This window comes from Pristiophorus japonicus, chromosome 21, assembly GCF_044704955.1.
Source record: "Pristiophorus japonicus isolate sPriJap1 chromosome 21, sPriJap1.hap1, whole genome shotgun sequence".
Taxonomy (NCBI): domain Eukaryota; kingdom Metazoa; phylum Chordata; class Chondrichthyes; family Pristiophoridae; genus Pristiophorus; species Pristiophorus japonicus.
In genome coordinates, this window is record NC_091997.1 from 66,063,907 (window position 1) to 66,312,800 (window position 248,894).

At 47.8% G+C, this 248,894-nt stretch overlaps 10 protein-coding genes and 2 long non-coding RNA genes across 27 annotated transcripts in view; 8 read left to right on the forward strand and 4 right to left on the reverse strand.

Moving 5' to 3' along the window:
* Nucleotides 1-3,250, forward strand: part of LOC139234052 (protein unc-45 homolog A-like) — a 26,002-nt gene extending 22,752 nt beyond the window's left edge. Inside the window, exon 20 of the mRNA XM_070864925.1 lies at nt 96-3,250. Within this exon, the coding sequence (XP_070721026.1) occupies nt 96-368 (273 nt within the window). The 3' untranslated portion in view covers nt 369-3,250. The remainder of the gene's footprint in view (nt 1-95) is intronic.
* Nucleotides 3,251-3,565: 315 nt separating this feature from the next.
* Nucleotides 3,566-22,354, forward strand: LOC139234054 (RCC1 domain-containing protein 1). Of its 3 annotated transcripts, none has more exons than XM_070864929.1 (8): nt 3,566-3,882; nt 6,038-6,274; nt 13,172-13,325; nt 15,485-15,606; nt 17,488-17,607; nt 18,752-18,894; nt 20,282-20,311; nt 20,913-22,354. In XM_070864929.1, exons 1-8 carry the CDS (start codon nt 3,609-3,611, stop codon nt 21,180-21,182), a joined length of 1,350 nt encoding a protein of 449 aa, XP_070721030.1. In that variant the 5' UTR covers nt 3,566-3,608; the 3' UTR covers nt 21,183-22,354. The 3 variants fall into 3 exon arrangements, with proteins under 3 accessions (XP_070721030.1, XP_070721031.1, XP_070721032.1); XM_070864930.1 differs by having other exon boundaries at nt 18,752-18,931; nt 20,913-21,146; XM_070864931.1 differs by having other exon boundaries at nt 3,793-3,882; nt 6,027-6,274; nt 20,913-21,741.
* Nucleotides 22,019-39,988, reverse strand: LOC139234055 (calcium and integrin-binding protein 1-like). Of its 2 annotated transcripts, none has more exons than XM_070864932.1 (8): nt 39,889-39,988; nt 29,405-29,580; nt 28,427-28,461; nt 26,408-26,507; nt 25,377-25,530; nt 24,064-24,182; nt 23,059-23,147; nt 22,019-22,354 (listed from the first exon to the last, which is right to left on the reverse strand). In XM_070864932.1, the coding sequence occupies exons 2-8, from the start codon at nt 29,453-29,455 to the stop codon at nt 22,333-22,335; spliced, it is 570 nt and encodes a 189-aa protein (XP_070721033.1). In that variant the 5' UTR covers nt 29,456-29,580; nt 39,889-39,988; the 3' UTR covers nt 22,019-22,332. The 2 variants fall into 2 exon arrangements, with proteins under 2 accessions (XP_070721033.1, XP_070721034.1); XM_070864933.1 differs by lacking the exon at nt 39,889-39,988 and adding an exon at nt 33,765-34,020.
* An 11,204-nt stretch (nt 39,989-51,192) lies between these two features.
* On the reverse strand, nt 51,193-53,253 carry gdpgp1 (GDP-D-glucose phosphorylase 1). Its single transcript, XM_070863952.1, has one exon. It carries the CDS (start codon nt 53,251-53,253, stop codon nt 52,147-52,149), a length of 1,107 nt encoding a protein of 368 aa, XP_070720053.1. The 3' UTR covers nt 51,193-52,146.
* Nucleotides 53,254-55,663: 2,410 nt separating this feature from the next.
* Nucleotides 55,664-101,005, forward strand: LOC139234056 (tubulin polyglutamylase TTLL13-like). Of its 4 annotated transcripts, XM_070864934.1 has the most exons (16): nt 55,664-55,713; nt 61,723-62,010; nt 64,415-64,455; nt 65,423-65,541; nt 66,413-66,543; nt 67,490-67,646; nt 68,996-69,139; nt 70,989-71,074; nt 72,022-72,247; nt 73,489-73,670; nt 74,804-74,992; nt 76,408-76,588; nt 88,740-89,066; nt 93,211-93,601; nt 97,356-97,605; nt 100,355-101,005. In XM_070864934.1, exons 1-16 carry the CDS (start codon nt 55,682-55,684, stop codon nt 100,365-100,367), a joined length of 2,757 nt encoding a protein of 918 aa, XP_070721035.1. In that variant the 5' UTR covers nt 55,664-55,681; the 3' UTR covers nt 100,368-101,005. The 4 variants fall into 4 exon arrangements, with proteins under 4 accessions (XP_070721035.1, XP_070721036.1, XP_070721038.1 ...); XM_070864935.1 differs by lacking the exons at nt 97,356-97,605; nt 100,355-101,005 and adding an exon at nt 97,059-97,164; XM_070864937.1 differs by lacking the exons at nt 93,211-93,601; nt 100,355-101,005 and having other exon boundaries at nt 88,740-88,934; nt 97,356-97,524.
* On the reverse strand, nt 66,542-86,160 carry LOC139234057 (uncharacterized). The gene is made up of 3 exons (XR_011588258.1): nt 85,186-86,160; nt 72,170-72,287; nt 66,542-66,596 (listed from the first exon to the last, which is right to left on the reverse strand). It is a non-coding gene; the product is annotated as an uncharacterized lncRNA (long non-coding RNA).
* Nucleotides 86,239-104,592, reverse strand: LOC139234058 (uncharacterized). Its single transcript, XR_011588259.1, has 3 exons — nt 104,477-104,592; nt 101,474-101,596; nt 86,239-86,489 (listed from the first exon to the last, which is right to left on the reverse strand). It is a non-coding gene; the product is annotated as an uncharacterized lncRNA (long non-coding RNA).
* Nucleotides 104,593-108,918: 4,326 nt separating this feature from the next.
* Nucleotides 108,919-113,342, forward strand: ngrn (neugrin, neurite outgrowth associated). Its single transcript, XM_070864104.1, has 3 exons — nt 108,919-109,086; nt 110,451-110,561; nt 111,630-113,342. Exons 1-3 carry the CDS (start codon nt 108,929-108,931, stop codon nt 112,300-112,302), a joined length of 942 nt encoding a protein of 313 aa, XP_070720205.1. The 5' UTR covers nt 108,919-108,928; the 3' UTR covers nt 112,303-113,342.
* Nucleotides 113,343-121,593: 8,251 nt separating this feature from the next.
* hddc3 (HD domain containing 3) lies at nt 121,594-127,051 on the forward strand. The gene is made up of 4 exons (XM_070864105.1): nt 121,594-121,902; nt 123,947-124,002; nt 124,763-125,003; nt 126,662-127,051. Exons 1-4 carry the CDS (start codon nt 121,791-121,793, stop codon nt 126,793-126,795), a joined length of 543 nt encoding a protein of 180 aa, XP_070720206.1. The 5' UTR covers nt 121,594-121,790; the 3' UTR covers nt 126,796-127,051.
* Nucleotides 127,052-128,123: 1,072 nt separating this feature from the next.
* Nucleotides 128,124-168,301, forward strand: vps33b (VPS33B late endosome and lysosome associated). Of its 3 annotated transcripts, XR_011588260.1 has the most exons (24): nt 128,942-129,047; nt 129,988-130,068; nt 131,242-131,303; nt 132,513-132,562; nt 133,873-133,940; nt 134,809-134,854; nt 136,580-136,674; nt 137,866-137,970; nt 141,743-141,839; nt 143,166-143,243; nt 144,391-144,464; nt 147,328-147,414; nt 148,493-148,583; nt 149,528-149,602; nt 150,620-150,684; nt 151,663-151,717; nt 154,566-154,612; nt 156,112-156,244; nt 158,037-158,110; nt 159,261-159,362; nt 163,005-163,080; nt 164,122-164,238; nt 165,295-165,655; nt 167,020-168,301. XR_011588260.1 is itself a non-coding variant. In XM_070864940.1 (23 exons), exons 2-23 carry the CDS (start codon nt 130,027-130,029, stop codon nt 165,372-165,374), a joined length of 1,719 nt encoding a protein of 572 aa, XP_070721041.1. In that variant the 5' UTR covers nt 128,124-128,194; nt 129,988-130,026; the 3' UTR covers nt 165,375-168,301. The 3 variants fall into 3 exon arrangements, 2 of the variants coding, with proteins under 2 accessions (XP_070721041.1, XP_070721039.1); XM_070864940.1 differs by lacking the exon at nt 128,942-129,047 and adding an exon at nt 128,124-128,194 and having other exon boundaries at nt 165,295-168,301; XM_070864938.1 differs by having other exon boundaries at nt 165,295-168,301.
* Nucleotides 168,302-174,438: 6,137 nt separating this feature from the next.
* On the forward strand, nt 174,439-201,503 carry prc1b (protein regulator of cytokinesis 1b). Of its 8 annotated transcripts, XM_070864947.1 has the most exons (16): nt 174,439-174,592; nt 174,785-174,817; nt 174,856-174,945; nt 178,303-178,435; nt 179,221-179,343; nt 179,464-179,697; nt 179,989-180,159; nt 183,082-183,231; nt 185,060-185,207; nt 187,053-187,189; nt 187,459-187,554; nt 189,018-189,164; nt 189,582-189,692; nt 190,493-190,603; nt 191,760-191,948; nt 198,824-201,503. In XM_070864947.1, the coding sequence occupies exons 3-16, from the start codon at nt 174,932-174,934 to the stop codon at nt 198,899-198,901; spliced, it is 1,842 nt and encodes a 613-aa protein (XP_070721048.1). In that variant the 5' UTR covers nt 174,439-174,592; nt 174,785-174,817; nt 174,856-174,931; the 3' UTR covers nt 198,902-201,503. The 8 variants fall into 8 exon arrangements, with proteins under 8 accessions (XP_070721048.1, XP_070721049.1, XP_070721043.1 ...); XM_070864948.1 differs by adding an exon at nt 195,062-195,119 and having other exon boundaries at nt 174,439-174,945; nt 191,760-191,871; XM_070864942.1 differs by having other exon boundaries at nt 174,439-174,817.
* Nucleotides 201,504-211,998: 10,495 nt separating this feature from the next.
* LOC139233550 (putative stereocilin-like protein) lies at nt 211,999-241,012 on the forward strand. The gene is made up of 11 exons (XM_070863953.1): nt 211,999-212,935; nt 214,074-214,098; nt 219,756-221,622; nt 224,019-224,081; nt 229,613-229,740; nt 230,316-230,480; nt 234,465-234,651; nt 235,524-235,639; nt 237,587-237,719; nt 239,833-240,015; nt 240,944-241,012. Exons 1-11 carry the CDS (start codon nt 211,999-212,001, stop codon nt 241,010-241,012), a joined length of 3,873 nt encoding a protein of 1,290 aa, XP_070720054.1.
* Nucleotides 241,013-248,894: the final 7,882 nt, after the last annotated feature.

The following is a 248,894-nucleotide window of genomic DNA, read 5'->3' on the forward strand; positions in this document are numbered from 1 at the left end:
CTCGCTCTCTCTCTCTCACGTCTGCTCCTTTTGAAACGAATTTAAACTGCAGCTGCAAGTTACATTCTGTGCTTTACTCTCCCTTGCCCCGACAGACCACCCACTGGCTGGAGATCCTGCAGGCGCTTGTACTGAGCTCGAATGTGGACCTGCAGCACCGAGGGCTGGTCATCACGCTCAATGTGATGGGCGCGGAGAGGGAGCTCGCGGCCCTGCTCATGGAGACGGAGATGTTGGAAATCCTGTCCGCTCTGACCAGGGACAGTGATGAGAAGAAATGCAAAGTGTCGGCTGCTGCCAAGGATTGCCTTGCACGGGCCGTGGAGTACGGACTGATCAAGCCCAACGTGGAGGGGACCGGTCCGTAGTGAAAGCAAACACGACATTCCAGGGACACGCTGGCGAGAAACACTCCCACTGCGCGGCACACTGCTAACTATTGATCTTCAGCTGGGCAATTTGTCCTGCACAATGTCTTTATTTACAGCAGCGTACTGAATATTTCCATCACACTCCTTCGCTGTGACAGGCACCAGTACCAATAGCGGCGGGCCTTGGCTCGTGTCATATCGGATGTATAATGAAGGTATTGCAGCATTTTCCTGCAGTGTCAAAACGCTCTCTCCCTGTGCGCAGGTCAGAATCCCTTTACCCCTTTTCTCATTCCCACCTCTCCAGCAGCTGCCAGCTTTTGGCTCTCTCCCGCAGCCACTCGCAGCCTCTGGCCCCTCGCCCGAATGATCGATCACTCCGAATCTGTGAGCTCGGTCAGCGAGAGCTCGCGGGCTCGTTGACCGTGGGGGCCATCGCAGCTGAGCGTGATCTTGTCCTCTCCTGCAGGTCACTAGACATGAGGGGGAGGACTTCTGTCTGATTCCTCCCCCCGCTCCCGCCCAACCCCAGGATACTGAAGCCAGTTTTACCTCCCCAGCTGAGGTCCGCTAACTCAGACTGAGGAATGCAGGTTCCTGCAAAAAAAGGCACTATTTTTTTAAAATATAAAGTTAAGAGGGAGCCTCAAACTAGACGGAACACTAACACAAGTGGAACAGAGATGTAGACCTGCTTCTGGTCTGATTTTTGAAATGTACAGAATATTTCGGTGATTATGGGTGTGGTACACAGCACCGTTATTGAATCCACTAATACTTTATACCTACCGTTTGGCTCAGTTTGAAGCACTTTCATCTGTGGGCCAGAAAATTTTGGGTTTGAACCCCCTTATCTTGCTTTGAACGTCGAATCTGTGCTGCCATTGCAGGGCTAAGGGTTCAGCTCTTCAACCACCACCCTGTCTGGTTGATGTTAAAGATCCCCTGGCACTGCTCAACAGAAGAGCCGGGATTTCCCCCTGTCTCCCGGCCCACGTTCCTTCCACAACTACCGTCACCAAAACAAGAGCAGCTGTGAGGGCTCTATCTCCCCATTGTGGGAAGATGCTGTGTTTGATCATAAACAGCAGTGACTGTACTTCCAGTAACTGAGTTACTGTAACCTCAAGTAACTCATTGGATGAACAGCTCGGCGATGTTGCAGTGACCCGGTGCTTGTTAAACGTTTAGATTCTAAAATGAAAGTACCCATAAATAGTTGGATTTAAAAGAAAATTCATAATTCCACTAAGTGTTTGACACTTTCCTAATCCCGATTTAGTCCATTTTCAATGAGTCAGAAGTTGCTCTTGATTTTTTTTAAAAAGCAAACAGTCCTTGGAACGCCACGGCTGGATATACTCCACAACCGCAGCGTGGCGTGAAGCAGGTGCACTTGGCACCCATGCCGTACTAATGTGAATCCGGTCTGAATCGAGCTTCGGGCTGGAGCGAGACCCTCAGTGGCAGGGACTCTGGCTCCGTTTCGCTTTGCAGTCAGTTTGGGAGTTGACGGCTGATTTTCGCAACAGAAACTGCTCCATGTCAATGCTAAACCTGCAGTGTGAATGCACACTTAGTAGAATTAGTGGCTCTCCATCAGCCAGCAGTCTACGTGAGATGAGAGATGATGAACCAGTTTAATTATCAAAATGAGCTTTGACTCTGCACCTCGCACAATAAATAATTTTGTTCACAAGTTAAATGAAGATTGAATATCATCAGTATAATGTTTAATTAACCATGATCATTCAAAGGTTGGAACGCAGGCCTTACTGCGAGGTGAGATCCCCTGGCACTGCTCAACAGAAGAGCCGGGATTTCCCCCCGTCTCCCGGCCCACGTTCCTTCCACAACTACCATCACCAAAACAAGAGCAGCTGTGAGGGCTCTATCTCCCCATTGTGGGAAGATGCTGTGTTTGATCATAAAACAGCAGTGACTGCACTTCCAATAACTGAGTTACTGTAACTTCAAGTAACTCATTGGATGAACAGCTCGGCGATGTTGCAGTGACCCGGTGCTTGTTAAACAGCACAGGTTAAACGTTTAGATTCTAAAATGAAAGTACCCATAAATAGTTGGATTTAAAAGAAAATTCATAATTCCACTAAGTGTTTGACACTTTCCTAATCCCGATTTAGTCCATCTTGCTGTTGCAGGTTAGTGCCTTTAAGATATATATCGACATATAAAATTGACGGGCATGAAAAGACCAGCTGGTTCATTAAGCACACACCACACCATGATGGCCAGACCATTTATGGTTAAACACTTCTCTCCGACCTCCCGCCCCGACTCCACCCTGCCCCCGCAGCCACGTAATGTGCAGGAAGAGGTTCAATGACCTCACATACTGGCCAAGGTAAATCATATGACTGACATTGCATCACACTGCCAATATGGCTCATTACCACACCAGCCGAGGAATTCACCCACTTATCCTCCAGAAAAATTCATGGTTGCTTTTAGCATGGTAGAGGGAGGCCGATCATGTCTGTCGGGGGAGTTTCACTCCGCATCTACAGAAAATAGAAAAATCACAATAATTGTATACATTCCTTAGTTAAATCCCGTAGGAGGCAGAAAGATTAACAAGGCAACGTTAAGAATTCATGTGCTAAACTGTCCTTGTGGCTAAGTGAGTGCGTCCTTGACCCTTGTCCAACTTGGTGGCCTGGCTTGTATCTGATTCTACATTATATCACAGTCTGTATCATTCCTGATTGTAGCCCTTTTTTAAGTTTTGTATATTATGCCTTCTATTACTTTATATGTGCAAAAAGTAATGGAATGTATCAATGTAATGTAATTATTCCAGTAACCAAAGTACTGCTGTAATGATATATAAATATCCAGCAATAAAGTCACTGAATGTTGTCCTGTTGCTGTATTGGGATGCTCAGCTTGTCTTTAACTAGGAGAAAGTGCAGTAGGCGCCGGGAGTGAGGTCGCGGGGCCGCGGAGGATGCCGGGAGTGAGGGCGCGGGGCCGCCCGCACAGGGTACTGGAAGTGAGGGCGCGGGAAGTAGAGTGTGCCGGGAGTGAGGGCGCGGGGCGCAGAGGGTGCTGGGAGTGAGGTCGCGGAGCCGTAGAGCGTGCTGGGAGTGAGGTCGCGGGCCCGTAGAGCGTGCTGGGAGTGCGGTCGCGGGGCCGTAGAGCGTGCTGGGAGTGAGGTCGCGGGGCCGTAGAGCGTGCTGGGAGTGAGGTCGCAGCCGGTTGTCCATCCTGCGGGGAATGGCGGCCCCCGGGCGCTGGTTTGGTTTCGGGTTTAACCGATTCGGGCAGATTATTAACCCCGGGGGAGGGACGGTCCTGCAGCCCCGCGAGCTGAGCATCTCCTGCCCGGGTGGAGCCGAGGAGGAGAGCCGCTCGCCGCCTGAGGCCGGACCCCGGGGGGAGGGGTCTGAGGCGGGCAGCGAGGGGAGGCCCGGTGCTGGGCCGGGTCCAGCCGGGAGGGACACTGTGTCTAAAATCCGCCCCTCCTGGAGCCACTCTGCGTGTCTGACAGGTGAGTGTGAACAGTGAGTGTGTCTCTGGGTGAGTGTAAACAGTGTGTGTGTCTCTGGGTGAGTGTGAACAGTGAGTGTTTGTGTCTCTGGGTGAGTGTGAACAGTGAGTGAGTGTGTCTCTGGGTGAGTGTGAACAGTGAGTGTTTGTGTCTCTGGGTGAGTGTGAACAGTGAGTGAGTGTGTCTCTGGGTGAGTGTGAACAGTGAGTGTGTGTGTCTCTGGGTGAGTGTGAACAGTGAGTGAGTGTGTCTCTGGGTGAGTGTGAACAGTGAGTGAGTGTGTCTCTGGGTGAGTGTGAACAGTGAGTGTGTGTGTCTCTGGGTGAGTGTGAACAGTGAGTGAGTGTGTCTCTGGGTGAGTGTGAACAGTGAGTGAGTGTGTCTCTGGGTGAGTGTGAACAGTGAGTGTGTGTGTCTCTGGGCGAGTGTGAACAGTGAGTGAGTGTGTCTCTGGGTGAGTGAACAGTGAGTGTGTGTGTCTCTGGGTGAATGTGAACAGTGAGTGTGTGTGTCTCTGGGTGAGTGTGAACAGTGAGTGTGTGTCTCTGGGTGAGTGAACAGTGAGTGAGTGTGTCTCTGTGTGAGTGTGAACAGGTCAGTATGTTTCCAGATCAGTGTGCATCTTGTATAAAGATAGACCCGATGGCCTGGATGAGTGCAGCTCCAACAACACTCAAGAACCTTGACACCATCCAGGACAAAGCAGCCTGCTTGATCGACACCTTATCCACCACCTTCAACATTCTCTCATTCTACTACAAGATGCACTGCAGCAACTCGCCAAGGTTTCTTCGGCAGCACCTCCTAAACCCGTGACCTCCACCACCTAGAAGGACAAGGGCAGCAAGTGCATGGGAACACCACCACCTCCAAGTCACACACCATCCTGACTTGGAAATATATCGCTGTTTCTTCATCATCCTGGAACCACCTCCCTAACCGCACTGTGGGAGCACCTTCACCACACGGACTGCAGTGGCTCAAGAAGGCGGCTCACCACCACCTTCTCAAGGGGCAATTAGGAATGGGCAATAAAGGCTGGGAAGTGGCCATTTACTCGATGGACGCTCACTCTTTTATGACTCCGATTCTTCCATGATAGCATTCACCTGTATTTTGAATTACCCGAATGTTCTTGCACCCAGAGTATTATTCCAAACACATCACTATTGTACTAAAAATTCTTAACTGTTTTAAGTTTATTTTTCAGTAAGCTAAACTAATATCCACCTGACCTACTTTAATGCTTTACTTTGAAGTAATTTTACCATTTAATATTTTATAAACCACATTGAGGTTCTCCCTAAACTTTCTCTAAACTGTACATCGTGAGCTTATTTTTCCTTGTAGATCAAAAATCCAGGCTGACACACCGGTACAGTACTGAGGGAGTGCTGCACTGTCGGAGGTGCCGTTTTTCGGATGAGACATTAAACCAAGGCCCCATCTGCTCTCTAAGGTGGACACTATCTCACGGCACTATTTTGAAGAGTTATCCCCGGTGTCCTGCCCAATATTTATCACACGACCAACGTAACTAAAAAAACGATTATTTGGTCATTATTACATTGCTATTTGTGGGAGCTTGCTGTGCGCAAATTGGCTGCCACATTTCCTACATTACAACAGTGACTTCGAAAGTACTTCATTAGCTGTAAAGCGCTTTGGGACGTCTGGTCGTGAAAGGTGCTATATAAATGCAAGTCTTTCATGTGGCAAAATGACTGGACTCTGACTTAATGTTCCCCTTGGGTGAATAGGAACAGGAGGAGGCCACTCCGCCTGTTCCGCCATGCAGTTAGATCGTAGCTGATCTGTGCCTCAACTGCATTTACCTGCCATTGTTCCATATCCCTTGATACCCAACCTAACACAAAATCTACCAATCTCAGTCTTGAAATTGCTTGTCAAAACTCGCTGTTTCATGCATCATAGAAATTGCAACACAGGAGACCATTTGGCCCATTGAATCTGCGCTGGAAAGAGCAATGCTTCTATCGAGATGAAATTTGGCCCTTGAGTGTAGTAAATGTCGGTGTACAGATCTGTAGCGTTGATTGTATAATATAATGGCCCATTCAGTCCTTTTGCAGATCACAATAAACCCCCACAGAACAAGTTCCATCTCATTAACTTTGTCTCAGTTTTGTTCCAGGCGATGGATCTGTTTATTTCTGCGGTTTTGTTGGAGGCCGCCCTTGGCAACAGATGTGGATTAGTAACCAAGGTCATCCAGGCTGCCTGGACATCCTGTCCTCTGAGAAATACTTGCTCATGCTGTGGCAGGACAGAGTGGAATGCCAGGATATCCACAACATTTGGCATACGGGAGGGGCCGCGGGTGACGTGACTTGGACGAGGCAGCTGAAGGAGGGAGAGAGGCCAAGTACAGGTACAGTAAATCAGGGGGCAATGCAGGGTCTTCACCCCTTCCCTAATTCTACTGCTCTGAGCCTTTGGTTTTTAATCTCTCATTTTTTGCTCTGCAGGCTATTGATTCTGTGCTGGGTGTGTTTGCATGTGTGCCAGTGGCTCTGCAGTTCTTACCCAGTAACTCTCCAGTTACATAAGAATATAAGAAATAGGAACAGGAGTAGGCCATACGGCCCCTCGAGCCTGCTCTGCCATTCAATAAGATCATGGCTGATCCGATCATGGACTCAGCTCCACTTTCCCGCCCGCTCCCCATAACCCCTTATCCCCTTATCGTTTAAGAAACTGTCTATTTCTGTCTTAAATTTATTCAATGTCCCAGCTTCCACAGCTCTCTGAGGCAGCGAATTCCACAGATTTACAACCCTCAGAGAAGAAATTTCTCCTCATCTCTGTTTTAAATGGGTGGCTCCTTATTCTAAGATCATGCCCTCTAGTTCTAGTCTCCCCCATCAGTGGAAACATCCTCTCTGCATCCACCTTGTCAAGCCCCTCATAATCTTATATGTTTCAATAAGATCACCTCTCATTCTTCTGAGGCCCAAACTACTCAACCTTTCCTCATAAGTCAACCCTCTCATCCCTGGAATCAACTGAGTGAACCTTCTCATAACTGCCACCAAAGCAAGTATATCCTTTTGTAAATACAGAAACCAAACCTGCACCCTGTATTCCAGGTGTGGCCTCACCAATACAGCTGTAACAAGACTTCCCTGCTTTTATACTCCATCCCCTTTGCAATGAAGGCCAAGATACCATTGGCCTTCCTGATCATTTGCTGTACCTGCATACTAATCTTTTGTGTTTCATGCACAAGTACCCCCAGGCCCCACTGTACTGCGACACTTTGCAATCTTTCTCCATTTAAATAATAACTTGCTCTTTGATATTTTTTCTGCCAAAGTGCGTGACCTCACACGTTCCAACAATATACTCCATCTGCCAAATTTTTGCTCACTCACTTAGCCTGTCTATGTCCTTTTGCAGATTTTTTGTGTCCTCACACATTGCTTTTCCTCCCATCTTTGTATCGTCAGCAAACTTGGCTAGGTTACACTCAGTCCCTTCTTCCAAGTTGTTAATATAGATTGTAAATAGTTGAGGTCCCAGCACTGATCCCTGCGGCATCCCACTAGTTACTGGTTGCCACCCAGAGAATGAATCATTTATCCCGACTCTCTGTTCTCTGTTAGTTAGACGATCCTCTATCCATGCTAATATATTATCCCCAACCCCGTGAACTTTTATCTTGTGCAGTAACCTTTTATGTGGCACCTTGTCAAATGCCTTCTGGAAGTCCAAATACACCACATCCACTGGTTCCCCTTTATCCACTCTGTTCGTTACATCCTCAAAGAATTCCAGCAGATTTGTCAAACATGACTTCCACTTCATAAATCCATGCTGACTCTGCCTGACCGAATTTTGCTTTTCCAAATGTCCTGCTACTGCTTCTTTAATAATGGACTCCAACATTTTCCCAACCACAGATGTTAGGCTAACTGGTTTATAGTTTCCTGCTTTTTGTCTGCCTCCTTTTTTAAATAGGGGCGTTACATTTTCAGTTTTCCAATCTGCTGGGACCTCCCCAGAATCCAGGGAATTTTGGTAAATTACAACCAGTGCATCCACTATCCCTGCCGCTACTTCTCTTAAGACCCTAGGATGCAAGCCCTCAGGTCCAGGGGATTTATCTGCCTTTAGTCCCATTATCTTACCGAGTACCACCTCCTTAGTGATTGTGATTGTGTTAAGTTCCTCACCTCCTATAGCCCCTTGACTATCCACTATTGTTAGTGTCCTGTACCGTAAAGACTGATACTGATTCTTACCCAGTAACTCTCCGGTTCTTACCCAGTGTCAGTCGGAGCTGGGGATTTTCTCTGAGCCTGATTGCTGGCCTTGTCCCACATCTTCATATGCCCTTCTAGTTCTAATTACTGGATTTGGAGCAGATACCCTGACTGATCTTATTTTAAAATGTGCTTTTCCCTTCCCTCTTGCTGCTGGCCCTGTAATTAAAAGTCGATTGTAGTACAGGGTACCCCTACCAGTCGAGTGCAACTCAGTCTGCACAGACGGCATCGAACCTGAGCTTTCGAGCCCGTGTAGCTGAGCTGCTTATTACCATAACCAACGCAGCTAGTCGAGCAAAGCGGCCACAGCTTCTTACCTATTACCTAAATTCTCTGAAGCGCCTTGGGACTTCATTTAGGTTTCTCGAAATAAAGGTATAAGCACTTTGCTGGTCTGGTGGGGAGATTGAGGTGGTTATTGGAACTGGATTCATTGATGGTGCTGGTTCTCACATTCATCTCGCCTTCAGTTTATTTCACTGAAGCAATGGATTTAAAGCTCACCCACTGGTGCTTGTAATGTGGCCCCTTCCTCTTTGGCCCTCAGAAAACTTGCTCCTTGTGACTGTTTGCCTCTATAATGTATGTACCTGTGAGTATGCTCACAGGTTTGTAAAACTGTTGAGTTGTGAGTGGCTTAGCCAGTCATGTGATGTTCACAAGACTCAATAAAACCCCAGCCAGTTGGGTTTAGGGGATCCACGATGAGGTAGGCGGTTGTGGGCCTGGTGGATGAACTGATAATGTGTAGTGTAATTGTTAAACCTTTGTTAATAAACCAACTAGTTCTTAACAGTGTCAGCGGTGGGTAGCACTCTTGTCTCCAGGGACTTGAGCACAAAAAAAATCTAGGCTGACACTCCAGTGCAGTACTGAGGGAGCGCTGCACTGTCGGAGGTGCCGTCTTTTGGATGAGACGTTAAACCGAGGCCCCGTTTGTTCTCTCAAGTGGACGTAAAAGATCCCACGGCACTATTTTGAAGAAGAGCAGGGGAGTTATCCCCGATATCCTGGCCAATCCCTCACTTAACATACCATAAAAAAATAGATGATCTGGTCATTATCACCTTGCTGTTTATGAGAGCTTGCTGTGCGTAAATTGGCTGCCGTGTTTCCCACTTTACAACAGTGACTACACTCCAAAAGTACTTCATTGGCTTAAAAGCACTTTGAGACGTCCGGTGGTCGAGAAAGGCGTTATATAAATCCAAGTCTTTTAATAGCATTATGTTGCTATGAATGCTTAAACAAAGAACCCATGAAGCAAATACCTTACCGCCTCCATTCATGACCTCTGAAGCTTTGTTGTGCTGACCAAGCTTAGGATTCAGCATTGTTGCCTCACCAGCAGAAAGTGACCGGCCTGACCCAGCGTCTGCCCTGTCCCAGCGTCTGCCCAGTGAATGACACCTCCTATTAAAAGGGGCAGTGTGTACTGGGAGTTGTTGATTTTGTTTTCTTTCTCTTCCTGCGGGGAGGTGACCTGTCTCCATCGTGACATAACTGACATCCGGATCTGAGCAAGCAGCAAATCATGGGTGCAGACCCACATCCCATCATTTGTAATAAAGCATTTGATGGAGCAGCTCTCGAGCCAAGATGTTGCTTAGGATTGTGATCCCTGGCACTAAGTTAGTGAATAACATTGCCCTACAATTGTTAGACCCACTGTACTAACTAACTAACTCCTGGCTGGCCTCCCACATTCTACCCTACGTAAACTAGAGGTGATCTAAAACTCGGCTGCCAGTGTCCTAACTCGCACCAAGTCCCACTCACCATCACCTCCTGTGCTCGCTGACCTACATTGGCTCCCAGTTAAGCAATACCTCTATCAAAATTCTCATCCTTGTTTACAATCCCTCCATGGCCCTTGCCCCTCCCTATCTCTAATCTCCTGCAGCCCCACAACCCCCCCCCCCCCGAGATGTCTGCGCTCCTCTAATTCTGCCCCCTTGAGCATCCCTGATTATAATCGCTCCACCATCGGTGGCCGTGCCTTCTGTTGCCTGGGCCCCAAGCTCAGGAACTCCCTCCCTACCTCTTTTTCCTCCTTAAAGACACTCCTTAAAACCTACCTCTCTGTCCAAGCTTTTGCTCATCTGCCGTAATTTCTTCTTATGTGGCACGGTGTCAAATGTATTTGTTTTGTCTTATAACGCTCCTGTGAAGCGCCTTGGGACGTTTCACTACGTTAAAGGCGCTATATAAATACAAGTTGTTGTTGTTTATCGAGTACTTGTCACTAAAACTCAATGGTAAGTGAATGCTTTCTATGTAGATTAGGCGTTGTGCGCATCAGGACACCGGGAGAATCAGTTCATTTGTTCCGTGCTAGTGCAGTATGACATGTATATGTTCCTGTCATAACTCCTGTAGCTGTAAGCTGGGCACACTGTACAATAGCCAGCAGAGAATTCTACATCTGAGAACAAAATGCAAGCTGTATTTGTGATCGAGGAGTTTGTATTCTCTTGCCTCTAGGCCTGTAGTGGAGCAGCTGCATCAAGCCCTGCGATCGACGCGATTCTCCTGGACAAATGTCCTAATACCCCATACAATTCAGACTGCACTGTTAGCCTTTATGTAGTGAATGAACACAGGGACTTAAATGTGGGCTTTTGTGTAGAGGGAGCAATGCGTGATGTGTACCTACTCCAATGTAAATCATATTCGGTTTGTTAATTCTCCCCTCTGATGACACAAGGTGTAGGACTGATTTATACAATAACACTGAGTGGGAGCTCACCGCTGTGGCTTGTTGGGTGAATGCATGGCTGAGGCTAGCGCCAAGTCCTATAGCCCGGGCGTTTTGTGCTCACTCCCTGATCAATGCCAAGGTGCTACATAAGAAATAGGAGCAGAAGTCAGCCATTTGCTCCCTCGAGCCTGCTCCGCCATTTACTAAGATCATGGCTGATTTTCGACTCTACCCTTCGCCTCACTGCCCCTAGGTTAGGAAGTTGGAGTAAAAACAGAAAATGCTGGGGAAAAAGTATGAAAAGAGAACAAAAGTTCACAGTTTGATGCCGTAATGTATTTGCTCCATGGGTTCTTGGCTGAAGAATTCATAGCAACACAATGCCGTTAAGAACTATTAGCAAAAGGTTTAATACTCACACACTACACATAGAAACATAGAAAATAGGTGCAGGAGTAGGCCATTCGGCCCTTCTAGCCTGCACCGCCATTCAATGAGTTCATGGCTGAACATGAAACTTCAGTACCCCCTTCCTGCTTTCACGCCATACCCCTTGATCCCCCTAGTAGTGAGGACTTCATCTAACTCCCTTTTGAATATATTTAGTGAATTGGCCTCAACAACTTTCTGTGGTAGAGAATTCCACAGGTTCACCACTCTCTGGGTGAAGAAGTTTCTCCTCATCTCGGTCCTAAATGGCTTACCCCTTATCCTTAGACTGTGACCCCTGGTTCTGGACTTCCCCAACATTGGGAACATTCTTCCTGCATCCAACCTGTCCAAACCCGTCAGAATTTTAAACGTTTCTATGAGGTCCCCTCTCACTCTTCTGAACTCCAGTGAATACAAGCCCAGTTGATCCAGTCTTTCTTGATAGGTCAGGCCCACCATCCCGGGAATCAGTCTGGTGAATTTTCACTGCACTCCCTCAATAGCAAGAATGTCCTTCCTCAAGTTAGGAGACCAAAACTGTACACAATACTCCAGGTGTGGCCTCACCAAGGCCCTGTACAACTGTAGCAACACCTCCCTGCCCCTGTACTCAAATCCCCTCGCTATGAAGGCCAACATGCCATTTGCTTTCTTAACCACCTGCTGTACCTGCATGCCAACCTTCAATGACTGATGTACCATGACACCCAGGTCTCGTTGCACCTTCCCTTTTCCTAATCTGTCACCATTCAGATAATAGTCTGTCTCTCTGTTTTTACCACCAAAGTGGATAACCTCACATTTATCCACATTATACTTCATCTGCCACGCATTTTCCCACTCACCTAACCTATAGAAGTCACTCTGCAGCCTCATAGCATCCTCCTCGCAGCTCACACTGCCACCCAACTTAGTGACATCCGCAAATTTGGAGATACACATTACCGGTTCATCCACCAGGCTCACAACTGCATCCCCTGAACGAACTGGCTGGGATTTTATTGAGTCTTGTGAACATTACATGACTGGCTAAGCCACTCCCAACTCAGCAGCTCAACCAACCTGTGAGCGTACTCACACATGCATATATTACAGGTGTGAAGGGTTCACATCCAATACCTTAACTTTGTCTTACGGATGCTGATAGATCTATGTATGAGCAGTTTTATTGTGTGTTGAGATCAGGAATGGCTGGACAGTGGGAAATTGGGCTGAGTTACTGCTCTCGCCCAGGGGCACTATGGCCATCGGGACCCCCCTGCTGTTTGTCCCGATACATTAGTTAATGCAACACCGACCCTGAATCAAACCTCGGGTCTTCTGCTCTATATGGCTGAATTGTGTAATTCCTTTAATTACTAGGGAATTCTCTCCTTCTGAGGCAGTCCTCCGGAGTCGAGGATGACTTGCTTCCGCACTAACATGAGTTCTAAGGTGACTGATGAGACCAATGTGGGATCTACAGTCCTGGTCACAGGTGGGGCAGGTGGTGGGTGAAGGGATGGTTGGGTGGGGGGTTTAGTTTATCGTGTGCTCCTTCCGCTGTTTGTACTTGGCTTCTGCGTACTCCCGGTGAAGAGACTCTTCAGTGTTTGGCGCCTTCTCAGATGCTTCACCTCCGCTTTGAGCGGCCTTGGGCCAGGGTTCCCAAGAGTTCGGTGGGGATTTTGCATTTTTTTTTCAAGGAGGCTTTGAGGGTGCCCTTGAAGCGTTTCCTCTGCCCTCGGGCTCGCCTGCCATAATGTAGCTCTGAGTAGAGCGCTTGTTGTGGGAGTCTTGTATTGGGCATGCGGACAATGTGGCCCGTTTACTAGGGAACAGCAGAGGGATATAAAGCATTCTTTCTCTCTCTTTTCCCCCCTCACAGCACTTCCACTGGTCCCTGGTGGCTACATCACAACAGCACCTCCATTTTACAAACCATTGTCACCACTGCTTTGTGCAAGAAAGCTGGCTCTGGGGACTGAACATGCTCTCCTGTTGAGTTTTGATTGGACGGTGTATTCCTGGGGCTCAGGACGGTAAGATCTATTTTTAATGTATAATTAGTCATGTTCTGGATTGTAAGCTCAGTGTATTACTGTCGTTAACAGAGCCATTGCATTAAAGATGTTGGTTTGAGTCTAGTCACTCGTGAATGTGTTTTTGAATCTAATCCTAAGGGACCGGTGTTATACCCATGTGAATTAAAACACTCTGCTTTCACCTCAATTTGAACGCAGCCAGACAGATGGGGTGATAAAAAAATATAAAAACAAAATACTGCGGATGCTGGAATCTGAAATAAAAACAGAATATGCTGGCAATCTCAGCGGGTCAGAGAGAGAAACAGCGTTAATATTTCAGGTACCGGTGACCCTTCGTCAGAGATGGAAAAAGTTAGATGCACAGGTTTTTAAGCAAGTGTAGGGGCTGGGGAGGGGCAGGAAAGGGAAGGTCTGTGATAGAATGGAAGGCAGGGGAGATTAAGAGACAACAGGGATGATGGTAAGGCCCTTGTCTGGTCCACAATCCCCTCAATTTTAAATTCTCATCTTTGTGTTCAAACCCCTCCATGAATTTGCCCCTCCCTATCTCTGTAATCTCCTACAGCCCTCTAAGATCTCTGCGTTCCTCCAACTCTGGCCTCTTGTGTATCCCTCAGTCCCTTCGCCCCACCATTGGCAGCCTTCAGCTGCCTGGGCCCTAAGCTCTGGAATTCCCTCCCTAAATATCTCCGCGCCTCTCTCTCTTCCTTTAAAATGTTCCTTAAAACCTACCTCTTTGACCAAGCTTTTAGCCATCTGTCCAAATACTGTAACTCCTTGTGTGGTTCGGTGTCAGATTTTGTCTGGTTATGCTCCTGCGAAGCAGCTTGGGCAGTATTACTACATTAAAGGTGCTATATAAATGCAAGCTCTTTTGCATATTAAAGTTTTGAATAATGTTTGAACTTGGGTAGTAGTAATTAGACTTAGTGAAAATAACCCTGATCATTGAATAAAACTTTCCATTCACTTAATTCCAACTTTATTATCTTCAAAATCTGTTCTGCTTTACCTTTCAAACCATTATTTCAATCCCTCGTTACTGCAGATTTTATCCTAGTTGTTATCTGATTGGTTAAGTATATTTTTCTGTGCGTTATGTACTCATTACTTTTCTGGTATTTGACCAGAATCATTTTAATTTCTCAGCATGGTCCTGCCCTGACCTCAGCAACAGTGACATACACATTACTCATTGGGTTAGGAGACTGTCAAACTTTGATTGGAGCCATCCCACAATCATTTCACATCTGAAATACGCTGGTAACTTTTCTACATAAACTAGCCATAATTAGCTCCCATGATAGCCTAGTGGATTTAAAAAAGGATGGTCCAGTTTGATTCCTGGCTTTTGCCGGTTAGTTGATCCCAATCGGAACAGCTGGATGTTACCATTGGGATTACGGCCCTTGGGCCAGGGAGGAAAGTACCAGCCGGGGTTCCAGCTCCTGTTTCATATTCGAGGGCGGGGGAGTGGGACTAGCTGAAGTGCTTTTGCAGAGAGCCGGCCTGGATTCGACAGGTCAAATGGCCTATACTGTAACCATTCTATGATTCTATTCTGTGATAGCCCCTGACCCTTTTGGAAAGTGCACGCATTTTTTACAGGAATAGACTTGGCTGTAATAAACGCCCAAGATGTCGACATTAACTGTACAGACTCGTCTGAGTGAAATGGTCATGGGTGAGGTGCTGGATGGAAATGGACAGCAGCACCTTCGGGAGGGAGGGGAGGAGGGGGGGGGAGAATAGAAAATTGGAAAAAGGATTTTAAAAATAGTCTTTTCCACTTGGTGAAATATTGACCTGGATTTGACATTCCTGTAGGTGGTGTGAGGTTTTTAAAACACCATTGATGGCATCCGATGGTAATTTTGGCCCAAAACACATCTCCATTCTCCCATTGGCGACAGTTATCTGCCACCTGAACCCTACTTGCTAAGCCTCCTACACATTTCCACTTCTCCCACCTTTTAAAAGCATCCTCAACACCTGCCATGCTGTCAGCAGCCTAACTCCCACCACCGCTGTCTGCTCCTCCTCTGTGAAGCACCTTGGGACATTGGCCTTGTTGCAGGTGTAAAGAACTTCAGGTTGTTGTTCAATATCCAGTCGGCGCTTATCTTTCAGCGACGCGCTGTTACTTTTCCCAGGCATGGTCAGCTGGGACACGGCAGCGTTGAGGATGTAGCGGAACCGAGTATCGTGGAGGCGTTACACGGGCTGGCGATGGCCGAGGTAGCCACTGGGGCCTGGCACTCCGTAAGTGCAAGTGGTAAGGTTCGTCACTGCAGCAACATCTTATCTGCGATCACCCACCCAACACGCTATTCTCCGCAACACTGACTCTCCTGGGGTACTGGAGGCAAAGGATAGTATGAAGTTCACCTCCTCCATTGAGAAGCTGCATCAATACCTCCACTACTGCGTGCTGATGGAGGTGTACCGATCCCCATGCCCTGATCCATATCTACAGCCTGCGCTGAAACAGTTTGTCCTCCAGTTTTCTCCTTGCCTCTCCTGCAGGCACTGACTCATACTAGGGTCAGCTTCCATAGGCACCACCTACCCCCTGGTAGCTCATCCAAGTGCCCAACCTTTGTCAGCATAGACATTGAGTGACAGCAGCTTATTCAGTGTGATTTACAGTGCTATTTTTCTGTAAGTATTCAGCAAGCCCCATTGTGACCAGCGACTAATCTATTCTGATGGCACCTCATGTTCATTGACTGAATAATATAAGAATCCGACCTCAGTGACCCTTTTAACCATGGCTGGTTTTGAACCTTTGCCAGCTGTCACATACCATGTGGTTCCATGAGTGACTGGAGGGGGCTGATCGGTTGTTGAACGGGGATAACGCAAGAAATGTCATTAAATCTCCACGTGATCCCAGCACATCTGCCATGCGCACTTGTGCTGCTCATTAGTAGCAACTCTCTCTGCCACTATTTTCTGTCCTCCTCACCTGAAGTTCCAGACCCATGCTGGCGTGTAGTTCCACAACAACACCTTGCATTTATATAGCCCCTTTAGCTGAGCCTGATCTTGTCTGAATGCCCACAGATGGACATGTTCTGGTAATAGTCCCAGGACGGTGATCAGCAGTAGAAACGCTGGCTTCCTTATCCTCAGTAAGCCATCAGGAATCTGCAAACTCGGAAAAGAGCAAGGATTGTGCCTGGGACTTCCTGCTCTGTACGCAACACTATGGGGTGGAAATTGGGTCGTGCTTCTGTTGCGGCGTTAACCCAGGCGGAGCGGTACTTTTAGCACCTTGAAAAAGTTTGTGTCTCCAGAAATTCGTCAGAATCGGTCGAAGAGCTGACCGGGGCGAGAAATCAGACTTTTCACACCAGAGCTGGGGGGGGGGGTCGATAACAAAAGTTTGGTCGGTAAATTTGGCTGACCCATTGCGCATGCGTGGAGCTCGGATCCCGGGAAAAGCCGAGTCTTAAAGGTGCGGCATATTAAGGCACCCATTAAAGTTTTCAAAATCACTTGTTTCCAACCTGCGCTGGTAGGTCTGTCTGCCCCTGCAAACTGAGAGGCTCACGCACCGCGCTGTGTGTAAACGTTGCACTGGCTGTGACCTCCAAGGGAAGCGTTTCCTCATCCCTTTAAGTAGCCACCAGTTAACGACTCTGCAAGCCTGGACCGACTGTTTTCCAGACGCTGTTCTTGGTGGTCGCACCGAATTTACTGACCGGGGTGCGAGCGTGGGCGTATTACCAGGACTGGGGTCCGGATCGGAGCGATCGTCAGCAGCAACCACTGGTTTGCGCCCTGATGAGCCTCTAATGAATTTGCGGTCGGGGTGCTAAAAGTTGCGCGCCCGATGGGTAACCTCTTATGCTCCCAGTAAAGTCCTCTCTGGCCGCTAACTGAGGCGTCAGGCAACCTATGCGTTTGCCCAGTAATAGCAGTTTCTAAAAGTAATTTGTTTTGGACCCATTAATGTATCACACAGTGAGGCAACATGATTGTAGAGGGCTCTCAGTAACAGAAACCACAGGCAACTACAGACACAACTCGCCTATAAAAGTTAGCTGTTTCCCAAACTCTGCCATCAGTTAAATGTACAAGTCTGGTTTGGAGATGTAATTCTAACTTGTCGTTGTTAGATCTTGTGTTTTCTTTTTTTTATAATAATTAGCGTCAGGAGACCTGTACGTCTGGGGATGGAATGAGTCTGGGCAGTTGGGACTGCCGACAAAGTCGCGTTCAGAGGGGAACCATCGGAAGCCCTCTCGGCACAAGAGGCTCTCCGGAGAGGGTGAGGAGATTCATGCTTTTAAACCGTTGTGTTCCTCTCAAAAGTTAAGAATGTTTTCAACAAGAACTCGGGGTTTGATTTTGCAGTGTTCCAGATCCCCTGTTTACATTGACACTCTGCACCCTACAGTTGTGTAGTGCGACCTAGTTAGTTCTGTGTGTAGGAACAGTGATATATTTCCAAGTTAGGATGGAGGGGAACGTGGAGGTGGTGGTGTTCCCATGCGCCTGCTGCCCTTGTCCTCCTAGGTGGTAGAGGTCGCGGATTGGGAAGGTGCTGCTGAAGAAGCCTTGGCATCTTGTAGATGGTACACACTGCAACCATGGTGTGCCGGTGGTGGAGGGAGTAAATGTTGAAGGTGTTGGATGGGATGACATACACGTGCATTTTCCAGCATGGGTCGCTTGCTAGAATTGTGGACTCTGCCTCTCCCAAACATAGGAACCCTGAGAGCGATTGCAATGCTGCTGGTACTGCCCCATTAGCCAACTCCATCAACACGTCAATCCTGAGACCTTCCTGCACTTCATGGCTCTGCTACTTGCTGTCTTAACTAACTGAGCCGCTCATTCTGTGTTTAATATTTGCTGACCCAGATTCTAGCATTCCCCTTTATATTACAGGGTTGCCTCCAGCAGTAAGTGCAGCATGGGAGGCAGTCAAGACACTCTTGCCATTGGAAGTAGTAAAACCGTCTCAGAATGATCTCCTCTCTCTCTGCTTTGACCAAAAGCTCACGACAGCATTCACTTTTGTGTCCATTTAGCATCTGGCTGTGGGCAGGTTGAGCTTGGAGGGTCAGTACAGGGCGGCAGTGTGGTTGCCCCAGAGACACTGCAAGGACGGGCAAAATATGGTTTTGCATTAACGCGTGGACAACAGTGTTAAAGTCATTCCTAACTACACATTCGTGTTCCTCACATGCGTACAGTTGGTGCAGAGTCCAACCCACAGTAGAAATGAGACAGGTTCAGTGGGAGCCGGCAAACTACTGAGTTACTTGCTTTCATCCGATGTGGTTCAGTAACATAAAGCAAGCATTACTTTTATTGTTAGCCGTTACTTAATTTTAAACACATTCCGTGCTTGCCAGGGTTCGCAGATCGCTGTTCAGCTTAAACTGTAACTGGAGTTTTACACACAGGCTCTCCGACCCTGAGCGATGCCAGTGACACGGCGACCAAATCCACCGACAAAGAAGCAGCCGGGGGCGATCTGAATGTGTTCATCTCAATCCAGCCGTTTCCGGCACTGCTGGACTTACCAGAGGAGTCGGAGGTCAGCAAGGTCAGCTGTGGGTCACGTCATACTGCGGCTATCACCAGTACGTACCAGCACGCGCTCTGCAAGGGTTGTTTTTCTCTAGCGAGTGGCAGGAGGGTCTGTGGTAATACTGATTTTGTTTCGATAGTTTGTAACAACAACAACTTGTATTTATATAGCGCCTTTAACATAATAAAACATCCCAAGGCGCTTCACAGGAGTGTTACAAGAAAAAAGTTAGATTTGACACCGAATCACTTAAGAAATTACAGCAGATAAGGCAGAAACCTTAGTCGAAGAGGTAGGTTTTAAGGAGTGTCTTAAAGGAGGAGCGGTAGAGAGGCGGAGAGGTTTAGGGAGTGAGTTCCAGAGCTAAGGGCCCAGGCAGCTGAAGGCACGGCCACCGATGGTGGAGCGATTATAATCAGGAATGCTCAAGAGGGCAGAATTAGAGGAACGCAGCAGTAACTACTAAGTTCCATTGTAAAATTAGTCGCTTTAACATTGTGGTAATGCAGCATTTTAACATTAGAAGTGAAAGGTCTTGGTTGAGATTTTAGATTGTGAATGTATTGAAGATCTTTGCTCGCTCTCTCTCTTCTGCCACCCCAAATCTCTCAATCGTTCCTCAGTAGACAAAATAAAATAATCTATCTGAATAAGGCGTCCACGGACTGTTACTACTCTCCAATGGTTGATTGGTCAGAACGCATGCTTTCCTTAAACCAGCTTTCCCTCTTCCCTTCCATCCTGTCAAGGTGAGGTGGTAAACTCGGGCTGTGGAGGTGCCTGATGTCATTCCCGAGTGAGAGTGCAGCAGCCCCAACATATTTCCCAGATTGTCGATTTGAAGGCGAATGATGATCTCAGTTTCACACACCATTCCTAGGGAGCAGAGAAAATATCCCAAAAATAAAGAAAAGTAAAAATTTGAAATAAAAGTGCTGGATCCACAACTGGTCTGTCAGCTACTGAAACCCGGCGTAATGTTCAAAACATTGACCTAACTTCAGACGCTGATGTGCTGTGTGTTTCAGGCACTTTTTCCCGTGTCTGTTGCGAACAGTATTAACAATTTCAGTAAAACTACTGGATCTGGTTATGAGTACACTGTCCGGACATTTCTACGGCGATAATCAGACACCATTTGTCACATCATGATTTCATTTCTTTCACGATGTGGAGACATTAGTTATTGGGATTATTAAGGTCTTTGATGTATTTTCATCAGTGGCAAACCTCATAATCTGAGCTGCCATTTGATCTTGTAGCCAGCTGTGGACTTGGCAAAATCTGGCCTAATCTTCCCATTTTTTAGATTTTGACAATAGAATTCAGTGAAGGCTCTGAAATAACTTTGACATCGCTTCAATGTTGACTATTAAACCCTGTCATTTTCCCTCTTTTCCAGGGGGAGGTAAGCTCTTCACATGGGGCTGGGGTAAGTATTAATCAAATTATCAATTTAAACAAGCTTTAGTGGTAGTTTTTGGTTGAGTTGCTACTGTTCTCTGGACTAGAAGGTTGTGGGTTTGAGCTTGTGGTCTAGACTGCCACTCGTGCCGTACTGAGCGAGTGTTGTGTTATAGGTGCCTTTCTAATGAGTTCCTGTTTGCTGTTCTGACGGATGTTGACGGTGCCACAGCACTATTTAAAGAATGGGCAGCTCTCCTTGTGTCCAGGCCAACACTGATCCTTCACCCAACCATCGCCAAATCAAATGGACCAATTCGTCATTCATCTCCGTCTGGTTTGTGGGATGTTGCTGGTGTAAAATGGCGGCTGCATTTCCCTACCTATTATTGAAGCGCCTTGAGACTTTCCAGTGTAATATGGCGCAAGTAAGTTATTGAGTATATTCAAGACAGATCGATAAATTTTGGGATATCAAGGGATATGGGGATAGATAGCACAGGAAGGTGGAGTTGAGGTAGAAGATCTACCATGATCTTATCGAAGGGCCAAATGGACTACTCCCGCTCCTATTCCTTATGTTCTTGTATATTATTTCTACAGTACGTTTGACATTGTTTATTTTCCAGGTAACTATGGACAACTTGGCCATGGACAGACTGATAGCTCTGATCTTGCCAGGCTTGTTGAGTACTTCATACAAAACCACCTTTCCGTCCTGGATGTTGTCTGTGGGCCGTGGAACACTTTTGTCTTTGCGCAACAAGAGGAACTTTAAACCTTGGATGGACTGTGCTGTGTCAGTGGGATCGGTGTGCTTAAGATCGTGTGGAAAATCAGCAGAGTGGCCTAGTAGTAATAGCATCATACTAACTGGAATTGTTGGTTTTGGTTGCTGAGTTTGCCAAGGCACTAGCTGCCGTGCTCATGGGTTAGGAAGGGGATAAACTGGGCTGTCGCCTGCTCCTGATTTGTGATCCAGTGTATTGGAAACTGCACGTGTAGACGTTTGGTGAGGGCAGTATTGTCTGCTGACACTTTTTAAATCGTGACCTTTGAGAAGAATGGTCACATGGGCAAAGTATTGACGGATTTGACGCTGCAGCAGTTAGCATTCTCAGGAAAAGAAAGAAAAAAGTGTTGCCAAACATAAGAATTTGCCTTGGTATCAGAAAATATTTATTTGTCGAAGACAGCAAGAAGTTGGAGGCTTTGATAAATGATTAGTTCCTATTGATACAGGAAGTATTGTGTATGGGTCAGATTTCCTGCCATATCGCTCTCTCTTCACATGTACATTGTTTGTAAGGTTCCGACTCTCATCTACTCTGATGTCCTTCAATCCTCAAAACCTGTCTGTTCACCCTTGCCTTTGGTTGCTTCCAGTAGCGCTTGGAGCTCATACTCACTGTCTGAACCCCATTGTGTAAATAAATATTAATGCAAAATTAAGTATTTTATATTGATAGAAATGCATTTTTTATCAGCACCTAATATTCATACGATGGAATTTAAAACTAAACTAAAAGTTAGAATTAATTTTCAGTTGACTTTTCTGCAGATTAGTTCATAAGCATATTTACTTATTACATATTTACTCATCACTTTCTAGCGAGAGACTGTTGATAGAGTTTACAGTAAACTCTGTTCCTTATCCTCAAGGGAAAATCAGGAGGTGGAAAGGAGACGTCAAACATTTTTTGGTGGCTAAAACTGATGAGAGCCATACAGTGAGTGCTTAGAATGAAAATATCTTTATTACACAGTAAAAATAAATGTTAGTTTCTGTCATTGTAAGCATTCTAGTCACAAAATATAGCATTGATTTTCCTCACATCTTGGAACATGATTACTTTGAATACTGTAGCTTTAGAAATTGATGCTGAGATAGAGATGAAAAGTTTCTAGTCAAAGATCCCATCCCCCCTGAAAAAACAATTAACGTCAGTCAGAGTTGCTGGAATCGGGAAAACACTGATCTTTTCCACAGGCCCAAAAATTCCAAGGAGATCATTTGACTTTTCCCATCACGGATGATCCACGATCAGGTTACAGGACAATCTTAAAGGAGCTAAAAGACAAAAGTTTGTCAAAATCTGCAGAGGAGAGCAGAAGAAACTCAACCCGTTTTTAATAATGGGGTGGGGGTTGAACTTTGTGGATACAGGAGAGGCATTCCTGCTCCTCTTGGCCCCACCAAAAATAAAGTTACATTTTCTCAGACGTTTTGAGCCCCTGGTTAGGCTGCGTAAACACCTGCTACAAATAGGTGGATGGTGTGCAGTACAGCTCCATTTGTACCTCAACATTGCAATTGGGGTCTTGTGTATATCATCCAGCCCTGGTTTGCTTTGTACCAGAGCTATCTCACCTGAAGCAGGCAGGCTCTCCAGCCATTTTGTGCCCCTCCGTGTTCTCGCTCGATTGATTGATGTGATTGAATCGGGTAAGTGCCCTGCCATTTTCAGGCTGCTATTGCCCCATTTATGCCGGGCAGAGCGAATTAAAATTAGTCTGGTGTCCACGTGTGTATTTTCACCAGAGAACAATTACAGTTCCCCAACTTTTGGCCCAGTTGTATTTAATTAATCACAATCCAGAAATCTGTTCCTTTGATGAATTTAGATGTAGTATTTACATCTCCAAAAACTGTGGATCTGATTTAATGCCCCTTCACATCGGTGCACCCTCTGTTTATAGACGTGATTGAGTCAGGTTTCTGCCAATGTGCGTGTTACTGAAAGTGAAAGAGCCATTAAATTCTGTGTACTCTACCTCACAAAGTCAGGTGATCGGGAGATGACATGCTGAAATTCTGAGAGGTTCACGGTCCCATCTTTATCAATATCGGATTCTTCCAAAATCTGGGTGACACAGTAAGTATTTGTTATAAATTTTTAAAAGTCTTGGGGGTCAGGCATATATTCATGATCCCAGATTGTTTTGCCACTTTAAATAACTAGGTTTCTTTCTCAAGTTAATTTGTTAATGCTGGATTCCCTTCCACCTTCCATAGAAAGATTACGACACAGAAGGCGGCCATTCGGCTCATCGTGTCCGTCAAAAGAGAGCTGCCCAGCCTAATCCCACTTTCCAGCTCTCGGTCCGTAGCCTACGGCACTTCAGGTGCACATCCAAATACCTTTTAAACGTGATGAGGGCTTCTGCCTCTACCACCCTTTCAGGCCGTGAGTTCCAGACCCCCACCACCCTCTGTGTGAAGAATGTTCCCTCAGCTCCCCTTCTACCAACGGGCTTTAAATCTGTGCCCCCTGGTTATTGACGCTGCTAAAGGAAATAGGTCCGTCCTGTCCACTCTGTCCAGGCTCCTCAATCAGGTCGCATAACTCCATATAGAATTTGATGGCAACAAAACTAACCGAACAATGTCCAAAATTATATTTTTTGTTCAATAAGAACCCAAATATTTCTCATGGGTCAGACACAGTCGCTTTGTGCTTCTCATTGTAAGTGAGAGGGTGCAGAGAAGCAGAACCTGAGTATAACCAGTTACCTAACCATTCAAATATATATTTTAATTTACTGGAGGAATGAGTTCATACAATATTAAAGAGTTTGCATAATAGTAAACCACAAGCTTCCTTGAAATGTATGTATGACTGTAACCTTCCTCCCCCTAAGGCTACAGGTTTGGAAGGGAAGAATGAAGGAGAGTATATGCCATTGGCATCACTATTTCCTGATTTATCTCAGCTCTTCAAATTAAAATATAGGGTGCTGTTTTGTTTTAACAAGTATTACAATAAGAATTTCACTTACATTTTGAATCAGCTGGTTCATTTCTGGCTCTGACAGTTGTGTATCGGATGTGCCTCCAGTCAAACAATTCACCAATTTCTTCAAATCATCTTTGTCTAAAGTACCATCATCATCAAAATCTAACCGGTGTAGAGAGAAAGAATGTGTTAAACCTGTACACACACTCCACGTTAAACCAGAGCCACACTCCCAATCTGCTGTGCTCAGTCCTGCAGCCAGTGAATCTCACGTAGCGTACTCTCTCCATTCTAATCATACCACTCGGAGAAACCGCAGTGCAGAGAGGTCAAACGGTTTCCCCGCAGGGACAGGATAGGGGAGCAAAATAACAGGAATGATCAATACTTTAAAACTACAGCCTTTTACTCCATGCTGAGGTCATTCTGCATATTTGAGTTTACAAAATGAGTGTCAGCAGATTATTTAGATGTTGGTGAGGAAAGTCATAGATGCTACCCTTATCCACATTTCATAGTTAAAATTTTCTTCTGTGCCTATGAGGAAAGATTGGATTGTTTTCTGGGGTTGTTTTCTTTGGAACAGAGGAGGCTGAGGGGAGATTTAATTGAGGCATTTAAAATTATGAGGGGCCTGGATAGAACAGACTTATTTCCCTTAGCAGAGATGTCAATAACCAGGAGGCATAGATTTAAAGTAATTGGTAGAAGGATTTGAGGGGAACTTTTTTCACCTAGAGGGTGGTGGGGGTCTAGAACTCACTGCCTGAAAGGGTGGTAGAGGCAGAAACCCTCATTGTATTTAAAAAGTACCTGGATGTGCACTTGAAGTGCCGTAACCTACAGGGCTACGGACCAAGAGCTGGAAAGTGGGATTAGGCTGGATAGCTCTTTTTCAGCCGTCATGGACACAATAGGCCGAATGGCCTTCTCTGCCGTAAATTTCTATGATTCTATTCTAACTAGGGTCATTGGATAGTAGTAAGGAGCAGGAACCCTGGCCAATATTTACCCCCTCCCCCAGACGTGTTGAGCCCAGTTATCATTCTCTACTGCCACTCCGGTTGAGATCAACTAACTCGGCTACTCGACGTAGCCACAATCTTTCCATAGAGGGCTCCAGCTGGTTTTTAAATACGAAAGAAGAATGCTCTTACTGGAAAACAAGGAGGAATAGCCCTGAATCTCAGCTTGGTCAGGAAGCCACAGGAAGATAGGTCTCTGCACGGAGGCTGGGAGACACAGGTCTGCCAAAGGCCACAAGGGAAGGGAGGCAGGCTGCAGGTATTACACGTACCACTGGATTAAAACAGGCTGCAGTATCTGTTGCACCAGCCCCAAGGAGATCAGACTTACCAAAAATTCGAAAAGCATAGTGAGACTTGATTTCAGGAGTTGCAGAATCACTAAACACACTGAGCATGTCCAGGAAATCTTCGAAGGACATACTGCCGTTCTTTTCAATGGCAGTGGAGAACACCAGGCAGATTCTCTCTCGGAAAGGGTTGGCCTATAATCACAAAGCACAAAAACCTTATTTAAAAATAAGGTAACTTGAAATAGTTCATCTTTGCAATTTTTACCATTATTCATGAGAGTCCTTGGAGCAGAGCAGGCCAAGAAGGGTTTAGATAGAGTAAATAAAGATAAACTGTTTCCAACGGCTGAAGGGTCGATAACCAGAGGTGACGAGGAAAAACATTTTTACGCAACAAATGGTTAGGATTTGGAAGGCACTGCCTGATAGGGTGGTGAGAATAGCTTCAATAATAGCCTTCAAAAGGGAATTGAATAAATATTTGAAGGTGAAAAAATTACAGGGCTATGGGAAAGTGCCGGGGAGTGGGACTAACGGGATTGCTCTTCGAAAGGGCCGGTGCAGACTCGATGGGCCGAATGGCCGCCTTCTGTGCTGTAGTATTCTATGATTCTTAACTTTGTGTGGCAGTCAATGATCCGACTAGAGGGAATCACAGCTAAGACCAATCTTGTCGTAAATCATCAGGGGAGCGAGTAGCCGTGCTTCATGTGAGAGCTTAGACCATGTGTGTCAAGGGGCTATTTCACCATGAGGGCCATCACAGCCGAAACCAATCCTATTCCCACCCGGTGTCCAACGGGGCACTTTTCAGCAGGACTCGTGGAGTAGTGGGCAGCGATATTCAACTCATCTCGAGCCCAGAAAGCTCAACAGTAACCCATTTGTTTATACCAAATCTATGTCGATGCCAGATTTAATTTTCCAGCATTATATAAACCTGTTGGCATCTCTGCTGAAGGTTCCTAACAGGAAAACCCATCAGGGCAACAAAAAACAAAAAGCTCTCCACAGACTGAGCTTTGCACATTACTGGAATCCTGGAGGCTGTACCAAGATCGTATCGTACCTTCAACTCCGGCATCTCACAGATAATGTCCTTTGAAACCCGCGTGTTCTGGAAGTCAGACAGATCTTTCGATATCAACTCCGTGAATAGTCGATAAGCACTTTGTGGATAAAAGAGTTAATGGACATTAATATTTTAAACCACTTCTTTGGAATATTATAAACTAGCAATGCATTTGTTTTAAACCAGAACTGCAGATTACAATGCGATTCACCATTTCCAGACCAGCCTGCAGGTTAATTCTTAATGCAAGGCAAGGTGCCAGTTATTCCTCATCACCTCTGTACACTGGAGTATGCAGTGATTCAGTTGAAATAGCTGCTGATAAAGAAACACTTGCATTTATATAGCGCCTTTCACAAACACCGGATGTCTCAAAGCGCTTTACAGCCAATGAAGTATGTTTGGAGTGCAGTCACTGTTGTAATGTGGGAAACACGGCAGCCAATTTGCACACAGCAAGCTCCCACACACAGCAATGTGATAATGACCAGATCATCTGGGTTTTTTTTTAAATGTTGATTGAGGGATAAATATTGGCCCCAGGACACCGGCGATAACTCCCCTGCTCTTCTTCAAAATAGTACTGTGGGATCTTTTACGTGAGAGAGCAGACGGGGCCTCGGTTTAACGTCTCATCCAAAATTCGGCCCCTCCGACAGTGCAGCACTCCCTCAGTACTGCCCCTCCGACAGTGCGGCACTCCCTCAGTACTGCCCCTCCGACAGTGCAGCACTCCCTCAGTACTGCCCCTCCGACAGTGCGGCACTCCCTCAGTACTGCCCCTCCGACAGTGCGGCACTCCCTCAGTACTGCCCCTCCGACAGTGCAGCACTCCCTCAGTACTGCCCCTCCGACAGTGCAGCACTCCCTCAGTACTGCCCCTCCGACAGTGCAGCACTCCCTCAGTACTGCCCCTCCGACAGTGCAGCACTCCCTCAGTACTGCCCCTCCGACAGTGCGGCACTCCCTCAGTACTGCCCCTCCGACAGTGCGGCACTCCCTCAGTACTGCCCCTCCGACAGTGCGGCACTCCCTCAGTACTGCCCCTCCGACAGTGCGGCACTCCCTCAGCACTGCCCCTCCGACAGTGCGGCGCTCCCTCAGTACTGATCCTCCGACAGTGCGGCACTCCCTCAGTACTGCCCCTCCGACAGTGCGGCACTCCCTCAGTACTGCCCCTCCGACAGTGCGGCACTCCCTCAGTACTGCCCCTCCGACAGTGCGGCACTCCCTCAGCACTGATCCTCCGACAGTGCAGCACTCCCTCAGCACTGATCCTCCGACAGTGCGGCACTCCCTCAGCACTGCACTGGGAGTGTCAGCCTAGATTTATGTGCTCAAGTCCCTGGAGTGGGGCTTGAACCCACAACCTTCTGACTCAGGCGAGTTTGCTACTGAGCCACAGCTGACACTAATGGTTTATACAGATAAGGTAATCATTCACACTCATCATTAAATGATAAACATTATTACAAGCAGTTGCTTTTATCATCCCTCGCTCTCCTGTACTACTAATTCCTTGCTGGGGTACAGTTGCACAGGTTGCAGATGTCACCCAAGCAGCCATTCCTCTTGTGCGACTCTAGACGGTGAGTGTTGATGGCTATCTGACTGTGGCGGCATCACTAAGCCTGATGCTGTTCTCATTCTACATCACCTGTGCAACAGTCACCGTATAAGTGCTTTGAGCCGTCCGGTGGTTGTGAAAGGCGCTATATAAATACATGTCTTATAGCAAAGAGGAGCAAGGACTCTGGCAGGTTTTAGCAGCCAACTGCAGTGTCCCAGCTCCCACTCTTGCTGAAATAAGCTGGCTCAGCCTAGTTCAAGGATTGATCTTTGACATTCCTGGGCTAGAAGGGTCATTGTTACATTGGGAAGTGTATTCAGCCACCGAGCCAGTATCGCAGCCCTCGGGCAGTTGCGGAAATGTCAAATCCCACCGCGGTGAATTGATGAACATTTTCAATATCCTCCAGCACCAATAAAAAATAAAATATTAAATCCGCTACTTACTGCAGGATGTCTTGCTTTGTTAAAAAGGTCAGTTCCTAAAACAAAAGGAGAAGGGGAAAAAAAAGTCACACTTCAGCATTTCTGCCACAGGGATGGACTGCAACAATGGTTAAATCAAAGTGCGCTCAGGCAAGGCGGGTGATTTATGATCCAACCACTGACTAAAGATGGACGTTCCTGGCCTTTACTGCAATGGGGAGAAAGGCTTGTACGCCTTTCCTGCTTCTTATGATCGCAGTTCAATTAATAGTCAGTTTGGCTCAGTTGATAGCATTCTCCTCTCTAAAATCAAGCCCCACTCCAAGGCTGACACTACTGTGCTGTAGGAAAGGAGTGCTGCATTGTCAAGAGTTGCCAACTTTCAGACGACATTAAACCGAGTCAGTTTGTTGAGGTGGATGTGAAAGGTCCCACAGAACTATAAACAAATTAGGGAGTTCTAGTGACCTGCTCAGCATTGCTCTGCTCAACTAGCCCAGTCAAAAATAGATTAACCAATCAATTATCTCATTTGCTAATTGTGAAATCTTCGCTTGAGCAATTGGCTGCTGTATTTACATCAGTGACTTCACTTCAAAAGATGTGATGTGCAGCACTTTGGGATGTCCTGACAGATGCAATAAAATACTATAGAAATGCAAGTTCAATTTATTCATCTTACATGGGGTTTTTTTGTTGCTCTTAAGAATAATCTTTTCTCTGCTGGTCTCACTGACAACGTGCTCGTTCTCTTGGGCAAGACGGTAGCAATGGAAACCAACAGGTTCTTGGATTGATGAGACTTTGGTCCCATACTGCAATCAGGACAAGGGTGGCTACTGACTGCCCACCCAGACCAACTTAGCGATTATTGAAAGAGTTGAGAGAAAATACTTTGGATTTAATTTATTTTTCTAAATACTTGGAATTATAGTTTAATCCAAACTTCTGACTGGGGACAAACTTTCCCAAGTCGTGTTTTTAATGTTATTCTCTCACCTGATATTCAGAAAGCTGCTCCTTGGAGAGCTGGCTAGCCGACCCTCCCATGGTCCCAAATCGACCAGGCTGGCTCCAAACGTTAATTTCTGGTTCCTCTGGGAACACACGCTCTCCGAGGTGCCAGCAGCTCTCTCAACCTTTGCGTAATTAATGTAACTTGATTCAACCAGGACCTGAAAGGAAAAAGGACAGGTTAACATGTTGTGTGAAGATCTTTCTTCAGAACTGAAAATCAGAAAGATAAATGAGTCCCTTTATGGGGGCAGATAGAGACGACCAAAAACAGGTTGAAGTAGAACTAGGACACTGCTGACTCTCGTCACAGGTAGGTTTCAAAACCTACACACAACATTTTTGAGAAGCTGAATATCATCTGGGGCAATGAAAAGGCATTAAACTAACTTAAATTTACTACACACCTTTCACAGAAATTCTCCCCAAATGCTTCACACACAGTTAAATTATGTAGTTACTGTTGCTAATTGGACAGATTCCACAAACAGCAAGATGAATAATCAATCAATCTGTTTCTAATAGATTTTAATTGAGAGGAATGTTGGCCGGGACCCTGGGAGACTCCCTGCTCTTTTTTTGAGTAGCGCCATCAGATATTTAATATTCACCTGCCTTGTTTGAATTTCCCAGCCAAGGGACGAAAGCATCGTCCTAGACTGTGTTTAAGGGTGTGAAAAGGCAAAAGAACCCCTCCAAAATAGGAGATTAAATAGTGGCAGAAACAGGCATGAAAATGGGGGAGATGGGCACGATCAGAGCACCCAGGACACAGATGAGATCATTCTCCTGAACCCTACATTAAGCCCGGTAGTGTAGCCAACAGAGAAATCAGCAGTAATTGGAAGGGAATTTGAAGTGGTGAGCAACAGGGCAGTTGTGATCAAACTTGGAGATAGAACAGAAGTATTCTCGTGTAACCAAGCCACCTGATTTGCACAATAATAACTTGTATTTATGTAGCTTCTTTAACGTAAAATGTCCCAAGGTGCTTCACAGGAGTATTATAAGACAAAATAGGCTGATACTGAGCCACATAAGCAGAAATTAGGGTAGGTGACCAAAGGCTTGGCCAAAGAGGTAGGTTTAAGGAGTGTCTTAAAGGAGGAAAGAGGCGGAGAGGTTTAGGCAGGAAATTTCAGAGCTTATAGAATACTACAGCACAGAAGGAGGCCATTCGGCCCTATGCAACACAAAGCACGGCCACCAATGGTGGAGCGATTATAATCAGGGATGCTCAAGTGACCAGAATTAGAGGAGCACAGATATTTCTGCAGGGAGGTTGTGGGGCTGGAGGAGATTACAGAGATAGGGAGGGGCGAAGCTATGGAGGGATTGGAAAACAAGGATAAGAATTTTAAAATCGAGGCGTTGCTTAACCGCGGGCCAACGTAGGTCAGCGAGCACATGGGGGTTATGGGTGAGCGGGACTTGGTGCGAGTTAGGACACGGACAGCTGAGTTTTGCACCACCTCTAGTTTACGTAGGGTAGAATGTGGGGGGCCAGCCAGAGCTGCGTTGCAATAGTCAAGTCTAGAGGTAACACTATTGTGCAGGCAGTGGATGGGCGGGACGGCAAATGTTAGAGGTGGGCAAAGAGAAATGTGGGACAATTCTGCCCCCTCTGGAAATCTTGATACTTCACATTAAAACATTAACTGGAAAAATGAGGGAGGGGGGGGTGGGGGAGGAGAACTGATGACACAAAGCTTCGACTTCTAACCACTTTACTTTATACACATCATGCATTATAAATCAGATCATGGATGGTTTGGCATCTTGTTACAAAGAATACAACATAATGGGAGGGTTTCCAATGCTAATTCTTCCCGATAGTGAAACTTAATGCTTGCACTGTGCTGAGGTGGCTGATCGTAGCTGGAGCAGAGGCTTTGGTGTCTCAATGCCTCCAAGCAAAGTAGAGGGTGGGGAGAACAGTCCAGATTTATGTTCCAAAAGTTGTGGGTTCAAGTCCCACACCAGTGACTTAAGCACAGAAATCTAAGCTGACACTCCAGTGCACTACTGAGGGAGCGCCGCACTGTCGGAGGTGCCGTCTTTTGGATGAGACATTAAACCGAGGCCCCGCCTGCCCTCTCAGGTGGACTTAAAAGATCCCACGGCACTATTTCGAAGAAGAACAGGGGAGTTATCCCCGGTGTCCTGGACGATATTTATCCCTCAATTAACAATCATTAAAACAGATGATCTGGTCATTATCACATTGGGAGCTTGCTGTGCGCAAACTGGCTGCCACGTTTCCTATATTACAACAGTGACCACTTCAAAAGTGCTTCATTGGCTGTGAAGCGCTTTGGGACTTCCTGAGAATTGGGTTTAGCTTGATCTAATGAACACCCCCCCCCCCCCCCTCCCCTCCCTCCTCCTCCCTCCAGGTCAAAACTTCTGTCATCTGAGATAACATAAGAAATAGGAGCAGAAGTCAGCCAGTTGGCCCTTCGAGCCTACTCCGCCATTCAATAAGATCATGGCTGATCTGATCTTGGCCTCAGCTCCACTTCCCTGCCCGCTCCCCATAACCCTTTGTTCCCTTATCGTTCAAAAGATCAGCCGTTTATTGAGTTTCAAACCTTCTTGTTTTCACGACATACTGAGAAGGAAGGCCATTAGGCTACGTGAGCTCATCACAGCATTCAAGATTCTCTTAAATAATTCATTGGCTTTTGCCTGGACCCCATCTCAAGTGTTGATTATCTCGTGTGTGAGGAACTTCCCCACCAGTCCTAGATTTGTCCTTTAAATCCCTCTGGTTCTATCGTCAACCCTCACACTTCGGTGAAAGTGGAGTTGTGGTACTTGGCTCTTGAGGAAATAGTTACGTTGACCTGTCTCTGTATTCTGTGGGTGCTGAACAATGTGCTCAACCTTGAATAACTTGCAGAAGCTTTGCAGATAATCAGGCACTCTGAAGAAATAGAAGGTTAACAGCTTTAAAGCAGTAGCAGACATTGAGAGATGGCGCTACAGGAAACAGCAACTTTCAGCAGCCCCAATCATTTGATTTTTATATTTAGAGAGTGAATGCCTTTAGCTAGAAATTGAGTTTAGGAAATTAAGCACAGTTTGACAAACACACAGCCAAACCTACATAGGATATACGACACAGAAACAGGCCATTCGGCCCATGCCGGTGTTTATGCTCCACTCGAGCCTCCACCCGTCTTTCCTCATCTAAATCTATCAGCGTAACCCTCTAATCCCTTCTCCCTCGTATGATTATCTAACCTCCCTTTAAATGCATTGATACCATTTGCTTCAACCCCTCCTTGTAGCAGCGAGTTCCACATTACTCTCTGGGTAAAGAAGTTTCTCTATTGGATTTCTTGGTGACTATCTCATATTGATGGCCTCTAGTTAGACTCTTCCCCATAAATGGAAACATTCTCTCTGTATCCACTCTATCAAAACCTTTCATCATTTTAAAGATCACCCCTCAGCCTTTTTTCGAAAGAAAAGAGACCCAGTCTGCTCATCTTGTCCTGATATGTATACCCTCACATTTCTGGTATCATCCTTGTAAATCTTCTCTGCACCCTCTCCAGTGCCCCATATCCTGTTTATAAAATGGTGACCAGAACTGAACGCAGTACTCCAAGTCTGGTCTAACCGAGGTTCGATACAGGTTTAGCATAACTTCCCTACTTTTCAATTCTATACCTCTAGAAATAAACCCTAGTGCTTGGTTTGCTTTTTTAATGGCCTTGCTAACCTGTGTCGCAACTTTTAGTGATTTGTGTATTTGTACTCCCAGATCTCTTTGTTCCTCTACCCCACCTAGACTTGCGCCCTTCAAGTAATAAGTGACCCCCCTATTCTCCCCACCAAAATGTAATAACTCATACTTATGACGCTCAGCCCATGGTTTTCTAAATGTCTATAGTTAATGGACAGGCTGAAACTGTTGGATCACTGGAAGATTAGATTGATCACTGGAAGACTGTGGCGAGGTACAAGAGAGATTTTGTGGATGTTAAACAGCAAGTAACTAACAAGCTGCTATGAGCAAGCGTGTGCCTGGATGTGGTCTGCTCTTGTACTCCCAAACTGAAACTTTAAGGAATTGTCCAAAGGCAGACAGATCCACGATATTGGGGCAGAACTTCAGCAACACGAGAAAAATAAATGAAAACAGCAACTAGCTCTGAAAGAGGTAACAACCCAGCGAAGGGACATGAAATGTGTAGCACAAAGCAGCGCACCTTGTGAAGAAAGCAACAATTTTCCCCAAAGGGAATAAAGTGCCCAGGTGTGTGGAAACCTCAAGGCAAACGCCAGCGAACTCATTGACCAGGGACCTGGAATTAAAACCAACAGGAAAACTCACCCCGCCAGAAAGCTGAAAATGCTCGGAGATCGTAAGAACTGCAGGAATTAAAAGACTTGCTGGAGTCAGAGTCAAGGCCAAGTCCCACACAGCGAAGTGAAATCGATCATACTCGTCTCCGTTCCCCAAATACCCGTGCAGGAAACATGATCCCAAATGGTGGATTACGGTCGGCAATCGAACCCAAAACTCTCAAGACCACAGAAAGTTAGTAACATCCGGTGAGCTTCCCGTCTGCAGAGAAAATTGTCGCTCCCCAGGTCAGGAACAGCGAGAGAAACTCGCCCCTCCCAGAGGGAGGAGTCACCTCGAACAGGAGCGCTTCCCACAATGTGTTGTCTTAAAGAGGATTGCACCCAATGCAGTCCAGGAGTAGAATATTTTGACTGACAACAGTCCAATTAGTCACAAATTAACGTGAATGTCCCACAACAATGGACAGGAGGGACAGCCTAGGTGAGAATGTGTGTACAGATAGACAGGATTTAACTGCAACCTCTGATACCAAATAAATCCCGACTAATTAATTTCCAGAAAGTTTTAGATTAACCTGCCAATCCTGCCAAGATAAAATATTTCAAGGAATAAACCTTTGGATGTGATCTCAGTGTGGTGTATTAGCATAACTAAGACCGCCTACTTCCACCTCCATAACATCGCCAATCTCCCCACCCTCTCCGCTCCTGAAGCCTTTGTTACCTCTAGACTTGACTATTCCAACGCACTCCTGGCTGACCTCCCACATTCTACCCTATGGAAACTAGAGGTGATCCAAAACTTGACTGCCCGTGTCCTAACTCACACATCACCCCCTGCGCTCGCTGACCTACATTGGCTCATGGTTAAGCAATGCCTCAATTTAAAAAGTCTCATCCTTGTTTTCAAATCCCTCCATGGCCTCGTCCCTCCCTATCTCTGTAATCTCCTCCAGCCTCACATCTCATCCCCCCCCCACACCCGAGATATCTGCGCTCCTCCATCGGTGGCCGTGCCTTCTGTTGCCTGGGCCCCAAGCTCCCTCCCTAAATCTCTCCGTCTCTCTTTCCTCCAAGATGTTCCTTAAAACCTACCTCTTTGACCAAGCTCTTTGGTCACCTGCGCTAATTTCTCCTTTGTACCTCAGTGTTTAATTTTATGTCTTATAATGCACCTGTGAAGCACCTTGGGAGATTAAAGGCGCTATATAAATAAAAGTTGTTGTAGTATTTGATTGTGACCTCAAAAATATTTCTCTGAAGAACTGAGGTCCAATGTTGGTGGCCTTTATTGTGAATTATTGTAGTCATGGTCAGTGCAGCTGAAAATAAAAGCCATTGAGTTGGAGAATGTAATACAGGCCAAGAGTAAACACTGACAGACTGGGGTCCTAGAGTAATCACCGACAGACTGGGGTCCTTGAGTAATCACCGACAGACTGGGGTCCTAGAGTAATCACTGACAGACTGGGGTCCTAGAGTAATCACTGACAGACTGGGGTGCTAGAGTAATCACCAACAGACTGGGGTCCTAGAGTAATCACCGACAGACCGGGGTCCTAAAGTAATCACTGACAGACTGGGGTGCTAGAGTAATCACCAACATACTGGGGTCCTAGAGTAATCACCGACAGACTGGGGTCCTAGAGTAATCACCGACAGACTGGGGTCCTAGAGTAATCACTGAGACTGGGGTCAAAGAGTAATCACTGACAGACTGGGGTCCTAGAGTAATCACCAACAGACTGGGGTCCTAGAGTAATCACCGACAGACCGGGGTCCTAGAGTAATCACCGACAGACTGGGGTCCTAGAGTAATCACCGACAGACTGGGGTCCTAGAGTAATCACCGACAGACTGGGGTCCTAGAGTAATCACTGACAGACTGGGGTCCTAGAGTAATCACTGAGACTGGGGTCAAAGAGTAATCACTGACAGACTGGGGTCCTAGAGTGATCACCGACAGACTGGGGTCCTAGAGTAATCACTGACAGACTGGGGTCCTAGAGTGATCACTGACAGACTGGGGTCCTAGAGTAATCACCGACAGACTGGGGTCCTAGAGTAATCACTGACAGACTGGGGTCAAAGAAACCACAAGGCACTGTATATAGCTAAAATATGAGTTCAAGAAATATTAGATTCACTCCAGGGCAAGTGTTAAGTTGATGACAAGACACAAAGTACTCCTAGTTAAATCAAAGGGCAAATCTATTTAAATGAAATTTTATTAAAGGATTCCGCTGGTAAGGAAAGGTGGATGGTGCCTTTGAATTTAAAGGTGTTTAATAATGAGCACTTATGACTGCCAGGAAACTGATGCATTCTATAACTTGTTCCCCACTTTGACCACATACATTGCCATTATTCCATTCTTTCTTGAGTCAGAAAATTGAGAGTTAAAGTCCCACTCTAGAGACTTGAGCACAATAATCTAGGTTGACACTCCCAAAGCAAGTACTGAGGGAGTGCTGCACTGTCGGAGGGGTAGTCCTGAGGAAGTGCTGCACTGTCAGAGGGGCAGTACTGAGGGAGCGCTGCACTGTCAGAGGTGTCATCTTTCAGATGAAACGTTAAACCGAGGCCCCGTCTGCTCTCTCAGGTGGACGTAAAAGATCCCACAGCACTATTTCAAAGAAGAGTAGGAGAGTTCTCCCCGGTGTCCTGGGGCTAATATTTATCCCTCAGTCACCATCACTAAAACAGATTATCTGGTCATTATCACATTGCTGTTTGTGGGAGCTTGCTGTACGCAAACTGGCTGCCACGTTTCCTACATTCTAACAGTGACTACACTCCAAAAATTACCTTATTGACTGTAAAAGCAGTTTGGGACACCCGGTGGTTGTGAATGGCACTATATAAATACAAGTCTTTCTTTCTTGGGATAAGCTGCTTACATTTCAACAACTTCATTAATCCTGATGTTCCTCTCCAGTCTCAATCCCCACCCCTTGTCACATTGGCTTCCCCATTGTTTTTTCTCTGCAAGAACATTGCTGCTGTTTTGCTTCATGTGAGGATTCTCCTTTCGGTATAGCCTTCGCTTGTTCCAGATCTCACACCAATGGTCCAACAATGTAGATCTCTCTCTCTTGTACTAGTCCTGCAGCCATGGCTTGCCCTTCATAATTTTGCTCTCCATCCTCCATCCTTTCTGTAGCACAGGATCAATCTAGAGATTACCATCCTAGTGGCCGTGTTTCTCAATCTACTGTCTAACTCCTTACATTTCTTTTGGAAGACCACAAATAGACTTCTAACTATATCATTGGTTCCAACATGGGCAGTAACCAGTAGCTGCTCTCTCTCCCATCTGAGGTTTTTCTGCCTGTTCTGTAATGTCCTTCACCCTGGTAGCACTGAGGAAACAGATTATTCAGAACTCTCAGTGACAACTGCATATTCTTCTGGCTATGAATTTCCCACTGCTACCACTCTCGTATTCCTATAATCCATCTCCCTCTCACCACAACCTCCCTTCCCAACCCATATATTGCACTCCGCATACATCAAGAGGGACCCCTGCACTTCCAACACTTATAACTGATTGAAATTGTAGATAGTCTTAGCCTGAGCTCTTAGCACCGAACTCTCACCAGAATCAAACTCTGCTTCGAAACTCACTTCAAACCACCATTAATTATAGAAAATAAATCTCACCATTTCTAAGCCAGTAGCTTCCGCCCAAATGTCCCTTCAGTGCTGATTTCTGAATTTGACAAAATACTTCCTCCTTTAAATGTCATACTTTGCCCTTTCACCATGAATAGCACATGAGTAACGTTTTATTATTGGTGGGTCGGAGAAGACAATCCAGTCATGAACTGTCGAGGGCATGTGAAGGAACAAAGAGAGTATGGATCTGCCCTTACCATCTGCTTTGTGGCTCATTATAAAGAAAGAAAGATTTGCATTTATATAGCGCCTTTCACAACAACCGGACGTCTCAAAACGCTTTACAGCCAATGAAGTACTTTTGGAGTGTAGTCACTGTTGCAATGTAGGAAACATTATTATGCAAATTATAGCTGAACGATTGAATGCTCGGGGAAGATCCCAGCAGTCATCCACTCTTAGCTCTTATCAAACTCCTCTCACCTACGAATGGGATGCAAGACTGCTGGGAATGAGGCCAATAAAACTTTACTAAACTATAATTAACCATACTCGAGTCTAAAGTCTACATCAGTATTTCATCAGGACCTTCCTGGATGAACGGTTAATCAGAACAAAAGAACAGAATGGGGAAAACAGACAATTTGGCTTTGTACCTGCGTGTTTTCGTCTCAATAATGTTCCTGAAGAAATGCTAATTCTCGGTCTGTTTAAATCACTGAGGCCTGAAACATTCAGGGTATGTTATATTAGAATGTGACACATCAGTGTGACCTTGGGACTGTCACTTATGGTAACGGATTTCCTGATTTGCATTGTCTACATACACTGTGGTTAAAATTCCCCCACTGCTCTTGCTCACGGTGGCATATTTTATGGGGCATACAAAACCAGGTTCAAAGTGTGAATAGTTTGCTGCTCTCAATTGGGGCCCCGATGCCCCAGGGAAAAGACTTGCATTTATATAGCGCCTTTCATGACCTCAGGGCGGCTGGGGGTAAGAGATCAGCCAGGTTTCATGGTCTTTGCCACAAATCAGTAACTTCACAGAGAGGAAAAATACATTTTAAAAAACTTGATGAACCATTAGGTTTAAAACTCACTGTCTGTTCACAGTTCAAACTGACAGCAAAGGCTTTGCATTTCCCCTGGTTTAGTAGGTGTGGGAGTGAGGCATAACTGCTAGCAAGGTTAGAAAGAAAGGCTTGCGTTTGTTTATAGAGCACCTTTCACAGCCTCAGGATGACCCAAAGTGCTTTACAGCCAATGAAGTATTTTTGGAAGTGTAGTCACTGTTGTAATGTGGGAAACGCGGCAGACAAATTGCGCACAGCAAGCTCCCACAAACAGCAATGTGATAATGACCAGATAATCTATTTCTGTGATGTTGATTGAGGGATAAATATTGGTCCCAGGACACTGGGGAGAACTCCGCAGGATCCTTTACGCCCACCTGAGGGGGCAGACGGGCCTCGGTTTAACATCTCATCCGAAAGATGGTACCTCCGACAGTGCAGCACTCCCCCAGTACTGCCCCTCCGACAGTGCAGCGCTCCCTCAGCACTGCCCCTCCGACAGTGCAGCACTCCCTCAGTACTGCCCCTCCGACAGTGCGGCGCTCCCTCAGCACTGCCCCTCCGACAGTGCCGCCCTCCCTCAGCACTGCCCCTCTGATAGTGCCGCCCTCCCTCAGCACTGGCCCTCCGACAGTGCAATGCCCACATCCCATGAACGAATTAAAAGATATATATGAATTAGGAGGAGTCGGCCATTCGGCCCCTCGAGCCTGCTCTGCCATTCAAGAAGATCATGGCTGATCTTCGACCTCAAATCCACTTTCCCGCCGGATCCCCATATCCCTCGATTCCAAAAATCTATCGATCTCAGTTTTGAATATATTCAACGATTCAGCATTCACAGCCCTCTGGGTGATGAAATTCTTCCTCATCTCGGTCTTAAATGGCCGACCTCATATCCTGAGACTGTGACCCCTGGTTCTAGACTCCCCAGCCCGGGGGAAACATCTCTCTGTATCTACCCTGTCAATCCCCCTCAGAATCTGGTATGTTTCTATAAGATCACCTCCAGAGAATATAGGCTCAGTCTACTCAATAAGTTTAATGAGGTGCTGATTTTAGTGGATTCTGAGCAGACGGATCTGTGGTTTAAAAGCTGCAGCAGCGGGAGATTGGGAGGCAGAGACCCGGGAGGTGGGGGTGGGGGAGAGGGAAGGGAGCTGGGAACAGGCATTGTAAAAGAGGCAGTATTGTGATATATTCCCCCCGGAGCTGCTGTTGCGGCTCTCTCCTCGCCTCCCCCCCGGGGCCAAGTTGTCTCTGTGTCCCCCAGGGTGACTCCGCTGGTTTGGGCCGCTCGGGCGGACAGGAGCCCGGGGTCGGTGCTGAGAGCCGCAGCTCGGGGCCGGGCGGGCCAGGGAGCGAGAACAGGAGTTAGACAGGAGGGGGAATTTTTTAAAAAAGTATTTGAAGTTCGACATTTAAAGTTTGAAAAGTTCCAAAAACTCCACTGACCTGCGTACAACGCACCCGGAAGCCGGGAAGAGATTCTGCGAAGTGGCTCCGGAGCCGCCTGCTGGCCGCAGAGACACTGTCGGAGGGGCAGTACTGAGGGAGCGCCGCACTGTCGGAGGGGCAGTACTGAAGGAGCGCCGCACTGTCGGAGGGGCAGTACTGAGGGAGCGCCGCACTGTCGGAGGGGCAGTGCTGAGGGAGCGCCGCACTGTCAGAGGGGCAGTACTGAGGGAGCGCCGCACTGTCGGAGGGGCAGTACTGAGGGAGCGCCGCACTGTCGGAGGGGCAGTACTGAGGGAGCGCCGCACTGTCGGAGGGGCAGTACTGAGGGAGCGCCGCACTGTCGGAGGGGCAGTACTGAGGGAGTGCCGCACTGTCGGAGGGGGCAGTACTGAGGGAGCGCCGCACTGTCGGAGGGGCAGTACTGAGGGAGTGCCGCACTGTCGGAGGGGCATTGCTGAGGGAGTGCCGCACTGTCGGAGGGGGCAGTACTGAGGGAGCGCCGCACTGTCGGAGGGGCAGTACTGGGGAGTGCCGCACTGTCGGAGGGGCATTGCTGAGGGAGTGCCACACTGTCAGAGGGGGCAGTACTGAGGGAGCACCGCACTGTCGGAGGGTCAGTGCTGAGGGACGCCGCACTGTCGGAGGGGCAGTACTGAGGGAGCACCGCACTGTCGGAGGGGCAGTGCTGAGGGAGCACCGCACTGTCGGAGGGGCAGTGCTGAGGGAGTGCCGCACTGTCGGAGATGCCGTTAAAGCGAGGCCCCGTCTGCTCTCTCAGGTGGACCAAAAAGATCCCATGGCTCTATTTCAAACAAGTGCAGGGGAGTTGTCTCCGGTGTCCTGGTCAATATTTATCCCTCAACCAACATCACTAAACCAGATTATTTGGTCACTATCACATTGCTGTTTGCGGGAGCTTGTTGACTGTAAACTGCCTGCCGCATTTCCCACATTCATCATCACAGGCAGTTCCTCGGAGTCGAGGAAGACTTGCTTCCACACCAGAGGTGGGTCCTCAGGTGACTGAAGAGTGCAATGCGGGACCTACAGTCTCTGTCACAGGTGGGTCAGACAGTGGTTGGAGGGACGGGTGGGTGAGGTGCCTGGGTTGCTGCGCGCTCCTTCCGCTCTCAGCGATGAGACTCAAGGTGTTCAGCGCCTTCCCGGATGCTTTTCCCCTACTTTGGGCGGTCTTGGGCCAGGGATTCCTCTTCCCACATTACAACAGTGACTACAACTCAAAATGTACTTCATTGGCTGTAAAGAGCTTTGGTGGTCATGAAAGGTGCTATATAAATGCAAGTCTTTTTTATCCTTTTCTAACTCCATCGTAGGATCAGCACCAGCACCTCAGAGCAACCTGGGGCTGGGCAATAAGTCGCAGTATCATCCACATCCCAAGAGCAGAAAGAACCCTGGTCGGTGTTGGGAGGGACAGCAGAAACTTGCTCCACATGATAACACTCCATGGTGACCTTGTGCACAGCAACATTGCTCTTTGCCACGTTGGAACCTGCAGTGGGATTTTACAGTTCAGGAGAGGAAGCAGGGGGGGGGGGGGGGGGAGGAGAAGGTCACTGGAGCCGGAGGGCTGAAGCCATGAGAGCACACTGGTGCACCGTGTAAAAAAAAGTTGCCTGTGGGAGCCACCCTCAACAAATCAGGCACCACCAGCAGTTCCTGCTTTTATTTCAGATTTCCAGCATCCGCAGTATTGTTTAATGGAAAAATGTGGCCAATCGTGGAGCGCCATGGGAGGAGGGGGGGGGGGTGCGAGGCAGGCGCGGAACAGGTTAAGGAAAGTTAAGTTAAATATTTTTAAAGTCTGAAAATAAAGTTACAAAGCTAAGTTCACTCGCGTGGAGAGAAACAAAAAGGCAACAGTGCTGGAGAAAGAGCTCAGGCGCCATCTAGCAGCCCAAGCCTGTAACTACATCAAGTTGGCACTGAAAATGAATAGGATTTTTAAAAATCATTCATGGGCTGTGGGCATCTCTGGCAAAGCCAACATTTATTGCCCATCCCTAATTGCCCCTTGAGAAGGTGGTGGTGAGCTGCCTTCTTGAATACAACTTGGTCCTTTCAGAGGGCAGTTAAGAGTCAACAATAGTGCTGTGGGTCTGGGGGTCACATATCAGCCAGACCAGGTAAGGATGGCAGATTTCCTTCCCTAAAGGACATCAGTGAACCAGATGGGTTTTTATGACAATCCGGTGGTCTCATCATCACCATTACCGATTCCAGATTTATTTAATTAACTGAATTTAAATTCCCCAGCTGCCGTGGTGGGATTTGAACTCTGGTCTCTGGATCATTAGTCCTGGATTACTGGCCCAGTAACATCACCACTGTGCTACCGCGTGCAACCAAAAATAATAGGAAATAATATTTGTGGATAGGAAATACACACCCGATGCAATATTTTGAAGAGAAAGACAGATCGATGAAAGCACCTTAAGCAGCACTGGAAAAGCAGAGAGCCTGAGTGCCAGCTGCACTACACAGTATTTGTCTTACATGGATCAGCTCTTCTCCCAATTCCTTGATGACAATCATATGGCACCGTGAAGCACACAGTGTCTGGGAACAGGGGCCTGGGCCACGGGCTGAATAACTCCACTCAGTCCACCGAAATACTAGGAAGAAAAGTCAGTGAACAACAGCTGGTGAAAAGCAATGTCATACTGTAGTGAGTCACTGCCAACTATATAACAACTTGTATTTATATAGCGTCTTTAACTTAGTAAAACGTCCCAAGGTGCTTCACAAGTGTGTTGTCAGACAAAACATTTTTAGACACCGAAAAACATAAGGAGAAATTAGGGCAGATGACCAAAAGCTTGGTCCAAGAGGTAGATTTTAAGGAGCGTCTTAAGGGAAAAAGAGGTAGAGAGGTGGCGAGGTTTAGGGAGGGAGTTCCAGAGCGCCTGGGCAACAGAAGGCACGGCCACCAATGGTTGAGCGATTATAATCAGGGATGCTCAGGAGGACAGAATTAGAGGAGTGTAGACATCTCAGGAGGTTGTGGGGCTGGAGGAGATTACAGAGATAGGAAGGGGCGCAGGCCATGGAGGGATTTGAAAACAAATGAGAATTTTGAAATTGAGGTGTTGCTTAACCAGGAGCCAATATAGTTCAGCGAGCACAGGGGGTGATGGGTGAGCGGGACTTGGTGTGAGTTAGGACACGGGGCAGCGAGCACAGGGGGTGATGGGTGAGCGGGATTTGTTGCGAATTACGGATATCTTCATTTAGACGTGTCATGTGTTACGAGGACCGAGTAAATACAATCCACTCGATTTTATAAATTCTATTTAATTAAACATTGTAACAAGAGCACAGACTTCAATCAGCAATCAGTGATTTAGACATCAGTAAAAAAGGAGGTCATACATCAAAGTGCAATTGGAGCCATCTAGTCCAACCCATCTCCCAGCTTTTTGCCCCCATTAATATTTTTTCAAGTGTGTATCCAATTTCCTCTTAAACGTTGTGGTAGATTCAGCATCGATAGCCCAGCAGTGGAATGTGTTCGAACACCACAGGGTGTTCCTCTAACCAGCCCCTCTGCTTTACAGTCCACTTTTCACAAATGTAATGCAATAAATACAAAATAAAAATCAATGATTTAATGAATTGCGCAATGGTTCAGTAATGTTTCTAAAACAAAGTTTAAAAGTAAGTAAGGTTCAACACTTGGGAAACACAGCATAAATAGTTTATAACAATCCCATTCATCAGTGTTTGCATAAAATCTCACTCAGTATCAGCGGTCATAGCTTGAGATTCTACAGAAATTTCTGTAGAGAAGGTGGCTGTTCATAATGCCACTGAGGCGCTTGCAGAGAGCCGGCATGGGCTCGACGGGCTGAATGGCCTCCTCCTGTGCTGTAACCATTCTATGATTTATTCCAACTCATTCACCTGTTTTCTGACTCCCACCCTTCCATATATTTATCCAAATCGATGTAAAGCACGATTTTACAAACCGTGACAATATCCAAACGTTGCACAACAGTGAATTATCATGAAGCTATTCTCCATATGGAGATGAAGCACAGTGCACATTTTCCCAAGCACAGAGTTCTCCCTTCCTCTCTGAAGATACTGACTGGCTGGGAATACGTTTCCACAACTACTGCCTCGCTTCACCCAACAGACCATTCATGCACGAGTTTTAAATAGTGTCAGGACAGCTATTCCATCATAGAGAGCATCACTGCTGAGGTGACCCCCTCCAGCCCTCACCTTATGGCCACTTGCATTGTCCAGCAGCGGGCAACAGATAGATCAAAAACTCAGAATCACAGAAATTTACAGCACGGAAGGAGGCCATTTCGGCCCATTGTGTCTGCACTGGCCGACAAAGAGCTATCCAGCCTAATCCCACTTTCCAGCTCTTGGTCCATAGCCCTGCAGGTTACAGCACTTCAAGTGTAAATCCAAGTACTCTTAAAAATGTGGTGAGGGTTCTGTCTTTACCACCCTTTTAGGCAGTGAGTCCCAGACCCCCACCACCCTCTGGGAGAAAATATTTCTCCTCAAATCCCCTCTAAACCTTATAACAATTACTTTAAATCTAAGTCCCCTGGTTGTAGACCCCTCTGCTAAAGGAAATAGTTCAGTCCTGTCCACTCTATACAGGCCCCTCATAATTTTATACACCTCAATAAGATCTCCCCTCAGCCTCCTCTGTTCCAAAGAAAACAACCCCGGCCTATCCAATCTATCCTCATCGCTAAAATTCTCCAGTCCAAGCAACATAAGAACATAAAAATTAGGAACAGGAGTAGGCCATTCGGCCCCTCGAGCCTGCTCCGCCATTCAATGAGATCATGGCTGATCTTCGACCTCAACTCCACTTTCCTGCACTATCCTCATATCCCTTAATATCCAAAATCTATCATAAGAAATAAAAGCAGGAGTAGGCCATTTGATCATGGCTGATCTAATCCTGGCCTAAACTCCACGTCCCTGCCTGCTCCCCATAACCCTTGACTCGCTTATTGTTCAAAAATCTGTCTATCTCCACTTTAAATATATTCAATGACCCAGCCTCCACAGCTCTCTGGGATAGAGAATCCCACAGATTTACAACCCTCTGAGAGAAGAAATTCCTCCTCATCTCCGTCTTAAATGGGTGGCCCCTTATTCTCAAACTATAGATACGTAGAAACATAGAAATTTACAACATGGAAGGAGACCATTTCGGCCCATTGTGTCCGTGCCAGCCGACAAAGAGCCGCACAGCTCTTGGTCAGCAGCCCTGAAAGTTACATATAAACCTATGAACAATGAACAATGGCAGAAAGGTAAAGAGCAGCCAGCCCAACCAATCCGCCCCACACAACTGTGACACCCCTTACACTAAAACATTCAACATTCCACCCCAACCGGAGCTATGTCCCCTAGTTCTAGATTACCTTATGAGGGGAAACATCCTCTCTGCATCTACCCAGTCAAGTCCCCTCATAATCTAATACGATTCAATAAGATCCTCATTAATCTCCTCTGTACCCTCTCCAGTGCAATCACATCTTAGAAACATAGAAATTAGATGCAGGAACAGGCCATTCGGCCCGTCGAGCCTGCATCACCATTCAATAAGATCATGGCTGATCATTTAACCTCAGTACCCCTTTCCTGCTTTCTCTCCATACCCCTTGATCCCTTTGGCCATAAGGCCCATATCTAACTCCCTTCTGAATATATCTAACGAACTGGCCTCAACTACTTTCTGTGGTAGAGAATTCCACAGGTTCACCACTCTCTGAGTGAAGAGGTTTCTCCTCATCTCGGTCCTAAATGGCTTACCCCTTATCCTTAGACTGTGACCCCGGGTTCTGGAACTCCCCAACAACATAGAAACATAGAAAATAGGTGCAGGAGTAGGCCATTCGGCCCTTCGAGCCTACACCGCCATTCAATGAGTTCATGGCTGAACATGCAACTTCAGTACCCCATTCCTGCTTTCTCGCCATACCCCTTGATCCCCCTAGTAGTAAGAACTACATCTAACTCCTTTTTGAATATATTTAGTGAATTGGCCTCAACAACTTTCTGTGGTAGAGAATTCCACAGGTTCACCACTCTCTGGATAAAGAAGTTTCTCCTCATCTCAGTCCTAAATGGCTTACCCCTTATCCTTAGACTGTGACCCCTGGTTCTGGACTTCCCCAACATTGGGAACATTCTTCCTGCATCTAACCGTCAGAATTTTAAACGTTTCTATGAGGTCCCCTCTCATTCTTCTGAACTCCGGTGAATACAAGCCAAGGTGATCCAGTCTTTCTTGATATGTCAGTCCCGCCATCCCGGGAATCAGTCTGGTGAGCCTTCGCTGCACTCCCTCAATAGCAAGAATGTCCTTCCTCAAGTTAGGAGACCAAAACTGTACACAATAATCCAGGTGTGGCCTCACCTAGGCCCTGTACAACTGTAGTAACACCTCCCTGCCCCTGTACTCAAATCCCCTCGCTATGAAGTCCAACATGCCATTTGCTTTCTTAACTGCCTGCTGTAACTGCATGCCAACCTTCAATGACTGATGTACCATGACACCCAGGTCTCGTTGCACCTCCCCTTTTCCTAATGTCACCATTCAGATAATATTCTGCCTTCGTGTTTTTGCCCCCAAAGTGGATAACCTCACATTTATCCACATTATACTGCATCTGCCATGCATATGCCCACTTACCTAACCTGTCCAAGTCACCCTGCAGTCTCTTAACGTCCTCCTCACAGCTCACAGCTTAGTGTCATCTGCAAACTTGGAGATATTACATTCAATTCCTTCATCTGAATCATTGATGTATATTGTAAATAGCTGGGGTCCCAGCACTGAACCCTGCGGCACCCCACTGGTCACTGCCTGCCATTCTGAAAAAGACCCGTTTATTCCGACCCTCTGCTTCCTGTCTGCCAACCAGTTCTCTATCCACGTCAGTACATTTCCCCCAATACCATGTGCTTTGATTTTGCATACTAATCTCTTGTGTGGGACCTTGTCAAAAGCCTTTTGAAAGTCCAAATCCACTGGTTCTCTCTTGTCCACTCTATTAGTTACATCCTCAAAAAATTCTAGAAGCTCTTTCATAATGCGCAACAAAAATATATTCCAGTGAAAAAGAAGGGCGGCAAGAAAAGAGATAACCAGCCGTGGATAACCAAGGAAATAAAGGAAAGTATCAAATCAAAGACCAATGCGTATAAGGTGGCCAAGGTTAGTGGGAAACTAGAGGATTGGGAACATTTTAAGCAACAGCAAAGAATGACTAAAAAAGCAATAAAGGGAAGATAGATTACGAAGGTAAACTTGCGCAAAACATAAAAACAGATAGTAAAAGCTTTTACAGATATATAAAACGGAAAAGAGTGACTAAAGTAAATGTTGGTCCCTTAGAAGATGAAAAGGGGGATTTAATAATGGGAAATGTGGAGATGGCTGAGACCTTAAACAATTATTTTGCTTCGGTCTTCACAGTGGAAGACACAAAAACCATGCCAAAAATTGCTGGTCATAGGAATGTGGGAAGAGAGGACCTTGAGATGATCACTATCACTAGGGAGGTAGTGCTGGACAGACTAATGGGACTGAAGGTAGACAAGTCCCCTGGTCCTAATGAAATGCATCCCAGGGTATTAAAAGAGATGGCGGAAGTTATAGCAGATGCATTTGTTATAATCTACCAAAATTCTCTGGACTCTGGGGAGGTACCAGCGGATTGGAGAGCAGCTAATGTAACGCCTCTGTTTAAAAAAGGGGGCACGCAAAAGGCAGGTAACTATAGGCCGGTTAGTTTAACATCTGTAGTGGGGTAAATGCTTGAAACTATCATTAAGGAAGAAATAGCGGGACATCTGGATAGGAATAGTGCAATCAAGCAGATGCAGCATGGATTCATGAAAGGGAAATCATGTTTAACTAACTTACTGGAATTCTTTGAGGATATAACGAGCATGGTGGATAGAGGTGTACCGATGGATGTGGTGTATTTAATTTCCAAAAGGCATTCGATAAGGTGCCACACAAAAGGTTACTGCAGAAGATAAAGGTACGCGGAGTCAGAGAAAATGTATTAGCATGGATAGAGAATTGGCTGGCGAACAGAAAGCAGAGAGTCGGGATAAATGGGTCCTTTTCCGGTTGGAAATCAGTGGTTAGTGGTGTGCCACAGGGATCAGTACTGGGACCACAACTGTTTACAATATACATAGATGACCTAGAAGAGGGGACAGAGTGTAGTGCAACAAAATTTGCAGATGACACTAAGATTAGTGGGAAAGCGGGTTGTGTAGAGGACTCAGAGATGCTGCAAGGAGATTTGGATAGGTTAAGCGAATGGGCTAAGATTTGGCAGATGGAATACAATGTCGGAAAGTGTGAGGTCATCCACCTTGGGAAAAAAAACAGTAAAAGGGAATATTATTTGAATGGGGAGAAATTACAACATGCTGAGGTGCAGAGGGACCTGAGGGTCCTTGTGCATGAAACTCTTTTAGGAGTAAACAAAAAACATTAAACCGTGCCCCCCCGATCTGGGGGAAACACCAACATTTACAAGGCCCTTTTTTTTATTTTTGGGGGTTTTTTTGGGGCACAGAATCAAATTTTTTTCCAAGTGCCCCCTATAAAAGGGGAGGGGGACACTAAAAGCACCGGCAATTAAAACAAATTAACTTAAAAAACATAAAATCAAATTAAAATTTGGTTGCCAGGCGTGATGATGCACTCCAGTCCCTCCGGTGCCCACCTCTCGCGGAAGGCCGCGAGCGTACCGGTGGACACCGCGTGCTCCATCTCCAAGGACACCCTGGACCGGATGTAAGAGCGGAAGAGAGGCAGGCAGTCAGGTTGAACGACCCCCTCGACCGCCCGCTGCCTGGACCGGCTGATGGCACCCTTGGCCGTGCCCAGGAGCAGTCCTACGAGGAGGCCCTCGGACCTACCCGCTCCCCTCCGCACAGGGTGCCCAAAGATCAGGAGTGTGGGACTGAAGTGCAGCCAAAATTTCAGGAGCAGCCCCTTTAAATAACAGAACAGGAGCTGTCCTTGTGCATGAAACTCTTTTTGGAGTTTATCTGCAAAACAAAAACATTAATCGGTGCCACCCGACCTGGATGACACACCAGACATTTACAAGGCCCTCTTTTTTTGTTTTTTTGGGTTTTTTTTTTGTGTTTTTCTTTTTTTTTGGGCACTAAAATCACCTTTTTTCCCCAGTGCCCCCTATAAAAGGGAAGGTCCTTGTGCATGAAACTCTTTTTGGAGTTCACCTGCAAAACATAAAACATTAAACGGTGCCACCCGACCTGGGTGACACTCCAGACATTTACAAGGCCCTTTTTTTCCCCCCCTTTTTTTTTTGTTTTTTTTTTGTTTTTCTTTTTTTGTTTTTTTTTGGGCACTAAAATCACAATTTTCCCCAGTGCCCCCTATAAAAGGGAAGGTCCTTGTGCATGAAACTCTTTTTGGAGTTCACCTGCAAAACATGAAACATTAAACGGTGCCACCCGACCTGGGTGACACTCCAGACATTTACAAGGCCCTTTTTTTTTTTCCCCCCCCTTTTTTTTTGTTTTTTTTTGTGTTTTTCTTTTTTTGTTTTTTTTTTTGGGCACTAAAATCACAATTTTCCCCAGTGCCCCCTATAAAAGGGAAGGGGGACACTAAAAGCACCGGCAATTAAAACAAATTAAACTTTAAAACGTAAAATCAAATTAAAATTTGGTTGCCGGGCGTGATGATGCACTCCAGTCCCTCCGGTGCCCACCTCTCGCGGAAGGCCGCGAGCGTACCGGTGGACACCGCGTGCTCCATCTCCAAGGACACCCTGGACCGGATGTAAGAGCGGAAGAGAGGCAGGCAGTCAGGTTGAACGACCGCCCGCTGCCTGGACCGGCTGATGGCACCCTTGGCCGTGCCCAGGAGCAGTCCTACGAGGAGGTCCTCGGACCTACCCGCTCCCCTCCGCACAGGGTGCCCAAAGATCAGGAGAGTGGGACTGAAGTGCAGCCAGAATTTCAGGAGCAGCCCCTTCAAATAATGGAACAGGGGCTGCAACCTTGTGCATGAAACTCTTTTTGGAGTTTATCTGCAAAACAAAAACATTAATCGGTGCCACCCGACCTGGATGACACACCAGACATTTACAAGGCCCTCTTTTTTTGTTTTTTTTGGGGGGTTTTTTGTGTTTTTCTTTTTTTTTGGGCACTGAAATCACCTTTTTTCCCCAGTGCCCCCTATAAAAGGGAAGGTCCTTGTGCATGAAACTCTTTTTGGAGTTCACCTGCAAAACATAAAACATTAAACGGTGCCACCCGACCTGGGTGACACTCCAGACATTTACAAGGCCCTTTTTTTCCCCCCCTTTTTTTTTTGTGTTTTTCTTTTTTTGGTTTTTTTTTGGGCACTAAAATCACAATTTTCCCCAGTGCCCCCTATAAAAGGGAAGGTCCTTGTGCATGAAACTCTTTTTGGAGTTCACCTGCAAAACATAAAACATTAAACGGTGCCACCCGACCTGGGTGACACTCCAGACATTTACAAGGCCCTTTTTTTCCCCCCCTTTTTTTTTTGTGTTTTTCTTTTTTTTTTGTTTTTTTTTGGGCACTAAAATCACAATTTTTCCCCAGTGCCCCCTATAAAAGGGAAGGTCCTTGTGCATGAAACCCAAAAGGTTAGTTTGCAGGTGCAGCAGGTAATCAGGAAGGCAAATGGAATGTTGGCCTTCATTGCGAAAGGGATGGAGTACAAAAGCAGGGAGGTGTTGCTGCAACTGTATAAGGTATTGGTAAGGCCGCACCTGGAGTACTGCGTGCAGTTTTGGTCACCTTACTTAAGGAAGGATATACTAGCTTTGGAAGGGGTACAGAGACGATTCACTAGGCTGATTCGAGAAATGAGGGGGTTACCTTATGATGATAGATTGGGTAGACTGGGTCTTTAATTCCCTGTTTTCTCTCTCTCTCTCTCTCCTTTTTTAAAAAGTGGTGTTACATTAGCTTCCCTCCAGACGGTAGGAACTGATCCAGAGTCAATAGAATGTTGGAAAATGATCACTAATGCATCCACTATTTCTAGGGCCACTTCCTTAAGTACTCTGGGATGCAGCCTATCAGGCCGTGGGGATTTATCGGCCTTCAATCCCATCAATTTCCCTAACACAATTTCCTGACTAATAAGGATTTCATTCAGTAATGTGGTGACCAGAACTGCAAGCAGTACTTTAGCTGCGACCTAACTAGTGTTTTATACAGTTCAAGCATAACCTCCCTGCTCTTATATTCTATGCCTCGGCTAATAAAGGCAAGTATTCCATTTGCCCTCTGAACCACCTTATCTACCTGGCCTGCTACCTTCAGGGATCTATGGACCTGTACTTTCCAACTTCAAGATGCCATGGCCAATTGTGACACCCTCACCACCATGACTGGCACCCGCTAATTCAGTTCAGAGTGGGACTTGGGCAATTAACCTAAGTGCAACATTTACCCACAAGATGTGTCTAAATAATTTAAGTAAATGGCACAGCTCAATTCTTGAGCTTAAGTTTCAAGTTCAAAACATTTAAACTAAAGATAACCGTAGACCATGTCCACACGAGTGTTCACCCTGTATATCGCTACTTTTACAACAGGGAGTTTTGCACATCTGTGGAGTGAGAAACAGAGTTAACGTTTCGGGTCTGTTTCTCTCTCCACAGATGCTGAGTGTTTCCAGCATTTTCTGTTTTCATTTCAGGATTTCCAGCATCCAGCAGTATTTTGTTTTAATGTTAAAGTCGACATTCTGGTTACCACCTGCATGTCCAGTGGTCGTCAGACCAGCATCTCTCCGAGATCAATGAAAACTCAGACAAAGGAGGAGGTGACATAACAGTCACACTGCGTCTAATTGCAACACCACGTTTATGATTGGTCCCCTTGGAGGATAAGACACACCCAACAGTTTGTCTGGAATGTGTAATATGATCCAGTCTACAGAATGTGGAAGTCTAGTTAGCTTTGTGAAGATCCTCTCTTAATAGTATTCTGCAAATGTAGTTATAGGTATCCTTGCCTGGTAAAATAAAAGAAGTGATACTCTAATGAATAATTCTTTGGCGTTTTATGGGTTTTTCTCCTTCAGCATTTTATTGCACTTCAAAGCCATTCATTGTTCGGTGATGGTTGAGAGAGGTCTGATCAATTTAAGTTTTTCCTAGAATATGTTAAGTGTTTTTCAGAGATTGGTGGGCAGCAGATGAACTGATTTCAATCCTCTAGAAACTCGGCAATTTCCAATCGAAGTTGGGAGAGTTCCTCTTCGGGGAGCAAGTATTTGCGGATTATTTCTAGGGCTTTCTCCTCCGTCAGGCTGCTGTAGTCCTCGGGGTTGTTGACGGGCAGGTGCCCCGCCAGCTCGCACAGGGCGACGTTGAACGCCGCCGGCTCCTTGACGCCGAAGACGGACCTGCGGGGCCAGAGGATGAGGCGGACCCCGTCCCGGGAGCCCGTGTCCTCCTGCCGGCCGCCCAGCGGGCAGCCCCGGGTCAGGAAGAGGTTGTGGGCCAGCGAGCGGTCCAGCAAGAAGTCGGCGAGGCGGTGGAGGGCGGCGGCGGTCTGCGGGATGTCGGTGCCGTCGGTGTAGAGGACCAGCCCGCGGGTGGGGTGGCCGGACATGAGGTGGACTGGGTGGCCGGCCCGGCCGCCCCCTCGGTCCGGTGTCAGGGGCTCAGTAGCGGCCCACTCCACCCTCAGCCGGTGCGGCAGGTAGTAGCCGTGGAGGTGCAGGTGGTTGACCGAGGCCAGGGCCCCCAGGCTGTTGAAGCCCACCCGGAAGCCGGGGTCCGAGCTCAGGAACATCAGCTCCAGCCCCCGCAGCACCGAGGCCCGGCTCAGCACCTGCGGCAGGCCCCGGGCCGGCTCGGGCAGCAGCAGGACATGGCCGAACTCCAGCGGGCTGACATTGATCACCAGCAGGGCCTCCTCCTCCTGCCCCGGCCTCAGCGCGAACAGTATCTCCCGGGCCCCGATCCGCCCGAAGTGGAAGCCCCGCGGGTCGAAGGGCTGCCGCAGTCCGAGGATGGGCTGCGGCCGGCGGCGCTCGGTGGCCCGCTGCGGGTTGAGCTGAGCCAGCAGACGGCTCGGGCCCGGCAGCACCCGGCTGGGAGGCCGGGCCTGCGGCAGCGAGTAGCGGAAGCAGTCCCGCCGCTCCTCCCAGGCCGAGCGCAGCGCCCGGTCCAGGCGGGAGCCGGGCCCCGGGCCGCCCCACCGCACCCCGCTCCGGTGGAAGTCCGCCTCCGAGTAGGCGAAGACCCCGGGCTGGGACCGGGACCGCTGCCTCTCCCGCTCCGCCTCCCCGCCACTGGGCGCCGCCATCTTGCTCTGACGTCTGAGGCCTCGCCCCAGCCGTTGCCATGGCTCCCGGGTTGCCCACGCACAGCGCATGTCTGAAAATCCAGCCAGACGTTACCATAGCAACAGGACTAGGCCTTTCAGCCTGATCTACCATTCAATTAGATCTTGGCTGATCTGCAACCTAACTCCATCCACCCGTCTCTGGCCCACATCCCTTAATACCTTTGGTTAACAAAAATCTACTCACCTCTGATTTAAAATTAACTGATCTAGCATCAATTGCCGTTTGCGGAAGAGTTCAAAACTTCTACTACCCTTCAGTTGCCTGGGCCCTAAGCTCTGGGATTCTCTCCCTAAACCTCTCCACCTCTTTCCTCCTTCAAGACGCTCCTTAAAACCTACCTCTTTGACTTTGGTGACGTGCCCTAATGTGACTTGGTGTCAATGTTTTTGACTTATAATACTGTGAAGCACCTTGGGACGTTTTACTACATTAAAGAGGCAATATAAATACAAAGTTGTTATTGTTGTGGAGAAATGTTTCCTAATTTCACTCCTGAAAGGTCTAATTTTTAGACTATGCCTCCTCGTCCTCAAATACTTAACCAGTGGAAATAGTTCCTCTCCATCTACCATAGAAACATAGAAAATAGATGCAGGAGTAGGCCATTCGGCCCTTCAAGCCTGCACCACCATTCAATATGATCATGGCTGATCATTCACATCAGTACCCCTTGATCCCTTTAGCCGTAAGGGCTATATCTAACTCCCTCTTGAATATATCCAATGAACTGGCATCAACAACTCTCTGCGGTAGGGAATTCCACAGGTTAACAACTCTCTGAGTGAAGAAGTTCCTCCTCATCTCAGTCCTAAATGGCCTAGCCCTTATTCTAAGACTGTGTCTCTTTTTTCTGGACTTCCCCAATATCGGGAACATTCTTCCCGCATCTAACCTGTCACGTCCCGTCTGAATCTTATACGTTTCTATGAGATCCCCTCTCATCCTTCTAAACTCCAGTGTATAAAGGCCCAGTTGATCCAGTCTCTCCTCATATATCAGTCCAGCCATCTCTGGAATCAGTCTGGTGAACCTTCGCTGCACTCCCTCAATAGCAAGAACATCCTTCCTCAGATTAGGAGACCAAAACTGAACACAATATTCCAGATGAGGCCTCACCAAGGCCCTGTACAATTGCAGTAAGACCTCCCTGCTCCTATACGCAAATCCCCTAGCTATGAAGGCTAACATGCCATTTGCCTTCTTCACCGCCTGCTGCACCTGCATGCCAACTTTCAATGACTGATGAACCATGACACCCAGGTCTCGTTGCACCTCCCCTTTTCCTAATCTGCCACCATTCAGATAATACTCTGCCCTCGTGTTTCTGCCACCAAAGTGGATAACCTCACATTTATCCACATTATATTGCATCTGTTCCCCTTAATATCTTGAAAACTTCGATCACATCACCCCTTAACCTGCTAAATTCATAGGATTACATTGGATATACGACACAGAAACAGGCCGTTCGGCCCAACCAGTTATGCTCCACTCGAGCCTCCTCCCATCTTTCCTCATTTAAATCTATCAGCATAATCATTTATTCCCTTCTCCCTTATATGCTTATCTAGCTTCCCCTTAAATGCATCGATACTATTCACCTCATGGGTAAAGAAGTTTCTTCTGAATTGCTTATTTGATTTCTTGATGGCCTTATATTGATGGCCTCTAGTTATGTTCTTCCTCACAAGTGGAAACATTCTCTCTCTATCCACTCTATCAAAACCTTTCATCATTTTAAAGACCTCAATTAGGTCACCCTTCAGCCTTCTCTTTTCAAGCGAAAAGAGGCCCAGCCTGTTCATCGTTTGGAGGGAATACAATCCTAATTTGTATAATCTCTGCCCATGGAGCCCAGGTATCATTCTGGTAAACCTACACTGCACTCCCTCCAAGGCCAGTATATCCCCAGAACTACTCACAATGCCCCAGGTGTGATCTAACCAGGGCTTTGTATAGCTGCAGCATAACTTCTAACCCCAAGTATTCTAGTCCTTCAGATATAAAGGCCAGCATCCCTTTTGGATTATTTTCTGTACCTGTTCGTGATTCAAGCACAGACTAGCATTTTAGTCCATTTACACACATACATGGCATAATAATGAATGCATCAACTAAACGCATGCACCAACACTTATTTTGCTGCGAATAAGAATAATGAGCTAATCAGAAATCAAGATTGCAGAAACCCAATCATAGCGTTGGTTATTTTATTTTAACCAATGGGCGTCGACCTGCTGCTTTAACAGCCAATAGTCGCCGTCCGAGTGTCACTATGCAACCAATCAGCATCACGCAGCGCAGGCCACCAATGAAAAAGCCGCAGCCTTGGGGCCAATCAGAAACGGCGTCCGGTTGCCATGGCGACGCAGCCGGCAGAACCTGATGTGCGGCCTAGCGGGGCGGGCGGGCGCCAGGTGAGTGAGTGAGTGGGAGGCGGGCTGATTTACATCGAAAGCCGGGATGGATCGGCCGCGCCGCCCGGCACTTTGCACCGGGAGGCGGTGGGCCCGGGAGCGGGCGGGAGGCGGCCCGGAGCCCCTCAGCTTCCGGCCCCTTCACTCCCCATAGCAACGCGCCGCCGGCCCTTAGCAACGGGCTGCTGACCAAATTTGGGCCAACTTTTACCCAGAGTGAATTATTCAATCTGATCCAAGATAAATCTTTAGTTAACTGGGGGGGTTACCAGGTTAAAGCAGTTAACCTAAGGCTTAGTATTTGTTCATTCGAGTTTAATTTTTGTAAATTCAAGTTTAATTTTTTGTAAATTCGAGATCGAAAATGCATTGCATTGGGTTTTCAATATTCAATATAATTATATGTGGGGGTGGTGCATTTTGGTTGGAGGAATAAGGAGGCCTCACACTCCCTGGAATATAAGAGTCTGAATGGGGTAGAAGAGCAAAGGGATCCAGGGATACAGCATCACAAAGCTGTACAAAAAAAATAGATTATCTGGGTCATTATCAGACTGCTGTGTGTGGGAGCTTGCTGTGCGCAAATTGGCTGCTGCATTTCCCACATTACAACAGTGACTACACTCCAAAAATACTTCATTGGCAGTAAAGCGCTTTGAGATGTCCAGTAGTCGTGAACGGCGCTATATAAATGCAAGTCTTGCTTATTAAAATAGCACTGCAGGTTAATAAAGCCATAAAAATGCAAACCAAGCACCGGGGTTCATTTCTAGAGGGATGAAAAGCAGAGAAGTTTTTAAAAACTTGTATAGAACCTTAGTTACACCACACTTGGAGCACTGTGCACAGTTGTGGTCGCCATATAGAGGCACTGGAGAAGATGAAAAAAAGATTCACCAGAATGATACCAGAACTGAGAGGTTATAACTATTGGAAAAGATTGAACTCTTCCCCCGGATGCTGACAGACCTAACCCACATCATTCCGCGGCAACCTTGTCCCACCCACCCTTTCCCTCAACAACTATCTGTCCCCTCTGTGACAGGGACTATTGTTCTCGTATTGGACTGTTCAGCCACCTAAGGACTCATTTTTAGAGTGGAAGCAAGTCTTCCTCGATTCCAAGGGACAGCCTATGATCGGTGCCTTCGCTGTAAAGAAATGGCTAAGATCTGAAGTCAGTGTTCAGGCCAGAGAGCTCCGCAGTGCGTAGGAGAGAGTTAAGGCATTGTGCCACCTGTAGAGGGGGGTCTGTGCTTACGCCCCGCAGTGGTAATCGCAGCCACAACAGCATCTATGTGCGCAGTTTTTTATCAAGTTGTTCTGGCTGTGTGCAAACTTCACAACATAAATTGCATTAAAAAAAACACTACACGTGTTGGAAATCTGAATGAAAATGCTCCAAATCTCAGTCAAACATCTGCAAAGGGAAAAGTCAGATTAACATTTCAGGAGCAAGGGGACAGGCCCTTCATCAGAAGTACACAATGTAGGGGAGACCCTTTATGGGATTGATAAGAGCAGAGGTTAAGTGGGATCCAGAGCTGGACTGCTCCATAGAAGCAGCTCTGCATTGTACATGCGTTACAAGCTGTTACCATAAAACTACAATGGCGAGATCAAAGATTTACAAGAATATTACCAGAACTGTGAGGGTATCCCTATCAGGAAAGGATTAAAAGGCTGGGTCTCTTTTCGCTTGAAAAAAGAAGGCTGAGGGGTGATCTAATAGAGGTCTTTAAAAGGGGAGGTGCAACGAGACCTGGGTGTCATGGTACATCAGCCATTGAAAGTTGCAGGTACATAGAAACGTAGAAAATAGGTGCAGGAGGAGGCCTTTCGGTCCTTCGAGCCTGCACCACCATTCAATAAGATCATGGCTGATCATTCACCTCAGTACCCCTTTCCTGCTTTCTCTCCATACCCCTTGATCCCTTTAGTCGTAAGGGCCATATCTAACTATCTCTTGAATATTTCCAACGAACTGGCATCAACAACTCTCTGCGGTAGAGAATTCCACAGGTTAACAACTCTCTGAGTGAAGAAGTTTACCCTCATCTTGGTCCTAAATGGCTTACCCCTTATCCTTAGACTGTGGCCCCTGGTTCTGGACTTCCCCAACATCGGGAACATTCTTCCTGCTTCTAACCTGTCCAGTCCCATCAGAATTTTATATGTTTCTATGAGATCCCCTCTCATTCTTCTAAACTCCAGTGAATACTGCAAGCGGTCAAGAAGGCAAATGACATGTTGGCCTTCATAGCAAGAGGATTTGAGTATAGGAGCAAGGAGGTCTTACTGCAGTTGTACACTGCCTTGGTGAGGCCACACCTTGAATATTGTGTACAGTTCTGGTCTCCTAATCTGAGGAAGGACATTCTTGCTATTGAGGGAGTGCAGCGAAGGCTCACCAGACTGATTCCCGGGATGGCAGGACTGATCTATAAAGAAAGACTGGATCGACTGGGCCTGTATTCACTGGAGTTTAGAAGAATGAGGGGGGATCTCTTAGAAACATATAAAATTCTGACTGGATTGGACAGGTTAGATGCAGGAAGAATGTTCCCGATGTTGGGGAAGTCCAGAACTAGGGGTCACAGTCTAAGGATAAGGGGTATGCCATTTAGGACCGAGATGAGGAGAAACTTCTTCACTCAGAGAATTGTGAACCTGTGGAATTCTCTACCACAGAAAGTTGTTGAGGCCAGTTCATTAGATATATTCAAAAGGGAGTTAGATGTGGCCCTTACGGCTAAAGGGATCAAGGGGTATGGAGAGAAAGCAGGAATGGGGTACTGAAGTTGAATGATCAACCATGATCATATTGAATGGTGGTGCAGGCTCAAAGGGCCGAATGGCCTACACCTGCACCTATTTTCTATGTTTCTATGTTTAAAGTTATAAAAGGTTTTGATCGGGTAGACACTTGTTTGCACTTGTGGGAGGGACCAGGACTAGAGGCCATCAATATAAGATAGTCACCAAGAAATCAAATAGGGAATTCGGAAGAAACTTCTTTACCCAGAGGGTGGTGAGAATATGGAACTCGCTGCCACAGGGAGTGGTTGAGGCGAATAGTATCGATGCATTTAAGGGGAAGCTAGATAAACATAAGAGGGAGAAGGGAATAGAGGAATATGCTGATAGAGTTTGATGAGGAAAGATGGGAGGAGGCTCAAGTGGAGAATAAACGCCAACATGGACAGGTTGAGCTGAATGGCCTGTTTCTTTGCCGTATATCCTAGGCAGTTCTGTGTAACAGTGAAAAGAGTATTGAACATTCATTGCTGTAATGTTATTTTTCCCATGTGGTACAGGACCCCCGGTAACTTGCCCAAGTGGTAATTCTTCATGTGTGAGCAGACAGTGAATGTTGGCAATCACATAGGCGACTATAAAACATAGAAACATCAAAATTAGGTGCAGGAGCAGGCCATTCGGCCCTTCGAGCCTGCATCCCCATTCAATAAGATCATGGCTGATCATTCAACCTCAGTACCCCTTTCCTGCTTTCTCTCCATACCGCTTGATCCCTTTGGCCGTAAGGGCTATATCTAACTCCCTTTTGAATATATCTAACAAACTGGCCTCAACAACTTTCTGCGGTAGAGAATTCCACAGGTTAACCACTCTCTGAGTGAAGAAGTTTCTCCTCATCTTGGTCCTAAATGGCTTACCCCTTATTCTTAGACTGTGACCCCTGGCTCTGCAACTCCCCAGCAATGGGAACATTCTTCCTGCCTCTAACCTGTCCAATCCCGTCAGAATTTTATATGTTTCTGAGATCCCCGCTCATTCTTCTAAACTCCAGTGGATACAAGCCCAGTTGATCCAGTCTCTCCTCATATGTCATTTCTACCATCCCAGGAATCAATCTGGTGAATCTTCGCTGTACTACCTCAATACCAAGAACGTCCTTCCTCAGATTAGGGGATCAAAACTGACCCAAATAGAATACGCTGCCTGTCGCCCAAACTGGAGCACGGGATATCAGTTAGGAGTAGGAACTCTGGCGGCTTTGATTTTTTTTCCCCAACACTCCCAAACCCAGCGAGTTCAAGTGTCACAACCCAACTATTGCCCTGCCTGAGACCAGTTATCTCAGCTCAGACATGGTCTGACTGGCTCAGTACCACACCAGTATGTGCATTTATCCGTGGAAGCACTGGGGACATCAAATGAGAATTTGTTTATCGCAACATATAGTGTGCGGTTGCAGTCACTTTACAGCCAGCTTTCCAATAGCCTGTGACAATACATCGCTGCACAATGGGCATGGAGCTCTTTACCAAAGCAGCTGCTGTGATACAGTAGTAAACAACCTGTATTCCCAGTGAGTGCCAGTGTAATAGAACACTCTGTCTGCCATGGGCTAGTCAAGGGGATAACGCTTAAAGTCAAAAATAATTTGGCTGCCTATTGAAAAATGGTGACATGTAAATGCTATCTGAGGACAGGGTGGAGGTCCGTTGGAATTCCCTGCCCCCCCCCCTCCCCTTTCACCATTGTCAGTACCAGTTGACATTCACTGTCAATGAGGCAGAGTCAGCATGGATTTATGAAGGGGAAATCATGTTTGACAAATTTGCTGGAATTCTTTGAGGATGTAACGAACAGGGTGGATAAAGGGCAACCAGTGGATGTGGTGTATTTGGACTTCCAGTAGGCATTTGACAAGGTGCCACATAAAAGGTTACTGCACAAGATATAAGTTCACTCGGTTGGGGGTAATATATTAGCATGAATAGAGGATTGTCTAACTAACAGAGAACAGAGAGTCGGGATAAATGATTCATTCTCTGGTTGGCAACCAGTAACTAGTGGGATGCTGCAGGAATCAGTGCTGGGACCCCAACTATTTACAATCTATATTAACGACTTGGAAGAAGGGACTGAGTGTAACGTAGCCAAGTTTGCTGATGATACAAAGATGGGAGGAAAAGCAATGCATGAGGAGGACACAAAAAATCTGCAAAAGGACATAGACAGGCTAAGTGAGTGGGCAAAAATTTGGCAGATGGAGTATAATGTTGGAAAGTGTGAGGTCATGCACTTTGGCAAAAAAAATCAAAGAGAAAGTTATTATTTAAATGGAGAAAGATTGCAAATTGCTGCAGTACAGCGGGACCTGGGTGTATTTGTGCATGAAACACAAAAGGTTAGTATGCAGGTACAGCAAGTGATCAGGAAGGCCAATGGAATCTTGGCCTTTATTGCAAAGGGAATTGAGTATAAAAGCAGGGAAGTCTTGCTGCAGTTGTATAGGGTATTGGTGAGGCCACACCTGGAATACCGCGTGCAGTTTTGGTTTCCATATTTACAAAAGGATATACTTGCTTTGGAGGCAGTTCAGAGAAGGTTTACTGGGTTGATTCCGGAGATGAGGGGGTTGACTTATGAGGAAAGGCTGAGTAGGTTGGGTCTCTACTCTTTGGAATTCAGAAGAATGAGAGGTGACCTTATCGAAACGTATAAGTTATGAGGGGGCTTGACAAGGTGGATGCAGAGATGATGTTTCCACTGATGGGGGAGACTAGAACTAGAGGGCATAATCTTAGAATAAGGGGCCGCCCATTTAAAACTGAGATGAGGAGAAATTTCTTCTCTCAGAGAGTTGTGGATCTGTGGAATTCGCTGCGTCAGAGAGCTGTGGAAGCCGGGACATTGAATAAATTTAAGACAGAAATAGACAGTTTATTAAACGATAAGGGGTTATGGGGAGCGGGCAGGGAAGTGAACCTGAGTCCATGATCGGATCAGTAATGATCATATTAAATGGCGGAGCAGGCTCAAGGGGCCGTATGGCCTACTCCTGCTCCTATTTCTTATGTTCTTATGTTCTTGTGTCTTCTCCTGTGGAGAACCACAAGGGTCAGGTACCTGGTAGCTGCTGAATCTCAGCTGAGTTTGAGCAGGTTCGAGGGGCCAAATGGCCGACTCGCTCCTATTTCTATGTAAGCCTGAGGATGTTTTTGCAAATCCCTTTCACCAAGTCTCTGCGTCTCACAGAATGAATGCTTCTGGGGCCAGGAGTGATTCCGAGGGAGAATCAGCTGAAGAGGAAGCCGAGAATGAGGAAGAGAATCTGATTGAGGAGTCGGAGGAGGAACGAGCCAGAGTGCCAAGGAGGAACATACCAGTGAGAGAGTTGTTGAGGCGCATCAAACAGCCCAAGCGGCTGGGAGAAGAAGAGAGACTTCACAAACAGGAGCTGATAATATCCAACCAGAACGCCGAAGGAAATGACAATGCCATTAAGGAAGAGGTGCTCAAGAAGAAAAAGAGGAAGAAACGCAGGTATAATCAGGACTGACCTTTTACTGACCTCTTCACAGGTCTTTCACAATTATTAACATCACTGTCACAATGTTTTCTACTTGCACCAACCCGTATCTCTTGGCCACTCCCTCACACTGACCAGTGTATCTCCCGATCACTCCCTCACTCTGACCGGTGTATCTCCTGGTCACTCCCTCACACTGACCGGTGTATCTCCCGATCACTCCCTCACACTGACCGGTGTATCTCCCGATCACTCCCTCACACTGACCGGTGTATCTCTCGGTCACTCCCTCACACTGACCGGTGTATCTCCCGGTCACTCCCTCACACTGAACGGTGTATCTCCCAATCACTCCCTCACACTGACCGGTGTATCTCTCGGTCACTCCCTCACACTGACCGGTGTATCTCCCGATCACTCCCTCACACTGACCGGTGTATCTCCCGATCACTCCCTCACACTGACCGGTGTATCTCTCGGTCACTCCCTCACACTGACCGGTGTATCTCTCGGTCACTCCCTCACACTGACCGGTGTATCTCCCGATCACTCCCTCACACTGACCGGTGTATCTCTCGGCCACTCCCTCACATTGACCGGTGTATCTCCCGATCACTCCCTCACACTGACCGGTGTATCTCCTGGTCACTCCCTCACTCTGACTGGTGTATCTCCTGGTCACTCCCTCACTCTAACCGGTGTATCTCTCGGTCACTCCCTCACACTGACCGGTGTATCTCCCGATCACTCCCTCACTCTGACCAGTGTATCTCTCGGTCACTCTCTCACACTGACCGGTGTATCTTTCGGTCACTCCCTCACACTGACCGGTGTATCTCTCGGCCACTCGCTCACACTGACCGGTGTATCTCTTGATCACTCCCTCACGTTAATCAATATTAACCTGCATCTTCTGAATACTGCTCCCATATCTGGGGAGATTCTTCTAAAACCTTTCTCACATTCAGAGACACAATATAAATAAAACGTGTTGCCGTGAAGTTGACCCTACGCTCGGCTCCAGCCTCCCATTTCACTCTGTCGCAACGTTCATTTTTTCTCTCTATTTTCTATTTTGCTTCTCTGAACTTTCCTCTCTTAGTCTTTCTTTGGCCCATGGGACCATTCAACACACTCTTCCTCCCCATACCCTCATAGTGTTGAGATCCTGCACACTGTGACAGGACCTCAAATCTGCGGATCTCCTTACCTCCCTCAGACTACCTTCCTCCAACATTTTTGGTGTTGGAAATCACAATGGGGCTGAATTTCTGCTGCCGTTTAGGCGGACTCCTGCCACAACTACTGCAGGAGCAGCCGTGACCTAACTGTGCCAAGTCCACAACTAAGCTGCCCAGCTCTCTAAGGTGGTGCAGCCTCTGCCCGTCCCCTGGGACCAGAGGTGGGGATGCTCTAGACTGGCAATTCTCGCTTGTTAGTCCAATATGGAGGCTGGTGCACCATGAGAGGAGGCATATGTACTCCTGGAAGGGTGCAAGAGGGCCCCAGAGTTGTGGAGGGGGGGGGGGGTAGCGGGTGAGGCCGGGGGAAATTTTGTGTGGACTGAAGGGGCCAGGTACCCCCGCCCCCCCAGGGAGGCAGTCGGGGCTGGCAGACATTTGAGATGCTCAGAAGACGCAGGAAGCCCTCTTGCAAATCAGGTGACCTCTTACTGACCCCACATACTCTGGCAGGGTCAGCAGCGAAGACCACTGGCAGCGTCAGCGCCAGAGGCCACTGACAGGATCAGCAGCGAAGGTCACTGGCAGGGTCAGTGCCAGAGGCCACTGGCAGGGTCAGTGCCAGAGGCCACTATCAGGGTCAGCAGTGAAGGTCACTGGCAGCGTCAGTGCCAGAGGCCACTGGCAGGGTCAGCAGTGAAGGTCACTGGCAGTGTCAGTGCCAGAGGCCACTGGCAGGGTCAGCAGCGAAGGAACTGGCAGGGTCAGCAGTGAAGGTCACTGGCAGGGTCAGTGCCAGAGGCCACTGGCAGGGTCAGCAGCGAAGGAACTGGCAGGGTCAGCAGTGAAGGTCACTGGCAGGGTCAGTGCCAGAGGCCACTGGCAGGGTCAGCAGCGAAGGAACTGGCAGGGTCAGTAGTGAAGGTCACTGGCAGGGTCAGTGCCAGAGGTCCAATATTCAGGCCCAATGTCAGCATCTAAAAAGAGGAATTATTAAATCTTTTAGGTGGCTATCTAACAGATCTGCTGCATATTCCCATAGTTCTTTTGTTTTTAATTTATGTTTCCAGATTTTTTTTTTACCTCAGAATGAGTTATCGTGACTGCTCTACACTGAATACTAGCTTAACTGTTGAGCCATCGAGTGGCAATGCTGAACCCAGGCCAGTCATTTCCCACAGGGAAAACTGTAACTTCTGCTTACTTTATTGAGATCTCAGCCTCTTCTTTCTTGCAGGTGTATTGGAATAAATCTGCTCAATTGCAAGTATGATAGTGGTGAGTATCAATGAAATTAGGGTTAATGGGATCAGGGAGTGGGGGGAGACTCGCACAGATCTGTGCAACACATAGGGGTTTTTGCACCTCCAAATTCCTCCACTCCTTTCCTAAAGGTGCTGATTCATTTTGGGGTGCAATTCTGTGGGTGTCTGCCACTCTCTGTGGCTTGCTCAGGTAGCTGTGTGTGAGCCTAAACAGTGAGTGTTGGCTAGGCTGTTCAATTTGGGCCTATCTGTGATGCCTGCACTAATCACTGCGTCCCTGGAGTCCGTACACATGGGCTTTCCAGCAAGCAGGAGCCCTGACTAATTCCACCTCCCACCCCACCCTTTGCTGCCCCACGGATACTGGTTGATCAATCAGAAATATAACAGTGTCTCCCGATTGCTGAGATAGGGTAGGTCAACACAGACTATCAAGTTAAACCTAGGACCTTCCTGGTATCTGTAGCTGAGTTCCACATCAGGCAGTGTATTCACCCACTGCTCTATTCTTGTATACAGAGACCAAAATATATTTCAGTAGTCTACACTCTAAAAGTCTCGTTTGATGGTTTTTTGTTTTAATACTGAATGTGATGATGACTATTCCATTTATATTGCACTTAAATGTTTAATTACTGAATTCATTAGTCAAAGTTTTGCAAATTATTTTCTATCTCTTTATCCCATGAAATTCTCTTCTTTATCTCTCCCACTCTTACTCTTATGAACTGTTCATTCATCCTGTCTCTTTTAGACATTGCTTTCTTTTTCTATTTCTCTCTGTTTCTTATCGCTTCTATCTTTCTCTTTCTTTTCTATCTCTCTACCTCTATCTCTTCCTCTCTCCCCTACATTTCTCTCTCTCTCTCTCTCTCTCTATCAATCTCTTGATATCTCTCTCTCTCTCTCTCTCACTGTGTATCTCCCTCTCTGCCATATGACAATGGTTTATGTCTCCACCCTCTGTTCTTGTGTTCCAGTCCGCCGTGCAGCTCGTCGATATGGTCTGAAGGAGGTTGGGGAGGATGAAGAGTGGATATTGTACTGGACTGACGTCTCGGTTTCTCATGAAAGAGTTATGGAGATGAAACGTTTTCAGGTCAGAATCACAGCACTGAGGAGGAAAAGAAGAAATAAACATTATAAAGGGATTGGTTTCAGACCACAGTACTGGACTGGCATTTTGTCTTAAAACCTTTTTATTTCTGAAGAAGAGTAAGTTATAAACTATTCTTGAGTTCCACTTACTGTTATGATGCCTTTTTAATTTTAATTTTGTTACCTAAATTAGATGCTTGTGGAAAATCAGGATATATTCTTATAATTTTAATTGTTATCTGATGCATGATCCTTCTCTCATCCCGAGTCTCCAGCCTCTCTGTTTCCATTGCAATCATGTCTCCACCCCCTCTCTTTCTCTCTTATCAATACTACTCTGTCATTACTTCCCTGAACCTTCGTCTCTTGCTCCTCCCAACCCACAGATACACCGCTCTAAATGCTCTGCTTCCTCCCTGTTGAAACAGAAGTTCACCATCGCATCTAATAAGAACATAAGCTCCGCTATTCAATAAGGTCATGGCTGATCTGATCTCGGCCTCAACTCCACTTTCCTGCCCGCTCTCCCACTCCACTTCATTCATTCCTCAAACTGTTGAACTCCGTCTTCACTTTGGCCAGCTGCCTGAGGCTTTTAAAACCCAAGCTCGGTGTCACCTCATCGACATTCCCGCCAAGTTGCATGGCCGTGCAGCGGTCTGGAGGTCCTGCGCAGACCACTCACCGGCTCTTACATTGAAGAAACCGCGCATGCACGGAGATCTGAATGGGACTGTGCACGAAAAAAATTCGAGGGAACATTGCACCTCATCACTATTTCATGATTTACCTGTCTGCTCTCCAGACCTTCCTGGTCCAAATTACCTGGTGCTTGCGATTGTTGATCTTTGTATTTCTTTTCATACCTGCAGAAAATCAATCACTTTCCAGGAATGAGCGAGATCTGCAGGAAGGACCTACTGGCCAGGAATTTGAATAGGATGCTGAAACTCTTCCCAAACGAATATAATATCTTCCCACGTACATGGTGTTTACCTGCCGAGTGAGTGGCCTTAGACTTGGCGATGAAATGTATGGTTGGATGGAGATAGGGCTCTGTGGTTGAGTAAAAAAGAACAGCGCCTCATCACAATTCTCAGGACACCCTAAAGCACTTCATAGACAATAAGCAATCGGAAGCGAGGTGACATATATTATATAGGGGAGTGCACAGCAAGGTCCCACAAACAGCAATGAGGTGAATAACCAGTTAAACTGCGGTTCATCGGCATTTGTTCATGGAGCAATGTTCGCCAGCTGATTGGGAGAAGTTCCTGCTCTTAGCTGGTCATTTATAGTGTTGCTGTTTTTTGGGACGTTGCATTATATGGTTAGGGCATCTTGTGCATGGGTTGGAAAAGTAGATGGTTTCTCGTGATTGGTTAAGGGGGCAATTGGTAGCTAGTTGGAAAGGTAGGTTTAATTTGAATTGATACTTGGGTCTCCCAGTTATAGGACTTGCTAAATATAATCTTTAATCGTAATCTTTTGGGATTTTGAAGATGAAAGCTATATTCATTAATGTTAGTTAGATGTTTATAATATATTGGGCTTGACAGGGTAGATGCAGCGAGGATGTTTCCCCTGGCTGGGGAATCTAGAACCAGAGGTCACAGTCTCAGAATAAGGGGTCGGCCATTTAGGGCTGAGATGAGGAGAAATTTCTTCACTCAGAGGGTGGTGAATCTTTGGAATTCTCTGACCCAGAGGGCTGTGGAGGCTCAGTCTTTGAGTATATTCAAGGCTGAGAGCGCTAGATTTTTGGATATTAAGGCAATCGAGGGATATGGGGACAGTGCAGGAAAGTGGAGTTGAGGTAGAAGATCAGTCACGATCTTATTGAACGGCGGAGCAGGCTCGAGGGGCCGAATGGCCGACTCCTGCTCCTAATTCTTATGTTCTTATGTTTATCATGTGATCTTTAAACGTTCTGTTTGTATGCTGTACAGTTTTGGGGATTTTCAGGCCTACTGCAGGATGAAGAAGACCAAGACGTATATCTGTAAACCAGACTGTGGGTGTCAGGGCCGGGGGATTTTCATTACCAGGAACCTAAAGGAGATTAAACAAGGAGACCGCCTGATCTGCCAGCAGTACATCTCCAAGGTATTGCATAGTGTTTACAGCACCGAGACAGACCAACAGCAAGCAACCATTTTGTTCACACTTGTCTCCCCTTCCTCACTTGAAGTGACAGAAGCAACTTCCAGCACCTTAACCCAGCCACCATTCTTTAAATGTGAGCTTGGACAGAGAAGGTTGGTGGGCTTGGCACCCAAGCCTAATCCTGTTCTGACCTCCAAACCACACCTACACTTTCCAGGAGGACTGAACGCGACTGTAGTATGTCTACGGCCACCTCAACTGCGATCCGCTAACTCCGCACAGACCAGGGAGCTGGCTCCTGCTCTGTATGGGCCAGCAACACACTGGGCAGTTCACTGAGCTGGGTCAATAACACACTGAGCAGTTCATTGAGCCGGGTCTGTAACACACTGGGCAGTTCATTGAGCCGGGTCTGTAACACACTGGGCAGTTCATTGAGCCGGGTCTGTAACACACTGGGCAGTTCATTGAGCCGGGTCTGTAACACACTGGGCAGTTCATTGAGCCGGGTCTGTAACACACTGGGCACTTCATTGAGCCGGGTCTGTAACACACTGGGCAGTTCATTGAGCCGGGTCTGTAACACACTGGGCAGTTCATTGAGCCGGGTCTGTAACACACTGGGCAGTTCATTGAACCACTGGGAGAAGCCTCACAATGTGGAATGTGTCAGGGTTGATTCCAGGATGTGTTTCCCACTATTCCCTATTTTTGACTTTAACTCCTGCACTCTTTATTTTCAGTTTGAGAGCCCTACACTCTGTCAGTGCACTAGAATATCTAAACAATATGACGAGAAATGGTCACTTGGCCAGGCAAAGCTCACCCTTCCAATATTCCCCCTTGCCCAGCACCGAACTGTTCTGCAACTGGGGCCAGGAAATGGGATGAGGCTGCGTAGGGTCAGATGAAGAGCTGGCAATGGCACAGTGGGCTCATTGCCGTGCTGTATTTTCAATGCTTCTGTGGTTCTAACTCTTCTGAATGCGCCTTAAAGTTTGTGTTTCTACTCCCCTGACAGATTATCCCAGACATTTCTCACCATTTGACCCTTTTTCTACCCTTTCCCTCTAGGTCGCCCTTGCCCCACACTTTGAATTATTCTTGTTGGTTCTCTCTGCTCCACCTCCCCTCCCCTCCAGTGCTTGCATACCCCTTTTGCAGCATGGCCAACATGCCTGTACACGATACTCTGTGCGAACAGACTGGTATTTTTTTTAAGAGTCTTGGCATAACCCCAATAGATTCGTATTCCACTGTTCTACCCATGATTTGGTGTGAAGATGATGTTTGATGTTTGACAAGTATCGTATAGCCTACCGAATGTAGACTTCATGTCTCTTTCACAGCCTTTCCTCATAGATGGTTTCAAATTTGACCTCCGTGTCTACATCTTGGTAACATCCTGTGATCCCTTTCGAATTTACATGTACAACGAGGGACTGGCAAGGTTTGCAACGAGCAAATACAGCGAGCCCTCTAGCAGCAACTTGGTAACTTTTCTTCCTGTGTTATGGCCGGGATTGTTGTTATTGTATCTGAGTACACTTCATCATTGCTATCTTCTGCATCTTATAGATGTGCAACAGGCCCTTTTTCACAGTAAACTAACATAGCTGGGAGAAAGAAAGACTTGCACTTATATCACCCCTTTCATGATTTCAGAACCTCCCAAAGCCCTTTACAGTCAATTCAGTACTTTTAAGTCACTGTTGTAATATAAGAAACGTGACAGACAATTTTCACACAGCAAGCTCCCACAAACAGCAATGTGATAATGACTAGATCATCTGTTTTTAGATGTTGGTTGAGGGACAAATATTGGCCAGGACACTCCTGTTCTTATTTGAAATAGCGCCACGGGATCTTTGACATCCACCTGAGAGGAGCAGACGGGGCCTCAGCTCAACATTTCATCCGACAGACGGCCCCTCCGACAGTGCAGCACTCCCTCAGTACTGCACTGGAGTGTCAGCCTGGATTTTTGTGCTCAAGTCTCTAGTGATTTACATTAAAGCCTGTTGAGATGGCCGCATTTGGGAATAACCGTCACTCTTTATGCAGCTCAGACCTGAATAATTAATGTATTAAAACCAATGTTCCCTCTAATTTTCTTTTGGTGCGCAGCCGCTTTAACTGGCTACGCAGCCCATTCAAATTTCCGTGCAAGCGTGGTTTCTTCTATTGAAAAGCTGGTGAGCAGCCTGCGCGGGACCTCCAGACCGCTGTGTGGCTGCACAGCTTAGCAGGAAACGTTGATTAAGATAGATGTTATCTCTATATAATGGTGGCCCTTAAGGCATGTATCCCTGTATCTATCGACAACAATATCCATTTATATAGCAGTAATATAGTAAAATATCCCAAGGTGCTTCACAGAAGCGTTATCAGACAGAATCTGGTAGATAAGGTGGTTGAGATGTCATCCGGATACTTTCCTTTATTAGCCAAGGCATAGAATATAAGAGCAGTGAGGTTATGCTAGAACTGTTTTAAAACATTAGTTAGGCCACAACTAGAGTACTGCGTGCAGTTCTGGTCACCACATTACAGGAAAGATGTGATTGCAATAGAAAGGGAGCAGAGGAGATTTACAAGGATGTTGCCAGGACTAGAGAATTTTAGCTATGAGGAAAGATTGGATAGGTTAGGGTTGTTTTCTTTGAAACAGAGGAGGTTGAGGGGAGATAAAATTATGAAGAGCCTAGATAGTAAATAGGAAGGACTTATTTCCCTTAGCAGAGGGGTCAATAACCAGGGGCATTGATTTAATTGGTAGAAGGATTAGAAGGGAGTTGAGGAGAATTTTTTTCACCCAGAGGGTAGTGGGGAGGGGGGGCGGTCTGGAACTCGCTGCCTGAAAGGGTGGTAGAGACAGAAACCCTCACCGCATTTAAAAAGTACTTGGATAGACACTTGAAGTGCCGTAACCTACAGGGCTACGGACCAAGAGCAGGAAAGTGGGATTAGGCACGATAGCTTTTTCAGCTGGCATGGACACGATGGGCCGAATGGCCTCCTTCTGTGCTGTAAAATTCTATGATTCTACTAATGTAACAACCAGCCACCTAAAGAGATATTAGGACAGATGACCAAAAGCTTGGTGAAAGAGGTAGGTTTTAAGGAGACAGGTTTAGGGAGGGGATTCCAGAGGTTGGGGCCAAGACCGCTGAAGGTACGGCCGCCAATGGTGGAGCAAGAGGCCAGAATTGGAGGAACACAGAGATCTCGGGCAGGTTGTAGGGCTGGAGGAGGTTATGAGATGGGGAGATGCAAGGCCATGGAGGGAGCTTGTGTCACCCATGACCCAAACCACTGAAATGTCTTGTTTGTTGATGACAGGATGACATCTGCATGCACCTGACAAACTATGCCATCAACAAGCACAGCAAGAACTTTATCAGAGATGGGGACGGTAGCAGCAAAAGGTACAATGAACAGGAAACTCTCGCCCACATTCTTTCAGCACTTTCAGTATGCAGCAAATATATCATAAAGATCCAATCAATGTTGCCCTGAAGGCTGGTTAAGGTGGTGTGGGGCTGGGTCTGTCTCTAGATTGAAGCATGTAGGACCAATCATCATTGAGAGGCTGACTGGTTAGGTGGGAGTCCTCAGTCCTTAAACCCAAAGCTTTTGCGATTGGAAAGGAACCTTACTTTTTGTATAAGTCTGGTGCCATGGTCATCAGTTTCAGTTGGAATTTCCCCAAGACCCAAAGGCAGTCGTGCTGGTGAAGCAGCATGCCTCACTATCCCTGTCTGATGCCAGTCACTGTAGCCTCACCATCTTCAACTGGCTCTCAGCCACAGACAGGAACATCTCCTTGCCCAATTGCAAGGCCTTGAAAATATTCCTCAACAGACCCAGATGCTGCAGTGCTGATTTAGCCCATTATATTGCGATAGTAACAAAAATCGTGCAACAACAATTTGTATTTGCACAGCGCCTTTAAAGTAGTATAACGTCCCAAGGCGCTTCACAGGAGTATTATTAAACAACATTTGACACCGAGCCACATAAGAAGATACTGGGGACAGTTGACCAAAAGCTTGGTCAAAGCGACAGAAGTAGTGTCTTAAAGGAGGAGAGGTGGAGAGTTTTACCCCTTGATATCTGATATATTAGTTACATAAGAACATAAGAAATAGGAGCAGGAGTCGGCCATATGGCCTCTCGAACTTGCTCCGCCATTCAATAAGATCAGGGCTGATCTGATCTTCGCCTCAACTCCACTTTCCCTCCCGCTCCCCATAACCCTTGACTCCCTTATCGTTCAAAAATCTGTCTATCGCCACGTTAAATGTAGTACAATGTCTATCTATTTATCCCTGTATTGTATTAGTCTATTCATATTGTGTTCTGTCATGTACAGAAAACTGTCCTCACTTAACAGTTGGTTGGAGCAGCATGGGCACAATACAGCAAAGGTTTGGGCAGACATTGAAGACGTCATCATTAAAACTCTAGTTTCTGCCTATCCGATCTTAAAGCACAATTACCGGACTTGTTTCTCCAATCACCTCTTTGGCAGTGCCTGCTTTGAGATACTGGGATTCGATATCCTGGTGGACCGCAATTTGAAACCATGGCTCCTGGAGGTGAGTTAAACAACAAGCAAGGTGTGATGGTATCAAAAGACTGTTGGAAAAATACAGAGTGCAAGTTGAACTGCTCATAAAAGAAAAAACTTTCATTTATATAGCACCTAATCACACTCGCAGGATGTCCCAAAGCACTTCATAACCAATGAATTACTTTTCGAGCGTACTCACTGCTATTACATAAGCAAACACGACAACCAGTTTACACAGATTCCACAGACAGCAAATGACACAAGTGACCAGTTCATCTGTTTTTGGTGATATTGGTAAACTCCCTGGACTTTTTCCAATGACGGCACAGGATCTTTACCGTCCATTAGAACCTCCTTGTGGAACCTCAGCTTAATGTTTCATCTGAGGGCCAACTCCTCCGACAGTGCAGCACTCCCTCAGCACTGCACTGCAGGGGCAGTTTGGATTATGCGCTTAACTCTCTGGCGTGAGGCTTGACCCCCCCCCCCCCCCCGAATCTTCTGACTCCGAGGTGAGAGTGCTACCCACTGAGCCGCAGCTGAAATTTAAGGGATAGCTGGGGATCTGAGGGCCAGCGAGAGAGACATAGCCCTGATATTGTGATACTGTTTCATTTTTGTGCAGCAGAGATGCTGTCAAAGTAACCTTAGTGAGTTGCTGCTATGCATCCTTTCGGCAGCCATAATGTGCCGGTGGTGGAGGGGTGGAGATTGAACCTAGTGACAGGGGTGCAGAGGACCAAACTGCTCTGTCCTAGATGGTGTCGAGCTACTTGAGTACTGCTGCGGCTTCACCCATCGAGGCCAGTGGCAAGTATTCTATCACACCCCTGATTTCAGCCTTGTAGATGGCGGAGGGGCTTTGAAGGGGTCAGGAGGTGAGCCACTCGCTGCAGAGTACCCTCCCTCTGTCCTGCTCTTGTAGTCCCATTCAGCTACTGACATCCATACACAGCAGAAGTCACGGGGTAGTGATCAGGAGCAAGAACCATGATTTATTTCCTTTGTAGCGTAGAAGCATTGAAGCCAATTGTAGTTATTCATTCACTGCCCTGGATGAGATCAGTTAATTTAGCACATGCCAAATATGAATCATGGTTTGTTTGTATAGCTTCATGTCACACCAGGCAGCCATTTCCCCACAGTGCAATACGGAGTCTCCTTGGCAAACAATTATTCGACTAGAACTGTAGTTTTGTACAAATGTATTCAGTAACCATCAGCCTGTGTGTTTTGTGCCAACACACCCCACATTTTGCTTCCCAGGTGAACCACTCTCCCAGCTTCACGACGGATTCCAAGCTGGATCGAGAGGTGAAAGACAGTCTACTATACGACACTATTTGCCTGATCAACCTGGGAGCAAGTGACAAGCAGAAGGTGACGGAGGAGGAGCGACGCAGGGTGCAGGAGCGTTTGTGGCACCGTCACACAACTCGCGAATTAAGGTAGAGGCTGTAAAGTCCTGTCCCCTCAGTACAGACTCACACGAGGCATGTCGTGAAGTCAAGGTCACTCTGGACCTGCACCTTTATTTCACAGCTCTGGAATGCTGCACTTGCCTGAGACCTGTCCTTACATACCTGTCTCTTGCAAGTGCACCCCTGGTGGTAAGGTATGCTGGTGGTTACAGGTCATATCTTATTACAGTCATGTATAGCATGTTAGGATACAGTTATATATAATAATGTAAGATACATGACAGAGGAGGTGGCATCCAACGGGTTCACTGTACAATTCTGGCCTCTCCTGCATCCCCGACTTCCTCGCTCCATCATTGGTGGCCGTGCCTTCAACTGCCTAGGCCCTAAGCTCGGGAATTCCCTCCCTAAAACTCTCCGCCTCGAGGCGTTCCTTAAAACCTATCTCTTTCACCAAGCTGGCAAGGCCGGCATTTATTGCCCATCCTTAGTTGTCCTTGGGAAGGTGGAGGTGGTCTGTCGTCTTGAACCGCTGGAGTTTGATACAATCGAATGGCTCGCTCGGCCTCTTAAGAGGTTAGTAAAGATTCAACCACGTTGGTGTGGGACTGCAGTCACGTATGGACCCAGACCGGGTAAAGATGACAGGTTTCCTTCCCGAAAGGGACATTGGTGAACCAGTTGGGTTTGTACGACAATCCGACAGCTTCATGGTCACTTTTATCGGTGCTAGCTTTTTTTTAACTTCCAGATTGCTTAAACTGAAATTCAAATTCTCAAACTGCCCCTGGTGGAATTTGAACTCGCCTTTTCTGGATTAATAGACCAGTAACATAACCAAAGTGTCTTCAGTCGAAAACAGACTATTTGACAGTGGAGGCGTCACAGCTGAGCCTGACCCTGGAGGAAAACTTTCCTCTGAACTTTCTTTTAGACCAGGGGAAATATTCCCACAATCTTTATGATGGCCTGAACCAAACATGACCAGAGAAAGTACGTGAATTCCTGTAATGAAGGCGCGTCAGCAAGTTGCATTTATAAACGCACTTAACTTGGGAAAAATATCCCAAAGCGCTTAATTACAGAGGTGTAATATTAGAGGTACCGATAAAGCAGTCCGATTACCCTTCTCCTGACTTCAAGCCTTGTTACTCCCACAGGCGTGAGCAGTACGAAAACTACCAGTTAGCCTGGCTCCAGCAGGTGGAAAAGTATGAGAAGGAGCACCTGGGAGGGTTCCATCGCATTTACCCGCAGCCCGACTCTGAGAAATACGACAATTACTTCAAACAAAGCGGATCGCTCTTTCAGGAGACAATCGCTTCCAGAGCGAGGGAAGAATGTGCCAGGTATGAACTGCGGGCTCCTGGGCAGGGAGCCATTCATGGCCGTGTGATAGCCATTGATATCGATCGGAGAGTGCACAGGTTATCTGGCCTTGTACAGAGACAGAGTTGTATTTCTTGTTCTGCGTTTAATTGTCCCGGCAATACATCCTAAATCTCTATACTTGCTTTTGCAATAGCCTCACAGCACTATCCATGGACCTTCAATATTGATTCATAGACAGTAACATCCAGGTCCGCCTAGCGCTCAACAGCCTTGCTCAGCATCGCTCCTACCAAGTGTATAACACTACATTTATCTATATTAAAACTAACTGCCAGAAATGGCCCCATTCCTTCATCACATTTAGACATCTATAACTGGGAAGTTCATGTGAAATTTGGAACTATTATTTATAGGAGAGAGTGTTTGGCATGACCGCTCTGGTTGTTAGCCCAACATTACAACAGTCATCACACTCCAAAAGTACTTCATTGGCTGTAAAGCACTTCGAGACGTCCAGTGGTCGTGAAAGGCGCTATATAAATGAAGTTTTTCTTTTTCTTTCCTTTATCTTTTTCTTTTTCTTTCTCTGTTTCCCCTCTTCTCCTGAAGGGTGTGACATCCTGAGGTCTGGCTCCATGGGCACCAGTTTTGCTCTGGGATTTTGTCAATAGGGTCCCTCTTTTATCTATAAGCTTAGATGAGTGAATATCGGCAGGCTGTTCCATCGTGGAAGCAGTACCACTGAGCCCAACCCTATCCTTGCACAATGATCCATGTAGGCACATGTTCCTGCAAGAGTGATCAGGAGCAGGAATCCTGGCTGTGTTTTTCTCACCTCCCCCATAATCCACGATTGCCAACATCAATTCTGAGTCGACTAGACTTATATTCACTGGAATTTAGAAGAATGAGAGGGGATCTCATAGAAACATATAACAGTCTGACGGGACGGGACAGGTTAGATGCAGGAAGAATGTTCCCGATGTTGGGGAAGTCCAGAACCAGGGGTCACAGTCTAAGGATAAGGGGTAAGCCATTTAGGACCGAGACGAGGAGAAACTTCTTCACTCAGAGAGTTGAGAACCTGTGGAATTCTCTACCGCAGAAAGTTGTTGAGGCCAGTTCGTTAGATATATTCAAAAGGGAGTTAGATGTGGCCCTTACGGCTAAAGGGATCAAGGGGTATGGAGAGAAAGCAGGAAAGGGGTACTGAGGGAATGATCAGTCATGATCTTATTGAATGGTGGTGCAGGCTAGAAGGGCCGAATGGCCTACTCCTGCACCTATTTTCTATGTTTCTATGTTTCATCAACCGGCGAGCTGTTTACATGTAGCTGGTCCTGCGAATGTGTGAGATGGGCAAGAGCCGCCGGGGCATTGATTTGCGTTGGGTGTGCGTTGATTGATCAGTTATTGGATACTTTGTGATCAGGCAGCAATTGGAGGAGATCCGACTGAAGAACGAACCAAAGGAGCTGTTGGGAAAGGGGAAGAAATTGAAGGAGCAGAAGGACAGCAACTTGCAGGGGGAGTCGGGGGGCGAGCCCCCAATGCTGGACCTGCTCTCCAACAAACACCCTGGCTGCTCATCCTTCAAGAATTTAAAGAAAGAGGTACAGTTTCCAATTACTACAGTTTAACTCACCCACTGTCCGCCTACCAGAAGAACTGAAGCAATAGTATTTTAAATCTCTCTGGTTAAGTTCGTGATGCTAACCAGTCCTGTACAGGAATGCTGAAAGGGATAAAAGTTGTTAAATTAGCCAACCATGGAATTTCATCCAAACACATTACTGTCTTGAAAACAGCATATTTTATGGAATTTGTAACCCAAAATGCGTCATCTGATAATATTTGCAATTTGAAATGATTGAGACAGTGGTATGGTAGAAATGGGTTCGGGGCAATATTGGGAAAATAAGTTCAGCCCAACCAAATTCCTCTTCACCTCTCCTGAATGTGCGGACTCATGTTTGACAATGGTTGGACCATGTGCCATCTGGAGGCCTGGTGAGCCGAGTCAATGAGTGTCAGCATACTGTTCGACTGTGATGGCCAAGCTTGATGTGGGGTGAGGGTCAGGCGGGCAGGGAATGGGGGCGAGCAGGAAGCCAGTCTGAGGCCTGGGCAATTTCAACTCCAGGGGCCTCATATGATTGACAGGCTGTCCACCGAAATCTGAGCAATGAGGGCATGCCCCCAGGTTTTCTGAATCCTTCCTACAGGTCTTGGTGGAGACGGTCAGGGCAAGGAGGGAAGCACTGCTTCCCAGCACCCACAGGAGCGTCCCCAGGGCCACTATCCATCAGGCCTGGACAGAGGTGGCTGACTGAGACAGCACCAGCAGCATTACTCCCAGGTCTTGGCTTCAGTGTAGGAAGAGGTTCAATGACCTCACCAGAATGTAAGGACATGTGTCATCTCGAATAGCATCAGCACTCTGCATTCTACATTGGAGAGTGTGGCCATTCCAGGGAGGGTCCAGCCAGGCCTTCACAAGAGAGTCGGCATCACCAACCTTTGTAACTTTGGAAGTTCAATGGTCACCATGCAGGCTCTGGGCACCTTGGAGAGTGAGAGACAGGTCCACTTTGGACAGAAAAGACAGGGACTTTCAAGGAGACACTCTCCCTCTGCAGTCTGCGCTCCTGCAGGTCAGTGCAAGTGATGATTCCCCCTCAATCGCGATGGACGCAGTATGTGTTGCCTTCTCTCAGGATTTCGGTACACGTGCTCCTTTGCTACCCCCTTCACCCAGCCATGGTGCCCGCTAGTCAGCTGGGCCAGACTGCTCCGGCAGCCGGGACCTCACGGCTGAACCAGCCAGAAGTCACCAGCCACAAGCATCTCAGGGTGCTGACATGAGCAACAGCAGCCTTCCAGCAGCTTCACTGAGGCCACGAGGGGATCACCTCATAGGAGCAGTAGAGCTAGGACACCTTTATAAGAAAGGCACATGGGTTGACATTTGGATGATTTATGAATGGAAGGCAATTAGGGTGTTAGGAGTTAATTTATCACATTTAGCAGTGTGGTTTCATGGCAGATTCTGAGTCTGCATCGTCACCATGTCATTGATATGAAAAAGTTGGCTGAATGGTTTCAATGTTCTTCAATGGAAGATTAAAGGACTGCTGAAGGAGGACTGTTAATACTTAGGAGCTTTGTCTAACTTTTCAGAGGAGGGGATGAGCAGGGCACTGGAGGCTCTGACCCCAGCATTTATGGCTGCAAAGCATCGTGTTGGCTCTACTTCTGCTTCTACCACACCTTCTCCTAAGTCAGGGTAGGTGCCGGCCATGGCTCAGTGGGCAGCACTCTCACCTCTGAGTCAGAAGGTTGTGGGTTCAAGTCCCACTTCAGAGACTTGAGCACAAAATCCAGGCTGACTCTCTCGTGCAGTGCTGAGGGAGTGCCGCACTGTCAGAGGTGCCGTCTTACAGGTGAGACGGTAAACCGAGGCCCCACCTGCTCTCTCAGGTGGATGTAAATGATCCCATGGCGCTATTTCGAGGAAGAGCAGGGGAGTTCTCCCCGGTGTCCTGGGGCCAATACTTATCCCTCAAACCAACATCACTAAAACAGATTATCTGGTCATTATCTCATTGCTGTTTGTGGGAGCTTGCTGTGCGCAAATTGGCTGCTGCATTTCCTACATTACAACAGTGACTACACTCCAAAAGTACTTAATTGGCTGTAAAGTGTCCTGAGGTAGTGAAAGGCGCTATAGAAATGCAAGTCTTTCTTTGTCATCAGGTGATGTCTGTTACTCAGCCTCATCCAAATGCAACCCTCTCTGGCACCTGAACCTCCGCCTCTGCGGCCCGAGGATAAGCTCCATGATCATTCTGGTGGTCCCGTGGGATTGATTGTACCTGTGTTGCTTGGACATGGAGGGTGGAGGGTGCCATGCGCCATGCATGTCGAGGGTCTAACGTGTCCCCCACCAGCCGTCTGGTCATGTTGGTGGAAGGGTTGCACCCTGGAGAGACGGCTGCGTGTCACAGCAAAGTCATCGCTATACACTTTCCAGCAGCAGTCACTCATCATCATAGGCAGTCCCTCGAAACGAGGATGACTTGCTTCCACGCCAAAAAAGGATGAGTTCACAGGTGTTTCGAATGAAGAACCCGAACTACATCCTGAAGGGTGGAAGATGCCTGTGCATGGATTTTTTTAACGTGTGGTGACTGTTGCACACCAGCCACCACACGGGCTTGACAGAGCTAGGTCTTGGTCCAGTGGCAAGGATCACCCAAGACGACTGGAGACCAGCTCTGCTGCACAGACCTAGTGCGCACACATATCGCAGTGTGGGCTGGTCCGTGCTGCCCCTGGGCCCTCGCAGTCACTAGGTACCGATCAGGAGCAGAAACCCTGGCTGTTTTTTAAAAAAAAATGTAATGTCCTTCCTGACCCCGTGGTGCTCGGGTCAATTGTAATGGCCCAACTGCAACTGAAACCAGTTAACTCAACAGAGACCGGAGATTGAATGGGTTGGAGGGCAAAATACACACCAAGCCTTGCATTTACTCCCAGGACGGGAAGATCCAAGCTTTGCCTTTGTGGGCCACCTAGGTGCATACCCTGGAGCCTCAATCACCACACACAAAGTTTAAATCCACATTCCCATGAATCTACTTAGAACTCTAGTTGCTGATACCAACAGATCTTGTTGTTGTGATTATGGAGTTACCCACCAATGAGGTGGCCAACACTAATAAGACACTAGCACTATTTCAAATCTCCAGGCCTGTTACGTATGCAATAACTCAATAGGCTTAGTACCGTGAACTCAATCAGGTGCGACCTGACTCTACTTTATTAGCTCTCAAAGTGAGGATTAAACATGGAGGCTTTCTTTATATACAAGGGCTGCACGTGTGTGTCTGTGGCCCAATGACCTCCGACGGTCGCTCCCCCTGGTGGCAGGTAAACCCAGGCATACATACATTACATCATTCCCCCCCCCCCCCCCCCCCCCCGAAGATCTTGGTATCAGTACTATTTACAAATTGAGACGGTCCGGGGTTTTCCACTCCCTAGTTGATCGTCTCAGTTCAATTCCAGATGTGAGTGAGCCTCTCCGAGTCATTCATGACTTGAGGCTGGGTAGCTGATCTAATGGGAGTGGCAGTGTCCATGTCGGAGATTGAAGGTCCAGATTCATTTACAACAGCAGGGTCTTCTGATGGCTGAATATGAATCGGTTGGTCAGTGATGGTGTCTTCTTCAAGCTGTTTCGGTTCGTCTGTGTGCCGCAATTTCGTCCTGCATGTTTGCCCATTAGTGAGCCTTACAATAAGCACCCTGTTACCCTCTTGGCCGTAACAGTCCCAGTGACCCACTTGGGGCCGTGACCATAATTTATCACCTACACTGGATCGTTAATAGATATGTCGCGTGACACGGCAGTGCGATCACTGCTGATGTTGACGTCTGTTTTCGATGTGATCATTAAGATCAGGGTGGACAAGCGAGAGCCTGGTCTTGAGACCTCTCTTCTTCAACAGTTCAGCAGGGGGGACCTCGGTAAGCATGTGGGGTCTTGTCCTGTAACTAAGCAGTATGCGTGACAAGCGAGTCTGCAAAGAACCGTGAGTTAACGCGTTTCAGGCTCTGTTTGATGGTTTGGATGGCCCGCTCCGCTTGACTATTGGACATGGGTTTGAATGATGCTGACCTTACGTGTTTGATACCATTAAGTCTCAAACTCTTGAAACTCCAAACTCGTGAAGCACGATCCGTTGTTGCTCACAACGATGTCTGGCAGACCATGAGTGGCGAACATGGCACGAAGGCTCTCAATGGTGGCTGTGGATGTGCTGGATGACATGATTACACAGTCGCTTGTCCACCCTGATCTTAATGATCACATCGAAAACAGACGTCAACATCAGCAGTGATCGCACTGCCGTGTCACGCGACATATCTATTAACGATCCAGTGTAGGTGCTAAATTATGGTCACGGCCCCAAGTGGGTCACTGGGACTGTTACGGCCAAGAGGGTAACAGGGTGCTTATTGTCAGGCTCACTAATGGGCAAACATGCAGGACGAAATTGCGGCACACAGACGAACCGAAACATTTTGCCCAGGAAAGGACCCGCATAATCGATGTGGATCCTCGACCATGGTTTGGATGGCCACAACCACAGACTTAGCGGAGATTCCACTGGTGCATTGCTTAACTGCATGCAAATGTTGCACTGATGCACACATGACTCCAAATCAGAGTCAATGCTAGGCCACCAAATGTGAGACCTGGCAATGGCCTTCATCATCACAATGCCGGGATGGGTACTGTGTAAATCCCGTACAAATCTCTCCCTGCCTTTCTTGGGCATAACAACACGATTACCCCATAGCAAACAATCAGATTGAGTGGATAGTTCGTCTTTGCGACGATTGTAAGGTTTGATCTCATTACACACTTCCCTGGGAATGGCCGACCAATCACCACTAAGGACACAACATTTTACAACTGATAAGATCGCATCCTGGCTGGTCCAGGTCCTAACTTGTTGAGCAGTGACAGGCGACCCTTCACTCTCAAAGGCATCCATGACCAACAGTAGGTCTGCGGGCTGTGGCGTTTCCACCTCCGGCATGGGCAACGGTAAACGGCTCAATGCATCCGCACAATTCTCGGTGCCGGGTCTATGGCAAATGACATAATCATAGGCAGATAATGTCAGCGCCCACCTCTGGATGCGGGACGACGCCTTGGTATTGATATCTCTATGCTCTGAAAACAAAGATATGAGCAGCTTGTGATTGGTTTCAAGCTCTAAACGAAGCCCAAACAGGTACTGGTGCATCTTTTTAACCCCATATACGCAGGCTAAAGCTTCTTTCTCTACCGTGCCGTAGGCTCTTTCCGCTTTAGACATGCTTCTCGACGCATTCGCAACGGGTTGTAGTTTGCCCGACTCATTGGATTGTTGGAGCACACAACCAACCCCATGTGATGAAGCATCACAGGCCAATACTAAACGCTTGCACGGGTCATAATGTACCAGCAATTTGTTAGAACAAAGCAGATTTCTATCCTTCTCAAAGGCCCTGCCTTGAGATACACCCCAAACCCAGTTGTCGCCTTTTCTGAGCAGCATGTGCAGTGACTCTAAAAATGTGCTCAATTTAGGTAAGAAATTCCAAAGTAGTTGAGAAGACCAAGGAACGAACGCAGCTCAGTCCCATTCTGGGGTCTGGGTGCATTTTTGATGGCCTCTGTTTTCGAATCCGTAGGCCTGATGCCGTCTGCAGCAATCTTCCTTCCCAGGAATTCGACTTCCAGTGCCATAAAGATGCACTTTGAACGTTTCAGCCTGAACCCCATTTTGTCCAGACGACGTAGAATCTCTTCCAGGTTGTGCAAGTGTTCGGCAGTGTCACGACCTGTGACCAGAATGTCGTCTTGGAACACCACGGTTCTAGGGACGGACTTCAGTAGACTCTCCATGTTTCTCTGAAATATGGCTGAAGCCGAGCGAATTCCGAAAGAACACCTGTTGTAAATGAACAGCCCTTTATGCATATTGATGCACGTAAGTTTCTTCGACAATTCAACAAGCTCCTGTGTCAAATAGACCGACGTCAGATCCAATTTGGTGAACGACTTTCCCCCGGCTAGCGTTGCAAACAGGTCATCAGCCTTTGGTAATGGGTACTGAGCCTGTTTCAAAACTCGGTTGATCGTAACCTTGTAGTGTCCACAAATCCTGACAGTGCCATCACTCTTCAGCACAGGAACAATGGGACTAGCCCATTCGACCGGTGAAATGACCCCTTCACGTTGGAATCTGTTCAGTTCGATTTCTACCTTCTCCCTCATCATGTACGGGACTGCCCGGGCTTTGTGATGGACGAGCCTTGCATCCGAGTCCAGGTGGATCTCCCGTGAAGTTGCCATTGCCCGGATCAAACAGCGAGGGAAATTTGCTCAGCACTTGAGCTCACGAAGCGTCATCCACCAGTGACAAAGCTTTAATATCGTTCCAGTTCCACATTATTTTTTCGAGCCAACTCCTGCCGAACAGCGTTGGACCATTGCCTGGAACGATCCACCGCGATAGATCATGAACCACCCCATCATACGACACCTTGACTGCTGCACTGCCAGTCACTGGTGTGAGCTCTTTGGTGTAGGTACGCAATTTTGCATTTACTGGACTCCGCTTGGCTTTCACGGCCTTGGTGTCCCACAGCTTTTCGAAAGTCCTCTGGCTCATAATTGACTGACTCGCACCCGTGTCTAATTCCATAGATACCGGCACACCGTTCAATTTTACTTCAATCATTATTGGTTGGCTCTTTGTCAGGAACGAATGTACACTATACATTTGCTCCTCGGGTACCTTGGGTTGCATTGCCGGATCCGCTCTGGATCGGTCATCATCATCCACGTGGTGTATCACGGCATGCATGCTGAGTTGCGGACACATCCACAGAAGGTGCCCCATTTTCGCACAGCCTCTACAAATATACTGCCTGAAACGGCACTGATGAGGCCAATGATTTCCCCCACAACGCCAACAGGGTGAAATCGGATTCGTGCCCAATGGCGGACTTCGAGTAGCTACAGGTTTCGCAAACACAGTCGGGTGCGCCCTGCCAGGTGCAGCTCTGCCAACCAACGACACAATCTGGTGCACAGTACTTGCCGTAGAGTTCCGACTCTGTGAGGATATCTGCTTTGTACCATCGATCGTGGTCTGGCAAGCCTGGGCGATCGTGATGGTCCTGCTCAGATCCAGCGTCTCCACAGCCAGCAGCTTCCGCAGGATCACCTCGTGGTTTATGCCTATTACAAAGACGTCGCGCAGCATGTCTTCCAACGCGGTTCCAAACTTACACGGCCCAGCGAGACGTCTCAGGTCGACAACAAATTCCGCCACGTCCTGGCCCTCAGAATGAACATGCTTGTAAAAGCGATATCTCGAGATAATGATACCTTTTTTAGGTTTGAGATGGTCCCGAATCAGAGCACACAATTCCTCATAGATCTTTTCCATTGGACGTGCAGGTGAGAGCAGATTCTTTATGAGGCCATAGATTTTTGGACCACAAACTGTGAGGAAAACTGCCCTGCGCCTAATTACTTCAGCGTCTTTATCCATCTTGTTGGCCACGGAGTACTGGTTGAGGCAATCTGTAAAATCCTCCCAGTCTTCTCCCTCCACGAATCGCTCCAGGATTCCAAAAGTGCTCATTTTTTGTGTGCGTGAAAGTTCGTATTGTCCCTCGTCGCCAAATGTTGCGTATGCAATAACTCAATAGGCTTAGTACCGTGAACTCAATCAGGCGCGACCTGACTCTACTTTATTAGTTCTCAAAGTGAAGATTAAACATGGAGGCTTTCTTTATATACAAGGGCTGCACGTGTGTGTCTGTGGCCCAATGACCTCCGACGGTCGCTCCCCCTGGTGGCAGGTAAACCCAGGCATACATACATTACAGGGCCTCACAAGATTCAAAGCAGCAAATAATCAGCACAAATAGGTCTGAGTTGCCTGGGTTGCCAGGTGCAGAGGCTGCATGTGGCTGTAGTTTGGTGACCCTTACACCAGGCCCAGTGGAACTTGCTGTCTGTTAGTTGATCCTTCTCTCACCTCTAACCTGTCACCAGGGCAGCGGGCATACAAGTCTAAACATAATTCCTTAATTATTTAATAAGAATCAAGCCTGACATAGGATTGTACAAAGGGGTGGGTAATGATGATTGCATCTCGTACTGACTTTGATCAATACCTGCCATCTTTTATTAAGACGAGTCAGAACTGAGGATGCAGTGGGTTAGATGGGACACAGTGGGACCTGGGTTTCGAATCCACATGAGACTGACAAGAGGAGCAGCTCCTCTGTCTGGTGGCCATTAGGATCCAACATCAAAGGCGTTTGAGCATACTCAAGGCAGTGTCTATACTGCCTCTAATTTGGTGCTAAATTGGCTATCTCAATCCAAGAGATGGGCGGTGTGGGAGCAATGCGATACTGGTGCAATAGGGCAGATTAGACAAAAGCAACTTCTGCATATAACTGTGCTCTATGTGACCCGGGGATGCTTGTTGCTGCCATTGTGTGCTCAAAATGGAAATGTTCTATTCCATTAGCATCCCTCGCCTTGACGAGTACAAGATTTGCTGACAAATTCCACACAAAGGAACGGCTGGAATAGATTTGTCCAGTGAAAGATGTTAAATGATACCTCTTTAATTCTGTTGTAGGTCACAGATCAGTTGTTGCCAATGAGTGCCTATCCCATTCACCTTTGCCGGCTGACTTTTCTGTCTCTCGAACCTGACTAATCCAAATGCCTGTGCTCTACAATAAAGGTGGTTGCAAAAGAATACAATGAGTTACTAATTCTGTTTTTTAGTTGTACCTCACATCGACCAAAACACGGAAAAAATTCCGAAACGGGCTGGATACTGTAATGGGAGGGTCTGAGGACTCTGGTTTCAGAGTGTATTTTTGTGAGCTGATTTAATGTAGATTCGAGGAGACAGCCTCCACTATGTTGCCTCCTATGAGAGAGAGCAGCACATCAGGATCCATCGCTAAACATGCTGGAAAACACTCAGCAGGTCAGGCAGTATCTGTGGAGAGAGAGAAACAGAGTTAATGTTTCAGCAGAACACATTAGGATCATGTTCCTGGTATTTCTCTGCAGTGACCATGCTGGTGATTTTCTGACGCACATACTGTGTTTTTTTTAATGAAACAGATTCTTTAGTGCTTTGTGTGACATGGGTTGTTATTTGCAAATGCTCTGCTTTAATCAGGGAGGATGTAATATTCTGCTCTTTGTCATTGAAACGATCGTCACAGACACAATGGGCTGAACAGCCTCCTTCTGTGCCGTAAATTTCTCTGACTAGTGACGCTCAGAAATATTGAGAAGCCTCAAAGAGGGTGAATGCTATATCGGAAAATTTAGGGTATTGGGGGAATGGGTTTCAACAGGCTGAAAGATCTTTTCTTATCTTGAGGTTTCCTATGATGCTGACCTGACCTGGCATTTTCAGGACAGCGATTATCTAAATTAATGAAGGTGGAAAAAGAGGATGGAAGGAAATCGGATTTACAAATCCTGCATGCATTTGGATATTCCCAATTGCTGTTGCAATATTGTATTTTTAATCAGAGAAATATCTGAATGTGAATGATTTCCTTGTAGAGACATGGGTCTTCCTTGTCTAAAGCACTTTGAAAGTTAGGCCACTCCAGTTGCTCAGTAAAAGTCAATCTCCAGGTCATACTGGGCAGCACAGTTTGTGGGTTCCACCTTTTGTCTGAACTGACTTAACTGATCTCACCTTGCACATGACAGTAAGGGACGTACAGCTGGCATTATATCCCCGGACTAGGGAGGTAGAAAGTCTGCCCGTTCCTGGTTCTGATGGGGCTTTGCTGTGAACGCCTTCCCTAGTAGAGTATCCTCAGTCTAACCTCACACTTGAAGAATGAACACTTTGGAAGATGTGTCCGAGGGCTGCCATGATTTAGCACCTTCAGGGTAAGAGGTACAGAAAAGTGAGGAAGTAAACCATCACAAAACCTATCTGCATGTGCTGTATTTGATGACCGTATCGATGTGATGTTGATAACCAGTCAGTGTTTATAGAAATTACAACATGGAAACAGGCCATTCAGCTCAACTATTCCGTGTTGTTGTTTAACCTCCACATGAGCACACCATCATAGGCTGACCCTCGGAATCGAGGAAGACTTGTTTCCACTCTTAAAATGAGTCCTTAGGTGGCTGAACAGTCCAATACGAGAGCCACAGTCCTGTGTTACAAGTGGGACAGATAGTCGTTGAGGGAAGGGGAGGGTGGGACAGGTTTGCCGCACGCTCTTTCCGCTGCCTGCGCTTGATTTCGGCACGCTCTCGATGATGAGACTCGAGCTGCTCAGCGCCCTCCCGGATGTACTTCCTCCACTTAGGGCAGTCTTTGGCCAGGGACTCCCAAGTGTCAGTGGGGATGATGCACTTTTTCAGGGAGGCTTTAAGGGTGTCCCTGTAATGTTTCCCCTCTGCCCACCTTTGACTCATTTGCTGTGAAGGAGTTCCGAGTAGAGCACTTGCTTTGGGAGTCTCATGTCTGGCATGCGAATAATGTGACCTGCCCAGTGTGGTCAGTGCTTTAATGCTGGGGATGTTGGCTTGGTCGAGGACGCTAATGTTGGTGCATCTATCCTCCCAGGGGATTTGTAGGATCTTGCGGAGGCATCGTTGGTGGCTGTGATTAATCCAGTATCATTCGATTCTACAAAGTTTATTTTGGTAGGAAGCTAAGCATATCATGGGAATAATATTCTGGACAGTGGCTTCGGGTAACCTAGTCTCAGTCAGGAGGTGATTGTGGTCACTGAGACTTGTCACCATTTTGTCATTCCCTTTGTCTCCAACTCATCCAAAACTCTGCCCCCCCATCCCCACATACTGCCCACAGCAACTCCCACTCGCCCATCGCTCCTGTCCTCAACACCTCAATTGGCTTCCTACTTCTTAATACATTGGAATCAAAATCTCTGTCTCATTTGCAAATCTCTCTATAGCCTCACTCAAGCTCTATTCCCTTAACCATTTCCACCCCAATGCCCTTTGATCCTTCAATTTCTGGATCTTTGTGCATTTTCTGAGAGATTGAGTAGTTTGGGCCCATGCTCTCTGGAGTTTAAGAATGAGAGGTGATCTTATTGAAACATTTAAGATTCAGAGGGGGATTGACAGGGTAGATGCAGAGAGGTTGTTTCCCCTGGCTGGGGAGTCTAGAACTAGGAGGCATAGTCTCAGGATAAGGGGTCGGCCATTTAAGACTGAGTTGAGGAGGAATTTCTTCACTCAGAGGGTTGTGAATATTTGGAATTCTCTGCCCCAGAGGGCTGTGGATGCTCAGTTTCTGAGTATATTCAAAGTTGAGTTAGATAGATTTTTGGACTGTAGGGGAATCAAGGGATATGGTGATTAGGTAGGAAAGTGGAGTTGAGGTCGAAGATCAGCCATGATCTTATTGAATGGTGGAGCAGGCTTGAGGGGCTATTTAGCTTACTCCTGCTCCTAATTCTTATGTTCTCCCTCTCTTCCACAACAGTAGAAACTCCCTCCCCAAATCTCTCTCCCCTACTATACTTCTGTTGCCATCTTAAAAAAAGAAACTCCTCAAAATCTCACCCTCTGCTCCTGCTATGGTCAACTCCTCCACTCAATGTACCCTGAGATGTTTATTACGCTAATGGTGTATAAATGCAAGTCTATGATGGATTTGAACGCGCTCCCTTCTCTTCAAAATTTCTCTTCCCCAGAAAGTGCTTCCTTATACTGGGGTACAGTTTCACGGGTGTCAGAAGCCCCTTGAGATACATTCTCTGAGTGGTCATTCTTAATCTGTGAGCGTAGACAGTGAGTGTCGCAAGTCCCAGCCAAGCTCAGTCCTCACGCAATCTCCAGAAACTTTCCAGCAGGAAACACTGAATGGCGATTTTAAAAAAAAAAGAGGATCCTGGCTGATTTTTCCTCTCCCAGTGATAGTGAAATCAGTTGCAGTGCCACTCCTGACGAACACAGTTCCTAGAGGACAAGGTTAGTGACAAAAATTAGCATCTGAACACCAATCATCAATTCTGACCCATCCATTAACAGCTGTAAGTGTGTTGGTTATCAAAACCTTTTTTTCCAAATAAATTCCAGAACTGAGTTGCTCGTTCCACTTCTGCTGATAGAAATGTTCTTTTTTGTTGTTGCGCATTTTACAGGAGGCCATAGACATCATGAAACCGTTGGATATTATCGAAGAGGAGGAGCTGCAGCGACTCAGCGGCCTACTGCAGAGGGAGAACCTCCTCCGGGCTCTGGGTGTTATCGAGCAAGTTTACCGCATCTTGCAAAACACTCCGGGCGTTAACTGCAGTGTTCAAAACCCTCCTCCGTGTGGTGCAGGCCAGAATAAAGTGAGTTGCACAACTTCAACTTTGCACTCTTGTGTGAGGGCCGTCCCCGCCAGCAAATTGATATCGGAAGTCCAGGGGCGCGAAGTGCAGGACTTCAGGATCATGAGGTGTCCGCGCCTGCATTTCCAGCAGGTGAAGCTGCCCGCTGGGGGCACAGAGTTTGGAAATTACTTGTTTAACGCTTGCTCTATTGTACAGAGGGAATGCTTTTTCCCTGCACCTCGTCCAAGGGCCCATTCTTCCTGTGTGAGCCTAGGCAGCAAGCAGGACAATATGAAACCTAACGCACCTGTTGGGAAAATGAGGAGATCAGGAGCATCGCAGGTTTGGCCTCCCGCCCGATTCTAGTCTCCATTGAAGAGACCAATATTGGGCGGGGTGTAAAACCCGGTCCCATGACATTCTCACCAGACAAGTTCCCATCACCCCAAGTTCCAGCATTTATTTAGTCATGAGTGCATCATAGCAGAACCCGATCCTGTGAGGACTCACTGGTTATAAGCACGCTTTCTGCCACTGGATAAAGAAAGGGAAAATAAACTTGCATTTGTATAGCATCTTTCACGTCCCGAAGTGTTTTACAACCAATGAAGTACTTTAGAAGTGTAGTCACTGTTGTAATGTAGGAAATACAGCAGCCAGTTTGCGCACAGCAAGCTCCCACAAACAGCAATGCGATAAATGAACAGTTGATCTGTGTGTTTTTTTTTAAGTGTTGTTGGTTTAAAGATAAATGTTGGACACCAGGAGAATTCCACTGCTCTAATTCAAATAATGCTGTGGGATCTTTTGTGTCCATCTGAGAGAGCAGACGGAGGGTGGGGGTGGGGTAGGTGTGTGTGAGGGGCGGGGGGGAGTTTAGTGTCTAATCGTGAACCTCCAATAGTGCAGCACTAAAGTGTCAACCTGGATTTTGTGCTCAAGTCCCTGGAGTGGGGCTTGAACCACAACCTCCTGGCTCGGAGGCGAGAGCATGACCCACTGAGCCACAGCTAAAAGACATCAGAAATGCCAAGTGTGGTTAACTTTTTAAAATACTTCCTAGGCCAGAGCTGCTAAGACCAATTGTAAAACCCTTGTCGCTGCCCCAGAAACTTTAACAATAGTTTGTGTTAGCTCTAGATCTTGCTCTTCGGCACTGACCATCAGGATTAATGACGAAAAGAAAAGGGTTGAAGGTCAAGCATTACTAACCCCATCTTCCGACACCCACTCCTCCCCATGGTTTAGTTAAACATTCCTTTTATCCCACTTCAGACAAGGCACTCTCTAGAAATGGGAGTGGGAACATTATTGTGTACGAGTTATATTTGTCTGGTCACTATGTGTAAACGTTGTTCCGTGTTTCTCAAAAAATTGTAAAGCCGTTCTAAAACAGAGTCGTAGGTCTCAGCACCTGTCGGCTCGCAAGGGCAAAGGGCAAGCTAAGAGTTTCTCTTCCTCCTCGCTGACCAAAGCATGTGCACGTGAACGTGGGGCGAGTACAGGTTTGAGCTTGGCCGTGACGCTCGGCCTGATCAACACTTGACGTCTAGGTCCATGCAGTTGCAGTGCCCGCTTTGGAGAGGAGTTGGAGGGCAGCCAGCCCCTGTAGAACTGTACCCCGGCACGAGTCAGCACCTCCCAGAGAACTTGAGAGAAAAAGTCGGATAAGAATGTGTAGTAAATGTATGCACCACCAGTGCTTAATGCCAGTATTCACCTTAGCCAAAACAGCTTATCTGGTGATTTATCTTCTTTGCTGTTTATGGCATCTTGCTGTGCGCACGTGGGCTGCTGCGTTTGGCTATATACCAATAATGAGCGCACTTCAAAACAATGACCCTTTGGCTGTGAAGTGCTCTGGGATGTCTTGAGGAGATGAAAGATTTAATTTAAATTGATTTTCTAAATGAACTCAGACGATCATATTAGGTGTACTGAAGGGACACCGGGGCTAAGTCACCACAGGAGTTGTCCCGATCACTTCAGAAACACTGGGAGGAGGGAGGGGGGAAGGAGGAAGAGAGAGGGGCGATGTCCGTTTCTCCGGGGTTTCCACGGATCTTCTGCCAAAGTAATGATGGACAATCAGGAGAACCCCCGTGGAAACAGCTGGAGGTTATTCTGAAACTAATCAACGTGCTGCTGTTAACGTGCCGGCAATGCTGGAGATAGTACTCAAACTTCATGTAAAGCACATCGTCAAACATAGCGTGCGGGGCAATCGTAGTATGGAACAGCCTCATTGTCTTTAGTCAGTGGCTATCGGACATGCATGGAAACCTATTACTATGTTTAAGAGTCTCCAGAGTAAACTACTGAGGAATCCACATAGGTGTTGACTCTTTGGTGCACCCTGTCTCCCTCCGAGGCCACATCCCACTTAGCTGAGCCGCGAAAGAATGCTGCTGCAGATTAGCAAGAGCCAAGGCCCCACTGACCCCAAGCATGGGCAGGGGTTTATCCGGCTAACATTGCACTGCTTGCCTGCACAGACCATTGGTGAGCATGCCCTTCGGGCACTGACTTGTACAGTTATCTGTGCTGTATCTCATAGAATCATAAAGCACGGAAGGAGGCCATTCGGCCCATCGTGCCTGTGCCAACTCTTTGAAGAGCTGTCCAATTAATCCCACTCATCCCTACTCTTTCCCTATAAATTTCTTTATTTCAAGTATTTATCCAATTCCCTTCAGAAAGTTACTGTTGAATCTGCTTCCACCGCCCTTTCAGGCATTGCATACCCAGATCATAAAAGAAATGTCTCCTCATCTGCCCCCTGGCTTTTCTTTACCAATTATCTCTAAATCTGTGTCCTCTGGTTATCGACCGTCCCGCCTCTGGAAAGAGTTTCTCCCTATTTGGTCATGTGGAGAGAAAAAAGAGTAGCAAAGAATTGTAGCGTCACAGAATGAAGTAAGACATTAAATTAATTCGCAGGGTCTTTGGCTCAACTAATGACCGGTAGCTGAATCAACAGGGGAGAATTTGGAGTGGGGGCATATCCGAGATAACGTAGGGCTACTTTTGTGGTCACTGCGTCGGTTCCTCTAAATGCCGCCCCCCTTTTCAGTAGCATGCAGGCTGCAGGGACACTGAGATTGTCCCCATTTTGTTTGTGGAGGAATTTTTATTGGGGGAGGGGGGGAGGCGGGGGAGAAATCACCAATTCTCCACATCGGCCATCTTGAGTTTTGCAAAAGGATTCTGGATCCTGCAGAGCCTCAGGATAAATTCACGGCCAGAAATAAATGGCGATATAACTCAGAAACCAAAGAGGTTAGGAAGGCTGCCAAGTCAAAAGTTGGACTCAATCTCACACTGTGTGCAGTCTCTGGGTTGATCCCTGACGTATGTTGAGTTAGTTGATGTCAGTCAAGCAGCAAATGGGGTCCTGCAGGTGGCTTCAGTCTCCCCTGGGCTAAGCGGGGGTGGTGGGAGGCAGGGTGGGGGTGACAGGAAATCAGCTACCAGCGAACTCTGCTCCGTGTGTGGACATAGTGTGAGAACAGGATTAGGTGCAGCTGTGATGCACTCGAGGGTTAAACAGCCTGCCGACCTTCACTGTCACAGCAAAATAGCTACTTGGGCAAGGCAGGGAATGGTGTGAAGAACATAAGTGTCATAGGAGCAGGAGTAGGCCATACGGCCCCTCGAACCCACTCCGTCATTCAATAAGATCATGGCTGAACTTGTACATCAACTCCACTTTCCCTTCTGGTCCCCCATATCCCTCGATCCCCTTCATGCCCAAGAATCTCAACAAGTACATCTTCAACTGTATACCAGCCTGAGCCAGCACTCTCATGGTGAGGGGAATCAGACAGGGAATAAAGCTACAATAAACTGGTCGGCACTACTGACTCCCTAAGGCCAGGCTTCTATCCACACCAGCCACAAGGAGAATCCCAGGTTGGGGATTGGCCTGGGTCATTGAATATATTTACAGAGAGTCGTGAATCTGTGGAATTCTCTACCACAGAGAGCTGTGTAGGCTGGGTCATTGAATATATTTAAGGTGGCGATAGACAGATATTTGAATGATAAGGGAGTCAAGGGTTATGGGGAGCAGGCAGAAAAGTGGAGTTGAGGCAAGATCAGACCAGCCATGATCTTATTGAATGGCGGAGCAGACTCGAGGGGCCAAATGGCTGACTCCTGCTCCTATTTCTTACGTTCTTATGAAAAATGTGTTAACAGCTCTCGGGATGTGTAAGGATAGTTTTGGTTTGGTTTAGTGTGCTGGGTTTGTGTCCTGTCATCGCTTATCTTGTGTGTTTCTTTAACTTTCCAGTCATTAGTTTACGCAAACTCCTACCGACCCAGCCAGGAGTTGGAAGAGTTAACGTACATCGGCCCATTCTCCTCTCTGGGAAGGCATGCCACAGCAGAGCTTGGGATTCTCAACCCTGCTACAATAAACTGGTCGACACTGCTGACCCCCCAAAGCCAGGCCCCTATCCACATCAATCAGAAGGGGAACCCTAGCCTGGGGATCGGATTCCCTCTCCACCGCTTTCACCAACGCTTTCCCGTGCGCAAAGGTCTGACGTGGACTGGGACCAATCATTTGCCACCGTCGATTGAAACCGTTGTCACGACGAGGACAGCTGGATCGTCGGAGTTACGGCTCAGTGCAATATCGACCTATGCTCCTCGTTCTCTGAGTGCCAAATTCAGTCCCGGTGAGAAACAGATCTGTCATTCTCAATTTTTATATATAAGAACATAAGAAATAGGAGCAGGAGTAGGTCATTTGGCCCCTCGAGCCTGCTCCGCCATTTAATAAGATCATGGCTGATCTGATCATGGACTCAGCTCCACTTCCCTGCCCCGCTCCCCATAGCCCTTTATTCCCTTATCGCTCAAAAATCTGATTCTCTGCTTTAAAATTTATTCAATGACCCAGCCTCTACAGCTCTCTGGGGCAGAGAATTCCATAGATTTACAAAGCCTCTGAGAGAAGAAATTCTTCCTCATCTCAGTTTTAAATGGCGGCCCCTTATTCTGAGACTATGTCCCCTAGTTTTAGTTTCCCCTATGAGTGAAAATATCCTCTCTGCATCCACCTTGTCGAGCCCCCTCATTATTTTATATGTTTCGATAAGATCACACCTCATTCTTCTGAACTCCAATGTGTATAGGCCCAACCTACTCAACATATCTTCATAAATCAACCCCCTCATCTCTGGAATCAACCTAATGAACCTTCTCTGAACAGCCTCCAATGCAAGTATATCCTTCCTTAAATATGGAAACCAAAACTGTACACAGTACTCTAAGTGTGGCCTCATCAATACAGTTGTAGCAGGACTTCTCTGCTTTTATACTCTATCCCCCTTTTCTATATTTTTCTGCTAAAGTGGATAACCTCACATTTTTACACATTATACTCCATCTGCCAAATGTTTGCCCACCTCACTTAGCCTGTCTATATCCCTTTGCAGATTTTTTGTGTCCTTCTCACAATATATATATTGGATTCAGTTATATGCAGAATACACTTTTGTTTTAAAAGGGCCAGGCAGTGGCTTCGTGAGAAAGCGCACTGCCTGGTGTAGCCTTGAGTCATCCAGACAGGAGGTCCATGGGTTCAATCCTAGGTCACCATTGAGTTCCATGCTCTCAGCTGCAGTGATAGTCGGAGTGTGGGAAATTGGTCTCTGTTGGCCAAGGAGGAAAATCAGCCTCTCGGCCTGCTCCCCGTGACCGTGCTATAGTGTGGGGTTTTCAAACTTGATATAGTCCTCGGGTTCAGTGTAAGAGGGCGCTCTGATAAGTAAACCTCACACACCTCATCCTGCTCAATATCTAGAGAAATATAGCAAGAGCAAGGGACGTAGGCTGGGATTCGTTTTCTTTGGAAATCTGAGGGAAGACCTTATTGAGGTGTATAAAATTATGAGGGGCCCAGATAGAGTGAATAGGACAGACCTATTTCCCTTAGCAGAGGGGTTCAACAACCAGGGGGCATAGATTTAAAGTTATTGGTAGGAGGTTTAGAGGGGATTTGAGAAGAATTTTTTTTACCCAGAGGGTGGTGGGGGTCTGGAACTCACTGCCTGAAAGGGTGGTAGAGGCAGAAACCCTCACCACATTTAAAAAGTGCTTGGATGTGCACTTGAAGCACCGTAACCTACAGGGCATAAGAACATAAGAAATAGGAGCAGGAATAGGCCATTTGGCCCCTCGTACCTGCTCCGCCATTCAATAAGATCATGGCTGGCGGACCAAGAACTGGAAAGTGGGATAAAGCTGGATAGCTCTTTGTCGGCCGGCACGGACACAATGGGCCGAAATACCCTCCTTCCGGCTGTAAATTTCTATGATTCTATGACGATGACCCATGTCACTGGACTCTGACTTACTGAAACATATCACATCCCACCATGTGACCACACACTATCAGACCACAGCTCAGGCTACAAACTACTAGAAAAATGCTTTGAACATTAAACAGGTACTGCTGTGGCCAATAGTCCTCTGAACTTCATTCAAAGCTCAAAGTTTACCATCCTCCATGCTCTTCCTCCTCTTTACGTCATAAAGATCTGACGATCCCTGGCTGTGCTGATCTCAGCTGGCGTGGCAGCAAGGGCCTTGGGTTAGGTAAGGACAAATATCAACCAGGGCTCCTGCTCCAGATACCATCCTAGTGGCCCTTGCTAGTTGCGGGTATAAGGCGAGACCATGGTCAGGCTATGGACAAATAGCTACCAACAGTTGCTGCCTAGGCTCCTGCACCTGAACAAGGGAATGTTGAGTAATGCACTGGATGCTGCTTAGAAAGTTGTCTTGGATAACTCTTGCCACTGACCAAGACCTCGCTCTGTCAAGCCCGTGTGGTGGTTGGTGTGCAACGGCCACCACACATTAAAAAAATCCACCCACAGGCATCTTCCACCCCAAGATTTAGTTCGGGACCTGGAATTTTAGGTCCTTCATTGAAACACCTGTGAACTTTTTGATGTGGAAGCAAGTCATCCTCGATTCGAGGGACTGCCTATGATGATGAGTCCACTACCCTTTTAACATTTTTGAAAAATTGGAGCCAGTAACATGTCTGATAATTCACTTTGTTTATTATTCACAAAATGTTATTTGCCTTAAACACCCGCACTGGGCAGCACACATCAGCCTCATGTCTGACACGTGTGTAGATTCAATGAGGAACTGTGAAGATGGCTTCTCCAAGCCAGTTCATGTCTCTGGGTCTTGAAGGTAGCAAAGATCTTTCTAAATAAGTTTAAAAACATTGCGGCCTAGAAATTCGATTCGGACAGTGATGCCAAATGGGCGGTGTCAGATCGGCCATTATACGCAGCGCCTGTTACTCAGTTCCTCTGCAGTCAATAGACTGAATATCAGGCACTGGGTATAAAAGACGGGCAATCTGATTTTTCTGGTACCATTTTCTTCAAAGTCTGCTTCCTGTTGGATGCAACACTATCTGGTGTTTTATGACCACTTAGTTGTTCGAACCGATATAGAGATGAGAGCCTCATGCATTTTACACCATACTGTTACTTCCTATCATTACTTTCCCCGAGCCATAGCCCTGTTGTAAACAACCTTCGATGCATACCATTATAGCAACATATTGCCTTTTATATTGCAGCATAGAAACATAGAAAATAGGTGCAGGAGTAGGCCATTCGGCCCTTCTAGCCTGCACTGCCATTCAATGAGTTCATGGCTGAACATGCAACTTCAGTACCCCATTCCTGCTTTCTCGCCATACCCCTTGATCCCCCTAGTAGTAAGGACTTCATCTAACTCCTTTTTGAATATATTTAGTGAATTGGCCTCAACAACTTTCTGTGGTAGAGAATTCCACAGGTTCACCACTCTCTGGGTGAAGAAATTCCTCTGCATCTCGGTCCTAAATGGCTTACCCCTTATCCTTAGACTGTGACCCCTGGTTCTGGACTTCCCCAACATTGGAAACATTCTTCCTGCATCTAACCTGTCTGAACCCATCAGAATTTTAAAATCTCCTTCTCTTACTCTACCCACTGCTGTGATGAAAAAAAGCCTGTGTTTTAAAAGCCTAAGTTTTCGATCTTAATAACTCTTTGAGCTCGATGTTATCCACCTAGCTTATTTATTTATTTATTTATTTATATGTGCCTATTTTTACAGTACAGTATCTTCGGTCCTGAAACTCATCGTTCTCCAATATTACCAGCACTATTGAGGAGAAAAGACAGGCGTTTGGAGAGCACCATTTAAACCAATTCTGTCTACCTTACTGTGTTCTGTCTTTGCTAGAAATAAAAGTAATGTAAAAACATATCGATTTTCTTGCACTGGAGGGCAAGCAGTGGCCGTGGAACCACAGGTGGCAGGAGCAAAGGAGGAAAAGTGGGGCAGGACGGGAGGCTGGGCGGGGGAGGAGGGGTGAAAGGAATCCATTGATTGCAATATGTTTCTGTACAGAAATTTCTCTCCTGGAGTCAAAAGGCCCCCGAACGCACAGCATGCTGTCAGGCTGTGGAACCAGCCTCAACAGTTCAGTGACTGCAGCCCGAATGAGCACTGGCTCCAACATGTGGAATATGAAGTTGAATATGATCAACCCGGCAAGCCATGGGCTGACTGTGGTGTCAGCCCGGGCCCCCATGAATCAGCGAGCTCACTTAACAAGACGAGCAAACATACTGAGCTTATTCCAATCCGATATCAACAGGTAAAATCTAAAACTCTGCAACGAGACTTATGCATGTTTTCGGACTTTTGGGTTTTACAGTGTCAGTCATTGCGGGGTGGCTCGCGGGGTGGGTTTGTGGTGTGTCTGGTGTTTGGTAGCGAGCCTAACCTGCTAGCAGGCCTCCAGTGGGAGAACATCTGGGCAACAATGACCACAACATTATATGGTTCAGTTGAACCAAAGGTGCTGAAAATCTACAATTAATTCCAGATTGCGGAAGGGGCGAGCTTCACTAAACTAGCAGAAGATTTGGAACAGCTAGTAAATTGGTTAACCCTACCGGGTGGCAATTAAAGCGATGCAGGATATACATGGAAAGTTTTTAAGAACAAAATAAAAGACATATGGAAGACATGTACATGTCTAAAGTCAACAGAGAGGAGAGCCAATGACTGGTCATGTACAAAGACAAATAAGATGTAAACATAAATGTCTTTATAAAAATGATAGGCACATAATACGCAACAGAACAATGACAAGTACCGGGAACAGCTTCAGAAAACGAAGGCCATTGTTCGATGGAAAAGGTTCATGGAAAAGAGGATCATAGACAATCATGGCAGAGGTGGAAGAAGCTTTTGCAGCTATGTGAAGAGTCCGAGGACCGTCAAAGTCTGTATTGGGCCATTGAAGCATGGTCAAGGTCAGGCTATGAAGGACTCTCGGGGTATGGCAGAGAAACGTAGAAACTAGGTGCAGGAGTAGGCCATTCGCCCCTTCGAGTCTGCACCACCATTCAATATGATCATGGCTGATCATGCAACTTCAGTACCCCATTCCTGCTTTCTCTCCATACCCCTTGATCCCTTTAGCCGTAAGGGCCATATCTAACTCCATTTTGAATATATCCAACGAACTGGCCTCAACAACTTTCTGTGGTAGAGAATTCCACAGGTTCACAACTCTCTGAGTGAAGAAGTTTCTCCTCATCTCGGTCCTAGATGGCTTATCCCTTATCCTTAGACTGTGACCCCTGGTTCTGGACTTCCCCCAACATTGGGAACATTCTTCCTGCATCTAACCTGTCCAATCCCGTCAGAATTTTATATGTTTCTATGAGATCCCCTCATTCTTCTAAATTCCAGTGAATATAAGCCTAGTCGATCCAGTCTTTCTTCACATGTCAGTCCTGCCATCCCAGGAATCAGTCTGGTGAACCTTCGCTGCACTCCCTCAATAGCAAGAATCTCCTGCTATGGAGGAAGCTTGAGGAATACTGTCCATTGGTCTTCACTCTTGAAGATGATGCTCAATTGACCGAATTAAATGATGTTGTTGACAAATAACACTGTTAATATTATAATAGATAAACATACTGTTTTAGATAGAATTAGGAGCCTTAACCTGCCCCCCCTCCCTTGCGTCCCACACGGATCGGTATTGGGACCGTCGCTCTTTACCTTTTTTATTAATGATCTAGATGTAGGCGTTTGGGGAATGATCTAGGAAGAACATGAGGAGGCCATTCAGCTCCTCGAGCCTGTTCCGCCATTCAATTAGATCATGGCTGATCTGTATCTTAACTCCATCGACCCGCCTTGGTTCCATAACCCTTAATACCCTTATGTAACAAAATAACATTTTGCAGATGAAAGAAAAAGATCTGGGTGTTGTAGTGCATAGATTTCTAAATCCTGAATCCTGACCAATACTGTGAAGCAATAGCCAGAGCCAACAGGGTGCTGGGGTATATTTCCAGGATAATTCATAATAAAACAAAGCAAACTATTTTGTCCTTGTACAAAACCTTGATCAGACCTCAGTTTTTCGTATGTCTCACTCTTTCAATCATAAATCTGACTCCTAGCGTCTCCCTAACTTTACGCCGTTTATCCATAGCCAAGTGGGAATTGTCTATCTGTTCTATGACAAAGTATTCGCTGCCTTTCATCTTGAACCCAACAGTTCGGTCAAGCTGGTATATCCGAGCCTGGTGCTCCTCCGACTGCAGTCTTAAAACTTCTGGATTGTGTAAACAAACACTAATTCTAAACTGTAGGGCTGCCTCACTTATCTGTTTAAAGTCTTGAGCACAGAAATTACACTCCCTGTGCAGTGCTGAGGGAGTGCTGCACTGTCGGAGGTGCCGTCTTTCAGATGAGGCGTTAAACTGAGGCCCCGTCTGCTCTCTCAGGTGGATGTAAAAGATCCCATAGCACTATTTCGAAGAAGAGCAGGGGAGTTATCCCCGGTGTCCTGGCCAATATTTATCCTTCAATCAACATCACTAAACCATTATTTAATTGCTGTTTGTGGGAACTTGTGCAAAAATTGGCAGCTGCATTTCCCTACATTAAAATGGTGACTACACTTCAAAAGTACTTCACTGGCTGTAAAGCGCTTTGAGACGTCCTGAGGCAGTGAAAGGCGCTACATAAATTCAAGTCCTTTATTTTTCCTCCTCCAATTTTCTTCCCCCACCCAAAGGCACCAGTTTTTACTGGAGGAATAATTCCACAAGGATCTCGTCCATTCTTTAAATATGAGCCTAGATAGTGGGTGTCATCGGGCTATTCGACTGCAGGGGCATCACAGGTCAGCCCAATCCTGCCAACAGTCAGAATGGCAACCTGGGGTTGGTGCCCATGGAACTCTACCCCAATTAGAGCCAGCACTTTCAGCAGAGCAGTGGGTGGGTGGGGGGGGGGGGGGGTGGTCTGTACAGACAAAATACAAATTAAACTTTTGAGTTTGTTAGTAACAAATTTCACCCATTCTTCCTTGTTAGACGGCTGAATTAATCTCAAGCAGCAGATCGTTGCTGGATTCCCTTTCCACTTCTTCAAGCCAGAGAACCTTTTCACTACCTGGTGATGTTTGTGCCATTAAAGTTCCTTTTCCTCAGGGTGGGATGAGGTGGGGGAAAGAACAAAAGGGATCTGAGCAGGAACTGAGAAGAGAGACGAACGCATTTCCTGTTGGCAGCAGCGATCGGAGAACACTGCACCGGGTCTCAATAAATGCCATTGTACAACCCATGCCTGATGGGGAAGTTGGACTGTGTGTCTATTGGTTGAGCAAAGTCCACAGACTCTTTTCTAAACATTGAACAAAATAAGCCAAATAAATGAAAATGATATTTTTTTTAACGATGTCTAACTAAAGTATTCTTGTTACTATTGGAAGTCTCTTTAATGATACTTAAATTATATTCCTGATGTACCGCTTCCTGCTCTGGTAGTTAAATCACTCGCAGGGCTTTAGCGAGATGTTACATGGGTCCAGTGGTTTGTGCCTCTCTCGGTCCATGAGATTTGTTGTCATCAATGTAACAGCAAAATCATTTAAAGACTATAATATTGCAGTTTGATTCTGGCCTGTAATAAGTTGGCAGATCTCGGTATAGTTGCTAGGAGTGGCCTCGGTGCACATGCACCAAGACAAGTATTAAAATTATTAAATATACGTATGGTATGTATCCATCAGTTCCACTATAGATTTTTTGTTGGGTAAGGGTATTAAGGGTTACGGAACCAAAGTGGCTACATGAAGTTTGGATATCGGATACAGATCAGCCATAATCTTATTGAATGGCAGAACAGACTCGAGGGGCTGAATGGCCTCCTCCTGTTCCTATAGATATTACTGTTCCGAACTTTTCTTTTTATTCATACGTGAAATGTGGGCGACGCTGGCCAGGCTGGCATTTATTGCCCATCCCTAATTGCCCTTGGGAAGGTGTTGGGTGATCCTCCTTCTTGAACCGCTGCAGTCCGTGTTCCTCCTCCGCTCCAAGAACTGTGTTCGACCAGCTCTTCCTTGCCCCTTGAATACTCGCTACACTGAGTGTCGTCTCCTAACCTCAACTCATTCTTTCCCACAGCTTCAAAACTATGGAACTCCTTACCTGTGTCGGCCTTCCCTTCCTCGTACATTGAAAACCAAGCTTGGCGTCACCTAATCACTGCTTCCTGCTTTACTTCGTCTCTTCCTTATTCTTTCCAAACCTGGTGTTGCCTTTACCTCTTCACTTCGGTTATATTAAATAGAAATAGAAATGCAATAAATCACCAAAGGGAGCACAGGAAAATCGCACAGTATACAGCAAGCTTGCAACTAATACTTCGCTCTTTTTGTTCCATTTGCTTTTCCATTCTTTCACTCTCTTTTACCTTTGATTTTCTCTCTGTCCCTTTTCTGGACTGCTGACACCATTCTTCTCTATATTCCCTCCGTGTCTCATACTGCTCCTTGTGTTTTTGCTCAGTGCCTCCATCCTTGTTGGGAGATGGGTCAGGGCATATCCATGATTAAAGAATCATAATAGAAACATAGAAAATAGGTGCAGGAGTAGGCCATTCGGCCCTTCTAGCCTGCACCGCCATTCAATGAGTTCATGGCTGAACATGCAACTTCAGTACCCCATTCCTGCTTTCTCGCCATACCCCTTGATCCCCCATGTAGTAAGGACTTCATCTAACTCCTTTTTGAATATATTTAGTGAATTGGCCTCAACAACTTTCTGTGGTAGAGAATTCCACAGGTTCACCACTCTCTGGGTGAAGAAATTCCTCCTCATCTCGGTCCTAAATGGCTTCCCCCTTATCCTTAGACTGTGTCCCCTGGTTCTGGACTTCCCCAACATTGGGAACATTCTTCCTGCATCTAACCTGTCTAACCCCGTCAGAATTTTAAACGTTTCTATGAGGTCCCCTCTCATTCTTCTGAACTCCAGTGAATACAAGCCCAGTTGATCCAGTCTTTCTTGATAGGTCAGTCCCGCCATCCCGGGAATCAGTCTGGTGAACCTTCGCTGCACTCCCTCAATAGCAAGAATGTCCTTCCTCAGGTTAGGAGACCAAAACTGTACACAATACTCCAGGTGTGGCCTCACCAAGGCCCTGTACAATTGTAGCAACACCTCCCTGCCCTTGTACTCAAATCCCCTCGCTATGAAGGCCAACATGCCATTTGCTTTCTTAACCGCCTGCTGTACCTGCATGCCAACCTTCAATGACTGATGTACCATGACACCCAGGTCTCTTTGCACCTCCCCTTTTCCTAATCTGTCACCATTCAGATAATAGTCTGTCTCTCTGTTTTTACCACCAAAGTGGATAACCTCACATTTATCCACATTATACTTCATCTGCCATGCATTTGCCCACTCACCTAACCTATCCAAGTCGCTCTGCAGCCTCATAGAATCCTCCTTGCAGCTCACACTGCCACCCAACTTAGTGTCATCCGCAAATTTGGAGATACTACATTTAATCCCCTCGTCTAAATCATTAATGTACAGTGTAAACAGCTGGGGCCCCAGCACAGAACCTTGCGGTACCCCACTAGTCACTGCCTGCCATTCTAAAAAGTCCCCATTTACTCCTACTCTTTGCTTCCTGTCTGACAACCAGTTCTCAATCCATGTCAGCACACTACCCCCAATCCCACGTGCTTTAACTTTGCACATTAATCTCTTGTGTGGGACCTTGTCGAAAGCCTTCTGAAAGTCCAAATATACCACATCAACTGGTTCTCCCTTGTCCACTCTACTGGAAACATCCTCAAAAAATTCCAGAAGATTTGTCAAGCATGATTTCCCTTTCACAAATCCATGCTGACTTGGACCTATCATATTACCTCTTTCCAAATGCACTGCTATGACATCCTTAATAATTGATTCCATCATTTTACCCACTACCGATGTCAGGCTGACCGGTCTGTAATTCCCTGTTTTCTCTCTCCCTCCTTTTTTAAAAAGTGGGGTTACATTGGCTACCCTCCACTCCATAGGAACTGATCCAGAGTCAATATGGACAGTAGGGGCCTGATGGGACAATTGCTGCTTGCTCCAGACTTTATTTTTTTATTTAACCCAATCTGCAGATTAGGGCAGTGGGTTAACATGCTGACCTTTCACCCGAGCACTTGAGTTTACATCAACAACAACAACTTGTATTTATATAGCGCCTTTAACGGTACTGCACAGGAACGTTCTCAAACCACATTTGACACCGGGCCATGTAAGGAGATTTTAGGGTAGGTGACCAAAAGCTTGGACAAAGAGCTCATTTTTTCATAGGCACTCCCTCGGAATCGAGGAAGACTTGCTTCCACTCCCAAAGTGAGTTCTTTGATGGCTGAACAGTCCGATACGAGAGCCACAGACCTTGTTATAGGAGGGACAGACATTCTTCGGAGGAAGGGGTCGGTAGGGCTGGTTTGCCGTGCGCTCCTTCTGCTGCCTGCACTGGCCTCTTCATGCTCTTTGCGTCGAGCCTCAAAGAGCTCAACGCCCTCCCGGATGGACTTTCTCCACCTCGGGCGGTCTGCGGCCAGGGTCTCCCAGGTGTCAGTGGTGATGTTGCACTTTACCAGGGAGGCTTTGAGGGTTTTAAGGAGCGTCTTAAAGGAGGAGAGCGAGGTAGAGAGTGCGAGAGCTTTAGAGAGGGAATTCCAGAGTTTAGAGCCCAAGTAGCTGAAGGTACAGCCGCCAATGGCGGAGCGGTCGCACTCGGTAATACGCAAGAGGCCAGCATTGGAGGAGTGCAGAGATCTCGGAGGGTCATAGGGCTGGAGGAGGATACAGAGATGAGGAGGTGCGAGGCTACAGAGGGATTTAAAAACAAGGATGAGAAATTAAAATGGAGGTTTTGACCAGACCGGGAGCCAATCTAGGCCAATGAGCACGGGGGGGAGGATGATGGGTCAACGGGACTTGGTAAGAGTCAGGACACAGGGCAGCAGGGTTTTGGATGAGCTCAAGTTTAAGGAAGGAAGGCAGGTGGGAGGCTAGCCAGGGGCACGTTGGAATAGTCACGTCTCGAGGTAACTAAGGCATGGATGAAGGCTTCAGCAGCGGATGAGCTGAAGCTGGGCATCCAGCCCAGGCTGATTTAATGAAAGTCACCTTTGTCTTCAGCCTGTTAGAATCCTATATGCAAAATGAATGTGGAACTTCTCAACCCAGATTCTGTGCAGGAACAGCCTTTTCACAGCAATCACCCGATTGTGCTCGTTGGGAAGTGGAGAGACCTGCAATGCAAGATGCAATACTGAGGTGAGATTGAAACGTACCATTGGGCAGAAGAGAAAGAAATTTAACAGCGTTAGCAGCACTCAAAATTTATTCATGAGTCCTGCAGAAGTTTTATTTTAATTCTCACAGATACTGTTTACACAGAAAATGCTGGAAATCTCAGCGGGTCAGGCAGCATCTGTAGAGAGAAAAACAGAGTTAACGTTTCAGGTAGATGACCCTTCGTCAGAGCCTGAAATCATCGACCTGAAACGTTAACTCTGTGTCTCTCTCCACAGATGCTGCCCGACCCACTGAGTGTTTCCAGCATTCTCTGTTTTTATTTCAGATTTCAGCATCCGCAGTATTTTGCTTTTGTACTGTTTAAACATTGCTTTTTATACATTTCCTATATGAACCGTAAGCATTTTTAAAAAAATGAAATGCTTCTGCAAATAGCAGAATTTACAACCGACTGTTGCCGCGCTGTACTTCACCTGGATGTAACTTGTTGCTGATACTGGATACAGAAAGTGATACGGCATTCATGCCCCAGCACCTCAAACCTGCAAAAGCCCAGTGGATTGTTAACAAGCCAGCGAGTAACTGGGGCTAGGGATTCTGAAGCGGGCTAAGTTTCTGGATGTCTGCCCTCACTTTTTTTTTCCAAAAATATACTTTATTCATATAAAATTTTCACAATACATTGGAAAATAGTTCAGTACCTTGCGGTCAGCAATTCCATACAATTCGTTTGGATGCTGACAGCAGTTCCATACAATGCACTAGCGTGCATTTCATTTCAAGGTACAGTTTAGTACAATCCGTAAATCACGTGCACTCACTGTTCACTGTGTGGCAATGCAGAATGGCCCTGTTGCGATTGAGGTTCTTGGGAGCCAGTTTGAAAGTAGGCAAGCACAACAGCCCCCAATCGATCAATGGGGCCCTTGCTACTCCTATCTGTAATTGTACCACAGTGTCGCCATCAACCTGGGACTATTGCAATACTGTTTTTTAAAGTAAATTTAATTTCTTAAATTATCTGTGAGAATAATTTACGCAGCAAAACCTGTAATAAATTATTCAAAGCACTATCATAGTTATCATGTGACACTCTCTCATTTTGTTCTTTGATGCCTGTAATGACGCTGTGTATATGAATGTGGTCTACTCATCTATTTAAATGTATATCCAGATTTTTCTCTGCCTGATTTAGCTGAACAGCTACACCATCTGCCCAGCATAGGCGACATTGGGTTAAGTTTTATACATGCAGACAGAAGGTGTAGACTTGGAACTGAAACCGTAGGGGCTCCTTGGCTGGCTTGGCTGATAAATACACTGCTCAGAGTGGAACACAGCTAACTATTTTCAAAGCCTGGTGTGTACTGGAGATCAACCAGGGCAGCATTTGGGGTTCCCTTAAAGCCCACGGGCACTCATGGTCCAGGTTCATACATGAAAGGGCAAGGTGCTGTGGGGGGGGGGGGGGGGGGGGGGGGAGGTAATTTTAAAAAGGCTTACCATGGAACCTGGTTTCTTTTGACATCAGATGTAACGAAGTGAGCTGAGGATGAGGATCATTGTGATACCAGCAACTTAGCTGGAAGGAGTGGCTAAATGGTCCAAGTCGTTACCAATATATAGGCACCACATTGGGTAGTGTCAGTCACTGACATTTTGTCAAGGGCCATCCTCAGGAATGCTGAAGACATGCAGCACCACCAATTCATAGGACACGGGTCCGTATCTGATGTTGTATTGTTGTATATGCTGACTATGGATGTGCTCTATGTGTAGTCACTGTGAGATTATATAAGATGGAGACTTGTTTACCTGATGTACCATCAATAAGGTTCACACCGTGTGCATACATGCTGGCACCACTAGAGGGTGCAACTGGTGGAGACCGGGGGTTTCCTGCCCTGGTGGCAGGGCCCTGTATAAAAGGCTGCACACTCTGCTTGCACAGTACTCTGGAGTTTGGAATAAAGGACCAAGGTCACTACAGTTCAAGTACAACACATTGCCTTGTGGAGTCATTCTTAAGTACATTACAGATATAACATCTATGATTCCCCCATACAGTGACCATCCATGTTCCTCTGGGCATCTACCAACTGTAGGCCATGCACTGCCCCACAGGAAGAAGAACATTTAATAAGGCCCTTTCATTTGCCATGTGGAATCTGGAATATCATCTGTCACTGAATGACATTTTCTTCTTTCTTTTGCAAGAAAAAGTGTGGGCGGGGCACTTTGTCCCAGCTCAGTCATTCCCCTACAGTCGGACAGGCTGCGATTGGCCGAGGGCCAAAATAGAAAGGAAGTTGGACTGCAAATGGTCTCTGGGCTGTATTTTATGTGCCAGCCGTGGCTCAGCATTCTCGCCTCTGAATCAAAAGGTTGTGTGCTCACGTCCCACTCCAGAGACTTCAGCACATAAATCTAGGCTGAGACTCCAGCGCAGTACTGAGGGAGCGCTGCACTGTCGGAGGGGCCGATGAGACATTAAACTGAGGTCCTGTCAGCCATTTCGGGTAAATGTAAAAGATCATTATTCATAGAAGAGCAGAAGAATTGTCCCCGGTGTCCTGGGGCCAATATTTATCCCTCAACCACCATCACTAACAACAGGTTATTTGGTCATTATCACATTGCTGTTTGTGAGAGCTTGCTCTGCATAAACTGGCTGCCGCATTTTCTGCATTACAACAATGACTACACTTCAGAAAGTACTCAATTGTCTGTAAAGCGCTTCGAGACGTCCTGAGGTCATGAAAGGTGCTATAGAAATGCAAGTCTCCTTTTTTTTACCTCAAACCAAACCAGGATCTTGAGTGGCTGATGGTCGACATGTGCACATAAGTTAAACTTGCATAACACCTTATAATATCTCAAAGCACTTCAAACCAAGGAATTGTATTGAAGTGTAAAGTTACTATTATGTAGGTAAGCCAATTTGTGCTCAGCAGGATTTCACAAATAGCAACGAGATCAGTGGCCAGTTGAACTGCTTTTAGTGCAAAACCATCAGCAGGTCGGGGCCATTAAAGGGAGCAGCGTGTGGCGGCATACCACTGCAGGGAGCAGCGCGTGCTGCTACAGGAGGGTGATGGCTGATTGCAGTCCGGGCAGGTACAGCAGGAGCGGCGAGGTCGGGGTGAAGGAGTGGCAAGAGTTCGTAGAGGGATGTGATCGTGGCCCAGGAAAGACACGAGTTCGGGGCCCAGAAGAGGCGAGGGCCCAGGGGCAGCACGGGCCAGCCCACACTGCGATATGTGTGCGCACTAAGTCCGTGCAGCAGAGCTGGTCTCCAGTAGTCTTGGTTAACCCTTGCCACTGGACCAAGACCTAGCTCTGACAAGCCCGTGTGGTGGCTGGTGTGCAACGGCCACCCCACGTTAAAAAAATCCACCCACAGGCATCTTCCACCCTTCAAGATGTAGTTCGGGATTCGGAATATTAGGTCCTTCATTGAAACACCTGTGAACTCATCCCTTTTTGGCGCGGAAGCAAGTCATCCTCATTTTGAGGGAGCGCCTATGATGATGAAGATTTTAATGATGTTGGTTGAGTGAGGAATGCTGGCCAGGTCACCGGGAGAATTCCCCTGCTCTTCTTCGAGAAGTGGAATGGAATCTTTAAGGTCAACCTGAACCACTGTAACAGACACACACTTTAACACCTCATTTGAAAGACACATCCAACAACACAACCAAATTATAGACTTAAACCCACATTCTTTTGAGTGAGAGTTGTACTAATTGAGGCAAAATAAAACGTTGAGATTATTAAAATGCGATTTATTATTTTTGACAAGGTGTTTTAGATCCAAAATGTATTAAAATCATTTATTTAATTTTGGGGGTTAAAAGGGGAAGCCCCAATGCATCACATGGTGTTGTACTGCCCAGATTTATGTCTGGTTGGTGCGGAAGTTCACAGCCAGGGGAGCAGTTGGGTGAGGTGTGAAAATTAGCTTCAATGCCCATGGGTTTGGCGGAAATCAGCCGGTGTCCCGCTGGAAAATGGGTGAGGACATAATGAGCTTTGGCTGTGACAACCCCCATGGTCAAATATCCTGGACACTGGTGACAAATGGCTACTTGGCTGAGAGAACCGGCCCCCCCCCACACCCGGGCAGCAAGAAGCAGCACCTCCCGGCGAGGGAGAGGGAAGTTTATAGGCGGTAAATAAATTATCCGGCAGAGTGAGGACTGACGTGGCCGAGGAGCCAGAGCAGATTGTGTGAGTGGGAACCGATTGAGCGGCGGAACCAGTGTGCGGCGGAACTCGGGTTCCCTGGGGACTGCAGAGGCGGCGGCTTCCGGAACAAGGATGCAGGCGGCCTGGCGCAGGCTCCGGGCTCTCGGGGCTCCGGCCCTCGCTCTCCGGCCTCTCGGGGTCCCGATTGCCGGGGCTCGGGCGGTGTCCGACTCTCCGCGGGGCCCGGGCCGGGATTGGGAGCCCGAGGCTGAGCAGGAGGAAATAATCAGGTTAAAGATCGTCACCTAAATCCGTCATCATTAAACTCTCGTCAGTCAGTGGGCAGCACCCTCGCCTCTGGGTCAGAAGGTCGTGGGGTCAAGTCCCACTCCAGGGACCTGAGCACAAAAATCTACACTGACACTCCCAGTGCAGTGCTGAGGGAGCGCCGCACTGTCGGAGGGGCAGTGCTGAGGGAGCGCCGCACTGTCGGAGGGGCAGCACTGAGGGAGCGCCGCACTGTCGGAGGGGCAGTGCTGAGGGAGCGCCGCACTGTCGGAGGGGCGGTGCTGAGGGAGCGCCGCACTGTCGGAGGGGCAGTGCTGAGGGAGTGCCGCACTGTCGGAGGGGCAGTGCTGAGGGAGCGCCGCACTGTCGGAGGTGCTGTCTTTCGGATGAGACGTTAAACCGAGGCCCCGTCTGCTCTCTCGGGTGGATGTAAAAGATCCCACGGCCACTATTTCGAACAAGAGCAGCGGAGTTCTCCCCGGTGTCCTGGGGCCAATATTTATCCCTTGACCAAAATCACTAAAAACAGATTATCTAGGTCATTATCACATTGCTGTGTGTGGGAGCTTGCTGTGCGCAAATTGGTTGCCGCGTTTCCCCACATTACAACAGTGACTACACTTCAAAAGTACTTCATTGGCTGTAAAGCGCTTTGGGACGTCCGGTGGTCGTGAAAGACACCCTAGAAATGCAAATCTGTCTTTTCAGTCAACTCACAGTAACTAGCGCGTCATTAGTTAATTCATGGTAACTACTGTAAGAACTTGTAACCATAGGATTTTCATTAAAATATTAATACAAATCAGTAATAACTTAATGTAGCTAATTAATATAGCAATGGTAGTAATTAAATTAACTGCAAACCAATAATAGCTAATTAGTAACTAATACATTCATATTAACGAATGAAAACCAAAACAGTGGTAACTAGATACATGATTAATTACAATATATTAATGTTAAACATGCACTAAACAATATCATCCAATAGTAATGTTACTTTATGAATGTGTTGATGTGTGTGATATTCTCGCTCTCTGGGTACAGTGATTGTGGTTGTGTCCAGTGTTACAAAGACTTTGTGGCAAATGTGGACAAAAATCCACAATTGTACTTTTACATAATCCCATTTCTTGATGACCTGAAAATGTCCCTTGTATTCCATAAACCAAGTAGCTCATTCCAAAGTGACACACGTTTTAAAAAAAAAACCCAAACAAAACAGTATTAACTAATGGTAATTATAATCGAGTAAACAATCTCTACTGACTGAACAGTTAGTTTGTAATATTCACTAAAGGTGCTTTTTGAATTGACGAGTAAATTTCAGAAAATATTACTCTGCATTTTCCATCTCAATTTGCAGAGCTGAGAAGAGGAAGCTGAAAGCCATTAAGTTTCAGAGAATGAAGGCAGAGTTTAATCCTTCTGGGCCCCCCCCACGGACTCTGACGTCACAGGCACTGCAGCAAATCAGGTAAAAGTTAAACCCGGGGCTGTTCAATGTGAGGCAGCTGGTGTTTGTCACTTCCTCCTGCTCCTATTTCTTATGTTCCCGATGGTTAAGGTAAGTAAAGACGCTGCCCACTGTAGCAACGAGTAGCACAGGCCCAGAATGTTCTGCGTTCAATCCCCGGTCTGTGTTGAGTCAGTTGAGGAGCTATAATTGGTCCCAGTGCCCGTGGCCAAGAAGAGAAGGGGGAAAAAAATCAGCAAGGGTTTATGCGGACGTCGGCTATTGGTTCAAACAGGCTTGGCTGCGATGCCCTCCGAGGATGAATAGCCGGGCATGAAGAGTGAGCGGACAGACGGGGCCTCGGTTTAATGTCTCATCTGCACTGCACTGGTGTGTTGGCCTGGATTATGGGCTCAAGTCCCTGGAGTGTTGCTTGAACCCACGACGCAGATTTACCAGAACGATACCGGGCCTTAAAGGATTAAATTATGAGGACGGGTTGCGTGGACGAGGTTTATATTCCCTCGAGTACAGGAGACTGAGGGGGTATCCGATTGAGGTGTTTGAAATGTTAACAGGATTTGATAGGCTAGTTAGAGAGAAACCATCCTCTGGTGGGGGAATCAAGAACGAGGGGACATAGCCTTAAAATTAGAGGCAGGCTATTCGGGGGCAAAATCAGGAAGCAGAAAGGATAATGAAAGCCTGGAATTCTCGTCCCCAAAAGGCTGTGGATGCTGGGAGACAAATGAAGCTTTCAAGACTGAGATCGATAGATTTTTGTTGGGTAAGGGTGTCGAGGGATATGGGGCAAAGGCAGGTAAATGGAGTTGAGGTACAGTTCAACCGTGATCTAATTGAATGACGGAACTGGATCGAGAGGCTGACTGGTCTGTTCCTACATCCCTTATTTGCCGACGTAACAAAAATCACGGCACTTCAAAAGTAACGAATTGTGCATAAAAGATCTTTGGGGTGTTGCTGCGGGATGTAATAAATTCATTCACTTGTTTCTGTATAGGCTCCTCTTCTCTAATACGCATCGCTAGATCTCAAACGGTGTCAAATCTGATTTCTAATATGTTTCAGGTTTTTAAAGGCGAAGTTTCCAGAAGAGTGGAGCGTGCCAGAGTTGGCGGAAGGATTTTCGGTGAGCGAGGATGTTATCCAGAGAGTACTGAGGAGTAAATTTACTCCTTCGTTGCAGAGAAAGATGAAGCAAGACGCCAACGTTGAGGCACTGACACTGACGCGCTCTCACAGAGCAAAGAGACCGACTGTCAATTTACCGAGCATCAAGGCGCTGGATCAGGTGCAGGTCAAACCTAAATCGATCCCAGATCTCGCACCCTTGCCCAGACTCTCTCCGGGGACAGTCACGTCTGTGACACATTCTGACTTGTACGGCAGCACCCAGAAACCCACTGAAAAGGGGAGGGGCAGGGTGGATCCTGTCCAACAGAGACCCTGCCCCGAGCTCATTGTTCACGGCGGTCCTGGTGTGACGACGGGCAGGACTGGGAGGAAGGTGGCTAGCCCCAAGGAGAAGGGCGAGTACGAGGAAGCCTGCGACCCATCTGACTGGGAGCAATTACCAGCTATTCAAGGGACCGATGAGGAATGGGAGAAACTCGCCGAAAGTGAGGTTGAAAACCAAATAAAAGTTGTACAGAAGGGATTGGAGTTTTATGACCAAGACGGAAATTTTCTTTATAGAATTAATAACACGGACTCCTTTAATAATCCTAAACAGGAAGCCTAGCTGGTACAATTGAGTCACTTGTGAAAGAACTTGCATTTATATTGTGCCATTTATTACCTCAATGTCCCAAAGACAATGAAGTACTTTTTGATGGGTAGTCACTGTTGTAATGAAGGAAACACGGAAGTCAATTTGCGCACAGCAAGTTCCCACAACAGTAAAGTGATAATGATCAGATAATCTGTTTTAGATGTTGATTGAGGGATATTGACCCAGGACACTAGGGAGCACTCTCCATCCCTTCGAAATAGTGCCATGTGTTCTTTGACATCCATCTGAGAGGGGCAGACGTGGCCTCGGTTTAATGTCTCATCCAAAAGACGGCACCTCCGACAGCGCGGCGCTCCCTCAGTACTGCCCCTCTGACAGTGCGGCGCTCCCTCGGTACTGCCCCTCCGACATTGCGGCGCTCCCTCGGTACTGCCCCTCCAACAGTGCGGAGCTCCCTCGGTACTGCCCCTCTGACAGCGCGGCGCTCCCTCAGTACTGCACCGGAGTGTCAGATTTTGTACTCCAGTCTCTGGAGTAGGATTTGAACCCACTACCTTCTGACTCAGAGACGAGAGTGCTGCCCACTGACACTCAAATGTTCCACTTTCTCCCCTCCTCTGGGTTACATTGTGTGACTGCCCGTTGCTCCTGGTGGCCATTCTCTGTGAATGAAGGCCAGCAATTCAACTGTGAGAAGCATCACCGCCAAGCCTGATCGGGACGGGGTTCTCTCCGCAGGGGTCAGCGGACGGTGATCAGGAGTGGGAGCCACTGTCACGCCAGCTGAGAGTTAACACAGCCTAGAGCAGGGGATTGAATTGTGTGGGTCAGGAAAGCCCATTCTGTTACGTTGGGCTGTGATTAGTGAAATCCTGGATGGCAATATTGTGCGCCGATGTCACTGGGAAGGGCTTCCTCCTGTTCTGTTGCATTTTGTAAAACTTTGGACATCATCTATTTCAATATTTAAAAGCATCTGACCTGTTTTCTGTGGATGTGCTGTTATATCGACAGTAATAAACTGAAATAAAGAACAATTGTTGCTGCTATTTTTAAGTAAACTGTGGAATCTTTTTTACTGCTTCAGTTTCTGGTTAGATACAGAGTAAAGCTCCCTCCATACTGTCCCATCAAACACTCCCAGGGTAGGTACAGCACGAGGTTAGATACAGAGTAAAGCTCCCTCTACACTGTCCCATCAAACACTCCCAGGGCAGGTACAGGGGGTTAGATACAGAGTAAAGCTCCCTCTACACTGTCCCATCAAACACTCCCAGGGCAGGTACAGCACGGGGTTAGATACAGAGTAAAGCTCCCTCTACACTGTCCCATCAAACACTTCCAGGGTAGGTACAGCACGAGGTTAGATACAGAGTAAAGCTCCCTCTACACTGTCCCATCAAACACTCCCAGGGTAGGTACAGCACGAGGTTAGATACAGAGTAAAGCTCCCTCTACACTGTCCCATCAAACACTCCCAGGGCAGGTACAGCACGGGGTTAGATACAGAGTAAAGCTCCCTCTACACTGTCCCATCAAACACTCCCAGGGCAGGTACAGGGGGTTAGATACAGAGTAAAGCTCCCTCTACACTGTCCCATCAAACACTCCCAGGGCAGATACAGCACGGGGTTAAATACAGAGTAAAGCTCCCTCTACACTCCCATCAAACACTCCCAGGGCAGGTACAGCACGGGGTTAGATACAGAGTATGCATTTTAAGTGGCGAGGGTTGGCAAGCTTGTCGATAATGTAGGGCATTATAGTTGATGATGTCCTCATGCATTTTCTAACAGTTCTCCAACTGGTACCATTGCCCATTGGGATATGGCATATTATTAAATGAATGGATCACATGCTACACAATTACATGGACCATCCTGTATCCGGTAGAAAGTGTTTCAGACTAATCCTGTCGTAGATTATTTGCAGTTAGGACTTGAAAATGTCGGACAGCAACACCCTCAACGTTGTTCCAGATTTGCCCTGTGCTAAATAATTTGCACAACAACAATCTACAATTTGTGTAATTCTGCTCAAACGTAGCTTCCCTTTGTTACAATTTCTGGTCATGACTTTCTGCCAAACTCTCAGTTTTGCCATTTTGCACGTACAGCAAGCAATTAGGAAGGCAAATGGCCTGTTGACCTTTATTGCAAGGGTGTTGGAGTCTGAGAGTAAGGAAGTCTTGCTACAATTGTATAGGGCTTTGGTGAGACCACACCTGGAGTACTGTGCACAGTTTTGGTCTCCCTATCTGAGGAAGGACCTACTTGCCTTGGAGGTGGTGCAACAAAGGTTCACGAGATTGATCCCTGGGATGAGAGGGCTGTCCTATAAGGAGAGATTGAGCCTATACTTTCTGGAGTTTAGAAGAATGAGAGATTATCTCAAGTAAGATTCTGAGGGGGATTGACTGGGTAGATGCTGAAAGGTTGTTTCCCCCGGGCTGGAGGGTCTAGAACCAGGGGTCACAGTCTCAGGATAAGTGGCCGGCCATTTAGGACTGAGATGAGGAATTTCTTCACTCAGAGAGTTGTGAATCTTTCGAATTCTCTGCCCCAGAGGGCTGTGAAGGCTGAATCGTTTAGTATGCTTGACTGAGATCGATAGATTTTTGGACTCTAGGGAAATCGAGGGATATGGGGATTGGGCGGGAAAGTGGAGTTGAGGTCGAAGATCAGCCACGATCTTATTGAATAGTGCAGCAGGCTCGAGGGGCTGAATGGCCGACTCCTGCTCCTATAATTTTTATGTCAACTCTCATGTTGCAGGCTCTGGTCACTAGTTGCCATTGTAGAGTGTTTCAGAAGTCTCTTTCCCAACTTCATTGTCATTTTATAAAATCTTTCACTATTCATCAAGGGCTGCAGACATCACCTATAGACAAGGTTAGGAGAAATATACTAGCAGTGGTGCAGAAGGGAGGGATTCAAATTCCTGGGACATTGGAACCAGTTCTGGGGGAGATGGGACCAGTACAAACTGGACGGTCTGCACCTGGGCAGGACCGGAACCAATGTCCTAGGGGGAGTGTTTGCTAGTGCTGTTGGGGAGGAGTTAAACTAACATGGCAGGGGGATGGGAACCTATGCAGGGAGACAGAGGGAAATAAAATGGAGGCAGAAGCAAACGATAGAAAGGAGAATAGTAAAAGTGGACGGCAGATAAACCCAAGGCAAAAAACAAAAAGGGCCACATTACAGCAAAATCCTAAAGGGGCAAAGTGTTTTAAAAAGACAAGCCTGAAGGCTCTGTGCCTCAATGTGAGAAGTATTCGGAATAAGGTGGACGAATTAACTGCGCAGACAGCAGTTAACGGATATGATGTAATTGGCATCACAGAGACATGGCTCTAGGGTGCCCAAGGCTGGGAACTCAACATCCAGGGGTATTCAACATTTAGGCAGAGAGGAAAAGGAGGCGGGGTGGCATTGCTGGTTAAAGAGGAAATTAATGCAATAGTAAGGAGGGACATTAGCCTGGATGATGTGGAATCGGTATGGGTGGAGCAGAATTCCAAAGGGTAGAAAACGCTACAGACCACCAAACAGTAGTAGTGAGGTTGGAGACAGCATCAAACAAGAAATACGGGATGTGTGCAATAAAGGTACAGCAGTTATCATGGGTGACTTTAATCTACATATTGATTGGGCAAATCAAACTGGTAGCAATGCGGTGGAAGAGGATTTCCTGGAGTGTATTAGGGATGGTTTTCTAGACCAATATGTTGAGGAACCAACTAGATAGCAGGCCATCCTAGACTGGGTGATGTGTAATGAGAAAGGACTAATTAGCAATCTTGTGTGAAGACCCTTGGGGAAGAGTGACCATAATATGGTAGAATTCTTTATTAAGATAGAGAGTGACACAGTTAATTTGGAAACTAGGGTCCTGAACTTAAGGAAAGGTAACTTCGACGGCATGAGGTGTGAATTGGCTAGAATAGAATGGCAGAGGATACTTAAAGGGTTGACGGTGGATGAGCAATGGCAAACATTTAAAGATCACATGGATGAACTTCAGCAATTGTACATCCCTGTCTGGAGTAAAAATAAAACGCGGAAGGTGGCTCAACCATGGCTAACAAAGGAAATTAAGGATAGTGTTAAAGCCAAGGAAGAGGCATATAAATTGGCTAGAAAAAGCAACAAACCTGAGGACTGGGAGAAATTTAGAATTCAACAGAGGAGGATTAAGAGTCTAATTAAGAGCGGGAAAATAGAGTACGAGAGGAAGTTTGCAGGGAACATAAAAACGGACTGCAAAAGCTTCTATAAATATGTGAAGAGAAAAAGATTAGTGAAGACAAACGTAGGTCACTTGCATTCGGATTCAGGTGAATTTATAATGGGGAACAAAGAAATGGCAGACCAATTGATCAATACTTTGGTTCTGTCTTCATGAAGGAAGACACAAATAACCTTCCGAATGTACTAGGGGACAGTGGGCCAAGTGAGAAGGAGGAACTGAAGGATATCCTTATTAGGCAGGAAATTGTGTTGGGGAAATTGATGGGATTGAAGGCCGATAAATCCCCGGGGCCTGATAGTCTGTATCCCAGAGTACTTAAGGAAGTGGCCCTAGAAATAGTGGGTGCATTGGTGATCATTTTCCAACAGTCAATTGACTCTGGATTAGTCCCTATGGACTGGGGGTAGCTAATGTAACACCACTTTTTAAAAAAGGAGGGAGAGAAAACAGTTAGCCTGACATCAGTAGTGGGGAAAATGTTGGAATCAATTATTAAGGATGAAATAGCAGTGCATTTGGAAAGCAGTGACAGGATCGGTCCAAGTCAGCATGGATTTATGAAAAGGAAATCATGCTTGACGAATCTTCTGGAATTTTTTGAGGACTAGCAGAGTGGGCAAGGGAGAACCAGTGGATGTGGTGTATTTGGACTGTCAAAAGGCCTTTGACAAGGTCCCGCACAAGAGATTGGTGTGCAAAATCAAAGCACATGGTATTGGGGGTAATGTACTGACGTGGATAGAGAACTGGTTGGCAGACAGGAAGCAGAGAGTCGGGTTAAACGGGGGGTCCTTTTCAGAATGGCAGACAGTGACTAGTGGAGTGCCGCAGGGCTCAGTGCTGGGACCCCAGCTCTTTACAATATATAGTAATGATTTAGATGAAGGAATTGAGTGTAATATCTCCAAGTTTGCGGATGACACTAAACTGGGTGGTGGTGCGAGCTGTGAGGAGGACGCTGAGAGGCTGCAGGGTGACTTGGACAGGTTAGGCAAGTGGGCAAATGCATGGCAGATGCAGTATAATGTGGATAAATGTGAGGTTATCCATTTTGGGGGCAAAAACACGAAGGCAGAATATTATCTGAATGGCGGCAGATTAGGAAAAGGGGAGGTGCAACGAGACCTGGGTGTCATGGTTCATCAGTCATTGAAAGTTGGCATACAGGTACAGCAGGCGGTGAAGAAGGCAAATGGTATGTTGGCCTTCATAGCTAGGGGATTTGAGTATAGGAGCAGTTGTACAGGGCCTTAGTGAGGCCTCACCTAGAATATTGTGTTCAGTTTTGGTCTCCTAATCTGAGGAAGGATGTTCTTGCTATTGAGCGAGTGCAGCGAAGGTTCACCAGACTGATTCCAGGGATGGCTGGACTGACATATGAAGAGAGACTGGATCAACTGGGCCTTTATTCACTGGAGTTTAGAAGGATGAAAGGGGATCTCATAGAAACGTCTAAGATTCTGACGGGACTGGACAGGTTAGATGCAGGAAGAATGTTTCCAATGTTGGGGAAGTCCAGAACCAGGGGACATAGTCTTAGGATAAGGGGTAGGCCATTTAGGACTGAGATGAAGAGAAATTTCTTCATTCAAAGAGTTGTTAACCTATAGAATTCCCTGCTGCAGAGAGTTGTTGATGCCAGTTCATTGGATCTATTCAAGAGGGAGTTAGATATGGCCCTTACGGCTAAGGGGATCAAGGGGTATGGAGAGAAAGCAGGAAAGGGGTACTGAGGGAATGATCAGCCACGATCTTATTGAATGGTGGTGCAGGCTCGAAGGGCCAAATGGCCGACTCCTGCACCTATTTTCTGTGTTTGTATGTAACATTTTACATTTTCAAAGATAATCGTACTTCTGCTCCCACGAAACACAGAATAACTTAAAACTACTGGACTGTTAAACTTCCAAGAATTTGTCTGTATTTTGTCCGGATAGATCATCATCATCATAGGCAGTCCCTCGGAATCGAGGAAGTTTTGCTTCCACTCTAAAAATGAGTCCTTAGGTGGCTGAACAGTCCAATATGAGAGCCACAATCCCTGTCACAGCGGGGATAGATAGTCGTTGTGGGAAAGGGTGGGTGGGACTAGTTTGCCGCACGCTCTTTCCGTGAATGGAATGTAAATTACTCAAAGTATCAAAGTATGCTGGATTTTTTTTGTGGGTATCAGGTTGAACTGCAGTGTGTAACTGCAGCTTGCGGTGGGAAAGAGATTAAAGTTTTGAAAAGACTTGCATTTCTATAGCGCCTTTCACAACTTCAGGACGTTCCAAAATGCTTTACAGCCAATGAAGTACTTTTTGAAAAATAAAAAAAAGACTTGGATTTATATAGCGCCTTTCACGACCACCGGACTTCCCAAAGTGCTTTAGAGCCACTGAAGTACTTTTTGAATTGTAGTCACTTGTAATGTGGGAAACGCGGCAGCCAATTTGAATACAGCAAGCTCCCACACACAGCAATGTGATAATGACCAGATCATCTGTTTTTAGTGATTTTGGTTGAGGGACAAATATTGGCCCCAGGACACCGGGGAGAACTCCTCTGCTCTTTGAAATAGTGCCGCGGGATCTTTTACGTCCACCTGAGAGAGCAGACGGGGCCTCGGTTTAACGTCTCATCCAAAAGACGGCATCTCTGACAGTGCAGCTCTCCCTCAGTATTACCTCTCCGACTGTGCAGTACTCCCTCAGTACTGCCCCTCCGACTATTCAGCAGTCCCTCTACTGCCCCTCCGACTGTAGAGCACTCCCTCAGTATTGCCCCCTCCGACAGTACGCCGCTCCCTCAGCACTGCCCCTCCGACAGTTTAAAAAAAAAATTATTTCAAAATATACTTTATTCATATAAAAATTTGTACAGTACATTCAAAAGCAGTTCAGTACATTTAGCTGCGGTCAGCAATCCCATACACTACATTTGGGTGCTGATGGCAGTTCCGTTCGATACATTTCCTTGCTTTTTAGTTCAAGTACAATTCGGTACAATACGGGATACCTTGTAGTACATGCGACAAATTACATTCCATGTGTCACTATACAGTACACGGAATGGGTGACGGTACATTTACACTTTTCCTTTCCAACGTGCATCACGAAACAGACCTTGCATTGTACATGGCACTACATAGGTGTTTACAGATCATGGTGCTCCATGTACACAAAAAAGAAGTTACAAATACAGCCCGAGGGGAGTTTTGTACTGATTCCAGCCCCTGGGTTTACCGTGGCAGAAGGGCTTTAAACTGTGGCCCTTCCCCACCGTGCCTTTGTGGCAACTGCACCAATTTTAAGTGCGTCCCTCAGCACGTAATCCTGGATCTTGGATTGCACCAGTCTGCAACACGCAAACGTGGACATCTCCTTGCTCTGGAAGACTAGCAAGTTTCGGCAAGACCAAAGAGCGTCTTTGACCGAGTCGATGGCCCTCCAGCAGCAGGTGATGTCTGTCTGGGTGTGTGTCCCTGGGAACAGCCCGTAGAGCACAGGGTCCTGTGTTACGGAGCTGCTCGGGATGAACCTCGACAGCAACCACTGCATCTCTTTCCAAACCTGCCTTGCGAAGGCGCAATCCTGAAGGAGATGGGTAACAGTCTCATCCGCCCCGCAGCCGACTCGGGGGCACCGTGCCGTGCTGCTGAGACGTCGGCTGTGCATGAACGCACTGACGGGTAGGGCCCTCCTCACCGCCAACCAAGCTACGTCTTGGTGCTTGTGTGACAGCTCTGGCAATGAGACGTTCTGCCAAACGAGTTCGACAGTCCGCTCAGGGAACCACCCGACAGGGTCCACTCTCTCCTTCTTTCGTAGGGCGTCCAGGACCTTACGTGCTGACCACTGTTTTATGGCTTTGTGGTCAAAGGGGTTTTTTTGTGAAAACCTTTTCCACGAAGGACAGGTAGACAGGCATGGTCCAGCTGGTGGGGCCGTTTCGCGGCAGCATGGCCAGGCCCATCCTTCGCAACACCGGGGACAGGTAGAACCTCAGCACGTAGTGACACTTGGTGTTTGCGTACCGGGGGTCTGTGCATAGCTTGATGCAGCCGCACACAAAGGTGGCCATCAGGATGAGGGCCACGTTCGGAACGTCCTTTCCTCCACTGTCCAGAGATTTGTACATGGTGTTTCTGCGGACACGTTCCATTTTGGACCTCCAGACAAAGTGGAAGACGGCCCGGGTGACTGCCGCGGCACAGGAGTGTGAGATGGGCCAGACCTGTGCCACGTGCAGCAACCCCGAGAGCACCTCACTCCTGATGACCAGGTTCTTTCCTGCCATGGAGAGGGAGCACAGCTTCCACCATCCCAGTTTTTGCTTCACTTTGGCGATGCACTCTTCCCAGTTTATGGCGCACACCCCGTCCGCTCCGAACCATATTCCCAACACCTTCAGGTAATCTGGTTTAACGGTGAAGGGAATAAAGGATCGGTCGGCCCAGTTGCCAAAGAGCATAGCCTCGCTTTTGCTGCGATTGACCTTTGCTCCCGAGGCCAGTTCAAACTGGTCGCAGATTGTGAGCAATCTGCGGACCGACTGCGGATCCGAGCAAAAGACGGCGACCTCGTCCATGTACAGGGAGGTCTTGACCTGAGCGCCTCCGCTGCCTGGGATCGTCACCCCTCTAATGCCCGCATCCCTCCTGATGGACTCGGCAAAAGACTCAATACAACACACAAACAAGACAGAGGAGAGAGGACAGCCTTGCCTGACTCCAGACCTGATCGGAAAGCTTTCAGTTTCCCACCCGTTGATTTGAACTGCGCTACTGATGTCTGTGTAGAGCAGTTGAACCCAATTGCGGATACCCTCCCCAAACCCCATTTTGGAGAGCACGTCCATCAGGTACGTGTGCGATATCCTGTCACAGGCTTTCTCCTGGTCTAAGCTGATTAAGCAGGTGTCCACCCTCCTGTCCCGCACGTAGGCGATCGTATCCCTGAGTGCGGAGCTCCCTCAGCACTGCACTGGGACTGTCAGCGTGGATTTTTGTGCTCGAGTTCCTGGAGTGGAATTTGAACCCACAACCTTCTGGCTGATGGTTGCTGCCCACTGAGTTGTGTGGGTTTGGGAGTTACTGTTCCCGAGGGAACTGCTCCCATTGCCAGGGTTTATTTGCTGCTGTTTGCAGGGACTATTCCCAGTGTTTTCTCTTCCCTGGTGTAGGGTTCAATCTTCAGGCGTCCCCTGCTGTGTGTGCAGCGTGTATCGGTTCTGCTCCGCCTCCGGACGCGGAAGCCGCGATGAGTTCCGATGTGCAGCAGATTCTCGAAGCCGCAGATTTTGCTGCAAAAAAGCACAAAAATCAACGGCGCAAAGATCCAGATGGAACCCCGTACATCAACCACCCTCTGGGTAAGGAAGGGATGCACTCGGCCTTATCCCCAAATCCAGCTTCACTCCTTAACAAGTTTCCGCGGAGAAATCCTTTTTTAAAAAAAAAAGTTATTTCCACACTGAATAAAATTGCAACATTCTGTGTGAAAAATAACAAGTTTTCGATGCGATAAAAGTTACTAAAATTACTTCTTTTAAAGTTTAACTCGGGCAAACTCTGCACTTTAATTAAAATCCAAACGCTGGGAGGGGAACTGGTCAATTTCCAGCCTCCCCCCCCAAAAAATCCCAATCGATGGAAGCAGCGCCGGGGGGAGGAGCTGAATTTGGGCATTTTGTACTTAAAAGTTTTCAGTGAACTTTTGCAAAAAGTTGGAGCAGTGATTCTGCCCTGCATCCAGCTCCCAATATGCTTTGAATTCTCCTTCAGTGCCCCTGGGCTGGGGGAGTAGAATTAAAATAAAAACCGAAATGCTTCAATTTTGCAGCCCAGGTGGACTCCCCATTCTGCGCTCAGAGTTGCTTCTGTTGAGAGAGGGGGAAATCAGTCATGGGCTCCAGATCTGGAGTGCATTGCAGTGACTGTGATGGCTGCCATGGTCAAACAGTCGACTCCCACCGGCTGCCTGGCTTCACACATGAAGAATGACCACTCGGGGAAACAAACCAGAGGAATACTGGCACCTGTCGGACTGTATCTTGCAAAAGGTCGTGATTTGGGGATGGAAACGATCCAGTTCTTGTGATTGGGATGTACCTGGGCAAGTGTGAGAGGTCGCTGTTGATTCGGGGCATGTGTGGTCTTTGTTGCAAATGAAAGAGACAGAAATAAATGGGAATGAAATCCTGGTAGAGGTTCATGCCTGCCGGAGAGGGTCAGAGAACTTGGTGGGCAGGGCGGGAGTGAGGCATATTTTAATTTGTTCCATCTTTCTATACATACAGAACTTTTTTTGCAAGCAGCAAGGTGTTAGTCGAGGTAGAACGTGTCCTTTAGTTGCATGACTCTTGGGTTGGGCTCCACCTTAATCACAGAATGATACAGCACAGAAGGAGGCCATTCGGCCCATCGTTCCCGTGCCGGCTCTGTGAAAGAGCTATCCAATCAGTCCCACTCCCCCCGCTCGTTCCCCACAGTCCTGCAAATGTTACCTTTTCAAGTATTTATCTAATTCCCTGTTTGAAAGTTACTATTGAATCTGCTCCCACCGCCCTTTCAGGCAGCGCGTTCCAGATCACAACAACTCGCTGCGTGAAAACTCAGCGATCTTCTCCAGCAGAAATATCCCAGCCCTCACCCTCCACTCTGAACTTGGTGCTTGGTCCTGTCAGCCGCTGCACCCCTGCTCTTTTAATGACGTTTAGCCCCTCGAGCCTGTTCTGCCATTCAGTGAGATCATGGCTGATTATGATCGGGGCCCTGGAGAGGCGCGAGTTCAGGGCCAGAAGAGACGAGGGCCCAGGGACAGCACGGGCCAGGCAACACTGCGATATATGTGCGCACTAGGTCCGTGCAGCAGAGCAGGTCTCCAGTCGTCCTGGTTAACCCTTGCCACTGGATAAAGGCCTAGCTCGGTCAAGCCCGTGTGGTGGCTGGTGTGCAACAGCCACCACACGTTAAAAAAATCCACGCACAGGCATCTTCCGCCCTTCAGGATGTAGTTCAGGACCTGGAATATTAGATTCTTCATCGAAACACCTGTGAACTCATCCCTTTTTGGCGTGGAAGCAAGTCATCCTCGTTTCGAGGGACTGTCTATTATGATGATGATATGATATGCTCTTTCAAACTCCCTCTCCAAATCACTTCACGTGGCTGGCTCCCTCCATTCCTGTACAGGCCTCCTGGCAGCCTATTCCCCTTGACTGTGGCTTCTTCCCACCTGTCTCCTCCTTTTCCCCCTTCTGAAGTTCCTCAATGTGAAGGGCACTATATAAATACAGGTTGTTGCTGTCTACCGTGACGCGCACTAGTTTCTCTTTCACCGTGTTTAGTTTGAAAGTTGCCCGATAGGAACAATGCTCAGCGGGATTTATTCACTGTTTTTCTCTTTGTTTATAGGTGTTTCCCGAATCTTGTCCCATGAAGCTGCGATTACAGATGTGGTTGTCTTACAGGTAAATGTCACATAAATCAGCGTCATCGCCATCACACCAAACCCAACTGTGCTGTCTCCAGGTTTCCGGTGGAATGATGTCCAGTATTGATTCCTTTCTCCTCTTCAGTAATGGCTTGGATCTTTTACACGTTCCCAAACAGACCACCGGTTGTATTCCAGAGAATGTACAGCCCAGAAACAGCCCATTCGGCACAACAGGTCCCTGCCGCGGTATCTGCTCCACACAAGCCTCCTCCTACCCTACATTATCTCACCCCATCAGCACAGCGTCTAAAAGAATCAGCCATGATCTTGTTGAATGGCGGAGCAGGCTCGAGGGGTTAGATGGCCGACTCCTGTTCCTAATTCTAATCCTTTCATAATATATCATTATGAAAGATGGCAACTCGGTGTCGCCTTAGATTAGGTGCTCAAGTCCTGAAGTGAGGCTTAAATGCAGCACCTTCTAACTCAGAAAGTGAGTGTGTTACCAACTGAGCCTTGGCTTAGTTGGAGCTGAGATGCCCGACACTGAGATATAACCCGACACTGAGATATAACCCGACACTGAGATATAACCCGACCCTGAGATATAACCCGACCCTGAGATATAACCCGACCCTGAGATATAACCCGACCCTGAGATATAACCCGACCCTGAGATATAACCCGACCCTGAGATATAACCCGACCCTGAGATATAACCCGACCCTGAGATATAACCCGACACTGACATTTGGTGCAATTGAGATTCTCTCTTTTTGTTGCTCTTTTGCAAGGCAGCACTTCTTCATGACACTGTTGAAGATACAGACACGACGCTGGCGGAGATTGAGGAGAAGTTTGGAGAGAAGGTGCGCAGTGTTGTTGCTGAGGTGACCGATGATAAGTCTCTGTTGAAGGCGGAGCGGAAGCAGAAACAGATCGAACATGCCCCGCACTGCAGCTACGAAGCCAAACTGGTGAAACTGGCAGATAAGTTGTACAACCTGCGGGATCTCCAGCGCTGCACTCCAACAGGTCAGGACCACAGTCCTTTATCATTGTTTCTCTTGCTCCAAGTTTACAGCTCGGGTCTAATTGTTGTTGGGTTTCCTGGTGCGTAGGGATGCTTCTTTTAGTGTCCGTGCATTAGGCAGGGACAAACAGCAAGAGTTTACCACTCCCTAACCATTTTCAATGACACCTTGCAGTGTGCGGTAGCCCGGCCCGGAAATCGATGCGGTCCCAGCCTGCAAGACCGGGGAGCAGCGCGTGCTGCTGCTGGAGGCCGACGGCTGCGAAGCCAGGTCGCTGATCGCGGTGCGGGCAGGCAGAGCAGGAGGGGCAAAGGATCGGCAAGAGGAAAGTCACTGGGGCCCAGCAGAGGCGAGAGTCTGGGGCCCAGGAGAGGCGAGGGCCCAGGGGCAGCATGGGCCCAGCCCACACTGCGATATGTGGGCGCACTGGGTCCGTGCAGCAGAGCAGGTTTCCAGTCGTCTTGGTTAACCCTTGCCACTGGACCAAGACCTGGCTCTGTCAAGCCCGTGTGGTGGCTGGTGTGCAATGGTCAACCCACGTTAAAAAAATCCACCCACAGGCATCTTCCACCCTTCAGGATGTAGTTCAGGATCTGGAATATTAGGTCCTTCATTGAAACACCTGTGAACTCATCCCTTTTTGGCGTGGAAGCAAGTCATCTCGTCTCGAGGGACTGCCTATGATGATGATGATGATGATGCTGGAAAGTGTGTGGTTGGCTGAGTTGTGGCTTCAAGCCCCACTTGAGCACGCAGTCTAGGCTAACAATGTACTGGAGGAGTGCTGCACTGTCAGGAAAATACATTAATCCAAGGCCGTGTCTGCCTGTTATGGTGGTTCATTGCATTGGAGGCAATTCAGCGAAGCTTCATGAGGTTGATACCTGAGATAAAGGGATTGTCTTATGGAGAAAGGTTGAGCAGGTTGGGTCTAAACTCAATGGAGTTTAGAAGAATGAGAGGTGATCATATTGAAACATAAGATTCTGAGGGGGCTCGACAGGGTAGATGCAGAGAGGATGTTTCCCCTTGTGGGGGAATCTAAAACTAGGGGACATAGTTTCAGAATAAGGGGTCGCCCGTTTAAAATGGAAATGAGGAGGAATTTCTTCTCTCAGAGGGTTGTGAATCTTTGGAATTCTCTACCCTAGAGAGCTGTGGGGTCATTGAATATATTTAAGGTGGGGACAGACAGATTTCTGAATGGTAAGGGAGTCAAGGGTTATGGGGAGCGGGCAGGGAAGTGGAGTTGAAGCCAAGATCAGATCAGCCATGATCTTATTGAATGGCGGAGCAGGCTCGAGGGGCCGAATGGCCGACTCCTGCTCCTAATTCTTATGCTCTTATGCTCAGTTGAATGTTGAAGATTCCATGGCATTATTTGAAGAACTGGGAGTTCTCCTTGTGTTCTGGCCAACATCGCTCCCTGAACCAGCACCACCAAAAACATCTCACTGCTGTAGGACATTGCTGTGGACAAAATGGCTGCCACATTTGCCAACAAAACAGTCAATGCACTTAAATGATTAGTTGTCTGTCCAGCACTGTGAGATGTGATAAGGCGCTATGTAAATGAATTGTAATTGAGGGTTGAGGAACCTCTGGAGGAGATGGAGCCCTATCTCACTGCGACTTTCATTCTGTTGAATCCTTGTTCAGGCTGGACGGAGAAACGTGTTGAAGAATATTTCATCTGGGCTTCCCAAGTCGTTGCTGGCCTTAGAGGAACCAATCAGGCTCTGGAAACGAGCCTGGATGCACTCTTCAAACAAAGAGACATTCTTACTGGATAACGGGATTCTGTTTGAAAAAGATTAAACTTCGAGACAGAGGATCGGGCAATGAATGTACAATTGAGTCTATTATTGTAAAATGAACAGTTTTAAGTAACCATCTTGCATCGAGGTTAAAATCTTGAAATCTAAATATTCAGAAGAATGCTTGCACTCAGATTCTCTCCTAAGGTTTTTCGTTGGACTGAATATATTTGTTGCCGCATATTCCTCTATGTTTATTCTGTTTGAAATAAAGGTTCACTGTTTTGTTGGACTTGCGTTCTTGTATCATGTACTGTATCATTAGTAATCTGCATGATTTGAATCTAAAGGATTGATTGGAAGTACATGTTAAACCTCCCTAATCTGGAACCCTCGGGACCTGGCCTGTTCTGGATAAGGGATTTTTCTGGACGAGGGGTGGTCACGTTAAATTGGATAGTACAGGTACTGAGCAAGGGGATATCAGGGCTGTCTGGCTGGGGGCTGGGGCTGGGAGTGCAGCAGAGAGATCATGGTGGGAGATGGATCCCGGGGTCAGGCCAGCAATTGCGGGAGTCTAACAATGAGGAAGGACTTCAATTTGTTCATGTTGGAGTTCTGCGCATGCGCCACCTGGTGGCCGGGAGTGGTTCTAGGCGAGGGGTGGTTCCGGATAAGGGAGTTCTGGATAAGGGAGGTTGAACCTGTAGTGGGCCTTCTTTAAAATGTATCTTCTATTTTTTCATCCATAAAATTGTGTATAGCAGGTAGGTTTTAATTGGGGGGGGGGGGGGGCAAATACTTTATATATTCTCTTTGTCCAATGCACATGGAAACCATCTCCATGTTTGGCTGTTCACATCAAACTATTGAGGAATCCACACAGGAAGAATTTCTGTTTGCCTGATCTGAGAGCACACTGTCTCTGCAGGGAAACAGTCCATGTACCTAAATCCAGAGAGCTTAGGTGCCCGTTGACAGACCCAAGGCTGAGGGACCCTCACCTATGCACCAAAACCCCTATCTAACCTGGCTAGCCTCCCGAAGCCTGTCTGGCTAGAATCGCCCTACCCATTCCAGCATGGACTTGCAGGGTTATGCAGAGCTGTGTGTTGGGAGAATCCCAGCCGCCATTGACAGGTTCACCAGGTTAAATTAATGAGCTGTTCTGGCTGGTTAGCTATGCTCTGGAATATGTGCCTATCTCACGCCAAATTTGCTGCAGAATTTCTATCCGCTGATGTGGCATCTTGAACCTAAACAGAAGTTGCTTCCCCTCCCTTCCCAGTGCGGATGGTTTATGAAGTAAATTACTTTACTTTTTGTCCCTAACTACAATAAATTCATTTTTTTCCAGTCATTCTTGCTTCTGGATGGTGACTCGCACCTGAGCAGAGATCGACAGATTGAAGCAATTCTCCTGACCGTCACTGAGGTGATCATTTTCCATCTGTTCGTCTAAATTGCAACAGTGACTACACTCCAAAAGTACTTCATTGGCTGTAAAGCGCTTTGAGCCATTCGGTGGTTGTGAAAGGCGCTATATAAATGCAAGTCTTTCTTTAAATGGTGTCAGGAAGTTATTTTTTTCCTGAGATGGCAGCATTGCTGAGATCAGACCTTCCTTCATACAGTGCAAAGCACCTTTCAGCGATTCGGAGCAGCAAGCTGAGCGAAGGTCAACTGTTCTGCCCTCAACTGCCTTCCCTTCGAAGACGGAAAGGTCTCAGTTGGGGGAGAGTGGGAAGGGCTGCTACAAAATGGCCTCGGTGACCCTGAGCTCGAGAAGACTAAAGGCACCATGAGCGGGGGGGGGGGGGTCGGTGCTATTGACTGCGGTCGAGCGGGCCCCATTGGCCAGGAGCTGGGTGCAGCGTCCAGGTGAGGAGAGGGTTGGCACCAGATGTGATGCCCCAGTGACCTCCCCACACTCAGCATCTGGGCTCAGACAGGGAGAATGGCCATGTGGGTTTTGGAGCACAATCTCTGAGAGTCAGGGCTTTGAAGAGGAGCAGAATTTTTAAAAAGCCCAGAGGGGCCTGTGGGAGCTGGTTGCGGGATGAAAGGGAAGCCCCCATTTGCCGGCAGTCGGTGAGGCCCAGCGCGCCAGGTGAAGCCTGAACTCCCGTTGCTAGGAGACGCGGGGCCGGCCGGCCGGAAGTAGCTACCATGACTCCCGGAAGCGGTTCTCGGGGAAGATGGCGGGCCGCTGGGACGCTCCCGAGCTGCCGGACTTCGACATCTTGAAGCGGCTCGCGCGGGACCAGCTCGTCTACTTACTGGAGCAGGTGGGCCCGGGGCCGGGGCCCGGGGGGTCCCGCACCCTCCGCCTCAGGCCTCAGGCCCCGGGCCAGGAACCCGGCTCCCCCCGGGGCCGGGGCCTGTGATTATTGGCCGATTACCGCCCCCGGGCAGTGTTTGACCGGACTACAGGCGCTGCAGAAATACAAGTTGTTGGACCCACTGACCAATCCACACTGACTGTGGCCGGACCGACAGAATGACCCGGACTGGTCAAAGCATGACTGCCCTGAGTGGACCGTGTACGGACCGACTGACCAACCGACCGACTGGGGCAGGACTGACCGACCGACTATGGTAGGACTCACTGACCGACTGGGGTAGGACTCACTGACCGACTGGGGTAGGATCGACTGACCGACCGACTGGGACAGGACTAACCAACTGTGGTAGGACTCACTGACCGACCGGGGTAGGACTCACTGACCGACTGGGGTAGGATCGACTGACCGACCGACTGGGGTAGGATCGACCGACTGGGACTGGACTGACCGACTGTGGTAGAACTCACTGACCGACTGGGGTAGGACCGACTGACCGACCGACTGGGACAGGACTAACCAACTGTGGTAGGACTCACTGACCGACCGGGGTAGGACTGACTAACCGACCGACTGGGACTGGACTGACCGACTGTGGTAGGACTCACTGACCGACCGGGGTAGGACTGACTGACCGACCGACTGGGACAGGACTGACCGACTGTGGTAGGACTCACTGACCGACCGGGGTCAAACTGACTAACTGATCTGCACCGACTGGGGTCGGACTGAATGAACTGGGAAGGACCGACAGAGCAATGCTCACACAGGGACAGCGCATTTATTTGTCTACATGCCGGTATTTCCGTAGAATCTGGAAGCGCTCTGCGCAGTGATCCCTTGTTTCCATTCCTCCTCCTTGCTAATGGAATCTGCTTGTCCTCAGTTGCCAGGGAAGAAGGATTTGTTTATTGAAGCTGATCTGATGAGCCCTCTGGACCGCATCGCCAACGTCTCCATCCTGAAGGTAGGTGGCCACTTTGACAGCTGACTGAGTAAGGCCAACCCTGTCGGAACCTCTCCTGCTCACAGCAGTGCCAACATATCCTCTGTGACCAAGGCCATGGCTCCATACCCCTCTATGATCTCTGCAGCATTCAACACAGTCGATCGTGCCATCCTCTGCCATGGTCACCTCGGTGGGTCTGCCCTTGGTTCCATTGCTACTTGCCCCAGCGCACTCAGCGTATCTCCAACAATGGCTATTCCTGCACTATCACCTCCCTGAATTCCCCAAGGATCCATCCTTGGACCAGCAATGAGCCCTTAGACACAGGCTTAGCTCCGCTACGTTTCTCAGTCCCACAACCAGACTGATATTAAGTCATGGATGAGCTGGAATTTCTTTGCAGTGCCAAAAACTCTGCACCCTTGCCATCAACTCCGTCCCCCTGCTAGACTGCTCGCTCAGGTCTGCGTGCAGCTTTGGGGTTCTCTTCAACCCACAGCTGAGTTTCAAACCCCACATCCTATCCGCTGCCAATACTGCTTACTGCCAACCCTGCACTGTTGCTGGCATCCCCCCCTCCCCCCACTGCTGCCAAAACCTTTATCCTTGTCTTTAGATGGCAACCCAGCGCAGCACTGATGGGGTGCAGCTCAGCCTACAGTGCGGTCCTTTGGATGAGATGTTTACCTGAAATCCTGTCCAGGTACATGTTGGCGATCCCTCGGTACTGGTGATAGAAGAGCAGGGAGGCTTTCCCGGGGTCCTGGCCAACATCGACCAACACCAACAAAACAACTAACCAACCGGCGATACAGCTCATTGCAGTGTCGGTGCTGTTGTACAAGGGCTGCCGTGTTTGCCTAATTCACAATAGTTATTTCACTCTAAAGTAAATCTTCGTATGAAGCACATTGAGTGACCCGATGGGGCTCTACTAGCAGGCCACTCAAGTGCAAGTATTTATTTAAGGGGCAGAGGGGCTTACATTTCAAATGGGGCACCATCTGAATCAGTGAAGTGCCTCCTCTCTTTAGGTGCTGATGATTCTGCCGTAAGTTTCCAGCATTTTATGTTTTTGTTTCAACTTGAATTTAGTTTGTTGTTAGTGATTTTGATGCTCAATTGAATAAAATGTTGAGCCGTGATCTGGAGCGAGATGGTCGCTGACTATTTTCTCTGTTTGCTTTACAGCAACATGATGTGGAGAAGCTGTACAAGTTGGAAAATAAACCCGTTCAAGGAGTCAGTGACCAGTGAGTATTACTGTGCATGAGGGAGGGAGAGGATTGGTGTGGGGAGGGGGAAGGGAGAGGATTGGTGTGGGGGGTGGGGGAGGGAGAGGATTGGTGTGGGGAGGGGGAAGGGAGAGGATTGGTGTGGGGGGTGGGGGAGGGAGAGGATTGGTGTGGGGGGTGGGGGAGGGAGAGGATTGGTGTGGGGGGTGGGGGAGGGAGAGGATTGGTGTGGGGAGGGGGAAGGGAGAGGATTGGTGTGGGGAGGGGGAAGGGAGAGGATTGGTGTGGGGGGTGGGGGAGGGAGAGGATTGGTGTGGGGGGTGGGGGAGGGAGAGGATTGGTGTGGGGGAGGAGGGGAGGGAGAGGATTGGTGTGGGGGGTGGGGGAGGGAGAGGATTGGTGTGGGGGAGGAGGGGAGGGAGAGGATTGGTGTGGGGGGTGGGGAAGGGAGAGGATTGGTGTGGGGAGGGGGAGGGAGAGGATTGGTGTGGGGAGGGGGAAGGGAGAGGATTGGTGTGGGGAGGGGGAAGGGAGAGGATTGGTGTGGGGGCGGGGAGGAGGAGAGGATTGGTGTGGGGGGGAAGGAGAGGATTGTTGTGGAGGGGAGGGGAGGATTGATGGGGGAGGAGCGAAGGGGAGGATTGATGGGGGGAGGGGAGGATTGGTGTGTGGGGGAGAGTCGGTGCATAAGGGTGGGGGGGCTGTGGGGGGAGGGAGGAGAGGATTGGTGTGGGGGAGGAGGGGAGGGAGAGGATTGGTGTGGGGTGGGGAGGGAGAGGATTGGTGTGGGGGGTGGGGGAGGGAGAGGATTGGTGTGGGGAGGGGGAGGGAGAGGATTGGTGTGGGGAGGGGGAAGGGAGAGGATTGGTGTGGGGGCGGGGAGGAGGAGAGGATTGGTGTGAGGGGGGAAGGAGAGGATTGTTGTGGAGGGGAGGGGAGGATTGATGGGGGAGGAGCGAAGGGGAGGATTGATGGGGGGAGGGGAGGATTGGTGTGTCGGGGAGAGTCGGTGCATAAGGGTGGTGGGGGGCTGTGGGGGGAGGGAGGAGAGGATTGGTGTGGGGGTCGGTGGTGGGGGGGAGGGTCGGGAGGGGAGGGGAGGGGAGGGGAGAGGAGAGGAGAGGAGCAGTAAGTATCAGTCAGTGGTGAGACTGCCGATGGTGTGATGTGGGTTTGACAGTTAGACCTGTCTCCTGTTTATTGTGTTGTATCTATTGTCTTTGACAGGCTGTGTTTTCTGATCCGGCCTCGGATTGCCAGCGTGAAGCATATTGCAGGTAGGGGAGCTTGCACACTGCACTAATCGTGTGTGTGTGAAAAATCACCTCGTGTAAATTACACTACCAGATTGGGTGGGTTCAGAGAAAGGGTAAAAGTGATTATAAGTGTAATATAATGTAAAGTGAAGACCAGGGAAGTCTGCGGTTCAGTCCGTGCTCTGTGTGCTGTGTTAACTGGTCTCACCTGGGCATTGACGGGGGCTCTACACTTGAACACAGCTCCCCGGCACTCCTGAGGAAAACTGTGTGTAATGGGACGCTGGATTTCGCTGTGCCGCCCCCTCCCACAGTTGAATACCCTGCCAATACTCCGTGTTCACACATGAGGAGCAACTTGGATGAGATGCTGCAATGCTGCCAGTACCCCAAGTCAGAAAACAAGGAAAGTAAAAACAAAGTTTTTCTCCTCTCTCTTCCTTTTTTTGTTCCATGAGCTAATCCTGAGCCCAGACCTGTGGCTGGCCACTAACAAATGCACAACGGTGTTTTGGAGTGATTAGTTCCCAGAGTTTTCTTTCACAATCTGCAGAAAAACGCCTGGTAGCTACCTCAAAGTCACTTTGGAGTTTGGGAGTGGACTTTGGAAGAGATTCAGAGCTTCAGTTCCACAACTTACCACAAGGTGGAGCAGTGTGTTAGTGCACCAATATACTGCACCAAACAAGTCTCCACACACACTTAAAGGAAACCCAAGGTTAAGTAGAATAATAAAACAAGTGCAGTTATCTGGAATTATACACAATAGCTTCATGGCCCAGCCTGCGCCCTAAGAAAGAACAAACTTGCATTTCTACAGCGCCTTTCACAACCTAGTTGTGTCCCAAAGTGCTTCGCAATGAAGTACATTTGGAGTGTAGTCACTGTTGTAACGTAGGAAATGCAGCAGCCAACTTGCGCACAGCAAGCTCCCACCAACAGCAATGTGATAATGACCAGATCATCTGTTTTGGTTGAGGGATAAATATTGGCCAGGGACACTGGGGAGAACTCCCTTACTCTTCTTCGAAATAGTGCCGTGGGATTTTTTACATCCACCTGAGGGAGCAAACAGGGCTTTGGTTTAACGTCTCATCCGAAAGCTGTTAAATCTGCTCACGTGATTGATTGACAGACCTCATGAATATGGTTAATTGTAGAAATATAAGAATAATCCAGTTGGGTGATGAGCTTCTTTTCCCTGCATTTACTTAAATACTTTTTCAATTAAAAAAATTAATTGGTATGGGGACGTTGCTTGGCCCCTGTGTCGATAAACGCTGGGTTCGCGTTACAGATGGCGCGTGACCCTCTCCTCTTTCTCCTTCCAGAGATCGTCAACGCCGACAAAGGTGCCGCCAGGCTGCGGAAATACAAGATCATATTCACTCCTCAAAAGGTTAACGGATGGGACAGCGAAGTCCTTGGGTCGAGAAGGGTCGGGTCGGAGCAGAGCAGAGCAGGGTGTGATAGAGAAACAGATACCCGACAGACTGGGGAGTTGGCAGGTTAAATTCCCAGACCCTGCTGACTGGCTGACTTCAATCAAGGCAGCAGTTTGATGGAAAGATCTTGCATTTCTATAGCGTCTCTCACAACCTTGGGACGTCCCAAAGGCTTTTCAGCCAATGAAATACTGTTTGAAGTGTAATCACTGTTGTAAAGTAGGAAACACGGCAGCCAATTTGTGCACAGCAAGCTCCCACAAACAGCAATGTGATAATGCCTAAAGATAATCTTTCTTTAGTGATGTTGGTTGAGGGATAAATATAAACTAGGATAACCAACTTGCTCTTCTTCAAAATAGTGCTGTGGGATCTTTTACGTCTACCTGAGAGAGCAGATGGGGCCTCAGTTTAACGTCTCATCTGAAAGATGGCACCCTCCGACAGTGCAGCACTTCTTCAGTACTGCACTGGGAGTGTCGGTCTAGATTTGGAAATATGTCGTTGTTCCTTCATCGTCACTGGGTCACAATCCTGTAACTCCCTGCCTAACAGCACTGTGGGAGCACCTTCACCACACGGACTGCAGCGGTTCAAGGAGATGGCTCACCACCACCTTCTCAAGGGGCAATTAGGGACGGGCAATAAATGCCGGCCTTGTCAGCGACGCCCACATCCCGAGAATGAAATTTAAAAAATGTGTCTTGACAGTAATCTGATACGGGACCAGTGCCCAGTGTGTGTGCCCCCGGCAGTATGGAATTGTCTGGGCTGTGAGTGTGGTGCTGGAAATAAGCAGTAAAACCTCTCCTTGTTTTTCAGTTCTTCATGTGTGAGACCGTGCTGGAGGAGCAGGGGATCTTTGGAGGTAAGCACCTTTTCATTTTTGTTTTTCCGAATTTATGATGCGTGTTATCTTGACTCGGTGGGCAGCACACTTGTCTCTGGGAAGGAAGTTTGTGGGTTCAAGCTCTGTGTCAATGTGAGGACTCGGCTGACACTCCCAGTGCTGAGGGAGCGCTGCGCTGTCAGAGGTGCCGTCTTTCGGATGAGACGCTAAACCGAGGCCTAGTTTTCCCATTCCCGTGTTTCAGGTCATTAAGTCGCTATAATGCTGTTGAAGGAAGAGCAAGGGATTTTCCCGGTGCCCCGACCAACATTTCACCATCGACCAAAACTGTTATATATGCAGGCTATAGAGACTGTGTAGTCACTGTGTAGTTGCACAAGATGGAGACGTGTTACCTGACGTACTATCAGTAATGTTTACACTGTGTATATACATGCTGGCACCACTAGAGGGTGCAACTGGTGGAGACCGGGGTTTCCTGCCCTGGTGGCAGGGGCTGTGTAAAAGGGGAGCCACCATGCGGCTGCCTCACTCTGGAGTTAAGAATACAGGACCACGGTCACTACAGTTTGAGTACAACACATTGCCTCGTGGAGTCATTCATAGGTACGCTACAAACATAATATAAACCACCAAAAAAAGCCCAGTTTAAAAAAAAAATGGTCAATCCTCTCCTGGATGTTTGTGGGATCGTACTGTGTGCAGAATGGCTGCCCGACACCGGACTTAAAAATGTATTGATTGCGTGTGACGTGTTTGCGATCTTTCTAAGCGATGTGATAAGCGGCTATGCAAATGCGTCTCTTTTGTTTCTCCACCCCCCCCCCCCCCCATTGCAAAGGCTGCTCAAGGAGGGGAATTTGGGCAGCCACTGCCTTTCATTCACTCGGCCAATAAAACAGACCTTGCGTTTTCTCCAGCATGGCGGAGTAGAGAGTGTAGAAAGAGCTTGCCGTTACATTGTGCCTTTCATAGCCTCATGACGTCCTAGAGGGCTTTTTGAAGTGTAGACACTGTTGCGGTGAAGGCAAACGCAGCGCACTGCAAGATCCCGCAAGCTGCCATAAGAAGTGACCAGATAACCTGCTTCAGAGATGTGGTTGAGGTGTAAAATTTGGTAATGACTCGCCCTGCTCTTCGAAATAGTGGCCGGGGTATATCTTACGTCCACTTGAGGGGGCAGATGGCGCCTTGGTTTAACATCTCATCCAAAAGGTGGCACCTCCGCACTGCATGGGGAGTGTCGGCCTAGAGTTTTGAGCTCAAGTCGGGACTTGAACCCACAACCTTCTGACTCGGAGGCGAGGGTGATACAACTGACACTTAATAAATAAATAAATATATAATGCATGTACTGTATAAAATCTTTCCATCAACTTTTTCTATTGTAGATTCCTACTTCCACATTTATAATGCAGCGCTACCTCTGGTGGGACGGTGCAAGTACAGTGTGACATGTTTTCATAGATATAAATATGATCAAAAAAAATACAAGGGCTAAATGTATGACTTGACAGTAGGGACGTGATTAAGCCTGCAGACCCTGGTCGGATCATTCCCCCGCCCTCTAGCACCTGCATCATCTAAAGACTACACATGTCCCCGACTGTCTGTTTGCAAAACTACGGAAAATTGACATGTCAAGCTTGAAAGGGGCTTGGTACCGGGAAAAGGGAGCAAATGGGAAACAAGTTATTGAGTAGTTTATCTAATTAGTTTATGCTTCATTTTGTCTGATTTCAGACATTACCTTTGACGAGTGGGCCTTTTACCTGCTGCCACTGGATGATGACCTCATCAGCTTGGAGTTGCCCGAGTTTTTCCGTGACTATTTTTTGGTAAGTGGCGGGTTTTTGCGCTTACGGCCCTGCAGGTCGTTCCAGCTAATTCCCGTCTCGGCAACAACAACAACTTGCGCCTTTAACGCAGTAAAACGTCCCAAGGTGCTTTACAGCCAACAAAGTATTTTTTAAAGTGTAAGTACTATTGTAGGAAACGCGGCAGCCAATTTGCGCACAGCAAGCTCCCACAAATAGCCATGTGCTAACCAGATTATCTGTTTTTTTTGTTATGCTAATTGAGGGATAAATATTGGCCCCAGGACACCGGGGAGAACTCCCCCGCTCTTCTTTGAAATAGTGCCAGGGGATCTTTTACATCCACCTGAGAGAGCAGACGGGGCCTCGGTTTAATGTCTCATCCGAAAGATGGCACCTCCGACAGCGCAGCACTCCCTCAGCACTGCCCCTCCGACAGTGCGGAGCTCCCTCAGCACTGCCCCTCCGACAGTGCGGCGCTCCCTCAGCACTGCCCCTCCGACAGTGCGGCGCTCCCTCAGCACTGCCCCTCCGACAGTGCGGCGCTCCCTCAGCACTGCCCCTCCGACAGTGCGGCGCTCCCTCAGCACTGCCCCTCCGACAGTGCGGCACTCCCTCAGCACTGCCCCTCCGACAGTGCGGCACTCCCTCAGCACTGCCCCTCCGACAGTGCGGCGCTCCCTCAGCACTGCCCCTCCGACAGTGCGGCGCACCCTCAGTACTGCACTAGTAGTGTAGGCCTGGATTATGTGCTCAAGTCTCTAGATGAGGGCTTGAACCCATGACTTTCTGTGAGTGCTACCCACTGAGCCACGACGAACACGGTGTAATGGTTATGGTACTGGACCAGCAATGCAGAGGGTGAGAGTTCACATCGTGACATTGACTAGAAAATCTGTGGGCTGGCACCAAGGATGTGACCGTGAAATCTGCCGAATTGGTTTGAAAACCCTACTGGTTCACTAATGTCCTTCAGGCAAGGGTTCCTCCCACCCCTACCAGTCTGTCGTCAGGCACCCTCTTTGCCCTCATTGCTCTCTGAAATGGCCTAGCCAGCCACTCCATCACCAAAATATGATGGAACGCAGAAGGCCCACCAGCTTCTCGGGGCGACGAGGAATGGGCAGTAAATGCCAAGTCCCAAGGACACTTTTTATAATGATTATTGCGACGGGAATTCAGCAGCTTATGTCTCGCTGCGTTTGTCCTCAGGAGGGTGACCATCGCTGGATCTGCACGGTCGCAAAAGCCTTGCACGTGCTGCACTCCCTGTTTGGACCTTTCTCCAAGACTTACGGGATTGGCAGGTGCGCAAAGGTAATGGAACATGAAATGAGAATGGATTAGTAACTAGACTCTGCACCGATCACCTCGGTAGAGCCACTAGTTTACCAACGAACAAAGGACACGGCAAAGTTGGCGGCTGGAATTACACAAACCCACTCATCGTATGGACCTCGGCATTTGTGCCGGTGAACTGCATTGAGACTCGTTCCGCGTTGGATTATCACAGCCACCTTATCAGTGTTCCGTCAGCTCCATGGCCCAGAGGTGAAAGGTCGCGATTTAACCCTCTGCTTCGCCTAATCCCAACACGTGCACGGTCTCGCAGGGCATTAGAATTGAACCAGGATTGAAGTGTCAATCTAGATAATGTGCTTAGGTCCTGTGGGAGTCTTGAAGCCACAACCTGCTGACTCGGGGGTGAGAGTGCTACCCACTGAGCTAAATTGACGAGCGTTAAACACACTTCTCTCAGCTTTGCGACCTTGGGTTCAGATCCAGCCCAGACTCTAGGAATGAAAGTTTCCACTCTGCTGGTTATAAGGATTCTACATGAATTGAGTTTGAGTGGCTCAGTCCAGTTCTTGCTGTGCACGGGTCCGCAACTCAAATATCCTTAATTCAGTCTCGCTCCAATTGGCTGCAGGGTGGCCTGTGGAAAAGCGGTGGGGGTATTGCTCTGAACTTTGGGCTGAGGCTTCTGTAGAGGGAGCATTATGCTGTACCTAACCCGTGCTGTACCTGCCCTGGGAGTGTTTGATGGGACAGTGTAGAGGGAGCTTTACCCTGTATCTAACCCCATGCTGTACCTGCCCTGGGAGTGTTTGATGGGACAGTGTAGAGGGAGCTTTACTCTGTATCTAACCCCCTATACCTGCCCTGGGAGTGTTTGATGGGACAGTGTAGAGGGAGCATTACTCTGTATCTAACCCCGTGCTGTACCTGCCCTGGGAGTGTTTGATGGGGACAGTGTAGAGGGAGCTTTACTCTGTATCTAACCCCCTGTACCTGCCCTGGGAGTGTTTGATGGGACAGTGTAGAGGGAGCTTTACTCTGTATCTAACCCCGTGCTGTACCTGCCCTGGGAGTGTTTGATGGGACAGTGTAGAGGGAGCTTTACTCTGTGTCTAACCCCGTGCTGTAACTTGACCTTGACGCACCCCTAGCACTAACTTCCCCAATTTTGATGAGCACAAAGTTCCCACCAAAAAGGGCAGTGTTGGGTTGTGATCATTTTAGATGTTAAAAGTCATCTCTGCAGGAGTTACATTTAAAGATAACTCTCTCTGTGTCTCTCACTCTCACTCTCACTCTCTCTCTCTCTCTCTCTCTCTCTCTCTCTCTCTCTCTCTCCTGTCTCTCGCTTTCTCGCCTGTCTCTCTCGCTCTCACTCCTGTCTCTCTTGCTCTCGCTCTCTCTCCTGTCTCTCTCGCTCTCTCTCCTGTCTCTCTCACTCTCTCTCCTGTCTCTCTCGCTCTCTCTCCTGTCTCTCTCGCTCTCTCTCCTGTCTCTCTCGCTCTCTCTCCTGTCTCTCTCGCTCTCTCTCCTGTCTCTCTCGCTCTCTCTCCTGTCTCTCTCGCTCTCTCTCCTGTCTCTCTCGCTCTCTCTCCTGTCTCTCTCGCTCTCTCTCCTGTCTCTCTCTCTCGCTCTCTCTCCTGTCTCTCTCTCTCTCTCTCTCTCCTGTCTCGCTCTCTCTCTCCTGTCTCGCTCTCTCTCTCTCCTGTCTCGCTCTCTCTCTCTCCTGTCTCGCTCTCTCTCTCTCCTGTCTCGCTCTCTCTCTCTCCTGTCTCGCTCTCTCTCTCTCCTGTCTCGCTCTCTCTCTCTCCTGTCTCGCTCTCTCTCTCTCCTGTCTCGCTCTCTCTCTCTCTCTCCTGTCTCGCTCTCTCTCTCTCCTGTCTCGCTCTCTCTCTCTCCTGTCTCGCTCTCTCTCTCTCCTGTCTCGCTCTCTCTCTCTCCTGTCTCGCTCTCTCTCCTGTCTCGCTCTCTCTCTCTCCTGTCTCGCTCTCTCTCTCTCCTGTCTCGCTCTCTCTCTCTCTCCTGTCTCGCTCTCTCTCTCTCTCTCCTGTCTCGCTCGCTCTCTCTCCTGTCTCGCGCTCTCTCTCCTGTCTCGCTCTCGCGCTCTCTCTCTCCTGTCTCGCTCTCTCTCTCCTGTCTCGCTCTCTCTCTCTCCTGTCTCGCTCTCTCTCTCTCCTGTCTCGCTCTCTCTCTCTCTCCTGTCTCGCTCTCTCTCTCTCTCCTGTCTCGCTCTCTCTCTCTCTCTCCTGTCTCGCTCTCTCTCCTGTCTCGCTCTCTCTCTCTCCTGTCTCGCTCTCTCTCTCTCCTGTCTCGCTCTCTCTCTCTCCTGTCTCGCTCTCTCTCTCTCCTGTCTCGCTCTCTCTCTCTCCTGTCTCGCTCTCTCTCTCTCCTGTCTCGCTCTCTCTCTCTCTCCTGTCTCGCTCTCTCTCTCTCTCCTGTCTCGCTCTCTCTCTCTCTCCTGTCTCGCTCTCTCTCTCTCTCCTGTCTCGCTCTCTCTCTCTCTCCTGTCTCGCTCTCTCTCTCTCTCCTGTCTCGCTCTCTCTCTCTCTCCTGTCTCGCTCTCTCTCTCTCTCCTGTCTCGCTCTCTCTCTCTCTCCTGTCTCGCTCTCTCTCTCTCTCCTGTCTCGCTCTCTCTCTCTCCTGTCTCGCTCTCTCTCCTGTCTCGCCCTCTCTCTCTCCTGTCTCGCCCTCTCTCTCTCCTGTCTCGCTCGCTCTCTCTCCTGTCTCGCTCGCTCTCTCTCCTGTCTCGCTCTCTCTCTCTCCTGTCTCGCTCTCTCTCTCTCCTGTCTCGCTCGCTCTCTCTCCTGTCTCGCTCGCTCTCTCTCCTGTCTCGCTCGCTCTCTCTCCTGTCTCGCTCGCTCTCTCTCCTGTCTCGCTCGCTCTCTCTCCTGTCTCGCTCGCTCTCTCTCCTGTCTCGCTCGCTCTCTCTCCTGTCTCGCTCGCTCTCTCTCCTGTCTCGCTCGCTCTCTCTCCTGTCTCGCTCGCTCTCTCTCCTGTCTCGCTCGCTCTCTCTCCTGTCTCGCTCGCTCTCTCTCCTGTCTCGCTCGCTCTCTCTCCTGTCTCGCTCGCTCGCTCTCCTGTCTCGCTCGCTCGCTCTCCTGTCTCGCTCGCTCGCTCTCCTGTCTCGCTCGCTCGCTCTCCTGTCTCGCTCGCTCGCTCTCCTGTCTCGCTCGCTCGCTCTCCTGTCTCGCTCGCTCGCTCTCCTGTCTCGCTCGCTCGCTCTCCTGTCTCGCTCGCTCGCTCTCCTGTCTCGCTCGCTCGCTCTCCTGTCTCGCTCGCTCTCTCTCCTGTCTCGCTCGCTCTCTCTCCTGTCTCGCTCGCTCTCTCTCCTGTCTCGCTCGCTCTCTCTCCTGTCTCGCTCGCTCTCTCTCCTGTCTCGCTCGCTCTCTCTCCTGTCTCGCTCGCTCTCTCTCCTGTCTCGCTCTCTCGCTCTCCTGTCTCGCTCGCTCGCTCGCTCTCCTGTCTCGCTCGCTCTCTCTCCTGTCTCGCTCGCTCGCTCTCTCTCCTGTCTCGCTCGCTCGCTCTCTCTCCTGTCTCGCTCGCTCGCTCTCTCTCCTGTCTCGCTCGCTCGCTCTCTCTCCTGTCTCGCTCGCTCTCTCTCCTGTCTCGCTCGCTCTCTCTCTCTCCTGTCTCGCTCGCTCGCTCTCTCTCCTGTCTCGCTCGCTCGCTCTCTCTCCTGTCTCGCTCGCTCGCTCTCTCTCCTGTCTCGCTCGCTCGCTCTCTCTCCTGTCTCGCTCGCTCGCTCTCTCTCCTGTCTCGCTCGCTCCCTGTCTATGTGTCTCTCGTTTAGATGACCTACGAGCTGTGGAAGGAGATTGTGGAGGACTCAGAAAATGAATTGAAACCACGCCAGGCTGACATTGGTCGAGTTTTCTTCGTTGACAGAGGTGCTGCAGTCTACTGCAAATCAATAATCTACAAAACTGAGCAATGAATTTGCGCTAAGAACCTGCAGCGTTGAGTGTCCGATTTCCCAGTGCAGTTTGTCCTGCGCCGTGTCTCTCATCGCCTCTGCAGAAGGCACTGGCCCTGGCTGGGGTATGGTTCCACAGACTGTCCTCTACAATCTTATTGCGGGTCGGTGCTCTGGTTTTAGCCTAGGAGACAAGTCTCGAAAGACTATCTGCTCATGGTGGGTAGGGCACCGCAGACAAGGCGCCTTCTGAACTCAACCAACGCACACACAGTATGGAACATAAGAAATATGAGCAGGAGTCGGCCATTCGGCCCCTCGATCCTGCTCCGCCATTCAATAAGATCATGGCTGATCTGACCTTGGGCTCAACTCCACTTCCCTGCCCGCTCCCCATAACCCTTGACTCCCTTATCGTTCAAAATTCTGTCCATCTCCACCTTAAATATATTCCATGAGTACAGGTTCAGTGTCGAGAATCCAAAAGTCTCGGGACTGAGGCCGCTCCTGATTCTGTGTATTTCCAGACTTCGGAACGTCTTTCCGCCGCCCGAGTCCGGAAACGCCCGGGCCAAGCAGCGGATCGGCCCAGATGTCTCCAGCGTCAATGGTGAAAGCAGCACAAGCAGAACGTTCCAATACTTCAAAAGACAGCGAGACACAGGAAGCAAGGCAGGCGGAGAACGGGAGCGTACTCACAATGCGGGGGAGGGGGGGGGGGGGTTGGCTCAAGGTGGCAGGGGAGAGGTCGGTAGCGGCGGCCCGAGGTGGGGGTCCGGATTTTGGAACATTTTCCGGATTCCAGACGACTCCGCCACAGATCGTCCCGGAATCCAGAACTCCGGATTCTCGACACTGTACCTGTATTCACAGCACAGAAACAGGCCATTCGGCCCAACTGGTCCGTGCCGGTGTTCATGCTTATGCTCCACTTGAGCCTCTTCCCACCCCTCGTCACCTGAACCCAATAAAATTACCTTCACACACACACACACACCTTCCAGCCAGGACAGTGATGAGGAACAGGAAGCCTGGCTGATATTCACTCCTCGGGCGGTGAACGCAGCTGTCTTGGCATGGACTCGATGGGCCAAATGGCCTCCTTGTGTGCTGTAACCATTCTATGATCTGTGTATTATTGACCTGGCTCTACGGCCTTCCTGGGGGATATGCTCCTGACCACGGTAGGCAGCGCCTTTACCCACTGAGCCATGAGTAGGACGCAGCTCCCGGGGTCGCTCTGCCTGTAAACGGTATCCCAAGCTGCGCCTGTCATTCTAACCTTGCGCTTTGTTTGCAGATGTGGATTACGTGACTCCTATGTGTTCACAAGTTGTGTACGAGGGACTTGTGGACGATGTGTTCAGAATTAAATGCGGTGAGTGAGTCTCTCCACTATCCCATGTGTTGCGTTACATTGATGGCCGCGAGTTCACAGGGAAGGGGAAGATTGAGAACCAATATCGTTCAGAACTGACTGTAACTGATGGCAGGCAGAGAGGGACTGGGCAGGGCAGTGGGTCGGACACTGGCCTTCTCTGGGAATCGGCACGCATTCCGCTTTGTAAACCAGACTAATTGAGTAAATCAGTACAGGAACATGAGGCAGAAAAGGACAGAACAAAGGTATTGGGGAGTAGGACACAAACGGAGACAATTACAGGAAGAAAGAAGTTAATTTACTTCAATTTTGTCTGAACCGCACCATGGGTGAGGGGATTCTACCAGCGAGGGTAACAATCCACCTGGGATCCCATTCCTGATCACTTGTCATTGACTCTTTGCCAGAAAGTGCATGAATAGACATTCGTTAGAGGCAGGATTGATGTATATACGTCAATGACGTACTTTTGAAGTGTAGTCACTGTTGTAATGTAGGAAATGTGGCAGCTAATTAGCGCACAGCAAGCTCCCACAAACAGCAATGTGATAATGACCAGATAATCTGTTTTGGTGATGTTGGTTGAGGGATAAATATTGGCCCCAGGACACCGGGGAGAACTCCCCTGCTCTTCTTCGAAATAGTTGCCGTGCGATCTTTCACATCCATCTGAGACGGGGCCTTGGTTCTGAAAGACGGCACCCTCCAACAGTGCAGCACTCCCTCAGTACTACACCGGGAGTGTCAGCCTAGTGGAGTGGGACTTGAACCCACAGCTTCTGACTCCGAGGCGAGAGTGCTGCCCACTGAGCCACGATGGTTGAATAGGCTGTTGACACTCACTATCATGACACTCACAGGTGAATAATGGTGCATCAGGCCGGGTACCAGGACTCTGCCGAGCAGCAGATAACCGTACCACAGCACAAGTTGGTGCTTCCGCAGAGGGGAGGGGAGTGGAGGAAGAATGAGTGACTGAATGTATTTAGTTTTGGAGTGTGCGACTGTTAATCCTCAGACAGGATAGGTGGACAGTTCAGCTTATCGCCCCTGACCAAGCCCCTCACTTTCACGGTCCGCTGGTGTACACAATAGGCGTGCTGCTCTAAACAAATTAACTGAAATGTGTTTTGGTGAATTTCAGGGAGTGTGGACTTTGGCTCAGAAGTAACGTCGTCGGATAAAGGTGTGAAAGTGTTGCTGAACTCTCAGGACAAGGTGAGAGAGAAACCCTTCACTGGTCCTACAATAATTCTACAATAAAACTGACACAACCTCTACAGACTCGATAACAAAGTAGCATTTGTTCAAACCCTGGGCTGATTTGCCTCACAGTAAAGTAAACTTGAAGTTTTACAAGTTTAGCAGTATTTCCAAAACTGTGGAACTCCTCACTTCCCTCACCCTAGGGACAGGCAATAAATGTTGGCCTTGCCAGTGACGTCCACATCCCGGAACAAATACAAAGAAAACCCTTTTCTCCAACCATTTACAGCAGAAATGTGCAACGTACAGTCTGACAACTGAAGCCTATTAGTGCTCATTTTTCACTCACTGCTTTGCCCCAATTGAGTTTTATTGTCCCGGAGGTTTTGGGAATGACTGATCTTGGTGCTGTTGCCTCACTGATGGACAAATCCTAAATCAGTACACCCAGGATCTGTTCGTATCAGCACCAGGCTTCTTGGTACACACCTAAGCAGCCCAAAAACACATCCATGTCTGGTGTCACCTAATCATTCTCCTACCCTTCTTGCTATTTTTAACTTTGGGGTCCTGCAATAGAAGAATGAGAGGGGATCTCATAGTGACATAAAATTCTGACGGGACTGGACAGGTTAGATGCAGGAAGAATGTTCCTGATGTTGGGGAAGTCCAGAACCAGGGCTCACAGTCTAAGGATAAGGGGTAGGCCATTTAGGACCGAGATGAGGAGAAACTTCTTCACCCAGAGAGTGGTGAACCTGTGGAATTCTCTACCACAGAAAGTTGTTGAGGCCAGTTCGTTAGATATATTCAAAAGGGAGTTAGATGTGGCTAAAGGGATCAAAGGGTATGGAGAGAAAGCAGGAGTGGGGTACTGAAGTTGCATGATCAGCTATGATCATATTGCATGGTGGTGCAGGTTCGAAGGGCCGAATGGCCTACTCCTGCACCTATTTTCTATATTTCTATAAGGGGATTGGCTCTTCTCCCAGGTTCCTTTGTTGTGAAGAGTGGGGTTCCTAGTGTTCGCATTGCTCTCCGCCGTCACGCTGCTCTGTGAGCAGAGGTCGGAGCAAGTGCTGCTCTGGGTGAGCTAGACCTACAAAGCACGACTGATTTATGCAAGCGTTCACTTGCTCACATACTTGCTCACCCGTGGGTGAGATTCGCTGTGTGCGCTTATACCTGCAGAATGGCCACTGGGGGTGAGGGAGTGAACGACAGCTGGCACCGATGGAGCAAACCCCCAGCATGAGCTGTGAATTTTGAGGCTGTTTGTGTTCGATGGGTTAGGGAGGACCAGGGGAAGTGAATAGAAGTTATGCAAGTGTAGAGCTAAATTAGATGTCAGGAGATATTTCATAGAATCATAGAAATTTACAGCACTGAAGGAGGCCATTCGGCCCATCGTGTCCGCGCCGGCCGACAAAGAGCCACCCAGCCTAATCCCACTTTCCAGCTCTCGGTCCGTAGCCCTGTCGGTTACGGTACTTCAGGTGCACATCCAAGTATTTTTTAAATGTGGTGAGGGTTTCTGCCTCTACCACCCTTTCAGGCAGTGAGTTCCAGACCCCCACCGCCCTCCGGGTGAAGAAATTTCTCCTCAAAACCTTTTACAAATTACTTTAAATCTGTGCCCCCTGGTTGTTGACCCCTCGACTAAGGGAAATAGGTCCTTCTAGCCACTCTATCTAGGCCCCTCAGAATTTTATACACCTCAATAAGGTCTCTCCTCAGCTTCGCACTTCTCCAGATTGAATTCCATTTGCCACTGTTCTGCCCACCTGAACAGTTCATTGATATCTTCCTGCAGCCCGCAGCTTACTTCTTCATTATCAACCACACAGCCAATTTTAGTATCATCTGCAAACTTCTTAATCATACCCCCTATATTCAAGTCTAAATCATTGATATATACCACAAAAAGCAAAGGACCTAGTACTGAGCCCTGCGGAACCCCACTGGAAACAGCCTTCCAGTCATAAAAACACCCATCAACCATTACCCTTTGCTTCCTGCCTCTGAACCAATTTCGGATCCAAATTGCCACTGTGCCCTGGATCCCATGAACTCTTACGACGTGAGTCATCGACTGTTGCCAGCTCATGCAGCGAGTGTGGATTTGCTGCATACTTTCAAAAGGGAGCGGGATAAGTTTCTCACTGTGGTTGACATCTCTGTGTATAAAGGATAGGTTGGGTATTGGGCAATGTGTTTCCCAGTCACTCTGGTCTCCTAGAACCTGTTTGATTGTCTTTGGGGGTCAGAGAGGAATTTCCCAGTTTTTTCCCCAAATTGACCCAGGGTCTTTTCTCTGTGTTTCTGCCTCTTCCAGGAGATTGAATGGCTGGGGGTGGGGGGGCCGGAAGAATCATGGTGTGCAAAAGTTGCACTTTGACGGTGTGGGACAGGCCTTGATGATGATTCCCTGTCTGTTAGTGTAGGTTGGTATTGACGAATGTGATACACTGACACCTAGAGCAGTAATCACTAGTTGAGCTGAAGTATTCAAAAGGGAACTGAATTGATTCTGGATTGAGTGAGGATTGTGGATTTGAAGAAGGGAATGGCCTTTGGTCCCAAAAGCCATTCATTTTTGATATCAATCCCATCAATCAATTTGTTCAACATATCTCTCAATCCATTCTTTCCCCAGAAACTCATGGAATTACCTCTTGTGCCCGCTTCACTTTCTGCTTCAACAGCCTCCCTGACAACATATTCAATAACTATCACCCTTTGGGTGAATAAGATTGGGTCTTGGATCAGGCCTCAATGACCGAGTGAGCTGACTGGTCTTTACACACTCGTGCAGTTTTAACTCTCGGGGGCCCCTAATTGTGCGTCCTTTGTTTAAACATTGCTGCTTTTACAGGTTTTCAAAGAGATTCGGAATGAGCATTTCTCCAAAGTGTTTGGGTTCTTGAGCCAGAAAGCACGAAGGCTCCAGAAGCAGTATGACGTGAGTATCAATGGGCGAGAGCTCCCGTTCATAGTAATACTGTCCCATGGGGAGGGGCCTCGCACACTTTGAGCGGTGTCGGGTAGAAATTACAGTGGGTGGGGTTCCTACCAAATTACTTTAACCGAACACGTGGGTATATGTCCCCATTAAGATAGCTCAGTGAGCAGATCACCACCCTGTCAAATATTGAGTGGTACAGGGCAGGAGATTGCAGTCTCGATTCTTGGCCTGTGCTGATCACAGTTGGGGCAGCATTCAGCACTGTGAGCTCGGCAGGCTGAAAGGTCAGCCAGGGTTCACTGTCCAGTGACACTTGCTGGAAGGTGTGTGTCTGTGGAGGTCACGTGAGGGCAGGATGGCTCAGTAATGGTGCCACTTATGGTTCCAGACTTGCTGATGCTGTGTGTCCAGGTCCATACATGGAGAGGGATCAATTTGATGAGGTACTGGAGGACTGGCGGTTACTGTGGAACCATGTCCTAACATCAGCAACAATGACTTGCTTTTATACAGTGCATTTAACATGGTCAAATGCCCTAAGGCGCTTCACAGGAGTGTTATCAAACAAAACTTAACACTGAGCTACATAAGGATGTATTAGGATGGGGGGGGAGGTCACAGAGGTAGGTTTTAAGACGCATCCTACAGGAGGAGAGAGAGGTACAGAGGTGGAGAGGTTTAGGGAGGGAGTTCCAGAGCTTAGGGTTTTGGCTGTTGATGGCACAGCCGCCAGTGGTGGAATGATTAAAATCGGGAATATGCAGGAGGCTGGAATTGGATGAGCACAGGGGGTGGGGGGGCGGGGTGTGTGGGGCTGGAGGAGGTTACAGAGATAGGGAGGGTTGAGGCCATGGAGGGATTTGAAAACAAGGATGAGAATATTGAAAGCGAGGAGTTGCTGGACTGGGAGCCAATGTAGGTCAGCGAGAACAGGGGTGATGGGTGCGAGTTACCCCAACAAGAATCAGTGTCTTCAGGAGAGGAGGCGAGAAAATTTGAAAAGAAGAAGGGGACATTTCCATGTGTGAGTGCGATAGACAGGCTCTGAGCGACTTCTTTTTGCTGTACCACACAGAAGCGCCAAGGGATGGACATTAAACAGATGAAGGATTTTGTGTCTCAGGAACTAAAGAACTTGAAGCAGGAACATCGATTACTGAGTCTTCGTAAGTACACGAGAGGCCGGCCTGGAGTTAGGAACACTGTGCCACAGGGAATTAATTTTTGGTGGCACTCATGCACCTGAGTCCGAGTCTGTTGTTTAGCTGTGGCTCTCCACTGTGCATTGAGCCCATAACCAAGTTGTTTTGAAGGCCTTTCCTAGATGTGAGAGACGGGACAGGTAGAGTAATGTCACCCAGAGTCATTCATTTCTTGGGTATTAAGATTCAAATAATTAATCTAGAAACATCAAAATAATTTATTAATAACTTAAACCACTAAAAATAATTATTTAAATCATAGCAAGTACATCTTAAATTTCTGAGCTGCCTTTAAGCTCCCTTTTTGTGGCCATATTCTGTCCCTTGACAAAAGGGCCATTAAATGCAATTGATGGAAAACTACTTTTATTTTGGATCATTGGAATTGCTGGATGAGAAAAGGCCGAGGTCCATCTAATTCACCTTCTACCACCCTGGTAGTCACAGGATCCAACGATAATGGAGTTGTTGACCAATCACAGCGATCGATCACGATCAATGAGGCTACAACAGACCCAGACACGAGGTGAGGAAATAGCCCCAGTGGGGGAGAGCTTTGGGGAACCAGAGGCCCAAAGTCCCGTGTTCCCTCCGAGCTCACTGCACTCGCCACACGGCACAGCTCACATTACTCACATACTGTGTCCCCAAATGTTATTTCCTGAAAGAAATCTGTATCTAATTTGCATTTTGAATGAACCAGTACCACTTCCACCCTCTCCTTGGGGGAGCGTGATCTGCAGTCTGACCACCCGCTCACTGGGATGATGTTTCCGCGGATTAGTTTTGAATTTGCCCTCCCTTCAAGGGGGATGCTGTGTCCTCTGGTCCGACAGTTCTGGGCAAGGTGTAAGTCATTTCTGTCAAATCTCAGCGATTAATGCTTGCTGCATTTCTTTTTCTCTTAGACATTGGAGCGTGTGAGTCCATTATGAAAAAGAAAACGAAGCAGGACTTTCAGGAGCTGTTGAAGTCTGAGCACGGTACGAAACACACCGAGTCCCAGCCGCTGGGCCGACTGCTCACGCACTGTGGGGCGTGTGTTTTGTTGTAAATGACGGAACCTGGGTGAGGGCCGAGGTCCACAAAGCGCACCAGCAGGGTGGCAAAGAGTAGGAGAGCAGTGAGGCGGATGAAAAAGTAGTGATTAGGTGACACCCCCCCACCCCCCCCCCCCCCCGAGCTCGCGTTTTCAAAGCCTGCAGGTTGTAAGTGGAAGGCGAGACTGAGGGTGAGGAGTTCCATAGTTTGGAGTTTCCTGGGTGTAATGTATTTGCTTCATGGGTTCTTTGCTTAAGAATTCATAGCAACACATTGCTATTAAGAACTAGTTGGTTTATTAACAAAGGTTTAACAATCACACTACACATTACCGGTTCATCCACCAGGCTCACAACCACCTGCCCCATCGTGGATCCCCCGAACCCAACTGGCTGGGGTTTTATTGAGTCTTGTGATCATCACATGACTGGCTACGCCACTCACAATGCAACAGCTCTACAAACCATACTCACTGGTGCATACATTACACTGGGGAAGAATGAGTTTGAGGAGGCAGTGTGATGAATCTTGATTTCTACACAAAAATCACAGAAATCCTCATACAAGAGGAGGCCAAATGTCATCCTGCTGAAGTGATGAATGATACTCTTGTAAAGAGCAAAACTGGGATTTGGAATCAAATTCCACCTATTGGGATGTTTGCAGGAATTTCCTTGTGTCAGAAATTGATAGCGATGTAAAATTCCAATGACCGAATGATAGACGTATCACAGGAGGGGGCAACCTCCAATGCCAAGGGTACCTGGTTTCAAAAGGTAACATCTGGGAGCTGGACAGATGGCAGTGAGGGCCTCTTGTCGTATGTCGGTGCATCTTGCAAGTGTGTTCTTCGCTTGTCCCAAAGGCCAGCTTATTTTTTGTTCATGTCCCAGTTTTCTGAAGTTCTTCTGTGTGCCTTTGATTAGTGTCCTGTTTACTGACTGGCTTTCCCTCCACAGCACTGCTGGAGGGATTCGAGATCAGAGGGAGCACCAGCTGTATTGAGGAGCACATTAACAGGCAGGTACGTGCACGAGTACACCTGGTTTGAGATCGCTCAATCCCCCACTACAGGAGTTACTGCGGTTGAGGTACCTCTGTACAAACAGAAGTTATGCAGTTGGAGATAGACCTGTTGTACAGGTTCAGGAGGTATTGGCTTTGAGTTCGGCGAGTCGGACATGCCCAGGAGGTGTTCAGTTTCAGCCAGTCCCTCAGACGGGCACAGGGAACACTGTATTGAGTTTGCCCGATAAGACACATATATTATGATTTATGCGAGTGATCAGTGCAGCAGATGCAGTAGAAATTATTAATTGTGAGTAATCATTGTGCAAAGCTGTGAGAAAAGTCACCAGTCAGTAATGAACACGCACCAGTACAGGGGAGGTACTTTCATGTACAGAGACACAGTAAAACGAAACACATGTTGGTGATGGTCACTCCTCACAGTAAAATGGCCGTAATGGACTTGTTTTATGGACTATCTGTAATTGTCATTTCCATAGAGTGTGCTCTTTGAGGGTGGGCTAAAACTTTATTAGCAATCTCATCACAGATTCCCTAATGGTTTTATAGTAAAAGCAGTGTTTACGTGAGCTAAATAGCCCAGGAAGATCCCAGGTTTGATTTCCCCCCCCCCCCGTTGTGAGTTACTGGGGCGGGTGATGGGCACCGCCACAATTGGCCCCAGGGAGAAGGAAAAGCAGCCTAGGTTCCCATTCCTGATGGCCAGCCAGCAATCACTGCTGGAAAGTGCACACTGGGAGAGACCTGAATCAGGCTGTGATTTCCCCACACTGCCCTTCCGACACTTACTGTTCAGGCTCCTGTCGAACCGTCACCTTGTCGAGGTACTGAAGGGAAATTTAGTGAACGTTTTTTTTTGTTGGGAGGTAAGGCGATGAAGAAAGACAAGCTTCCGATCTTGCTATTTTACATTGCAAAGCCTTCCCGCACAGATCCTGTTTATTTTTGCACTCTCGTGACTTTGATCTTTCAGATTTCTCCACTCGAGAGTCTTCGGCTGATGTGCCTCCTTTCACTGACAGAAAATGGTGAGTCCCAAGCCTTCAAACTCTTAACTCATTCCTCGAGTAGGAACGCCGCCTGTCAGAAAGATCGGTTATCATTAAAATAGAATCTCTGAAAGAATGTAGGAATTTTTAGCAGCAGGGAAAGGCTGTTGGGCCCAACAAACCCTTCGATCAATCGCACTTTCCACCCTCTATTCCTCAGTTCATTGTCTCTACAAAAGTATCAGCCATGGCTCAGTTGGTAGCACTCTCGCCTGTCAATCCAGGCTGACACTCCCAGTGCAGTGCTGAGGGAGTGCTGCACTGTCGGAGGTGCCGTCTTTCAGATGAGACGTTAAACCAAGGCCCTGTCTGCCCCCTCAGGTGGATGTAAACGATCCCACAGCACTATTTTGAAGAAGAGCAGGGGAGTTCTCCCTGGTGTCCTGGACCAATATTTATCCCTCAATCAAAAGATTATCGGGTCATTATCACATTGCTGTTTGTGGGAGTTTGCTGTGCACAAATTGGCTGACGCGTTTCCTACATTACACCAGTGACGACAGTTCAAAAGTACTTCATTGGCTGTAAAGCGCTTTGGGACGTCCTGAGGTTGTGAAAGTTGCTATATAAATGCATCTTTTCTTTTCTCATGTAATTTTCTCTTGAAACCGTTAATATTGTTCACTTCAGTGTTTTCCCCGGTAGTTTATCCCACAGCTCTATTAGCACCTGTATAAGTGAAAAGTTCTGCATGACTTACCGTATTATTCTAACATCCTAATGTATAGCTTGTTTTCTCTGGTATTTGTGCCCTTGGCTGCCATTAATAATTTGCCTGCATTAATTCCCTCCATAATATTAAAAATTCAAGTTATGTCCCCTTGAAGTCTCCTCATTTCCAAAGAAAACAAGCCCAGCTTCACTTAACCTTGGCATAACGTAGATGCCTGATACTTGGAGTCACCTATTTCAAGGGCAGTAATATCCACTTTCCTATAATGAGATGACCAGAGCTATATATTACTTGAGCACCATACACAGTAACATTACAGAGTGGCCTGCCAGGCTATTTGATGGCCCAGGCAAAAGGCACAGTTGAACAGGTTAGTGCTGGAGGTTAAATGCAGCCCCTCCGCAGGCTTAAAGGTAAAATCATCTTCTCTGAGCCATACAGAATAGGCAGATCCCAGCTTCAATTGCAGCTCCAATTCCCTGCGGACCCTTGGGTTGCAGAAGGGAAAGTAAGGCAGGGTTCCCACTGCTGGTCACCACACAGCAGCAAGCGCAGGAGTGCGAGCACCTGGTGTAGACCAGATCTTGCTCGGCTGTCATAGAAACATAGAAAATAGGTGCAGGAGTAGGCCATTCGAGCCTTCGAGCCTGCACCACCGTTCAATAAGATCATGGCTGATCATTCACCTCAGTACCCCTTTCCTGCTTTCTCTCCATACCCCTTGATCCCTTTAGCGGTAAGGGCCATATCTAACTCCCTCTTGAACATATCCAATGAACTGGCATCAAAAACTCTCTGCGGTAGGGAATTCCACAGGTTAACAACTCTGAGTGAAGAAGTTTCTCCTCATCTCAGTCCTAAATGGCTTACCCCTTATCCTTAGACTATGTCCCCTGGTTCTGGACTTCCCCAACATCGGGAACATTTTTCCTGCATCTAACCTGTCCAGTCCCGTCAGAATTTTATATGTTTCTATGAGATCCCCTCATCCTTCTAAACTCCAGTGAATAAAGGCCCAGTTGATCCAGTCTCTCCTCATATGTCAGTCCAGCCATCCCGGGAATCAGTCTGGTGAACCTTCGCTGCCCTCCCTCAATAGCAAGAATGTCCTTCCTCAGATTAGGAGACCAAAACTGAACACAATATTCCAGGTGAGGCCTCACTAAGGCCCTGTACAACTGCAGTAAGACCTCCCTGCTCCTATACTCAAATCTCCTAGCTATGAAGGCCAACATACCATTTGCCTCCTTCACCACCTGCTGTACCTGCATGCCCACTTTCAGTGACTGATGTACCATGACACCCAGGTCTTGTTGCACCTCCCCTTTTCCACCGTTGTATAGCTCATCAACTTGCACTGTCGAGGCTTGTACATCAATAGTGGGTGCACAAGTGAGGAACCGGGGTACAACTGTCGCCTGTGGAAGTGTGCCCCAGTGAGACAGCCAACAGCGACGGGAGGGGTAAACATTAAAATACTAACACAAAACCATTGATCACATAAATACAATCAGAAAATGCTACAACCACACAATGGTCCATCAGCATCTGAAAAAAAAAGGCTGGCTAATCTTTCAGCTGGAGACCATGTTGTAATCATAGATTCACACAGCACAGCAAGAGGCAATTCGGTCCATCGTGCCTGTGCCGGCTCTTTGAAAGAGCGATCCGACTAGTCCCACTACCCACTGCTCTGCTCTTTGCACATAGCCCTGTAATTTTTTCCTGTTCAAGTATTTATCCAATTCCCTTCTGAAAGTTATTGAATCTGCTTCCACTGCCCTTTCAGGCAACACATTCCAGATCGTAACAACTCGCTGCGTAAAAACATGTCTCCTAATTCACCCCCTCCCGGTTCTTTCACCGATTATCTTAAATCTGTGTCCTCTGGTTACTGACCCTCCTTCCACCGGAAACAGTTTTTTCCTCACATAATTTTGAACGCCTCTAATAAATCTCCCCTTAACCTTCTCCGCTCTAAGGAGCTGGAATTTTTCTCTAACAAAGGATCTTTTCCTGAAGCATTATTCCCTCTACAGAAGCTGACAGGCCCACTATGTACTGCCACACTTTCTGCCTTTATGTCAGATTTTCAGCATTTGCCATGTTTGTTCTGATCTCCATCTGTTTGTATTTCTCGTTATTGCCCCTCAGGTCTGATTTCCAAGGATTATCGCTCGTTGAAAACTCAGTATCTGCAGGTAAGCGAAGGAAGATGTCACTGTTGCAGCAGTGATCGTGAGTCGGAGCCCTTTGGATTTGTTTTGTTTTGGGCTGAGGCCAACATTGGGCCAGCCCTGCAGTCCTGCCACTGGGAGTGCTAACCTGGATCATGGGTTGAAGTGGGGCTTGAACCCACAACCTTCTGACTCCGAGGCCAGAGTGAGTGCTACCCACTGAGCCATTGTTGGTGTCAGGAGGTTGAGGGAGGAATGTTACCCAGGACACTGCTTAGAAGCTGCGGTTTGCAACTTTGTGTTTGGCCATCTGCCCTTCCTCCGTGACTGGGAAGGTCCTTACAACAATGGGAGAAACTGACTTGTATAATGAGGGGGGGGAGGGAGAGAGAGAGCGAGGGGGAATCGGCGGGAAGGGAAGAGAGAAAGGGTGGGACAGGGAGAGTGAGAGAGATAGAGGGCAGGAGGGAGGGGAAGAGGAGAGAGAGAGGGAGGGAGGGGAAGAGGAGAGAGAGAGAGAGAGAGACAGAGACAGAGAGTGGGAGGGAGGGGAAGAGAGAGAGAGAGAGGGTGGGGTTGGAGGAAGATGGCGGGAGAGAGGGGGGGGGGGTGGGGAGGAGAGGGTGGGATTGGGGGAAGAGGGCGGGGTGGGGACTCGGGCTCGGCCCACCCGCAACCAGAAAAGATGGTGGTCTTTGCCTCTGCAGCACATTGGCCTTTCCCGCAGAAGCGATGATGGGAAAACATCCCTTTATAGGTACGCCTCAATTCTTGGGAGACATTAGATAGAGCTGTGTATATCGTGCTGTAAAGGGGTGCAATAGAATCTGTTGGAGGTGATCATGTTGATATAGTGCATAGCTCGCAATTGCCAAAAGCACCTTGTGTGGAGTTGTTGTACTTTTGCTTTAGTGCCACTAACGTGGCTGTACCCATCACTGTGCAGGGCTGCCCGTTCATTCACTCGGGGCTAATGTGCATTAAACAAAAGGGGAAATTGACACCCACACCATGATTGATCGACACATTGTCTACCCAACTATGAAATTGACAGTGTGATGTGACACATGATCCAGGCTCAATGTGATTGAAGCAAACGGTGACATTTACTCTGCAGCCGACGTCGGGCACAATCCATCATTGATCGCCCGGACATGGTGAAAACGCGCATCAGCTCACCGGCTCCCTTGACCAACGTGTCTTCATTCCATATCATGAAGCTGTCGATTCTGCAGTTCCAGTATTTTATGAATTGGGACTTTGTCTGTGAATGGCAATTTATGAACGGGGGACCTTTTAGGATTGTGAGGGATCTGACTTCTCTTGTAATCCTCTGGCAGATATAGTGACCACTGTTAGTGTTCTCTTTAGTGGGGTTGTTGACGAGTGCATATTTACTGCATGTTTTTATTACGGATTGTGTGCCATACGTCGAACAGCGATTAACAGCCTATTTCCTTTAGGCTCTCTGCTGGTGTTCCCTGTCCCAATCTGTAACCCCGTTCACATTTATTCCCCTCCAGAGTTACGGTTACGAACACATCCTGACATTCGCCAACCTGAAACAGATCGGACTGCTGACAGAACAGCAGCCAGGAGAGACGCTGACTGCGGTGGAGAGCACCATGGGGAAACTCGTGACCGACAAAGCAGTTGGTAAGGAGCCAGTGGAAACACAAAGTCGTGAGCTATTAGACGTTGGGAGATTGTCGAGGGTTTATTTGTGTTGTGCATCGCGTTGAACCCAGGCGGAGCTATAACCGTGTCATAATGGGGCAAGGAAAGGTGCACCAGATTCTTGAAAACTTAAATTTTCATCAAAAAAGTGTGTGGTTTTTCCCCATCATTTGTTTAATTCAGATGAGACGTTAAACCGAGGCCCCGTCTGCTCTCTTGGGTGGATGTAAAAGATCCCATGGCACTGTTTCGAAGAAGAGCAGAGGAGTTCTCCCCAGTGTCCTGGGCCAATATTTATCCCTCAATCAACATAACAAACAAACAGATTATCTGGTTATTATCACATTGTTGTTTGTGGGAGCTTGCTGTGTGCATTATGGCTGCCGTGTTTCCTACATTACAACAGTGACTATACTTCAAAAGTACTTCCGTGGCTGTGAAGTGCTTTAGGACATTCTGAGGTTGTGAAAGGTGCTATATAAATGCAAGTTCTTTCTTTTGTCCAAAGCATACATGTAGAAGTGGGGTGAGGAAAGGATTGGGCTTGTCCGTGATGCATCCCTTGAAGAAATAGCCTGCCAACTCTCACTATCTGGGCTCACCCAGAAGAATGGGCACTTGGGCCAGATATCAGGGGGCACATGGTGTCCATGGAACTGTATCCCAGCAAAAGTCAGTGCATTCAGAAAAAGTGGGGGAAAATCTGGGGTGCGCGGGAGGAAGATCAATAATACTTCTGCTAATGCACTCCGTGGGCTTCTGTCTCCTTGGCTGGGAAGTTCTGTCCCGCCAATGCTGACAGTGGCTGCTAAGCTGTGTATGGCACAAGCTTGGCACAGTTCTCCTCATGACCTGTGGCACCGTGCAGGGCGTTCTGCCATGGGCTTGACAGGGTAGATGCAGGGAGGATGTTTCCCCCAGGCTGGGGAGTCTAGAACCAGGGGTCACAGTCTCAGGATAAGGGCTCGACCATTTAGGACTGAGATGAGGAGGAATTTCTTCACTCAGAGGGTGGTGAATCTTTGGAATTCTCTGCCCCAGAGGGCTGTGGATGCTCAGTCTTTGAGTATATTCAAGACAGAGATCGATAGATTTTTGGATATTAACAAGGGATATGGGGATAGTGCAGGAAAGTGGAGTTGATCACTTTCATGATCTCACTGAATGGCAGAGCAGGCTCGAGGGGCCGAATGGCTGACTCCTGCTCCTAATTCTTATGTTCTTATGTGCACTGCAGCTCCAACACAGCACGTCCTCTGCTACCTCTACACTGCCTGTACATTGCCGGTTTAGCTGCTTTGTGATTTTATATAATTAAATAGGAACATAGGAACAGGAGGAGGCCATTCAGCCCCTTCAGCTTGTTCCGCCATTCAATAAGATCGTGGCTGATTGGCGACCTAACTCCATATACCCGCCTTTGGCCCATATCCTTTAATACCTTTGGTTAACAAGAATCCTATCAATCTCAGATTTAAAATTAACAATTGATCTAACATCAATTGCCGTTTGTGGAAGAGAGTTCCAAACTTCTACCGCCCTAATTTGTGTCATCTCTCCTCACAATTTAGCCCTTGGAGCCCAGGTATCATTCTGGTAAACCTACGCTGCACCCCCTCCCAGGCCAGTATATCCTTCCTGACGTTTGGTGCCCAGAACTGCTCTCAGTGCTCCAGGTGCGGTCTAACCAGGGCTTTGTATAGCTGTAGCATAACTTCTGCCCCTGTGTATTCTAGTCCTCTAAATGAACTATGAATCGTTTACTTTTCAGGGAAGTTGACTGATGCCTTTTCGTCCCTGGCCAGGAAAAGCCATTTCAGAGCTTTGAGCAAACGACTGAACCTGGTAAGCATTGGAGCGAGCCTCGCAGGTGATTTGGAACAACATTAAAAACAAGATGCACAAGCTCCCCTGATGTCCCGCGGGATACGTTCTCCAGCCAGTGTTGGAACTGACCAATACTCAGCCGGAGGGCCCCTGGTTCACTTGGTGCTGAATTGGCAGATAGTTTAGCACAGCGCCCCGAGGCTGAAGTCACTGAGTACTAGTCAGTGGCTGGATGGTGGAGGCGAGGACCAGATTCAGCTCAATTGTGATGCTACCCATGGTGAAATAGCCTCAATGATTAGTTAGTCGTCTCCCGTAAGAGGTTGAGCGGGTTGGGCAGCGTCTATGATGCGGTGAATTGTAGGGAGCTTGTTTAATGATCAGAATGACCATCTCCCACTCTGTACTTCGATATTTTAAACCTGCTTCAGACTCTGGCAAAAGACACTAATTTGGATTTGGATTTGGACAAGATTTGGATCACAGGAACATTACTGTCCATACAATATTAAAGATAGAAAACATAGATCAAACATTCCCACTTGGTCCAAGTTATTAACACATTTAAAAATCAATTCTTTATAACCCTGATGTCATCACCATGCTGTGACTTTGATGTTTGCCGATGTCTGCAGATAAGTTCTTAAATTCTTAAAACTGCTGGATTTCATGCTTACTCCAGCATTGTTAACCTTAAATATAACATTTCGCTTTGTTCTTTCTTCAGATGCCTTTTCAAATGACTAAAAAATACTGAATATAACTGGAGAAAAATTATATATATTTTCATATTTAAACAAATCAAATCAAACTGCTTTGGAAATTTCACTATAACAACGGTGACTCCAAGGTTAAACCTTAGACTGAAGCTTAATATTTTGTTAAGCAAACTGTTTTTTTTTCAGTTTTTCCACCAACTTAACTTAAATTGTAGTTCAAAGTTTTTTCTGCCCCCCCACTTCCGGGTGCACAATCTTAATGAATTGAAATGAACACACTCAACATATTCACACATTTAAAAAATTTCCAAGTCTAAGACAAGACTACAAAGGATTAAACGGCTTTTAGCTCTGTGCACAGAGAAGTGGGTGGAGCTAAAGCAAACATCACAGACACTTGTCCGTTTTCCGTACCATAGCACTCAGCATCTTTGCCCATCCCTTTCCAGATCCCCCGCACAGAGGAGGAGTATGATCTGAAGGTACCACGAGACATGGCCTATGTATTTAGCGGTGCATACATTCCACTGAGCTGCAAGATTATAGAGCAGGTGAGTTCTGGGCAGTCTGAGACATGGCAGGGCAATCCTTGCGCATCTAAGCGGTGAGGAGAATAAACCCATCGTGTACGTGGAAGGCTAAACTGTGAGAACCTTTTGTTCTATTTAACTAATTCATGTGAAGCTATGTGCATTGAAATATTTAAATGCATGGCTTTGGTTCTTGTAGAATAAATTGGTTTAGTTTGTTGGGCATAAATATATTTTCTGAATTTTGACTGGTTATAATTGCTAAGCTCGGGTTGTAAGAACAAACTTTTTTCCAGGGTGTGTGTCTTTGTATCTGTGTCTCTGATAGTCGACTGCTGCAATGTTGTGTCACGCTCTGGAGCTGTATCATTCTCAGCTTAGACACTCCACTCAGTACTTCCAACTGCCTGTTCATCACCACACTCCCCAACCCCCTCCACCATCAGTGGCAATGCCTTCAGACCCCACCCAACCTCGCTGCATCTCTCCCCTCCTTCAAATGCTGCCGCCTAACTCTGACCATGCATTTAGTCACTTCCTCCACTTCTCTTAACTCCGACCAGTGTTTCTTCTCCCCCCCCCCCCCCCCCACCCCCCGCCTCCTTTATGCTGATCCTTGGGACAGGTGCTGTGTAAATGCAGGTTGTGCTCTCTCATCCATGTCCAGTGTAATGTCGCTTTGTATTCAATCAACTAGAGGTGATCCAAAACTCGCCTCCCCATGTCCTAACTCGCACCCAGTCCTGCTCACCCATCACCCCTGTGCTCGCTGCCCCGTGTCCTAACTCGCACCGAGTCCCGCTCACCCATCACCCCCTGTGCTCGCTGCCCCATGTCCTAACTCGCACCCAGTCCCGCTCACCCATCACCCCCTGTGCCCCGTGTCCTAACTCGCACCGAGTCCCGCTCACCCATCACACCCTGTGCTCGCTGCCCCGTGTCCTAACTCGCACCAAGTCCCGCTCACCCATCACCCCCTGTGCCCCGTGTCCTAACTCGCACCGAGTCCCACTCACCCATCACACCCTGTGCTCGCTGCCCCGTGTCCTAACTCGCACCAAGTCCCGCTCACCCATCACCCCCTGTGCCCCGTGTCCTAACTCGCACCGAGTCCCGCTTACCCATCACACCCTGTGCTCGCTGCCCCGTGTCCTAACTCGCACCAAGTCCCGCTCACCCATCACCCCCTGTGCCCCGTGTCCTAACTCGCACCGAGTCCCGCTCACCCATCACCCCTGTGCTCACTGCCCCGTGTCTATCTCGCACCGAGTCCCGCTCACCCATCACACCCTGTGCTCGCTGCCCCGTGTCCTAACTCGCACCAAGTCCCGCTCACCCATCATCCCCTGTGCCCCGTGTCCTAACTCGCACCGAGTCCCGCTCACCCATCACCCCCTGTGCCCCGTGTCCTAACTCACACCGAGTCCCGCTCACCCATCACCCCCTGTGCTCACTGCCCCGTCTCCTAACTCGCACCAAGTCCCGCTCACCCATCACCCCCTATGCTCGCTGACCTACATTGGCTTCCGGTTAAGCAACGCCTCGATTTCAAAATTCACATCTTTGTTTACAAATCCCTCCATGGCCTCGCCCCTCCCTATCTCTGTAATCCAGCCCCACAGCCCCCCGAGATGTCTGCGCTCCTCTAATTCTGCCCTCCTGAGCATCCACGATTATAATCGCTCAACCATTGATGGCCGTGCCTTCTGTTACTTAGACCCCAAGTTCTGGAACTTCCTCCCTAAACTCCTCCGCTTCTCTACCTCTCTTTCCTCCTTCAAGACGCTCCTTAAAACATACCTCTGTGATATAGAAACATAGAAAATAGGTGCAGGAGTAGGCCATTCGGCCCTTCGAGCCTGCACCACCATTCAATAAGATCATGGCTGATCATTCCCTCAGTACCCCTTTCCTGCTTTCTCTCCATACCCCTTGATCTCTTTAGCCGTAAGGGCCATATCTAACTTCCTCTTGAATATATCCAATGAACTGGCATCAACAACTCTCTGTGGCAGGGAATTCCACAGGTTAACAACTCTCTGAGTTAAGAAGTTTCTCCTCATCTCAGTCCTAAATGTCATACCCCTTATCCTAAGACTATGTTCCCTGGTTCTGGACTTCCCCAACATCGGGAACATTCTTCCCGCATCTAACCTGTCCAGTCCCGTCAAAATCTTATACGTTTCTATGAGATCCCCTCTCATCCTTCTAAACTCCAGTGAATAAAGGCCCAGTTGATCCAGTCTCTCCTCATATGTCAGTCCTGCCATCCCTGGAATCAGTCTGGTGAACCTTCGCTGCACTCGCTCAATAGCAAGAACGACCTTCCTCAAATGAGGAGACCAAAACTGAACACAATATTCCAGTTGAGGCCTCACCAAGGCCCTGTTCAACTGCAGTAAGACCTCCATGCTCCTATACTCAAATCCTCTAGCTATGAACGCCAACATACCATTTGCCTTCTTCACCGCCTGCTGTACCTGCATGCCAACTTTCAATGACTGATGAACCATGACACCCAGGTCTCGTTGCACCTCCCCTTTTCGTAATCTGTCGCCATTCAGATAATTTGCCTTCGTGTTTTTGCCACCAAAATGGATAACCTCACATTTATCCACATTATATTGCATCTGCCATGCATTTGTCCACTCACCTAACCTGTCCAAGTCACCCTGCAGCCTCTTACCAGTCTCCTCACAGCTCACACCGCCACCCAGCTTAGTGTCATCTCCAAACTTGGAGATATTACACTCAATTCCTTCATCTAAATCGTTAATGTATATTGTAAAGAGCCAGGGTCCCAGCACTGAGCCCTGAGGCACTCCACTAGTCACTGCCTGCCATTCTGAAAAGGACCCGTTTATCCCGACTCTCTACTTCCTGTCTGCCAACCAGTTCTCTATCCACGTCAGTACATTACCCCCAATACCATGTGCTTTGATTTTGCACACCAATCTCTTGTGCGGGACCTTGTCAAAAGCCTTTTGAAAGTCCAAATACACCACATCCACTGGTTCTCCCTTGTCCACTCTGCTAGTTACATCCTCAAAAAATTCCAGAAGATTCGTCAAGCATGATTTCCCTTTCATAAATCCATGCTGACTTGGACTGATCCTGTCACTGCTTTCCAAATGCGCTGCTATTTCATCCATAATGATTGATTCCAACGTTTTCCCCACTACCGATGTCAGGCTAACCGGTCTATAATCCCCGTTTTCTCGCTCCCTCCTTTTTAAAAAAAAAAAAAGTGGTGTTACATTAGCTACACTCCAGTCCATAGGAACTGATCCAGAGTCGATAGACTGTTGGAAAATGATCACCAATGCATCCACTATTTCTAGGGCCACTTCCTTAAGAACTCTGTGATGCAGACTATCAAGCCCCGGGGATTTATCAGCCTTCAATCCCATCAATTTCCCTAACACAATTTCCCGCCTAATAAGGATATCCTTTAGTTCCTCCTTCTCACTAGACCCACTGTCCCCTAGTACATCCGGAAGGTTATTTGTGTCTTCCTTCGTAAAGACCAAGCACCTGCGCTAATTTCTCCTTATGCGGCTCGGTGTCAAATTTTTATCGCATGATACTCCTGTGAAGCACTTTGGGACGTTTCACTGCGTTAAAGGCGCTATATAAATACAGGTTGTTGTTGGTTGTTGTCAGGTGCTGGAGCGTGACAGCTGGGCAGGAATGGAGGAGGTGTTGCGGTTGCTAAACAACAATGAATTCATCACTATTGGTAAGTTTCTGAGTCGCTCGCGATGGTGCTCTCTCCAGAGTGCTCGATGCTGTTGCGTTAGCTTTTGCTACAGTGCAGCTTCTTGGGCTTTGGTAGCTCTCCAGCTCCTTGCGGATTCTTCATTCATGGCCAGAGTGTTGGCGACAAGCTATTTGATTGGTGAGGACAGGATTAGGCTTGGCTGGGTTCCCTCTACAAGAAAATAACCTGCTGCATCTCTCTTTTGGAGCCCACGCGTAAAGAATGGTCACTTGTGTGAGGTACTGGAGGGTAATGTTTCCTCTAATTGGCTCAGTAGGTAGCACAGTCACCTCTGAGTCAGAAGGTTGTGGGTTCAAGTCCCACTCTAGGGACTTGAGCACAAAACAATCTAGCAACAATCCCAGTGCAGTGCTGATGCAGTGCTGCACCGTCGGAGGTGCCATCTTTCGGATGAGGTGTTAAACCGAGGTCCTGTCTGCTCTCTCAGGTGGACGTAAAAGATTCCACGGCACTATTTCGAAGAAGAGCAGGGGAGTTATCCCTGGTGTCCTGGGCAATATTTATCCCTCAATCAACATCACAGAAACGGATTATCTGGTCATTATCACATTGCTGTTTGTGGGAGCTTGCTGTGTGCTAATTGGTTGCCGTGTTTCCCTCATTACATCGGTGACTACACTCCAAAAGTACTTCATTGATTGTAAAGCGCTTTGAGACGTCCACTGGTCATGAAAGGCGCTATATAAATGCAGGTCTTTCTTTCTATTTATGTTCCATAAGCAGTCACTTTAAATTTGCTGCGTGGCAGCCTGTGAGCGGCCTGCGCAGGCCTCCCGGTTGATGCGTAGCTGCGCGGGAACATTGCTGGCAGGTGTACGGCAGTAAGAGGCAGTGTTTTAGGGGGATGTGAGGGGGGGGGGGGGAGGGCTGGTGGTGGTGGGAAAAGAAAAAAAGCAGGGCCAAAATAAATCGTACTTTGTAACTAACATCTTACGGCCAAGTCCCATGTTGCTGTTCTATCGATGATGTCTGAAGTACTGTCCATGGTTTTTTTCCTAGAACGATCCACGGATGCAGCATCCTGTTGCAGTGCGCAGAGAATCATTCTTGTGGTCTTTCTCGGGGGCTGCACTTTCTCAGAAATTGCAGCGCTGAGGTTCCTGGGCAGAGAGAAAGGTAACGAGAATTCGCTTGGGTCAATAAATGCACATGCCTTTCCCCAGCTTCTTCCATCGGCGTTGCCCCACAATGGTTGCCGTGAAGTTGCGGTTTGAAATAACGTAAATGAAAGAGGAGCCGCACTTCTGTAATGGCAAAAATAAAATGGTTGGTGTAATGAGAGCTGTGAGGAAAACATAGTTAGGGCCTGGATTATCAGCAAGGCCGATGGCTCAACTCTCCTGGTGGTTCTGTGGGAGAATGCACCACACCGTGTGGTAATGAACAATAGGACTAGAAGCTGCTGGATTCAATCACTGGTCTGCCCGAATTAACTAATTTCAGCCAGGACAGCAGGAGGGGCGATACAATCGACTGTTTCCAGTGCCAGACAGGTCGGTCGGCAAAGGGCACAGATTTAAGGTGATTGGCAAAAGAACCAGAGGCAACATGAGTACATTTCTTTTACGCAGCGAGTTGTTGTGATCTGGAATGTGCTGCCTGAAAGGGCGGTGGAAACCGATTCAATAGTAACTTTCAAACGGGAATTGGATAAATACTTGATGGGAAAATTTTACAGGGCTGTGGGGAAAGAGCAGGGGGGGCCATGGGACTAATTTCGAGGAGCTGCCACAGGCACGATGGGCCGAATGACCTCCTTCTGTACTGAATCATTCTATGAGTCTATGATCACTATGCCTGTGCTAGGGAAGGGTGAAGGAAAGGACTCGCCCCGGGTTCCCATTCCTGATTGCTCTCCAGGATCCCCTGCTGGAAAATGCCAGTGGGTGGATGCTGGGTGAGGGCAGCGCAGGCTTGGTTATGATCCCCTGCCCCCCACGGTCGATAGCCTGTCAACGCTCACTATCTAGGCCCACGCGTGCAGCATGGACATTTGGATGAAGTACCGGAGGTGCAGTCTATGCCTGTGGAACTGCACTCCAACCTGACTCGATCACTTCAGGAGAGGAGGAAGAGAGGGAGAACAAAATGGCATCTCACACAGTTGCATGTCGACAGGGACTACATTTGACTCCAGTCAAAACGATTTACATTTTGTTTTTCCCCCCACAGGGTACAAGTTTGTTTTCGTTACCACAGCCATCACAAACAGCTCTCGGATGCTGGAATCTTTGTTAGAAACACGTTCATGAAAATCCGTCAGCCTCCCCACCCCACCTTCCCCCCCCCCCCCCCCCCCCCCATCACCCAGCAAACAAATCTACCGAGGGCAAGGACAGAGAGAGATGGAACGAGCCGTACCAACTTAAACCTAGCAGAGAAGACAAAAGAGAAACTTGCCTCAACCCCATTGTAAACCAACTGACTGGAGTCTGATGGTGATAAGCGAGTGCTGGTGTGTCACTAACTTCTGAAGAAACTACGGGCACATTGTGAGATTTAAACCTTCACCCGTGGCCAAGTATTTTTGGAGGTATTGAGCTTATAAACTGGCAGTGTGCAAGTGTGACTAGTGGACTTGCCTCTAAGCAGCTCCATTTCTTGATTGGTTGGCAGAGGGATCTGGCTGTGAATGTAACTCTTATTTGGGGAAGGGCAGAATGGATTCCTGCTGAAGAGGCAAAAGTAAAGAGTGTGAAAGATGTTGGTCTTGGCTAAAGCCCGAGAGAGCTATATTCACATTGCACAGGGACAGTTTTTGGATGAAGACTTGATTTTGGAGATTAGAAAGAAAGAACTTGTGTTTATATAACGCCTTTCACATCCCAGGGACGTACCAACGCGCTTTACAACCAATGATCTACTTTCGGAGTGTAGCCGCTGTTAATTGGGAAAATGTGGCAGTCAATTTGCTCACAGCAAGCTCCCACAAACAGCAATGAGATAATGACCAGATAATCTGTTTTGGTGGTGTTGGTTGATGGACACTGGGAAAACTCCCCTGATGTTCTTTGAATAGTGCCACGGTATTTTTTGCATTCACCTGGTTTGACATCTCATCCGAACAATGGCACCTCCGATGGTGCAGCACTCCCTCAGCACTGCACTGTATTGTTGGCCTTGATTATGTGCTCAAGTCCTGGTGTGGGGCTTGAACCCACCACCTTCTGACTCGGGTGAGGGTGCTACCCACTGAGCCAAGATGACAGCCTAAATTAACTGCACTGGGACTGGGGGAGACAAGGAAGAGAGGAGATGTTATGGAATATAATACACTTGGTCTGAAGTCTTCTAAACATGCTCCCTACAATTTTCCACGTCATCGACTCTGCCCAACCCGCTCAATCTCTTAAGGGAGACAACTAACCATATTGAGGCTATTTCACCATGGGAAACATCACAATTGAGCTGAATTCTGTCCTCACCTGTAGGTTTATAAACTCAGCCCCCCCACCCCAAGAACAGTCCAAGTACGATTTGTGAAGTCAGCTCTCTCAGTTTAAACAGTAAGGGACTTGAATAACCTTACCCAGGAGGATTTGTCTGAGATTCCAACACCCTCCCCACCTTTGAAGCTGACCTTGGTAATTCCGTGTTGGGTTCACTTGTCCCCGTGACCAGTCATTTCCTTGCCCTCTCAGACAGCCAAGAGCATGTTCATTGATAAAACAATGAGACCTCGCCAATTACTGAATGGCATGGATTTGGAGAACTGGAATTATGTTCATCAAATTGGGGAGAGTAGGTCGTGTAAAGATAAAAGGAAAAAACGGGAATATTGGGAATCTGGGTTATTAAAAATGGAAATATCCTGAAACAAACTGGTTAATATTTTGCATTGGGACTCTTCCTTATCTGACAAAGGATCCCAAATGAAACTATACCCTTCTTTTTCAGATGATGGTGCAGATTCAGGATTGAATTAGATTTGCAAAGCCATTATTGTGAGGAAAACTGCTGCACTGTGAATGTCGAGGGCCCATTTTAATTAAACCAGTTTTATTTTATACCAAAGCTGCATGATATGACTGACTGGAAGTATTCTGTCCACAAAACATACGTAACCTCTGTAAATACCCGTGATCCGTCCACCAAGTTTTTGGGGCAATGTATTTATTTAATAGATTCTAAAGTTTCAAATACTCAGCGAACGCATCTTTTATATCCCCAAACTTTCTCTTCTGCTTTCCCGAAGGCACTAGCTCCTGGATTCTGGTACCACGCCAAGTAGTTGTTCTTGATGTGGGGGCCCCGTTTCAGCAAATATTCGAGCATGGCGGGGAGTGGGGTGCTGAAGCGAATTATAGCAAAGCCCAATGCTGTTTGCCCCGACACACTTTCCAGCGGGACCGGCCAGATAGAAATCAGGAGTGGGAATCCTGGCTGATTTTGGCCTCTCCCGAGCCCTGGGGGGGGGGGGGTTGAGACCAATTGTAACCCTCCCCCCCCCCCCCTCGTCTCCTGCCTTGACTCTGATCACGTAAGGACAGAGCAGGCATGGAACCTGGCACATTGCTGCTCTGTCTGGCTCAGTAACGCATGAATCATCCCAAAGCAGATGCTTTTACGTTTCTCGGTGGGTTTTCTCTGATCTTTTGCACAGTTCTGAATATAAGCTGCTTATTAAAATTGATATCTCCAATATACACAAAACACATGAAATCTTCTATCTTAATCTCCCTGATATTAACATGCAATTTATCTTCTTTGTTTATAAAAATGTGCCGGACTTTTTATAGTAACAACTATAAATTAAAATAAAATGAACAAATACAAGTAGAATCCGAAATGACAAGACAGGGAGGGCATTTGTTCCATCCCCAGGCTCTTTTACTGAAGCAATTTACTCCTAATCCATTTCTCCACCCCTTCCTCATACTTTTACATTCCTCCTTTTCAAATTCTTACCCAATTTTCTTTTAAATGCCAAAAGTATTGTTACTTTAGTAGTAAAATTGTCAAAAGGCCTATTTTGAATCAGACTACTGCCGGTTACAATAAAACATGATTTAAGTACAGCCAACAAAATTTATTAGCGGTAATACTTGAAAGTTTTGGTTTCCAATGATGTGAAACTTCACCTGTACAGATAAGCTGTTAGCTTTAGAACTGTGAAATTGTGTCTTGTACTGAACTGTGTGTTTATGTATATAATGTGTAATAAATCTATTTAAAAAAACGTGTTTTTAATGTAGACTGGATTGAGGCTCACATTTGAAATTCACTTTATGTACACATTAGGGTTTTTCCCCCTGCCCTAAAGGCACTGAGTGTGAACATGCTATTCAACTGTGTGCACATCCTGTCTGATTTTTACCGTCTCCATAGCAGATGTCTCGGTCTAACGACTCATCCGAAAGACGGCACCTCCGACAGATGAAGCACTCCCTCAGTACTGCACTGGAGCGTGGGCCTGGATTATGTGTTCTGGTCTCTGGAGTGGAGCTTGAGACTCAGAAACACTGAGCTGATGGAACTTAAATGTTCCTCTTTCAGACAGTTGGTGGCATACATTTCAATGGGTGCTGGCTGCCTGCCAATATCTCAACAAAGTGACCATTCTTCACGTATGAACCAAGACTATAACTGTAGACTATTCGACTGTGATACAAACAACATCAATTTTATACACACAGACCAGTTTTATGATACATCTGTCATACTTTAGAAGACATATTAAAAATGTGAACAAATCACAACTGAACATTTTTTTTTACAGACTTGGATTAAAATGACCACCGGACGTCTCAAAGCGCTTTACAGACAATGAAGTACTTTTGAAGTGCAGTCACTGTTGTAATGTAGAAAACGCAGCAGCCAATTTACTCACAGCAAGCTCCCACGAACAGCAATGTGATAATGACCAGATGATTTTTTTTATTATGTTGATTGAGGGATAAATATTGGCCAGGACACTTGGGATAACTCCCCTGCTCTTCTTCGAAATAGTGCCATGAGATTTTTTGTGTCCACTTGAGAGGGCAGACGGGGCCTCGGTTTAATGTCTCATCTGAAAAGGAGTAGGCCATTTGAACCCTCGAGTCTGCTCCACCATTCAATAAGATCATGGCTGATCTGATCTTGGGCTCAGCTCCACTTCCCTGCCTGTTCCCCATAATCCTTGACTCCCTTATCGTTCAAAAATCTGTCTATCTCCACCTTAAATATATTCATTGACCCAGTCTTCACAGCTCTCTGCCTGAAAGGGTGGTATAGGCTGAAATGCTCATCACATTTAAAAAGTACTTGGATATGCACTTGAAGTGCCGTAACCCCCAGGGCTACGGACCAAGAGCTCGAATGTCGGATTAGGCTGGTCAGCTTTTTTGGCTGACACAGACACGATGGGCCGAATGGCCTGCTTCTGTGCCATAAATTTAATTCTATGAAAAGAACAATTAAGGAAGGAAAATCTGGCGAGGGCTGGTATTTAAATTTTTTTTTAGTGAAAATGTTAGCGTATGATTGGTTTTTAAAAAAATAGTTCCGTAGGATACAATAAGGCTTTAACCAAAGCAGTGGAACTTTCTAACTGGGAAACTACATTATAAGTGATGGGTTCAGATTTTACAGCTTACAGTATGGTATCCTGAGGTTTTGCTAGTTCAGAATGGCTTTGAAGTAGCTTCCCCAATATAGAGATGCTCTGCACCCTCGGTGATGGCATTATAAGACCCCTAGCAGTAAGCAAGACCTGACCCCTCACAGGTTTAAAAATAGCTTTTACTAAACAATTCCCTCAGTATTATTTTTGTAATTAAAATGGGCGAGCACTTTGAACACAATGTCCTATTCTCATTTAAGATGTAGTTAGAGGCCAATGTATCCCATTTGCAAGCTGGGATGAGGGAACCAAGGCGGATAGATGGAGTTCAGCTACAGATTGAAAAAAGAAGGCTGAGGGGTGACCTAATAGAGGTCTTTAAAATTATGAAAGGTTTTGACAGAGTGGATACAGAATGTTTCCACTTGTGGGAAAGAGCATAACTAGAGACCATCAATATAAGTCACCAAGAAATCCAGTAGGGAATTCAAAGAAAGACTTTGAATTTATATAGCGCCTTTCACCACCATCGGACTTCTCAAAGCGCTTTATAGCCAATGAAGTACTTTTAGAGTGTAGACACTGTTGTAATGAAGGCAATGAGGCAGCCAATTTGCACACAAACAAGCTCCCACAAACAGCAATGTGACAATGACCAGATACTCTGGTTTTGTTATGTTGATTGAGGGATAAATATTGGCCAGGACACACAAAAAATGTCTTTACCTAGAGAGTGGCAAGAATGTGGAACTTGTGGGAAAGAGCATAACTAGAGACCATCAATATAAAGATCTTCAAAATGCTGAAAGGTTTTGATCGAGTGGATACAGAGAGAATGTTTCCACTTGTGGGGAAGAGCATAAGTAGAGGCCATAAATATAAGATAGTCACCAAGAAATCCAATAGGGAATTCAGGAGAAACTTCTTTAGAAACATAGAAAATAGGTGCAGGAGTAGGCCATTCGGCCCTTCTAGCCTGCACCGCCATTCAATGAGTTCATGGCTGAACATGCAACTTCAGTACCCCATTCCTGCTTTCTCACCATACCCCTTGATTCCCCTAGTAGTAAGGACTTCATCTAACTCCTTTTTGAATATATTTAGTGAATTGGCCTCAACAACTTTGTGTGGTAGAGAATTCCACAGGTTCACCACTCTCTGGGTGAAGAAATTCCTCCTCACCTCGGTCCTAAATGGCTTCCCCCTTATCCTTAGACTGTGTCCCCTGGTTCTGGACTTCCCCAACATTGGGAACATTCTTCCTGCATCTAACCTGTCTAACCCCGTCAGAATTTTAAACGTTTCTATGAGGTCCCCTATCATTCTTCTGAACTCCAGTGAATACAAGCCCAGTTGATCCAGTCTTTCTTGATAGGTCAGTCCCGCCATCCCGGGAATCAGTCTGGTGAACCTTCGCTGCACTCCCTCAATAGCAAGAATGTCCTTCCTCAGGTTAGGAGACCAAAACTGTACACAATACTCCAGGTGTGGCCTCACCAATGCCCTGTACAACTGTAGCAACACCTCCCTGCCCCTGTACTCAAATCCCCTCGCTATGAAGGCCAACATGCCATTTGCTTTCTTAACCGCCTGCTGTACCTGCATGCCAACCTTCAATGACTGATGTACCATGACACCCAGGTCTCTTTGCACCTCCCCTTTTCTTAATCTGTCACCATTCAGATAATAGTCTGTCTCTCTGTTTTTACCACCAAAGTGGATAACCTCACATTTATCCACATTATACTTCATCTGCCATGCATTTGCCCACTCATCTAACCTATCCAAGTCGCTCTGCAGCCTCATAGAATCCTCCTTGCAGCTCACACTGCCACCCAACTTAGTGTCATCCGCAAATTTGGAGATACTACATTTAATCCCCTCGTCTAAATCATTAATGTACAGTGTAAACAGCTGGGGCCCCAGCACAGAACCTTGCGGTACCCCACTAGTCACTGCCTGCCATTCTGAAAAGTCTCCATTTACTCCTACTCTTTGCTTCCTGTCTGACAACCAGTTCTCAATCCATGTCAGCACACTACCCCCAATCCCATGTGCTTTAACTTTGCACATTAATCTCTTGTGTGGGACCTTGTCGAAAGCCTTCTGAAAGTCCAAATATACCACATCAACTGGTTCTCCCTTGTCCACTCTACTGGAAACATCCTCAAAAAATTCCAGAAGATTTGTCAAGCATGATTTCCCTTTCACAAATCCATGCTGACTTGGACCTATCATATTACCTCTTTCCAAATGCACTGCTATGACATCCTTAATAATTGATTCCATCATTTTACCCACTACCGATGTCAGGCTGACCGGTCTGTAATTCCCTGTTTTCTCTCTCCCTCCTTTTTTAAAAAGTGGGGTTACATTGGCTACCCTCCACTCCATAGGAACTGATCCAGAGTCAATGGAATGTTGGAAAATGACTGTCAATGCATCCACTATTTCCAAGGCCACCTCCTTAAGTACTCTGGGATGCAGTCCATCAGGCCCTGGGGATTTATCGGCCTTCAATCCCATCAATTTCGCCAACACAATTTCCCGACTAATAAGGATTTCCCTCAGTTCCTCCTCCTTACTAGACCCTCCGACCCCTTTTATATCCGGAAGGTTGTTTGTGTCCTCCTCAGTGAATACCGAACCAAAGTACTTGTTCAATTGGTCCGCCATTTCTTTGTTCCCCGTTATGACTTCCCCTAATTCTGATTGCAGGGGACCTACGTTTGTCTTTACTAACCTTTTTCTCTTTACATATCTATAGAAACGTTTGCAATCCGTCTTAATGTTCCCTGCAAGCTTCTTCTCGTACTCCATTTTCCCTGCCCTAATCAAACCCTTTGTCCTCCTCTGCTGAGTTCTAAATTTCTCCCAGTCCCCGGGTTCGCTGCTATTTCTGGCCAATTTGTATGCCACTTCCTTGGCTTTAATGCTATCCCTGATTTCCCTTGATAGCCACGGTTGAGCCACCTTCCCTTTTTTATTTTTACGACAGACAGGAATGTACAATTGTTGTAGTTCATCCATGCGGTCTCTAAATGTCTGCCATTGCCCATCCACAGTCAACCCCTTAAGTATCATTCGCCAATCTATCCTAGCCAATTCACGCCTCATACCTTCAAAGTTACCCTTCTTTAAGTTCTGGACCATGGTCTCTGAATTAACTGTTTCATTCTCCATCCTAATGCAGAATTCCACCATATTATGGTCACTCTTCCCCAAGGGGCCTCGCACAACGAGATTGCTAATTAATCCTCTCTCATTACACAACACCCAGTCTAAGATGGCCTCCCCCCTAGTTGGTTCCTCGACATATTGGTCTAAAAAACTATCCCTTATGCACTCCAGGAAATCCTCCTCTACCGTATTGCTTCCAGTTTGGTTAACCCAATCTATGTGCATATTAAAGTCACCCATTATAACTGCTGCACCTTTATTGCACGCACCCCTAATTTCATGTTTGATGCCCTCCCCAACATCACTACTACTGTTTGGAGGTCTGTACACAACTCCCACTAACGTTTTTTGTCCTTTGGTATTCTGCAGCTCTACCCATATAGATTCCACATCATCCAAGCTAATGTCCTTCCGAACTATTGCCTTAATTTGCTCCTTAACCAGCAATGCTACCCCACCTCCTTTTCCTTTTATTCTATCTTTCCTGAATGTTGAATACCCCTGGATGTTGAGTTCCCAGCCCTGATTATCCTGGAGCCACGTCTCCATAATCCCAATCACATCATATTTGTTAACATCTATTTGCACAGTTAATTCATCCACTTTATTGCGGATACTCCTTGCATTAAGACACAAAGCCTTCAGGCTTGTTCTTTTAACACCCTTTGTCCTTTTAGAATTTTGCTGTACAGTGGCCCTTTTTGTTCTTTGCCTTGGGTTTCTCTGCCCTCCACTTTTCCTCATCTCCTTTCTGTCTTTTTTGCCTCCTTTTTGTTTCCCTCTGTCTCCCTGCATTGGTTCCCATCCCCCTGCCATATCAGTTTAAATCCTCCCCAACAGCACTAGCAAACACTCCCCCTAGGACATTTGTTCCGGTCCTGTCCAGACCGTCCGGTTTGTACTGGTCCCACCTCCCCCAGAACCGGTTCCAATGCCCCAGGAATTTGAATCCCTCCCTGTTGCACCACTGCTCAAGCCACGTATTCATCTGCGCTATCCTGCGATTCCTACTCTATCACGTGGCACTGGTAGCAATCCCGAGATGACTACTTTTGAGGTCCTACTTTTTAATTTAGCTCCTAGCTCCTTAAATTCGTTTTGTAGGACCTCATCCTTTTTTTTACCTATGTCGTTGGTACCAATGTGCACCACGACAACTGGCTGTTCTCCCTCCCTTTTTAGAATGTCCTGCACCCAGAGAGCGGTGAGAATGTGGAACTCGCTGCCAGAGGGAGGGGTTGAGGTGAATAGTATCGATGCATTTAAGGGAAGGCTGGACAAGCGTATGGGGGAGAAGGGAATAGAGGGTTATGCTGATAGATTTAGATGAGGAAAGATAGTAGGAGGCTCGTGTGGAGCATAAACGGGCTTGGACTGGTTAGGCCCAATGGCCTGTGTCTGTGCTGTATATCCCGTGTAATCCTATGTAGATTGGCCCTGATCTCACTGACTAGAGGGGCTCCCAGATGAAAGGGGAGCGCATGCGCCGGCCGTTCCAAATCCTCGGGTGAGGTCATCGCTGGCTTTGCGCCTGACGTCAGAGCGACGTAACCAATGAGAGCCTTGCTGCGGATTGGCGGTTGGAAAATTTGAACTGTGCGGAGCAACGGTCAGAGTGAGTGAAGAAGCGGGAAACTCGGGAGCGGCGGACAGCCCGGGACTGAGGCACCGGGAGAGGCCGGGACTGAGGCACCGAGAGCGGTCGGACAGCCCGGGACTGAGGCACCGGGAGAGGCCGGGACTGAGGCACCGGGAGAGGCGGACAGCCCGGGACTGAGGCACCGGGAGAGGCGGACAGCCCGGGACTGAGGCACCGGGAGAGGCGGACAGGCCGGGACTGAGGCACCGAGAGAGGCGGACAGCCCGGGACTGAGGCACCGGGAGAGGCGGACAGGCCGGGACTGAGGCACCGGGAGAGGCGGACAGCCCGGGACTGAGGCACCGAGAGCGGTCGGACAGCCCGGGACTGAGGCACCGGTACCGGGAGAGGCGGACAGCCCGGGACTGAGGCACCGGGAGCGGCGGTGTGGGAGCGGAACAGTTTCCTCGTCAAATCGGTACCCCGAGCGGGAGCAGCGTTGCGGGATGGTGAGGAAAAGGTAAGCACCTGTGGGGGAGGGGAGGGTACCCCTCTCCTGGACCCCCTCTCCTGGACCCCCTCTCCTTCCCCCGCCCCACCCCTGGACACACTCTTATTGTGATTACACTCAAAGTGCTTTGGGACGTCCTGAGGTGGTGAAAGACACCACAGAAAAGTCTGTCGTCTTTTAAAGCACATTGGGACGTTTAATACTTTAAAGGGGGCTATATAAATGCAGTTAGTGAATGCTACTGATGTTGTGGTTCTGTAAGCAATGTTTGTTTCAAAATGCAGTAAGTTCCACAGTGAGAATATGCTGCCTCTCGGGCTGGCTATTAACTCGGTCAGCTCTTGTTCCGCTCCAGTGGTTTAATTCAGACTGTTAGTAAATGATCCCGCTGGCAGCTTCCTGTAACCAGAGGCTAAGCATTGACTCCTTTTAAAACAGGCTTCTGGTTCAAATTGATTTTTTTATGATTGGCGACGTCTGGGTTTGTGGGTCTGTCTTTTACACTCAGTGCTACCAACATTTTGGTTCATCAAGTTGGATCACAGTCTGAACCACTTCAGTAGGATACCTTAGTGTCGCCAGGTGTAACCCTCTCTTTAGTGCAGGCACTAAGTTAAATGAAGCAGTGCCACTGCATCTGATGGCATGGAGAACCACCTCAAACAGTGGTTGTCTTTACTGTTGGAGATCGCAATCACAGCTGCAATATGGTCACCTCAAAGTGCCCTTAATGCGAGCAGTGTTATTTTTATGTTAGTGAACTGGCTTAGTATTGGCAGCAACACACAACTGCTAAACACCACCCGTAACGTTGTGTAATTGAAGAACACATTTTGGGTGTGTCTTAAGCAGACATTGGCAGGGAGTTTTAAAATTCCACAGCAAGGCATTGACTCATTTTAACTGTCCTGTAGGCTGATGTGCTACATTGCTTTGGATATAGTCATTAGTTTAGTTCAAAAATATTTTTTCAGTAGCAACATTTTAATTTAATTTTTCAATGCAGAGGTGTTAAGAATATTTTTCATTCTACATTCTCTAAAGGGTTGTGGAATATGTCACACACAAGTAGATATAGAGATCAGCAGCTTTTTCCTCCTGTGTCCTTTAAATATATAGTTCTGCAAAAGTATGATAGACTTGTTGTAAATGAAGCTCTTTAACTGCCCCAGAAAAGTCACCCATCTCAATTCCCCCCCCCCACCCCACCACATTGAACCAGTATGACATTTTCATTCCCTGCACCAGCCATGCCTGTATTTGCTGAAGTGTAGCTTTGTGACATGGACTCCTGTCTCTTATGAACTGCCCAAGATTTCGGCCTTCAGTCTGAGCTGGATTAGATCCGAGGAACTGCAGATGAAAGTATGTGGTAGAGAGGAGGATTTACCCATCTTGCTGTCTGACTGCACTGCTCCATAACTGCATTAAAATAGATCATCATTGAGTCGTTTTGTAAGTCTGGAGGATAACCAATGGAAAGAGTAATTGCGTAGGAATTTCTGAATTGTTAGTGACCTTTTACTACTACTCATGACCCTTTTTAGGGTATTGGTTGTGAATTTGTACTCGATAACTAACTATACCTGTACCAGAAACAAAATTTTAAACTAGAGTGCCCAAAGGAGATGATGACTTACATGTGCAATCGATGAGCTCCTTGCAGTATGTAGTAAATAATGTGCATCAAACTAGTTTCAGAATCTCAACCAGCACGTCAAGAATTTACATCAAAATGTTGACTGAATTTCACACTGGCTTGATTATCATTCTCGACCCCACCCCCCTTGTCCTTGCAAACTGACACTCCATCCCCAATTTATTTTTCTTCAAGTTTTTGCACATTGTCTCGCCTCATAAATCTGTGCCCATCTTTCCTGCAACTTCATGTTTGAATCTCTCCAGTTAGCTTTCTATCCTCACCATAACACTGAAACCATGTTAGTCACAAATAACATCCTCTGTCACCGAGGTACATTTTTTCTTCCTTGACCTCTCTGCAACCTTCGACAGTCAACCATGCCATTCTCCTCCGTTGTCCAACTCGGTGAGATTGCCCTTGCTTGATGCCTTGCTATAGAATTGTAGCCAAAACATTTCCAGCAATGGCTTCTCTTTCCATCCCCACACCATTATGCTGGATTCCCCCATGGATTTATCCTTGGCATGCTCCTCTTCCTCATCTACATGGGCCCCCCCCTTGGCGGATTGTTCCATATGTATGCCAACAACACCTACCTCTATCTCGAAAGCACTCCACTGTGCTGTCAGTCTGCTTGTCCAATATTTTGGATGAGCTGAAATTTACTCCCGTAAGATACTAGGAATTCCAAAGCCATTGTCTTTGGTCCCCATCACACACACTGTGGGTTTGCCACTAATTCTATTCTGCTCCCCAGCCACTGACTCTGATTGAAGCACAGTTCACAACCTCAGCGTCCTATTTCAGCCTGAGCTTTGACACCATGTCCTCTCCCATCGCAAATACCACCACTTCCATCTCGAAAGCATCACCCACCGCTGATCCTGCTCTTGCCTCAGAACATCTACATCAGCTGTAACTCTCATCCCTGCCTTTCATACCTTCAGACTCTGCTATTCGAATGATTTCCTGGCCAGCTTCCCATCCTTCAGCCTCTGTAAACTTCAGCACATCCAAAAAAAAATTCTGCCTGTATCCTATCCTGCACCAAGTCCCACTTGTCCATCACTTCAGGCCTTGCTGATCAACATTGACTCCTGGTCCTCCAATGCCTTCAACATTAAAATTCTTATCCTTGTGTTTAAATCCTTTCATGGCCTTGCCCCTCTCCATCTCTGTAACTTCCTCCGGTCCTAACACCACCTCCCCAAATTCATGTGACCAACTTAAACAACTGCATTAATAAAAGAACTCACTTTGTTTTTCATTTTAATCTTACCAAAAAATTCTGTGTTCCACCATTGCGACTGAAGTCCTGGTCCTTTCTGGATATATCTATCAATGTTGGCACGTGTTCATTGTTCCAGTGTTTTTTTTTTATTGTGGATAAATATTGTATCCAGTGAGTCCCCTATCACTGAGTTTGAAGTTTCTCTCAATGATAGTAGTGTCAGGGAAATATTTAGAATCTGATCTGTCAGCAACAAACAACGTGCTTTTTGTGATCTGAAGTCCTGCACTAATATTTAGCAATATGATGCATTCTTCAATTCTGTTATAGGATATGTGTGCATGTTTCTCTGAGGCTCTTTGTAAGATCTGAATTTTCAGGTTTGGGTTGAGATGCAGCTGAAATTGAAAGTCCTCACTTTTTTGCATTTTTGTGCCGATTGTGCTGATAGTTTGCTATCACCACAGAAATGAACCATTTCACCTCTTTGCAGTGATGCAATGGCCACCGAGTCAGTGACCTGTCTCAATGGAGCACTTTCCCATCTGCGGAATATCTGGGAAGAGATAGGGATTCCAGAAGATCAACGATTGCAAAGAACAGAAGTCGTTAAAAAGCACATCAAGGCAAGTGGCAAAAATTATTTTCAGAATTAACTACTTACACTTCAGTGAAATATCACAGTGCATTAGTCAGTTGTCCAAACCTAAGCTGTTCTGGTATTACAAGTATCTAGTTACAATAGCGTGTAGCAAAAAGACCCCCTTGTGATCTGAACTGGCTATTGTCTTTCACGTGTGTTCGCACAAGGCGTCCCTCCCATCTTTCCAAAGGCAGATTGAAACACACTGCCAATTGGCCACAAATTAATTACACACTACGAATCCATGAACTGCTTTATTTTACAAACAGCAAGTAAATGTGCAGAATAACAGGCATTATCAAATATATCCTTGATTTTAACTAACTACAGATTCCTCAAGCAAAAGAAAATTATATATTTTTTAAATGTGCTAAACCTCACTTAACATTTCCTGGTCAGCTTTCTGATCCTGGCGCGTTCTGGGTTTAAGAGCAAGTTACTCTTCGCTAATTCAGCTTCCTCCCCCAGACCTAGCTGGTGACGGTCCTGGCTGTGCTTCTTTGCCTTAATTTAACCTGTCCGGGTGCAGGTTTAAACACAACATCCCATCAGAATGAATTGGGCCCTCATTGTATCTGTTTTGAAATAGACTGGACAGTCTGTTTTTCCCTACTGCCTGTGGCTTTTTAAAAAAGAAAAATGATATGAATTCACCTAAAACACAACACAAACATAGCTCATTCCCAAATCCTTTTATAGGGGGGGGGGGGAAGGAGGGAGAAAGTCCTGAAACATGACCGGTGTTTATCTCCCTTCATTTGCACACAGGGCCTATTGGAAATGATGATTGCAGAGGAAGAAAATCTGAGGCAACGACTGAAAAAGAGCATTGATTTGTGCCAGAAGGAACTGCGTGCGATGTGCCAGGAACTCAATTTGGCTGAATGCATGGTAAGAGTAACATTTCGCGCCACACCGCCTCTTTTTGCAGAGGAGGGCGGAAAGCAGAAAGATAAATTTCAATTCTTTCCCCCCAGCCTTGTTGACTGTTTAAACTTGTCTCTGTGACAGCCAAAAGAAGATTGCACGATGCTGCAACTGGAAAAAGATCTGCGGACACGATTGGAATTCTTTATGAAGGAGAAAAAAGAGCGAATGCTGAAATTAAAGTGCCTTAAAGAGCAAGACGAGGACCTTTGTGACATTCTCTGTACAGCGTCCTACTCCATCGATGTTGATGCTGTCCCCAGTATTGAACAGCTTGACACGTTTCGTGAGCACATTAATTCACTTAATGATGAGAAGGTAAAGGGAAATTTAAGAGCTTGAAGCAGAGAAATCTTGGAGTGAACCAACTCTGTTGTAAAATTGCCTTCAGTAGATTTACCTAATGTGCACCTATGCAGCATGTTCTAAGCATCCTATTAACCCCTACTGTCTTTAGTGTTCGAGGTGATGTTGCTGTGATCTGGAACTCCCTAACATGCAACTCACCACCTGCCTACATATAAATTATGCTTGCGTGTGATCTTGAACTGCAGATGTGGAACCCTGAACTGTTGGAATTCCCTAATAGATTGATTGTATTGTTTTTAGGAACGCAGAAGGGCGGAGTTTGTTGAAACAAAGAAAAAAATAATTCTTTGCATGGATGAATTGGATCAACTGCCAGATACCAGCTTTGAGCGAGATATTGTGTGTGAGGATGAGGATGCATTCTGTCTGTCTAATGAGAACATTATAGGTCTGAAAACACTTCTTCACCAGGTGTGTAAATGAAATCAAGAACTGCATCTCTATAGCATCTTTCACATCCTCTGGAGGTCTTTGAATGCTTCACAGCCAATTAATTGCTTTTGAACTGTATTCCCTTTTTTATTTAAAGAAAGAAAGACACCATCGGATTTCTCAAAGCGCTTTACAGCCAATGAAGTACACTTTTTTTCGAAGTGTAGTCACTGTTGTAATGTAGGAAACACGGCAGCCAATTTGTGTACAGAAGCTCCCACAAACAGCAATGCAATAATGGCCAGATCATCTGTTTTTAGTGATGTTGATTGAGGGATAAATATTGGCCCAAGACACTAGGGATAACTCCCCTGCTCCTCTTAGAAATAGTGCCATGGGATCTTTTACATCCACCTGAGTGAGTAGACGGGGCATCGGTTTAAATCTCATCTGAAAGTCGGCACCTCTGACAGTGCAGCACTTCCTCAGCACTGCACTGGAGTGTCGGCCTAGATTTATGTGCCCAAGTCCCTGGAGTGGGACTTGAACCCACAACCTTCTGACTCCGAGGTGAGAGTGCTCCCCACTGAGCCATGGCTGACACTTGATGTAGAAAAATGTGTCAGCAAAATCCCACCGGTAACAGTGAGTTCGCCTGTTTTTGAATGTGTTAATTAGGAATAAATGTTGACCAGGACACCAGGAGAATTTCCTGCTGCTCTTCAAATTGTGCTGTTGGATCTTTTCTGACTACCTAACCAGGCAGTTGAGTCAGTGATGGGTATACTGAAAATGATTTTCAACTTCTTGTCCCCAATTTTGACAAATAAGGTAATTTTATTAAGACCAACAAAGGATGAATGTGGCAGTGAAATGAACCTGTTTCTAATTTGCACCCAGCCTGATATTGGAAGGTTACCTCCCACTTTATGCATGCAGTATACTTGTTGCAAGCTGTTATTGGCTGCCTGAGCATGTTTTCCTGAACATAGAAACATAGAAAATAGGTGCAGGAGTAGGCCATTCGGCCCTTCGAGCCTGCACCGCCATTGAATGAGTTCATGGCTGAACATGCAACTTCAGTACCCCATTCCTGCTTTCTCGCCATCCCCCTATTAGTAAGGACTACATCTAACTCCTTTTTGAATATATTTAGTGAATTGGCCTCAACAACTTTCTGTGGTAGAGAATTCCACAGGTTCACCACTCTGGGTGAAGAAGTCTCTCCTCATCTCTGTCCTAAATGGCTTACCCCTTATCCTTAGACTGTGACCCCTGGTTCTGGACTTCCCCAACATTCATAAGAACATGGAACAGGAGTAGGCCATCTAGCCCCTCGAACCTGCTCCGCCATTCAACAAGATCATGGCTGATCTGGCCGTGGACTCTGCTCCACTTACCCGCCCGCTCCCCATAACCCTTAATTCCCTTATTGGTTAAAAATCTATCTATCTGTGATTTGAGTATATTCAATGAGCTAGCCTCAACTGCTTCCTTGGGCAGAGAATTCCACAGATTCACAACCCTCTGGGAGAAGAAATTCCTTCTCAACTCGGTTTTAAATTGGCTCCCCCGTATTTTGAGGCTGTGCCCCCTAGTTCTAGTCTCCCTGACCAGTGGAAACAACCTCTCTGCCTCTATCCTCTTTATCCCTTTCATTATTTTAAATGTTTCTATAAGATCACCCCTCATCTATCTGAACTCCAATGAGTAAAGACCCACTCTACTCAATCTATCATCATAAGGTAACCACCTCATCTCCGGAATCAGCCTAGTGAATCATCTCTGTACCCCCTCCAAAGCTAGTATATCCTTCCTTAAGTAAAAGGTGAACATTTGCTTTCATCTGATGATTGTGCTGCGCATGCATTTCAATTTAAATTTGGAGTGATTTATGACCAATTTGTTCAGATTTGGAGATAAAATGGCAGTGTTTTGACTCTTCCTCAATGCTATTCCCCCAAAAATTCTGGCACCAGTCAGTTCCATCAGCTGCTGTTGATCATTTGTCTAATTGATAGGCTGTAGAACCTACTCGAGTTACTGGACCGTGACAGCACAGAAATTCCAATATCCTGTCGAAGTACATCTTCACTTAATATCTTTACAGCCTGCTAAGCAGGGACTGTTAGCCAGCTTCAAGAAAATTGAATCTAAATCTGCTTTTATCAAAGTTTCTGGGTAGTTTTATGACTTGTCATTTTCACTGTCTTCCTTACTTGATGAAAACCGGCAATCACTTAATATTGCAAGCTGCTTGAAATGATGACAATATTGATTTAATATGCAAGTCAATTCACTTCCACTCCCAAACACATTGGCTTGGCTCATTTAGTAGCATTGTAGTCTGAATTTGAAGGCATTAAAGCCTGCCCATGGATTTAAGAATATAATTTTAAGGATGAGGATAGATGTGTCGTGGCCGGTGCTCGGGCAGCATTTATCCTTTCAGTTTCAGGACCTGGGTTTGAAGCCAGCCCTGACTGTGATTAATGTATCTTCTGTTGCTGACCGTGTGTTACATGGACTGAATCTGGGGCAGTTTTAAACCATCTTTTAACTGGTGTGGGCTCACAGTACAAATCATTCCCCAATTCTGCATTAACAGGCATTGAGTTGGCAATCTCTTGGACCATGAGGATGGCTGGTATGGGAAAAGTAAATAGGAGTTGCTTTCTGATGTTGAAATCTAGGCACATTGGGTAAAATGGAGGGGCCTCCATTCCGCATCGGACCAGCAACAATGCCTTCTCTGAACACACAGTTCTAAAACATTTTTAAAACTCAAACCATTTGCTTGTTGGCAGTGATGTAAATAAGACCTTGAATGTTAATGTTTTAACCTATATGTTCTGTGCTGTAGCTAGTTTTTTGTACACTACAATATCAATGGTCTCCATTTTGAGTCCCTGTGTCTGGTTCGTAGCGGATTAACTAATTCTGATGCACATTTCTCTGTAGTTGGAGGCGAAGAGAGCTCAGACTGAGACACAGTGCTCCGGGCTGCGAGCTCAAATAATTAACCTGTGGGACTGGTTGCAGATTTCCCATGAAGAGCGTGAAACTTCTGCTGTACACCTGATTGGTTCCAGGGTTAAGACAATGCAGGCAGTGAGTATGTGTGTGTGTGTATGTATGTCAGTGCATAGTTAGGCATTGAAATTACACTGAACGTTGAGCAGAAATTTGCTGTCAAAATAATGGTGAGGCTAATGTATATTTATGTATAAATGGTACAGCAGGAGCAGATGCACTGTTAAACACGGATATCCAAGAGTTGCTGTCCATGTTGCGCCGCTCCGCCATTAGCTTTGCGAAAACAGCATTTCCATGTCTGCCTCGCCATTACCATGTATTGAATATCATGAAGTTGCTGTCTCTGCACGATAGATACGAACCAAACCCGCCACAGATGTTTAGGGCTAGTAATTAGTAACGTAGTATCCTTTTAATAATGTGGTGATAGTTAATTATTTCCAAACGACCTCTCTGGCACTAAAAATTAAATATTGCAAGTTTGCAGTTTCATTCCTTCAGGTTTTGAATTTTTTGGAGAAAAAAAAATTCCTTTTTTTAAAAAAAAAAACAATTTCCTTTTTATCTTTTTTTGCTTTCTCTCTCTCTCTCTCTCTCTCTCTCTCTCTCTCTCTCTCTCTCTCCTCTCTCTCTCTCCTCTCTCTCTCTCTCTCTCTCTCTCTCCAATCATACCCTCTGTACCTGATTTGACATTGAATTCACCCTCCTTCTCAGTCCTCTGTTTATTTCCCCAAGGCCTTAAATCTGGTTAAGGAGGTACCCTGTTCACTCGGGGGGGCCCCTCGCCGCGCCATTATCAGACCACGCTTTCAGCAACTTTATGGGTAAAACTGTTTTGAGTTGAAGGATGCAGGAGCAAGTCTAACTAATGACAGACATCATTAGATGCCCTGCTACAGCAAAATCACCCCCATTAGCATATGGACCTTTAACATACAATTCCTTTGATTTTAATGGAGGTGTTTAGACATTTATAAGGGTTAAACGTCTTGGAAGTAGTGAATTAAGAAATTGCATACCGACACATGAAGCTCTTGCTTGCTGATATTTGGAGAGTGTAATCTCATGTTTGCAGCTTTCAATGTTTTATCAGCTGTGTGCTCCCATGGTCGGACCTTTCCTGATCTCTACACACACTTTCCAACAGGGCCCACTGACTGATCAGGAATGGAGCTCAGACTTGTCTGCTCTCTCAGCCACCCCATGCACCCACCCCCAGCTGACTGTCACGTTGAGATCAGATAACACGATAGGCCACAGATCACCACCTGCTCTGTGTGCATCACTTTCATTCTATTGTGGCAGTCCTTTATTTTAAAAAAAATTGTTCATGGAATGTGGGAGTCGTTGGCAAGGCCAGCATTTATTGCCCATCCCTAATTGCCCGTGAGAAGGTGGTGGTGAGCCGCCTTTTTGAACCGCTGCAGTCCGTGTGGTGAAGGTGCTCCCACAATGCTATTGGGGAGGGAGTTCCAGGATTTTGACTCGGCAGCGATGAAGGAACGGTCGATATATTTCCAAGTCAAGGTGATGTGTGACTTGGATGGGAATGTGGAGGTGGTGGTGCTCCCATGCACTTGCTGCCATTGTCCTTCTAGGCGTGGAGGTCGGGGGTTTGAGAGGTGCTGCCGAAGAAGCCTTGGCGAGTCGCTGCGGTGCATCTTGTAGATGGTACTAATTATTTGATAACACCACTACATATTTGTAAATGTATACCCTGTTCTTGCAGTTGGAGAGTTAAGTGGGTTTGCTCAAAAAATTGATCTAAATGAGCTATTAACTGCTATCCAACGTTAAACTCTCAGGGATCCTTAGATTCCAATCCATATTTTGTGGAGGTTGAAGTTGAGCAATCCTGAGTGAAGAAGTGGTGCAGATATAAGCAGTGTATTTTGTGGTTCAGTTGCAGAAAGAGTTGAAGCATCTACAGGTACTGAAAGTACAGAACATGAAAAATGTAATTGAAGCCATCAGGCAAGAGCTGGCATCCTACTGGGAGAAATGTTTCTTCAGCTTCGAACAGCGGCAAGCATTTGCGCCATTCTATGATGGTTTGTTTACATTTTAATCTTGTTCCAAGTGATATGGGCATTTAATAGTTTTACTGGCAGGTCACGGGCCTGATGTCTGTCCAATACTACAGTACACTACCTGGTGTCGTCTCCATTGGTATCTCCATGAGCTGTGTAGATAGCGATTCCTCTGCTGACGATAGATGGATACTGCAACATTTATTAACTACATAAATTAGGACTAGAACTAATTTGGATGTTTTTCCTTTCTCTGTTCTGTATTTTGTTCCTGTTTTATTTGGTCAGTTAAGTTTTTTTTGGTGGGAGGTAGTTGTAGCCAACTGAAATGAGGAAAGATGTTTTATGAATCTGGCATTTTATGTGAACGCAGTAATTGGAGAAATTGTTAGTGGAGGAGTACCGGTAGGTAACTCAGATTCCACATCATTTGATGCATATTTCAGCCGTACTCTAACCAGACTTGTGATTTGAAATATTTCAGTAGTAGTTTATTGTTTGGTTTCTCTGAATTTTGCCACAATTGGCAGTTGGGGCACTGGCCTGTGTTACTGGGATCTGTGCAAAGATGCATTTTCACACTTGTTTCCAACTGGGAAAGTTACTGAAATACTCGTCGTAAAATAGTGTAAACTAAAGGTAGGGTGGAGGGGGAGAGGGAAGTGGAGGATAGTCTGCTGAATTGGTAATGCAAAGCAAGGATGGAGGTGATTTTCAAGTCCATTCCGTTTAGTTGCCAGTCTGTTATACGTTGAGCCGGGGCCCAGCTGATCTGAAGCTACCATGTCTCCCAGCTTTAGAGGGATGGTGGGGGCGAAGAGGAGTAGAAGGGAAGGGAAATCTGATTTGTGTGTCCACACTCTTGTTGTAGGCATTAGGCAATGGGTGACAAAAATAGGGGAATAAAAGAAAGACATGGATTTTTTAAAAAATGGCAAATACTAAATACAAATCTTATCAAGTTATCGTAGAATGGTTGCAGCACAGAAGAAGGCCATTCGGCTCGTGCCAGCTCTGCTTGTCCCACTTCCCCGCCCTTTCCCCATAGCCCTGCAAAATTTTTTCTTTCAGGTACTTTTGAAAGCCACGATTGTGTGCCTCCACTACCCTTTCAGGCAGTGCATTCCAGATCCTAACCACTTTTTTAAAAAAGTTTTTTTCTTTAGATCTTTTGCCAGTCACCTTAAATCTGTGTCCTCTGGTTCTCGACCCTTCCGCCAATGGGAACAGTTTCTCTCTATCTACTCTGTCCAGACCCCTCATGATTTTGAACACCTCGATCAAATCCCCTCTCAACCTTCTCTGCTCCAAGGAGAACAACCCCAGCTTCTCCAGTCTATCCATGTAACTGAAGTCCCTCATCCCTGGAATCATTCTCTCAAATCTTTTCTGCACCCTCGCCAAGGCCTTCACATCCTTCCTAAAGTGCGGTGCCCAGAATTGGGGACACTACTCCAGTTGAGACCGAACCAGTGTTTTATACAGGTTCATCATCATTTTCACGCTTTTGTACTCTATATACTTCTGTTCATGAAGCCCAGGATCCCGTAAGCTTTTGTAACCGCTTTGGAGGAATGTCCGTGTCCTACTGTTCTAGTTTCCGGAACTTATCTACTTGTTAAGCAAATTTGTACTCCTAATCTTTGTTTCTATGTTGAAACATTTGAGTTGAAAAAGGTTTAGTCCAATCACCCAGAAATTCCAAATGGCAATTGGGCTTGTGTAGGTTTTGAGTCTCTTCACTCAACCGAAGTCCAACAGAGCAGCTCTTTTGATGAAAGTTTAGGTTAGACTGGTGTGTGATGCACAATTCACTGGATTCGATTTATAATTTTCTAAAATTCTTTTTCCTTACCCTTCTCTCAGAGGATTACACAGAAGACGTGATGCAGCTCCATGACTTGGAGCTCAATCGATTAAAGCAGTATTATCAAACACACCAACAGCTGTTTGAGGGTGTCTGCAAGTGGGAAGAGAATTGGAAGCTGTATCTGGGTTTTGAGGTGAGAAACAAGAACCTATTCTATGCAGCAGCACTTGGATTCTGTTACTAAAGATCATTGTGATGAAGCAGATTGTACTGTGATACTGCTGATACTCAAACCCCTGCCACTGTTGGGGTGAATCCTTGACCAGGCTACAAGCTAGAGGCGTAAAGCAATTCAACCCCCCCTGGCTACCACTTGCATTCAGAGTTGGACAGCTCACTTAACCAGGCTGAAGGAGAAATCATCAAAATGGGTGCTAACATTTGAAAATGTTCTTCTTGCAGAAGAAAGCAGCGGACCCAAACCGGTTCACCAACCGAGGGGGCAACCTATTACAGGAAGAGAAGCAGAGAACTAAGTTGTCCAAAATGCTGCCTAAGGTATGTATCGCAATAGTGTGCATGTTGTGTATAAGCCACAGGTCATGTGGACTTGCCAATATTGGTACTGGAGTGATACTTTGTTCTACCCTGTCCAATGTGATGGCAATAGAATAGTCTGACTACATGGGTTTATTTCAACTGGGAGTGGTATTGGGTGTTAGATCTCTTAATTTCCAATGAAATACGAACTCCGATTGTAGTTTTAACTTTTTAATCTTGGCAGAGAGCAATAACAAGTTCTTGGCTTTAAGCCAGGTCTTTGTTCTTCTGGCACCACATGATCCAAATGGCTGTATTTATACCGGGTTCAATTTACAGAAAAGAATTCTCCTTCTTTGACCTTATTGGCTCACTACCCAAGGGTCCTAAAATGTTAAGTTGATTGATGGTTTACTACAACATGCTACCACTCACTGACTTGTTGTCTGTGAATTTTCACAGCCTGTCTAAATGCAGCCTGTTTGAATTCTCTATCATTGGGTGAAGTAGTTTGGAACGGTTAATCAAAATTGTAAAATTAGGATATCTGCTGAGTGAGGCTCATTCTGATTTAATAGGATAGTCGATTGTACTCTGCATTTTGACGCATCGTTTTCTACTAATGCCTGATGCAACATTTTTTAAAATCTGAGTGAACGTAACAGGAGTAGACCATTCAGCCCCTCGAGCCTGTTCTGCCATTTAATGAGACCATGGCTGATCTGTACCTCAAGTCATTTTACCTGTCTTTGATCCATACCCTTTGGATGCCCTTATCAAATAAAAATCTATCAATCTCGGTCTTAATTTTCAATTGACTCCGCAGCCTGCTGGTACAGAATTCCACATTTTCCATTATCCTTTCATGTGGCAAAAATGCTTCCTGATTTAATACCTGAATGACCTGGCTCTACTTTTGTGATTGCCCCCTCCACTACAGGAAATAGTTTCTCTATCTATTCTATTGAATCCTTTTATCATTTTAAACACCTCAATTAGATCAACCATCGAAACTCCAGGGAATACATCCTAGTTTACGCAACTTGTCCTCCAATTTTAATACTTTTAGCTCCAGTATTATTTTGGTAAATCTATGATGTTGCCCCTCTAACGCCAATATATCCTTCATAAGGTGTGGTGCCCAGAACTGAATACAATACTCCAGATGGGGTCTGACCAAGGCTTTGTACAACTGAAGGATAACTTCCTCCCCTTTGTACTGCAACCCTCTTAACATAAAGACCAACATTCCATTAGCCTTTTTGTACCTGTGCACTAGCTTTTAGTGTTGTGTGTACCTGGACACACTGCCATTAAGAAATATTCCAATTTGTCTTTCTTGGAGCCAAAGTGGATGACCTCACACTAAAGTTGAATTCCAAGCCAGTTAACAGCTTCTGGAGGGGCAGGGTGAGGCTGTGTTCAATAGGTAACTTTGCACTGTTTCTGCAAGAGTACTAACAAATTGCTGTATATTTTAGCTGGAGGAAGAATTGAAAGTTCAGATAAATGCCTGGGAGCAGGAGCATTGTTCCAAATTTCTGGTTAATGGACAGAATTTCATGGATTACGTGACTGAGCAATGGGATCTGCATAAATTCGAGAAAGAGCAGGAGAAGCAAGAGCGGGTACGATCGAGCTTTAATTTATCTTTGTTCGTCATGGTTGCAGTGTTATGTGATGTGTATTGTCGCCTGATTGCAGTCTGATTTATCCAATTACAGATCTGTCAGTGTTGCTTCTGAGTTGACCTTTGGGAGGGGTTGCATAGGAACAGAGTTCCCTCCCTTCTGCAAAAAATAATGGTCTGACTGAGATTGCAATGTATGGTACACTGAAGTATTGTGCCACTCGGTCTATATAGCATCTCCTTCTGGGGAGTTTCCAGAGGTGAAAGAATCTCTGTTCCCTCAGTACCAGACGTTTTAGGATGCAGACTTTTATTCACGCCCCAGAATCCACAGATGATCAATATTGTATAAAAACACCACACAGTGACAGCAGATGCATGATTGGGGATTAACAGGATATTGTCTGTCTGGCAGCAACTGAAGAAGAGCAGGCTGATTGAGGAGGAAATGCTGTATGGCAGTGCCCCCAAGACTCCAAGTAAGCGAAGGCTTAATGCAATGAATACGCCGGGGAAAGTACGGAAGGTAAAGGCATTTAAAAACTGTTGTAAGCTGCACCTTTTGTCTCTTGCTTTGAATACGCGCGCACTGGTTAATAAATACAGGTCATTTTCAGTTTGCAAATTACCTATTCCCACAAGCCTCTTGGTGATTGGCACTGATTGCTTTGATATGGACTACAAATTACAATTTGATGTCTGCCATATTAATGACTGCCGGGGGGTGGGTGGTGTGTGTCCCAGTATCCCCCTGTGTTGGGTGAGTAATATTGAAGGATTCTGATTGAGCCCACCCCGTGGGGTTTGGGGAGCGAACCACATATTACTTTTGCATTACTCCACAATATCCAACGTTATCGGTGGTTGTAATTAATGCTGTTTACATTACAACTCTTCTACATTGTGGTTATTGGGTGTTGCAGCATGTTTATTGCAAAGTTGCACAGCATGGATCATAGAGCATGGTTTTCTGTTATTAATTCTACATTGGTTCTGCTGAGCTACAAATCTAAGCTTTGATTGTACAGGTGTGACGTCCGAAATCCGGGAACCTCGGGACCGAGAAGATTTCGAGTATTTCCGTATTTCGGAACGTCTTTGCCTGGGCCAAGGAAGGTGGGGCGGCGGGGTGGGGTGGGGGGGCGCAGTCTGGATTTCGGAACATTCCAGATTCTGGATCTCTGGATTTTGGACGTCTCACTGTATTTTAAAATGTGAGTTCAATGTTGTCACTAAAACCGACTTGTGCATGATGTGCTGTTGCTCCTTTTGCCCCACAGACCCTTGCATTAATATTTCCTCCCTTTTTTCCTGCTTTTATCTTAGCTAAATGGTACAACGATGTCCAGTGCCACCCCCAACAGCACCTTCCGCTCTGCCATTGGCGGTATCGTCTGTCACTCACCCACCTCTCGACCCCCACTGTCTGGACGCAAGGTCAGTCACCAGCCTGCATGCTTTCTTTTGTTCTCTAGGCAAATGTACAATTATGTGTCTGTTTCTGGTTAAGATTACAATTACAGGGTCAATATCTCCTATTGTAAGAATATACTATAAATTTTAATCTCGAGATTGGGTTAAGACTCTGCGGTGACGTAACTTTTCAAGTACAAGTGTCTTTTCTTGTTTGACCTAGTCTTTGCTAAAAGTTCTTGACCATATTCCTTTCTTTCTCCAATATTCTCACCATCTCCCCTGAAGGTGCTGATTTGTTGTTGGGATACAGTTCCACAAAAATCAGCATCCCTTCAGTACGTAGCCCGAATAGCCCTTTATGTATAAGACTATTCAGTGAGTGCTGACGGGTTGGTTGGCGAGGCTGACACAGTCCAGTCTGATTGTGTCCTTGACCAACTTTCAGATTGTAGCACCCCAACTGCTTGGTTAACTCGACACAGACCAGGTGTGCACAGCTATTGCATGCCACCTGAGCTAGCGGACGAATTTCACTGGTGATCTCCTCAGAAGACTTCTGGTTAGAACTGTGTGGCTACCATATCCTAGAATCAATGCTTTTTCACCTTGGTTTCCATTTATATAAAATTCTTTAAATACAGTCTTACTGGAGTATAAAATGTCTTCCAACTCGAGTTTGATTGTGTCATTGTACACAAAGGCAGAGGTTGAGAGAGGATCTTGCAGCCTTACTCAGGGCACTGATCGTTACCAAGTTTAATAACATGCTAATGCAGCATTTTACTCTGTGAAGCACAGCTCTTGTCCACCTTATGAAATGAAGATTTATGTAGTCTTTTTAATAGTATTTGTTAGCTTATGTCATGTAGTGGTAGCGATATGGAATAGGTGATTCACTGTTTTTTTTATTGAGCTGTCCTTATGTAAAGATATTCACAATTGCTCCCATCAATATTTCACTCTTGTTGCATCAGCTCAAAACAGTCTCCTGACATAACCCAAGTTTGGAGGATAACATTTATAATTGTACTAGGCGATAGTTTAGGTGAACATAGTATAAAAAATGAAGATGCCAAAAGTTATGCTTTCCGAGTGACAACGCTAGTAATTGACATTGATGCTGTTGCCTTCAGTATTTCCAGTCTAATTCTCTCTCTCTCCTTCCTGCCCTTTTTAGCCAGGAAACTTTCCGCGCACACCAGGATGTTCAGCTACAAAGCCCCCACGCTTTGGCCTGAGTGAAAGGAACAAAGAAAATATTTCTCACCTAAATTCAACGGCGATGAGTGGTGCGTCCACTGCCATCTCCACCCCACAGCATAATTTCAGCGTAAATTCAGTTGCCATCACTTATTCTGAGTTTGCGGTAATTTCATTTTTTGCAGTCATCTACCAATCGCTGTGGCAGCACACAGTTGGTGTTGGAGCTCATGGAGGTGCAGGTTTGGAAAGTAGAACAAAGTTTCTCTCTCTCGCTCTTAATCAGTGTATTGTGGGGATTGAGCCAGTAAGCTGGTCTTGAACAGTGATTTAGAGCCAGTAACCCATCCTGTAGAAGGTCTGTCCAGTACAATTGTTTCTTTTGCATATTTATTTCAAATCTTTAAAATCTCAGTTTATGCAGTTATTAGCTTGTGGCCTCATTCTGATGACCTGGATTATGATATCCAGCCTATGATGCATATTGTATTTGTAAAATGTTCTGGGAATGGTGGAAAGGTAATTATTTTAGGTCCATTTGACTGCAGGTTTCCTAGAACTCCAGCTTCGCCCCAAGTGTAATTTGTTTCAGTTGTGTCATGGAGTGCAGGTTAAATGTTGGTTGGTATTTGTGTATATATACATATATATGCGGGAGCACTTAAGGACCCAGCTAAGAGAGCCCTATCCAGCCAGCGCCTCACAGCTAACCTGGAGTGCCTTGCCGACCCCGAGCCGCAGAATGCCCACAGCGCTTGGTCTGCCCTCCAGGCTTCCATAACCAGCGCCTGCAAAGAAGCGCTCGGTTACTCAACCAGGAAACACCAGGATTGGTTTGATGAGCATGATCAGGAGATCCAAGAGCTAATAGATCACAAGCGCAGGGCATTTCTGAGCCTCAAACAACAACCTAGCGCGGGAGCAGCATTGTAGACGGCTCACGGCTGAGGTCCAATAAAAAAAAAACGGTACCTAAAGAACAGATGGTGGATGAAGAAAGCACAGGAGATGCAGCAGCTGGCCGACAACCATGATGTGCGAGGATTCTTCATCGCAGTCAAGGCCACCTACGGGCCAAACACCCAAGGCCCCACCCCACTCCTGGCCAAGAACGGGGAAACACTCATCACAGACACAGAGGCGGTCAGGGCCCTCCGGAAAGAGCACTTTGAAGATGATCTCAATCGAGACTCTGCCTTTGGCTCGCGTGTTCTCTACTCCATCCCGCAACATGCTACCCGTCACCACCTCAGTGAGACCCCAGCACTACACAAGGTAGAAAAAGCCATAAGACAGCTTAAAAACAACAAGGCTGCGGATGGAATCCCTGCTGAGGCATTGAAGTATGTTGGAGATGCACTGCTGACGCGAATACACGACCTCATCTTTCTCATCTGAAGGGAGGAGAGCATGCCGGGGGATCTGAGATGCAGTAATCGTGACCATCTTTTAAAAAGGGGACAAGTCCGACTGCGACAACTACAGAGGAATCTCCGATATCAGCCACTGGGAAAGTCGTTGCTAGAGTCCTCCTCAACCGTCATCTTCCTGTGGCCGAGGAGCTCCTCCGGGAGTCGCAGTGCGGATTTCCTCCCCTAGGGGGCATAGCGGACATGATTTTTGCAGGGAACGACGCCAGCCCTTATACATGGCTGCCTTCGACCTTACAAAAGGCTTTGACACTGTCAACTGCGAGGGTCTATGGAGCGTCGTTCTCCGTTTCGGATGCCCCCAAAAGTTTGTCACCATCCTCCGTCTGCTGCACGACGACATGCAGGCCGTGATCCTTGCCAACGGATCCATCACAGACCCAATCCACGTCTGGACCGGGGTCAAATAGGGCTGCGTCATCGCCCCAGCCCTCTTCTCAATCTTTCTCGCCGCCATGCTCCACCTCAGTCAACAAGCTCCCCGCTGGAGTGGAACTAAACTACAGAACTGGTGGGAACCTGTTCACCCTTCGCCGTCTCCAGGTCACATCCAAGACCATCCCTAACCTCTGTCGTCGAGCTACAGTACGCGGACGACGCCTGCGTCTGTGCACATACAGAACCTGAACTCCAGGACAGAGTCGACGTATTTACTGAGGCGTACGAAAGCATAGGCCTTACGCTAAACATCCGTAAGACAAAGTTCCTCCATCAGCCTGTCTTCACCGCACAGCACTGCCCCCCAGTCATCCAAGATTCACGGCGGGGACCTGGACACCGTGGACCACTTCCTATATCTCGGGAGCCTCCTATCAACAAGAGCAGGCATTGACGACAAGATCCAACAGTGCCCCAGTGCAGCCTTCGTCCGCCTGAGGAAAAGTGTGTTTGAAGACCAGGCCCTCAAAACTGCCACCAAGCTCATTGTCTACAGGGCTGTAGGTAATACCTGCCCTCCTGTATGGCTCAGAGACATGGACCATGTACAGCAGACACCAAATTGCTGGAGAAATATCACCAATGATGTCTCGGCAAGATCCTACAAATCCCCTGGGAGGACAAATGCACCAAGATCAGCGTCCTCATTCAGGCTAACATCCCCAGCATTGAAGCACTGACCACACTCGATCAGCTCCGCTGGGCAGGCCACATAGTTTGCATGCCAGACAAGAGACTCTCAAAGCAAGTGCTCTACTCAGAGATCCTTCGCGGCAAACGAGCCAAAGGTGTGCAGCGGAATCGCTACAAGGGCGCCCTCAAAGCCTCCCTGATAAAGTGCAACATCCCCACTGACACCTGGGAGTCCCTGGCCTAAGACTGCCCTAAGTGGAGGAAGTGCATCCGGGAGGGCGCTGAGTCTCAACACCGAGAGCATGCAGAAATCAAGCACAGGCAGCGGAAAGAGCGTGTGGCAAATCAGTCCCACCCACCCTTCCCTCAATGACTGTCCCACCTGTGACAGTCTGTGGCTCTCGTATTGGACTGTTCAGCCACCAAAGAACTCACTTCAGGAGTCGAAGCAAGTCTTCCTCGATTCCGAGGGGCTGCCCATAGTATACATTTACTGCTGCCACTTGGGACAACTCCTGCTCAACAATTTGATCATGTAGTTTAGTAAATCAATCACAAACTTCCGTTGCTTGGGAAACCCATGTTAATGTTTTGTTTTTTTAGTAGATTTAATTTAATGGTATCCAACAGTTTTAAAAAAAAAAAAATGCTTTACATGGTTTTGACTCAGAGTTGTGGAACTTTGGGCAGAAGGTGTTTGCACTCTCCCCTGAAAACTAAATACTCCCCGTACTCTCCATAACCAGTCCTGATGACCAATTTTATTCTGTGTTTGTAGATGGATTCAGCTCCACTGTAGGAGCCAGTACAAATCTACTGCAGCCCTTTGCAGGTCGGTATGGTAACACACCCTAGAGGATTTCTGAACTCAATGTAGTGAGAGGGAGTCTTAATGCCATGAACTGGACAGCCTGTTCTCAAACCTGTAGAAACATAGAAAATAGGTACAGGAATAGGCCATTCGGCCCTTCGAGCCTGCACCGCCATTCAATAAGATCATGGCTGATCATTCCTTCAGTACCCCTTTCCTGCTTTCTCTCCATACCCCTTGATCCCTTTAGCCATAAGGGCCATATCTAACTCCCTCTTGAATATATCCAATGAACTGGCATCAACAACTCTCTGCGGTAGGGAATACCACAGGTTAACAACTGAATGAAGAAGTTTCTCCTAAATGGCTTACCCCTTATCCTATGTCCCCTGGTTCTGGACTTCCCGAACATCGGGAATATAGTTTCAAGGTGCTCTGATATGCGTACATAAGTGATTAGGAAGGTTTATGAAACTGGGTTCACGTAATTCTTCATTGACTGAGGATTATACCCCTCAACCTGCAACACCTCTGTTCTTTCTTGCAACGAGAAACATTAATACACTGAGACTAATGCGCAAAGTATCCTGTGTACAATTACTGCTCTAACACTAGTCCGGATGCTGCATTAAAAAAACGTAATTTTAGAAATGGGCAGGTAATTGAAAGTTTTTTGTGTATTGTATTTAATATTCCGATCCCTTCGCCATATAATTTAGTGTACTCCCAATTAGGGAGGTTGGGTATTGGGTTAGCGTTCATAGTTCCTGACTGTGTGCTGCCATTTTGTTTCTTTTGTAATTGCTGATTGTTTATGGCATGTTTGCATGAAAATTGTTTTACTCTTACTGTTGGGCTCTGTATCTGCTTAGTCACATTGCTTTTAACCACTTAGCATGCTTGCCCTATAACACTAATGCTTTCAAGGCTGCAGAAGTAATTACCCAGTATAATCTTGTATTACGCTGACCTTCTGTGATAATTGATATGCGCATCCTGTACCCGTTATCAGAGGAGGTATCCCGTGCAACCACCATGGGCAATATATATTACTTTTATTCATATGGGCAGCAGATGTCCCATCTCCTCTTCCCCCCCCCCCCCCCCCCCCCCGAGTCCACGTTACTTTGTCCTGGGAAAGCTATATCTGATGGCGCACACCTCATTGCAATTGGCATGATAAAATATTGAAATATTTTATAATTGATCATAAAATACCAACTGTTATGCAAAACTGATACCAGTGGAAACACATGCACAAAACTAGTGTACAATTAATGTGCACATTTTGTGTGCTGAGTATGTCCGTTACTGTATTGCCAGTATCTTTGCAAATTCTGTGCAAATTTGAACTCTTGTCCTGGTTTTGGGGAAAGGGTCGCCTGGAGTACTGTGTAAATAATGCAGTTTTCCTCACTACACATGGAATTTTCCCCCCTTGGTGGCAATACTCTGTTGCATATCGAAACTGAACTCCACGTAATGAATGAGAATGATTCTCGATGGTGGGTAGATGCCCTGCTCAAGTCCTCTGTGGATGCAAGGAGATGGTTGGGAGTAGCTTGTCCCTCTGTGATGCTTTGCTTCTAGTCAATATTTTTATGCTGCCCTTCACCCCAACAGTTTGGTAATGTGTGGGGAGAATTGTAGCTGCACACTTTAATGGCTTCATTTTCTGCTTTACAGACTTGCCTGCTTAACATCTTTCTTTTCTCTGTGCACTGAGCATGTACAAGTCAGCAAGAGTTTAGTTTAGTTTTCCTGTTCATATATCACTTAAATCAGCAATTCGAATCCACTGTTTTCAAAGGTTGGTAGATTAGTACACCTGTAATACTCTATTCCAGGAAACACTATTCCCAGGGATTGGTAGATGTTACTGCTTTAATTGCTGGGTTGGATCTGATGTTTGCAGTCTGGGTCAATGATGAACCTGTTTTTTTTTAAAAAAAAGAAGTTTCTTTCTCCTGTTCTTCCAGCTTTGCCTCACAGCTGAATTAATTGCTATGGGACTAATGCAATGTGAATCCAATGTAGCAAATGATTTGAGCTACAAGATTTGATTGAGGAACTAAAGGACTGTTAAAGTATAGCTAAAGCACTTGACCCATGAAACCACTCGTGTGATTGGAATGCTTCAGCTGGTTGAGGAAGTGAGTTGCTGATGTGTACAGACCAGAAAGGTCAGAGTTAGCTGATCTTGGTCAGAACAGCAATAGCGGTGCTGTATTGGTAATGTCCCCGGGTTAGAGAGGGGAAAATCTGCCTGGATTCCCGCACTCCAACATAGGAACAGGAGGAGATCATTCAACCCCTCAAGCCTGTTCCATCATTTAATTAAATCATAGTTGATCTATACCTCAACTCCATTTACCCGTCTCTGATCCATATTCTTTGATACCTTACCTATTTTTTTTAATCCATCACTCTCAATCTTGAACATTTCAATTGACCTGGCATCCACAGCATTTAGTGGCGAGAATTCCAAATTTCAGTTACTCTTTCACATGGGGCAAAGTGCTTCCTGATTTCACTCCTGAAAGACTTAGCTCAAGTTTGTGTGCCCCCTTTGTTCTGGATTCCCCACCAGAGGAAATTGCCTCTCTGCATCTACCCTGTGGAATCCTTTTTATCATTTTTAAACACCTGAACTAGATCACCCTGCAACCTTGTAAACTCAAAGGAATACAAGCAAGTTTGGCAAACTATCCTCATAATTTAACCTGATATTCTGGCAAATCTGCCCCGTTACCTCTCCAGACACTGGGAGCAGTCTGATGGGCCATAATGGTCTTCTCTGATCCTATATGTTCCTTTGTCATTTCAGAAGAGAGTTGGAAGGAGCAGCATTAGGGATAAAGAAAGGGTGGAATGTACTAAAATTATAATTTAGTTCCCTCATTTGTATTTTGGTTAAACAAATGTGGAGTTTGCAACATTGGGTTCCTAAATTTTTTAATGCTGTTCTCAGTCATGACCATGGCTAAAAATGGCTCAATCTTTCTTCCTGGGAAAACCATACCCCTTTTGTCAAGTGCAAAAGGTTTAAACTGTGGTCCCTTTCCTACTGGCATAATTAAGGGTTTCAACTCTTAAAATGAAGGAAAATCTGTGCAATTATCCTACATTTATTATTGACATGCTGGTGTTTCAATATATCCAGCTTTTCACTCAACGTCTGATCACTCCCACTATATTTTAATGTACTGCAATATTGCAAATATTTTCCCACCTTTTCTCAAGTAATTGTTTCAGATTAGGTAATTCATTGAAACTATGGGAGCTTGTTTTTAAAAAAATATTTGAACAAGGTACTTTATTATTAATGCCTGTAACTGTGTGACACACATGCTCAGTGCTCGAGCCTCTAAGAGCGCTCTTGGAATCTGACCTGTACTGCAAACAAAGCTGTTCCTAATGAGACATATTGCGGTGTCATCTTGGGTCATGACATTTGCTACTTTCCTGGTCAATATTGGCATCTCACATATCTCATTCTCTTTTGCCATCCTTTTTTGGGTTACACCTCTAACTAATGCATGACCTGCATTCTATCTAAATGCCTCCCTATCGAAACTAAATTGTCTTTGCTGTAATTTGAGGTTTTTTTTGAATGGTGCATCTAAGAAAATGAAATGTGACTGTGATGTGTCCTTTTTGAGCATATTGTGCTAGTTTAGCAGGTTTTCTGTCAAATTCACATGTTTTTGTTTCATTTTCCTTTTCCAGCGAGAACTTTCAAAAGTTTCCAAATTTGATTGTCAGTCGCGAATTCTCAACTCGACAACCACCAACATCCATACCTAAACTGGCAGGGAGCTGGACTGCTGAGTTGGGGAGACACACCTGCATGTGCACAAAATGAAGTCTGTGTATACTGTATACATGTTGCAATAGAGCTGGCATGTTAGGATATATATTGCTTCAAATTGCAAATGACAGGTTATGTGAAAAATGCCACAGATGAGCACCGAGGTAATGGTAAGCTTGACCTTGCTGTGCAGCCTGCATAAGTGTCATTGGCGAACAGGGCTTTAAAAGTACATTTTAGTTTTTTTTTGCATGTGTTTTAATGTGAAGACATTCAAATGGATCTTCATGCTGAATAGCCCTCATCCAGTGCAATGCCCTTGAAATTAAATATAACGTATTAATATTCCAGCTGTTTCTAACAGCTGCTTTCTGCAAAATCATTGGAGGGGGAGGAGAAGGATGAACAATCTGGCGTCTTTAGGGCTCAACTAGAGTAGTATATTGATCCACAAAACCGTCAGTCCAATTTTAGGTGCTAATGTTTGGTCTGTAACTTATGAATTTGGTTGCCAACTTTTTAAAATCTGAATTATCAATTTTTGATCGCAGATCATTCTAATCGATTATTTTGAGGCCTGAAAGGAATCTGAAATAAGCTGCTCTAATTCCCCTATTCATGCTAAATGAGAAACGCCCAAATCCTTCACTCATGGTGCTAACTGTATATTTTCCTATTTCACGGTTTGTGTGGAATGCTAAACTTAATGAAACTATCTCCATATAGTAGCGTACAACTGTTTACTGTGTGCATGAAGCTCAACCTTCTCTTGCATCACTGTTTAGCAGAGATAGAACCACACAATAGTGTAGATAATTGTGCCAACTAAATGATAGCAAATTAAACTATCTTCATTATTGTTTGGTTCAGGAAGCGATGAAGATCTTGAGGAAGATTAATCCAAATGGAGCCTTGCATGAATATTGCTGTCTAACTGGCTGTAAATGTCATAACCCATCTCCGGTTCGCTGTGGTTATTTTTTCACAATCTTGTGGCTTTTAATTGATCGTACCCAGTTTTAAATATTTTAGTTTCTGCACAGTTAAATTGTGTAAATATTCTTTTAAGCTAATCATGAAGTTTTGCACCTATTTTTGCATTTTCACTTATTTATTCTTGGCCTTCTCTTTCTTTGCAAACATACTGTAAAATAGTTACATGGGAGGGCAAAGGAGCCTTTAAACACTAACCATAACTTCATAGTGTGCTACAGAGACTTTATTTAGTTGCTACCAAATAGTGTAATATTGATGGCTGGTCTGGCATTTTATATTCTATTTGAGAAGATTGCTGTTTTTGGTGTTCTTCCTATGTCTGCCTGAATCTGTTTGTGGCTGTAGGTACTGCATTTATTCAATTTTGGAGAGAAGAATCTCCAATCCTCAAGCAGGTACTAACCAGCTTGTTAGGTTAAAGGGGATGGAAAATCTAGGGGGAGTTCCTTTTTGTTTTGGAGTAATCTCATTTTATGTTTGGGGGTGGGGAAAAAGTGCATGTAGCTAAAAAAACATTTTGTTCCTTTTTTTCTGACTTCTGTGGAGTCCCATCCGATTGAGTCTGCTGAATCTCAACATCACCAGGGAGCAGTCTGTTATTCTGAGAGGTGACTTCATTGGAAACTCAGTTCATGGCTTTAGGCTTGCTCCCAGCCTGCTCTGGGAGTCGGGCGGAGCTGGGAAGCATCACTCGCACATTGTACCAGTGGAACTGCTCCTGGGGTGTCTAAGGCTGCTTCTTGCTGGTGATGTTGGGCACACTGACTGGGAACTCTGGCCTCCATTTGGTTAAATAAAAAAATTAGGTTTTTCTAATGAACAGGAATAACCTTTTTAATGTATGAAATTTGTCGGTTGATGTATGTGCTACAAATTAAGATGTAAAATCAACCTTTTATGTTGTCATTCCAAATGTTTTTAAATTCCATTCACTGCTGCAGATGGGTTACAAGAGCATCAAAGGATGTCAAACAGTCTCTCTCTCTCTTTGTAATCCAGTCGTGCAGTATAACCAGAAAATTCTGAGAGTATGCAGACAGATTCATCGGCAGAAAGTGTTGATCAAAGGCCTACACCTGGAATGTCTGCCTACACTTTCTCTGCAGGAGCTGGTGGATCTGCACTTACTTTACTGATAACATATGTCTGATTCTGTCATGTTGTAACTCGCACATCACTGCTACAGCACCAACTATACAAAAATTGGCTTTATAAAAACAAACAAAATATTTTTATGTAAAATAGAGTACTTTGAAATACTACTTTTTCCTACTCCTACCCTGTTGAATTAATTGTTCTGATTTGCATAAACCTTGCCCTGTACCTATTTATGAAAAAAGTCACAGGGCAGTGGTAATTTTAAGCATTTTATGATTTAAATATTCAAATTCAGAATTGACTGCCATGGGTGGAACGTGTAGATGAGATGGACCAGCAAAATTAGCTTTTATATTTGTAATGCAATATCTCTGTGCATCTAGAAACCTCTATCTCTGATTTAATCTGAAGGCTATTGGACTTTACAAATTGTTCATAACTTCCTAATTGCCAGCAGGAAATATAACATGTTGGACATCTTTATTAAAAAGAACCTGTAATAAATGTTGTCTTGTAAAATCTATAAACATCTGATGTGGTATGCGGTCAGGAAGGTACCTTGAGTTTGCCAATCTTAGCCTGGGCCATTGAAGCCAATGGTGGTTCCTACTACTGTCCTGGTTAAGAGAAGGAGGGCAGGGTGAAAATCAAACCGCACTCTCATGGCTGATCACTATCCAGTACGTGTTGGGTGAAGATAGGATTGCACTTGACCGAGATGCTCCCTGCTGCACTATTCTGCAGGCATTCACTGACTTGGCTCAGATGTGATGAATGGCCACTGAAGGGCAGCAGGCACCATGGAGTTCTCCAGTAAGCACAAGGTGGGAGCAAACCTTTTGGGTGACTCCAAAAGGCTGTAAATGTCAACATTGGAAACTGAAATGTATTCTGTCAGTATTATCATTGAGTTTGACTAAACTGTACAGTGCTATGTAATAAACAGTCCAAACTGAAGCTCTTTCAGTTAGAATATTTACCAAATTCTCCAGTGCAATTCACCTTTTGTTCCACAGTTGAAACCATGGCAGAGAATCAGCTGTTTCTGCTTTGTTATCCTAATGTTTGTAATTAGTCTGCAATCATTGGAAATTGTGCACTTGTATTGGTGTTGATTATGAATGTTTGAATTGAGGGTTTTTAGGACTACACACACTTACTGGAATACTACACAGTGCCAGACATGAAATACTGTGGATTTATCGACCTAATACCTGCAATGTTGCCACTTCCAGGTCAAGCTGGCAATCAGCTTGGTGTTTACATCAAAATGTGATTCCGCTAGCATACAGGGTTCTGGCTCGGGTCACACTTTGCGTTTACCATTACCACTGGGCTGAAGGTAGGACGAGCTAACTGTTTGGTACTTTGTGAATGACAGATCAATGCATGAACAGAGACCATTGAAGCTTGCAGTGCAGCTGCCCATTTGGTACATGCCTCTGTCAGCTCTTTGATAGATGTGCCAAATCATTACCTGCCTTCAGTTGAGGAGGAGAGAATGGGTGAAAGAACATTCAAGTGATGAAAGATGTATACCGGAGTCGAGTGGACGAGTATTGGGGAAGAAGTGTGCACAAATATCACATGGAGTGGAATTGTATGGATTGTTGCAATCAATTTAATAGAAATGTGTGCTTTTAAGTACTCGCATAATATTCTGAGATCAATGCTGGTAGCCAATGTATCTGCCATTATCCAGTGTGAGGCACTCAGGACCTGCTTATTTCTTCCCTTTTTGTCTGCTATGTCCACATTATTTTGACCTCTCCTGACCATGTTGATAAAAGGTATTGCACAAAGAAGCCTTGTTATACTGACCAGGCACATCTTGTTTGAACCAAGGTTTGGTTTTCTAATTGCTGACAAATGGGAGTGGGCTGAAAGACAATTGAAGACGTGGAAGGAAATCTGATGGCCCAACAGTGGGGCGTATAAGCAAAATAAATTAAAGCAATTTAATGTGAAGCCATCCCTCTGTCATTATACCCACCGAACATATGTATTATCCATTTGACTTCCTCTTTAGTAAGATTTTGCAGATCAGATGGCAGTGCAACATATAAGAGTACTCGATAGAAAGGCAGCCAATGTAGCAGTGATCTACACCCCATGTGAGCACTGAATTTAGTGGGAAAAATGTCCCAAAGATATCCAAGAATTGTGCATATGATCCAACAAGTCCTTCCAATATTTGATGAGATGTTCAGAGCTGTACTGGAACTCTGGCGTACTCCATTTCTTCACGCTCTATTAGTCACCAGAATGATACCCGGACTCCAAGGATTGTTACGAGGAGCAATTACTCAAATTAGGGTTGTATTCCCTAGAATTTAGAAGGTTATGGGGTGATCTGAAGTTTTCAAGATATTAAGAACATATAGGGTAGATATTTCTACTGGTTGGGGATTCTAGGACGAGGGGGCATAGTCTAAAGATTAGAACTAGACCTTTTCAGGAGTGAAATTAGGAAACACTTCTACATACGGTGTTAGAAGTTTGCAACTCTTCTGCAAATGGCAATTGATGCTAGATCAATTGTTAACTTTAAATCCGAGATTGATAGCTTTCTGTTAAAGGCCAAAGGCGGGTATATGGAGTTAGGTTGCAGATTGAATGGTGGGGCTGAATAGTCCCCTGATCTTTGAGTTCCAAACTGCCACTCCCACTGCCTTCAGGACGCTTTATGTAGCATTGTGGTCCTCTGACAGCAAGGTGCTTTATTCCAAGTCAGGTGAGAAATTTATAGGATTCACTGCAGGATTTTGAGGCAGTCCCATTAAATCATTTGCCCTACCAAAAAGATGCCATAACTCTTCTAATTTCCAAATGGTTGCAGGTCTCCTGCGGTATTCATATTATTGAAGAACTTGCTAAAGTAACTGACAGGTGGGTATATGTGTGTGTTTTTAAACAAGACATCATCGAGGTAGATATTGTCACACAAACATTAGATAACAAATCTGCAAGGATTGCCATGTATCTGGAATGTCAACTTTTTAATAAAAAGACTAAATAGAACTTTCAATATCGAGTCACTTTCACTGCTGGTGCTAGTATCATTAAAGCTCGATTCTTCGTGATGTGATCCTTTGGCAGTATATGTAGCTGACAGCCTGTCATTGTCCACGGCCACCTGATCTGGGTAATGTCAGTGAAAAGGACCCAGATCTTGTTTAGTTTCTCTCTTTGAGCTGTAATCCAAAACTAGGAAAGTTATCCAGGCACACTGGTGTGTAGCCTTGTCAATCAGTCTGGTGTTCCTTTTTTTAAATTCACTTTTTATCCGAGATTGGGAGTCACACATGTTGTCGGCTGTACCATGCCTGACTGAGAGGGGACGAGAAACCTACTCAGTTACATCTTCCCTCACCTTGTCAGCAAAATAAAATTCTAAGACTTTTGAAGCCTGCCTCAATTCAGTCAACCGAGTTGTCTTCTTGGGATCAGTGTTTGTGCACTTCTTGCTCTGCTGAACAGGATACCAAGAACCGCACACATTTGAGGGGTGTAATGTCTAACTCTTGCCTCCAATCCTGCTATTGCAATTTTGATCTTTTATTTACATAGTCAGTGTTCCTCCGAAGCTCCCAATAAAGGATCCTATACTCCTTCCAGTATCTTCGCAGACGCGATGCTTCTACCCATACTCCTTTTACAGTTCCACAATTTGTGGAACTCCTTGCCTCCTTCGATCTGCAGGCTCCTTGCACCATTACGTCTCCATTTACCTTTGCCTTCTCGTCTACTCTTCATTCTTGATGTCCTGCACAGAGACTTAGCTCTTCAAAAAAAAAAGTTTCCCAATAAGAAAAATAAAACTTGATTTGAAATTTGGTACAGGTTACAGAACTTCGTGTTTTCCATTAGATTGGACAGAACACCTATAAATGTACAGCCTCAATAAAGATTAGATAGGTGCAGGAGAACCGAGGAGTGTATGTGTAGAAGTTATGTCAGCATGGAACGAGGTTAGATGTCATGATCTTTTCCATAGAGGGTCATCGACCTCTGGAACAGAGTTGCCGGCTCGTACAGGGAGTGCTGCTTCACTGCAAACATTCAAAAGGGAGCTGGATAAGTTTCTGGCTGAGGGTACTCTATCCCTGTGTACAAAAGGTAGGTGAGATAGTGGGAGTTAGGCCTCATGGTAACTGGTCTCCTGGAACTTGTTTTGAGGATCTTCAAGGTGGGTTGGAGAAGAAGTTCCCGGTATTTTCTTTTCCCTAATTTTGCCTGTGCCTGGAGCTCACATGGCTGTTGACAGGTGGGTCCGTGACTGTATGGGACAGGCTCGATGTCACTTTTGTATGCCTGTAATTATTTTCCTCTTTACCTCCGCTCTTCTGAAGATGATGACCCGGGGGTGAGGTACAGTTTGATGGAGTCACTCCTTGCGTCTCTATAGTCAGGGTGAAGGAACCAGATTTAGCAGCGGGCTTGTCCGGAGACAGTTCCCAAGCACCAATACGCCCAGCTTCTGAGTAAACCCATGCTGATGTCAAAGTAACTAACCGGAAACCATGTTTACTCTCCTGGTGCAGATGCTCCAGTCACGGCCTGCTAGATTCCCTTTGGTTTACAAAACAATAGAAATGGAATCCAGCTCCTTACTCTCTCATCCATAGAACCATCTGTAGCAGCCACTGCTGATTGCTCGGTTGAGCAAAGTCTGCACAGACAGGGAGTCCAGCCTTGGACCTTCATGATCTAGTCAGCTCAGCCAGTCCTTGCCTTGATCAGTTGAGTCACCGGAGGAGGCTGTGTGCGGGATGGATGGAGCTGCAACAACCCCCAAGAAGCTCAGCACCATCCAGGACAAAGCAGCTGGCTTGATTCTCACTTTCAACACCCACTCCCTTCACCACCCCTACACCGTGGTTGCAGTGTGTACTATCCACCTTGCTGAGGCCTCTCCGGCTGCACCTCCCAAACCCGTGACCTCTACCACCCAGAAGGACAAGGGCAGCAGGCGCATGGGAACACCACCACCTCCACGTTCCCCTCCCAGTCACACACCATCCCGATTTGGAAATATATCGGCCGTTCCTTCATCGTGGCTGGGTCACAATCCTGGAACTCCCTCCCTAACCGCACTGTGGGAGCACCTTCACCACACGGACTGCAGCGGTTCAAGAAGGTGGCTCACCACCACCTTCTCAAGGGGCAATTAGGGATGGGCAATAAATGCCGGCCCTGCCAGCGATGCTCACATTCCAGGAATGAGTTAAATAAAAGATGCCAGCACACAGGTTAGGCTATCCGTGTGAAGGAGCGGGAGCCTCTGTAACAAGACTCTCAGTTAACGATACGGCGCTTTTTACTTCAATTAGCGACCTGATAATATAGAAGTATTTTTGGCATCGAGGAATGTCAATTTGCCAATATCTGCTTTTAAGACAGCAAGACCAGTCGCCATAGCAACTTAGCTAATTCCATTGAATTGGGTAATGAATCAAATGGGGTTTAGTTTCCCCTCTGTTGTTTCCAAGAGCCAGGCAGTCTTGTACACTGACTAGTTCCCGCTGCATTATTTATATAGGGATAAGTACACTGCATTGTATCTGGTACCGAGAAGCCCAGGATTATTAAGGGATGGAGCTTGGGGGCCTTTTCATGCAATATTCTCAGATTGCAAACACAATTGAACGATTTGACGTGACATTTGAATGAAAGCTGCTTTTTTTGAACTGAACAATGGCACTGGCCGCACTGATTCACCTGCCCTTCTACCTAATGGGTTTCTGCATATCCAGCCCTAAACTTTAAATTTTGGCTCGCTTTACGAGCAGACGTATCCAGACCTTCATTTTTGATTGTTGAGGACCCAGTGAAGGGCCAAAGTGTAGAGAACACCAGCCAGAGAGAGAAGACTGGGTCATGTACGAGGGGGCTGTCTCCATATTTTCCGAGAAGTGATCATGTGTCTTTTTTTGTTGTAAACCTGTAGATTGTGGGATAAAGGAAAAACCGGGGAGGCGAGAAGTTCCTCAGTTTTAAGATCTTTGGGAAAGGAGGAGTTGGAGAGGGTGAGATGACTGCTGACTGTAGATCATTCTTGTTACAGTAACATTTTTTGTCTCCTAGTCTTGCAACCAATACGATTAAGTCATCAGATGTGGTATGTCTCTGGCTTTTAGTTCTACTTTGTATCGGATGATAAAACTCTCCCGCTCAGTATTCTTGGGGTAGGGGTAGTTGGAAGAAATAGTCACTCCTGATCACTAGCCAGTGTTGATAAGTTCCCACGCGTGAACATTGGACCAGGACAGATGGCATTCAGCCGTGATGCACCACTCGGTCGAAAAGCTCAGTGATGCACACCACGTCCAGTTGACGCTTTAAGGTGTGGAGTCTTGGTCGAGGTACTAGAAGGCACCTTAGTATTGGGTGCAGCACCTCCGGGGGGGAAGTAGAATTCAGTTCAAAAATTGATGAGAGTAATTGTGTTATTTTGTCCTGGAACATGTGTGTGTGTGTGTGAAATCTGACCTACAGCTGTGTGTAGCTGAAGGAATTTTCTGCAAAAGGAGCTGTGGGCTGTGAGAGAGTCAGAGACAGCCGCTCACTCAAAGGCAAGGTCGCAGGTCCTCGATGAAAGTTATCAGGGATGATTATGAGGCATGAGTGAACTATCTTCTATTATCGAGGTTGCCACTACTTGGTGAATGCAACAAGAAGAGAGACTGTAAGTACATACAATGAATTAAAGGGACAGGGGAAATAAGCACATCAAGGCTTGGTTATGGGGGGCAAGAGAAATGGGTTACAATTGCACTGTGCAATATCAATAGCACATTAATGCCCCGGTATGGAATCCTCTGTTATTTTAATGAAAGCGTTAGTCCATTTAATTTAAGCTGGTTTGCTAAACTAGTAAAACACCAGCCGACACTAGCAATCCATGCAAATTATGATACTGGTAACACACTGCAATTTCAATCCAAATTGTGACATGATGGTATTCGGAGGTTGCAATTAGAGCCTTGCTTTTCTATATATTAGTTTTATGTTGAACTGCTTTTTAAAATTTTCTGAGTTTTATTTTTCTAGAACATGTTTGCAAGTTTGTATCCGACACTTTGGAACCCCCTCCCCTCCCCTTAAAGGTTTAAATATGTAGAATGTGACTTAATTTAGTGGGTTTAAAGCATTTACTACAAACTCCTAAATTTCACACACTTTCAATGTTATTTTGTAAACAAGTCTTTGGATGTAACCGCTATTTGTTTGTGAATGTTTGGTGTGATGGGTAACTGAACTGCTGCCCATCCACGCTGTCAATCCTGTATAAATACTTGCCACTATTTCTCAGGCCCTCCTCACTCTCGGTGGCCCATCTGCAACTCCATGGCTCACCAATTCTCTATTCTTGCTTCTCTCGCTGTAATCTCATTCCTTCTTTCCTTGTCGCTGACCTACATTGGCTCCCGGTTAAGCAACGCCTCGATTTCAAAATTCTCATCCTTGTTTTCAAATCACTCCATGGCCCTCGTCCCTCCCTATCTCTGTAATCTCCTCCAGCCCCACAACCCCCCGAGATGTCTGCACTCCTCTAATTCTACCCTCTTGAGCATCCCTGATTATAATCACTCAAGCATCGGTGGCCGTGCCTTCTGTTGCCTGGGCCCCAAGATCTGGAACTCCCTCCCTAAACCTCTCCGCCTCTCTACCTCTCTTTCCTCCTTCAAGATGCTCCTTAAAACCTACCTCTTTGACCCAGCTTTTTGGTCACCCGCGCTAATTTCTACTTTTGTGGCTCAGTATCAAATTTTTTATCTCGTAATACTCCTGTGAAGCACCTTGGGATGTTTCACTATGTTAAAGGCGTTAAATAAATACAAGTTGTTGTTGTCCTGTCGAGGTGAACCGTTTGTTGTGCACCTGGTTAACCCAGCGTGTGCTCGCTGTCTGTCCTGCTGTAGTTAATTAACCATCACACTTTCAGGCTTGTCCAGCTGATTCAACAGGTGAATGGGCCACCTATTGTGCTCCAAAGTCGGAGCCACCATTGAGGTCCCAGGTTCAACCCCCACAGCCTGTGATGAGTTAGTGGGCCTCTGAATGGGAGCTATCGCGTATATGATGTCAACTGGGCTATCTACATCCACTAATCGAGCAAATTCCTCAGCAAATTATCCAAATAAGATAGCCACCAAGAAATCCAATAGGGAATGCAGAAGAAACTTCTTTACCCAGAGAGCGTTGAGAATGTGGAATGCGCTACCACAGGGAGTGTTGAGGCAAATAGTATCATTGCATTTAAGGGGCGGATACACAAGCATATGAGGGAGAAAGGGAATAGAGGGTTAGATGAGGAAAGACGGGAGGAGGCTCGAGTGGAGCATAAACGCCGGCATGGCCTGGTTGGGCCGAATGGCCTGTTTCTGTGCCATATATCCTATGTAAGTTCTTCCAGGTTGCTAAGGCGGGATCGTCTTTTCCAAATGCCAGGTTCAAAATCTCCAAAACCCCCTTCTCTGTCAGAGTGGGGTTGATCTTGACTTCGCCTGGCAGTGTAAGTCGGGTGATAGCCAGCCAGCCGCCCGTTATCTACCTCTCCCCATTGCACACAGTCACGATCTACCCCAGTGTCTCATGATCCCTTCCGGCAATGGGTCTAGAATCAAAGTCATTTCCCAGTTATGCCTCGTTTCCATTTTTGAATCATAGAAATTTACAGCACGGAAGGAGGCCATTTCGGCCCATCATTGCCGTGCTGACCGACAAAGAGCTATCCAGCTTAATCCCACTTTCCAGCTCTTGGTCCGTAGCCCTGTAGGTTACGGCACTTCAAGTGTACATCCAGGTACTTTTTAAATGTGGTGAGGGTTTCTGCCTATACCACCCTTTCAGTCAGAGAGTTCCAGACCCACACTACCCTCTGGGTGAAAAAAGTTCTCCTCAAATCCCCTCTAAACCTCCCCCCAATTACTTTAAATCTACACCCTCTGGTTATTGACCCCTCTGCTAAGGGAAATAGGTCCTTCCTACCCACTCTATTCAAGTCTCTCATATAATATAATACATGAGGAATGTAGGCACCACACAGACCTCACTCCCCCCAGTCCATGGGACCGATCCCGGACTGTAGAAAATTGTTAAAGGCACGAGCTAAGCGGCACTGTAAGGTATGTACCTGGTGAGTACGTTCACAGGTTTGTAGAGCTGTTGAGTTGGGAGGGGTTTAGCCAGTCACGCAATGTTCACAAGACTCAATAAAACCCCAGCCAGTTGGGTTCGGGGGATCCACGATGAGGCAGGTGGTTGTGAGGCAGGTGGATGAACTGGTAATGTGTAGTGTGATAAACCTTTGCTAATAAACCAACTAGTTCTTAGTAGCAATGTGTTGCTATGAATTCTTAAGCAAAGACCCCATGAAACAAATACGTTACAGGCACGGCTCCTGTTTCTTTGGGCAAGTGTTTGAAGAGTACGTTAAATGGCGATTTAATCCCAAATAAAATCGTTACTCCGTGCAGTTTTGGCGGTGGAACTGGAGACCTTGAGTGATATGTTTGAAGCATTGTGGAGCAGTCATGCAGCTGAGAGTACACATGTCTAGAATGTCAGTACTGAATCATGGTGTGTGCGACTTGTTTCTGTACAGCCGCAGAACAGCAGGTCACGGGGAAGATCAGAGTTGGTGCCGGGACGACATGAGACCTGTGGACTGAGGGCCGGATTTCCCAGGAGGGGAGTGCCCCTCCCCCCTGCACCCATTCACCAGGAGCAATGGCTGCCCCGCTCCCCCTCATGGTAACCCTGGTGTTGCTGGCGAGCCCACGCAGCGCAGGTAAGAGTTTGCGGTTCCGCGACTTTCTCAGGTTCCAGCGTGGAGTGCGGCGTGCAAGGCTTCCCTGGGTGGTCCGGTTATTAAAGGCACAGTCCAGGGTCACACAGACCAGCAGGCCCAGGTGTCGAGCCGGTCAGTGCTGAGTTAGCTGGTGTCAGCTAGGTTGGCTTCAATGAAAAGAGAGACTTGCATTTATATAGCGCCTTTCACAACCTCAGGATGTCCTCAACAGCTTTACAGCCAATGAAGTACTTTTTGGAGTGTAGTCACTGTTGAAATGTGGGAAATGCGGCAGCCAATTTGCGCACAGCAAGCTCCCACAAACAGCAATGTGCTAATGACTCAGATAATCTGTTTTTAGTGATGTTGGCTGAGGGATAAATATTGGCCCCAGGACACCGGGGAGAACTCCCCTGCTCTTCTTCAAGTAGAGCCATGGGATCCTTTACCTGCCTGTCGCCTGAGAGGGCAGTCAGGACCTCGGTTTAACATCTCATCCGAAAGACGGCCCCTTTGACAGTGCAGCGCTCCCTCAGCACTGGCACTAGAGTGTCAGCCTAGATTTTTGTGCTCAAATCTCTGGAATGGGACTTGAACCCACAACCTTCTGACTCAGAGGCGAGAGAGAGTGCTGCTCACTGAGCCACGACTGACACCAATGCCCCTGAACTCAGGAGGAAAAACAGATGAAGCCAGGGTTGGCTCTCTTGATTGCTGTGCAATACAGTGGGATATGTGGATAGCAAGTGAGACAGGATCAGGCTGGGCTGTGCCGCCTCCCAAGGTCAAATTGCCTGGTGACGGTTATGGTTCAGACTCGTATCTAGAGAAAGATGGCTGGGGTGGCGTATTGAATGAAGGCCAGCGTTTGTGGAACTCTAACCAAGCTAGAATCGGAGAGGGATAATGATAATGTACAGCATCGCATGTTCTTTGGACAATGGGCTCCTTTGCCAAATTAAGGATGGATTGGACTGAGAGGTGAAAGCAGGGTTGGGGTATTTGGCTGGCAATGCCCACCCTAGTCACTCACTAAGCGCTGGTCTTGCAGGTAACAGGATTGACCAGTACATGGACGTGTTGAAAGATGTTGCACGTTTATTCGGAGGAGGAAACGCAGAAGGAAAACCAGAACCGATCCCTGCCCATGCAAGGTCGGGCACCAAAGATTCCCAAAGGATCCATTCCGTGGTCTCCAGCCTGATGGGCGGGCTCAGAACTTTGAGCGCTTTACCCCAAAGAAATCTGCCCTCGTTTCTCACCAAACACACGCTGGACAGCAAGAGACTCTCCGCATTTCTCTACAACATCTCGTTGTACCTACAAAGCAACGACCCCCAGGATCCAGCGGACGAGAGCCTGGCGCTGAGCTCCCTGGACTCGGAGGGAGTGGAGGTGGGCTCACCACCCAGGGCCACCCTGGAACTGAAGGACCTCTTTGTCTCTTTGAGGGCCAGCAGGAACCTGGACATCCTGGTGGAGTTTCTGCAAAGTGTCTTGGACTTTTTCACCGAGCACCAGCTCTTCAGTTGGTTTTTCCAACAGCACAACTGGGAAGTCATTGCCAGCCTGTTTGAGATGGTTGCCCAAACATTATTAAGTGGGACTTATGGACAAGCCAGTGCTGGTATTCAGGAGCTGATCTGTGCCCTGACCGGGCAGAGCGATTGTGGCATCGATATGGCTTGGCTTGAAGGTCTCGGCAAGTTGTTCGACCAGACCAACTGGAAGTCGGTGGTCAATTTTCAGTCCAACGGTCCACCTCCTAGAAATGAAAGATTGCGGCCATGGAACAGGCCCACAGTGTCCGGCAGCAATGGGAATGCAGCTCCACAAACTTCAGGCTCGGCAGAAAGTGTCAACTCGGTCCAGAGTCTGCTTCAGATTCTTTCCAAGCCCAGCGGCAGGAGGGGCAGCTCAGAGGGCATGCCTTCGGCCAATCGATCCCACAGTGCCTGGGGCGAGGAAGCCTTGTGGGACGGCCTGGAAGAGCTCCGACAGAATATTTTGCGAAAGGTCGGGTCGTCCGTCTACACGAACTTCAAGAGGAAAGTGTCCCGAATGACGGACTCTCTGGTGAATGAAGTTTCGTCCGTTATTGGAATCCCTCAGTCAGACCTCGACGGGACATGTTCTGTAGGTAAGAGGCATTTCAGCAGAGGTTATGTTTTCATAGAATAATAGGAATCACAACACTGCTCCAATCACATTTCCTTAATCTTTCCCCATATCCTGCTCTGTTATCCAAATCCCTTTTAAATAATCTAGTCTCTGCCTCTATAGCCCCTTGTGGTAAAGCATTCTGTGTTTTAATAACCCACTTTATGAAAACATTTCGTCTAATTTTCCCCATCGTTCTTCTCATGAAAGAAAGACTTGCATTTATGTAGTGCCTTTCATAACCTTTGCAGCCAATGAAGTACTTAAAAAAAAATGTGGTCACTGTTGTATTGTAGGAAATGCAGCAGCCAACGTGCACACAGCAAGCTCCCACAAACAGCAATGAAAGAAATGACCAGATCATCTGTTTACTGATAGTTGAGGGATAAATATTGGCCCCAGGACACCGGGAAATAGTGTCATGGGAACTCTTACGTACACCTGAGAGAGCAGACAGGGTCTCGGTTTAGCATCTCAACCAAAAGACGGCACCTCCGACAGTGCAGCACTCCCTCAGTGCTGCACTGGAGTGTCAGCCCAGATTATGGCCTCAAGTCTCTGATATTCCTAAATGTTACCAATTCACCAAATAGTGGAAATAATCTTTCACTGTTTGATCTGTGCAAAATTTTTAATAACCTCTATTTGATCTCCTCTTAATCTTTTCTGTCTTTAAAAGGAAATGGCCCTAATGTTTTGATCCTTTCTTCATAACAATAATCTCTCATCCTCAACAACACCAACTTGTATTTATATAGCGCCTTTAATGTAGTGAAACGTTCCAAGGCACTCCCACAGGAGTGTTATGAAATTTTTAAAAAATTGACACCGAGCCACATAAGTAGAAATTAGGGCAGGTGACCAAAAGTTTGGTCAAAGAGGTAGGTTTTACGGAGCGTCTTGAAGGAGGAAAGAGAGGTGGAGAGGTTTAGGGAGGGAGTTCCCGAGCTTGGGGCCCAGGCAACAGAAGGTTCCAGGGAACCTTTGCCGTGTCCTTTCTTTGGCTCTGAAACCCATCCTATATCTGCACACAACATTTCAATCAATGTACGTTTGAATATTTTGTGATATGGGAAACCAGTGCAACCAAAGTTTTAAAAATATCTCCTTTCTTACAGGGGACCTAAGACAACTTCTTTTATGGTAAGTTTACTCAGTGTTTCACCACAGTTTAGCTTCTTGTTTTGAACTTGATCAGCCCCCCCAGCAAAACTGTTCGCACTCCCTCTATCCAGATACCCGGACTTCAAGGGTTAAGTTACATGGAGAGATTACACAAATTAGAGTTGTATTCCCTGGAATTTAGAAGCTTAAGGGGTGATCTGATTGAAGTTTTCAGGATATTAAGGGGAACAGATAGGGTAGACAGAGAAAGACTATTCCTGCTGGTTGGGGAGCCTGGGACTAGGGGCAAAGTCTAACAATTCGAGCCAGACCTTTCGGGAGTGAAATTAGGAAACATTTCTACACACACAGGGTGGGAGAGGTTTGGAACTCTCTTCTGCAAACGCCAATTGATGCTAGATCAATTGTTCATTTTAAATCTGAGATTGATAGATTTCTATTAAACAAAGATATTAAGGATTTGGGCCAAAGGCGGGTATATGGAGTTAGGTCGCAGATCAGCTCGAGGGGCTAAATGGCCTCCTCCTGTTCCTGTGTAACAGGCTTGAGGGCTGAATGGCCTCCTCCTGTTCCTGTGTAACAGGCTCGAGGGGCTGAATGGTCTCCTCCTGTTCCCAATGTAATGGGCTCGAGGGGCTGAATGGCCTCCTCCTGTCCCTAACGTAACGGGCTCGAGGAGCTGAATGGTCTCCTGTTCCTAATGTAACAGGCTCGAGGGGCTGAATGGCCTTCTCCTGCTCCTGTGTAACAGGCTCGAGGGGCTGAATAACCCCCTCCTATTCTCATGTTCCTGCAATTCTCCATAGCAGCTTTGAAGCCAGGAAAATGAAATCCACTGAAATGAGAACCTCAACACAAAATGACACACCAGGTTCTCACTCTGGGCCAGGCTGTGGCAATGAGCCCTGATTGGCTGAAAGATTACGTCCCCCTTCTCACCACTCCACTATCGGAGTCAAAACCTTCAAGCCTTTTGCCCTTGTAGTTTGGGATTCTATTTGTAATCTCTTAGCACCTTCATAAACCTTTTCAAAACCTAGCTTCCTTGCCAGATCCTCCGAGCACCTCCAAGCACCTCCCCTTTCTTGCCACCTACTTCCTGCTCAACATCTCTCCCTTCCTGCAGTAAAGCACTTTGGGTTGTTTCACCATACGCTGGGCTCTGCATAAATAAGCAGTGGGGTCGGACATTACCCTAGGACCGGAGTTAATATCTGGCTTCGAGAGGCCAAGGGAAACGGTTCAGCCCAGCAGCACAGTCGTGCCCTCAATAAGAACATTATTTAGCTCACAACCTCAACCAGTGACACAGAGGAAAGAAAGACTTGCATTTATATACATAAGAACATAAGAACATAAGAATTAGGAACAGGAGTAGGCCATCTAGCCCCTCGAGCCTGCTCCGCCATTCAACAAGATCGTGGCTGATCTGGCTGTGGACACAGCTCCACTTACCCGCCTGCTCCCCGTAACCCTTAATTCCCTTATTGGTTAAAAATCTATCTATCTGTGATTTGAATACATTCAATGAGCTAGCCTCAACTGCTCCCTTGGGCAGAGAATACCACAGATTCACAACCCTCTGGGAGAAGAAATTCCTTCTCAACTCGGTTTTAAATTGGCTCCCCTGTATTTTGAGGCTGTGCCCCCTAGTTCTAGTCTCCCCGACCAGTGGAAACAACCTCTCTGCCTCTATCTTGTCTATCCCTTTCATTATTTTAAATGTTTCTATAAGATCACCCCTCATCCTTCTGAACTCCAAGGAGTAAAGACCCAGTCTACTCAATCTATCATCATAAGGTAACTCCCTCATCTCCGGAATCATTCTAGTGAATCGTCTCTGTACCCCCTCCAAGGCTAGTATATCCTTCCTTAAGTAAGGTGACCAAAACTGCACGCAGTACTCCAGGTGCGGCCTCACCAATATCCTATACAGTTGCAGCAGGACCTCCCTGCTTTTGTACTCATCCCTCTCGGAATGAAGACCAACATTCCATTCGCCTTCCTGATTACCTGCTGCACCTGCAAACTAACCTTTTGGGATTCATGCACAAGGACCCCCAGGTCCCTCTGCACCACAGCATGTTGTAATTTCTCCCCATTCAAATAATATTCCCTTTTACTGTTTTTTTCCCAAGGTGGATGACCTCACATTTTCCGACATTGTATTCCATCTGCCAAACCTTAGCCCATTCGCTTAACCTATCTAAATCTCTTTGCAGTTTCTCTGTGTCCTCTACACAACCCGCTTTCCCACTAATCTTTCTGTCATCTGCAAATTTTGTTACACTACACTCAGTCCCCTCTTCCAGGTCATCTATGTATATTGTAAACAGTTGTGGTCCCAGCACCGATCCCTGTGGCACACCACTAACCACCGATTTCCAACCCAAAAAGGACCCATTTATCCCGACTCTCTGCTTTCTGTTAGCCAGCCAATTCTCGATCCATGCTAATACATTTCCTCTGACTCCGCGTACCTTTATCTTCTGCAGTAACCTTTTGTGTGGCACCTTATCGAAAGCCTTTTGGAAATCTAAATACACCACATCCATCGGTACACCTCTATCCACCATGCTCGTTATATCCTCAAAGAATTCCAGTAAATTAGTTAAACATGATTTCCCCTTCATGGATCCATGTTGCGTCTGCTTGATTGCACTATTCCTATCTAGATGTCCCGCTATTTCTTCCTTAATGATAGCTTCAAGCATTTTCCCCACTACAGATGTTAAACTAACCGGCCTATAGTTACCTGCCTTTTGTCTGCCCCCTTTTTTAAACAGAGGCGTTACATTAGCTGCTTTCCAATCCGCTGGTACCTCCCCAGAGTCCAGAGAATTTTGGTAGATTATAACAAATGCATCTGCTATAACTTCCGCCATCTCTTTTAATACCCTGGGATGCATTTCATCAGGACCAGGGGACTTGTCTACCTTGAGTCCCATTAGCCTGTCCAGCACTACCCCCCTAATGATAGTGATTGTCTCAAGGTCCTCCCTTCCCACATTCCCGTGACCAGCAATTTTTGGCATGGTTTTTGTGTCTTCCACTGTGAAGACCGAAGCAAAATAATTGTTTAAGTCTCAGCCATTCACTACCACCGAACAGCCAATGCAGTACATAGAAACATAGAAACACAGAAAATAGGTGCAGATGTAGGCCATTCGGCCCTTCGAGCCTGCACCACCATTCAATAAGATCATGGCTGATCATTCATCTCAGTACCCCTTTCCTGCTTTCTCTCCCTACCCCTTGATCCCTTTAGCCTTAAGGGCCATATCTAACTCCCTCTTGAATATATCCAATGAACTGGCATCAACAACTCTCTGCGGTAGGGAATGTCACAGGTTAACAACTCTCTGAAGTTTCTCCTCATCTCAGTCCTAAATGGTTTACCCCTTATCCTTAGACTCTGTCCCCTGGTTCTGGACTTCCCCAACATCGGGAACGTTCTTCCTGCATCTAACCTGTCCCGTCCCGTCAGAATTTTATGTTTCTATGAGATCCCCTATCATCCTTCTAAACTCCAGCGAATAAAGGCCCAGTCGATCCTCATATGTCAGTCCAGCCATCCTGGGAATCAGACTGGTGAACTTTCACTGCGCTCCCTCAATAGAAAGAATGTCCTTCCTCAGATTAGGAGACCAAAATTGAACACAATATTCCAGGTGAGGCCTCACCAAGGCCCTGTACAACTGCAGCAAGACCTCCCTGCTCCTATACTCAAAACTATGAAGGCCAACATACCATTTGCCTTCTTCACCGCCTGCTGCACCTGCATGCCAACTTTCAATGACTGATGTACCATGACACCCAGGTCTTGTTGCACCTCCCCTTTTCCTAATCTGCCGCCATTCAGATAATATTCTGCCTTCGTGGTTTTGCCCCCAAAATGGATAACCTCACATTTATCCACATTATACTGCATCTGCCATGCACTTGCCCACTCACCTAACCTGTCCAAGTCACCCTGCAGCCTCTTAACATCCTCCTCACAGCTCACAGCGCCACCCAGTTAGTGTCATCTGCAAACTTGGAGATATTACATTCAATTCCTTCATCCAAATCATTAATGTATATTGTAAATAGCTGGGGTCCCAGCACTGAGCCCTGCAGCACCCTACTAGTCATTGCTTGCCATTCTGAAAAGGACCCGTTTATTCCGACTCTCTACTTCCTGTCTGCCAACCAGTTCTCGATCCATGTCAGTACATTACCCCCAATACCATGTGCTTTGATTTTGCACACCAATCTCTTGTCAAAAGCCTTTTGAAAGTCCAAATACACCACATCCACTGGTTCTCCCTTGTCCACTCTACTAGTTATATCCTCAAAAAATTTGAATTGTAGTCACTGTTTTAATGTAGGAAACGCGGCAGCCAATTTGCGCACAGCAAGCTCCCACAAACAGTAATGTGATAATGACCAGATGATCTGTTTTAGTGATGTTGGTTAAGGAATAAATATTGGGCCCATTACACCGGGGATAACTCCCCTGCTCTAATTCAAAATAGTGCTATGGGATCTTTTACATCTACCTGGGAGGGCAGATGGGGCCTCGGTTTAATGTCTCATCCGAAAGACAGCACCTCCAACAGTGCAGCACTCCCTCAACACTGGCCACTCCGACAGTGCGGTGCTCCCTCAGCACTGGCCCTCCGACAGTGCGGCGCTCCCTCAGCACTGGCCCTCCGACAGTGCGGCGCTCCCTCAGCACTGCCCCTCCGACAGTGCGGCGCTCCCTCAGCACTGGCCCTCCGACAGTGCGGCGCTCCCTCAGTACTGCCCCTCCGACAGTGCGGCACTCCCTCAGCACTGGCCCTCCGACAGCGCGGCGCTCCCTCAGCATTGGCCCTCCGACAGTGCGGCACTCCCTCAGCACTGGCCCTCCGACAGTGCAGCGCTCCCTCAGCACTGCCCCTCCGACAGTGCGGCGCTCCCTCAGCATTGGCCCTCCGACAGTGCGGCACTCCCTCAGCACTGGCCCTCCGACAGTGCAGCGCTCCCTCAGTACTGGCCCTCCGACAGTGCGGCGCTCCCTCAGCACTGCCCCTCCGACAGTGCGCCGCTCCCTCAGCACTGGCCCTCCGACAGTGCGGCGCTCCCTCAGCACTGGCCCTCCGACAGTGCGGCGCTCCCTCAGCACTGGCCCTCCGACAGTGCGGCGTTCCCTCAGCACTTCACTAGAGAACCAGCCTAGATTTTTGTGCTCATGTTTCTGGAACCCACAACCTTCTGACTCAGAGGTGAGAGAGTGCTACCCACTGAGCCACAGCTGGCACTAAGAATTAGTAAGAAACCTCAATGAACAGAACCTGGCTACCCACCAAAGAGCAGTTTTAGATCTTTGGGTTTTTTGTTTAAGATCTTGGAGCTTTTTTGGCAGCTATGCTAAGGTTGGAGTTTGTGAACATCTTTTACTATGTGTGTTAACGTTTTTGAGGGTATATTTTCCTTCTTTCATTGCTAACAGTTATGACTCGGAGAAAACATACACCTTTTGTCTCTTGCTTTTGACTCCATTGTATCCTTGTGTTTGCATCTTGTGCATGTCAATTGCATATGCAAATCATTCATGCTGACCTGTTGAGCCCATTGCATAGCCTTCCCACACCGTTTCCATTCAGGATATCACAATCTGTGTCTCTGCTTGTTTTATATTTCAAATCTAGGGGGATCAGGAACAACATCTCCTGGAACATCCCGATACTAGGATTCAGCTCCAGGGGTGTTTTCACAGAAACACCTTTCCTGTCCTGCAGCCGGCCAGGTGACAAAGTCCGGGACACGCAGAGAAATTCCCGCAAAATCTCCAAGAGATCCGAGGAGGCCGCTAAAGACGAGAGTGACTTTCCCTACGCCGGGGTGCTGGAGGCGGTGTGCAACAACCCTGTTCCCAAGTTGCCCGGAATCTCCAACTTCACCCTCTATCTCTACTGCAACCTTTTGACCCAGGCCACAGAGGCGACCCGGTCTCCTCCCAACCTCCGAGCCACCTGCTCGGACGCTGCCTGGTACTTTTCCGTGGTGGAGGAAGATCTGTACTGGGTCCAGGTCTGCAAGCAGTTCTACACCTCCGCATTCAACTCCACCGTCTGCAGCAATGCCTCCCTGTTAAATCAGCAAGACTTCAACCAACCTTGGATCCTCGGGCTGTGCTCCGGGCTGCAGAGGCCTAGGAACGTTGGTATCTCTGCCAGCAATTGCGCCAGACTGTCTGCCCTTGCCAGCCTGCGCCCAGAAGATATTCAGAAGTGTGCGCTGCCCAATAGCACAGCTTATATTCAGAAGCTTTGCTCCAATGAAACTTTCCTGAAGAATGTGGTTGGGGATAAGAGGTTTATCATCAACCTTTGCAGTCAGCTGAATGGACTGAGAATGGAGGTGAGCTCTTTGATGGCGGGGGATGAGAATGGTGCCCATTACATTGACCACTTTTGTGAGCAAAGGAGGCGACTGACAAATCTAGGTGTGAACGAGACCTGGATGAACCAATTCTGCTCCTGGTTGTCTGTTAACCTGGAAGGAGCAAATGTCAATAGCAAATGTGAGCGAATGTTTGAGAGTTCGGATATTGACCTGGATGAAGTTCAGGAATGCATCCTTCAGCTCGGTGTTGGGTACATCAAGGTGCTTTGCTCCAACAGTACTTTGCTGAAGAATGGGACTGGAAGCAGTGCCTGGATTGGTCGGCTTTGCCCACACCTGTACGATGGCCCAGAGGGGCCGCACGTACCAACCAACAAGTGCCATCGATTGTTTGAGGTTTCAAATGTCACCGTCCAAGATTTGCAGCAGTGCGTCTTTGCAAACGGCGCAGCCCACGTCCGCAATATTTGCACCAATGGGGCGTCTCTGAAGGTCGATGACAGGGCCATGTCCTGGATAATCCGCTTTTGCAACCTGCTTGATCAAGTGAACAAGGAGCTGAAGTCTTTAATTGTTGGAAACCAACCTTTACTGTGCGATTACAGAACATGGTCTTCCCAGATGTTCCTCAATGGGAGCCTTCTCATGACCTGCAAAGGTCAGGACGGCCAGGGGTTCAAGGAGGTCATTTGCAGAAACGCCACTCTTTATTATTCAGTCTCAGCCACGCACCCTTGGATTGTGAGTTATTGCACGGCCTCCAACGTAACGCACGATGAGAAGTGCTTTGTCCGGGATCTGCTGGATATGCTTCCAACTCCTTTGAGCTTCAACACAACCCGACTTTGTAAAAATCCCACCGCGTTCCTGATGGACCTCCTCGACCGCTTCAATCAGTGCGATGACCAGGCCTTCAGTTGGATTTCTAACGCCAACTATATTCTCCGAGTCTTCGACTACCTCCTGGATTTCTCGAGCCTCGACCGCAGTGAGGAGGAGGTCCAAGAGGTTTTGAGTGAAGCCATTCTTCTCTCCAGCTTGTCGGACAATGCTTCATTCTGGGCGTCCTTCAACCCCAACGCGTCTGTCAGTATCTTACAGACTATCGACAGCTACTTGATGGAGGAGACAAACGGAGCCCTCAAAAAAGATCTTCTCAACTGCTTCAGTGTAAGCAATAGGGTAGAACAAAGGGGTGTCCAAGCTAACCTCCATTAAACCTCCCCTGAACCTTCTCTGCTCAAAGGAGAACAATCCCATCTCTCCGCATAACTGAAGTCCCTCATCCCTGGTACCATTCTGGTCAATCTCTGCATCTTCTCCAAGGCCTTGACATTCTCCCTGTAGTGTGGTGCCCAGAATTGGACACAATACTCCAGCTGGGGTCTCACCGGATTTGGAAGGTATTTATGGACCAATTATCAACACAACTTCCAGTCAGATTCTTCAGAAGATTACCGTCCGAGCAAAGCTCCTCGAGTCCCAGCCATCAAGGCCTCAAAGCCCAAGGTAGTTAATCCCACTTTCATCCTTGGTCCTGTTTGAATTTCACAGTAGTGTTGCCTCATTGGTTGAGAGATATCTTCCAAAGGAGGTTCGACCTCGGCTGGAGGCCAATCCTGGGCAAGATGTCAAGGCCTTGGAGAGGGCGTGGAGGAGATTTACCAGAATGGTCCCAGGGGATGAGGGGCGTCGGTGACGTGGAGTTCTGCAGAAGCCAGGGTTGTTCTCCTTGCAGGGAAGGTTAAGGGGAGGTTTAAAATTATGAGTAGGAACTGGCAGGAGGTTCGGTAACCAGAGGGCACAGATATGAGATAATTGACAAAAGAACCAGAGGAGGAGATGGGGGGGAATGTTTTTACGCAGCGAGTTATTGTGATCGGGAACGCGCTGCCTGAAAGGGCGGTGGGAGCAGATTCAATCGTAACTTTCAGAAGAGAATTGGATAAATACTTGAACAGGAAACATTTACAGGGCTGTGGGGAAAGAGCAGGGGGGAGTGGGACTAATTGGATCGCTCGTTCACAGAACCGGCACAGACACGATGGGCCGAATAGCCTCCTTCTGTGCTGAAAGATTCTATGAAATCCAAAATCGCAACCTCAAGATCTATTAGTGGCAGCACATTATACAGGAATTAATGGGATCGGGGATTTGAACACTCCCCCAGGTCCATGTTCAGCTTGTGGGGCTGCTGGCAGTGACACCAAGTCATTCCATAGATATTTTTTAAAAGTTTGGAAAGATTTTAACGAAAAGAACTAAAGCTTGAAACAGACTGTAATATTTTGCGAACTTTCAGTAAGCTCGGGCTGTGCGATGTACAATGAATGTGTCAACTGGCTCTGCTTCACCACAGGAACAACTAACAATACCCAGGAAGTGGGTCATCATTTCATAGAATTCAGATTAGCTGCAGGATGATCTCAGAGGGTGGTGAATCTTTGGAATTCTCTGCCCCAGAGGGCTGTGGAGGCTCAGTCGTTGAGTATGTTCAAGACGGAGACCGATAGATTTTTGGATATTAAGGGAATCGAGGGATATGGGGACAGTGCAGGAAAGTGGAGCTGAGGTCGAAGATCAGCCGTGATCTTATTGAGTGGCGGAGCCGAATGGCCGAATGGCCGACTCCTGCTCCTAATTCTAATGTTCTTATGATGGGCTTTATACAAAAGATCAGACTGCTAATTGTCTGAGGTATGAACCGTTTATCGATGCTACTCTCTCGTTACTTGTGCAAGGTATAACTGCTGATTGTCTACAAGAGAAAGAAAGAAACTTACATTAATATAGCGCCTTTCACAACCTCAGGATGTCCCAAAGTGCCAAACAGCCAATTAACTACACTTATAACTGTAGTCACTGTTGTAATGTGGGAAACGCGGCAGCCAATTTGTGCACAGCAAGCTCCCACACACAGCAATGAGCAGATAATCTGTTTCAGTGATACCGATTGAGGGATAAATATCGGCCAGGACACCGGTGAGAACTCCCCAACTCCTCTTCGTAATAGTGCCATGGGATCTTTTACGCCCGCCTGAGAGAGCAGACGGGGCGTCGGTTTAACATCTCATCAAAAAGACGCACAATGCTGGTAACTTTGTATTCGATCTCGCCCCTTGCATGGTCACCAGCACCCTGCTCCTTCCAAAGGCACTGATTCACTCTGGAGAATCACCTGTCCCTCCAGTACCTTTCCGAAGTGGTAATGTTTTATATGTGAACGTAGGCATCGCGTGTTGGCATGCAATTCGGCCGTGGGAGGGATAGTGGGGTAGGGGGTGAATCACTGCTGAGCGCAATCCTGTTCGCATCGGACGTTCACACACGTGCAGTTTGCAGCGGGAGTCACTGGTATAGGCTCAGCGGTAAGGCCTCCTGCAGCCGAATAGTCTGACAATGTTCACTGTCTAGTCTCACACCTGAAGAATGAGGTGCCAGAGGACTGCGTGTACACAGGAACGGCCTTCAGCAGAGACGAAAACTAGGGGGAGGAAATCTGATTGCTGAGTAAGGGTCTCTATCGGGTAAATATTGAGATAATCGTGACTACTTTACCTCCACAGCCTGTCCTGTGGGATCTGTTACAGAGTGAAGATGATTCTCCAGCTCTGAGAGTTCTTTTTCAGGTAAGTGGAGGAAAGGACATGCATTTCTCTAGCGCCTTTCACATCCTCGGGACGTCCCAAAGTGCTTCACAGCCGATGCACTTTAAGTGCTGTCACTGTTGTAGTGTAGACAAAAATGGCAACTAGTTTGTTCAAAGCAAGTTTACACTGACAACAGTCAGTTACATAACCAGCAAATCTGTTTCAGTGATGTTGGTTGAGGGATAAATATTGGCCCAGGACACCGGGGAGATCTCCCCTGCTCTTCTTCGAAATAATGCCATGGGATCCTTTTCGTCCACCTGAGAGGGCAGACAGGGCCTCGGTTTAATGTCTCATCTGAAAAACGGTACCTCCGACAGTGCAACACTCCCTTAGTACTGCCCCTCCGACAGTGCAACACTCCCTCAGTACTGCCCCTCCGACAGTGCAATGCTCCCTCAGTACTGCCCCTCCGACAGTGCGGCACTCCCTCAGTACTGCCCCTCCGACAGTGCAATGCTCCCTCAGTACTGCCCCTCCGACAGTGCAATGCTCCCTCAGTACTGCCCCTCCGACAGTGCGGCACTCCCTCAGTACTGCCCCTCCGACAGTGCGGCACTCCCTCAGTACTGCCCCTCCGACAGTGCAACACTCCCTCAGTACTGCCCCTCCGACAGTGCGACGCTCGCTCAGTACCCCATTGGGAGTGTTAGCTTAGTTTTTAGCGGGACTTGAACTCACAACTTTCTGACTCAGGCGAGAGTATTACCAATTGACATTCGGATATCTGGATTGAAGGTGGATCTGTTAATCAGCTCCTAATTGAAGCAACCTGTCAGTGAATGTGAGATCGAATCACTGCCTGCGATCAGCTCTCTTCTATCCCTGGTCTGAGATAACTGCTCTCAACCAGGGTAGGTGACCTCAGTTCCTCAGTGGGCCCCCTCCCACCTGACCTCTGTCCCCGGGTTCTGGAAGGGGGTTATAAGAACATAAGAAATAGGAAAGGAGTCGGCCATACGGCCCTCGAGCCTGCTCCGCCATTTAATAAGATCATGGCTGATCCGATCATGGACTCAGCTCCACTTCCCTGCCCGCTCCCCATAACCCCTTATTCCCTTATCGTTTAAGAAACTGTCCATTTCTGTCTTAAATTTATTCAATGTCCCAGATTCCACAGCTCTCTGAGGCAGCGAATTCCACAGATTTACAACCCTCTGAGAGAAGAAATTTCTCCTCATCTCAGTTTTAAATGGGCAGCCCCTTATTCTAAGATCATGCCCTCTAGTTCTAGTCTCCCCCATCAGTGGAAACATCCTCTCTGCATCCACCCTGTCAAGCCCTCTCATAATCTTATACGTTTCGATAAGATCACCTCTCATTCTTCTGAATTCCAATGAGTAGAGGCCCAACCTACTCAACCTTTCCTCATAAGTCAACCCCCTCATCTCTGGAATCAACCTCGTGAACCTTCTCTGAACTGCCTCCAAAGCAAGTATATCCTTTCTTAAATATGGAAACCAAAACTGCACGCAGTATTCCAGGTGTGGCCTCACCAATACCCTGTATAACTGTAGCAAGACTTCCCTGCTTTTATACTCCATCCCCTTTGCAATAAAGGCCAAGATTCCATTGGCCTTCCTGATCACTTGCTGTATCTGCATACTATCCTTTTGTGTTTCATGCACAAGTACCCCCAGGTCCCGCTGTACTGCAGCACTTTGCAATCTTTCTCCATTTAAATAATAACTTGCTCTTTGATATTTTTTCTGCCAAAGTGCATGACCTCACACTTTCCAACATTATACTCCATCTGCCAAATTTTTGCCCACTCACTTAGCCTGTCTATGTCCTTTTGCAGATTTTTTGTTCTCCTCACACATTGCTTTTCCTCCCATCTTTGTATCATCAGCAAACTTGGCTACGTTACACTCAGTCCCTTCTTCCAAGTCATTAATATAGATCGGGGTCCCAGCACTGATTCCTGCGGCACCCCACTAGTTACTGATTGCCAACCAGAGAATGAATCATTTATCCCGACTCTGTATTTTCTGTTCGTTAGCCAATTTTCTATCCATGCTAATATATTACCCCCAACCCTGTGAAATTTAATCTTGTGCAGTAACCTTTTATGTGGCACCTTGCCAAATGCCTTCTGGAAGTCCAAATACACCACATCCACTGGTTCCCCTTTATCCACCCTGTTCGTTACATCCTCAAAGAATTCCAGCAAATTTGTCAAACATGATTTCCCCTTCATAAATCCATGCTGACTCTGCCTGACCGAATTTTGTTTTCCAAATGTCCTGCTACTGCTTCTTTAATAATGGACTCCAACATTTTCCCACCCACAGATGTTAGGCTAACTGGTCTATAGTTTCCTGCTTTTTGTCTGCCTCCTTTTTTAAATAGGGGCGTTACATTTTCAGTTTTCCAATCTGCTGGGACCTCTCCAGAATCCAGGGAATTTTGGTAAATTACAACCAATGCATCCACTAGACCTGCCGCTACTTCTCTTAAGACCCTAGGATGCAAGCCATCAGGTCCAGGGGATTTATCTGCCTTTTATCAGCCAGGATTTCAGCTCTTGCTCATTATCCAGTGACATCTGCTCGATAGTGAGTGTGACTGGACATTGAGTGCTAACACCCGCCACTTTAATAGAAGTACACAGTGTTTACAGCACAGAATCAGGCCGTTCAGCCCAGCGGGTCCGTGCCGGGGTTTATGCTCCACACAAGTCCCCTCCCACCCCTCTTCATCTCACCCCATCAGCATATCCCTCTATTCCCTTCTCCCTCGTGTGTTTATCCAGCTTGCCCTTAAATGCATCGATATTATTCACCTCAACCCCTCCCTGTGGTCGGGAGTTCGTGCAGACCATTCATAGAAAAATAGAAAATAGGTGCAGGAGTAGGCCATTCGGCCCTTTGAGCTTGTACCACCATTCAATAAGTTCATGGCTGATCATTCACCTCAGTACCCCATTCCTGCCTTCTCTCCATACCCCTTGATCCCTTTAGCCGTAAGGGCCATATCCAACTCCCTCTTGAATATAAGGAACTGGCATCAACAACTCTCTGCGGAAGAGAATTCCACAGGTTAACAACTCTGAGTGAAGAAGTTTCTCCTCATCTCGGTTCTAAATGGCTTACCCCTTATCCTTAGACTGTGTCCCCTGGTTCTGGACTTCCCCAACATCGGGAACATTCTTCCTGCATCTAACCTGTCCAGTCCCGTCAGTATTTTATATGTTTCTATGAGATCCCCTCTCATTCTTCTAAACTCCAGTGAATACAGGCCCAGTCGATCCAGTCTCTCCTCATATGTCAGTCCTGCCATCCCGGGAATCAGTCTGGTGAACCTTCGCTGCACTCCCTCAACAGCAAGAACGTCCTTCCTCAGATTAGGAGACCAAAACTGTACACAATATTCCAGGTGGGGCCTCACCAAGACCCTTATTGACTGTCCCTTGGACTCAAACATTCAGTGAGATGCCCAATGCTCGCTCAGTAAGATCCCTAAAACCCGCTCTCTGAATAAAATCCCCCCCGAGTTCCTCCCCGCAGATGATGAGCACAAAATTCACACACAGGTAAGTGGAAGAAAGTGCAGCTTATTAATAAAACACGGGCAGGTAAAGCAATGCTCAGTTTGATGTGAGCTGCCTTTAATACAGTAACTTTAATCATTGAAAGGAGTCTTCAATTATTGAACTGAATCCCTGTTTAACTTTTAAACAGTGGGATGTTGTGTAACAAATCCCTTCGTCTGATTCTCTGCTCACTCTCAATTTTCACCGCACTCTCCTGAAGATGCAAACTCTGGCTGGGGTGAGGTCCACGCACCCACATGGCCATTTTATTCGAGACACAGTGTGTTGGTCGGATATTCATCCATGAGGTTCTCACCGTTGAGCCTGATGCTGTCCTAGCCTGACACGTACAGACTTTCCAGCAGGGGGAGCACTGGCCATTGACCAGCAGTGGTGAGCCTGATATTCTCCTTTCCCTGGCCCAGAGGGGCTGAAGCAAGTTACAAAGCCCCTCCCCAGTCACCGGCCTATCCAATCCTGAGCGCAATGGCCTTGATTGGGGGCTGAGAGGGCCAGCTGAGATCCACAAACAGACATTTTCCCCAATCCCATTTACATTTTCCTTCACTATTATAGAAAGAAAGACTTGCATTTCTATAGCGCCTTTCACGACCACCGTACGTCCCAAAGCGCTTTACAGCCAATGAAGTACTTTTTGGAGTGTAGTCACTGTTGTAAAGTAGGAAACACGGCAGCCAATTTGTGCACAGCAAGCTCCCACAAACAGCAACGTGATAATGACCCAGATCATCTGTTTTTGTTATGTTGATTAAGGGATAAATATTGGCCCCAGGATATCGGGGATAACTCCCCTGCTCTTCTTTGAAATAGCGCCACGGGATCTTTTACATCCGCCTGAGAGAGCAGACGGGGCCTCGGTTTAACGTCTCATCCAAAAGACGGTACTTCCGACAGTGCGGCGCTCCCTCAGCACCGCCCCTCCGACAGTGCAGCACTCCCTCTCAGCACTGCCCCTCCGACAGTGCGGCGCTCCCTCAGCACCGCCCCTCCGACAGTGCAGCACTCCCTCAGTACTGCCCCTCCGACAGTGCGGCGCTCCCTCAGTACCGCCCCTCCGACAGTGCGGCGCTCCCTCAGTACTGCCCCTCCGACAGTGCAGCACTCCCTCAGTACTGCCCCTCCGACAGTGCAGCACTCCCTCTCAGCACCGCCCCTCCGACAGTGCAGCACTCCCTCAGTACCGCCCCTCCGACAGTGTGGCGCTCCCTCAGTACTGCCCCTCCGACAGTGCGCCGCTCCCTCAGCACCGCCCCTCCGACAGTGCAGCACTCCCTCAGTACTGCCCCTCCGACAGTGCGGCGCTCCCTCAGTACCGCCCCTCCGACAGTGCGGCGCTCCCTCAGTACTGCCCCTCCGACAGTGCAGCACTCCCTCAGTACTGCCCCTCCGACAGTGCAGCACTCCCTCTCAGCACCGCCCCTCCGACAGTGCAGCACTCCCTCAGTACCGCCCCTCCGACAGTGTGGCGCTCCCTCAGTACTGCCCCTCCGACAGTGCGCCGCTCCCTCAGCACTGCCCCTCCGACAGTACGGCGCTCCCTCAGTACTGCCCCTCTGACAGTGCGGCACTCCCTCAGCACTGCCCCTCCGACAGTACGGCGCTCCCTCAGTACTGCCCCTCCGACAGTGCGGCACTCCCTCAGCACCGCCCCTCCGACAGTGCGGCACTCCCTCAGCACCGCCCCTCCGACAGTGCAGCACTCCCTCGCAGCACTGCACTGGAGTGTCAGCCGGATTTTTGTGCTCAAATTTCTTGGGGTGATTCTTTGACCCCACAACCTTCTGAGCCAGCGGCGAGAGAGCACTGAGCCACGGCTGATGCAGGTGAAAGGGAGAGAGGGCACGGACAGCCCCCAGGCTGCACTGGACGCCCGCAAAGTCGCGTATGGAAGTGAAGAGCAAGGAAATGGAATGGTTCGGATCCAATTACAATAATAGTCTTTTTTTGTTCCCAGGAATACCTGCAGATGCCCCAGGAGAACTTCCGGAAGCTTCTCATGTCAGCTAAAAGTGACACGGTCAAGAAACTGCTCTCGCACATGCACAGGACGTGGCGGCAACTGCAGGTGGGCACAGAGCAGAGCAGCGGGCAATCAGCTGGCATGGGCACAGCCAGAAATAACCTGGTGTAACCCTGTGCTCACTGACCGACAGTGGCTCCCGGTCCGGCAACGCCTCGGTTTTAAAATTCTCTTCCTCCTGTTCAAATCCCTCCATGGCCCTCGCCCCTCCCTATCTCTGTAATCTCCTCCAGCCCCACAACCCTCCCGAGATCTCAGCGTTCCTCTAATTCTGCCCTCATGAGCCTTCCCCGATTTTAATCGCTTCACCATCGGTGGCCGTGCCTTCTGTTGCCTGGGCCCCCAGCTCTGGAACTCCCTCCCTAAACCTCTCCGCCTCTCTACCTCTCTCTCATCCTTTAAGATGCTCCTTAAAACCAACCTCTTTGACCCAGCTTTCGGTCACCTGCCCTAATATCTCCTTGTGCGGCTCGATGTCAGTTTGTGTCTGATTTACATTCCTGTGAAGCACCTTGGGACGTTTCACTACGCTGTAGGCGCTATATGAATGCAAGTTGTTGAGAGGCAATTTTCTGTGTTGCCTCAGTCACATTCTCAAATATGATTTTAAGAGATTTTGCCTTTTTCTTTTTCAGGTTTCCCAGAGAGATGAACCAGCTCTGGAAACCCTCACCGCGGCCTTCCTGCACAAGTTTCCCCGAGTGACCCCTGACCTGTTCGTGGACCTGTCACAGTTCATTCCTTTCATGACTGTTTCCGACATCCTGAGTTTCCCGGTCTCGCTCCTTCTGAATGACAGTGTGTGAGTTCATCCGCCCAAGGTGTGAACATTCCGTGCTCTGTTTGTTTTGTTTAATTGACTGAACACTGTCAGCATCATCCCGTGTTTGCTGGGAATCTGATTGATCCTGTGTCAGGGTGACAAGCTGCCAGATTGGCTCAGTGGGCAGCACTCTGGCCTCTGAGTCAAGAGGTCGTGGGTCCCAGTCCCACTCCAGAGACTTAAGCATAAAAGCCAGGCTGATGTTTCAGTGTCAGTGCTGAGGGAGCGCCGCACTGTCGGAGGGGCAGTGCTGAGGGAGCGCCGCACTGTCGGAGGGGCAGTGCTGAGGGAGCGCCGCACTGTCGGAGGGGCAGTGCTGAGGGAGCGCCGCACTGTCGGAGGGGCAGTACTGAGGGAGTGCCGCACTGTCGGAGGGGCAGTGCTGAGGGAGCGCCGCACTGTCGGAGGGGCAGTGCTGAGGGAGCGCCGCACTGTCGGAGGGGCAGTGCTGAGGGAGCGCCGCACTGTCGGAGGGGCAGTGCTGAGGGAGCGCCGCACTGTCGGAGGGGCGGTGCTGAGGGAGCGCCGCACTGTCGGAGATGCCGTCTTTTGGAGGAGACGTTAAACCGAGGCCCCATCTGCCCTCTCGGGTGCATGTAAAAGATCCCATGGCACTATTCGAAGAAGAGCATGGGAGTTATCCCCGGTGTCCTGGCCAATATTTATTCATCAGCCAACATTACTAAATCATGATTACATGGTTGTCTGTGGGATCTTGCTGTGCACAAATAGGTTGCCGCATTTTCTACATTACAACAGTGACTGGACTTCAAAAGTAATTCATTGGCTGTAAAGTGCTTTGGGACATCCTGAGGTTGTGAAAGGCGGTAGAGAAATGCAAATCTTTCTTTCTTGTAGGACAGGGCATCATGAGCAATGAAGCCTTCCACTGTCGCACCCAAAGTCCAAGGGCAGTGCTCCTGTCCACACAGGGCTTAGCGAGCATGAGTTGCCCTATCTGAAGCCCACTCCACATAGTGACGCCTCTCTCTATCAGTCTCCCTCTCTCTCTCCCTCTCTCTCTCCCTGCCGCAGGCTCAAGTGGGGAGGGGAGGGGAGGGGGTGGTCGTTTGATGTAATTTGGAACAGGTGTGTGGATCAGGGAAATGTCCCCCCCCTTCCCCCATGCCCATGTGGGAGCTGAGTTGGTGATTAGCACAGAATCCTGGGACATTACAGCGCGGGAGGAGGCCATTCGGTCCATCGTGTCAGTGACAGTTCAGTCAGGCCATGGGGAAGGTTCCAAACTGATCGCCGGGTATATTGTATGCACCATGAGGATGCTCACAGGTTTGCATTGGGAGTGGCTTAGCCAGTCATGTGATGTTCACAAGACTCAATAAAACCCCAGCCAGTTGGGTTCGGGGGATGCGCGATGAGGTATGCAGTTGTGAGCCTGGTGGATGAACCAGTAATGTGTAGTGTGATTGTTAAATTTTTGTTAATAAACCAACTAGTTCTTAATAGCAATGACTGTCTGGGGTTCGTGCTGCAGACTGCCGTTCAGCGCCTCCTGCTGGTTGGTGGGGGTTGGGGCAACCGGGTGTCGAGAGTGGCCATCCATGGTTGGCCAATCCGCCGTGGCACCTGGGTCAGGAGGTGAGAAACTAGCCCAGCAAGGTGGGGCTTCCTTGCACGGGGTGTGGGGCCAAAGATTTACCCCCCTCCTCGCCCTCACAGGCTGACTCCTGATGCACTCCTGGCCGGCCTCCCCCATTCTACCCGATGTAAACTAGAGCTGCCCCGTGTCCTAACTCGCACCGAGTCCCGCTCACCCATCACCCCCTGTGCCCCGTGTCCTAACTCGCACCGAGTCCCGCTCACCCATCACCCCCTGTGCCCCGTGTCCTAACTCGCACCGAGTCCCGCTCACCCATCATCCCCTGTGCCCCGTGTCCTAACTCGCACCGAGTCCCGCTCACCCATCACCCCCTGTGCCCCGTGTCCTAACTCGCACCGAGTCCCGCTCACCCATCACCCCCTGTGCCCCGTGTCCTAACTCGCACCGAGTCCCGCTCACCCATCACCCCCTGTGCCCCGTGTCCTAACTCGCACCGAGTCCCGCTCACCCATCACCCCCTGTGACCCGTGTCCTAACTCGCACCGAGTCCCGCTCACCCATCACCCCCTGTGCCCCGTGTCCTAACTCGCACCGAGTCCCGCTCACCCATCACCCCCTGTGACCCATGTCCTAACTCGCACCGAGTCCCGCTCACCCATCACCCCCTGTGCCCCGTGTCCTAACTCGCACCGAGTCCCGCTCACCCATCACCCCCTGTGCCCCGTGTCCTAACTCGCACCGAGTCCCGCTCACCCATCACCCCCTGTGACCCGTGTCCTAACTCGCACCGAGTCCCGCTCACCCATCACCCCCTGTGCCCCGTGTCCTAACTCGCACCGAGTCCCGCTCACCCATCACCCCCTGTGACCCGTGTCCTAACTCGCACCGAGTCCCGCTCACCCATCACCCCCTGTGCCCCGTGTCCTAACTCGCACCGAGTCCCGCTCACCCATCACCCCCTGTGCCCCGTGTCCTAACTCGCACCGAGTCCCGCTCACCCATCACCCCCTGTGCCCCGTGTCCTAACTCGCACCGAGTCCCGCTCACCCATCACCCCCTGTGCCCCGTGTCCTAACTCGCACTGAGTCCCGCTCACCCATCACCCCCTGTGCTCACTGACCTACATTGGCTCCTGGTTAAGCAACGCCTCAATTTCAAAAATCTCATCCTTGTTTACAAATCCCTCCATGGCCCTCGCCCCTCCCTATCTCTCTAATCTCCTCCAGCCCCACAATCTCCCCGAGATGTCTGCGCTCCTCTAACTCTGCCCTCCTGAGCATCCCTGATTATAATCGCTCCATCATCGGTGGCCGTGCCTTCTGTTGCCTGGGCCTCAAGCTCTGGAGCTCCCTCCCTCAATCTCTCTGCCTCTTTACCTCTCTTTCCTTCTTCAAGACGCTCCTTAAACCCGACCTCTATGACCTTTGGTCACCTGCGCTAATTTCTACTTATGCGGCTCGGTGTCAAATTTTTATCACATAATACTCCTGTGAAGCGCCGTGGGACATTTCACTATGTTTTACGGTGTCTTTACAGTAGAGGACACTAACAATATTCCAACAGTGGATAGTCAAGGGGCTATGGGTGTGGGGGGTGGAAACTTAACACAATCACAATCACTGAGGAGGTGATACTCAGTAAGATAATGGGACTAAAGGCAGATAAATCCCCTGGACAGCAAGTGATCAGGAAGGCCAATGGTATCTTGGCCTTTATTGCAAAGGGGATGGAGTATAAAAGCAGGGAAGTCTTGCTACAGCTATATAAAGGTATTGGTGAGGCCACACCTGGAATACTGCGTGCAGTTTTGGTTTCCATATTTACGAAAGGATATACTCAGATCAGGCTGTTCAGAGAAGGTTCACCAGGTTGATTCCGGAGATGAGGGGGTTGACTTATGAGGAAAGGTTGAGTCGGTTGGGCCTCTACTCATTGGAATTCAGAAGAATGAGAGGTGATCTTATCAAAACATATAAGATTAGGAGGGGGCTTGACAAGGTGGATGCAGAGAGGATGTTTCCACTGATGGGGGGAGACGGGAACTAGAGGGCATGATCTTCGAATAAGGGGCCGCCCATTGAAAACTGAGAGATGAGGAGGAATTTCTTCTGAGGGTTGTAAATCTGTGGAATTCGCTGCCTCAGAGAGCTGTGGAAGCCGGGACATTGAATAAATTTAAGACAGAAATAGACAGTTTCTTGAGCGATAGGGGGATAAGGGGATATGGGGAGCGGGCGGGGAAGTGGACCTGAGTCCATGATCAGATCAGCCATGATCTTATTGAATGGCGGAGCAGGCTTGAGGGGCCGTATGATCTACTCCTGTTCCTAGTTCTTATGTTATGTTAAAGGCGCTATATAAATGCAAGTTGTTGCTGATGACTGGTGCTTTGTCCCCTGCAGCTTGGCGGCTATCCGGGACCACAGCTCCAGCATGAAGCCCAGCCAGAAGAAAGCCTTTGCCCGGAGGCTGCTGAACGGCCAGGCCTTTGGGGACGTGGAGTCCTGGCCTCCCTACTTCCTGAGATCTGTGCAGCCGCTGCTGCCCTACCTGCCCATTGGCCACTTTCAGCAGCTGACGGCCAAGCAGGTGAGGAGGGGGCGGGCGCCATTCCTGACCGTTCTCTCTCAGCCGCTGATCGACCCGGCGGCTCGCTCCCCAAGGATCCGCCGTGACCTCGTTCCAATCCGCCCGCTGCCCAATGTCCGTGGCTACTTTCTCCCCGTTCCCCGAAATCCCACGATGCCGACACTCCCATTGCCCGCCTGTAATGTGTGTCCCTGTGAGTATGCTCAAGGTTTGTGGAGCTGTTGCTTTGTGAGTGACTTAGCCAGTCATGTGATGTTCACAAGACTCAATAAAACCCCGGCCAGTTGGTTCGGGGGATCCACGATGGGGCAGGTGGTTGTGAGCCTGGTGGATGAACTGGTAATGTGTCGTGTGATTGTTAAACCTTTGTTAATAAATCAACTAGTTCTTAATAACAATCTGTTGCTGTGAATTCTTCAGCAAAGAACCCACGAAGCAAATACATTACACCACCCAAGCGGCTATCCTTCATCTACAAGTCTCGGCAGTGCGTGTCGGCGGGCTATTTGACCACGGGGTGCGGCATACTTTCTAGCAGCAGGATTGGGAATTCGCCCCCCAACCCAGCGGCCAATTGTCGTACCCCCGCTCTTCCCCCCCGGCCAGGTTCCCATTCCTGATCGGTATCTGGCGACCCCGCAGGAAAGCGCGTGTACATCGATATTCGATTCGGTTGTGATGCCCTCCAAAGTCGAAGAGCCCGTCGATACGCACTGGCTGGACTCGCGCCTGAAGAACGGCCACTTGGCTGAAGCAGTGATCAGCACCACACTCTGGAATAAAGCCCGCACCCAAGGGAGAGGAGGAGCAGGGGGAAGAGATGAATCTATCAGCGTTAACATTTTCACTGTGGTTCCTCTTCTGTGTTGCAGCTAGTCTCGGCGATCAACTTGTTCGGAAACAGCAGCCTGGATCCATGTCAGGGCAGACACGTGATCCGCAGCATCTTACACTCCAACAGGAGCCTGAGCACGGGCGAGATAGAAAGGTAAGGGTCCCCGGAAGCCACGCTGCCACTGCCCTCATCACTACACCGGGAGTGAAGGGGCCTCAACCCTCGCTGCTGCTCGAGGCTGCAAAGGCCTCTTGTGTCCTTTATGGCCCTCCCTTTCTCTCCGCAACACCCCGACAGACAATGGGGTGCGCTTCAACCCACCACGCTCCAGGACTTCGCTCGAGCTCTTTCTGCGCGAGCCGAAACTGTCAGGGGTGGTAGTAGACTATTCGCCCATGGTGGGCACCACCGCTCGGCCCAACCCTGTCGAGCCTTTGTTACCTCCAGACTCCGACTGTTCCGACACTCTCCTGGTCGGCCTCCCAACTTACACCCACTTAAACTTCAGCTCCTCCAAAACCCGGCTTCCCCCGTGCCCTAACTCCCACTCATCCATCACCCCCTGTGCCCACTGCCCCGTGCCCTAACTCCCGCTCACCCATCACCCCCTGTGCCCACTGCCCCGTGCCCTAACTCCCGCTCACCCATCACCCCCTGTGCCCACTGCCCCGTGCCCTAACTCCCGCTCACCCATCACCCCCTGTGCCCACTGCCCCCGTGCCCTAACTCCCACTCACCCATCACCCCCTGTGCCCACTGCCCCATGCCCTAACTCGCACCAAGTCCCGCTCACCCATCACCCCCTGTGCCCACTGCCCCATGCCCTAACTCCCACTCACCCATCACCCCCTGTGCCCACTGCCCCCGTGCCTTAACTCCCACTCACCCATCACCCCCTGTGCCCACTGCCCCGTGCCCTAACTCGCACCAAGTCCCGCTCACCCATCACCCCCTGTGCCCACTGCCCCCGTGCCCTAACTCCCACTCACCCATCACCCCCTGTGCCCACTGCCCCGTGCCCTAACTCCCACTCACCCATCACCCCCTGTGCCCACTGCCCCGTGCCCTAACTCCCGCTCACCCATCACCCCCTGTGCCCACTGCCCCGTGCCCTAACTCCCACTCACCCATCACCCCCTGTGCCCACTGCCCCGTGCCCTAACTCCCACTCACCCATCACCCCCTGTGCCCACTGCCCCGTGCCCTAACTCCCGCTCACCCATCACCCCCTGTGCCCACTGCCTCCGTGCCCTAACTCCCACTCACCCATCACCCCCTGTGCCCACTGCCCCGTGCCCTAACTCCCACTCACCCATCACCCCCTGTGCCCACTGCCCCGTGCCCTAACTCCCGCTCACCCATCACCCCCTGTGCCCACTGCCTCCGTGCCCTAACTCCCACTCACCCATCACCCCCTGTGCCCACTGCCCCGTGCCCTAACTCCCACTCATCCATCACCCCCTGTGCCCACTGTCCCCGTGCCCTAACTCCCACTCACCCATCACCCCCTGTGCCCACTGCCCCGTGCCCTAACTCGCACCATGTCCCGCTCACCCATCACCCCCTGTGCCCACTGCCCCCGTGCCCTAACTCCCGCTCATCCATCACCCCCTGTGCCCACTGCCCCCGTGCCCTAACTCCCACTCACCCATCACCCCCTGTGCTCGCTCACCTACATTGGCTCCCGGTTAAGCAAAGCCTCAATTTCAAAATTCTCGTCCTTGTTTACAAATTTCTCCATGGCCCTCGCCCCTCCCTATCTCTGTAATCACCTCCAGCCCTCCTTAGGATGTTTTACTACATTAAAGACGCTATATAAATGCAAGTTGTTGCCATCCCCATCACCCAACAGGCCTGCTCCTGTTCCCTCGCTCCCTGCATGATGCCGCGTGACCCTCCTCGATTCCCACACCAGTTGTGGGTGTTGTGGATCGGATGGGGCTGAGTCGCCAATTCCCATGGTTATAAAACCCTTCCTGCGGGGGACGGAGGGGCCTCCCGGAGCCTGTCCTCCAGCCGGAAGGGCCTTCGGGAGAGGAGAAAACGTGGAATCCGAGCGGGAAAGCTCGTTTTCTGTCCAATTTCCGCCTCCTTTTCCAGGCTTGGCCGGTTGATTTGTTTCGCGAGCCAAGAAGACCTTCGACCTCTGCTGGCTGCCCAGGCTCCCTCTGATGCTGTCTCCTCCGCGCTTTTGGATTGCATTAATGACAGGACCATCGACACCGACGGAGGGGTGAGTGGACCAGTAATCCTGCCGGTTGGCAGCTCTGAGATTGCGATGCTTTTGTTCATGACTGGGGCCGAGGTGGCATTGTACAGAAGGTCGGTGATACGTCCTTACTACACAGTATAAATGCACACGAGGCCCATGCTTGAGAGAAGGTCAGTCTGTGACCTGTCCTTTATTTCTTAGCACTCAAGAGATGAAGGTGGGTGGAGCTTCCCCTTTTGTACCTGAAGGTCCAGGTTAGGAGTGTTTCCCACCTAGTGGTCAGTGTTCTCACGGTGTACAACTTAGGTCAGATTATACATGGGTTACAATGCTGGTTAAATACATGACCGTGGGTGTCGTTACAGAGAGCGCTCGGTCTGTGCGATTGCCTGGATTCGATTCCATCGCCTGAGGGGAGGGGGTGGGGTAGGCGGGAGGGGGGGGGCGGAGAGAAATTCTCCAGAGTATTCTCCCTCCCCCCTTATTTGTTTGATAATCGCTCCTGTGAAACGCCTTGGGATGTTTTAGTATGTCGAAGGCGCTATATAAATGCAAGTTGTTGTCAAGATTTTCTGTTTGTTGGCCTCTCCTGGCGGGGGTGGTGCGTGGGGCAGGCCTGAGGGACCAGCTGCTCTTTTCCTGCTCGCTATTTTTCACTTGTTTGTAAGTTTTAAGCACATTTTGAGGTCAGACACAGCATAAGCCACTCAAAGGTCAGGGATCCCACGGTTTATCGTCAAGGTGAAACAGTCCTTGTGCCTTGCTGCAAAACACAACCTTGAAAGAAACTATTTCCTCTGGTGGGGGGAATCCAGGACAAGGGGGGCAGAACCTTCAAATTAGAGCCAGGCCATTCAGGGGTTATGTCAGGAATTACCTCTTCACACTAAGGGTGGTGGGAATCAGGAACTCTCCCTCAAAAAGCTGTTGAGGTTAGGGGTCAATTGACAATTTCAAAACTGAGGTTGATTTTTGTTAAGCAAAGGTGTTAAGAGTTGTGGAACCAAGGCAGGTAAATGGAGTTAAGATACAGATCAGCCATGATCTCATTGGATGGTGGAACAGGCTCAAGGGGCTGAATGGCCTTCTCCTGTTCCTGTGTGACAGGCTCAAGGGGCTGAATGGCCTTCTCCTGTTCCTGTGTAACAGGCTCGAGGGGCTGAATGGGCCTCCTCCTGTTCCTGTGTAACAGGCTCGAGGGGCTGAATGGCCTCCTCCTGTTCCTGTGTAACAGGCTCAAGGGGCTGAATGGCCTCCTCCTGTTCCTGTGTAACAGGCTCGAGGGGCTGAATGGCCTCCTCCTGTTCCTAATGTAACAGGCTCGAGGGGCTGAATGGCCTCCTCCTGTTCCTGTATAACAGGCTCGAGGGGCTGAATGGGCCTCCTCCTGTTCCTGTATAACAGGCTCAAGGGGCTGAATGGGCCTCCTCCTGTTCCTGTGTAACAGGCTCGAGGGGCTGAATGGGCCTCCTCCTGTTCCTGTGTAACAGGCTCGAGGGGCTGAATGGCCTCCTCCTGTTCCTGTGTAACAGGCTCAAGGGGCTGAATGGCCTCCTCCTGTTCCTGTGTAACAGGCTCGAGGGGCTGAATGGCCTCCTCCTGTTCCTAATGTAACAGGCTCGAGGGGCTGAATGGCCTCCTCCTGTTCCTGTATAACAGGCTCGAGGGGCTGAATGGGCCTCCTCCTGTTCCTGTATAACAGGCTCAAGGGGCTGAATGGGCCTCCTCCTGTTCCTGTGTAACAGGCTCGAGGGGCTGAATGGCCTCCTCCTGTTCCCATGTGCCTCTCCAATTCCCACACCAGTTGTCCACACAACCTTCCCGTGACGCAAACTGTTTACATGGTGCAAACTCTCAGGGATTGTCGAGTAGAGGAGAGACAGAGGATCTTGGAGATCCTCTGTCTCTCCTCTAAAATGTGTTGCAACCTGAAAAATGTGTTGCAACCACTTGTATGTCCTTTGTCGAGAGATATTAATGAAGGCATTGCCTGAAGGTTGGATCTTCTGCCACTCGGACTAAAGTAGGAGATCACCTACTAGTTTGGCAGGTAGAGGCATCAGACTCTGCATCGGTGGGACTGATGGGCTCGATGGCCTATTTAACGCTCTGTGCTTCTCTATTTTGCGATTAGGTTGCACATCTCTTGGCGTCCCAGCTCAGGAGACGGAATGCGAGTGGCTTGACGCACCAGGACCTGGTGGCCCTGGGCGGGCTCCTGCCTGTACTGGGTGTCGACTTCTTGCTCAACCTGCCAGCCCATCAAAGGCTCGTAGTCATCTCCGCGATCAGCTCCGTGCCATTGTCTGCTGCACAGGTGGGTTTCTTTGCTGAGCGCTCGGGGCGGGGGCGGAGGAGGGGGCGTTGGGTGGACAGAGAAGAATGGTAGAACCTTGAAAAGGGACAGTGGACAGAGGGAAGGGATGGGAGGCAGGAATTATTTAAAGTCAATTAGCTACTTTTTGAAGTGTCATCACTATTGTAATGAAGGGAACGCGTTTGCTAATATGTGCACAGCAAGCTCCCACAATTTGTTGGTTGAGGGATAAATATTGGCCAGGACAGCGGGGTGAACTCCCTTGTTCTTTGTTGAATAGTTCCATGGGATCCTTTATGTGCATCAGAGAGGGCAGATGTAACCTCGGTTTAACGTCTCTTTCGAAAGACGGCACCTCCGACAATGCAGCACTCCCTCAGCACTGCACTGGGAGTGTCAGCCTAGATTATGGGCTCAAGTCTCTGGAGTGGGACTTGAATCCACGGTCACCTGACTCAGAGGTGAGAGAGAGAGTGCTGCCCACTGAGTCACGGCCGACACAGATCCCTTCCAATGGGACGGCTGCCGACGACACTGAATTATGGGGGGGTGGGGGGACTTTCCCATAAAGGCTGGAAGGTTGGTCCCTGATCCTGATCTGCACCCAGTGGTTCCTGCCAACCCAGTGTGGGTTGGCACGAGAGGATGATGAGATTGTGCCCAGATGTGATGCTGCCCCAAGTGCTGGAATAGACTGGCAATAATTACTCGCCAGGCTCATGTGATCAATGGTCACCTGGGGGCTGCAGGACCTGTGGAGTTGTTCCCACTCAGAGTCGCCACCTTCAGGAAAGCTGAAGAATGGCAAGGCGAGAGGCTGCTCAATATGACAGAGATGTCTAAATACTGACTGAAAAAAGTAAACTAGTAACAGACAGTTAGTAACGCAATCCTTACTAAAATTATTGTTTTTGCAAACCTTTTAAAGGCTAACCAGCTTGTGACTGAGATTATCCAGGATACTAATGTAAGTATCTATATCACTTTTCTATTTTAACTTTTACATTTTTGTGTAAATTTTGTTCTCATCCTGGGAGGGATATGTATAAGTGTGTAGGATTAGAACATTTTCTATATTGCAGTCAGCATCAAACTCTCCCAGAGCAGGTACAGCATGGCTTAGATTCAGAGTAAAGCTCCCTCTACACTGTCACATCAAACACTCCCAGGGCAGGTACAGCATGGGTTAGATACAGAGTAAAGCTCCCTCTACACTGTCCCATCAAACACTCCCAGGGCAGGTACAGCACGGGGTTAGATACAGAGTAAAGCTCCCTCTACACTGTCCCATCAAACACTCCCAGGGCAGGTACAGCACGGGGTTAGATACAGAGTAAAGCTCCCTCTACACTGTCCCATCAAACACTCCCAGGGCAGGTACAGGGGGTTAGATACAGAGTAAAGCTCCCTCTACACTGTCCCATCAAACAGTCCCAGGGCAGGTACAGCACAGTTTAGATACAGAGTAAAGCTCCCTCAGCCAATGAAGTCACTGGAGTGTAATGTGGGAAATGGAGTGTAGTCACTGTTGTAATGTGGGAAATGCAGCAGCCAATTTGCGCACAGCAAGCTCCCACAAACAGCAATGTGATAATTATTGGATAAACTGTTTTATAGTGATGTTGATTGAGGGCTAAATATTGGCCCCAGGACACCGGGGAGAACTCCCCTGCTCTTCGAAATAGTGCCATGGGATATTTTACGTCCACCTGAGAGAGCAGACGGGGCCTCGGTAACATCTCATCTGAAAGACGGCACCCTCCGTCAGGACAGCACTCGATTTTGTGCTCAAATTCCCGAAGTGGGACTTCAACCCAAAACCTTCTGACTCAGAGGCGAGAGAGTGCTGCTCACTCATAGGCGCTCCCTCGAAACGAGGATGACTTGCTTCCACGCCAAAAAAGGATGAGTTCACAGGTGTTTCGAATGAAGAACCCGAACTACATCCTGAAGGGTGGAAGATGCCTGTGGGTGGATTTGTTTAACGTGGGGTGACCGTTGCACACCAGCCACCACACGGGCTTGACAGAGCCAGGTCTTGGTCCAGTGGCAAGGGTTAATCAGGACGACAGGAGACCAGCTGTGCTGCACGGACCTAGTGCGCACATATCGCAGTGTGGGCTGGGCCCGTGCTGTCCCTGGACCCTTGGCCCCGAACTCGCGTCTCCCCTGGGCCCCCATCACATTTCTCCAGAGTCTCTCACAGCTCCTATAGAATACACGCAGCACACGATTCAACCAACCTGAAAGTGGAGCTGTAAGGGAAGCTTTAATACTACAATGCCACTGTGATGTTCTTGCATTTTATTTGCTTCAAATTTGTGAAATGAAAAGCTTCATTTCTTTGCACTAACCCTTTGTCGAAAATGACCTGGAGGATGGTATACGCGAGCTCAGATGCCTTGTAATAATGGAGTGGCAGGGTACAGATTGGCATCTGCCAACTCCCTGAATGGAGAGTGTTTTGAAGCTCATCGGCAGAAGGTACTGAGAGAGGGCTGAGCATTTTGCACAGGGAGGGAGGAGAGGAATCGGAGGGCCATCCTGGTGGTTCTCTAAGCAAGACTGCCAATTTAGACTCAATTAGTGGAGCATTATTGGCAGTTTTGTGTGGCAGTCTCATGCCCACTGGGAGCTGGATGCATAAACTGTTTCATCTCATTTCATTTAGGACTTTTGCAGAAAGAGAAGACTTTCATCCAATTAGTTTGAACTGAATTCAAATCCAGGCCTCAGAAGTGAAAGGGCAGTGTCCTGATCCACGGAATCACCTTCCCTGGTGTCCCCGCCTCTCTCCCCCACAATATGTCAAATAATAATGTTTCTTTTTTCAATGTATCCAACAGAAGGGGCTCAATTTTCCCCAGTGATTTGCACCGTTCTTTGGGGCAGGCTGCTTTTTTTGGCCTGTTAAAGAACCACAGTTTCCCCAATTAATTTGCACCAGCGTAACTCAGTTAGTTACGATTTTTTTAGGTACTTTTTTTTCCAGCCAAAGGGGGCGTAACCTGCCACCCGTGCCAATTCTGGCCAGTTAGGCAAGTTTGGCCAGCTGAGAGTTACACCAGTTCTGCTTAAGCCTGCGTATGTGACCTCTGCAGAAAAACCTTCTGGTGAGTTAAGGGAATCGATGCAGGTAAGGGAATCGGTGCAGGTAAGGGAATCGGCCCAGGTAAGGGAATAGGTGCAGGTAAGGGAATCAGTGCAGGTAAGGGAATCAGAGCAGGTAAGGGAACCGGCGCAGGTAAGGGAATCGGCCCAGGTAAGGGAATCGGCCCAGGTAAGGGAATCGGCTCAGGTAAGCGAATAGGTGCAGGTAAGGGAATCGACGCAGGTAAGGGAATCGGTGCAGGTAAGGGAATCGGTGCAGGTAAGGGAATCGGCCCGGGTAAGGGAATCGGCGCAGGTAAGGGAATCGGCGCAGGTAAGGGAATCGGCGCAGGTAAGGGAATCGGTGCAGGTAAGGGAATCGGTGCAGGTAGGGGAATCGGCCCGGGTAAGGGAATCGGCCCGGTAAGGGAATCGGCGCAGGTAAGGGAATGGGCCCAGGTAAGGGAATCGGCCCAGGTAAGGGAATCGGCGCAGGTAAGGGAATCGGCCCAGGTAAGGGAATCGGCCCAGGTAAGGGAATCAGTGCAGGTAAGGGAATCGGCCCAGGTAAGGGAATCGGCCCGGGTAAGGGAATCGGCCCAGGTAAGGGAATCGGTGCAGGTAAGGGAATCGGCCCGGGTAAGGGAATCGGCCCGGGTAAGGGAATCGGTGCGGGTAAGGGAATCGGTCCAGGTAAGGGAATCGGCCCGGGTAAGGGAATCGGTGCAGGTAAGGGAATCGGTGCAGGTAAGGGAATCGGCGCAAAGGGAATCGGCGCAGGTAAGGGAATCGGCCCGGGTAAGGGAATCGGCCCGGGTAAGGGAATCGGTCCGGGTAAGGGAATCGGTGCAGGTAAGGGAATCGGCGCAGGTAAGGGAATCGGCCCGGGTAAGGGAATCGGCCCGGGTAAGGGAATCGGTGCAGGTAAGGGAATCGGTGCAGGTAAGGGAATCGGAGCAGGTAAGGGAATCGGCGCAGGTAAGGGAATCGGCGCAGGTAAGGGAATCGGCGCAGGTAAGGGAATCGGCACAGGTAAGGGAATCGGCGCAGGTAAGGGAATCGGTGCAGGTAAGGGAATCGGTGCAGGTAAGGGAATCGGCACAGGTAAGGGAATCGGCGCGGGTAAGGGAATCGGTGCGGGTAAGGGAATCGGCCCGGGTAAGGGAATCGGCGCAGGTAAGGAAATCGGCGCAGGTAAGGGAATCGGCGCAGGTAAGGGAATCGGCGCAGGTAAGGGAATCGGCCCAGGTAAGGGAATCGGTGCAGGTAAGGGAATCGGCGCAGTTAAGGGAATCGGCGCAGGTAAGGGAATCGGTGCAGGTAAGGGAACCGGCGCAGGTAAGGGAATCGGCCCAGGTAAGGGAATCGGCTCAGGTAAGGGAATCGGCGCAGGTAAGGGAATCGGCGCAGGTAAGGGAATCGGTGCAGGTAAGGGAATCGGCGCAGGTAAGGGAATCGGTGCAGGTAAGGGAATCGGTGCAGGTAAGGGAATCGGCGCAGGTAAGGGAATCGGCCCGGGTAAGGGAATCGGCGCAGGTAAGGGAATCGGCGCAGGTAAGGGAATCGGCGCAGGTAAGAGAATCTGCGCAGGTAAGGGAATCGGTGCAGGTAAGGGAATCGGCCCAGGTAAGGTAATCGGTGCAGGTAAGGGAATCGGTGCAGGTAAGGGAATCGGCCCGGGTAAGGGAATCGGCCCGGGTAAGGGAATCGGCGCAGGTAAGGGAATGGGCCCAGGTAAGGGAATGGACCCAGGTAAGGGAATCGGCCCGGGTAAGGGAATGGGCCCAGGTAAGGGAATCGGCCCGGCGAAGGGAATCGGCCCGGGTAAGGGAATCGGTGCAGGTAAGGGAATCGGCCCAGGTAAGGGAATCGGCCCGGGTAAGGGAATCGGTGCAGGTAAGGGAATCGGCCCAGGTAAGGGAATCGGCCCGGGTAAGGGAATCGGTGCAGGTAAGGGAATCGGTGCAGGTAAGGGAAACGGCCCAGGTAAGGGAATCGGCCCAGGTAAGGGAATCGGTGCAGGTAAGGGAATCGGCCCAGGTAAGGGAATCGGCCCAGGTAAGGGAATCGGCCCGCGCAAGGGAATCGGTGCAGGTAAGGGAATTGGCCCAGGTAAGGGAATCGGTGCAGGTAAGGGAATCGGCCCAGGTAAGGGAATCGGCCCGCGCAAGGGAATCGGTGCAGGTAAGGGAATTGGCCCAGGTAAGGGAATCGGTGCAGGTAAGGGAATCGGCCCAGGTAAGGGAATCGGCGCAGGTAAGGGAATCGGCCCAGGTAAGGGAATCGGCGTAGGTAAGGGAATCAGCCCAGGTAAGGGAATCGGTGCAAGTAAGGGAATCGGCGCAGGTAAGGGAATCGGCACAGGTAAGGGAATCGGCGCAGGTAAGGGAATCGGTGCAGGTAAGGGAATCGGCCCAGGTAAGGGAATCGGCCCGGGTAAGGGAATCGGCGCAGGTAAGGGAATGGGCCCAGGTAAGGGAATGGGCCCAGGTAAGGGAATCGGTGCAGGTAAGGGAATCGGCGCAGGTAAGGGAATCGGCCCGGGTAAGGGAATCGGCGCAGGTAAGGGAATCGGCGCAGGTAAGAGAATCGGCGCAGGTAAGGGAATCGGTGCAGGTAAGGGAATCGGCCCAGGTAAGGGAATCGGTGCAGGTAAGGGAATCGGTGCAGGTAAGGGAATCGGTGCAGGTAAGGGAATCGGCCCGGGTAAGGGAATCGGTGCAGGTAAGGGAATCGGCGCAGGTAAGGGAATCGGCCCGGGTAAGGGAATCGGCCCGGGTAAGGGAATCGGTGCAGGTAAGGGAATCGGTGCAGGTAAGGGAATCGGCCCGGGTAAGGGAATCGGCCCGGGTAAGGGAATCGGTGCAGGTAAGGGAATCGGCGCAGGTAAGGGAATCGGCCCAGGTAAGGGAATCGGCCCGGGTAAGGGAATCGGCGCAGGTAAGGGAATCGGCGCAGGTAAGAGAATCTGCGCAGGTAAGGGAATCGGTGCAGGTAAGGGAATCGGCCCAGGTAAGGGAATCGGTGCAGGTAAGGGAATCGGTGCAGGTAAGGGAATCGGCCCGGGTAAGGGAATCGGCCCGGGTAAGGGAATCGGCGCAGGTAAGGGAATGGGCCCTGGTAAGGGAATGGGCCCTGGTAAGGGAATGGGCCCAGGTAAGGGAATCGGCCCGGGTAAGGGAATCGGCCCAGGTAAGGGAATCGGCCCGGCGAAGGTAATCGGCCCGGGTAAGGGAATCGGTGCAGGTAAGGGAATCGGCCCAGGTAAGGGAATCGGCCCGGGTAAGGGAATCGGTGCAGGTAAGGGAATCGGCCCGGGTAAGGGAATCGGCCCGGGTAAGGGAATCGGTGCAGGTAAGGGAATCGGTGCAGGTAAGGGAAACGGCCCAGGTAAGGGAATCGGCCCAGGTAAGGGAATCGGTGCAGGTAAGGGAATCGGCCCAGGTAAGGGAATCGGCCCAGGTAAGGGAATCGGCCCGCGCAAGGGAATTGGCCCAGGTAAGGGAATTGGCCCAGGTAAGGGAATTGGTGCAGGTAAGGGAATCGGCCCAGGTAAGGGAATCGGCGCAGGTAAGGGAATCGGCCCAGGTAAGGGAATCGGTGCAGGTAAGGGAATCGGCCCAGGTAAGGGAATCGGCCCAGGTAAGGGAATCGGTGCAGGTAAGGTAATCGGCCCAGGTAAGCGAATCGGCCCGGGTAAGGGAATCGGTGCAGGTAAGGGAATCGGCCCGGGTAAGGGAATCGGCCCGGGTAAGGGAATCGGTGCAGGTAAGGGAATCGGCGCAGGTAAGGGAATCGGCTCGGGTAAGGGAATCGGCCCGGGTAAGGGAATCGGTGCAGGTAAGGGAATCGGCGCAGGTAAGGGAATCGGCTCGGGTAAGAGTATGGGCCCGGGTAAGGGAATCGGCCCGGGTAAGGGAATCGGTGCAGGTAAGGGAATCGGCCCAGGTAAGGGAATCGGCCCAGGTAAGGGAATCGGTGCAGGTAAGGGAATCGGCCCAGGTAAGGGAATCGGTGCAGGTAAGGGAATCGGCGCAGGTAAGGGAGTCGGCCCAGGTAAGGGAATCGGTGCAGGTAAGGGAATCGGTGCAGGTAAGGGAATCGGCCCAGGTAAGGGAATCGGTGCAGGTAAGGGAATCGGCGCAGGTAAGGGAATCGGAGCAGGTAAGTGAATCGGCGCAGGTGAGGGAATCGGCGCAGGTAAGGGAATCGGTGCAGGTAAGGGAATCGGCCCGGGTAAGGGAATCGGCCCAGGTAAGGGAATCGGCCCGGGTAAGGGAATCGGCCCAGGTAAGGGAATCGGCGCAGGTAAGCGAATCGGTGCAGGTAAGGGAATCGGCCCGGGTAAGGGAATCGGCCCGGGTAAGGGAATCGGCGCAGGTAAGGGAATCGGCGCAGGTAAGGGAATCGGTGCAGGTAAGGGAATCGGCCCGGGTAAGGGAATCGGCCCGGGTAAGGGAATCGGCCCGGGTAAGGGAATCGGTGCAGGTAAGGGAATCGGCCCGGGTAAGGGAATCGGCCCGGGTAAGGGAATGGGCCCGGGTAAGGGAATGGGCCCGGGTAAGGGAATGGGCCCGGGTAAGGGAATGGGCCCGGGTAAGGGAATGGGCCCGGGTAAGGGAATGGGCCCGGGTAAGGGAATGGGCCCAGGTAAGGGAATGGGCCCAGGTAAGGGAATGGGCCCAGGTAAGGGCAGCAGATGCCCGGACAGCAGCAGCAGGAAAGGTAAGAGAGAGTTGGGGGTGGGGGGGAGGAAAGAGAGGGAGGTGGGGGAGAGAGAGAGAGAGGGGGGGTGGGGGGGAGCGAGAGAGAGAGAGAGAGAGAGAGAGGGGGGGGTTGGTGGGGGAGAGAGAGAGAGAGAGAGAGGGGGGGAGGAAAGAGAGGGGGGTGGGGGAGAGAGAGAGAGGGGGGGTGGGGGGGAGCAAGAGAGAGAGAGAGGGGGGGTAGGTGGGGGAGAGAGAGAAAGAGAGAGAGAGAGAGAGAGAGGGGGATGGGAGAGAGAGGGGAGGGGGTGGGGGAGAGAGAGAGGGGGGGTGGGGGAGAGAGAGGGGTGTGGGGGGGAGAGAAAGAGAGAGAGAGAGGGGGGGAAAGAGAGAGAGAGAGAGAGAGGGGGGTGGGGGAGAGAGAGAGAGGGGGGGGATGGGGGAGAGAGAGAGAGAGGGGGGATGGGGGAGAGAGAGAGGGGGGGATGGGGAGGAGAGAGAGAGGGGGGGGTGTGGGGGAGAGAGAGAGAGAGGGGGATGGGGAGAGAGAGAGGGAGAGCGAGAGAGGCGGGGTGGGGGAGAGAGTGAGAGAGAGGGGGGTGGGGAGAGAGAGAGAGGGGGGGTGGGGGGAGAGAGGGGTGGGGGGGAGAGAGAGAGAGAGAGAGGGGGGGTGGGAGGGAGAGAGAGAGAGGGGGGGTGGTGGGGGAGAGAGAGAGAGAGAGAGAGGGGGGTGAGGGAGAGAGAGAGAGAGAGAGAGAGGAGTGGTGGGGAGAGAGAGAGGGGGGTGGGAGAGAGAGAGGGGAGTGGGGGAGAGAGAGTGAGAGAGAGAGAGGGGGTGGGGGAGAGAGAGAGAGAGAGAGAGAGAGAGAGGGTTGAGGGAGAGAGAGAGAGGGAGAGAGAGAGAGGGGGATGGGGGAGAGAGAGAGAGGGGGGTGGGGGAGAGAGAGAGAGGGGGGTGGGGGAGAGAGAGGGGGAGTGGGGGAGAGAGAGGGGTGGGGGGGAGAGAGAGAGAGAGGTGTGGGGGGGTGGGAGGAGAGTGGGTGTGAGGGGGGTGGGGGGAGAGAGAGGAGAGAAGTGAGAGTGGGG

What these genes read in the sequence shown, in the direction of transcription:
- ngrn (XM_070864104.1), top strand. Translation starts at nt 108,929, where the DNA reads ATGCAGGCGGCCTGGCGCAGGCTCCGGGCTCTCGGGGCTCCGGCCCTC. An exon ending in GAGCAGGAGGAAATAATCAG is followed by an intron (nt 109,087 to 110,450) that starts GTTAAAGATCGT and finishes CTCAATTTGCAG; the next exon opens with AGCTGAGAAGAGGAAGCTGA. An exon ending in CAGGCACTGCAGCAAATCAG is followed by an intron (nt 110,562 to 111,629) that starts GTAAAAGTTAAA and finishes AATATGTTTCAG; the next exon opens with GTTTTTAAAGGCGAAGTTTC.
- LOC139233550 (XM_070863953.1), top strand. Translation starts at nt 211,999, where the DNA reads ATGGGCGGGCTCAGAACTTTGAGCGCTTTACCCCAAAGAAATCTGCCC. An exon ending in CGACGGGACATGTTCTGTAG is followed by an intron (nt 212,936 to 214,073) that starts GTAAGAGGCATT and finishes CCTTTCTTACAG; the next exon opens with GGGACCTAAGACAACTTCTT. An exon ending in TGCCATTGTCTGCTGCACAG is followed by an intron (nt 240,016 to 240,943) that starts GTGGGTTTCTTT and finishes AACCTTTTAAAG; the next exon opens with GCTAACCAGCTTGTGACTGA.
- gdpgp1 (XM_070863952.1), bottom strand. Translation starts at nt 53,253, where the DNA reads ATGGCGGCGCCCAGTGGCGGGGAGGCGGAGCGGGAGAGGCAGCGGTCC.
- LOC139234054 (XM_070864929.1), top strand. Translation starts at nt 3,609, where the DNA reads ATGGCGGCCCCCGGGCGCTGGTTTGGTTTCGGGTTTAACCGATTCGGG. An exon ending in GGGAGAGAGGCCAAGTACAG is followed by an intron (nt 6,275 to 13,171) that starts GTACAGTAAATC and finishes CCCCCCTCACAG; the next exon opens with CACTTCCACTGGTCCCTGGT. An exon ending in CAAGAGGCTCTCCGGAGAGG is followed by an intron (nt 17,608 to 18,751) that starts GTGAGGAGATTC and finishes TTTTACACACAG; the next exon opens with GCTCTCCGACCCTGAGCGAT.
- LOC139234055 (XM_070864932.1), bottom strand. Translation starts at nt 29,455, where the DNA reads ATGGGAGGGTCGGCTAGCCAGCTCTCCAAGGAGCAGCTTTCTGAATAT. An exon ending in AGCAGCTTTCTGAATATCAG is followed by an intron (nt 28,462 to 29,404) that starts GTGAGAGAATAA and finishes CTTTTGTTTTAG; the next exon opens with GAACTGACCTTTTTAACAAA. An exon ending in TGAACCAGCTGATTCAAAAT is followed by an intron (nt 23,148 to 24,063) that starts GTAAGTGAAATT and finishes TGTGTCACCCAG; the next exon opens with ATTTTGGAAGAATCCGATAT.
- prc1b (XM_070864948.1), top strand. An exon ending in AGCAGGAGAAGCAAGAGCGG is followed by an intron (nt 189,165 to 189,581) that starts GTACGATCGAGC and finishes TCTGTCTGGCAG; the next exon opens with CAACTGAAGAAGAGCAGGCT. An exon ending in CTGCAGCCCTTTGCAGGTCG is followed by an intron (nt 195,120 to 198,823) that starts GTATGGTAACAC and finishes TTCCTTTTCCAG; the next exon opens with CGAGAACTTTCAAAAGTTTC.
- vps33b (XM_070864938.1), top strand. Translation starts at nt 128,958, where the DNA reads ATGGCGGGCCGCTGGGACGCTCCCGAGCTGCCGGACTTCGACATCTTG. An exon ending in CCAACGTCTCCATCCTGAAG is followed by an intron (nt 130,069 to 131,241) that starts GTAGGTGGCCAC and finishes TTTGCTTTACAG; the next exon opens with CAACATGATGTGGAGAAGCT. An exon ending in CAGCGTGAAGCATATTGCAG is followed by an intron (nt 132,563 to 133,872) that starts GTAGGGGAGCTT and finishes TTCTCCTTCCAG; the next exon opens with AGATCGTCAACGCCGACAAA.
- LOC139234056 (XM_070864934.1), top strand. Translation starts at nt 55,682, where the DNA reads ATGTGCGGCCTAGCGGGGCGGGCGGGCGCCAG. An exon ending in CACACAACTCGCGAATTAAG is followed by an intron (nt 73,671 to 74,803) that starts GTAGAGGCTGTA and finishes TTACTCCCACAG; the next exon opens with GCGTGAGCAGTACGAAAACT. An exon ending in GCGAGGGAAGAATGTGCCAG is followed by an intron (nt 74,993 to 76,407) that starts GTATGAACTGCG and finishes CTTTGTGATCAG; the next exon opens with GCAGCAATTGGAGGAGATCC.
- hddc3 (XM_070864105.1), top strand. Translation starts at nt 121,791, where the DNA reads ATGAGTTCCGATGTGCAGCAGATTCTCGAAGCCGCAGATTTTGCTGCA. An exon ending in CAGATGTGGTTGTCTTACAG is followed by an intron (nt 124,003 to 124,762) that starts GTAAATGTCACA and finishes CTCTTTTGCAAG; the next exon opens with GCAGCACTTCTTCATGACAC. An exon ending in CCAGCGCTGCACTCCAACAG is followed by an intron (nt 125,004 to 126,661) that starts GTCAGGACCACA and finishes ATCCTTGTTCAG; the next exon opens with GCTGGACGGAGAAACGTGTT.